Source organism: Balaenoptera acutorostrata, chromosome 16, assembly GCF_949987535.1.
Source record: "Balaenoptera acutorostrata chromosome 16, mBalAcu1.1, whole genome shotgun sequence".
Lineage (NCBI taxonomy): Eukaryota > Metazoa > Chordata > Mammalia > Artiodactyla > Balaenopteridae > Balaenoptera > Balaenoptera acutorostrata.
The window spans coordinates 29,365,847-29,609,658 of NC_080079.1; the positions used below are offsets into that span (position 1 = coordinate 29,365,847).

General features: G+C 42.3%; 5 protein-coding genes and 4 pseudogenes across 19 annotated transcripts; 4 read left to right on the plus strand and 5 right to left on the minus strand.

Moving 5' to 3' along the window:
• Positions 1 to 342: 342 nt before the first annotated feature.
• CUTC (cutC copper transporter) lies at positions 343 to 24,241 on the minus strand. 4 transcript variants are annotated; one of them, XM_007187384.2, is made up of 9 exons: positions 24,041 to 24,240; positions 20,163 to 20,234; positions 16,773 to 16,832; positions 13,555 to 13,764; positions 12,854 to 12,889; positions 10,480 to 10,613; positions 5,115 to 5,142; positions 1,830 to 1,935; positions 343 to 878 (listed from the first exon to the last, which is right to left on the minus strand). In XM_007187384.2, exons 1-9 carry the CDS (start codon positions 24,099 to 24,101, stop codon positions 764 to 766), a joined length of 822 nt encoding a protein of 273 aa, XP_007187446.2. In that variant the 5' UTR covers positions 24,102 to 24,240; the 3' UTR covers positions 343 to 763. The 4 variants fall into 4 exon arrangements, with proteins under 4 accessions (XP_007187446.2, XP_007187447.1, XP_057387366.1 ...); XM_007187385.2 differs by having other exon boundaries at positions 24,094 to 24,207; XM_057531383.1 differs by lacking the exon at positions 20,163 to 20,234 and having other exon boundaries at positions 24,041 to 24,241.
• Positions 24,232 to 40,422, plus strand: LOC103021086 (cytochrome c oxidase assembly protein COX15 homolog). The gene is made up of 9 exons (XM_007187383.2): positions 24,232 to 24,493; positions 25,710 to 25,900; positions 27,938 to 28,060; positions 28,351 to 28,537; positions 31,020 to 31,187; positions 33,229 to 33,310; positions 35,237 to 35,391; positions 36,923 to 37,036; positions 37,964 to 40,422. Exons 1-9 carry the CDS (start codon positions 24,404 to 24,406, stop codon positions 38,093 to 38,095), a joined length of 1,242 nt encoding a protein of 413 aa, XP_007187445.1. The 5' UTR covers positions 24,232 to 24,403; the 3' UTR covers positions 38,096 to 40,422.
• Positions 35,389 to 115,190, minus strand: ENTPD7 (ectonucleoside triphosphate diphosphohydrolase 7). Of its 10 annotated transcripts, none has more exons than XR_451445.2 (14): positions 94,944 to 95,209; positions 94,545 to 94,647; positions 93,227 to 93,412; positions 79,904 to 80,109; positions 79,509 to 79,659; positions 75,399 to 75,502; positions 73,680 to 73,736; positions 63,392 to 63,525; positions 59,855 to 60,021; positions 57,427 to 57,751; positions 54,670 to 54,755; positions 52,830 to 52,991; positions 50,455 to 51,320; positions 35,389 to 36,325 (listed from the first exon to the last, which is right to left on the minus strand). XR_451445.2 is itself a non-coding variant. In XM_057531382.1 (14 exons), the coding sequence occupies exons 4-14, from the start codon at positions 93,286 to 93,288 to the stop codon at positions 51,089 to 51,091; spliced, it is 1,686 nt and encodes a 561-aa protein (XP_057387365.1). In that variant the 5' UTR covers positions 93,289 to 93,412; positions 94,332 to 94,464; positions 94,545 to 94,647; positions 115,079 to 115,190; the 3' UTR covers positions 48,198 to 51,088. The 10 variants fall into 10 exon arrangements, 9 of the variants coding, with proteins under 9 accessions (XP_057387365.1, XP_057387364.1, XP_007187443.1 ...); XM_057531382.1 differs by lacking the exons at positions 35,389 to 36,325; positions 94,944 to 95,209 and adding exons at positions 94,332 to 94,464; positions 115,079 to 115,190 and having other exon boundaries at positions 48,198 to 51,320; XM_057531381.1 differs by lacking the exons at positions 35,389 to 36,325; positions 94,944 to 95,209 and adding exons at positions 94,332 to 94,464; positions 114,706 to 115,070 and having other exon boundaries at positions 48,198 to 51,320.
• On the plus strand, positions 58,251 to 58,814 carry LOC103006422 (receptor-binding cancer antigen expressed on SiSo cells-like; annotated as a pseudogene).
• Positions 71,772 to 73,659, minus strand: LOC103006712 (FUN14 domain-containing protein 1-like; annotated as a pseudogene).
• Positions 115,191 to 115,923: 733 nt separating the features above from the next.
• On the plus strand, positions 115,924 to 126,218 carry SLC25A28 (solute carrier family 25 member 28). 3 transcript variants are annotated; one of them, XM_028167799.2, is made up of 4 exons: positions 115,924 to 116,229; positions 122,784 to 123,012; positions 124,138 to 124,194; positions 125,368 to 126,218. In XM_028167799.2, exons 1-4 carry the CDS (start codon positions 115,939 to 115,941, stop codon positions 125,883 to 125,885), a joined length of 1,095 nt encoding a protein of 364 aa, XP_028023600.2. In that variant the 5' UTR covers positions 115,924 to 115,938; the 3' UTR covers positions 125,886 to 126,218. The 3 variants fall into 3 exon arrangements, with proteins under 3 accessions (XP_028023600.2, XP_028023601.1, XP_028023603.1); XM_028167800.2 differs by lacking the exon at positions 115,924 to 116,229 and having other exon boundaries at positions 122,824 to 122,953; XM_028167802.2 differs by lacking the exons at positions 115,924 to 116,229; positions 122,784 to 123,012 and adding an exon at positions 123,019 to 123,496.
• Positions 126,219 to 145,499: 19,281 nt separating this feature from the next.
• LOC130705059 (60S ribosomal protein L21-like) lies at positions 145,500 to 145,988 on the plus strand (annotated as a pseudogene).
• Positions 145,989 to 173,567: 27,579 nt separating this feature from the next.
• LOC130705013 (40S ribosomal protein S15a-like) lies at positions 173,568 to 173,951 on the minus strand (annotated as a pseudogene).
• Positions 173,952 to 203,582: 29,631 nt separating this feature from the next.
• Positions 203,583 to 207,139, minus strand: NKX2-3 (NK2 homeobox 3). Its single transcript, XM_007187522.2, has 2 exons — positions 206,620 to 207,139; positions 203,583 to 205,117 (listed from the first exon to the last, which is right to left on the minus strand). Exons 1-2 carry the CDS (start codon positions 206,978 to 206,980, stop codon positions 204,381 to 204,383), a joined length of 1,098 nt encoding a protein of 365 aa, XP_007187584.2. The 5' UTR covers positions 206,981 to 207,139; the 3' UTR covers positions 203,583 to 204,380.
• Between the last annotated feature and the right edge of the window lie 36,673 nt (positions 207,140 to 243,812).

Genomic DNA, 243,812 nt, shown 5'->3' on the forward strand with positions numbered 1-243,812 from the left:
CTCAGCTGAAAGAAACAGCTATTCTGATAACCTTCCTAACCTCCCCCAATTCTCTACAGATCTTTGTACATTGTCAGATGAACCTCATAGTTAAGCCATTTCTCTATCTGGGAGCAGAGGTAGAAGTAACCTGATGAACAACAGAGATCACTTCTGCCTTTCTAAGTCTGGGAACTTTTACTCCTACTTCCCAAGTCTAGGAATTTTTATGCTATACCATTTACTCTATATCCTTAGCATCCTTCCCAGGATCCAAAAAGTACATAATAAAAAGAGAAAATAAAATTTAAAAAAAAATCCTCCCTTTAATACTTGGCTACAGATGAGTAAGAGACTCTACCATAATAGAATGGCAATTTTTATTTTACAAATGAAAAGGCAAAATACTGCTATTGAGTTGACCATGAAGTCACATCTGAGTTGAATTTTCATACTTTGCAGTTGAATTTTCCCACCTTGCAGTTGAATTTTCCCAGTTCATCAGTTAATTCCACTGAAAACAGACTAAGCCTCCATTTGTGGAAGAAGTGTAGGCCAGATTTAACCATGATGATGGAGATGGTCGACAAGATTAAGCAAAGGAAATGACTGTAATCTGTTTCAAGTTCTTTTTCTTCTTGGAAACATTCTCCATGGTAATGTAAGACTTAAAACAAAGACTGTGACTGTCCTGGTCAGAGAAGGTTAAAGCTGTGTCATAGAGAATTGTAGACTATTCTTCTACCTTTGTCCAGTGATATCCATATCTCTCAGAGAGGTCTGGCTAAACCAGAATATTCTTTGCAATAGCATTCAAAGTCCTTACTTGGGTCACATCTGTTACCTTTAGAGAATATTCTGATCTAGAAAGAGAGGCTCCCATAGCAACAGAGGAATTTCTGCAATAGAAGTAATAAAGGGACAGATAATTACATAAGTTGTTAAATGAGTCCTCCTACTGGCACTTCATTTTATAGGCAATTTCATGGCTCAAGAACAAAGTTAGGTCAAGGACCCTGAACTACTATATTTCATAATTTTTATTAATTACTTGAAACATCTAGTATCTAAATCAGATAGTGTACTTGATTTTATATCTGGAGTTGTAAATTCTAAGGCTCTTGCTTCTTTTACATTTCATTTTTTCCAACTTAGAAATAATCAACAATTAACTATTAAATTATAGGAGTCCTCTCAAGTATAATAAAAAAAACACATAATAGTTTAAATTCCTTAATGGTGATATAATTTCCAAATAACTGAAAATAAGGAATTCCCTGGCAGTCCAGTGGTTAGGACTCCATACTTTCACTGCCAAGGGTGCAGGTTCAATCCCTGGTTGGGGGAACTAAGACCCCACAAACTGTGCGGCATGGCCAAAAACAATAAAATTTAAAGAAATTAAAAAATAAAAATAAAATAACTGAAAATAGAGAGCAAAGGTGAGGAAAGACTTAAGTATTAACAGTAGGAAAGATAAAAATGACTACGGCTCTTCCATCCTGATACCATAGTTATTAACTTTGCTAAAGGAAATCACAGGTGAATGGCCACACATACATATCTGATTCATTTGAAGCTTAGCTGGTGAATTAGAATTTATTATTAACTGGTCTAAGTTCAGCAATGCCTTAAGGCTTTGAAGGTTAGCCTGTGTTCAGAAGAGCCTGCTTATTTAAGGCAGGAAAAGAACCACTCTGCAGTTAAAACACTTCAAAAATGACTGTAATACTTACATACTAATCACAACATTCCATTCATTAATCATGCCATCAACTAAGATTTTCCTGTTTGGGGAAGTAAAGATTAATCGCATTCATTTTTGCAGGAGTCAAAGAATATATTTTTACCGAAACTTCATTCCTGAATCTCTAGCCAACCGAGCGGAACAGTGGAATTCTGTAGCACCTGAACCCTCAAGGATCCTTTGTAGATTTCTGTCTGTTATGCCACCCCCTGTTGGAAAGAATAAGTAATATATTAAATAGAATAGATTTTCATATAAGATTTAATGAATAATATGACTGCCAACTCTACCTGGAACCTCCATACTGAAATTTCTCATTGATTTGAGAATTATTCTCTCTTTACTCAGCTAGAATGAATTTAGAAAAAAATGATGAAAAGGCAAGACTACAGACTCTGAAGAACAAAAGATAAGGTCAAAGAAACTTTATGACAGAATTTTACATGCCCACTGGTTTATATAACAATGCTATACGTTACTGATTTTAAATCTATAAAGATTACTCTAGGGCAAGGAAAATCACTGAGTGCTCTAGCCCTGCTTCCCCTCAGTTAAAGCAAAATCAAATTGAAATGAAAGGTAAGATAGACTTGAGGAAGAAGTCACAAAAGCGAAGCCTCAGAAATGTATGTCAAAGAGAAAACCTCCAAGGTTCTTTCTCTGGCCCAGGATTTGATGAACACACAGATTTCACTGGAAATGGGAATAATGCAAGGTGTTATACAGCTTATTTGTTATAATATCAACTTTTTGTTTCATTTTACAGAAGAATTTGATTCTACTTTATTAAAACTGCATAATCAAGTATTTTATGACTCATTTGTTTTAACGAACAATCTCTTAAATGTCTGTATATAAAGAATAATATTCTGAACTGATACCAGATTATAAATATAAAATCAGCTTATTCATCTTTATATCATTCTCTCCTAATATATACGATGTATTCAATACATATTTTTAAATGACTGTTAAAATATGTACTTTTTATCTCAAGCTATTCAAGCTACTAAAATAACTTGACTTACACACTCTTTCAGACTCATTAACTTTTTTCTTGGTGGTACAGTAATATCACTGAGCCCTAAGAAGCAGAAAGAACACAGACGGAGAAGTCAGATTTAGACTGGAATCCTGGCTTTACCACTGTGGCCCTTCACAGCTATGTGATCTTAGATAAATTACTTAAATCCACTGAGCCTCAATTTTTTTCACCAAAGAGGGATAGTATTGCCTACTTCACAAACTTGTAAGGATTAAAAGACAAATACATTATTTCCTTCTAATAAATAACAAAATATCTGGCCACTGAAACACATGTTGCTCAGTTATCAGAACATAAGTAATACATTTTCCAAACATAGACTAACAGGTGGGACTTGAAAGAACAGCTAGTTCAATATCCTCTCTTTATAAAGATAAGGAAACTGGAGCCTAAATTATATTGTAAGCTTCATTATGAAAGTCCCTAGAGGGGAGCTACTATGTTCTAGTTATCTTTATATTTCCCAATGATGGACACTCATTAGGCATTCAGGTTGACTTACCCAGGAATTTTTACTTGCTGGTAATTACTTACATGAAATTGTTATAATTTGTTTACACATCTATTTGGTGAGCTCCTCAAGTAGAAGGATTACTTCATATACATTTCTGTGTTTTTACACCTACCACAGAACCTGGCATATAATTAGCATTTTCTTGGTAAGGTTTGTTAAATAATCACAAATATTTTTGGATATAACATCTTTTCACCTAAGACTGTAAGCCTCTTGAGGAAGTAGTTTCTTGTGTAACTCTGTATCCCAAGTAGTGCCTTGCACATAGCACATAACTTAATAATTACATATAAAGCAAAGGCAATCTTACGTTAACAACTGTCTTTAAGTCTGGGTATTAGTTGTCAAGTATAAATATATTTAGTCTTAAATGGAAATGCATCAGACTCAATTAAGTTTCTTTAACATTCCCTGATTAATCTTCTAAGGGTCTCAACTTAACAAATAATATATGCTTTCTGTCTGCTCATGTTTCAGGAACTTGCTACAAGTCAAAGCTTTCCTAAATTTCTGACACTATCTGTCTGTTTGGCCTCTTTTTAAAAACTGGCCTATATCTCACTATCACCATTTTGACCTCTGGTCAGTCTTGGCATCATTGGTATTAAGACAACCAGACACTGTATGCCTTCTGATGTGATGAAATATGAAGTATTCAGAATTATCCATGAAGTATTCCTACCAAAAATATTTAACCAGAATCTAAACAAGCAGTTTATAGGAAAATACAGAGGCTAGTCTAGGAAATACATGCTAAACAATATCAAAAGGAAACAATCTGATAAATCCAGAAATTAGGACATTTTACAGGGTAAGTAGTTCAAACTTTTTAAATGTCATTTTTTTTTAAAGCAGAAGAAGAAAAGGAAAACTTCTATATTAAAAGATATTAAGAAAGATAAAAACCAAGTGCAATACTTGTTCCTTGATTGGATCCTGGTTTGAACATATCAGCTATAAAAAACATTCTGGGTACAATTAGAGAAAGGAGAGTATTGGCTGAGTATTAAATGGTATTAGGGATTTAGTGTTTATTTTGATAGATGTGATAATGGTATTGCGGTTAGAGTAAAATGCCCTTATTTTTTTAGAGACGTATAAAGAGAAAATGTCATAATGCCTTTAATTTAATTTTAAAATACCTCAGGATAAAAAAAAGATGAAACAAATGTGACAAAATGTTAAATCTAGAAATTGAGTACATGAGTATTCATAATACTGTTTTCTTTCTTATACGTTTGAGAAATTTAATAAGAAAAAATTAAGATTGTCTTTATATTCATCTCATTCTGGATCTAGGTCATCTTATCTAATTCTTTAAAAACTGTTGACTTCTAATGAGCCATTATGTACTTCATTGATCTTAGAGTTATCATTACGAGTATGTGATCCAACTGTTCTGACTACAAGGAAGAATTTCGTGATCAAAGATTTTCAGAAACTGAGTATTACATTATCCAGGGATATTACGTATGTTTGCTTATACCTTGTCAACAACTAGGATATTTGGCCCTAATGCAGCGCAGCAGCATCAAGCTTGGTGTGCCTCACCAGAAATGAACATCTACATTCACAAAATTGTATACTATGGGAAAGCAAACATGGAGAAACCCCAATCCTTATTTGCTCTTCTCTGAGCGAAACCCTACTAGAGTGTTCCTCATATAAAGTTTTAAATTGCAGCACAGATCCCCCAGTCTTAAACATTTTAATCAAATTATATATTCTTTCTGAACACCATGTACTAATACTACCCTCCATACTGTCCTGCCTCTTTTGCTCTTCCTCACTATAGTGTTACACTAGTAAACGGATAGATAAATAAATACCTGGCATTACCACAATTCTGCCTTTTGCCTGAAAAAAGAAAAAAATAAACAATTTTAATATCCTTCTCTTACATGGGATAATAAGGCAGCAAAACAGAAACATAACTATATTAAATTTATTAAGTTACTACTAGTATTTAATTTTCAATAGATCTTTCTATTTCTTTGGGATCGTGGGTAAGTAAAATGTTCAGCATAGTAACTCCTTCTACCCAGAAAGGTTATTTTATTGTATTGCTTTAAAGACTTGTACTGTTACAAACACAAAGAATAGGAGAATAAAATATAAACACTAAATAATCGCACCACCTTAAGAAAACCCATTACTGGGGACTTCCCTGGTGGCGCAGTGGTTAAGAATCTGCCAGCCAATGAAGGGGACACGGGTTTGAGCCCTGGTCTGGGAGGATCCCACATGCCGTGGAGCAACTAAGGCCATGCACCACAACTACTGAGCCTGTGCTCTAGAGCCCACGAGCCACAACTACCGAGCCCATGTGCCACAACTACTGAAGCCTGCGTGCCTAGAGCCCGTGCTCCACAACAAGAGAAGCCACCACAATGAGAAGCCCCCGCACCACAACGGAGTAGCTCCCGCTCACTGCAACTAGAGAAAGCGTGCGTGCAGCAACGAAGACCCAACACAGCCAAAAATAATAAATAAAATAAATTTTTTAAAAAAGAAAAAAAAAGAAAAGCCACTACTGAAAAATAACACTAATTCTGAGTTATTGGCATGCGATGGAATGGAAGTAGTTGAATTTAAGTAAGATTTCAGCAGAAAAGAACGAGTATAGCATAATCGTAAATTACTAGAAAAAAAATCTGTTCAAATCATGTATCTTCAACTAAATTCCCTAGCTTATACCAATTAAACAAAACCATAGGTCCATTTTATTGGATATTAAGTAATAAAACTGAACTAGATGAATTGATTTAATTTCTGATAATAGGTATTGAAATTTCCTTATTTTTATTCTAATTTTCATCCCATTTCCTAAATAAATTTTGGTGATATACCCAGTATCACTGAAAGTCAAAAGGAAATCACCTTTTTACAAATGCATACTCAGTGGAAACTCTAGTGGCAGGTAGGTAATAATGACAGAATAAAAATAACATATAATGTTATAACAAGCTCACTAACTTGCAGAATAATACCCTGATCAAATTGCTCTATCATGAAAGTGTTTATCAAATGTCACTTTACTCACTCCTCCATCCATCCAACAAATATTTATTAAGCGCCTACCGTGTACCAGACACTGTTGTAGGTATGGAGAATACTGTGACTGACGGGGTCCAAAATATGCCACTGTGGCATAAAAATTATTTTGAGCTAAAGGCTGAAATTCCTTATCTGCCTAATTCCTTATTCCTTATCAGCCTCCCAAAAGAACTGAAAAAGAACTCAACTGTCATAAATCCCCTCACTGGAAGCAGCTCATCAGCACCACACCCAGACAGACTATATCATAAAACTATCCTATCTCCCATCTATTCTTCTAAAGATACAATAATCTTTCCAAAAAGTCATTTGTTTTCCCATAAGGGCCCTTTCTCCTTCCACTTCTAAGTCCCTAAGTGCTCTCTTCCCCCTCCTTCACCTATTAGAAGATGGTATATAAGCCCCAAATTCTAAGCACCTCTTTCAGTCACATTTCTTTGTGAACTCCCATACATACATACACATGTGATTACAATCTTGTTTTCTTGCAAATCTATCTTTTGTCAGTTTAATTTGCAGGACCTCCAATACTGAACCTAGGAGGGTTCACTTTTTTTTTTAAAAAGAGGGTAAAGAAAAAGTTTTTCCTCCCTGACATCATGAGCAAGAGAAAGTTCCTATTCTCATGGGGCTTTCATGTTCAACGAAAACAGACAACAGATAGGTTTATTTATAAAATATAAATATTTAAACATACAATGAAAAAAAAATAAAGCAAGGAAATGAAATAGAGAGTAAAAGGGAGAGGGGGCTATTTCATAAAATTTAATAATTGTTAGAGAAATAAGTGAAACAAGGCTGTTTAGTATCCTCAAACAGACTACAGCAAAATACCCACAAAACTAAATATTTACTATCTAGAACGCTGAAATGAGTTCAGGAGCAAAAAAAGTCATATTTACTATAACTGTTTCTTCCAACTGAAAGCTTTCTAAAACATGGACAAATGTTTAAAGAGATGAATTCTATCACTTTTTTTTTGGCCTTCCATAAAAGATTATTTAGAACTACATGCTTACCTGAGGCTATCAAAGTGATTTACCAATACAGAGCAGTTACTAAGTGTCAGACCTTGTGCTGAAGTAATCCACAACTATTCTAGGAGGTAGGCACTATTATTATTCTAACTTGTAGGTAAGGAAACTGAAGTTTAGGATGGTTAGGTAAACTGCCCAAGGTCACTGTTAGTAAGTGGCAAAACCAGGATTTAAACATAGACCTTTCTAATACCAAATCCTATGCTTTAACCAGTATATTATACTACTAAGTAACTGCTTCAAGAAGTAAAGTTAGCATGATCTCACTTCTATGTGGGATCAGAAAAAGTAAAATACAGAGAAGCAGAGAATAGAATGGTGGTTACCAGGGGTGAGGAGGTGAAGGAAATGGGGAGATGTTGGTAAAAGGATACAAAGTTGCTATGTAGGATGAGTACATCTATAGATCAAATGTACAGCATGATGACTACAGTCAATAAAACTGTACTGAATACTAAAAATTTGCTAAGAGAGTAGATTTCAGGTACTTTCACCACACACACATGCCACACAAGTTAACTATATGAACAGATGAATATGATCTTGACTGTAACCATTTCATTCTGTATATGTATATCAAAACATCATGTTGGGGCTTCCCTGGTGGCGCAGTGGTTGAGAATTTGCCTGCCAATGCAGGGGACACGGGTTCGAGCCCTGGTCTGGGAGAATCCCACATGCCGCGGAGCAACTAGGCCCGTGAGCCACAACTACTGAGCCTGCGCATCTGGACCTTGTGCTCCGCAACAAGAGAGGCCGCGACAGTGAGAGGCCCGCGCACCGCGATGAAGAGTGGACCCCGCTTGCTGCAACTGGAGAAAGCCTTTGCACAGAAACGAAGACCCAACACAGCCAAAAATAAATAAATAAATAATAAAAATAAAGGAATTCCTTTAAAAAAAAATCATGTTGTACACCTGTTATATATACATATAATTTTTACTTAAAAAAAGTAAAGTTAGTGTATAAGCATATTTAACCCAGCTCTTCCTGCCAACCTGCCAGTGATTAAACTACAAATCTCTCTCTCTCTCTCTCTCTCTCTCTCTCACACACACACACACACACACACACACACACAAATATTTTGAAATGCAATATATGACTACAACAATTATTCTCTACTCCATACTGAGTAACCATTTTAAAATGGAAACCTGACTCATCAATCCTTCTATTTTAAAATGCTTCAGGCTTCCCCAGTGCACCAAGGATAAAATACAAACTCTTAAATAGTTTTCAAGGCTCTGGACAGTATTCTTCTCTTCACATTCAATATTATAGTCATTCTTCAGTATCTTAATAAATTACGCTCACGTTTGTTTCTAGGCCTTTGCATATACTGTTTTGTCTACATGGAGCATCCCCCCGACTCTCCCTCTCCCTATTCCCTTTTACATTGTGGCTCCTAATCATCCTTCAAATGAGTAAGACATTGCAGTGTGGATTTCTTTTCTTCTGGGAAGCTAACTACTGTTAATCCCAATCCCTCAAATCTGGGGTTAATTCCTCTCCAACGTGCTCCCACAGCACTTTTTTTTTATATAGTACTCTATTAAAAGTGCTTGTTGTGCACTAGTTTGTAAGGGCAGTGACTACAGACACGTGTGCGCGCGCAGGCACCCCTTGGTTACCACCATAGTGCAAATGCCCTGCACCTTAATATATACTTAATAAATATTTATAAAACCAGTAAGTTCCAGTCTAGAAAAGTTTATCTGATCCTCAGGTGAAATTTCTGAAAATTATCTTCATGGTTATAGAAAAGAAAACATAAGCAGATATCTACACAAAAACACTAAATAATATTATTAATAATAGCAGTAGGGCTTCCCTGGTAGGGCAGTGGTTGAGAATCTGCCTGCCAATGCAGGGGACACGGGTTCGAGCCCTGGTCTGGGAAGATCCCACATGCCACGGAGCAACTGGGCCCGTGAGCCACAATTGCTGAGCCTGTGTGTCTGGAGCCTGTGCTCCGCAACGAGAGGCCGCGATAGTGAGGGACCCGCACACGGCGATGAAGAGTGGTCCCCGCTTGCCACAACTAGAGAAAGCCCTCGCACAGAAATGAAGACCCAACACAGCCATAAATAAATAAAATAAAATAAATAATAATAATAATAAAAAATTTTAAAAAAAAAGATATCCTTTAAAAAAAAAAATAATAGCAGTAATAATAATTACAGACACTAACATGTATTAAAATCTAATACATATCAAGCACTCTGCTAAGGCTCTTACCAAGAGCCTTTCTTATCTCTTATATTATCTCTTATCTCTACCAATCCTACCTGATCTCTACCAATCCTCAGAGCAACCCTATATAGGAGATATTAAACTTATCTCAATTTCACACAAGGAAACAGAGGCTTAAACGCTAGTAATCTATTCAACATTATACAGCAAGTGTCAAACCTGTCTCAAATCCAGAACATCCTCATCTCAAAGTCCATACTCACTAACTTAGAATGCCTCTGGACTGGTGTCAGAAAAACACAGACTGTTCTACAAATGATGCGAACTCACAAGAGGAAATCATATAAGAGAAAAATGTATTTCCTCCTATCTTGGTAGCTGGGGAGAAATGAGAGAAGGATACAGTTTTAGGTTTTTTTTGGCCGTGCCATCTGGCATGCAGGATCTTAGTTCCCCCACCAGGGATCGAACCCGTGCCCCCTGCAGTGGAAGCGCAGAGTCTTAATCACTGGACCACAAGGGAAGTCCCAGTTTTAGTTTTAGAATTCACCTTGAAAGGATAATTTTCTCAAATTTTATGTGGGAACCCCTGAGTATACATAGGTTGACAGTAAGAAGATATGGCTTAAACTATGCAACGCTGATGGCAGAAGAAAGGTAAAATTTGCTGTGGTTATCCAATTAGATCAGTTATTTAGGCATTGTCTATAATTTGATCTTAAGAGCCTTGGCTACTAAAAATGCTCATGTGAAAGAAATAAAAATTATAAAATATGTTATTTCCTGCTTGCTATGGAGTAACCACAAAGTCAGTAATATGTAGTTTCACAACCTTGTTGAACAGCAGAATATCAGAAGTAACCACAACAGAGTCTTAGGAAGAAAGGAAGGAAATTGTGTGTACCTGATCTATGAGTCGCTTTATTAGGGGTAGTCCTTCTAGTGCGGAACTGTCACATCCACTGGTTAATACTCTTTCAAATCCCAAAGTTAAGAGGGTCTCTAGAGCTGCCATTGGATCATGAACCATGTCAAAGGCTGAAATAAATAAAACTGACTTGAATTTTGAACAGATATCTCTAATACAGTGCTTTCCAAAATGTAGTATACACACAGTGGTATGCTGGACCTAGCTTGTCCTGGCTTGCAAGAGTGTCAGTTGTTAAATATTCAGGAATTTTGCAAGCATGATTGTCAATCCATTGGCAGCTGAAATTAGTCAAGGTGAAAGTACATAAACCACAGAAATCAACAAATGCTACAAGTCAGGGCTCTTTTTTCCTGAGAACCAGTTTACCAGCATACCACAGTCAGCATGCCACCAATGGTATGCAGGATCATTTTAGATGGTATGCATTTGAACAGATGCATTTACTTACATGCAGATTAGAAGTGAAAAGTTTCCATTTTTCATTAGTTATAAAGTTTCTCTTTAAAATAAATTTACTTAAGATTTTAAGAAAATTATTAAATACATTTACACAAGTAGCCCTTGGATATGGTAAAATTGTAAACGTAACAGGCAAGTGACTCAAATTTGGGAAAGTCTGCTCTAAGGGTTCAAACAAACTGGACAAACAGAATGAAAACATTACACTCACCAGTTCTAGAAAAAGCCTTGTTTCACATTCTCATTATTGACTAATATTTTATTCTAATCCATTTATCCCATGTACTCAAGACTCATAGTATAAGGATAGTTGTTTACAACAGACTATATGAGGTTTCAGTTCCATCCTACTTTCTAAGAGACTTCTCTCCTCCTCATTGAGGAAACTGGCACTAGGAACCCCAAAGAAAACTACTTCTGCTTTGGTTCTCAGCACTGCTACATGATACGCAAGTGCTAATCTATGGTGCATTAGGTGGTAGACCCCTTCCTTTCACCCTTTAGTGTATGTAGGCAGCTAAATGTAACACAGAGGGTTTTCCTTTTTTGGTGGCAGTACCTTCTCAGTGATTACACTGTCATAATATTAAATACATGAGTGAAAAAAAAGTGGAATCCAGGACAATATAATAATATAAAAACGGAAATATTTTTGCTAAATTTATTGAAGGAAAAGACAAAAACTTTGAAATGATTTTCTTAGTTTAAGAACAGAAAAATATATTCTATATGGTGGGTTTATTTTGAATTATTTAGCATATCAAATTTTAAACTATATATTTTTCAGATAAATGTTTACTAATTTAAATTACCTCATATTTTAAAACTTTTCTTTTTTTTGGCTAGCTTCGAAGTTCCTGACTTTTAAGTGATCTAACATCTTTTAGTTATTGCTAGTTTATGAGAAGCACTGCTAAACAGCAAGTCAAGAAAGTTTTCTGGTGTTACTCATTTCATAAAGAAACAAGGATTACAAATGCTTTATACCTAATTTCTATAAATGGATGCAAATCCTAGTGTCCACTCTCATCCTTATCTTTGGATGCTTACTCAAAAGGACAAAAAAAATTCAATAATTTCTCATGCATATCATCAAATAAAAAAAAATTGAAGACTTCTTTCTTTTCATGTGCAATGGCAGTGCCTCTGAAGGCAAAATTCACACTTGTTCCTCCATTTTACCAATGTTAGGCAGAAATGTATGGAAACTGTAACTGCCTGATTTAGAGATAAGAAGTATTTTCATATAAAATTATCAGATACTTTTTAGAAATCATTCTGATGCAGACAAGCTATCAATAATGTACAATAATTTTGTGCACTATAGTGAACATCTGTTCATTGATTATCCAGCACCTATTTCTTCTCTCCTCTTCCTAATAGTACCCAATTCTTCATCAGATACCCACCCCCTCTCTGCCCATGAATCTTATATTCATCTGGGAAAGCTGACCTCACTCCTAGCTTCAGGAAGATCTTATCTGGCTTAAGCCAAGCAGCACATTTCCTTTCATTGGCCATAGTGATTTATCCTTTTTGAGACTGCACATGACCTGAGGCAAACTAATAAAAATGAATCTCAGGATTCTTGCTTGGAAAGCTGTGACAAGCACATGCACTTGTAGGCAATGCTTACTCTCTCCCTCTATTATATGCCACCACCACCACCTTCTGCTTTTAACAACTTTTCATAACTAAGGCTTCATATTTTCTAGAAACTGTGCATCTCTAAATTTACAACTGTTAGTCCCATGATCAGTATAAAAAAACCAATTGGTAACACTGTAACAACACTATACAATTGTGTTCCAGAAAAAAGGTTGTGGCATTTGGTGAAATGAGAAAACTGACACGGTTCAAAAGAACTTCTAAAATGGAAATGACTCACCTCGGTGGAAAGTGACTGGCAGAGGACGGCAAATAGCTATATAAAGAAAATCACATTACAACATGAATGAAGAGATCATCACTGATTACTATTTACAGAATTCTCCATGTTAGAATGAACTTTTTAATACTTTCTTCTCTTAAGTGAAGACACTGAACTAAAATAATAAAAAAATGGCAACCTTCCAAATCCAAAAGTCCTATGTTTCCATTAATCTCTGATTTTCATTTAAAAAAAAAATAGTCATCCACTCCTTAGAGGCACCAAATAAAAACTATATGATCTGGCAACTATAAGGGTAGCATTACATCTATTACTTACCCTTCTGAAAATCTTCAAGAAATACTCTGGCCTAGTAATATAGGTAGTTTGCTTCTGTCCTCTCTACATCTCCCCATCCTCACCAAATGTAATAGCTTTTCAACTTTTTGGTGCTGTGATTAAAGGAATCAAGGTAAATTTCCCTTAAACCCTATAGGAACAGTAGCAGAACCCAATCTATAGTAACTGAGAGAGTCAGGAGGGCTATGTCACACATAGTCTCTACCCAAAACACCTGAATAGCTAGTGTTTAAAATAGGTTAGTATAAGTGGCTGCAGGTGTGAATGAAAAGTCAGTTTTGTGATTGCGTTTTTCTATATTGGGAGTATTCAATGCAATCATCGTTAGAGGCTTTTTAGTCTCAGATACAAATTCTTACCCACAAGGGACATGCACAGTTCTTTGTCAATGTGTCCATCTTCAGTCAGTGCCCCAAATACCAAACCATCAGCACCATAAAGCTTGGCAAGACGAATGTCAGCCTTCATCACCTCAACTTCACGGTCTGAATATAAAAAATCACCTCCACGTGGTCGAATCATCACAAAAACTGGTATCTGGACATATTGCTTCACTACTTGAAGGACACCTATAAGAAGAGAGCAGACTAATTAAAATTCAAATGTGAGCTAAAAGCTCAAGGAAGTCAATAAAATATTACTGTACTGGTCTTTTACATTTTCTCTGGTGTATCACTTCTACAAGAAATGGAAGAGTTGATGGAATAAACCATAAAAAGATGGATCTAAAGGAAAAAGGAGACACTGAGAAGAAAAATGTACATATAGTAGAAGTTACATAATAAGAAAATCAAGTGTAAATAAAAAAGCCATTTAGAAAATAGAAGGAAGTTACCGCATTTTAAAAGCACTTGTCAGTTGACTCAACTAAATTCTTTTACTGGAATGTGACATTTGAAAGTGTAATAACTACCAGGCTCTATGTTCTGCCAGTGTATTCCCTAAGATCCGGTTTCTCCTTCATAATGATTACACCTCTATTTAAAACCTACTATAGAGATGGTTACATAGTTCTAAAGTTTATGATTCCTTAATGGACAAAGATATTTAGCACAGCCTTTTTTTTTAATAAGAGATATGCAAAAGGGAGCGAAGTTGTACTTATTTGTGGTTTTATGAGGATATCTATGAATAAAAGTACCCAAATTTGACACAATTCGTGGCTAGTTCAGAAACACTCAATGGTATGAGATCTGTGGCAAGCACCATTAGTGTTTACCCAATGTGAATTTACGTCTTTTTCCTTGCTACAAGAACCCCAATTCTGCATGGGATAGCAATGTGCCCATCACCAAGTAATGAATCATACATGACTGCTGTTGCAAAAAACAGACTGCACTCAAATAACTGGTATGTTCTAGGTATTTCACAGAGTGGCCAGGGAACGCCCTCCTTTATTTTAGAGAGAAGAGTCCAAAAGGCCATTGCATATATAAACCTTTTATACTAAATAACGCTATCATCCATCTCAGAGTAAAATATAGGAGTCAAAATTTCATATAGGGACTTGGGCTTTAGAACGAGACAGAGTAACAGGAAATGGATTTACCCTTCCACCCCTAAAACCAAAAAACAGACAAAACATATGAAACAATGGTTTGCAACAAAGGATAATGTTGCCTGAGAGATGGGAAACACATGAGGTGAGCTCTCTGAATGACCCAGATTACTACCTTGAGAGTTTTCCAGGCCACAGCATAGGGAGGGGGAACCCAGGCGGAGGCCAGAGAATTCTCTGAGTTGAAGAGACAAAGCTGAGAGTCCAGGAAGACCAAGTGGCTAGAGTTCACAGCAGAGAATAGCAGGGAGGAGAGAAAGAGAACCCTGGAGATCTGCACAGAACCACACCCCGCCTTCCTGCTAATATTCAGCTGAGTACCAATCGGCGTATGCACGCAAGGAAACTACACAAAGCCAGAGAAAGACCCACTGAAAAGAATTAGAAGAAATACTGCCTGTCATTCACACCAGGCCAGGAATAATGCCTGTTCCCACAAGCCACACAGGAAAATTTCAAGATTCATGGGGCACTGGGTAGAGTACACAGAAGGTCTTGCCTCAGTAGTGGGGAATAACACTATTCCAGACCCACTTAACAAATTTTTAAAACCCAATCCAAAATGAACAAACTGTTTCCAATACCTAACTGCTCAAGGATATTTATAGGAATACAAAAATATCCAGTACCCAGCAAAGTAAAATTCATAATGTCTTGCATACAATGAAAAATTATCAGGCAGGAAAACAAGATGCATCATTAGGCGAAAATCAACCAAACAAAACCACCTAGAACTGATACAGATGTTAGAATTAGCAGCCAAGTCATTAAAATAGCTATTGTAACTTTATTCTATATGTTCAAAAAAGCTAAAAAGTGACATGAGAGATATAACAACAATCTCAAGTATCTAGGGATGAAAACTACAGTGTGTGAGATGAAAAATACACTAGGTGGGATTAACAGCAACTAGACATTGCAGAGAAAAGATCAGTAAACTTGAAAACAAAGGAATAGGATCTATAGAAAATGAAACAGAGAAAAAGGTTTTTTTAAGAGTAGTTCATCAGTGAGCTGTGGAACAACTTTAAGCAGCCTTAAGTAAGTTAGCTGAAGTCTTTGAAGGAGGGAGTGGAGGACATTAAATGCAGAAAAATTTCCAAATGTGATGAAAAGTATAAATGCACATGTCCAAGAAACATGAAAAAAACTACACTCAGGTACATCATAATCAAATTGTTCAAAACCAAGAATAAAGAACAAAATCTTAAAAGTAACCAAGAGAAAGACAAATTACACAGAAAAGAACAAAGGTTTGGATGACAGCAGATTTCCTGTCAGAAACAATACAAGCAAGAAGACAGTGGAGAAGCATCTTTAAAGTCCAGGCAGAATAAAACTGTCAACCTAGAATTCTACACCCAGCAAAAATATCTTTCAAAAAATGGGGAAAGGTGTTTTCAGATATACAAAAGCTGAAAGAATTCATCACCAGCACATTGTACTACAAAAAATGTTAGAAGAATTACTTCAGGCAGAAGGAAAATGAAACCAGATGGAAATATAGATCTACACAAAGGAAGAGCATCAGAAATGGTTAATTACACATGGGTAAATATGATGTCTTCTTATTATTTCAGTCTCTTTAAAAGATAACTGGCTCTTTAAACAAAAATAATAACAATGCAGTGTGGAGTTTTTAACATATGTAAAAGAAAAATGTATGACAACAGCACAAAGACTAAGAGGGGTGAAATGAAGACAAAAGTCAGTATACCAAGGATGCCAGAATGGAAAGATAAAAAAAAACCACGGTCCTTGACATTACTGCAGAGCATATAAACCAATATTAACAGTAACTTAATCTCAACTTTATGATATATAACGGAAAAAAAATCTATTTGATCACATCTGTGATAGACAAGTTTATTTGCAACCATAAACATTTCTAACTGATACAATATCCATGGCATAGTTAACATGTTAGTAACTTCAGTAAAAGATCCCAATGAAACAGATTATCAATTGTCTCCAGGCTCCATAAACTCCTATGAGAAAATCCGAAAAATGGACACTTACCCATGCTGGGTGTGGTTCCTCCTTCCACTAAGCCAGAACATAATTCAATGCGATCAGCACCTGTAATAAGAAAAGCATTGCTAAGCACAATAATTTTTTTAATTAAAAAATTAAGAAAAATTTTGAAAAGCATTGCTCAAAAGTTATTGTCCAAAATAAACTCTTATTAAACAGCAAGCTTAACATTTTTTTCTAAATATAGAACAGAGTCTTAGAAACTGAGAGAAATCAAATTATAAAACTAGAGTAAAACTCTATTTTTAAACCCAACTATATTCTGCAACCCACATTATGTTACTGCTAGTCAAATTTAAGAGTTAATTCAAGTTTAGCTAGGTCTCTTAAAATTTTGTATTATAGGGTTGCTTCTCTATGTACAAGGAAGTGATTTAGAATAAAGAAGTTTCTGGATTGACCACAGTGGAACACTGACTCTTCATTGATTAAAAAAATAGCAATCTCGGGACTTCCCTTGTGGCACAGTGGTTGGGAATCCTCCTGCCAGTGCAGGGGACTGAGCCCTGGTCCGGGAAGATCCCACATGCCACGGAGCAACTAAGCCTGTGCACCACAACTACTGAGCCTGTGCTCTAGAGCTCACGAGCCACAACTACCAAGCCCACGTGCCACAATACCGAAGGCCGCGTGCCTAGAGCCCGTGCTCCGCAACAAGAGAAGCCACCACAATGAGAAGCCTGCGCACCGCAACGAAGAGTAGCCCCTGCTCACTGCAACTAGGGAAAAACCCATGTGCAGCCATGAAGACCCAATGCAGCCAAAAATAAATAAATAAATAAATAAATTTTAAAAAATAAATAAAATAAATAAAATAAAAATAAAAGATGAAAATCACAGTTTCTTTAACAAACTATAAGGAAAGAAAAGAAAGAATTAAAGAAAGAAAAAAGGGAAACATAGATTGAAACAGACATATCAAAAAAATGATATGTTTATATCTTGATTCAAAGAACTGTAAAACAAAACTGTGTGAGCCAATTGGGGAAAGCTGAAAACTAACTGGGTATTTTTGATGATATTAATAAATATTATTTTTAAAAGATGTTACTGATATTTTGGTTATTATTATTTTTTTTAAAGGTTATTATTATTTTTTAAACCTTTTAGAGATACTGAAATATTTGCGGATGAAATGACATAATGTCTGGGATTTACTTCAAAACAATTTGGGGATGGGAGAGGGAAGGTAGGAATATAGATCAGAGGTCAGCAAATGATGGTCTGCAGGCCAAAGGCTCACAAGCTTCTTTTTGTTATGGCATTCAAGTTTAACACGTTTTCGTGTATTTTTTAAATTTTATTTATTTATTTATGGTCGTGTTGGGTCTTCATTGTTGCACACAGGCTTTCTCTAGTTGTGTCAAGCAGGGGTTACACTTCATTGCAGTGCATGGGCTTCTCATTGTGGTGGCTTCTCTTTTTGTGGAGCACGGGCTCTAGGCGCGTGGGCTGCATGAGGTAGTTGTGGCATGTGGCCTCAGTAGTCATGGCTTGTGGGCTCTAGAGCGCAGGCTCAGTAGTTGTGGCGCATGGGCTCAGTTGCTCGCTGGCATGTGGCATCTTCCTGGACCAGGGCTCGAACCCATGTCCCCTGCACTGGCAGGTGGATTCTTAACCACTGTGCCACCAGGGAAGTCCTGTTTTCGTGTATTTTTTAAAAACATACATTTCATACAACTGACCCATATCATACAATTCACCCTTTTACAGTGTACAATTCAATGGTTTTTAGTATGCTCACAGAATTTTGCAACCATTGTCACCAATTTTAGAACGTTTTCATCACCCCAAAAAGAAACCTCACACCCTTCAGCAGTCACTTTCCCCTCTCCCCATGCTCCTCAGTCCTCGGCAACCACCAATCTACTTTCAGCCTATAAAAGAATTGCCTATTCTGGATATTTCATATAAGTCGAATCATACAATATGTGGTATTTTTTTTACTGCTTTCTTCCACTTAGAATAATATTTCAAGATTCATCTACGTTGTAGCTTGATCAGTACTTCATCCTTTTTTTATTGCCAAATTGAGAATGGTTTTTACATTTTCAAAGGATTTTTTAAAAAAACAAAGAAGAATATATGACAGAGACCAAATGTGGCCAGCAAAGTCAGAAATATATTCTGTCTTGCTCTTAACAAAAACGTTTGCTCACCCCCAATATAAATGAAAGATTGGCCATGTACTGAAAATGATTAAAGCTGATGGGTACATGGTGATTCATTATACTATTCTCTCTACTTTCGTATATGTCTGAAATTTTCCATAATAAAGTTTAAAAAATTTTCTGATCCTGAGATGATGGGAATTCCTGTGCTTCCTGTTAAAGCAAGTTCAGGGTGCAAAAGAAACCATGAGGTAAAACATATGATGTTCAAAAAAAAAAAAAAGATAATGATAAAAGTCCTCACAATGAAAAAAGCATCAAATCTCTAAAATCAATGGCCTGAAAAAAATTAAATCTTTGCTAAGTTCAATTTTAAAAAAGTTGGTTAGGGCTTCCCTGGTGGCGCAGTGGTTAAAGATCTGCCTGCAAATGCAGGTTAGATCCCTGGTCTGGGAAGATCCCACATGCCACAGAGCAACTAAGTCCATGCGCCACAACTACTGAAGCCCACACACCTAGAGCCCGTGCTCCATAACGAGAAGCCACTGCAATGAGAAGCCCGCGGACCACAACGAAGAGTAGCCCCTGCTCTCTGCAACTAGAGAAAGCCCGCATGCAGCAACGAAGACCCAATGCAGCCAAAAATAAAAATTAAAAAAAAAAGTTGGGTTAGTAAGCACTATTATGGACACCTGACTCAAAATATAACCTACTGGGGAAGTAAGACTAGACGATCAGTAGGTTTTCTAGTTGGTTGGTTGTTTTCAAAAGGATTACTGGGGGCTTCCCTGGTGGCACAGTGGTTGGGAATCCACCTGCCAATGCAGGGGACACGGGTTCGAGCCCTTGTCCAGGAAGATCCCACATGCCGCGGAGCAACTAAGCCCGTGTGCCACAACTGCTGAGCCTGCACTCTAGAGCCCGCGAGCCACAACTACTGACCCTGTGTGCCACAACTACTGAAGCCTGCGTGCCTAGAGCCTGTGCTCCGCAACAAGAGAAGCCACCCCAATGAGAAGCCCGCGCACCACAATGAAGCGTAGCCCCCGCTTGCCGCAACTAGAGAAAGGCCGTGCACAGCAACAAAGACTCAGTGCAGCCAAAAAAATAAATAAATAAATAAATATTTAAAATCTCCAATTAAAAAAAAAAAGGATTACTGGGATCCTTAGAGATCACAAAGGTTCCTAAGGTCAGTTCACAGGATTCATTTTCAGACTTTTAAAAGGACTGTCAATTGCCATCATTTTCTAATTTCTCTTACCTCCTCTTTCTGCATTTACAGCTGACTCCACTGAATCAACACACACTTCCATAAGAAACCCATTTGCTGCTCCTAAAATATACAGAGAACAATGAAATTTCATGATGATACTATCCATCCAGACCAAGCAACCACAAATATTTTACATTTTGCTGCCAAAATCCAAATGTCTAATAATAGGTAAGTATGTAAGTACACTAGGGCTCGTGAATGCAATAAAATACCACATTGTTAAATTGATGTCTCTGGACTGCAAAATAAAAACACAGACATATGTATAAGAAATATTGAGAAATGCCCATCGACAGACTAATGGATAAAGATGTGGTACATATATACAAGGGAATATTATTCAGCCATAAAAAGGAACGAAATTGGGTCATTTGTAGAGATGTGGATGGACCTAGAGACTGTCATACAGAGTGAAGTAAGTCAGAAAGAGAAAAACAAATATCATATATTAATGCATATATGTGGAACCTAGAAAAATGGTACAGATGAACTGGTTTGCAAGGCAGAAATAGAGACACAGATGTAGAGAACGTATGGACACCAAGGGGGGAAGTGGCGGGGGGGTGGGGTGGTGCTGTGATGAATTGGGCGATTGGGATTGACACGTATACACTAATATGTATAAAACAGATAACTAATAAAAACCTGCTGTATAAAAAAATAAATTACATTTAAAAACAAAGAAATTATACTGAGAAAAATATACACTGAATGTCAAGTTAATCTTCCTAAAACACAGACCTCATCATCACATTCCAGGTCAAGATTCTTTCGATGCTTCTCAACACCTGCAGAATATGTTTAAACTTCTTCATAAGGTATGTATGTTTAAGAGCAGGGATGGATCTCAAATCCTGACCAGACAACTGATTTGTGTGATTCTAGACAAATTACTTAGTCTAAGTTTTCTATAAAACAGAGTAGGTTTGGGCCTTCCCTGGTGGCGCAGTGGTTGGGAGTCTGCCTGCTAATGCGGGGGACACGAGTTCGAGCCCTGGTCTGGGAGGATCCCACATGCCGCGGAGCGGCTGGGCCCGTGAGCCACAACTACTGAGCCTGAGCGTCTGGAGCCTGTGCTCCTCAACAAGAGAGGCCGCGATGGTGAAGAGGCCTGCGCACCGCGATGAAGAGTGGCCCCCGCTTGCCGCAACTGGAGGAAGCCCTCGCACGGAAACGAAGACCCAACACAGCCAAAAATAAATATAATAAATAAATAAGATTACTATTAAAAAAAAACAAAAAACAAAAAAACAAAAAAAGAGTAGGTTTTAGTACCTACCTCAGAGTAGTGAGGATAAAATGAGATAATTCATTTAAAGTGTATAGTACCCACTAAGTGTACAAAAAGTACTAGTTGTCATTAATTAACTATACATTATTTCCTCTATATGCCTCAAGTTCCCCCTGATCCCCATCCCTGCTCTTGGTTATGCCATCTCCTCAATCCACAGTGCTTCCAGCTCTATCTTTGAATGCTAAAATCTTCCAAGGTTCATGTCAAATCACATTTCCATGATATTTCCTCTCTCTCAAAGTAGGAAATTGTATCTCCCTTTTTTGAACTCATATAACTCTTCATAAACTATATGTTCCTCTTTAAAACACTAACTCTATCTCTTTAAAACATTATTTTCTCATATTATTTTTTTTGTAGATAGGTGTCTGATCACTCTTACTTGACCTAAACTTCCTAAGTAAAGTCTTTATGTGAGAAATCTTTATTATTACCCACAGTAAGAACACTGTCTACCACAGTACACAATAGACACACAAAGATTTACTAAAGGCTGAATATTTATAAATTCATAAAAATTCATGTATTTACACTAAAGAGTGTGATGAAAAGAGTTTTGAATTTTTTCTGTAAGTTAAGCACATACTTTTTAAAAAAATTAAAACTACTGAATGCACACTTAATGCCTAAAAGAATGTTCACCACATACTGATAATTGTTACTACTAGGTGGTGAGATTTAAAATTACTTTTACTTTCTTCTTTTTACTTTTCTATATTGCTTGATTTTTTTCTACCCGATGTTGCTTTTATAGTTTTTTTTAAATCAATTTTCAATTTGAAAAAAAAAATCTATCATCCACTAACATCAAACTGTAACTGCCTCATTTATTTAAGACTATCAGAAAGAGCTAAGTGACACTCTGTGCTCTTAACCAACAGCACTGCATTAACTCCATGGGTTTCCTAATCGCCACCCACACCAGCTGTCAGATCAATCTAACTGAACAGTGCTGCAGGGGTACCATTTGCCTCACACAAGAAAACACCTTGGTGGGAATTCCCTGGTGGTCCAGTGGTTAGGACTCGGCGTTTTCACTGCCAGGGCCCGGGTTCAATACCTGGTAGGGGAACAAAGATCCCGAAATCTCGTGGCTCAACCTTGGCCAGGAGAGGGGGGGATACACACTTACAGAACAAACTTACAGTTACCAGGGGAGAAGGGTGGGGGGGAGGGACTGGAAGTTTGGGATTGACATGTACACACTGCTATATTTAAAATCGATAACCAACAAGGACCTACTGTATAGCACAGGGAACTCTGCTCAATACTCTGTAATAACATAAATGGGAAAAGAATTTGAAAAAGAATAGGCACATGAAAATGTATAGCTGAATCACTTTGCTGTACACCTGAAACTAACACAACATTGTTAATCTACTCTACTCCAATATAAAATAAAAATTAAAAAACAAAAAAGAGTAAGGCAATTGTCCTAAAAAAGGAAGTTGTCTGTAGGGATCAAAGAAGAGGACATTTGTTTGGAGCAGCAGTTCTCAAAGTGGGGTAGTCCAGTTAACTCTGGACTAGGGCACTCTAACACACTTTCAGAGTCCGTACAGTGAAAATTATTTTCATAGTAATACTGAGACTTTGCCTTTTTCACTCTCATTCTCTCACAAGCGGAATGGAGTTTTGGGGAGGCTACTTGACCTGTCAGATTGAATGCAGAAGCAGGTATGAGAATTCCATTTAGCCAGATGTTAAAGAGATCTGCAAAAATACAAAACATTGGCACTATTCTCACTATTTTTTGTTTGCTCAGGAAAATGGTGATTTTTTTCATAAAAAATGTTGTGTTAACGTGTAATGGGTTTATTATGGTTTTTTCTAGTTAATAAATATTTTTAAAATTCCTGCTTTAATTTCTAACGTGGACAATATCGATAGATTTAACCTATATAAATAAAAGGTCTTTGAGGGTCTGAATAATTTTAAGAGGGCCAAGGGGTCTTGAGATTAAAAAGTTTGAGAACTGCTAGTTTGGAGGAACCAAGAGGTTACGGAGGACGGACCTGCCAAATTCCCTAACACCTGCCATGCCAGCGCACCCTGGCCCGTTAGGAAGAACTCCGGGCTTGGGGCAGCTAAGCTCTGCCACTTGGGAGGGGTGTGGCTTTAGGGACAGTCCTCGACCCCGCCGCAGAAGCTACAGGTTATTAAGCGGTCCCCACAGGTTTGGCACTGAGCTCAGCGCTCGACACTGAACCATCACAGCGGTGCCGTGAGGGGGATACTGGTATCCTCAGTGGAGAAGGGAAAAGCGAGGCGGAGAGAAGTTAACCAACTTGAATACGATCGCACGACGAGATGTGGTGGCGCCGGGATTCGAACCCACATATCTGGCTCCAGAGCCGGGCCACTCTCGCCACCAGCCCCCGGGTTTCCACACGTTTAAAGCCGGAATGACAGAGTATACCGCACGGGGGCGGGGGAGGGGGGTGCTGTGAGGAGCAGGGGAAAGTACTTCCAGGGAAATCGCGATTAATCCACTGGCCAGAACCCGCGCCGGGCCCGGCCCTCAACCGGGAGCGAAGTCGGCCGACCGCCCCCTCCCCGCCCCCTTCCGCACCCGCCTTCCCGGACGGTATCCGCGCTCGCTTCCGCCCGGACGAGGCTCCCTGCCTCTTCATGCTCCACGCGTTCCTCCCACGTGCGTCTTCGGTTTCCACTCAAGAGTCCGGGTTCCAGCGCGCGCAAGCAGACAGGAGCGTCCTCACGGCTGCGCGCACCCCAGCGCGTCCCCGATTTCCACGCCCCAGCAGCCCCCGCGAAAGCCCAGGAGCTAGCGCAGGCGCAGTCACTGCTCGCCCCGGCCTTCTGAAAAGGAGGGGCTCGTTCTGCGTGACCCGGTAGTGCTTCTCCAGTCTGTGGCGAAGAAAGGAGACCAGGGAGTGCAGGAGTGTGGAGGTGGCAGTTGTGCACTGTTCATAGTATGCAGCGATTACTCTTTCCGCCCTTGAAGGCAGTGGTGGGGAGCCCGTGTCTCCGGCTCTTGATTCCTGGGGCGGCGCCTAGAACACAGGTACCGCACGGCAGCGGACTGAGTCGCGGAAGCTGGCATGGGGTGAAAGGGCCAGAACAGAGATAATAGATTCTCACACGTCACGTTTCCGTAGCTCCGTGGAGTTCACGACGCATTTACTTATGTCTAGGGTCCCTGAGTTCGGATCCGGACTTACCACTTAGTAGCTGTGGGCTATTAACCAAGTTGGGTAACCTTTCTGTGCCTCAATTTATTCATCTGCAAAATGGGGATAATAGCACCTACTTCATAAGGGTTGTTGTATTAAATAATTTAATATACATAGAGGCTTAGCACATAGTAAAAGCTCAGTGATTTTTACCCATATATTTGATTTTTGCTCAAAGCTCCCGGGTAGTCAGGTTAGGGACTATAACCCCATTCTACAGAGAAAAGTAAATTGAGGGTTAACTTGTCTAAAGTTACTTAGTTAATTAGAAGCAGGATAGGGAAAACATGGTGTTTGGACTCTTAGGGATGGAGTCAGGAGAGGGCGTCTATTCGCTGAACTAATAATTATTGCGTGATTAATATGTGTTAGGAACTGGGAAGCAAAAGATAAAATACCAAAAGTTTCCTGCCTTAGAGGAAGTCACAGTTCATTCATTTGTAACTGATTTGTCAAATCTTTATTAAGGTCTTGTTATGTAAGGGAACTGTGTTTGAAACGAAGTTTGCAAGAGGGAAAGAGCCAGACTGACTAGACATTGCTGTCCCACAGCTCATAGCTTAGTGGGAGATGGAGACAAACCTCTGTGTACTGAATGGTACATTACAGTGTGTGATGGAGAGGTATAGTGTGCTGGGAGAGTGACCTGTTGCAGATGTGGGGGAGTCTGGGAATACTTCCTAGAGGAGGTGACATCTAAGCTGAGATCTGCAGTAGATATTATCAGTCAGGGGACCAGTAGTGCCCCGGTCAGAGAAAAATCATATTTAAAGACCCATAGGAGAAAGAAAATAATCTATATTTAGGTGTAGAGTTAAGTCTGGGGGAAATATGCAGAGACCAGAAGGTTCAGGTGGTGTGGGGATGGATTGGAGGCAGTTGGGGGTGGATGTAGTCCAGATAAGAGATGATGATTTACCAGGGCAGTGGCAGTGGAAATGGGGCCATTCAGGGTACTCCACACCAGACAGAGATTGAGTGTGAGTAGCAGTGGAGTGAAGCCTTTCCCTCTTTCTCCCGTTGTAATTTGTCTGTCTTGATCCTTAGTGTGGTTGCAGCTGTGGGATCAGGCGCCCCTTGAGGCCAGGGCAATACAGCACCATCTCTGAAGTAGCTTTGCAACCTGGAAGGGGTACAGTGTCCCATCCTTCAAAGGCTGCTGAGCGGGTGGTGGGCCGATGGCTCCTGGTCTGCAGCGGAACAGTGGCTGGAGCAGTTATTCTTGGTGGAGTAACTAGGTGAGTAGTTTGTTCATAGTGAGTCAGCTATTTGAGTCATCATTAAAGTGCAGGATGACGGAGGGGGAAGGGACCTTAGAAATCATTTAATCTAGCTCCCTCATTTTACATATGCAGAAACTGAGGCCTACAGAGGGAACAGGTCTGATGGCTTGCCCAGCCCTACAACAGTTTAGGGTTTTACTAGTAGAAGCCCTTCATAAAGACTGGTTCACGTCTTACGTGTTAGCTGTGCATTGTTTGTGTATATTTCCCCCTACAATCAGAGTTCAAATTTGTCACAAAAATTTTTGTACAGTTTGTTTGAATTAAGTGCAGATAAGTTCCATACCTCTCAGCTGGTTCCTATGCATGCGTCTTAGGTCTCTTTAAATCTATAAAGAGATTTTATAGATTTGGATTCTACTCCCTCCACCTCTCCCACCCGCTTTGCAGTTTTTTTGTTGTTGAAGAAACCCAAGTCATTTGTCCTTTTGGAGTTTCTCACAGTCTAGATTTTGCTGATTGCATACTTACATTGTTTAACATGTTCCATTGTCCCCTGTATTTCCTGTAAACCACTTGTTGCTTGATCAGATTCAGGTTGGGGGGCAAGGGGCAAAATACTTCATAGGTGATTAGAACATTCATAAATATCTGGTGTCTATTAGAGATGTCAACAGCCATTGATGATCATTGCCTAAATCCATTATTTCACTAGAGATGCAAAATTGTAATAGGTATTTTATTAGCTCAACTATAAAGAGAAACTTTCTCTCATCAGCAATTTGGTTATCCTAAGGTACAATGTGTTAGGAAAGGCAAGATAAACACTTGATTCCTTTCCTTTTATTTACCAATTTTCAAAATAAGAAATTGGTTCCCAAGCACTCTCCAAAGGTGACCAATAAAGTGAGTTTTTAAGTATTAGGAGCTCCTAGTTTTAAATATATTTGATATGTTTCAATCCATTGTACTGAGATTTGCCCAAATTGTCCCATCTTTAGTCAGTTGGAACCTCTTCAGACTGGCTCCAGAGTCTTTTTGACAGGACCCTAGTAACCTTTGATTCCTTGCTTTCTGGATAAGATGTTCCAGGCTTGTCTTGTACATTTCCTGCCTCAGACCAGAAATCAGTTTTTTTACTTTTGGAGCCCTGACCCCTTTTGGTGAAAATACTTTATAGTGTTAATAAAGTATGTGCTCCTCAAATTCTCTCTACATTCCCTGTGCCCTTATTTCAAAATACCTATGTGTTATATAGGCTGTTATGGGAAACTGCAACAAATTTGAGTTGTATTGTCTTTAAATTCACTCAATAACCTAAACCGATTTATATCTGTAGCAGTCTCTTCCTGTGTAAATGATATTGGTTGGGGCTTCCCTGGTGGTGCAGTGATTAAGAATTTGCCTGCCAATGCAGGGGGCATGGGTTTGAGCCCTGGTCCGGGAAGATCCCACATGCCGCGGAGCAACTAAGCCCGTGCGCCACAACTACTGAGGCTGCACTCTAGAGCCCGCAAGCCACGACTACTGAGCCCGCATGCCACAACTACTAAGCTCGCGCGCCTAGAGCCCGTGCTCCGCAACGAGAAGCCACCGCAATGAGAAGCCCGTGCACTGCAACCAAGAGTAGCCCCCGCTCGCTGCAACTAGAGGAAGTCCATGTGCAGCAACGAAGACCCAACGCAGCCAAAAAATTAATTAATTAATTAATTTAAAAAATAATATTGGTTATGCATTTAGGACACATTTCTTTCGTCTAAGGGTTGGTTTTATCTGTCAATGAATGCTAGTGAAAGAAGTAAGGAGAGTTTAATGAAATAGAACAAGGAGTAAAGAAATTTGTACCTGATAGCAGCTGCTTCTGACAAAATTCTAAGCAGTAAGAAGAGAGCAAGTTGTCAAAAGAGGAAACGATGAAACGATGTATTTACCTTTATAGGGGTCAAGTTCAGATCCACTTGCTGCTGTAAACCATTTATGAATAATCCAGTGTGGCGCACACACGTATACACACTCAAATTTAATACACTCAAATTTCTTTCCTATCTTAAGGTTGACAGAGTCTGGCCTCTCAATGGTAGATTGGCATTTAATAAAGGGGATGAAGCCACCTACAAGCCAAGAAGAATGGGAAGCAGAATTCCAAAAATATCAGCAGTTTCCAGAATTTAAAATGTAAGTATTATAGAAAATCAGGTAAACTTCCCAGTAGGCCCACGCAATCTTTTGCTTATTTAAACATTTCAGAATGTTTAGGTTCCATTATTTTTCGATATTTGGTTCAGTTATATTTAGGGAGCTCCCTACTCTAAACCTCCAATTCCAACGTGATTCTGAGGTGGCCGATGAGGAAGAGGGCAGACCAGTCAAGCTTTAAAACCGAGAATGTTCCTGCATTCTATCAGGAAATAAAAATTAGATGAACTTTTTTCTCTTTCTTATTTTTGATGTCCCTTTTCACCCAGCTTGAATCATGATATGACGTTGGCAGAATTCAAGTTCATCTGGTACATGGAGTACTCACACCGAATGTGGGGTCGCCTTGTAGGCCTCGCATACATCCTGCCTGCTGTCTACTTTTGGAGAAAGGGCTGGCTCACCCATGGCCTGAAAGGACGTGTTCTTGCCCTCTGTGGTTTAGTTTGCTTCCAGGTGAGATTTACTCAAGTTTGGGAAACCAGAGATTTTCTCAGGAGCCTCCAAGTTGGCATTGTTTTTAGTGAAGTAATCTTTGAAACAGTGTAACAAAGTGGGTAAGAGCATGGATTTTAATGTCACAGGCCTGGTTTCAAGGCCCAGCTCTGTCACTTAGTAGGGCATGTTGTCTGACCTCTGTAGGCTGTGCTTTTCTTACCTGTAAATGGGGATAAGAATAGAACCTACCGCTTAGGTTCTGTGAATATTCAGTGAGATCATGCATATAAAGTACTTAGAGTAGTGCCTGGAATCAGTAAGCACTCAGTAAATATGTTTTTATGTCACAAGAATAAGAGTTTCTTTTCCATCATGGCTCTCTTCCTGGGTTCTTGTATCCTCCCTTTTTCTAACTTGCCTGCTCTATGGGGAAGTGGGATCCCTATGCTAGAATGGCTATAGAAGCAAATAGGGAACTTCCAGAAGCGAGAAACATTCTGTGGGATGAAGAATCTTAGAATACAGATGTAGCTGAGAGCTGAAAGTATAAATGGTGATTAAAATTATATAAGTTGAACTTCTCTCTTTTCTTAAGGAAAAGAGCTTTGAATGACTCCCACAGTTAAGGGGTTAGGGAAGCCTGAGAGCCAAGGAAAGGAGTGTTAGAGAAGACACATGTGAGTATTTGGGTCAAGGTATACAGGCCCTAAGGGAGAGTCTCAGAGCATCAAAGAAATACCAAAATTTGATCAGGAGGAAGCTAATTGGTTGATTTAACTCAAAGTGGTAAGAATACGAGCCAATGAAAAGGGATTAAGGAGGGAGATGGAAGAGACAAAATAGAGGTGATAGAAAAAGATAATAAAGAGTTAGACATTAATAAAAATCTAATAGAAACAAGGGAGGATTGGTGAAACAAAGTGAAAGTTTGTTTCAGAATTAAAAAGAAAAATAAAACCCACTTAAGATAGACTTCCAGGGAGGCAAAAATTTGAAGATGGCAAGATAGGATTATGGGAGGAGGAAAGTGAGGGCTGGCAAATCACACTGTATACTCTCTCATCTTCCAGTGTCCTGTGCAGATGAAATCACGATAATTAGAACATCTAGGGTAGTCGTGAAGGGGGAAAGAAATACCCAAAAAGACTTCCTGAGGAGTATATATTTAGAAAAGGTGGGATTCTCCCACCTCTTTAACATGATTCTATTGGCTGGGGAGGGTCGGGGTGAAAGGGTACCTTATCTGATATGACTAGAACTGACAGTTGTTTGGTTACTTGAAAAAGTCAGTTAAAACAGGGAATCATAGAATAATAATACATACCTTAAACTTTTCAACTTAAACATGTACTTTCATTACCATTTTTTTAAAAGAGGGGTAGAAATTTAGACACTTGCAAACCAATTTGCCTGAAAAACCTTATAGATTTTTTTTAATAAATTTATTTATTTATTTATGGCTGTGTTGGGTCTTCGTTTCTGTGCGAGGGCTTTCTCCAGTTGCGGCGAGCGGGGGCCACTCTTCATCGCGGTGCGCGGGCCTCTCACTGTCGCAGCCTCTCATTGCGGAGCACAGGCTCCAGATGCGCAGGCTCAGTAGTTGTGGCTCACGGGCCCAGTTGCTCCGAGGCATGTGGGATCCTTCCAGACCAGGGCTTGAACCCATGTCCCCTGCATTAGCAGGTGGATTCTCAACCACTGCGCCACCAGGGAAGCCCAGCCTTATAGATTTTTATGACTTCCCCCCAAACCTTTATAATTGTCTTTTTCCACCTAACATGACAGTAATTGTTTTTTTTTTTTTTAAATAAATGTTTTTTTTTTTTTTAATATTTATTTATTTATTTATTTTTGGCTGTGTTGGGTCTTCGTTTCTGTGCAAGGGCTTTCTCTAGTTGCGGCGAGCGGGGGCCACTCTTCATCGCGGTGCGCAGGCCTCTCACTATCGCAGCCTCTCTTGTTGCAGAGCACAGGCTCCAGACGCGCAGGCTCAGTAATTGTGGCTCACGGGCCTAGTTGCTCCGCGGCATGTGGGATCCTCCCAGACCAGGGCTCGAACCCGCGTCCCCTGCATTGGCAGGCAGACTCCCAACCACTACGCCACCAGGGAAGCCCAACAGTAATTGTTTTTAAGCAGTTATCTTTGTGAGGTTTCTCCAAAGCATCTAGTTTTTGTAAAATCAGCTGTCTTTTTACTTTCATATTTCACTGGTTTACATAATGTTAAATTATGCCAAGTATTTGTAAGCTTTTGCCCAAATACACTTTTGTGTACTTCTCTATATTTGGCTTCTACTTCAATAAAATGTTATTCTAAACAGTGGTGAAGTATTTTTGGTGCTGTATGTGGAAATTGGGTAGGTCTCGATTCCTGGGATACTGGGGATATGGGAAGGTATAGAAAGGAGGAGTTAGGTAGGAGTACTCACTTTCTCAGAGAGTAAAGTTGAATAAACAGCTTCAACCTTGTTTTGTTTGCCTCTTCTCTTTTTGGTTGCAGGGCCTGTTGGGATGGTATATGGTGAAAAGTGGCTTAGAAGAGAAACCAGATTCCCATGACATCCCTCGGGTCAGTCAGTACCGCCTTGCCGCCCACCTGGGATCGGCCCTTGTGCTTTATTGTGCCAGCTTGTGGACCTCGCTCTCACTGCTGCTACCTCAGCACAAGGTGAAGTCAGTCTGTATTGTTTACCACATCTGTACAGATGCTGACAGGGTCAGAGAAATGGAAATTCTGGTACTAATGGGAAGTTATTTGTCAAAATGCATGCATTCCCTTAGTAACACCTATCAGTTTTACCAGAAGCTAGATATAACCAAAGTTTAGAGAAACATTGAACTTTGGGACTCTGGATAGCTTTGGGACGGCAAAGTAAAAACTGCAATTATTCTTTTGGGCTGGAGCAGCTTATTCAAAGGAGAATTAGTATAGGTGCCAAATATTTTGTCAGCATTGCCTATTAAGAAAGATGAAAAGATGAATTTTAGAAAAAGAAGGAAAGAGTACCAACAACAAGAGATACCCCAACCACTTTACTTCTGACTCCCAGAGGGATGATGGATGGAGAGGTGAGGAAGACCAGAACGAGAGCTATTTGTGGACCTTTAGTGGTGTACAAGAGCGACGTTGAGTTGTTTGTTCTTTATGTGGGGACCCTACCATTCAGCAAATCTAACAAAATAGTAAACCGTAGTGATCTTGCTTAAAAGTATTTTCTCTGTATGCTGATTAAAGGAAAACACTAGGTATTTTTTAAATGAGTATTATTTTAGGTATTAAAGTCATGGTTGGCCTGGATAACCTGTTCATGGAGTGAAGTTTAGGATGATAGTAGGACTTTTAAATAGAATCATCCAGTAGGTACTTGGAGCCAGTGGTCTGGATCCTAATAAGGACGGGAGATGTTGACTTGGCAGTCATCCCACAGGGAAGCCAGGTGGGGTTGAAACATTGGTATAGTAGATAATCCACACCTGAGTAGTTCCTGTTCTTACTTTCAAAGCCAGACTTCTAAAATGAATTGACTACATCTGTAGCTGTACATCCTGACAACCCATTCTTGTTTACCAATTCTTGTCATCTGGCTTCCCCACCCACCCCTATATATACCCAGCCACACATTCACCTCCACACTTACACACATGCCCACACTCTCCTAAATACTCTACCGAGTAGTACTCTTAAAGGTTACCAATGACTTTTTAATTATTGTTTTTCTCTTTTTGTTTATTTATATTCTGCACTAATTACAGAAAGGATTTGAGATGCTAGTCAACCACATAGAACTGTGCTGTCCAGCACAGTAGCTACTAGCCACATGTGGCTATTTAAATTCTAATTAAAATTAAATAAAATTAACTTTATATAAACCAACTTGTTATCGACTTAAACTTTAAATAAAATTAACTTTTTAAAAAATTTTCAGTTGCTCTAGCCTCATTTTAGATCCTCATTAGCCACATATTGGACAGCACAGATAATAGAACATTTCCATCATCACAGAAAATTCCAATGGACAGTGCTGATATACTGTCCTACAAAATCTTAGTAATGATGCCTAACTCTTCACGTACTAGATTGTAAATCATTTGAGGGCAGCACTCTGACTTTCCTTTGTATCTTTCTGGTTATCTGTGTATAAAGTTCCTACTAAATATTTGTTGATTCACTGATTATTGTCACAAGTTGGCTACAGTAAAAATAAAAACAAATTTTGGCTTTACCCAAAACACTAAATGCAAGAATCTCTACTCTAGGCATTTTATGCAGTTTTGATTCTGATTATATTTGCTAAACATGAATTATTACACACAGTATGAAAATCCAGTTCTGTACCTTAAGTCACATCACTTTAACCGTGGTGAAGTATTTTCCCGTGAACAATGCAAATCATTCAGTTACTGAACAGATATATATTGAATACCTATATGCCAACTACTGGGCTAGGATTACTATAATAAGCAAGTCAGATGGCAGTTCCTGCCTTCACAAAACTTACAAGATAGCAGGGAAGACAAATAGTAAATGTATAAATTTAATAAAGTTTAGATAGAATAAAATAGAATATCTGCTGGGAGTACTTAACCTAGTCTAGGGGTCAGAGAAGATCTGACCTCAGATTGTCTCTGGGGTTTGGCCTTGGAGATCTTTACTGCCTTTCATAGTTCCTGCAGTCAGTTTATCTGTGCAATTTTCTTTTCTTATTTAGTTGCCTGAAACGCGTCAACTCCTGAGGTTGAGACGATTTGCTCATGGAACTGCAGGCCTGGTGTTCCTTACGGCTCTCTCAGGTAGGACTCCTCTTATCAAAGATGGCCTAGCTTCATTCCACATTCAGGTGGGATTTCTTGCCTAATGCTTTCCTCCTGTATCTTTATATTTCCTTTTCATACCTGCCTCTGTCATATACCACCATCTTCATCCTCTTTTTTTTTATTCCTTTCTCCCTTCCCCAAATCCTGCTTTCCAGTTAGTTGAACAAAAATATTGAGTATCTACCTGGATCCAGACTGTCTAGGTTCAAATCCTGGCTTTACCACTTGTGAACTACGTGACCTTGGACAAGCTATGTAACCTCTCTGGGCCTCATGACCTCATCTATAAAATGGGGAAGATGATAATAGTTTGAGTAATATATGTGAAGTGCTTAGCACCTCACATGTAGCAAAGGCTATGTAAGTGTTAGCTGTTGTTATTATATAAACATTATTGTTATTATTATTATTATTTTTGGCTGCGTTGGATCTCTGTTGCTGTAGGTGGGCTTTCTCTAGTTGGGGCGAGCAGGGGCTACTCTTCGTTGTGATGCGTGGGCTTCTTATTGCAGTGGCTTCTCTTGCTGCAGAGCATAGGCTCTAGGTATGCGGGCTTCAGTAGTTGCAGCACGTGGGCCCTAGAGCACGCGGGCTTCAGTAGTTGCGGTGCGCAGGCTGTAGGGCGCGTGGGCTTCAGTAGTTGTGGCTCATGGGCTTAGTTGCTCAGCAGCGTGTGGGATCTTCCTGGAGCAGGGATTGAACCCATGTCCCCTGCATTGGCAGGCGGATTCTTAACCACTGCGCCACCAGGGAAATCCCGACATTATTGTTATTATTACACTACACCAAGATGGGTCAGACAAAAGCCTGTCCTCAAAGATGGCCTTAGGTGGGGAGTTTACTGGGGCAAAGAGACTAACACAGATCTTTATCATTCTTTAAATCACACCTCTACCTCTCTTACTCTGGAACTGCCCTGTACAATTATCAGTAGCCTCATGTGACTATTTAAACTTAAGTTACTTAAAAGTAAATAAAATTTAAAGTTTAGTTTCTCATTCACATTAGCCACATTTCAAGTGCTCAGTAGCCACATGTGGGTGGCTAGCAGCCATTGTATTGGATGGATGACAGATATAGAACATTTCCATCATCTTAGAAAGTTTGATTGGACAGCACAGCTCTAAATAAAACCATCAAACCAGTGATCCACCCAAACCTCCTCCCCTTTTTTTGGTGGAAGAACATGAATTTTGACTTTTAAATGCCATTTATAAAAATAAGGAAATGTGATTTAACATACCTGAATCTTTGATCATAAATAATGGATCAGTCATCCATTAAATTCATGGATACCTTCTTTGTGTGTTTACCCAGGATTTAGTTTATAAGATTTTTTTGAGCACTTGAGGAAGACAGATAATAAACAACAAAACATAACATGTCAGATAATGTTTGGTGCTTCGAAGAAAAATAAAGCAAGATAAGGGGATAGAGGTGGGGTGGGGGAGTGCTATCTTATGCGGTATAGGATAACTGGGGAGATCTCTTTGATAAGGTGACATTTGAGTGGAGACTTGAGGAAGTGAAGAGTAAATTAACTAGTTCCAGAATAGATGAGTAGTTCTCAGTTGGGTAGGTAAGCAGGACATCACAATCACTAAGGGAACTTTTCTAAACTAATATGCCTCCTCTAGAGCTTCTAGGCCACCCCTCTAGGGGAGGCGTGCCAGAATCTTGGGGTGGGAATAGGTAAGGATGCTGGGTTTTTTTGTTTTTTTTAAAGTTTCCATGGTGATTGTGATATATATTCCCTGTTTGAGAACCTGTGCTATTGATCTTTCTATTCTCTGACTATTCCTTTTGTCTAACTCTGGGATAATAAACCTATTCTATGTCAGAACTAGTATTTGATCTCTTCTTTCTTTCATTTTAATAAATACTTTTTACCTTGGAATACAGGGGCTTTTGTGGCAGGGCTGGATGCTGGGCTTGTTTACAACTCCTTCCCCAAGATGGGAGAATCTTGGATCCCAGAGGATCTCTTTACCTTCTCCCCTCTCCTGAGGAATGTTTTCGAGAATCCCACCACGGTGCAGTTTGATCACCGGATTCTGGTAAGTCTGGCTGGTGGTTACTGGCTACTAAGCACGGGGAGCCTCTTACAGGCTCTGCGGTGTCTGAAGCACTGATGGCAACACTGAGATGGTAGAGTGGGAATTAGATTTCCTTTTCTTTTTAGAAGAAATTTAGTACCAGTTTTCTGATGTGACGTTTTTGTCTTAATTACCCACACCCCTCTAGCCAAATTATGACTTTCAGGATACTGCCACCTTCTAAAAGTTCAAATATGCCTTTTATCATCTGGCAAATGATAACTCCCCTCAATCCTGCACATGCATAGGAGAGTCATTTTAGCAAAAATGAGGCTGAGTAGAGAAGAGTACAAAGACAGTGGTTGCTGAACACACAGCTGTCAGGGCTGAACCAAGACCCCAAGGAGCTAAGAGCATCATAAATACTCATTTTATTTAAGCTAATATTTATTAAGGGCCTGCTATAAGATCAGCTTGGTGGCCTGGGCACGATAAATTGGAGCAGGGAAAGATCAGCAGCAAGGAGACCCGGGAGAAGCAGTAGTGCTATTGTAGTAATGCCGTGAGAGTGATGGGGTTCAGGGCTTAATGGTGGGACTGGGACTTGAGAAGAATGGTGAATCTGAGAGGTTGTAGGGAATAGAAGACTGGCTGCAGGAACAAAGGTAAAGAAGGATCAAAGGAGATCCCAGAGTTTCTTCTGTGGCATGTTTAAAACACACCAGCAGAAATGGGACTATTGGAATGAGTGTTGGGCTAGAGACAGAGGATGTCATCAGACTGAGGTACGTTGAATGTGAGATGGTAGTAGTGCACCCAGAGAGAGGCCCAGGGGCCTCATATCCAGATGGAATGCTGGGGCTTGGGCAAGTTACCTTGTGTGGGCTCAGTCCCCACTGCCACACAGCATTTTGGGATAAGTCAAGTCTGGTTGAAATTGTCATCGTGGACAGCTCTGAAAAGGAAAAGAAATGAAATTGATATAGAAAATGATAGAAAAACATTCTGCTTGACATCATGGAGGGGGGATGGAAACCCTCCTGCCAGCTGCAGACTCTCTTTCTGAAGAGGTGGAAATGAAAAGGAGACTTCAGATCATTTTCAGCCCTAGCTGGCAGCACCACCACCTCCTCTAGTCACAGCCCAGGGAAACAATAACCCTCATGTGCTGGTGTTAGCCCTGTTTTAAAAATACAGGATTGGAGTAGAGATAAAATTAGGGATAAGGATGAAAAGAATAATTTAAAAACTGAGGGCCACACCTGGGGGACACCCACATTGGAAGGTGGATAAGACTGCTGAGAGTAAGTGTGTATAAAGTGGTACGTGCAGAAACTTTAGGTGGAGCCATGCCTGGTTGGCATTGAAGTGGCAAACAGAAGAGGAGCATGGAAGAAGCTGAGGAGGAGTAATCAGGTGGTTCTCTGCCTGGGAGGGGAAAGTGCTTAGTGGTTATTCAGTGGATCTGGAGGAGTTCCCTGTAAGGTGAGCAGAAACCAGGAGGGTGGGACATTTCTTCCTGGCACTCGATGAGACTCTTTCCTCCCTGCAGGGAATCACTTCAGTTGCTGCCATTACAGCACTCTACTTCCTCTCCCGGAGAATTCCCCTTCCTCGAAGGACCAAGATAGCAGCAGTGACTCTGCTAGCTTTGGCATACACACAGGTATAAACCATTTCTTTTTGTTCTGAAGGTGTCCCCAAAACAAAATTTAAAAAGAAAGGTGACAGGCTAGGAGAAAATATTTTCAATATTTATAGTAGACTAAAAGGTTAACAACCAGAAAATAAAATAAGTAAAGGATATTAATACACAATTCTCACAAGAGGAATGATGAATGGCCAATAAATCTGAAAAGCTGTTTAGCCTCACCTGTGATCAGAGAGGAACAAATTAAAGCAATGTGTGCCATTTTGTACCTGTCAGATTGGAAAAAAATGAAAAAAAAAAAAGGTAAGCAGATATTGGCATGGGTATAGGAAAATGGATACCTCTGTATATTCTTAACGAGAGCATGAGTTGGTACAGCTCTTTTTAGTGGGCGTTTGGCAATATCTTTTGAAGTGTTAAATGTTTAATCCTTTCATCAAGCATATTAACTTATTAATGCCTGCCCTGTCCAAGGAAATTCATTGTGGAATTACTATGATAGTGAAAAATTGGAAACAGCCTAAATAAACATCTATGGTATATCCATACTGTGGAATACTGTACTGTAGTTTAAAATAATATCTCAAGACATACATTAAGTGAAAAAAAGCAAGTGACAGAACAATATATTTTTTTAAAAGCACCAAGCTGTTTTTCTATAAACATGTATACAGTAGTATAGGTGTGTAGAAACTGGTAACAGTGGCTACCTTTGGGGAGGAGAACTGGGCTAGATGAAGGATAATTAAAGGGAAGTTTAGGTTTATCTAATTTGTTTGAATTTCCTTTGTTGTAAGTCTACTCGTGAAATTTAACAATATATTTTTTAATGTTCTGATGGGAGAATGTGGAGGATTTGTGTATCTGGTTATCCACGCCAGTCATTTCAGCTCTGAATATGTGGTTCCTACTTGGCTTACTGCTTTCTTTCCTTTGTAACAGGTGGGCTTGGGCATTAGCACTCTGCTGATGTACGTCCCAACTCCTTTGGCTGCCACTCACCAGTCGGGCTCCCTGGCTGTGCTCAGTGTTGCCCTTTGGCTCATGAATGAACTCCGAAGAGTCCCAAAATAATTCTCAAGGATCAGCTTCCTAGGACTGAAACTGTGCTTTTGAGAGATTATCAGAGAACACAAGAACTTGAGCTTTTCTGAGAGGATTACCTTGGCATACCAAGTGGTTTCCAAATTGGTCAAGTTATATAAATTGTTTGCCTGTTTTGGGGATGGTCACTGAATCAAGAAAGTCATTAAGTATGGTTATGCTAAAGGTTCCTTTTTAAGTCCATTACTTTTTGTGTTGAAAATCGGATTTAATGTAGAGAAAGAATTGTCTGTCATTTGCGTCTTAACAGGCTCTGTCTCAGGTTTCTTAAATGTTGACAAGCTGTTGGTTCTACATGCATAATTTCTGTCTCCTTGACCTCCTGAGTCCTGGATTCTGCCTATGTAGAAATTCTTTATGGTCTCAACTTCACTTCCATCACGTAAAGATTCAAAGGGATAGATTGGCGTACCCTAAAGTAGCCAGATAGCCTTCAGCAAGAAATAGCTGCTGTCTTCTAGTGTTCTGATTTTCAAAACTGGGGAAAGCACTAACCTAGTTCCTCCTGAGATAGGGCTGTTAACATTACTAGGTGAGATGAATGGAATACAGTATAAATCAGTTCCTGAAAGTGTTTCTCAACAGCCTCATGGATAAGAAAAATATGGCCTTGATGGTGTAGTACATGGGCATCTATTCAGGTATTTAAACATATTGTTGATTAATGAATGTGTGACTTTGGCCTCTATTGATATTTCACAGGGCTCTTATTCAACTTTATTTTTTAAATCAGCAATTTGAATGAAGGCATCCGAAAGATTTGAGAGTGGAGCAACCCAACATTGCTGATGTAATAGAAGACAATTACAACTCAAAACAGTTCCAGAGTGGCGCCATCAAGATGAAATTAAACAGCTCATAAATGTAGCCTCTTCATTTAAATTATAAATAGCTTATATAAATTTGGGGTAGAGAAAACTGGCTTATCATTTCATATAAAAAAAGACTTAGGGGAGGGGCTTCAGGTGGCCACAGGCTCGACATGAACCAGCCATGTGATGACACTGATAAAAATTAGTGGTGTTTCAGATTTTATCAATAGAAGTGTCACAGCCATGGTCAGAAGACCTCAATGCAAATGCTGCATTTCACTCTGGGTACCACACTTTTTAAGGAGGATATACATCCAGACAAAGGGACCAGGATAGTGAGGAGTCCAGAACGTGTTCCACACAGGGAATACTTGAAGGAACTAGGGGTATTCAGCTGGAGGAGAACGTTCAGAGAGAAAACAAGAACGCTGCCCTTGAGAAGTTGAAGCCCCTTCATGCAGAAGGAATGAGCTTCCTTTGTGCTGCAGAGCTGGGAGCAGTGGGTAAAAGTTGCAGAAAGTTAGTTTTTAGTTTTGTAGAAGGCAAGAGTCAGTTGGACCAAATCAAATGCCCACGAGGGTCAGGCTGGTGCCGATGGCAAACTGGAGAGCAGGTGCCTGAATAAGGGACTACACTACTGCTGAGTGCTGGCCTCTTGCTGCTCCGCAGGTCCAGAGTTGTCAGATCTGATTTTTCGAAGAAACTAAACATCCAGATTTTTATGTGAATGCTCCCAAGTCTTTTAGAACACTATGCAGGCTAAACCGATCTGGGAGCCATAAATGACCTAAGATTTGCCCCTGTACAATTGCTGGACTAATGATCTCAGTTCCCTTTCAACTCCAATATTCTCTGGGTTTCAGTGTGACCAACAACAATGTATCATTCTCAAATGGTTCTTAGCAAAATAGAATTAGTTTGTCTTTCTTAAAAAATACTGCTCCCTGGAGCTGGTTCCCAACTTCTCTCATGTTAGAATCTTTCAGAATCCTATCCCCAGCCTCAGCCAAGACCAATTAAATCACAATCTCTGAAAGCAATAATAAGCGAGTTCCCCAGGTGATTCTGATGTGCAAATTTTGTGAGCCACTGCCCAAGCCTTAGTAGCCTAGTTACCTTAGAAAGTTTTGACCAGTTTATTCCCATTCCCTCCAAATTTCCACCCCACCCTGTCTCATTTAATCTGCTTTGTTGATCCTGTTAGTGTGCTAATGGGGTATCACCTCTTCTAGATAGAATTCTCTAAAGAAGGGGAGCTGCAGTCACGGGGGCACGTTGCCATACCATCATCTCCTGATCCCCAAATTAAGGTTGTTCTTAGTTAATAACTGAGTCTGCAGAGGGCAGCCTGATAAACTCAAAGAACCACATGCTAATGCTGCTACTGTTCCCTCCAAAAAAGTAGCACTGAATGAAATAAGTTTAAGTTGCAGATGTTTTACTTCATTGTTTCTTTTATTAAAGATGAGTAAGTTTGGAAAAACAGATCTGGTTGCATTGAGTGATATAACTCTTATGCCCATCTATGAGCTCCTGGTGAATGGATATTATCTGAATTATTTTTGTTTGCATTATTCCCAGCACTAGACACATTTGCTGCCACTTCTACCTTAATTCTTAATTCCAACTGAAGTTTCATCACATACCACAGCAAAAAGGGAAATTAGATGCTAGTTCTGAATTCGTTTGAAAAGTTTAAAAACAGCAAGAAGAAACAGCACTCTGTTTCTGTAAGGGAGTCTAGGAACTGCCCAGTAATTACAACCAAGTTCCTTAATGAGGTAGCTCTAATAAACATTTATATCTTAAATAATTTAGATTGTAACCATAACATGAATTGCTTGGATGCTGTGGTTAAGAAAATTATACAAAGTTAAGCAAACTGTTTCAAAAAGAGATGTCTAAAATTTTAAATTATTGAAAGAAATAAAGAAGCTAGAATGGATGTAGTGAAAACCTGATACTATTTCTAACAAAGCATTTCTTTTATATTTTATTCCTAAATGTGAGCAATCACCAAGGAATATCAGAAGCAGTTATAAAGATTGTGCCTGGTTAGTTGCAGTCAGCTGTATTATATATATTGTGTTGAAACACACAGTCTTGCAAGAAGATTCCATCAATAATCATTTCATTGTATTACTACTGTTCTGGGTGTCAATTTCATCATCTGTAAAATCATGGGGGTTAACCAGAAATCTCTAAAGTCTCAGCTTTAAAAATCTCATTTTCTGGAGATTGGTTTAAGATGGCGGAGTAGAAAGACGTGCTCTCACTCCCTCTTGCGAAAGCACCAGAACCACAGCTAACTGCTGAACAACCATCGACAGGAAGACACTGGAACTCACCAAAAAAGATACCCCATACCCAAAGACAAAGGAGAAGCTACAGTGAGACGGTAGGAGGGACACAATCACAATAAAATCAAATTCCATAACTGCTGGCTGGGTGATTCACAAACTGGAGAACACTTATACCACAGAAGTCCACCCACTGGAGTGAAGGTTCTGAGCCCCACGTCAGGCTTCCCAACCTGGGGGTCTGGCAACAGGAGGAGGAATTCCTAGAGAATCAGACTTTGAAGGCTAGCAGGATTTGATTACAGGACCTCAACAGGACTGGGGGAAACAGAGACTCCACTCTTGGAGGGCACACACAAAGTAGTGTGTGCATTGGGACCCAGGGGAAGGAGCAGTGACCCCATAGGAGACAAAACCAGACCTACCTGCTAGTGTTGGAGGGTCTCCTGCAGAGGTGGGGGGTGGCTGTGTCTCACCATGAGGACAAGGACACTGGCAGCAGAAGTTCTGAGAAGTACTCCTCAGTGTGAGTCCTCCCAGAGTCCACCATTAACCCCACCAAAGAGCCCGGGTAGGCTCCAGTGTTGGGTCACCTTAGGCCAAACAACCAACAAGGAGGGAACCCAGCCGCACCCATCAGCAGACAAGCGGATTAAAGTTTTACTGAGCTCTGCCCACCAGAGCAACAGCCAGTTCTACCCACCACCAGTCCCTCCCATCAGGAAACTTGTACAAGCCTCTTAGATAGCCTCATCCACCAGAGGGCAGACAGCAGAAGCAAGAAGAACTACAATCCTGCAGCCTGTGGAACAAAAACCACATTCACAGAAAGACAGACAAGATGAAAAGGCAGAGGGCTATGTACCAGATGAAGGAAGAAGATAAAACCCCAGAAAAACAACTAAATGAAGTGCAGATAGGCAACCTTCCAGAAAAAGAATTCAGAATAATGATAGTGAAGATGATCCAGGACCTCGGAAAAGGAATGGAGGCAAAGATTGAGAAGATGCAAGAAATGTTTAACAAAGACCTAGAAGAATTAAGGAACAAACAAACAGAGATGAACAATACAGTAACTGAAATGAAAACTACACTAGAAGGAAACAATAGCAGAATAACTGAGGCAGAAGAACGGATAAGTGACCTGGAAGACAGAATGGTGGAATTCACTGCTGCAGAACAAAATAAAGAAAAAAGAATGAAAAGAAATGAAGACAGCCTAAGAGACCTCTGGGACAATATTAAATGCAACAACATTCGCATTATAGGGGTCCCAGAAGGAGAAGAGAGAGAGAAAGGACCCAAGAAAAGATTTGAAGAGATTACAGTCGAAAACTTCCCTAACATGGGAAAGGAAATAGCCACCCAAGTCCAGGAAGCACAGAGAGTCCCATACAGGATAAAACCAAGGAGAAACATGCTGAGACACATAGTAATCAAACTGTCAAAAATTAAGGACAAAGAAAAATTATTGAAAGCAGCAAGGGAAAAACGACAAATAACATACAAGGGAACTCCCATAAGGTAAACAGCTGATTTCTCAGCAGAAACTCTACAAGCCAGAAGGGAGTGGCATGACATATTTAAAGTGATGAAAGGGAAGAACCTAAACCAAGATTACTCTACCCAGCAAGGATCTCATTCAGATTCGATGGAGAAATCAAAAGCTTTACAGACAAGCAAAAGCTAAGAGAATTCAGCACCACCAAACCAGCTCTACAACAAATGCTAAAGGAACTTCTCTAAGTGGGAAACACAAGAGGAGAAAAGGACCTATAAAACAAACCCAAAACAATTAAGAAAATGGTAATAGGAACATACATATCGATAATTACCTTAAACGTGAATGGATTAAATGCTCCAACCAAAAGACACAGGCTTGCTGAATGGATACAAAAACAAGACCCATATATATGCTGTCTACAAGAGACCCACTTCAGACCTAGGGACACATACAGACTGAAAGTGAGGGGATGGAAAAAGACATTCCATGCAAATGGAAATCAAAAGAAAGCTGGAGTAGCAATACTCATATCAGATAAAATAGACTTTAAAATAAAGAATGTTACAAGAGACAAGGAAGGACACTACATAATGATCAAGGGATCAATCCAAGAAGAAGATATAACAATTATAAATATATATGCACCCAACATAGGAGCACCTCAGTACATAAGGCAACTGCTAACAGCTATAAAAGAGGAAATCGACAGTAACAAAATAATAGTGGGGGACTTTAACACCTCACACCAATGGACAGATCATTCAGACAGAAAATTAATAAGGAAACACAAGCTTTAAATGATACAATAGACCAGATAGACTGAATTGATATTTATAGGACATTCCATCCAAAAACAGCAGATTACACTTTCTTCTCAAGTGCGCACAGAACATTCTCCAGGATAGATCACATCTTGCATCACAAATCAAGCCTCAGTAAATTTAAGAAAATTGAAATCATATCAAGCATCTTTTCTGACCACAACACTATGAGATTAGAAATCAATTACAGGGAAAAAAGCGTAAAAACCAGAAACACATGGAGGCTAAACAATACGTTACTAAATAACCAAAAGATCACTGAAGAAATCAAAGAGGAAGTCAAAAAATACCTAGAAACAAATGACAATGAAAACACGATGATCCAAAACCTATGGATGCAGCAAAAGCAGTTCTAAGAGGGAAGTTTATAGCAATACAATCCTACCTCAAGAAACAACAAACATCTCAAATAAACGATCTAACCTTATACCTAAAAGAACTAGAGAAAGAAGAACAAAACCCCAAGTTAGTAGAAGGAAAGAAATCATCAAGATAAGAGCAGAAATAAATGAAATAGAAACAAAGGAAACAATAGCAAAGATCAATAAAACTAAAAGCTGATTCTCTAAGAAGAAAAACAAAATTCATAAAACTTTAGCCAGACTCATCAAGAAAAAGAGAGAACTCAAATCAATAAAATTAGAAATGAAAAAGGAGAAGTTACAACGGACACTGCAGAAATACAAAGCATCCTAAGAGACTACTACAAGCAACTCTATGCCAATAAAATGGACAACCTGGAAGAAAGGGACAAATTCTTAGCTATAACCTTCCAAGACTGAACTAGGAAGAAATAGAAAATATGAACAGACCAATCACAAGTAATGAAATTGAAACTGTGATTAAAAATCTTCCAATAAACAAAAGTCCAGGACCAGATGGTTTCACAGGTGAATTCTATCAAACATTTAGAGAAGAGCTAACACCCATCCTTCTCAAACTCTTCCAAAAAATTGTGGAGGAAGGAACACTCCCAAACTCATTCTATGAGGCCACCACCACCCTGATACCAAAACCAGACAAAGATACTACAAACAAAGAAAATTACAGACCAATATCACTGATGAATATAGATGCAAAAATCCTTAACAAAATACTAGCAAACAGAATCCAACAACACATTAAAAGGATCATACACCATGATCAAGTGGGATTTATCCCAGGGATGCAAGGATTCTTCAATATATGAAATCAATCAATGTGATACACCATATTAACAAATTGAAGAATAAAAACCATATGATCATCTCAATAGATGCAGAAAAAGTTTTGACAAAATTCAACACCCATTTATGATAAAAACTCTCCAGAAAGTAGGCATAGAGGGAAACTACCTCAACATAATAAAGGCCATATATGACAAACCCACGGCAAACATCATTCTCAATGGTAAAAAACTGAAAGCATTTCCTCTAAGATCAGGAACAAGACAAGGATGTCCACTCTCACCACTAGTATTCAACATAGTTTTGGAAGTCCTAGCCACGGCAATCAGGGAAGAAAAAGAAATAAAAGGAATACAAATTGGAAAAGAAGAAGTAAAACTGTCACTGTTTGCAGATGACATGATACTATACATAGAGAATCCTAAAGATGCCACCAGGAAACTACTAGAGCTAATCAATGAATCTGGTAAAGTTGCAGGATACAAAATTAATGCACAGAAATCTTTTGCATCCCTATACACTAGTGATGAAAAATCTAAAAGAGAAATTATGGAAACACTCCCATTTACCACTGCAACAAAAAGAATAAAATACCTAGGAATCAACCTACCTAGGGAGACAAAAGACCTGTATGCAGAAAACTATAAGACACTGATGAAAGAAATTAAAGATGATAAAAACAGATGGATACCATGTTCTTGGACTGGAAGAATCAATATTGGGAAAATGACTATATTACCCAAAGCAATCTACAGATTCAGAGCAATCCCGATTAAATTACCAATGGCCTTTTTTACAGAACTAGAACAAAAAATCTTAAAATTTGTATGGAGACACAAAAGACCCCAAATAGCCAAAGCAGTCTTGAGGGAAAAAAAACGGAGCTGGAGGAATCAGGCTCCCGGACTTCAGACTATACTACAAAGCTACAGTAATCAAGACAATATGGTACTGGCACAAAAACAGAAATATAGATCAATGGAACAGGATAGAAAGCCCAGAGGTAAACCCACGCACCTATGGTCAACTAATCTATGACAAAGGTGGCAAGGATATACAATGGAGAAAAGACAGTCTCTTCAATAAGTGGTGCTGGGAGAACTGGACAGCTACATGTAAAAGAATGAAATTAGAACATTCCCCAACACCAGACACAAAAATAAACTCAAAATGGATTAGAGACCTAAATGTAAGACTGGACACTATAAAACTCTCAGAGGAAAGCATAGGAAGAACACTCTTTGACATAAATCACAGCAAGATCATTTGTGACCCACCTCCTAGAGTAATGAAAATAAAAACAAAAATAAACAAATGGGACCAAATGAAACTTAAAAGTTTTTGCACAGCAAAGGAAACTACAAACAAGATGAAAAGACAACCCTCAGAATGGGAGAAAAAATTTTTTTGGGGAAAATACTTATTTTTGAGAAAATATTTTTGCAAACGAATCAACGGACAAAGGATTAATCTCTAAAATATATAAACAGCTCATGCAGCTCAATAGTAAAAAAACAAACAACCCAACCCAAAAATGGGCAGAAGACCTAAATAGACATTTCTCCAAAGAAGACATACAGATGGCCAAGAAGCACATGAAAAGCTGCTCAACATCACTAATTATTAGAGAAATGCAAATCAAAACTACAATGAGGTATCACCTCACACCACTTAGAATGGGCATCATTAGAAAATCTACAAACAACAAATGCTGGAGAGGGTGTGGAGAAAAGGGAACCCTCTTGCACTGTTGGTGGGAATGTCAATTGATACAGCCACTATGGAGAACAGTATGGAAGTTCCTTAAAAAATTAAAAATAGAATTACCATATGACCCAGCAATCCCACTACTGGGCATATACCCAGAGAAATCCATAATTCAAAAAGACACATGCACCCCAATGTTCATCACAGCACTATTTACAATAGCCAGGATATGGAAGCAACCTAAATGCCCATCGACAGATGAATGGATAAAGAAGATGTGGTACATATATACAATGGAATATTACTCAGCCATAAAAAGGAAGAAAATTGGGTCATTTGTAGAGACGTGGATGGATCTAGAGACTGTCATACAGAGTGAAGTAAGTCAGAAAGAGAATAACAAATATTGTATATTAACGCATATATGTGGAAACTAGAAAAATGGCACAGATGAACTGGTTTGCAGGGCAGAAATTGAGACACAGATGCAGAGAACAAACGTATGGACGCCAAGGGGGGAAAGTGGAGGGGGGGTGGTGGTGGTGGTGGGATGAACTGGGAGATTGGGATTGACATGTATACACTAATATGTATAAAATGGACAACTAATAAGAACCTGCTATATAAAAAAATAAATAAAATAAAATTCAAAAAAAAAAGTAATCTCTAACCAATAGTCCTAGCACTTTCATAGAATTTTTTATCATGTAAGCACATTATAAAAATCAGCAAATAAGTCAAACAAGTAAAAATGTAACTCTAGGAAGTTAAAGATGTTTATTTTGTAAAACTTCACCAGTTGGGATAAACTGGGAAAGAGAGACCAATCTGAATTGGTTGAAAGTATGAATCATGGAATATTTTAATGTGATTTGAACTGGGATTTCAAAGTGTTCACAGGTAGAGTTTCTTAAGCACTGATTTCAATAAATAAGAATTGTCAGTAGCGTAAAAAAAAAAAAAATCTCATTTTCTGAAATTGATGTATCATGATTGCTTTTGGAAAGTCCATTCCCACCAACCTTAATGTCAGGGACTATGGATAAAGTAGGAAATGACCACTGGTTCTTCTGGGCAGCCTGATCTTCTAAACCAAAGGCCACAATCCTCTTCCTGAAACTACTATATCACTTCTCTACCTTCTCTGCCTTTAGTTCCTTAGGCCAGTTTTTCTCCCTTTGGAACTGGCCTCAGATCATCTTGTCCAGCCATCTTGTCTTATAGATGAGAAATGAACCAGAGAGGGCAGGTGACTTGCCTGGGGTACCAGAGCTAATTAATGACAAAGCCAGGGCTAAAATCCAAATCTGCTGTTTGGAAGCCTGCTGTTCTTTGCCCTAAATCACACCACCCACTTGTCTTTCACCCCTGACAAAAAGCAGAACACAAAACTATGAGAATAGGGGTGAGGGGGGCATCTAGATAATACCAGTGAGAAGTTATTGTATCTCAAAAATATAAATATGGAGGTGATAATAAATGTTAATGCCTAAAATGACTAGCTTAGCAAGTGTATGGCAGACTCAACCACATTCTAATAATCACTGCCTAAGGCCTCTGAAGTTAAAGAAAGCTCTTAGGCTGAGGAGGGCAGAGGCAGAATACTTTGGATAACATTAGAAGAATAAATACAAGGTTGGGGGAAGTGCCTAAAATTTCCTAGACCAAGGAAAATCAATTCAAGGAGCTAAGGTACAGAGAGAAAGATGGTATAATTTGGCTTAGAATTAACTGCAACTTAAGTGAATGTAATGCCAAATAATTGGGTATTATACATATTTTTATTATGTTCTCATGATAAGAATGCAGAGAAAAGTGATGGGCTGTGCCAACATAAAGAATAATAAAGCCTCACTCCTATAAGCCACTGGCTCGACTTTGACATTTGTGACCTATCTCAGTAATTAAAGCACCGAAACAGTTCAGGTTCATTGCTGCTGTTATAAGGAAGACTGCTTGGTAAGATTCAAGGGAACCAGTGGAATGTGAATTTTATGAAATCATAATTATTTTCACATGAGAACCGCTCAAAATGCAGAAATGCAAATAGAAATCTCTAAAAACTGAGGGCAAAAACAGGGTTAAAGGGAAGATAGACTGTCTGATTCTGTAAGTAAGAATATTTCATTTTGAGAAAGTAATATATATAATTGGCCCTCAGCAAGGGATAAATGGCTTCTGTTTCTAGCTAATGAGATTTGATTTAAAATTTTTAATTGGGAGTAATGGAAGAAGCTCAGGAACCAGAACCAAGAGCAAATACTCAGTTTTTCTGAGGGGTATGACAAAAATTCGTCCTTCTTATTTTTATACCATGGAACTCTAAGATGCCTTACTCACTGCAGTAGACAAGCCTAGATCCTATAATATTAAAATAATAAAAGGATATAACACTAAAAAAATTCAAAGACTAATTAAAATAAATTAAGAAATACATTTATATGGAAAAAATGATAAACAGGTATCCTGAGTTTCTCAACTATAAAAAGAACACAATAATCTGAAAGGTTATCATGATGAGCAAATAATATACATAAAATTCTTAAAGATGTATGTGGTACACAATAAGTGCTTTGCAAATGGTAGCTATTATCATAGCCAGGATGAAGAATAACTTTTGAGCTAATTAGATTGGACTAATCACCACCTCCTCCATGCTTCAGTTTCATTCTGAGCATACAAATGTGATCACTGTTAGCCAACTAGGCAGCTTTTGAGATCTTTGACTAGATCACACAAGAAAACCAAAAATAGTATTTGGAAACCAAGGTGAGGGGAAAAGACTTAACCTGAGGAGGCAATGGCTAGCAAAACATATTATGACATTATTTATAAGCAGCATTCATAAGGCAAGGGGTCACTCACAGTACAAAGATAAGAAGTCAAAGAAAATCAAGGCAATTTAGAAATCTTAAAAATTAAAGGAAACTGCTGTGACATAAGCCCTAATGAAAAGTAAAAAGTACTTCCACAGGAACCTGTAAGACTCTTTGCTGGAACCATTTTTATCTAATTTGAAAGCAATTCAAGACTCATGTTCTTTTCACCTACCAACCAAGAGTCAGTATACTTATTTTCAACCCAGTTTATTTCTAGGAGGATTTGGATTTATTTTTCTTGATTTTATGAAGCACTTAATTCCTTTCTGCTCCCAGTATGGAATTTATTTTTTAAGAATTCCACTTTCTTTTCCCTTTAAAGTCAAGGACCTTTCCCCTACTCATGTAATCCTAGAACTCAAAGCTGACAAAAAAGAAAACTGTTTTAACTCTGGGAGCATATTCTTGGGCAGGACATTTAAGGCTACATAGAGGAATGGTTATTAACGTATAAAGAAGGTTCCACGGGGATGAAAAAGAAACCCTTGTGCAATTTGAAGGCTAAATGCAGAGAAAAAGCAAAGCTCCTGAAGGGTAGGAGATAAAAATGTAATTACTATGGCTTTTCCTCTCTCCCCATTAATGGAAATGCTGTTTATGACTGAGAACTCTCTTAAGAGATATTCTGAAAGTTGCCAGGTAGATTATTAACAGATTTATCTGTTTATTCCAAAGTTTGGGATTTGCTTCTTTTCAAATATTCCAAGAGTCAAATTGAGAGAACTTCTGTTTCTCAGAAAAACATTAATAAATAAGAGCTTGGATTTTATTGCCTTTGTCCACTCTCCTGATACTGTTCTTTCTTTCTTTAAAAACAATCCAAATGCATCCCTTCCCAAAATACATATTGATCTTAGCAGTGAAATAAAGGAATTCTTTTTTTTTAATCTTCCCACATAAGGACTCATAAAAATAGGCCTAGAGGACAGTGACCTGAAAGCAGACAAATCTAGGTCTCCAATTCCCATCACAGTTTCTCCAACCCTACAAGCACACTTAAGGTTCAAAAAGAAAAATTAATGCCCAAACAGCCTGTGAGGCACATAGACATGGAAAAATTTTCTATCCTGGTCTTACCAGGCATCAGATAACATATTGTTAAAATCGTCAATGGACCATTCATTTAGAAAGGGTTCTAACCTTTTAAAATCACAAATTAACATCAGCAACAGTATGTCAGGGATCTTGGACCACACTCACAATGGCTTCTTTGTCGAGTAAGCAAAGAAGCTGTGTTATTTTGGTTGCCTGGAAATTCTTATCTGTTCCGCTGAACTGCAAAGATCTTGGATCCCTATTAAAGGCTGTGGATCTCCACATAAGTGATATCTCTGTTACAGAGAAAGAAGGGGCTGCTGCACTTGCTAGAATGTCTTCGGCTTTGAATCAGATGCTCCAAGTTTGGTTTCAACCAGACTTCCAGTGTGCCCAATGCCAAACTTCAAGCTTTAAGCAAGGGGAGAAAAGTCTAGATCCCAGGAGCACACCAGATCACTCAGATAAAGGAGTAGAAGCATGCTTCAGTTGGACTAAAGTTGGTTCCCTTTGTTAGCACCAATCTCTCATTTAGTTCTTCACAGACTAAATTACAGCTTCTCTCAGAGAAGAGGACCTGGATATTGAGAATGAATTAAAGTAGGTATTAAAGTAGAAATTTCAAGGCCAAATATCCACAAAGTCAGGCAAAGCAGCATCTGAGGCCAGTACCAGAAAGTGGTGGAATTCAATGGGCAGCAATTCTGAATACTTGAGTTCCCCTAGAACCTGTCCAGCCTCATGGCCCAACCTGTACCCCAATCATGGGCACCACCTCCTCGATCCACAGTAAGTCCAATGGGGTTGAGGCTCGACTTTGTCGGTGGTGAATTCGGCGTAGCCGCAGAAGGTACAGGATGATGGCCAGTAGCACCACCAGGATACAGGCGAAGAAAAGATAGTGGTTGTACACAAAGGAGAGACGGAACCAGCTACCATGGGCCTGTCGGGCACCTTCCTGCCGTAGATCCCTAAGGAAGAAGGTGGAAAGAAATGTTAGTTTAGGAGAGAAATATTTATGCCGATTTAAAAGGCCCAGTGGTTTTACCCATTTACTCCATCCACGTAAACATGCTATAATACCAGCTCCACAGAGCAAGCAAAGCTGAAGCATGTCCCCAGGCCCAGAGCTGGTATGTGCGATTCCTTCTGTACCTTCCTTTCCCCGGCCTAGAGGGAGCCTCACAGGCCTACCCCCTCTAGAATCTGGGGGCAAAATTAGAAGCCAAAAAAATGAACAGTAAGACAAGACTGGTCATCTGTCAAATAAGTCTTAACAGTGACCCCATACCACCCTGGCCTACACAGTTTGTAAATACGGTGCTAATGAGAGTAAGGTGGCCCCTGAATCTAAACAAGAAATCAGAGTATATCTAAATCTTTAAAAAAAAAAAGTTGCTGTGCTTCCTGAGGATTTAGGATTTATCTAGAGAAAGCTGTCACTTAATCAATTGTATTGTAAACCAAAGAAAAAATAGACATGTAAACCTAAGTGCAGTGATCTGTCTAGAACAGAAGCCCTTCTCTCATGGTCCAGATACCAGATCCATTTTCATTCTGTTTGACCTGCAGTGTTTTTTTAAAAATGTGAATCTCCAAACAGAAAGACCACATATAAAATATGGATTTCTGGCTTCTCGACAAAGGAGAGCTGGCAGATGCTGGGACAGCACTTCTGCATGATGGTAATCAGCCTTTTGTTTGGGGCACATACTCTTCAGTTCCCCACTTCTCTCACCGGCCTGGCTTATGTATTGAGTTTAAAGAAACAGGCACCAAAGATTAAGAGTTCATCTTAGCTTATCTGAAATAGTCCAAAGGAGAGAGCACCTAAAAATTATCCCAAATATCTTATGGTACATAAGAGCAAGACATCCCCTAAAAGCATCTCATGTCCTTTGTTCTAATTCTGGCCCACCAAAAAGCCTTCCAAGTCAATGACATGATCTCTAGAATGACTCTACCCATTAGGAAAGATGGCTGTATAGGAACAACATATCCCAGTCCTCTAGTCAGATAGAGATAGTTCCAGAGTAACTTTAGTTCATCAGTCAGTATCTTAGAAGTTGTTAGTAAGAGCTCAAGTCTAAAGATTGATTTGTTGTAGATAAACAAAACTGAATTCCTGGGAACTCCCTGGCGGGCCAGTGGTTAGGACTTAGCGGTTTCACTGCCGAGGGCATGGGTTCAATCCCTGGTCGGGGAACTAAGATCCCACAAGCCACGGGGCACGGCCAAAAAAAAAAACCACTGAATTCCTGAAATTGCAAAGAAGAACATACTCCAGACCAATAATTCTCAGACTTCTTTCTGTTTCAACATGCCTGGTAAGTAACAGTAGTTTCACGTGGCAGTAATAAGGGGAGTTTGGGTGGGTTTTTTTGTTTTGTTTTTTTGACGGGGAGGTTACTTAAACCTATTCTGGGGCACCAACTAACATCCTCTGAGCTCAAGATGCCAGCTTGGTCAGTCCACTTTACCTGAGTGGTAAGAAGCGTGTTTTATACAAAATGGCTCCCAGTGTCCACTGAACCTCTCGGTCATAGACCAGCTGGGCTGTCTGCAGATTTGGGTAGTCATAGGGAAAGTGGAATCCTTCATGAAGAACTTGGTACATCCAAGCTGACTTAAAACACTGATACCTGTGTGACAAAAAATAATTAATTTTTTTTAAAGAAAAAAAGAGGGACTTCCCTGGTAGTGCAGTGGTTAAGAATCCGCCTGCCAATGCAGAGGACGTGGGTTCGAGCCCTGGTCCAGGAAGATCCCACATGCCGCGGAGCAGCTAAGCCTGTGCGCCACAACTAGTAAGCCTGTGCTCTAGAGCCTGCAAGCCACAACTACTGAGCCTGTGTGCCACAACTACTGAAGCCCGCATGCCTAGAGCCTGTGCTCCACAACAAGGGAAGCCACCGCAATGAGAAGCCTGCGCACCGCAACAAAGAGTAGCCCCTGCTCGCCGCAACTAGAGAAAGCCCACACGCAGCAACGAAGACCCAATGCAGCCAAAAATAAAAATAAATAAATTAAAAAAAAAAAGAATTTGAATGCTTTCTGCATATTCCCACTAGATGTCAAAAAGACCTCTCTTCCCCGTTTCACCTTCCTCACCTCTAGGTGGAGCCAAATCTGAGCCTCCTTTATGTTAACACTTACTGCAAAAGTGAAGAACACCTCTATGCAATGTAATAACACTATTGTGAGTACGTTTTACTTTTCTTTCTCTTTCTTTTTTTTTTCTAATAGCCCTTATCTTCAGGGAGAATGCTGAAATATCTACAAATATGATGTTTTGGATTTGCTTCAAAATGACTGAATTGTGGGGTGGGAAAACAGATGAAACAAGAGGGCTGGAAGTTGACAGCTATTAGGAGAGAAGCTGGGTGACAGATATTCAGGAGTTCATTATACTGTTCTATTTTTGTTTATGTTTAAATTTTTTTTAACTAAAACATTTACAAAATGGGAGGACTGATGAACCAAACTGGCAAAATACTGATATTTGTTGAAGCTGGGTGACAGTTACACGTGGGTTTCTGTTACTGTTCTTTCTACTTTTCTGCATGTTTGATATTTTAATAAAAATTTAAAAATAAAAAGACCACTTTTGATTTAAAACCACTTGGAGAGAACACTTTTTGGTAACCACCAGTTTCCCTTGGCTTCACTAAAATAACCTCACTATTTTGGCCTCTACCCTTCAGAAAATCAAAATCTGAAATAACCAAATTCTCCTTCAACATAAAATCCAATCTGTACTATCACTCGCTCTCTCTCATTCATTGTTCATACACTTTTTTTTTAAATTTAATTAAATTTAATTTTTTTGGCTGCGTTGCATCTTCATTGCTGCACACAGCCTTTCTCTAGTTGTGGCGAGCAGGGGCTACTCTTTGTCGTGGTGCTTGGGCTTCTCATTGCGGTGGCTTTTCTTGTTGTGGAGCATGGGCTCTAGGCACACAGGCTTCAGTAGCTGTAGCACGGGGCTCAACGGTTGCGACATGCAGGTCCTAGAGTGCATGGGCTTCAGTAGTTGCAGCGTATGGTCTCAGTAGCTGTGGCGCACAGGCTCTAGGGTGCGTGGGCTTCAGTAGTTGTGGTGCGCGGGCTCAGTAGTTGTGGCTCACAGGCTCTAGGGCACAGGCTCAGTAGTTGCGGCGCACGGGCTTAGTTGCTCCGTGGCATGTGGGATCTTCCCGGACCAGGGCTCGAACCCACGTCCCCTGCATTGGCAGGCAGATTCTTAACCACTGCACCACCAAGGAAGTCCTGTTCATACATTTTAAGGCCACATCTAAGGGAGAAAAGGAAGTTACTTACTTGAGTCGATGCTCATCTGCATGTGATGAAAAGAGGCCATTCTTGAATCTCTGAGTGAGTACTGACCAAGCCATGCCACAGTAATCCTGGAACAACCACAGAGAAATGGTGCAACATGAAATGGGAGGCAAACTGTAACTGCCACAGTCATAGCTGTTCCATTTCTAAAGTTACTTGTGGGCTATTAGTTGACAAAGGAAAACAGAAATGGCATATTCATTCACCAAACACAGTGCCAGGTCCTGGGCAAGGCAAGTCCCTGAACTCAGGCCACTGAGTGACTTGAGTGACCTGGGAATAGTCCTTTTTATTCCTATTGCCTCCACGTTCACTACAAAGCCTGCCTGACATGGCTCCTGAGCCTCTTAGGCTTCAGAGATGGGTAAGGTTAGGACCAGGAGTAGCAACATCAAAAGCCAAACAGAGCTTCATTCTATCCTACGTAGGACTGACATGAGTAGGTCAAACAGATGGAACAGAAAATGGTCAAAGATCTATCACTGGGACTTCCTTGGTGGCACAGTGGTTAAGACTCCGCCTGCCAATGCAGGGAACACGGGTTCAAGCCCTGGTCCGGGAAGATCCCACATGCCGCAGAGCAACTAAGCCCATGCACCACAACTACTGAGCCTGCACTCTAGAGCCCGTGAACCACAACTACTGAGCCCGTGTGCCACAACTACTGAAGCCTGTGCACCTAGAGCCCATGATCAGCAACAAAGAGAAGCCACCCAATGAGAAGCCCGCGCACCGCAACAAAGAGTAGCCCCCGCTCGCTGCAACTAGAGAAAGCCCGCCTGCAGCAACGAAGACCCAATGCAGCCAAAAATAAAATAAATAAAATAAATAAATTTATTAAAAAAAAAAAGATCTATCACTGGCCTGCCTCCATGTTGTAATTCTCACCAAAGGAATCATTCTTTTTGGTTTGTTCAGTAAACTAACATTTCCTGCATGTCTACTATGTGCCAGGTGCTATTCTAGGTGCCAGGGGGATCCAGCAGTGAATAAAACAGACAAAAATTTCGTTCCTTATGAAGCTTACTTTCTAGTGGTGGGGGACAGACAATAACCAAATATACATGCATGCATACATACATATACACATACATACACAGAGTGGGTTAGATGACGTTAAGTGCTCGTGGGAAAAATAAAGCAGGAAAGGGAAATAGGTAATATTGGGGAGGGCTGCAATTTTGTAAAGGATGCCCAAGGAAGGTGTCACTGGGACGATAACAGTTGAGTCAAAGTTAAAAAAAAAAAAAAAAGGGCGAACAAAATCATCTTTTACCTAGGAAAGAAAACATATTAAGCCACTAGCAGTTTGGGCAAGTAATAACTTGAGCCCTTTGATGTTCAAGGGAATAGGATTTGAGGAAGTTTTTTTTTTTTTTTTTTTTAAATATTGGCAAGACTATTTATTTATTTATTTATTTATTTATTTATTTATTTATTTATTTATTTATTTTTGGCTGTTCTGGGTCTTTGGTTCGTGCGAGGGCTTTCTCCAGTTGCGGCAAGTGGGGGCCACTCTTCATCGCGGTGCGCGGGCCTTTCACTATCGCGGCCCCTCCCGTCGCGGGGCACAGGCTCCAGAAGCGCAGGCTCAGCAGCCGTGGCTCACGGGCCCAGCCGCTCCGCGGCATGTGGGATCCTCCCAGACCAGGGCTCGAACCCGTGTCTCCTGCATTAGCAGGCAGATTCTCAACCACTGCGCCACCAGGGAAGCCCTGAGGAAGTTTTAAAATGAGAGAAAGATTCAGGCTATGGACACTTAGGGGACGCTGGAAAGGAAAGGGCATGTGAGGGTATTCCTAGAGGCAAGGGCAAATACAAACCAGGTTTTCCTCAATATTTCTTAGGGACTGCCTTTAGAGAACAGAATAGTACAAACACTGCAGATATTATTCCTTTTGGAAGCCTTATACCAAGCGAACCTTAGAGAATTCTAAGAAAGCAGAAGGGAAAGAATAAAAAATATAAGAGAGGACAGATCTCCCCATAAATTTTTCTGATAAAAAGACAGATATACAAAAATTAAAAAGAGATGAATCCAAATTAAAGCAGACACTGTAGAAAGCTAGCTAAACTTTCACCTGTCCAAATAACTAATGCTTTAAGCCTATAAGATGCTTAAGTCCTAAATGTGCTCTAAGTGAATGTTTACTTCTTCTGCAATTTAAATGCACTATCATTGCTTTTTGCAACATCTTTTTTTTTTTTAATATTTATTTATCTATTTATTTGGCTGCGCTGGGTCTTAGTGCAACATCTTTTTAATATTCTAAGTGACCCTATAACCATCCTGGCCTCTTAAAACTCAAGGTAAGAAAATGAAAGTGGACTTGCCCACCTGTGTGACATCATCTCCAAAAGCACACTACACCTAGGAACACCCAGTAAGGGAAAAATACCTGGAGATGACACTTTTGGCCACAAACATTAATTAAGACTATTGGAAAATTGGAGGAAAAACCATTAACCACCATGACAATATTAGACCTGGGTGATAATTTGGGTAATAGAACACCCATGGAAACCTAAGCTTAATTAATTAGAAGGCAGTATAGCACAGCAGGTTCCTTAACTTCTCTAAGTCCACCTCCTCATCTGTAAAATGAGGGCTCACAGGGCTCCTGCCAAGAATCCAGTGAGATCATGCATGCAAAGCCCTTCGCACGGCATCTGGTACAAAGTTAGGCGTCCAATAAATGGCTGCTGCCAGGATGAGTCACTTTATTATTAATAATTTACCTGAGCAGCCTTGGCAAATGTTGGCCCGTGGTAGCGGCCACCGATGCGTAACACATCCTCTGTACAGTAAAAGAACTCGGAGAAACCGTAGAACTCGCTGTTGTTGAAGTCAATGGGTGACTGGTAGATGCCATTCAGCGAGGCCTGGCTGGTGTTGGAGCGAGCCAACAGCGGGCTCAGCATGGCCCCGCAAGCCACCCAGTCCCCTCTTCCTCGGACATGAAGGACCTGGCTGCTCCTTTCCACCACATCCGTGAGTCCCACAGGCAGGCAGGGATCTAGAAATGGATTGTCGGGACTCAGACCTGTCTTCTGGCCCAGCAACCTGTCACGATGACAAAAACAAACAAAACACATCACTACTGTACTCAGCCTCCTCTAAGATGCTTCCCAGACATCTTGTTATTCTTCTACATGACACCCCTAAAAACAGGGATGGAGTGTTACCACGTAGTTGTGTCACATGAACATTTAAATTATGCAAATTCAATTTAGAAAAAGAAAGAAATATGGCAGTGATTAATTTTGTTCAACCTTTTAGTCAACATGTATATTTCCCAATGTATAGTGAAATTGGAGATGTGAATCTGCTGTCCTCCCTCTGGTCTTCATTCCCATTTGTCTCTTAAAAGTGAAAAGATCTCACCATGCTGAGCGCAGTTCTGATGTTTAAAAAAACAATTGGGAGGAGGTGAAGTGGGAAGGGCTGAGGAGTGTCCTGAGGCAGGGACCATGGCAGTGATGCAGTGGTGATGGGTGGCAAAAGTGACCGAGTACATGCCCAGCTCTGAGGGGGAGGGGAGGGGCAGGTTTTGATTCCCACCATGGCCATCACACAGCTCTGGTTAATTAAAGTCTGTACTTGTCTAGCAACAGTATTCTCATTCCTAAAGAGATTAATATGCAGATCTGGCCAAAGACGGAAATTAAGTAGAGACCAAATAACTTGGCCAACTACAGTTAATTACTCATCAGTTCCTAAGACAAATGTTGAAGAGTGGACTTCCTGGGATGAAGATGCACCCACAGGTGTAAAGACTGAAGGAGGGAATGGGAATGTGGCAACACAACAAAATGCTTTGGAACAAGTGGAACCTACTTTAAAGATGTGACACCACCTATAAGGAAAACTCAGAAAATTATTAAAAAGAGAGAAACATTAAGTTTTAACATCCCAGGAAGCACAGGTTTCTCTGCAGATTAGCAGATACACAAGATGAGTAATCAGTCTTCTGAACTAGGTAACTTAGATACATGGTAAAAAAAATACCAATGCATGAGAAGAAGATGATGCTGCCTCGGGAGAAACATGATACAGAGATAAAAGAGCAGCAAGACAACAAAGGAAGGAAATGGAAAAGGAAGCACAGTGGCTAAAGTTGGTGTGAAACTTTCATAGTAATTGTTCTTCAGATGCCATAGTGTCAGCAGGAGTGATCTGAACTCCATAACCCAAGCAACATTTGTATGGATTTAAGAGTATTTTCAGAATACAAACACACTGCTTGGTTTTAATGCATTCATCAATCATCCAGATAACAGGATTCTCCCAAAGCACCTTGAACTCTTAGGAGTTTAGACTCAGAAAAACAAAAAAGACTTATGAGACAATATTTTCTGTAACATGCTCCCAATATAAGACAATTGATTACTGTAGAGAAATTATTACAAATGGGATAAACCAGTAGCTCTTCAAGCCACTGTTTCCAGCTAAACAAATGGGGGTAAACAGTTTTATGGTGGAAAAGAACTCTGCTCTCTATTATGCTTTCCTTTAATGTGCATAATGATAAAAATAATTTTACATGCTAAAAAACCCACAACTATTTGTACATTATGGTCTAAATACTTCATCTGGTACACAAATGAAGAATCAGTGGTCTGTCCAATGCTGGAGGAAAAAATGTCTATTCTGGACTTAAAGAGAATATTTTAAAGGCTAATTTTGACTACTATTTTAAAGGCTAATTTTGATTAAGATGCTTTTAATCTTTTATGCACACTATGGAACCTTAAGTCCCACGTAAGATGCAGGTCTACTGTAATTCAGCAAACATGTCCTGCGCACTTCCATGTATTGATAGAATGAACTTCCAGGAACTACATTACACTGCACAATTTAAATTGGTGACTTAACTGATCTCACTTATCCTGTGATACCATGTCTGAAGATGGGCACAGCAAGAGGTCACCACAATAAGCCACTGTACATTTTTGAGTCCTAATAACAAATATTAGAAGGCACTCTCAAGCAGATCAAGTGGGACTACTAATAGAGGGTCTCTAAAAGATGCTACCCCGTTGGCAGGGGTGGTCAGAAAGGAGGAAGCAAGGACGTACCTATCTAGTAGGATGTAACCATTTTTTCCTAATATCTGCAGCCTAACAACATTCTACTTCAGAATCACAGATCCCATGTCAAACATACCTGTTCTTGTTAAGAGTTTCATTCATCACAAGGTCTTCATAGCGCTGCCGGGCAAAGTTGCCCCCGAATCCCAGAAAGGTTGTGACATAAACCCTATACACATGTTCAGTGTGTTGCACATCACAGCCCAGGTTGAACTCGGCCAGCAATATCTTTGCAGCTTCTTCCTGTAATATGATGTAACGGGAACTTTACTTTTGGTTGACTTCTAGAAAGGTATGACATTGCTAATACACTAGATTTCATCTGCTACGACTACTCTTTAAAACGTCTTATAGCATTCTTTCATCCTCACAGCATTATTTTAAACAAAGACGTAAAATGACAAGACTACACAAAAAGGAACAAATCAGAGACTAAATAACAAATTAGAGACAAATACTTTCTGTAGTTAGATAGGAGGTAGAATCATTACAGATGATGTCCTTACCTGGCGTGTACTTTTCTGATTTTCCAATTCTCCAAAATGGGAATGTACTATTTTCATAATCAAAAAAAAAAATCCGGAGACACAGTTTTTTGAGGCAGAAGCCTGCTGTGTCTCTCTTTGCTATCCTTTTCTACTTCACCCAAAAAGAGAAAAAAAAAATCCTTTGACAAAAATAAATTTAAGGAATTTGAGAGATCATCATGAGATCTATTCTATGGCATTTTCTAAAACTATTCAAGATGCCTTAATATTCCCTGTGACAGATTTGAGGATTAGAAGAGTTCAATTTTATTGTACCTCTGTTTTTTTTTTTTTTTTTTGACTTCAGGTACAGAGGTTGAATTAGTCATATTCCTCAGTTCACGGCACATTATCGTGGCAAAGCCCCACTTTTGTTTTATTTACTTCCTTTTATCCTCATACTCACTGCCATTCTGGCTCCTGCCACAGGCAACCATTCTAATGTGCTTAATATGTAGTATTTGTTTGTATGTATTGTTGCAAAATGGGATTGTTTTGAATGTATTTATTTTAAATTTCTGAAAATGCTACTGTGCCCAGCAATTCCACTCCTAGGTATATACTCAAGAAAACTGAAAACATGTCTACACAAAAATGTGTACATGAGTGTTCCTAGCAGCATTATCCATAATAGCCAAAAACTGGAAACAACCTAAATGTCCATCAGCTGATGAATGGATAAACAAAATGTGCCATGGTCACACAATGGAATGTTATTCAGCCAAAAAGGGAATAAAGTACTGATATCTGCTACAACATGGATAAGCCTTGAAAACTTTTGCTAGATGAAAGAAGCCTGACATAAAAGGCCACATATTTTATGGTTCCATAGGCAAATCCATAGGGACAGAAAGTAGATTAATGGTTGTCAGGGCTGGGGAGAGGGGAATGGTGAGTAACTGCTAATGAATATGGGGCTTCTTTTTGAGGTGATGGAATGTTCTGGAATTTGACAGTGGTGATTGCACAACTTTGTGAACTGTACAAAAAATTAGGCATTTAGGATTATTTAAAGTGTTTAAAGTGCTATTGTGTTATGTCTCTTTGTTTCTTTCCTTTCTTTACTAAGCACAAAGATCCATTATATTGTTATATACACATCTAATTTGTTGCTTGCAAATATACTTTCTATACCAGTGTTGCTTTCTAAGTCTGCACACACACAAAAAGCCATTTGTTTAAGACTTTAAGGCTCAATGCCACCTGTCACCTATTCCTTAGTATCAGAACCATGCCTTCATTTTACCTGTTGAATACATACTAACAAATATAGACTAAACAGTCTCATGACCTAGTTCCCCAAATCTGCAACCCCACCACAGACAATCTCTTCTGAATGCCAAACCCACATTTTCAACATACCCAAAATTGAACTGCTTGGTTATAGGACTTCAGAGCTAGAGACCAGAAAGACACTCTCACCTAAACCATTCCTGTGTGCTTAGCATCAACCTTGCCCCTTCCCCTGTGGTCTCTCTCTCTCAGTGACTAGGTTCTTCACCCTTACAGTTACCTAAGCTGGACCCTCAGCATCTGGCCATCCCTTCCTGCCCTACCCACATCACCACATTACACTGTTTTTCTTACTCCAAAATATCCCTTGAAATCTGTCCCCTCCCTTCCATTTCCACTTACACTGTCTAGTTTAGCTCTTTAGCACTTCTCACCCAAGGTTCCCTGACCTACAGTTTTTTCTCCTACTGACACCAAAATTACTTTCTTAAAAAAACAGATTGGAACTAAGTTACACAATTAACATAGTCACAAAATTCAGAGCTGGGGACCTTCAGAGTTTAATTATTTCACAGATGATGAAACTTAGGCCCATATGACTGCCCTACTCAAAAACCTTTGCTGGTTCCCCACTGTCTACAGATAAAAAAGCCAAATCCCCTAGCATGGCACCCAAGACTCCTTATGATCTAACTTCATCTTATCTTCCCAGCCTTCCCTATTACCACACTTGAAAATCCCATACTGCAACAGGCTATTCATCATTACCTGGACATTCTGGGCTCTTTGCTGTTTTCTGTGCCTTTGTGCATACTGTCACCTCCATGCAGATGGCCTTCCCTCAACCTCCACTACGCAAAAGCCTACTATCATCCAAGGCCCAGGCAAATACCTTACTTTCCATGAAGGCAGCATGGAAGGCTCCTATTCAAGCCTTTGCAAATGGGGTTGACCCTGCCAGTTCCCACATGGCTGTGGCTCTCTGTTTAGACCCAAGGTTCTCAACCAGAGGTGATTTTGCACCCCCAGGGGCATCTGGCAATGTCTGAAGACACTTTTAATTGTCAAAACTGGGAGCTTGGGGGAAGTACAGGTGTTGCTGCACCTGATAGAGGCCAGGGATGCTGCTAAACATCATACAATGCACGGAACAGCCCTCCACAACAAAGACTTATTCAGCCCAAAATGCCAATAGTGCCAATGATGAGAAACCCTGGTTTAGATCAAATTACAACACTGTCATGGTCTGCCTGTTATCACAGGCTGTCTCCACTGATAGATTATAAGCTTTTGGGGGCAGTGTAACATGTCTTATTTCTTGCACATACTAGGTGCTAAAAAGTGTTTTATTTCTTTTTCCTCTGTATGATGAAACTTCTCCCTCAAAATACATTCTTTACATTCTAGTCAGGTAAGGAATAACAGAAGCACAAGGATGGAATCATCAGTAAAGGAAAGGGAATAACGTTTAATTAACAAGTATGTAACAAATACTGTACTCCAGGTTTTATATTATCATGTTTAATCCTCAGGCAACTCTTCCAGATAAGTAGTATAGTTATAACTGCTAAAATGTATTAAACGCTATTACATGCTGGGCAGCTTGCTAAGTGCTTTATACACGTGGTATTATTTCATCCTCACAACTTTATGAAGTAGATACTATTATTATTCTCTTTTTACACACGAAGAAACTGAGGCTCAGAGAGGTAACCAACCCAAGATAACACAAGCTAGCAATGATCTGAACCAACATTTGGACCCAGGCCATTTGGTCTAAGTCCAAATACAGTGCCCTTCCTTCTCAAAGACTGGCATTCCTAGCCACTGAATTCCCCCAAAAGGTAAAATACCTGTTGTGGAGAAAGGACAGAAGTTGAGGTAGGAACTTCATAAGCAATTTGGAGAGAGGCTCCTCCCATATCCAGTATCCCTACTGTCCTTCTGCGTCCTGTTGCCAATTCCTGGGGAGCCTCGGCATCTGATTCTGAAATAAATAAGGGAACAGAAGGGGTCTAGTAATTAAAAGCCAAAATTAAGTTTAAAGGGAAAAAAAACCCAGAAATCCCTTAAAAAATTGAAAGCAAACTGAAATAAATTAATTTAACTGTACCAACTATATATTATACAGAGAAGATTTAAGTGACTTAAAACATGGTATTTTGACTATGTACCTCTTGTAGAATATATCTTAATGACAAAAGAAACAAATAACTTAAACTGCATTCCAGTAGTTTTATTGGTAATACATTATTGGTATTATTATTTTTAAACAATTAAACATATATTATGGAATAAAGTTAAATAAATGTTTATGTAAATAGCTTTAGGAACAAATATTCAGCATAAGAGAAAAAGGATTTGATTTTAATATAAAATCAAAGAAATTAAACAATAATCTTATAATCTTAAATATGAATCAGAACTATCACTATGAGATCATGATTTATTTTTCTTTTTTAAAAAATACACATTTCCTAGCTCTGTCCACTGAAAAGGCCTAGAAGCGATGATAATCCAGGAGCAATGAGCACCGCTGTTGTCTAGACCACAATCTCTAAACATCATTTTCCACTAAAAGAAACAAGGGCTTCTTCAAAAAATGGCATATGCTAGGGTCTACGGTAGAAAAAATACAAGATGAGCATAGAATACCATGGTGTGCCAATATGCCAGGGAAATAGAACTGGGATCATGTTAAAAGGGTACAAGAGCCAACTTAAAGGTGCTCCTAGCAGCCAATGATGGTAAAATTTGAGCACCAAAAGAATAATGATGTGATGGACTGCAATGCATCAAATAAATTAAAATCCGCAAGTTCATAAGGATACTGAAAAAAAAAATTCACTGGTTACCTTCGGAAGTTGCTAGGACACCAGCTCATTATTCAAAAACTTGATAAATAAAAGCAAAGAATCAAGGGTTCATTCTGTCTTTCCCGTAGGAACTATATTTCAGGATAACCAAATGGTTAATGAAGAAAATTTCATTATATAAAAATCCTAACTGTTAAATGCAGAAAGAATGACAGAATTAGAAAAATCACCATTCTGCAACCTCTAATGAGAAAACAAATCTAAGTAACGATCACAATTGGCTGCTATAACCATTAGGTGAAAAGTGGATGGAAAATTTTTATAACAGATCAGATCAGACTGACAATACCTGAAACCTGAACACCTGTTCAGTCTTAACATGACTAAAAGTAAGACAGCCAGATATTACAAAACTCCTGATGTGATACAGCAGTAAACAGCACCACCTATGATTTTTTCTTGCCAAAAGAACTGAATCTGAGTCTAATCAAGCTTCTATACCTAACCTCCAGTTTACAGAACAAAAGCGGGGGAGGGGATGAAAAACATGTTAAAGATCCCACAAAGATTCAGTCAACCAAATCCAGAATGTGGCAAATTCATTCCATCAAGTGACCCAGTTTTGGTTGTTTTTTGGTTGTTGGGTTTTTGCTGTTGTTGTTGTTGTTGTCATTGTTGAATGATTTGGAAAAAAGAGTTGGGGGGGAAGGTTAACTGTTATAGATTAAAAGAGACCTATCAGTCAAATGTAATTTGTGATCTATGTTCAGATTCTGATCTGAACAAGACAACTACAAATAAATATTCTTTTTTTTTTTAACATCTTTATTGGAGTATAATTGCTTTACAATGGTGTGTTAGTTTCTGCTTTATAACAAAGTGAATCAGTTATACATATACATATGTTCCCATATCTCTTCCCTCTTGCATCTCCCTCCCTCCCACCCTCCCTATCCCACCCCTCTAGGTGGTCACAAAGCACAGAGCTGATCTCCCTGTGCTATGTGGCTGCTTCCCACTAGCTATCTATTTTACGTTCGGTAGTGTAAATATGTCCATGCCACTCTCTCACTTTGTCACATCTTACCCTTCCCCCTCCCCTAGTCCTCAAGTCCATTCTCTAGTAGGTCTGTGTCTTCATTCCTGTCTTGCCACTAGGTTCTTCATGACCTTTTTTTTTTTTTCCTTAGATTCCATATATATGTGTTAGCATACTGTATTTGTTTTTCTCTTTCTGACTTACTTCACTCTGTATGATAGACCCTAGGTCCATCCACCTCACTACAAATAACTCAATTTCGTTTCTTTTTATGGCTGAGTAATATTCCCTTGTATATATGTGCCACATCTTCTTTATCCATTCATCCGATGATGGACACTTAGGTTGCTTCCATGTCCTGAATATTGTAAATAGAGCTGCAATGAACATTTTGGTACATGACTCTTTTTGAATTATGGTTTTCTCAGGGTATATGCCCAATAGTGGGATTGCTGGGCCGTATGGTACATCTATTTTTAGTTTTTTAAGGAACCTCCATACTGTTCTCCATAGTGGCTGTATCAATTTACATTCCCACCAACAGTGCAAGAGGGTTCCCTTTTCTCCACACCCTCTCCAGCATTTATTGTTTGTAGATTTTTTGATGATGGCCATTCTGACCGGTGTGAGATGATATCTCATTGTAGATTTGATTTGCATTTCTCTAATGATTAATGATGTTGAGCATTCTTTCATGTGTTTGTTGGCAATCTCTATATCTTCTTTGGAGAAATGTCTATTTAGGTCTTCTGCCCATTTTTGGATTGGGTTGTTTGTTTTTCTGTTATTGAGCTGCATGAGCTGCCTGTATATTTTGGAGATTAATCCTTTGTCAGTTGCTTCATTTGCAAAATATTTTCTCCCATTCTGAGGGCTCTCTTTTGGTCTTGTTTATGGTTTCCTTTGCTGTGCAAATGCTTTTAAGTTTCATTAGGTCCCATTTGTTTATTTTTGTTCTTATTTCCATTTCTCTAGGAGGTGGATCAAAAAGAATCTTGCTGTGATTTATGTCATAGAGTATTCTGCCTATGTTTTCCTCTAAGAGTTTGATAGTGTCTGGCCTTACATTTAGGTCTTTAATCCATTTTGAGTTTATTTTTGTGTATGGTGTTAGAGAGTGCTCTAATTTCATTCTTTTACATGTACCTGTCCAGTTTTCCCAGCACCACTTATTGAAGAGGTTTTCTTTTCTCCACTGTATATGCTTGCCTCCTTTATCAAAAATAAGGTGACCATATGAGCATGGGTTTATCTCTGGGCTTTCTATCCTGTTCCATTGATCTATATTTCTGTTTTTGTGCCAGTACCATACTGTCTTGATTACTGTAGCTTTGTAGTATAGTCTGAAGTCAGGGAGCCTGATTCCTCCAGCTCCATTTTTCGTTCTCAAGATTGCTTTGGCTATCGGGGTCTTTTGTGTTTCCATACAAATTGTGAAATTTTTTGTTCTAGTTCTGTGAAAAATGCCAGTGGTAGTTTGATAGGGATTGCATTGAATCTGTAGATTGCTTTGGGTAGTAGAGTCATTTTCACAATGTTGATTCTTCCAATCCAAGGACATGGTATATCTCTCCATCTATTTGTATCATCTTTAACTTATTTCAACAGTGTCCTATAATTTTCTGCATACAGGTCCTTTGTCTCCTTAGGTAGGTTTATTCCTAGATATTTTATTCTTTTTGTTGCAATCGTAAATGGGAGTGTTTTCTTAATTTCACTTTCAGATTTTTCATCATTAGTGTATAGGAATGCAAGAGATTTCTGTGCATTAATTTTGTATCCTGCTACTTTACCAAATTCATTGATTAGCTCTAGGAGTTTTCTGGTAGCATCTTTAGGATTCTCTATGTATAGTATCATATCATCTGCAAACAGTGACAGCTTTACTTCTTCTTTTCCGATTTGGATTCCTTTTATTTCTTTTTCTTCTCTGATTGCTGTGGCTAAAACTTCCAAAACTATGTTGAATAATAGTGGTGAGAATGGGCAACCTTGTCTTGTTCCTGATCTTAGTGGAAATGGTTTCAGTTTTTCACCATTGAGGATGATGCTGGCTGTAGGTTTGTAATATATGGCCTTTATTATGTTGAGGAAAGTTCCCTCTATGCCTACTTTCTGCAGGGCTTTTATCATAAATGGGTGTTGAATTTTGTCAAAAGCTTTTTCTGCATCTATTGAGATGATCATATGGTTTTTCTCCTTCAATTTGTTAATATGGTGTATCACATTGATTGATTTGCATATATTGAAGAATCCTTGCATTCCTGGAATAAATCCCACTTGATCATGGTGTATGATCCTTTTAATGTGCTGTTGGATTCTGTTTGCTAGTATTTTGTTGAGGATTTTTGCATCTATGTTCATCAGTGATATTGGCCTGTAGTTTTCTTTCTTTGTGACATCTTTGTCTGGTTTTGGTATCAGGGTGATGGTGGCCTCGTAGAATGAGTTGGGGAGTGTTCCTCCCTCTGTTATATTTTGGAAGAGTTTGGGAAGAATAGGTGTTAGCTCTTCTCTAAATATTTTATAGAATTCGCCTGTGAAACCATCTGGTCCTGGGCTTTTGTTTGTTGGAAGATTTTTAATCACAGTTTCAATTTCAGTGCTTGTGATTGGTCTGTTCATATTTTCTATTTCTTTCTGGTTCAGTCTCGGCAGGTTGTGCATTTCTAAGAATCTGTCCATTTCTTCCAGGCTGTCCATTTTCTTGGCATAGAGTTGATTGTAGTAATCTCTCATGATCGTTTGTATTTCTGCAGTGTCAGTTGTTACTTCTCCTTTTTCATTTCTAATTCTATTGATTTGAGTCTTCTCCCTTTTTTTCTTGATGAGTCTGGCTAATGGTTTATCAATTTTGCTTACCTTCTCAAAGAACCAGCTTTTAGTTTTATTGATCTTTGCTATTGTTTCCTTTATTTCTTTTTCATTTATTTCTGATCTGATCTTTATGATTTCTTTCCTTCTGCTAACTTTGGGGGTTTTTTGTTCTTCTTTCTCTAATTGCTTTAGGTGCAAGGTTAGGTTGTTTATTTGAGATGTTTCCTGTTTCTTGAGGTAGGCTTGTATTGCTATAAACTTCCCTCTTAGAACTGCTTTTGCTGCATCCCATAGGTTTTGGGTCGTCGTGTCTCCATTGTCATTTGTTTCTAGGTATTTTTTGATTTCTCCTTTGATTTCTTCAGTGATCACTTCGTTATTAAGTAGTGTATTGTTCAGCCTCCATGTGTTTGTATTTATTACAGATCTTTTCCTGTAATTGATATCTAGTCTCATAGCGTTGTGGTCGGAAAAGATACTTGTTACGATTTCAATTTTCTTAAATTTACCAAGGCTTGATTTGTGACCCAAGATATGATCTATCCTGGAGAATGTTCCATGAGCACTTGAGAAGAAAGTGTATTCTGTTGTTTTTGGATGGAAAGTCCTATAAATATCAATTAAAGACATCTTGTTTAATGTATCATTTAAAGCTTGTGTTTCCTTATTTATTTTCATTTTGGATGATCTTTCCATTGGTGAAAGTGGGGTGTTAAAGTCCCCTACTATGATTGTGTTACTGTCGATTTCCCCCTTTATGGCTGTTAGTATTTGCCTTATGTATTGAGGTGCTCCTATGTTGGGTGCATAAATATTTACAATTGTTATACCTTCTTCTTGGATCGATCCCTTGATCATTATGTACTGCCCTTCTTTGTCTCTTGTAATAGTCTTTATTTTAAAGTCTATCTTGTCTGATATGAGAATTGCTACTCCAGCTTTCTTTTGATTTCCATTTGCATGGAATATCTTTTTCCATCCCCTCACTTTCAGTCTGTATGTGTCCCTAGGTCTGAAGTGGATCTCTTGTAGACAGTATATGTACAGGTCTTGTTTTTGTATCCATTCAGCCAGTCTGTGTCTTTTGGTGGGAGCATTTAATCCATTTACATTTAAGGTAACTATCGATATGTATGTTCCTATTCCCATTTTCTTAAATGTTTTGGGTTTGTTATTGTAGGTGTTTTCCTTCTCTTGTGTTTCTTGCCTAGAGAAGTTCCTTTAGCATTTGTTGTAAAGCTGGTTTGGTGGCGCTGAACTCTCTCAGCTTTTGCTTGTCTGTAAAAGTTTTAATTTCTACATCAAATCTGAATGAGATCCTTGCTGGGTAGAGTAATCTTGGTTGTAGGTTTTTCTCCTTCATCACTTTAAATATGTCCTGCCACTCCCTTCTGGCTTGCAGAGTTTCTGCTGAAAGATCAGCTGTTACCCTTATGGGGATTCCCTTGTGTGTTATTTGTTGTTTTTTCCTTGCTGCTTTTAATATGTTTTCTTTATATTTAATTTTTGATAGTTTGATTAATATGCATCTTGGCGTGTTTCTCCTTGGATTTATCCTGTCTAGGACTCTCTGTGTTTCCAGGACTTGATTAACTATTTCCTTTCCCATAGTAGGGAAGTTTTCAACTATAGTCTCTTCAAATATTTTCTCAGTCCCTTTCTTTTTCTCTTCTTCTTCTGGGACCCCTATAATTCGAATGTTGGTGTGTTTAATTTTGTCCCAGAGGTCTCTGAGACTGTCCTCAGTTCTGTTCATTCTTTTTTCTTTATTTTGCTCTGCAGTAGTTATTTCCACTAGTTTATCTTCCAGGTCACTTATCTGTTCTTCTGCCGCAGTTATTCTGCTATTGATCCCATCTAGAGTATTTTTAATTTCATTTATTGTGTTGTTCATCATTGCTTGGTTCCTCTTTAGTTCTTCTAGGTCCTTGTTAAATGTTTCTTGCATTTTGTCTCTTCTATTTCCAAGATTTTCGATCATCTTTACTATCATTATTCTGAATTCTTTTTCAGGTAGACTGCCTATTTCCTCTTCATTTGTTAGGTCTGGTGTGTTTTTACCTTGCTCCTTCATCTGCTGTGTGTTTTTCTGTCTTCTCATTTTGCTTATCTTACTGTGTTTGGGGTCGCCTTTTCACAGGCTGCAGGTTCGTAGTTCCCTTTGTTTTTGGTGTCTGTCCCCAGTGGCTAAGGTTGGATCAGTGAGTTGTATAGGCTTCCTGGTGGAGGGGACTAGTGCCTGTGTTCTGGTGGATGAGGCTAGATCTTGTCTTTCTGGTGGGCAGGTCCACGTCTGGTGGTGTGTTTTGGGGTGTCTGTGGCCTTATTATGATTTTAGGCAGCCTCTCTGCTAATGGATGGGGCTGTGTTCCTGTCTTGCTAGTTGTTTGGCATAGGGTGTCCAGCACTGTAGCTTGCTGGTCGTTGAGTGAAGCTGGGTCTTGGTGTTGAGATGGAGATCTCTGGGAGATTTTCACCATTTGGTATTACGTGGAGCTGGGAGGTCTCTTGTGGACCAGTGTCCTGAAGTTGGCTCTCCCACCTCAGAGGCACGGCCCTGATGCCTGGCTGGAGCACCAAGAGCCTTTCATCCACACGGCTCAGAATAAAAGGGAGAAAAAATAGAAAGAAAGAAAGAAAGAAAGAAAGAAAGAAAGAGGATAAAATAAAATAAAGATAAAATAAAATAAAGTTATTAAAATAAAAAATAATTATTAAGAAAAAAAATTTTTTAAGTAAAAAAACACAAAAAAACGGACGGACAGAACCCTAGGACAAATGGTGAAAGCAAAGCTATACAGACAAAATCTCACACAGAAGCATACACATACACACTCACAAAAAGAGGAAAGCAGGAAAAAATAATATATCTTGCTCCCAAAGTCCACCTCCTCAATTTGGGATGATTCGTTGTCTATTCAGGTATTCCACAGATGCAGTGTACATTAAGTTGTTTGTGGAGCTTTAATCCGCTGCTTCTGAGGCTGCTGGGAGAAATTTCCCTTTCTCTTCTTTGTTCGCACAGCTCCCGGGGTTCAGCTTTGGATTTGGACCCACCTCTGCGTGTAGGTCACCTGAGGGTGTCTGTTCTTCGCTCACACAGGATGGGGTTAAAGGAGCAGCTGATTCGGGGGCTCTGGCTCACTCAGGCCAGGGGGAGGGAGGGGTGTGGATGCGGGGCGAGCCTGCAGTGGCAGAGACCGGCGTGACGTTGCCGCAGCCTGAGGCGCGCCGTGCGTTCTCCCAGGGAAGTTGTCCGTCACAAATAAATATTCTTTTTTTTGTTTTTTTTTAAATTTGTTTAATATCTTTAATAATTCTATTATTTGTAAATCCTTCCATAAAAGGGCATTGCAGTTCTTCAGTTTATTGCAAACATATCTTTAAAAAAAAAAGTCAGCCCTACTGTTGGACCTAAAATACAAAGTTTTAAATTATTGGCACTATACTAAAAAGTACAATGGAGAACATCTTATTTAAATAAAATGAGTATGATACTTCACTGGGGAATATAGCCAACAGATTTTTTTCTCTCTCCAAATCTACATCCAACGGTGGTGTTTTATAGGCAAATTTTAAACAAATGCAAGTTTTTAGAAAATAATGAAAGCCATATTTTGCTCCAGAATACTATTATACACAGACCATATAGATTGTTTTATAGCAGATAGTAGTCTGCCAAATTTCAGATGGCAAAATGCTAAGCAGTGAGTTTGGTACTGTCCAGCTAGTTGTTTCTTGTCATCCTGGAGAATCTGTCAATGGGTAATGCTGAGACCATCTTGTCACCACCATGTCTCTTCTCAGAGGTGACTCTACTGTGATAGAACCTTCATATCCTTAAGATGCAAGGCCTAGCAAAAAGCCTCCCACAAATCCACTGGATATCACAATGTTCTGTTTGACAAATTCTGTTGCTTCTTCTATTATATTGTTGATTTCAGGTGCTGCCTTATTTGCTCGTTTCTTAATCTGTCTTTTTGCTTTGTTTACATCTTTTTCAACTCTCTTCCAGTCGATCTGCACATAGCCACTGTGACTGGCAATCTGAAGGAGAAGAAAGCCACCACCTACTGCAGTTGCTGCAAGTTTTCCAACTTTCTGGAACAAAAATCCCGCACACCAGCCACTCACTCCACCCATTACAATCTGGGTGGCTACTGAGTATTTTTCTACCATAGGTCCGGAACTGTGGTCAAACACTCGATTCCACCAGTGGTGTCTTCTTGCATACTCAGTTAAATCCAACACTTCCTAAGAGTCATCATCACTTTCATATTCTTGGGGAGGGGCGTTCCGGGTCGCCGTGATACTGCCGGCGGCCAGTATTGAAGGTGGTCCCAACCCGCCCGCCTCTCCCCGCTACTTTTCCACAAATAAATATTCTTGATACAATCAGGGAACTCTCTACCTGGGTATTAGATGGTTGTTATCAATACATGATATTAGGAATTGTTAACTTTGTTAAGTTTAAAAATGGAACTGAGGGGGAATTCCCTGTCTGTCCAGTGGTTAAGACTCCACGCTTTCACTGCTGAGGGCCCAGGTTCAATCCCTGGTTGGGGAACTAAGATCCCACAAGCTGCATGGCATGGTGCAGCAAAAAAATTTAAAAAGAAAAAAGAAAAAAATAAAATAAAAATGGAACTGTGGGGGCTTCCCTGGTGGCGCAGTGGTTGAGAATCTGCCTGCCAACGCAGGGGACATGGGTTCGAGCCCTGGTCTGGGAGGATCCCACATGCCACGGAGCAACTGGGCCCATGAGCCATAGCTACTGAGCCTGCGCGTCTGGAGCCCGCACTCCGCAACAAGAGAGGCCATGACAGTGAGAGGCCCACGCACCGCAGTGAAGAGTGGCCCCCACTCGCCGCAACTAGAGGAAGCCCTGCACAGAGACGAAGACCCAACACAGCCAGAAATAAATAAATAAATTAATTAATTAAAAAAAAAATGGAACTGTGGATATTTTTGTTGGTTTGTTTTGAAACTCCTTATCTATTAGAGGTATTACTGAAGTATATGAAGATAAAGTGATTATGTGTGGTGTTTGCTTTTAAAAATCCAATAGGGTTACAGCAGAAAATAACACAACATTGTAAAGCAATTATACTCCAATAAAGATATTAAAAAAAAAAAATCCAGTAGGGAAAAAAACCTGTGTTGTATGGAAGGAGTGTGGGAACAAAACAACGGCAAATTGTTAATAACTGTTCAGACTAGGTAATGGGTTCATGGAGGTTCATTTTATTAATTACGCTACTTTTGTGAATGCTTGAAACTTTCCATATTAAAAAGTTAAAAAGAAATAAAAGAAAGCAAATTAGGACTGGGAAATGAAGCATCTTAAGTTTTGAAAAAAGAAAGAAAAAAAAAGAAAGAAAACTCAAAATTAGCACTTACATGTTACTGATAGGTTATGACATAAACCTTCAGCCCTTAGAACTGTCATAAGAAGACAATACTACTCACCATCCTCATGGTCGAATCTTCCCAAAACAAAGTTGATTCCAATCCATGCATAAACCCCTAAGTAAGAAATACAAAAGCCCTTGCTTAATTCTCTACTGCTATAGCATGCATATACCTCTCCCAGGGCTGCTCTTTTCCTCCTTTTCTTGGAAAAAAAGTGATAACAGTATTTTATTCCACACTCTCAGTGTATGAATTTAAAATCTTTTATCTTGTGATGTTTTTCCCTTTTAAAATTATTTGCATTTTCTAAATTTCCTACAATGAATAGGAATTAATGTATAAAAATAAATGTTAAAAGATAAAAATCTTGGAGTGCTAGTTCTGGGCAAGCACTCTCACCCTGTCTCCCCACTGACTACAGGTATAAACTCTGGATAGAATATATGGAGCAGCTTTCTGAGAACTCTGAAAGTAAATGATAGTGGGCACACTGGGACAGAGATCAGACTTTAAAGTACCACCAAAACCACAGTGAGTTTCCCATTTTTCCCCCTCAGATACTGCCTGGCCTGGACTCAAAATCAGCTTGAAATACAAAAGTACACACCAGATGTGGACAGAAAGAACTTCAAGACTTTGCTTTGTGGTCCAAGGATCAGAAAAGGGGACTCCAAAGGTTCAGAAAGAGTGGTGAGAAATTCCTTGCTTTTTTAAAAATTTTGTTCTCTCCTACCCCAGGCAATCCTGCAACAGCAGAGGTAGAGACTGGGTAGATGCCTAAACCTCTGAGGGATGTGAATCCTTCTTTCTGACCAGAGGAGCTAGAGCCTCAAGAGCTGGGACAAATCCCTATTGCTTTTTTTTTTTCTCCCTCTGTCCTCTACCACTTAGCCTTGGATACAGATGCACTCATGGGAAATGCATGGCAGAGTGGGCAAATTAAATCCCTGGCTTTCTGACCTAAGGACCGTGAAAGTGAACCTCAGGGAACCAGAAAGTATTGGGGAGATTGTGGAGAGTGGGGAATAAACTGGTGTAGGAACTCCTGGGCTCACATGCATGATCTGACTCTAAACAACATATCAAAGCTTTTGAGAACTGACATACTGGCTAGTCAACCCATTTGTATGGGCTGCGCCCAGGTTCAGACTGGCCACGGGCTGGCACACACATGGGACAAATCCAAATAGCCGTGCCAAAGCTTTGAAAAATGAATCAACAGAATCACAGCCCACAGAAGGCAGGTCAGAACTTAAGGCTTAAACCTAACCAGTCTGCTAAGACAAAAAAAAATTAACATTCTCTTTATGACTGAAACAAGACCCAGGGTCTAACGATATAATATTCAAAATATCCAGGATACAATATAAAATGACTTATACAAAGAACTAGGAAAATCTCAACCTTTCCAATCTCAAGGGAAAAGATGCCAACACTGAGATGACACAGGTGTTGGAATTATCAAATAAAGCAGCTATACAGCCAGGAATTAAGAGCAGTCTTCCAATGAATGGAAAGATAGAAAGTCTCAGCAAAGAAATGGAATAAAACCTAACAGGAATTTTAGGACTGAAAAAGGCAATACTGAGATTGAAAAAGGTGAATCTTTTCCTTTATGTGAATTGCAGCTAGAAGACAAAAGATTTTCTGTTTTTGAAGAAATGGAAACATAATTCATCATACAGGCCACATTTGGGCTACATGAGAACATGCATTCAACTCCACCCCAAAACTACAAACCCCAAGTGCAAGCTTTTACTCCTCAAGGCACAATACCTTCCTGCTTCCCAGAGATCACTTCTGCCTGAGACTGAGAAAAGAGGAAGTCAAACTCCAGAGGTAAATCTTTCACTAGATCAGCCAAGATAGCCAACTGCTTCCTGCAAGAAAGAACAAAAAACCTAAGAGTTAATGGTTAAACTCTCTTCTCACAAACAACCTCAACTTGACCTTCTACTTAGCCTTGTTAGACCTCACTGTTCACCTACCCAAGACACTTGATCCCTGCTTCTGTTTGGTACCCCCTTCAAGATTTCAAAGGTTTAAAACTACTCAAAAGTATAGCCTCCTCAGGGCAGGAATAAAGACGTAGACATAGAGAATGGACTTGTAGACACAGGGCGGCGGGGGTGGTGGGGGGGAAGCTGGGGCAAAGTGAGAGTAGCATCGACATATATACACTACCTAATGTAAAATAGTTAGCTAGTGGGAAGCAGCAGCATAGCACAGGGAGATCAGCTCGTGCTTTGCGATGACCTAGAGGGGTGGGATAGGGAGGGTGGGAGGGAGGCTCAACAGGGAGGGTATATGGGGATATATGTATGCATATGGCTGATTCACTTTGTTGTATAACAGAAACTAACACAGTATTGTGAAGCAATTATACTCCAATAAAGATCTATTAAAAAAAAAAAGTATAGCCTCCTTCTTAAAAGGCAATATGGTAACAGTAATACTTATCCTTTATACAATGTTACAATTCAAATAGTATTAAAAGATGAGACTATGGTTCTATGCCTCTCACAGGCTAAGTATGGATAAGCTGCAGGAAACTGAAACACAGTTTCATAATCTATAAAACAGATGTAATTACGTTATTCCTAACCACTATGAGAGGAGGCTGTTAAATTGAGGAACACAATCTCATCCTTAGCTCTTACACAATACAGAAAAAGTGTCTCACATCACCACATAAGAAGCACTGTTTGGCCCACAAATTTTTACATGATCCTTTACATTAACAATGAACTTTTAAATCTCCTTTTCCATATTTCAAGGGTTGATTTTTTTTTCTTTATAAAAATCTTATCATTTGGAAAACCCAGATCAGGATCAAAATCCAAAGGTCATAATTTGGGGATGACGCTTGAAGCTTAGTATCTACAGGGCTGTTTTGTCCTCTAAAGTTTTATGTTATTAGTATTATCAGATAAAGACAAGCAAAGAAACAAAGCTAGAGGTAATCATATAAATCTAGAGACAATGCTGGTTAAAAATAAGAGTAATTATCTTGGATTTTTAAGATTACTCATTACAAAAATATTCTGCTGGCTATACTGGTTGTCAGCATGACTTGGTGAAGAATGTTATTAGCACTTGAAAGTGAAAATTACATTTAAAGTAATAATCTTCCAATATATAATGTCATTGTTATACACAAGAAATTTTTATGATAAAAATTTCATATGGGGAACTAGAGGTGTTATTTTGCCCTCCTTATTGGATATGGTTCTAAACTACCCAAAGAAGAGGGCTTGCTGGTTTTGGTGATGACATGGAAGAATGGGTACCAACACACATTGCTGTTTGGAATATAAATTACTGGTACAACCTTTCTAAAGGGCAATCTGGGACTATGTATCAAAATTTTTAATGTGCTTAACCTTTGACCCAGCAACTACATTTTAAGACATTTATTGCAATGAAATCATCAGATAAGAATACAAAGAGAAAAAATACTACAGCATTATTTATAACAATGAAAAACTGGAAATAACCTAAATGCACATACATCAGTAGTGACTGGCTAAATAATTTATGGTATAGTCATGCAATGTAATAGTACACAGATGTTAAAAGAAATGAGGTCAATTTATATCTACATGTATTGACATGAAAAGATGTCCAATATATTTTGAGTTCCAACAGGTTACAAAACAGTACATATAATATGATCCCAATTTATGTTAATAAACAAAACACTCTTCATGTATTACACAGGATAGGACAGAACTTTCATTTTCTAAAATTCAATATTGTTTCTTTATTAAAAAAAAACATTTTATGGCAAAACATTGACAACTGTTGAAGCTGGGTGGCAAGTAAATGGGGATTCATTACATCATTCTCTCTACTTCTATATACATTTGAAATTTCCCATAATAAAGTTTTTTTTCTTAAATTATCACTTTGTAATTATTTAAAGGTATTTCCATTACAAACTAAAAAGGCAGTGGAACAAATTCTGTTAGTCTAGGCCTTCGGCAAAAAAATAAAACCTAGTGCTAATAAATCCAAAATACAGTCTAGGGGATTCAAACCCATTTTGAATATTGTTCACAAATGCTAATAAATTAACAAAGCATTAATTATACAAAACAGGTTCTTGCAGTGATTGTTACACTTACGTCAACAACTACAGCTACCTTAGAGGTAGCAATGATTTCATAAGCCCAGGGTAGATCCAGGCGTTATTAAAAGAGGTGATCAAAAAACAAGTTAAAGGCAAGTTCTTTAAAAATTCTTAAGATAAAATAAATATTAATATTCAGAGCTTCCATGAGGACAGGGGACATCTTAGACAAATGGGGGGGGGTGGAGCTACATAGTTGGTTTTGTTTCAATAGAAACTTCTTGGACAAACAGAGGAAAGGCTGGGCAGTGCCAGGAGATGAGGCAATCCTCTCCTTTGCTCCAGACGCACAAAATGGGGCCATTTCATCACCCTGCTGGTTGGCTCTGCCTTTTTGACCTCCGAGTCAGCTTTTTCTCTGACCCTCCGCCCTCCTTCCTTGTTTGTGAGCCCTCAGTCCACAGCCCTGTGATGTGACACCACCTGTGTCATCCACACTCTTCCCAGGGTTTCTAAAATTCCGAATGATGTATTACTTACGTCAAAAACAAAAATTCTAAATTGCACATGGAGTATGATTACAATTTTGTAGAAGTTACACGTAGATATAGAGAGAAAGCAATAGGACAAAATGAAACAGTTTTGATAGGATAGTAGAATTATAACTTCTTTGTTTTGATTTTAAGATTTCCTTTAATGATGTAAGGTTCTAGCAATAACATTTTAAACTTTAGTTTTAAAAATAAGTAAAAACAAACCAAAAAAAAAAAAATTTAAAGACCAAGATGTATGGGAAAACAAGGAGCTAGAAGGCCTTTCAGATTGACAAATGGCTACATAAAATAATCTGCTTCTCAACAGTAAACCAGTAACTCTGTGTCTGAGCAGAAGGAAAGTAGTCAACTGGAAGAAGTGTTGACACACATGTCTGGCACAAGCAGAATGGAGCCCTACACACATGGCAGAGGTTTTCATTGCTGTTGGCCAAGTATATGAAATGAAACTTTGTGGAAAAGGGAACTGCTATTTATCAAGGAAAAACATTTAAGCTAATACAAAATACCCGATGACTATGAGACTGTGAACATTCCAGAAGGATGGGTGCTCAAGTTAAGGGAGCTCATTCCTACCTCAAGACCATAATAAGTGTGGAGGGGTCAGGGAGGTGTCAAAGGGGAGAAATCACAAACAAGGAGGGGTCTGACCTAAGCATAGCTGCTGCCTCTTCGTCTTCCTCCTCTTTCAGTGAAGGAAGAAGGATCAGGTGGCAAGAAGCCAGGCTGAACTGCCAAGGTCAAGTGGAAAAGGCTTAACCAGCAGGGGCTGAAAAAAGTGGTCTAAAGCAATGGCGACTAAGCTTTGCAAGTAGCACCAACTATCACCAGGGAGCCAGGCAAAGTTATAGAGAAAACCCCATTCTTACCAGAGCCCTCCTACTAGCCCCCAGGTACCCAGTCCCTCAGGTGACCCTCCTACTACCCTTCTGAAATTATGCTCCCCCTCTAGGTGCCTCATGATCCAAATTTATTACATCACCATTGCTCCCAACCCTCAATCAAAACTAAGAATCATTACAGCCATCTCAAATAGATATTGATCCCAAAGAAGCAAATGACATGGAGGTGTGATCAACTGATTGTGAAATAACGGGGTGTAGGAGTGGCTCTGCTCTACTTTGAGCAAGAAGTCTTTTAGTGCCACCTGTCAACTCTGTGTGCTATACCCACATCCTGCCTTCAGACCAGGGAACCACAGAGAATAATGTATGAAACTGCACTTTCAACTCTTGTGCCACCCACTCTCCTGCATCTCACCTCTCAGAGAGAAGCCTCATGCCTGCTGTGCATAGGATGTAAAGGGGGGTCTCCTTGTGCTTCCTCACAGGCACATGAGCAGCAGCAAAGCTCAGCAGAGGACGAAGGTAATCGCTGGCATGTTCTGGAGTGTCTGCCATTGCAGAGATTCCTTAAGTAAGATAAGATACTTTCTTTAAAGAGCAGATCACATAGACTCAGAAGACTGATACCCCGTAAGGTTCTGTTTAAGGTCCTAAACATTTATTTCATAAGAGTAGGGCAGCAATGAATCCCTTCCATTATCCAGAACCTCCAGAAGAAAAGGGTAGCTTTCTTTCTCCCTCTTCTCTTCTGTCCTCTCATTTCTGTAGCAGATAAAAGAGACTGACAATGAAATATATTCCATTTAGTACCTGGCTTGATTTTTTTAACCACTGGTTGGCTGTTACGGTCTCTCATCTGTTTGATGTCCAGCAAGTCATGAGGATTCCCATTATGTCTTGGCCAGAAATAAACAAAAATCCGAGAGCCACTGCTGCCACAGTCCACAACAAGTCCATAATTTAGATTTGGGTCTTCAGTGTCAGTAGCTTCAAGATCTCCTACTCGAGCCAAATACCTAAGCCGGGCAAAAAGAGAAACTAGTGTTAGGCAAATAGCACCACCACTTAATTCATCTGTTCGTGAGTCTTCATTAAGTGCCTACATGTGCCAGGCACATGGGACTACACATCCTAACAAAGGAATGAAACAATATTGACCATTATTTACTGATGTATATGAGGCAACAGCTGGTTTATACTGAAATTAGGTAACCAAAAGACTCCTCTAAGTTTAGGGGCAGTTCTGAAACTGGCGAGGGTAGCAAATCTTTTACTAAGCATTAAAGGGCTTCTAGGCCTGAGTAAATACTGAGCCACTAAATTTGAGGGGGGTTTGCTACACACACTAGATAACTAAAGCAATTCTAATAATTTCTTTTCTATTTATCTATCCTTTCTGTATATAAACATGAAGAATATGGCGGAATGATATCTGGCTGACAGCAGGAAGACGGAACAAGTAAAGATGTTACCACCAAAACCCCAAGGTTTGAGTCTCAGCTCTAGCACTTTCTATGTTTCGTGAGCCTCAGGAAATTACTTCTCTCGAGCTGTTCCCTCATCTGTGAAATGAGGGTAGTTAGGAGTCTCTACCCTCAGAGAGACAATGCATGTTGAGCAGCTAGCACAGCGCTGTGCTGCTACCTCTGCTCTTATTGTCACATGATAACTATTGGGAGAACAAATAGCAGAAGACTCTCTGGAGAAAAGGGCTGAAATATCCAGAAAGAAAAGAAGGCTAAAAGCTGGTAAAACCCTTCTTCTGAGTGATGAGGCTTTAATAAATATTAAAGTTTCCTCAGAGTGTAAGGGTCTGAAGAGTACAAATGTCACTGATGACTCCTCTTCAAAGGCTTCACCTGAACAGCAGCCCAGTGAGAATGAGAATGGCTTTTAGCTTATTTCTCAAAAAAGGAGAGCTCTTTCTTGGTGCTAATATATAATGCATGGTAGGCAGACTAAAATTTTGCCTTCTAGATTCTTTTAAATTTGAATAAATACTACCAGAGGTTGAGCTAATAATTGAATGAATATTCTGAAAGTAATGTTGTGAATTTTTTCAAATAATACACCTAAACTCCCTTCTCCCCTATCATCCAACAGTGTCTTTAGAGCTAACCCCCAGATCCCCAAGACCCTTACACAGAACCCTTTAGAACTAGTTTTTGTGAAGCCTGAAACTAATATAATGGGGGAGGAAGGTTCTTTTAAACAGAATATTCAACATTACAAATACAAAAGGGGCCCATGCAAGTGAGGGGCCTTGAATTGCAGGTAACATTCCCTTCACAGTAAATCCAGAAAAGTAAGCCATGTGTCATACCTCTCAGAACAATCTAGCCTGTGTTTGCTGGTAATTTCACATTGCTACACAGACTACAAAGTTCCTCATTTTGGACAGAAAAGCAAACTTGATGAAAAGAAGACTGTGTAGAAACAGTTCTGAAATCAAAAAAGTAGAGCTGAGTACCTTTCCTATTCTGTAACACAAAATGCATTTTTTTAAAAAGAGGAGAACATATATTTGAGCTTCAATACAATGCTGTAAATTATTGCATAGGATAGGGTCAGGTAGAACCTTTTTCTGGATCTGATATGAGAGTGAGTTGCGGGAAGTGAAGCAGATGGTAAAAGTCTGTTACACACTAGAAAGTTTACAGTCCTAAAGATTCCATTCCACCACAGACTTTCCCATTCTAATCAAATGATTGGGCTGAAACGGGCTCACAATCCACCAATCAACTCATAACAGCTCACTTCTATCACAGGAAAGCTGGGCAGACATCTGTGCACCACAGATAGGAAAGAAATAGGCAAGATAATCCATCTCGAGCCCAAAGTGACTTTTCATTTCTCATCAGCAATCTTTCTACTTCACAGATCTTTATCTGCTTTCCTTCTCTGAAAACCACCCCTTCTACTTCTCTTTGACAAGATTCTGGATCCTGTCCCCTCCTGCTTAATGAATAACTTTTTCCAGTACATTGGTTCTCAAAATTTTGGGGCTCAGGACCCCTTTATAGTCTTAAAAAAATTACTGGACCCCAAAGAGCTTTTGTGGTACATCTATCTATATTTACCATGTTAGAAATAAAACAGAACATTTAAAAATATTTATTTAGACACAATAGCAAACTCATTACATATTAACATATTTTATGAAAAACAACTATTTTCTAAAACAAAAAAGTTAGAAGAGTGGTATTGTTTTAGAGTTCTGCAAATCTCTTTAGTGTCTCGATTAATAGAAGAAAACTAGATTCTCATATTTGCTTCTGTACTCAATCTGTTACGATAAGTTGTTCTGATTGAAGCATATGAAGAAAAATCAAGCTTCACCCAGATATGTTGTTGGAAAAGGGAAGAGTACTTTTTAGATCATTGGTACTACACTGAAACTCAACAAGTGGAGTTTCTTAAAGGTTGGTTGCAATGTGGAATCTAAACTCTAAGAACTTTTCATACTGTTACATTAAAATGCACTGGTCTATCTTTCACTTTAATTTGCTTTTACCCATGCGTAATGTTGTCACATCATATACTGGAAAATACTGGTTCGCTGAGCTATGCAAATCTTAACGTTGACACATTTCATTCTACCAAAAAAACCACACACATTCATTAATATCACTACCAATTTTATCAAAAAAGTCTTTTAAGTATTGGGAAGCTATCAAACTCACAGTGGCAGATACAAATTTCCCCAACTTCTAATTTTCACTTAAAAGCTCAAATTTTATCACTGGCAATAAATACTGACAGTTATTTTCCTTAAAGTGACAGGTTTTTACTTCATTCATTTTCAAGAAAATGTCTATGAAATACCCACATCTGAAATCTACAGTTTTTCTGACAGTTATTCTTTCAAGTGAAAAACAGTATTCCATGACTGTGTTCAGCTCACAACTCAAACAATTGCCTAAGTGCTTTTCCTTGAGACAACCTGAGTATGCAACAGAAGTGCTTAATTCCTATTTCCCATTTTGTCACACAGAATATTAAAAAGATATTCTTAAGTGGAATTAGACTTTTCTTCCCACTGCAATTGTGTGACAATGAAGACTACCATAACTACTAGTATAACTTGGTGCTCTATCTTGATTTGTGCTAAGGCACCAGCAGTTTTACCCACCATTGCTTTTGCGTCATCAGTGTAAATGTCAACTCAGTGAAAAAGGCAAATAATATCACCATAGCCAAAAGGTAGAAGCAACTCAGATGTCCATGACAGATGAATGGATAAACAAAATGTGGTATATACATACAATGGAATATGATTCAGCCTTTAAAAAAAGAAGGAAATCCTGCCATACGCTACAACATGGGTGAACCTTGAGGACATTATGCTAAGTGAAATAAGCCAGTCACAAAAGACAAACACTAGATAATTCCACTTATATGAAGTATGTAAAGTAAGCAAATTCATAGAAACAGAAAATGGGATAGTGGTTACCAGGGGCTGGGGATAGGGAAAAATTAGGGGGTGTTGTCTAATGGGTATAGAGTTTCAGATTTGCAAGATGAAAAAGTTCTGGAGATTGGCTGCATAGCCATGTGAATATACTTAACAGTACTGAACTATACACTTAAAAATGGTTAAGATGGGTAAATTGTGTTATGTGTTTTTACACACAATTTTTTAAAAGGGCAAACAACATCTTAGTATTATTATCAAAATAGTTTTGGCCTCACAGACTCCCTGAAAGGGTCTCAGAGACTCCCAAGCGTCAGTAAGCACTTTGAGAACCACTACTCTAATGCGACCTTTTTTCTTTCTAACATCCGTTTGCTTCTCTACCTATTCCTCCCCTTTTCCCTTCTTTGATATGGCTTCCCAGTTCTCTAGAAGCCTCCCCTCTCCACTTCTAATTCTAATTCTCTTGCCATTTCCACCACATCTGCAATGACTCCCTCCACTGAAGTCTTGAACGCCTCAAAGTCATCCATGAGGGCTGGAATCAACTTCTTCCAAACTTCTGGGTTTTTAAAAAAATTTTTTAATTGAGGAGTGGTTGATTTACAATGTTGTGTTAGTTTCTGATGTACAGCAAAGTGATTTGGTTATACATATACATATTTTCATATTCTTTTCCATTGTGATTTATAACAGGATATTGAATACAGAAAAAAAAAAAAAAGAAGCCTCCCCTCAACAAGCTGATTCTTGTAATGATCTAAAAAAGGCCTCCTCCTTCTGTTCTAACATGTGGAGTGTCATTATTCTCTTTAAGCAGTTTGCTTACATTTCAGTATGAGCCCTAAGACTTCTTTCATATTTGTTTGCTTCACCTCTCCATTTACTCTCTCAGCTTCTCAAGAGTAATTACCTTAACTGCATACCTCAATACAGTCACAATGTTCCTCACATTTCTCTGATACGTATCAATCAATACTGATTGGCTTGGGCCTAGAGCTCACCATATGAAGCTGCTTGTTTGTTAACTAACATAATAATTCATCTATGTCTTTGTACAGCTATATTCAAAATCAGTTGGTCTCCTTAGAAAATTTCAATGGCTTTCCAAAGCATCCTGTCATCCTCTTTGGTTCCTGTCAAGATAAGCAACTTTACAGCTCTAATTTGGGTACAACTCCACTTTGCTTTCTCTCCTCTTAGAAGTCGCCATGTGTGCATTGGCAGAAAAAAGTCAGCTGACACTAGAATACAAGGGAGAAAGATAGGACCAGATGACATTTATGTTACATTTCCCACTTGAATCCTTGATCAGTTGCTTCAGGCCACAGAAAGTTCTGGAATTCTGACCTCTTATGACCTAATCAGGCTTCTTACACTTTTCAAGCACCTGAAGGTCTTCCTCTGTCTAGGCTCCTAACACGGATGGATCACTGGTCCTTTCTTGGATATTTTCATTTCTGATTTGCAGTCCTAGCCTTCGCCATCATGGTTAATTACTTGCATTGCTGGATCCTTCTGCTTTGCTGATACTGCAGTAAGTCAACCCCTAAAGAAGACCTAAAGCCCAAGAGAAAAGTTCCAAAAGCTTTGGATCCCTCACATCCACCATCCCAGGAGAGATCTGATTCACCATCACATGCACTTACCCCCGCCTCACACACATATATCCTCTCTATTTGAGAAACATGATTTCCCTCTGGTCACTGCTGAGTCAATGAAAAGAAAGATACCCACATATACATCACCCAAGGTAGAATTGGAAGACATTGCTTTTCGTTGCCATTATCCTCAAGACATTAACAGCATTAGAGCAATAACTAACCAAACCATTACCTAGCTTACAAAATCAACGCTAATTATACCACTTCCAGAGTTCAAAAAGAACTCAGTAATATGCCAAAAGTCCATTAAAGTGATCCCCCATCAGCATGGAGCTACCACCTCTTTGATGAATGTCATCGTATCCCAACTCTGTTCAAGGCTCGAAACCAAATATAATGACATTATAGCCAAAGCAGCTGTGCATGACTGACGATAGCAATGCATACCCAGAAAAGCATCTTGTAAGGTTACTACTTATCTCCTAACAAGATTAATCAGAGCAGTCACGAACATTTATAATTTAAAGCTCTGCTTATAAACATTATAAACACCATTAAGGACAAGTAAATGAATAAATGAATAAATGCAAATAAATGCCTTCAATTTCACCAGCAAAATCTCTGAATTTTTCCACTGTACATAAGAACCCTTAACTTCATCTGTATATCTGTTTATCATTTTTATTCTAACCATAAGTAATGGCTCTTTTTCACTTGCTTTAAACAGAATTAAAACTCCTAAGGAAGGTCAGTATTGAGCCGACTGCTGACACAGTAGCTCTCATTCACAGTTATTCCCAGATGGCAAAGGAACATGAAGGCACCACCTTTCAATAGCTACATTCTTCAGGACAGTAAGTCAACCAGATAAAAATTTCCCCACTAATAAAGACAGTAGTGGGGCTACCAAAAAGTGAACAATATTAAACATTAAGGTGAAAAAGAAATGTACTGAATATACAGAACATTTAAGTAAGAACGCTTCACTGTTTGTCTTGCACAATATGTATGAATACATGCTAAAAGTACCCCTTATACTAAAAATTATTAATAAATTTTAACAATTTACCCAGTATCCAGGACTAGCACTTTCCGGCAGAACTTTCTGATATGATGGAAATATTCCCTTTCTGCACTGTCTGATAGGATAGCTACTAGCCACATGTGGCCAATGAACACTCGAAATGTGACTAGTACAAATAAGGAATTGAATTTTTATTTTATTTAATTTTAATTAATTTATATTTAAATAGCCTCTGTGGGTAGTGGCTACCCTATTGGATACCACAGTGTAGACAGTGTTTGTTGAGTAAGTGAATAGATGAATGAATAAATGGGTTTAAAATATGAACTAAGTAGGATGAAGTTGTTGGAGCACATCTTATATGCCACATGCTAGATAAGTAGCTGATTAAAACACATCTAACAAAAATTATTCTTAAAAATAGCTTTGCTGTGCGTGGTCGGGGGAAGGCAAGAAGTATATGGGAAACCTCTCTGTACTTCTGCTCAATTTAGCTGTGAATCTAAAACTGCTCTAAAACATAAAGTTTGTTTTAGAAACATAAATAAAAAAAAAAATTCTGGATTCTATCCTTACTGACACCCATCAATCTGTAAATTTACCTTTTCCTAAATTCTAGTTCTGACACAAACCTTCTGCTCTCTCCTTCCAGAAGCAATGTGGGTATATGTTTGTAAAACAACAGCTCTTCAGCTTTGAAACTACTGAGGGAAAACCCCCATGCAGGCTTCTAAAATCCTGGGCCATATCACCTCAAAGGTGATATGCTATATATACACTAATATGTATAAAATAGATAACTAATAAGAACCTGCTGTATAAAAAATAAATAAAATTTAAAAATTAAAAAGAAAAAAGAAGTGATATGCTAGGTTCCACCAATGGCTGAAAAAAATCAAATTAAAACATTTTTTTCAATAAAAATATTGATATAATTTCATCATGTGAATTAAGAACAATTTAAGTTGGAAAAAATATGACTATATTCAATGTATGTAATGTAAAAATCACAACCACAAGCACTTGTCCTAATTTTTTATAAGCTGTTGAACTTGAGTGTTGGGTGTTTTCATCAATTCCTAATTATTTGTTTAATCATTTTATCATCAGCTAGTGCTTACCAGTGCCTAAGTAGGTAACAGCTGCCACAAAAAAGAAATTCTGGAAGGAAAAAGTTTAAATGGAGATAATGCTTCCCCTTATCTTCATTGCATATTTGCAGGGCACAAAACAGAATTAGAGAACAGAAAAATCAAGATTATTCCAAATAATACTAATAAGACTAATATCTGTGATGTACCAGGCAGTCCTAGGTGTTTTTCTTTTTTACTCCAAATGACAAGACAAGGCAGGCATTTTACCTCCACTTTATACTTAAAGAAATGAGATCCCAGAATACAGCACCTGTCTGAGATAACCCAACTAGAGAATGACGGGCTGATTAGCTCTAAAATCAATCCTCTTTCCCCTATACCACAATACCTCGTTCCCAAATAAATATAACTAAACTGTAGAGCAATGGTTCCCAACTTAGGCTGCATATTAGAATCACCTTGAGAAAAAGTCCAGTTATTTGCATTTTTTAAAGGTCCCCAAGTGATTCGGATACATAAAGTTGAAAACCACTGACTTAAGGTCATCGTTAACACAAATAATTAGACTGTATAATAAAATAGTTTTAACAAAATGTGTAGAACTGTTTAGCACTATAGAAACGGTCTGTAGAAATTCTGAGTTATTGAGTCTACTTTTTTTTTTTTGGCTGTGTTGGGTCATCGTTGCTGAGCGTGGGCTTTCCCTAGTTGCAGCGAGCAGGGGCTACTCTTCATTGAGGTGCACAGGCTTCTCATTGCGGTGGCTTGTCTTGTTGTGGAGCACTGGCTCTAGATGCGTGGGCTTCAGTAGTTGTGGCACGCCGGCTCAGTAGTTGTGGCTTGCGGGTTCTAGAGCGCAGGCTCAGTAGTTGTGGCACATGGGCTTAGTTGCTCCGCGGCATGTGGGATCTTCCTGGACCAGGGCTCGAACCCAGGTCCCCTGCATTGACAGGCGGATTCTTAACCACTGCGCCACCAGGGAAGCCCCTGAGTCTACTTTTAATAAATTTCCTCTCTCCTGCCTCACTGTCAAGATGTCAGTAAGTTATTAATTACTGTCATCAATGTGCCCGCATCTAATGACCATCACACCCTTCCCACTACCACCATTCTAACTTGTTATTATTTGCTGTGTCCTGAGGCAAGAGAGAACTAAGCTAATTACAACAGTATGCACATGTACACAGTACTATATTTAAAATGGATAACCAACAAGGACCTACTATATAGCACAAGAAACTCTGCTCAATATTATGTAACAACCTAAATGGGGCAAGAATTTGAACAAGAATAGATATATGTATATGTATAACTGAATTGCTCTGCTGTACGCCTGAAACTAACACAACATTGTTAAAAAACTACACTCCAATATAAAATAAAAAGTTAAAAAAACAAAAACAAAAAAAAACAGTATGTAAAACAAAAGTAAACAGCCTCTATGTGAGAGCCTTTCTTATCAGTATAGTACATAAGCTCTTAGTACATGAACTCAGTGATATCAAATTTGGTTACTCATGAGCCTCTTCTGATTAATTCTGATTCTTAACTTTATTCCTCATTCTTGACTATGTACAGTTCCTGATTCTTTATTCCTGATTCTACATAGTTAAACTGTTATCTCATCAGGAAACAATTATTCCTTCACATCTGCCTCCCTAACTAGATTATTAACTCCATGAGTTCAGGGGCCACGTTTTATTCATCTTTGTACCCTAGTGCCTAGCACAGAGTCACACACACAGGAAGCTCTCAACAGATGTTTGCCTCCTAAATGACTCATGTAGGCAGCCATGAGTGAAGTTTAAGGACACATGGTAATTTGTGGCCATATGCACATAACGTTTCATTAAAGAACAAGGAGCTCTAGGCTATATGGCTGCTGGCTGCTCAGCCAGAGCATTACAGGGTGTGAGGATTTTGTTAAGATCATTACACAGGCACAGTCTGTGTGTTCCTTAGCTCTGTGGCTAACTTGTTTCAATTAATTCAGCATAAGTATTTATTGAATCTGGCCACCTGAGTTTAGTGGTAGATAAGAACTATCAGATCACTCTACCTCCCACGTATCCCTCAGATGCATTTACTTCTCTTCATCATCATTGCTACCACCCAAGTCTAGGCCACCATCATCTCTCTACTGGAGGATTCCAATTCATTCTCCACCATGCCATCAAAGTGACCTTTCTGTAAAAAGCATTTCTGATCATATCACTCTTCAAAGCCTTTCAAAGTCTTCCCTCTGCCCTTAAGATAAAGTCTAAACCCCCTAAAATGGCTTAACAGGCCCAGCCTGATCTACCTCTCCAGCTATATAGATCACCACTCACTGCCTAATAGTCTTTACTCCAGCCATATTATCCTACATAGAATTCCATAATTAGACCATGCTATGTTCCAGTGAGAAACTGTGCTCAGGTATGTCAAGAAAACCTCAATAAGCATTTAAAAAACTCAAATTATGGGCTCAGTTTTCCAAAGCTACAGGCTTCTTAAGACCAATTGTTGACAACACTAGTCATCTATCTAAATAAGTGTTTCCTCTTCAAAAAGGTAGAAAGAAAAATACAAAGGAATAGTGCTGCTAGAGGAGAAAAGTTTGAAAATATAAACTTCTTGAGAAAAAGTACCAAGTCTCCATGGCCTAGTTCCTATCAACCAGCACATAGTGGCTGCTCAATAAATGTTTGTTGAATGAATGAATGAATGACCAAAGTGAATAGGAAATGAGAAATTCTGGGGACAGAACAACCCAGAAATATTAAGGGGAGGAGGTATGTGTCCCAATTCTGACCAAAAATGATTCAAGGAAAGGGCTGCTGGAGGTTTCCAGGAAGGGTCTTCACTCTTATAAGAAAGCATGGAAGACCCGTTTCTCTCCTGCAGGACATGAGTGAGGATGCAGGTAGCCCTCCCTGGCTGCTATTATGCAACCATTTAGTAAGCTGACAAAATGGGCAACTGAGACAGAGACTCCCATCCTGACAGCCAATGTTGAACTTGTGGTCCCTCTACCCCTGGACTTCTTGTTATGTGAGCCAATAAACTTTGTTATTATTTAAGTTGGTCTGACTGTTACTTGCAGCCCAAAGCCTCCTAACTGATACTTTCTGGGAAGCAATAAAGAGAAAATCATGTTGAAGATGATGAACACATGTCATCATTTCATTCTGTAGCCTAATCATAAACTAACCTTTAAAAAATAGCAAAATAAATCACTGTTTTAAAGGAATATAGATCTTCTATGCAACTGGTAAGGCATTAAAACTATATCAAATAATTCAAATATATTTTCTGTGAAAAAAGGTATTCAGTTCTCACTGAACTAACAGTAGATTAGACTCTACAGAAGAAAATACTAATGAACCGGAAGGCATGGCAATATATTAATAAAATATCCAGAAAAAACAGAGAGAAAAAAGACTGAAAAAGAAAAAGAAATGACTAGAGCACCAGTGAGCTGTGAGAAAATGTCACACGGCTCAGTATGTCACTGGAGACACCAAATGAAAAGTGGGAAAGGATAGAAAAATATTTGAAGAAATAATGGTTAAAATTTTTCCAAATTTGATTTAAAATTATAATCCATAGATCCAAGAATCAACAAATCACAAACATAAGAATCATGAAGAGAGAATTCCCTGGTGGTCCAGTGGTTAAGACTTCGCCTTCCAATGCAGGGGATGTGGGTTCGATCCCTGGTCTGGGAGCTAAGATCTCACATGCCTCGGGGCCAAAAAACCAAAACATAAAACAGAAATGATACTGTAACAAATTCAATAAAGACTTTAAAAATGGTCCATATCAAAAAAATCTTTAGGGCTTCCCTGGTGGCGCGGTGGCTAAGATCTGCCTGCCAATGTAGGGGACACGGGTTTGAGCCCTGGTCCAGGAAGACCCTACGTGCCGTGGAGCAACTAAGGCTGTGCGCCACAACTACTGAGCCTGCACTCTAGAGCCCGCGAGCCACAACTACTGAGACCACATGCCACAACTACTGAAGCCCATGTGCCTAGAGCCCATGCTCCATAACAAGACAAGCCACCGCAATGAGAAGCCTGCGCACCCCAATGAAGAGTAGCCCCCGCTCGCCAAAACCAGAGAAAAGCCCGTGCACAGCAACGAAGACCCAACACAGCCAAAAATAAAATAAAATAAGTAAATTTAAAAAAATAAATAAAAATAAAAATTATTTTTAAAAAAATCTTAAAAAAAAGAAAAAAGAGGGTTTCCCTGGTGGCGCAGTGGTTGAGAATCTGCCTGCTAATGCAGTGGACACAGGTTCGAGCCCTAGTCTGGGAAGATCCCACATGCCACGGAGCAACTAGGCCCGTGAGCCACAACTACTGAGCCTGTGCATCTGGAGCCTGTGCTCCGCAACAAGAGAGGCCACGATAGTGAGAGGCCCATGCACCGCGATGAAGCGTGGCCCCCGCTTGCCACAACTAGAGAAAGCCCTCGCACAGAAACGAAGACCCAACACAGCCAAAAATAAATAAATAAATAAATAAATAAATAAATAAATAAATAAAAGTAACAAATGTTCAAGTACAATTGGTGTCTTTGAAAAAAAAAAAAGAAAAAAGAAAAAAGAATCATGAAGAAAACTACATCAAGGCACATCATAATCGAATTGTTTAAAACCAGTGATAAAGAGAAAACCTTAAAAGCAGCCAGAGGAAGACACATTATGTACAGAGAGAACAAAGATAAAAATGACAGCAGACTTCTCCTAAGACAAGCCACAGTGAAGCATCATCTGTAAAGTAATGAAAGAAAAAAACGATCAACCTAGAGTTCCATACTCAGTGAACATTTCTTTTAAAGGGAAAACAAAATAAAGACTCTTCCAGTCTTATAAAAGTTTAAAGAATTCACCAACCACAGACTCACACTACTAGAAATGTTAAAGGAAGACCTCTAGGCAAAAGGAAAATGAAACCAGATGGAAATATGAAATCTACACAAAGGAATGAAGAGCCTCAGAAATGGTAAATATACAAGCCTTTTTTTCTTATTTTTAAAAACCTCTTTAAAAAATAATTGAATGCTTAAAGCAAAAATAATAACACATGGTGGAGCTTATAACATATGTAGAAGTAAAAGGTATGACAACAATAGCACCAAGGCCAAGGGGAAAGAGAGGAATGAAAGTACACTGTTGTTAGGTTCCTACACTGTGTGTGAAGAAGTATAATATTACTTGCAGTAATAAGTTAAAGATGTATACTCTAAACCCTAAAGCAACCACTGAAAAAATAAAAACAGAGTTATAGCTAATAAGCCAAGAAAGGGGCTAAAATGGAATCATAAAAAATGTACTCAATTCAAAAGAAGGGAAAAAAAGAGGAAAGACAAACAAAGAACAGATGTGACAAGCAGAAAACAAATAGCAAGACAGATTAAAACCTAAACAATTGATAAATGTAAATAGCCTGAACGGCCCAAATAAAAGGCAGACATTGTCAGATTGGGTAGAAAGAAAGACTCGGCTAAACTCTGCCTATAAGAAGCTCACTTTAAACATAAAGACACAAATAGGCTAAAACTAAAAGAATGGAAAAACATCTATCATGCTAACACAAACACAAGAAAGCTGAAGTTGCTATTGATATATTAATACCAGACTAGTAGATTTCAGAGCAAAGAATATAATCAAAGATAAACAGAGTCATTTAATAATGATAAAAGGGTCAATTCATCAAGAGTACATAACAATCCTAAAGATTTATGCACCCAGTAAGTCTGCCCACCAAGACAAAAAAACAGAAAGATGTCTTTCATGGTTAAAATGCAGCAAGAGCATTCCTGAATCAAAACTGAACATTGCCAAAATGGGGCTTAAGATCTTCTTTATGTAATAAGTGGCATGCAGTTTTACTAATAAAAGTGTGGTATTCCCCAAAAGAGTCAAAGGTGGTAGCGTGTTAAACAGCTTATCAAAATATTTATGACTTCAACACCAAAGCCAATCGAAGCGATGTAAAGCTGACTCACCTTTCATATTGCCTGTCTCGTGGTAATGAAGCACCCCAATGTCGAAAGTCCATGATTAACATAAGTAAAAGGAGGAGACAGGATATGAAGAAGAGTCCTAGGAATGCCACCCGCTGCCGGGGAAATGGGCTCACTGTGGGCACAGTGAAGTACCAGGAGGCTGGGCAGAGGTAGGAAAAACTGATCCTGAAATGAGACAAACATTAGTAAGAAAAGTCTGTACAATCCAGTGCTAAAAAATGGTTTTTAAGCTGAATTAAAGCCCTTCCTGATAAAGGCAAAAAATTCATGCCCCCAGAAGTCTAAATGTTCATTTAGTCTCGAATTTTAGAAAAGGACATATATAGTTCATGGAGCTTCTACTATATAAATAAAAAAAGCCTCCTCTGCTCTTTTTCCTCTGCACTTTGGGATGCAGTTCAAACAACCAACTTCATGTTAATGAAAAGATCACCAGTCTCCCTGTGCAATCTCATAACGCTGAAGAATCAGAGCACTTGTAACATTCCCATCAAGAATGCTGTCAAAAAAACTGGATAGTCAGAAAATTTATTCAACTGATTTTTAAAAATATTTTAATAGGTAACATATGCACACAATAAAAAAAAAATCAAACAGTTTAAAGGATATATAGTGGAAAGTGAGTCTTGTGCCTTAACCCCATCATTTCCCTCTCAGAGGCAACCACTGTTACTCAGGGATAGTCTATGTATACACAAGCATAAATACATACCATATAGGTAATATATCTGTGTGTGTGTCTGTGTGTGTATCTCTGTTCCTTTGGTTTTACACCATACCTATTGTTCTGCATCTTTCTCCACTTACTCTATTTGACAACTGTCTCATTTGGTACATGTTGCTCCACAGAGCCACATTAATCTTTTCTGAAAGCTTCAGAGTGTTATAATGTATGGATAAGCATATTCAACTGTGAAGTTCACTTTCCATAGTAATTCAGAGGGACCTCGGTCTGTTTTCAAAGTTCATTAAAAAAATTGTTTTTTTGTTTTGTTTTTGTTTTTTGTTTTTTTTTAACCTCCTCAAGGGGCACCTAGCCTTACTCAAGTGGAAATTTGAAAGAACATTACAATCTAGCACTTACCAGAGCTGAGCGAGCACTCACTCTATCACCCCGGGGGGCTCTGGGCTGTAAGGTATTGTTGAATCTGCCTTCAAAAGAATGCAGCTTTGATCTTTGCATCCATCTGACCAGGCTGCGAAGTCCAGATGCAGCCCTAGAGCAAACCTCACTCGTAACAATCTCCCAGCCACCCCCCACTGAGCTCCCAGCTGAGGATAAAGTCTGCAACCTTACCTAGCCATGGGTTCCCTTCAGTGGTCTCAAGGCCTGTCACCTCCTTTTCCTTTTGCCTTGAGAAGGTGGTCTCCTCGTCCCAGTCATCTCCGAAGTCTGCAGCCTGGAAAGAGTTGGTTGGGGTTCCGGCTCACCTCCAGCAGTACCCACGAGACTAGACCCCATACCCCACCACGAGAAGCTCATGGCGTCCACCCACTCCCCGGGCTCCCACTCCAGATCCGTATGCTCTTGTTCCTGCGGCTCAGTGGACCCTACCCGGGCTCCCTGCGAGCGGGGTATTCTAGAGGGCCAGCGACGTCCTCGAGGAACCCGCGGTCCGCAGGTGGCGGGGATGGGGGTTCCCTCTTCCCCTCGCCGCCCCTCCCGGCCCCGCAGCCCTCCCGCGCTCACACTCACGGGTCGAGCGGCCCGCCGGCCCCCTCAGCTCCGCTCTGCTAGGTCCCGAGGTGCTCCCCGCGGCCTCTACCCGAGCCGGAAGGAGGCCTGGGCCGCCGGCGGCGCCACGTCCCCAAGGAAACCGCAGGGAGCCAATGACTGACAGGGGGCCCGCGGAGAGGGGCCCGCCTTCCACCCAGCAGGGGCCGCGGGCGAACCAGCTCCGTCGGCCACACGTCGGTCCGCCAGGGTGGCCAGTCCCCTAGAGCGCTAGGCCTTAATGCCCGCCCCGGGATTTCGAGCGCGTCCAATCCGGAAGGGCGTCGTGCGGGGCTCCGCCTGGAGGGGCCGGCTGTGGCTCACAGGTGAGCAGTACCGAGCGGCGCCCAGGTGCCTTGCGGCTGCTGCCCTCTCGGTGGCGCGAGTTCTCTGCTGGCTGTTTTCTCTGCGGCCGTTTTCAGGACAGAGCGGCTCGGGTGGGTGGGTCTCGGGGTGTTCGCGACACAAGTGCATCCCTTGCCTAAAGCCAGTCGGAGGTTTTGTGTCCACAAATCCTGCCCTGCAGAATGGCAGTTCTCCCACCACAAACCTTCCCTACAGCCTCCCAAACAGATGCCCCGGATCCACTGTGTTGTCCCATGAGAAAAAAAAAACACAAGTTGGGGGGGGGGGGGGTAATGATGACTACACCGCAGCGCTTATATCCATTCATTCAACATTCATTGAACGTCTACTGTGAGCCAAACATTAAGAGCGGCTGTGTCCCTGCCCTCCCGGACCTTAACAGTGATACACAAAAGGTAATGTTTCCTGAATGTTGTTTTTCTACCTTGCTTACACCAGCCCCTTCTCTCATGTCCAGGCGGGAGCCGCTTGGACAGGATGAAGTCCAAGTCCTTACAAACTTGGCACACACATGGCCGTCCACGACCTGCCCATGCAGCACCTGCTGCTGCTCCTCGCCTCCCTTATCATGCTCCAGCAACGCACCTCTGTGGTTTCTGCCCTCTTGGGCTTTGCTCACTCTGCCTCCTCCACCCCCTCCCCTCCACCTGCCTTGAGTATCCTTCCCTGCCTCTTTACCAGGTCAACTCGTCCTCATCCCTTACCACTCGATTTAAGGGTCACTTCCCCTAAAAGCCTTACTTGATCTACACCTCCTTTATAGATGCCTGTTGTTTCACTTACCACATTGAATTACAATTATATTTATGTATCTGTCTATCCCAGTAGACAGAATATCCTTGAGGGCAAGGACTATCTGCTTGCATAGCAATGTTGGGCACTGCCTGGCACATAAAATACAACTAATATATGATCAATAAGTGAATGAATGACTGTGGAAATAAATGAAGACCACCCAAATGAGAACAAAGAGGCTATTTATTCTATGCCTGCTATAACAAGGCAGTCAACCACTATCACTTGGCATCTGGCAGAGAATCAAAGGCTGTTAAGGGAGTGGGGAAGTTTAAGGTGGAAAAACAAAAAGGGAAGATTTCATGTATGCACCGAGTATTGGCATGGGGAACCTGGAGGCAGGCTAACTAGAAGCAAGGCATCTTATGTGATTGTTTTGGGGGAGCATATTTGACCTTCTCCAGCTGGTCCTGAGTTGGAAGGGCAGGGGCAAAAATTAGGGACGCTGACGGTCATTGACCAGCCATGAGAGTTCTGGGCTGATTGCTGCAGGGGCTGTGGGTCAGAGTTTTAATTGTCATATACGGTCTGGCCATTATCCAGTTTGCGTATTCAGTCTCTCATGACTGTTTCTTTTTTCCTCCATTACCCTCCCAAACTTGTTGGGTTTCCTAGGTTGCTTTTCTCCTTCAATTCTCAGTTTTCTTTTTTGTCCCTCAGTCCCTACTCTGCTTCAAGTGTTGTATTTTATCCAGGCCCCAGAAACCACATCGAGTATAATAGTTGCATAAAGTTAGGATTAACCACAAAAAAATACAAAATACCAGGTGTTTTTATTCTAGAGCCCAGTTCAGTGCCTGGAATAAGGTAGACATGGGAAAAGCTCAACAAATGTTTTGGCTTTGATTTTTTTTTTAATTCTTGAAGTTGCCTGCCAACTGTGCAGTTCTAAGTCTTATCTATGTATATTTCAAACTCCAGTGTTCCACTAAATGAGTGTTTTTGAGTGGAAATAAAATTCCTATTTATGTTTTAAATAGTACTTGATTCATATGGTTTATGAACTATATTAACTTAGAACTTGAAGGTGCATTGAAACATCTAATTTATATTTTGTAACTACTGTTACAAAATAGAAAAACAGAAAAGAAACCTACATTTTAATCCCAACACTTTCTCATTATACTTTCTTTGTCCATCTGGTTTGGACAATAATCCCTTCAATCAGTTCATATGCCCTCAGGCATGGTAAAGCCTGCAGTGCTTATCTGATTAACAGCCTACAGGGCTAAGTTCTGAGGTTTCCAGTTAGGAGGCCAAAAAAAATGGGTTGAGATCATTTCTCCATCTCATTTGCTGTAATTCAACATGTTGAAACAAATTACAGAAATCCATATTTCAAAACAGGTTTTTAACTGCTTTTTAAAGGCTTGTCTACAATTATATTTGCAATTTTCTCAAGACGTCCTTGACTCTACCCACCCTGAGCAAAATCAGTCAAACCAGTCCCACACTAGGTGTCAGTTGTCTGCATCGCTTTATTTCTCCTCATCAATTCTCCTTCATTCCACACTCCATCCTGCCCTAACCGCTAATGGAATTTAATGTGGTCTTTGCTCTCCCCTCCAAGTTTACTGATCTCTCTTCATGTGTCCTGTAGGTACCTCATTGTCAAAGACCAAATTCACTGTCTCTCCGTTCTCACCTTATCCACCCAAACCTCCTCCATGCATATTCCCAACTTTGACAAAATACCCTGTGATTCACCCAAGCAGGTATCTGCAAGTCATTCTTGTTTAAAAAAAATTTTTTTAATATATCTTTATTGGAGTATAATTGCTTCACAATACTGTGTTAGTTTCTGTTGTACAGCAAAGTAAATCAGCCATATGCATACATATATCCCCATATCCCCTCCTTCTTGAGCCTCCCTCCCACCCTCCCTATCCCACCCCTCTAGGTCGTTGCAAAGCACCAAGCTGATCTCCCTGTGCTATGCTGCTGCTTCCAACTAGCTAACTATTTTACATTTGGTAGTGTATATATGTCAATGCTACTCTCACTTTGCCCCAGCTCCCCCCTGCCCCCCACCGTGTCCTCAAGTCCATTCTCTATGTCTACATCTTTATTCCTGCCCTGCCACTAGGTTCATCAGTACCATTTTTCATTTTTTAGATTCCATAAATATGCGTTAGCATACGGTATTTGTTTTGCTTTCTGACTTCACTCTGTATGACAGACTCCAGGTCCATTCACCTCACTACCAATAACTCAATTTCGTTTCTTTTTATGGCTGAGTAATATTCCATTGTATATACATGCCACATCTTCTTTATCCATTCATCTGTTGATGGACATTTAGGTTGGTTCCATGTCCTGGCTATTGTAAACAGTGCTGCAATGAACATTGTGGTACATGTATCTTTTTGAATTATGGTTTTCTCAGGGTATATGCCCAGTAGTGGGATTGCTGGGTCATACGGTAGTTCTATTTTTAGTTTTTTAAGGAACCTCCATACTGTTCTCCATAGTGGTTGTATCAGTTTACATTCCCACCAACAGTGCAGGAGGGTTCCCTTTTCACCACACCCTTTCCAACATTGTTTCTAGATTTTTTGATTATGGCCATTCTGACCAGTGTGAGGTGATACCTCACTGTAGTTTTGATTCTAATAATTAGTGATGTTGAGCATCTTTTCATGTGCCTCTTGGCCATCTGTATGTCTTATTTGGTGAAATGTCTATTTAGGTCTTCCACCCATTTTTTAACTGGATTGTTTGTTTTTTTGATATTGAGCTCCATGAGCTGTTTGTATATTTTGGAGATTAATCCTTTGTCCGTTGTTTCATTTGCAAATATTTTCTCCCATTCTGAGGGTTGTCTTTTCATCTTGTTTATGGTTTCCTTTGCTGTGCAAAACCTTTTAAGTTTAATTAGGTCCCATTTGTTTACTTTCATTTTTATTTTCATTACTCTAGGAGGTGGGTCAAAAAAGATCTTGCTGTGGTTTATGTCAAAGAGTGTTTTTCCAATGTTTTCCTCTAAGAGTTTTATAGTGTCTGGTCTTACATTTAGGTCCTTAATCCATTTGGAGTTTTTTTTTGTGTATGGTGTTAGGTAGTGTTCTAATTTCATTCTTTGACATGTAGCTGTCTAGTTTACATGCAAGTCATTCTTGAATCTATTCCTTCTACTTCCTTTTCCCATTCCAATTAGTCACTAGGTGTTCTTAATTCAAATGCCTAAAATCCTCTTTAATATCTTCTGATGAAATCTTCTAACTGGTGGCCCTACCTCCAGACCCATGCCCCTCCTGAGTACCCCTCTATTCTGACATAGTGAAATATAATCATGCTATTTCCTGTTTTAAAATCCTTCTGTGGTTTCCCATCTCAATGGGATATAGTTCAAATTCCTTGGCATGGTGTGGGAGATTCTGCTGACTGCCTACCCAAAACACCAACGATCTCTCTTCCACCTTGTTAACAGAATCCCAATTTTATTCTAGTAACCACACTGCTATGCTTGGCCATGTGCTTCAAGACTGCTAGCTCCCACCTCAGCCCTAGGGAGTAAACTGTGACTGGTCTTTACCAATCATGGTGGCCTATTCCCTTACCAAACACTGAGCCTGGGCATATGATGCAATTCTAGCCAATGATACTAAAGGGAAGTCAGCTGTTGGGAGGAATGGGAGGAGGAGGGAAGACATTTCTGGGAAAGGCTTTCTCCATCTTAAAAGGAGTATGTCAATCAAAAGTTTACATAATGAGAGAGAAGAAAAGGCCCCTTTTCTACCTCCAGAAGTCATCTTAAGGGTACCTGGAGCTGCTTTAGTCATCTTACAACCACGGGGGTAGGGGGCAAGCCTGGGAATAACAGAATAGAAATATGGAAAAAACCTGGGTCCTTGATTACATCATTAAGCTGTGAAGGTGACCAACATGGGAGCAGCCCTACTTACGGACTTATTATTTGAGATACTAAATTCATTATTGTTCTTATTTTTAAGTCAGTTGAATCAGGGGATTCTGTTAGCTTTGGTCTCCTAACTGATATATGTGGCTTACAATGCCTGATATGATCTAGCCCCCAACATCAACCAAGCTCCTCAACAGGTATTCTCACGCACAACCCTGACATATTTACACGTCTCAGAATTATGCCTTTTCTTACCTCTGAGCCCTTGTACTTGTTATTACTTCTGCATAAGTGAGTTTCTTTCACTTCTCTACCAAATGAACTCCTACTTATCCTTCAAAACTCAGCTCAAATGTCACCTTCTCTCTATGAGCTCCCCCAGTCAGCTTAGGTGCTTCCTCTCTGCTCTTGTAGCACTTTGCTCATGCATACTTCTATTAGGGCAAGAATACTTGTTTTAAAAGCTGTCAGCTGTTTGAGTGGACCTGGTACCAGCTGGCCAGGTAGGAAGACAGAATATCTAGGTTTTGGACCATAATGGGTATGTTTGGTCAGGGAGAGTGGGATCCCCTGGGCTTAGTCTAGATGGGAGAGGTTTAGACCAAGAAGACTTCAATTACTCTCCAAATAAAATACAGGAATTTTGAGCATTCCCTCTAGAGACTAGGTTCAGGGAGCTCTGGTAAAGGAAAAAACAAATGAGATAAAAGAAAGATGAGGAACCTCTGCAAGATGGTGGCAGTTGGGACTGGAGAGAACAGCCCATGAGAGAGTCCCTGTATTCTTTGTCTATAGTTGCATAACAAATAATTATCTCTCCCAGTTTTCATGGGTCAGGAATTTAGGAGCAGCTTGGCTCAGGGTCTCTCATGAGGTTGCAATCAAGATGTCAGCTGGGGGACTTCCCTGGTGGCACAGTGGTTGAGAATCCGCCTACCAATGCAGGGGACATGGGTTTGATCCCTGGTCCAGGAAGATCCCACATGCCGCAGGGCAGCTAAGCCTGTGCGCCACACGACTGAGCCTGTGCTCTACAGCCTGTGCTCCACAACAAGCCACTGCAATGAGAAGCCCGCGCACCACAACGAAGAGTAGCCCCTGCTCGCCGCAACTAGAGAAAGCCCACGCGCAGCAACGAAGACCCAACGCAGCCAAAAAAATAAATTTTTTTAAACAAAAATAAATATTAAAAAAAAAATATGTCAGCTAGGGGGACTTCCCTGGTGGCACAGTGGATAAGACTCCATGCTCCCAATGCAGGAGGCCTGGGTTCGATCCCTGGTCAGGGAACTAGATCCCACATGCACACCGCAACTAAGAGTTCACATGCCTCAACTAAGACCTGGTGCAACCAAATAAATAAATAAATAAATATTTAAAAAGAAAGAAAGAAAGAAAGAAAGATGTCAGCTGGAGTTCTAATCATCTAACATCTTAACTGGCACTAAAGTATACGCTGCTAAGTGATCGCTGGCAAGTTGATGCTGTCTATTGGTGGGAGGCCTCTGTGCCTTCTCACATGGGACTTTTCCAGGGATCCTTGAGTGTCTTCATGACGTGGAAGCTGGCTTCTCCCAGAGTGATCTGAGAGAGAGGGAGAGTGTGAGTGCCAGGTAGAAGCTTTATTCTTTTGATGACCTAGCCTCAGAAGCCATGTCTTCACTTATGCCACGTATTATTTGTTAAAAGCGAGTCACTAACTCTCAGTCCACATTCAAGGGTAGGGCAATTAGGCTCCACTTTTTGAAGAGAGAAGTATCAAACAATTTGCAGACATATTTTAAAATCACTAATCCCCAAGACATGGTGGTCAGGGAAATTTCAGGTAATAGCATTGACATCTAGGGTTCAATTTTGAATTCTGAGCTATGTTATAATCCTCCCCATGACCCTAAACCTTCAGTAAAGGTCTGATAACACTACTGCCACGTGTTGGAGTATCTTGAGAAATGATGGCATAGCAGTGCAAAAAAGATGACAGCAACTGTAGGAAGTGAATTAACAAGTAGGATGATTGAAAATTTGACAAACGCAGGAAATCAATGCCATAGGTCATTCAGAGAAATGAAAGGCCACTCTTCAGAGATTCCAGCTGGGGAGGTGGGGTGCAGTATGGCAAAGTTTAAAATTCCCAAAGTACTTGGGACGAAGGCATGGGGAGAAGGATATTTATCCCCTTCTCTTGGCATCCATTCCGATTTTGAGTGTGGGCACCTTCCCCAGGCATAGGCCGTGTGTATTTGAGGATTCTGACTTCACCCTGGCTCTAGGAGTGGGACATGCAAGCCAGGTCTAATAAGGTATTGGGCAAAATCCCATCCCTTGGCCACAGCTGTGTTTTCAGGAGTGGGCATATAGTCCAATTCCAGATAAAGAGACATATTTGCTGGGGCAAATAAAAAGTTTATTTGCTTTTCTTATGGAGTATAGTGAGGGAGCCTCTCTCTCTCTCTCTCTCTCCCCTACTTCCTAAATTCTTGATGACATGCTTAAGTTACTAAGTCAAATGAAACCTGAATTCCATTGTATCTCTGGATAGCCAATTATTTGAGCTAATAAATATCCTTTATTGTTTAAGTCAGTATGAAGTGGGTACTATTCTTTCAATTTTTTGTACGTTTGACAATTTTCACAATTAAAATATAGGGAAAAAACTACATTAGATACCATTTTTTCAGCTACCAATCTGGCAAAGATTAAAATGTTTGATGACACACTATGGTAGAAAAGGAGTAAGAAACACTCCATTCTTCCAGATGCTCAGGCCCAAAATCTTGGAGTTACCCTAACCCTTCTCTTGCTCCCATACCCACTCACCACCCTCCATCCAGACCATGAGCAAAGCCCATTAGTGCTACCTTAAGAATGTATCCAGAAGCCAACCATTTCTCACTAACCTCATTGCTACTACACTGGTCTAAACTACTACCATTTTTTTTTTTTTAACATCCTTATTGGAGCATAATTGCTTTACATTGTTATGTTAGTTTCTGCTGTATAACAACATGAATCAGCTTTATGTATACATATATCCCCATATCCCCTCCCTCTTGCGTCTCCCCCCCACCCTCCCTATCCCACCTCTCTAGGTGGTCACAAAGCATCAAGCTGATCTCCCTGTGCTATGCATCTGCTTCCCACTAGCTAGCTATTTTACATTTGGTAGTGTATATATGTCCATGCCACTCTCTCACTTCATCCCAGCTTACCCTTCCACCTCTCCATGTCAAGTCCATTCTCTATGCCTGCGTCTTTATTCCTGTCCTGCACCTAGCTTCATCAGTACCATTTTTTTTTTTTAGATTCCATAAATATGCATTAGCATACGGTATTTGTTTTGCTTTCTGACTTACTTCACTCTGTATGACAGACTCTAGGTCCACCCACTTCACTACAAATAAATCAATTTCATCTCTTTTTATGGCTGAGTAATATTCCATTGTATATATGTGCCACATCTTCTTTATTCATTCATCTGTCGATAGACAGTTAGGTTGCTTCCATGTCCTGGTTATTGTAAATAGTGCTGCAATGAACATTGTGGTACATGTCTCTTTTTTAATTATGGTTTTCTCAGGGTATATGCCCAGTAATGGGATTGCTGGGTCATATGGTAGTTCTATTTTTAGTTTTTTAAGGAACCTCCATACTGTTCTCCATAGTGGCTGTATCAATTTACATTCGCACCAACAGTGCAAGAGGGTTCCCTTTTCTCCACACCTTCTCCAGCATTTATTGTTTGTAGATTTTTTAATGATGGCCATTCTGACCGGTGTGAGGTGATACCTCATTGTAGTTTTGATTTGCATTTCTCTAATGATTAGTGATGTTGAGCATCCTTTCATGTGTTTGTTGGCAATCTGTATATCTTCTTTGGAGAAATGTCTATACCATTTCTTACTGAATTATTGCAGTAGCCTTCTTCCTGGTCTTTCTGTCTCTACCCTTGCCCCTTATAGTCTATTCTGAACACTGCAATCAGTGGGATCCTTTCAAGTATAAGTCAGATCTTGTCACTCCTCCAAACTCTCTAGTAGCTTCTCATCTCAGAGGAAAAGCCCTAGTCCTCACAATAGCCTACAACTCACATACCTCTTACCTCTCTAACTTCACTTCTCACTGTTATTCCCTTCACTCACTTTACTCCAGCCACAGGGGCCTCCTTACAGTTTCTACCTTATGACAGGCCCTGTCTTGATTTAAGTTTTTTGTAATTAGTGTTCCCTTTGCCAGAGTTTTTATGCATCTGTTCTCCATACCCAGTGCTTTACCCAGACCCTTACCTCCTTCACTCTTTATTAAAATACCAACTTCTCAGTGAGACTCACTTAACCATCCTAATTATAACTGTCCTTCCCACCCACACTTCCTATATCACCATTTTATATACAATATGTTTTATTGTCTATCTTCCTGCAACTAGAATAGAAGCTCCATCACAGCAGGAATTTGGCTCAAAAAATGAATAAAGAAGCTCTTTATGTACAGATATGAGATCTCTAAGAAATGTTGTGAAATAAAAAACTGACAGCTAACAAAAAACCTCATATCACATATGAAAATTAACTTGAAATAGATCATAGTCCTAAATGTAAGTGGTAAAACTATAAAACTTGTAAAAGAAAAAAATAGATGAAAATCTTAGTGACCTTGAGCTTAGCAAAGATTTCTTAGATTCAGCAGCAAAAGCATGATCTACAAAAGAAAAACTTAATAAATTGGTACTCATTAAAACTAAGAACTGTTCTTCAAGAGACACTGAAAAAAATGAAAAGATAGGCTACACACTGGCAGAGAAAATATTTGCAAATAACCTATCTGTTAAAGGACTTGTATCCAGAATATAAAAACAATCCTCAAGGGCTTCCCTGGTGGCGCAGTGGTTGCGAATCTGCCTGCCAATGCAGGGGACATGGGTTCAAGCCCTGGTCTGGGAAGATCCCACATACTGCAGAGCAGCTGGGCCTGTGAGCCACAATTACTGAGCCTGCGCGTCTGGAGCCTGTGCTCCGCAACAAGAGAGGCCGCGATAGTGAGGGGCCCGCGCACCGCGATGAAGAGTGGTCCCCACTTGCTGCAACTAGAGAAAGCCCTCACACAGAAACGAAGACCCAACACAGCCATTAATAAATAAATTAATTAATTTAAAACAAACAAACAAAACCCAAGTCTTTACCAAAAAAAAAAAAACAATCCTCAATACTAAATAATAAGAAAACAACAAAAAAAAACCCATTTATAAATGGACAAAAGATTTACACACCTCATCAAAAAAGATATACAGAGGGCTTCCCTGGTGGCGCAGTGGTTGAGAATCTGCCTGCTAATGCAGGGGACACGGGTTCGAGCCCTGGTCTGGGAAGATCCCACATGCCACGGAGCAGCTGGGCCCGTGAGCCACAATTGCTGAGCCTGCGCGTCTGGAGCCTGTGCCCCGTGACGGGAGGGGCCGCGATAGAGAAAGGCCCGCGCACCGCGATGAAGAGCGGTCCCCGCACCGCGATGAAGAGTGGCCCCCGCTTGCCGCAACTGGAGAAAGCCCTCGCACGAACCGAAGACCCAACACAGCCAAAAATAAATAAATAAATAAATAAATAAAATAAGAAAATCCTTTAAAAAAAAAAAAAAAAAAAAAAAGATATACAGATGGCAAATAAGCAAATGAGGTATTCAACATCATTAGTCACTAGGGAAATGCAAATTAAAACTACAATGAGATGCTACTATATACCCACTAGTATGGCTATAAGCAAAAAGGCAGAAAATAATTTGCCAAGAATGTGGTACCATGTGCTACTATGTCATAAGGACCCTTAAGCAGCTCTCTGGAGAAACCCACAAAGAGAACATCTGAGGCCTCCTGCCAACAGCCAGCAACAACTTGACAGCTGTGTAAGCGAGCCATTGTGGAAGTGGATCCTCCAACCCCAGTCAAGCCTTCAAATAGCTGCAGCCCCAGCCAACATCCTGACTGCAACTTCATGAGATAACCTACACCATAACCACTCATCTAAGCCACTATCAAATTCCTCACCTGCAGAAACTGATAGTGAATGTTTATTGCTGCTTTCAGCCACTGTGTTTTATAGTAATTTGTTCACTGAGCAGTAGATAACTAATATACAACCAAAGAGGATTAAAAGAAATAATATATACCTTGCCTGGCACACAGTAAGCCCTTCATAAAAGTTAGCTGTTATAACTGTTGTTGTGTAAATGCATGCATGTCCTTTTCACCAACAGTTGCAAGTTTGTTGAAAAGGACTGCAGCTCATTCCCTTTTTTGCACTCTCTGCCTCTCCTCAGCCCTCTCAGCCCTTTAGCATAGCGCTGGGCACACATACAACAGAAGCCCAGTAAGTAACTCTCAAAGAGGGAATTAAATCCGAAGGTGAAACAATTTCCCTTTGTCACCGTGAGGATAACTTTCCACTTCCTAAAATATTTGACTACCTTTTGGTGCAGTTAATGTAAATGCTTGGACTTTTATATGCTAGTTTGTAATGACTGAGCTGTAAAAGCCAAGGGGTGGAGAGGGAAGACTTGGTTGACTAAAAGGAGGCAATGCAGAAATGCACATTGGATAAGGCAGAGGACCAAGTTAGAGGGTCAGGGATGTACCTGTAATAAAAAGAGTAAAAAATGGGAATTGGACCTGGAGAACAGCCAGGAAAATTACACATATAATTCAGGGCTTCAAGGTTCATGGTTTTGAGGCCCACATCTGCTGTTTTTTGCTAATGATGATGTTTTTATTGTTGATAATGTTTGCTGCCTCCATAACTCTGGCTAGTTGCTTTGAGAAGATATCCCATATTTATAAAGGATTCAATACCACAGAGCATTAAAAATGCATGACATCTACTTAGATAAATAACCCAAGTGTCATTCCCTGCTAATAGCTTATTTATCTTCTTTGTACGTAAAGGACAACAGCCCATTACAGTCTTTGATAATATTCAAGGAAAGTTTTGCAATTTTAGCCATTTTACTTAAGAAATTAAAAATATTTAAATCTACTCTTTATGATACAAAGCTCATACAATAATTGAAGTCATACATGACATGGACCTGAAGTCAGGATATTACTATCAGGCTTATTTGTGAGATATCCCAAATTTCGTGCACTAGTCTAGAAACAAGTTGATTGTTTGAAAAGAAGTCATGTTAAGGGTATCAATTTATATATCTTAAGAACAATTTATTTATTTATTTGAATAAATAAATAAATAATGAGTGAGACAAATTGTAAAGAAGCAAAGGACAGTAACTAGTCATGGGCATCTTGGTTTCTTGACTGGCAGTTAGGTAACAAGATGCCATCAATTTCTGCAGTGGGTGGGTGGACAGTCATAAAGAAAAATAGGTAATAATAATTATAATAATAGTAATAATAATCAACATTTGTTGGCTTCTAACTAACCTATAGTATACTAAGAATTTAACCTTCTTTTTCTGATTGAATCCTGAAACAATCCAATGAAGTACATATTATTACTATTACCATTTTACAGATTAGGTAACTAAAGTTTGGATTAAGTCATGGAACTTCAGCTACACTATGCTTCCCTCCTTGATCTCTTGACAGTCACGACCAAGGCAATATCAGAATGAGTCAGAGGTAAGTCTCTTTGTTTCTTCCTTTCTTAAATCATTGTAACTAACCCTATTTTGGGGTTTATTCCCTTGATCTGGAGAGACAGCACTGTGTGGTTAAGTTTATACTCTGATGTCAGGCAGATAAGTGTTCAAAAGCTGGTTTCACCACTTACTAGCTGCGTGACCTTGAGGAAGTTATTTTCGTTAAAGCTCATTTTCTTATCAATAAAATAACAATAATGACAACACTTCTAGGGTTGCTGCCCTCAATCTTTCTCCACAGCAGCCAGAGAGAAGTTTTCAAAATGCAAAATTGACCATGTCATCTAATTTCAACTCAAAATGAGATCCCATTGTTCTTAAGATATATAAATTGATCCCCTTAACATGACTTTCAAAACCTCTCATGGTCTGGCCCCTAATTCACCTCCCAGGCTGCATCTCAATCTATGCTTCCTCTAGCCCCCAAACACTGGCTTAAGCCTCTCACTACAGGACTTTTGCAATATGACGGTCTCTTTGTCCAGAAAGTTCTGCTTCCCTTACTTAGCTTAATTAACTCTTATCTTTCAGATCGTATTTCAAATGCCACTTTCCCCGTGTAACATAACTCCCTAGACTAAGTCAAGTCCCTCTAACATATGCTTTTAGTGCGTCATGTGTTTTCCCCTGATAGCATACATCCCAGTTGTAATGCTACATTTGTGAGTCTCTGGTTAATGCCTGTGCTCTTCGCTAGACCCTAAGCGCCACCAGAAAAGAGCCCATGTCTAGTTTTACTCATCTTTGTCTCCCTAGCACCTAGTTCAGGGCCTGGCACATATCATCTGAAAGAACACGAATTGGCTAGCACTATTAAGCTTCACTGCCCCTGCTGTAATTTTAGCCTATGAAACAAGCACCACCTGGGTGTTTAGAATTAGTATGGTGATTACAAAGCAGTATTTCTCAAAGAGTGAATAACCTGCTTGGAAAATGCAGATTCCCATGCCTCATTCTCAGAGCTATGAGTTGATAGGTCTAGGATAGGATCTAGAAACTTGCATGTCTAACAAGTCCTCAGGGTGACTTGAGAACCACTGGTAAGAAAGGAAGGAAAGAAAGGAAAGGAGAGGAAGAAGCTAATTCATAGTCTCACTACCTTTTAGTAAACTCTGATAAAGTAATGGCAGGACTCTGCTTCCAGTCCTGGTTTCTGAATTCACTGCTGGGCTTGTTGCTTCCAAGGCAGCTTCCCAGAATTAAGGCCATGATTAGGAAAGGGATGAGCTTTGCTAGCATCCTGTTGGGTGGTGTCTCTGGTGACAACTGCAGGACACTGGGGAGGGTTGAGGGGTGAAGGAACTGCAACTTACTGGATGAGTCACTGCTACTACCTAAGGGGAGAAATAGCGGCTCAGGCCCAAGATCCATGAGTGTCTCACTCATTATTTATTTATTTATTCAAATAAATTCCACAAAATTCTTACAGTGTTTCAGGTACTAAGCTATTCTGAAAATATAATGATACAGGGGAAAAAAAGTTAAAAAGATACTCCTTTCCGATGGGGCTTACCATCTACTGGTGATATAGACAGTAATGAAATAATTTTATAAACATATGCAAAATTACAGCTATCTAAGCTCTGTAAGATACAGGACCTGAGACATGATGGGGGAACTGATCAAGTCAGGGAGATCAGGGAAATAATTATTGAATTGGGATATGAAAACAATATAACTATAAATTAGATTCTGATGAATCACTACCTACATAAAAAGTAAAAGTTTATTGGACTGTACCTCTTAATAGATGGATGGAGCTTTAAAAACATTTTAAATTATATCATTTAATGTAATTAGATGACTAGATCACTAGACGACTCATTTTTTGGTAAAGTGAAATAGAGATCATCACCAATTCTACTCCTATTTTTTGTTATTATAGGTAGGTACCAAAGAACATTTTACACAAATAAATGAATGGCATTTTGCCAAATCTTTGTCACAATTTTTCCATATCCTTAAGGTTTGTTAAAGGATTAGAAACCATCTCATTTGCAAAAGGATGTGTTATTCATTTGAGTAATCACTTAATCTCTGGAAATAAACCCAAAAAGGCTTATCAAGTGACTACTAATTGTTCTTATTTCTCTTTCACTTAGAGGCATTTTGGTTTTGGAGCTGAAAACCCCTTAAAAATGTGTTTCATGATTTTTCTTGTTGATTGTGAATAAAGATCTACTTCAATTATTTAGGTCATGTCAAAGTGCCGTAAGAAGACATTACAGATGGGCAGAAATTGGTATAATAAAAATATTATATACAGGTTTTTAAATCTCATTTCAAGATTTAAACAAGTTTAAAATTATACATTTGACAGAATTAAAAGAACATGTCACCATCTGAGATGAAGATATTAATTCTAATTAAATGAAATGGTTTCCAAAAGCTCAGGGCATTATATCTTAGGTTATATTTTGGGAACATTTTTATTTTACCAGGTACATAAGTAGATGCTTTTAAGAGTGCAGTTTTGGACTTCCCTGGTGGCGCAGTGGTTAAGAATCTGCCTGCCAATTCAGGGGACATGGGTTAGATCCCTGGTCTGGGAAGATCCCACATGCCACAACTACCGAGCCCGCATGCCTAGAGCCTGTGCTCCACAGCAAGAGAAGCCACAGCAATGAGAAGCCTGCGCACCACAACAAAGAGTAGCCCCCGCTTGCCACAACTAGAGAAAGCCTGCACGCAGCAACAAAGACCCAATGCAGCCAAGAAAAAAAGAGTGGTTTTATCTAGTTTGTGGAAATAAACAGCAAAAAGAAGAGAAGGTTTTATATGACTAGTAGGTAGAGTTTACAAAATGGTGTAAAAATAATTGTTTAGGGGGATTATTTACATAATTTACAACATGTTTCTGTCAAGGTAATAAGGATATAATAGAAATGCATAAATGAAGGGGAAAAAATGCGTGGCAGTGAGAAGATTTGTGCCCAAATAATAATATGGATTTACCATATCAAATATTATTTTTCTCCTGTGTCTGTTTCAACTTGAGTACGAAATGAACTGAAACTTCCTACTAGACAAGAACCAGTGAAGCTAAAGTAATTTGGGGGGATTTTTGCCTTTGAGCCAAAGATGACATGTTTGTTTCTTAGCCTGATCAAAATTAGTGATTTTCCTTGTTTTGCCTTTTTTTTAGAAATAACATCCTTTAGGAGAAATAAACAAAAAATTTAAAAAGATGGTGTGATTGCAGTAACTACTACCACCCGAAAAAAAAATGTGCAAAGGGAAACAGTTTATTGCTTAAAGGATGATGCAACTAACTAAAGTTCCAAAAGAAGACGCTCTTTCGGTCGTCTGGCTACCTGGAGGTTTTTACGCACCAGGGTAATGAATTATAACAAGATATAGGATGGGCAAAGGCACACTTGTCTTTCATAAGGTGGGAGGACAGAGTGAGAAACAGGAGGAAGGAAAGGAGAACTGCCTCATCAGCTTTCTCAGGAAGATGAATTTTATGAAAGATACGGAAAATGAGGAACAGCAAATTGATTCCCTTAAACTGTTCCCCACATACCAGTTGGAAAGTCTTCCTGTACACATTCTCCAGTTTGAAACTGCTAAAATACATAATTCTATCTTCTTATCCCTTCAGCCCTGATTGCCCCCTCTCTGAATTCCTACAGCTCTTATTGTCTATTCTTGATAATTTAGGAATCAATTTCTCTTTAAGTGACTGTAAAGAAATCAGTTTTATTTTCAAGTGTGGCTGCCAGAATCAACCCCATTCTATATTATACTCATACCTCATGTCTGGTCATGTACAATGGCAGTTCAGGGAAAGAGGGTAATGTAAGCCGGAATAAGTAGTGGGACCTGTTTTAGACCTTCAAGATGAGATTTTTATAAGAGAGAAATGCATTCTCGGGAAGAACATGTGTTGGTTAGGATATAAATCAGCTGCTGTAATGAAGATTCAGACTACCAGCAACTACCTAAACAAGTTCTCTCACGTACCAGAGCATGCATAGTCCAGAGGTACTACTGTAATCCATAATGTAGCAGGTTTCCTTTACCTTTTGCTCTGCTACCTGCTAAGGTAGAGGCCTTGTCCTCACGGCCAAAAATGGTTGACATTTTGGGTCTGTATGCTAGATGACAAGAAGAGAGAAAATGAGGAAAATACTCAAAGAGGACATAATCTTTCCTTTAAAGGCAGAACCCAGATGTTTCATATCTATTACACTCCCATCCCACTCGCCGGAACTTAGTCACGCAGACAATGCTAGCTGCAAGAGAAGCTGGGGAAAGTATAGACTTCTGCTGGGAAGCCATGGGCCCAAGCTAAAACTTGGAATTTCTATTACTAAAGAAAATAACTGAGACAACATTGAGACAACTAGTGGTCTCACAGATTAATGCAGAAAAGGAAATGACAGGAGATAGAAGGGAGAATGGGGAAAACAACTGTCCTAAGAATATAAGAAATTAAGATTCTACAGTGCCCGACTGAGGAGTTGCAGGCATGGGAAGCTATTCAGGGTTTATAAAGAATATCACCAAGAGGGACTCCCTGGTGGTCCACTGGTTAAGACTCCATGCTCCCAATGCAGGGGGCCCGGGTTCGATCCCTGGTCAGGGAACTAGATCCCACACGCGGCAACGAAGATCCTGCGTGCCACACTAAGACCCGGCACAGCCAAATAAATAAATATTAAAAAAAAAAAAAAAAAAAGAATAACACCAAGAAAGTTGTTTCTTTGCTTGCTAATTTGTTTGTTTTCTAGGAGGGTTTAAGTGCTGGTGAGATGTAGGAGAGCGTGTGTGTAGATGTGTTAAGAGGGTATATCAGATAGGATGGGTAAGGTCCTTATTATTTGAAGTGTGGTCCAGGGTCTCACAGCATCAGCATCACCTGGGAGCTTGTCAGAAATGCAGAATCTTAGACCCCCACCCAGACCTACAGAATTATAATGTGGCATTTTTACAAATTCTTTAGGTGATTAATATCACATTAAAGTCTGAGAAGCGCTGTGCTAGATTATGTTATGGTATGGAATAATCCTAAAATCTGTATCTTAAAACCACAGAGATTTATTTCTTACTCATGCTGAAAGTCCATCTGGAAGGAAGAGGGTGGCAAATACGTGACTGCTTCATCATCCTCACCTGGGCCCCAGCCTGACGGTGCCTCCACCATCTGAACATCACCAGTCAGGTGGCAAGAGAAGGTAATGTGTGGCTCTCATGCTTCGCTCACACTTCCTTGGTCAGACAAATGTCATGGCCATGCCTATCTTCAAGGAGGTGGGAAGAACAATTCTACCATGTCCCTGGAAGGAGAGGACTCAAAATACTGGTGAAGCCAGGAGATCCCAGAGGTAGGGAGGCCTTTCAAAGGTTATCACAATATAGATGTAAAATGATCAGACACTGGGAAAGTATACTATCTATAGGAAGGAAAAGAAGAGCATGAACAACAACAACAAAAACATTTCAGGGTAATTATTCTGAAGAGGTAGTCAAGGAAGACTCCCAGCTTTAGAGTCTGATTGATTGGGTAGAAATGAGAAATTGTGGAGGAATTGGTTGCAGAGGGGAGTGGAAAGGCTGAGTTTGGAACGGACATGCTAAGTCAGAAATTAAGGTGGATATTCACCCTCCACCTATCTTTCCAACCCCCCACCGTGCTCCGGCCACACTGACCTTTCTGTTCCTTCATACACCAACCTTGTTCTCACCTTAGGGTTGTTGTACCTACAGTTTCTTCTGGAATGCTCTTCTCTGGGCCTATCATGAGCTCCTGCCTGTCATTCAGAACTTAACCATAGTGTCACCTCCTCAGAAAGGCCTTTCCTGGTCATACAAATGTAGCCACCCAGTCACACATTATCACACCTCCCTACTACAGTTATCAGCATAGTACCTAGAGCTAACCGATATTTTTATTGGTCTATCCCTCTCCCCCCATTAAAAAGTAAGCTCCATGAGGTCATAGACTCTGTCTATCCTGTATCACCAGCTTCAAGTACAGTGCCAAGCAAAGTTGGTACTCAATAAATACTTACTGAATATTCACATGGAAATCTCAGTTAAAAGGTATGCAATAAGGGACATACAGATAGGGCTCCAATGAGGAAAACAGATTTGGAGTAGTGAAGTTCTCTAAAGTATTAAAGATGAACAAGAAGCATTAAACCTTTAGGAATGTTCCCCCTCAGTGGGTAGAGAAGCGTAGGAGACTCAGAAGTCTAAAGGGTAGAATACAGTGTCTCCTGAAGCGAGGAAAACGTTTCAGTGAGGGATGGGTCAATGGGGGGCAAGTGTTATCTCTTAGTCAAGAAAAATGGGAATAAGAAAAAGACCATTGGATTTGGAAAGGTCATTTGTGACCAATGAATAAAGGAGTAAAAATGTAGGGCTTAAGGAGAGAAAGAACTTGGCAGGTATAGCTCATTACTGGAGTAGGTTTGGCAGTAAAGGGAATTACTACTCCAGCAGGATTGAGTGGGTTTCTTTTTGCGAAACCTATGGTTCTTAACTTGAAGTTAATGGATCCCTAGGGGGTCCACGAGTCACTTTCAGGGACTCTGCAAATTCAGAAATTATAGGCAAAATTTTGTGTGTGCATGGGGGTACGAGGTGGGGGGAAGAGGATTTTAGTTTCATTATTTTCCAAAAGGTCGAGACCCAAAGGTTGAATAGCCAGTGCTGAATAGGAAGAGAATAAGTTTAAAAAAAAAACAAAAAACGGAGACCCATAAAAGGGCTAAGCTTTAGAGAGAAAAAGAAAAACCTCTTTCTTATCTAAGGAAAAGCTAGAAACAGATTTCTAAAAGTTCACAATTACATCATCATCTCAGTAAAATAGGGAGTAAAGACAGATCTGGAAACACTGGGGAGACTTGTGCAAACACGCTCCAGTTAAGGGAGACTGAAGAAGCCGGGAAGACGGAGTGGGGAAAGCCTGTGTTCCTCAAACGAGCCCGCGGCCCTAGCAAAGCACCACCTGTGCAACGTCACCGCCCAGGAGGTGGAGCTCAAGGCTGGGAACTGCTGGTATTGTTCTTTAATCAGTAAGCGCCCCTCTGAGACCCCAGCCGAAGCGTCTGGGATCAAGAGCAGTCTTACCACAAAACGCATCATCACCGGGCAGGGGAGCTCATCAGTGAGTCAGCTCAGGGACAAGCTGTGCGTCCGACAAGCTTCCCCAAATTTGCCGTACTTTCCTGCTGTGTTTGGGCAGCTGCCTCCTGCCCAGCCGCCCCACCTGTCGTCGTCTCTGAATCGTCCCGCCCCATTTCGACATCTCCCTTCCCCGCCTCCAGCTCTCGGCCTGGCGCTGGGACGAGCGACAGCAGGGCCCCGGAGAAATCATTCACTCAACAACTGCGGGGTTTACTTGGCGACTCCGGGGCAAGCCCAGCCGGGCGCTGGGGCCTGAGGAGCATCAGGCCCTAAGGAGTGCGCCCGCGCGCAGCACTGAGGGGTCAACTCTCCCGACCTGACCGGAGTTTAACAGGCCTCCTCCTGCATGTGGCAACAGCTTTCCCGACATGCCGGCGGGCCTCGCCAGGGGATGCCCGGCCCCGGTTCGCTCCACCCAACGCCAGTCCGAGATCCCGCGGGAACAGAATTCTCGGGCCAAGGCCACCCGCCCGCGCACGACCCGCGAGTCCCGGGATTCGGGGCGGGCGCTCTAGCAGAGGCTTAACCGCATCCGTCAGCGGTTTGACCTTGAAGGCCAGGCACCGCCCTTCCCTCCTCCCCCGACACGATCCAGCCTGCAGCGCCCACAACTCTACGGGCGCCAGTCAGGGCCCCAAATTCCCCCTCGATAGCCCCTGGGCGCTTCGCCCTCTTCCTGTAGCCAATCGGATCCCGAAATAAAACTGGCCAATGGCCGCTCTCAAAGTATCAAGAGTCGTTGAGCCTATCAAAGTTCAGCCTTAAGTTTCTCCCGCCCTCCAGGAAAGTCGGAGGGCGGGTTGATCTTACATGTTGGCCAATCAAGTGGCCAATAAACAAGAAGCTTCCAAGATCAAAGGGGAAGGGGTGGGATCTAAGCTGTCGCAACGCCGCGGAGCGGAGGAATGACAGGCAACTTCACTAATACCACAGACCTATTTTTTCTACGTAAGCCAGGGGCGGGGCTAGCTTGACGACTGTACCAATGGCTGATTGAGGGGCGTGTCCTCGGGGCCAAGCGGGAGCCCGAGGCCCCGGGCTCTCTGGGCCGCGCCTGAGGCAGACGCAACGGGGCTGGGGGGCGGCGACGGCAGCGGCGGCAGCGACGGCAGCGGCAGCGGCGGCGGCGGCGGCGGCGGCGGCGGCGGGGGTGGGCGCCGCAGCTGGCCCGGGTGGATGGAGTTGGAGGGGCGGGGTGCTGGCGGTGTGGCGGGGGGGCCGGCGGCTGGGCCGGGGCGGAGCCCCGGGGAGTCGGCGCTGCTGGACGGGTGGCTGCAGCGGGGCGTGGGCCGGGGGGCCAGCGGCGGGGAGGCCGGGGCCTGCAGGCCCCCGGTACGGCAGGATCCGGACTCCGGCCCGGACTACGAGGCGCTGCCGGCTGGAGCCACTGTCACCACGCACATGGTGGCGGGCGCCGTGGCAGGGATCCTGGAGCACTGCGTGATGTACCCCATCGACTGCGTCAAGGTGAGACCTGGCCCTGCTCCGAACTTCACCTGGGGCTGACCCGACCCCTGGGTCATGCCCGGAGCCAGGATCCCAGCCGAGAGCCGGAGCCGACCAGGGTCCCTTTCTGGCTCCTGCCACCACACTATTCGAAGCACACACCTATGCAAGAAAGGTCCCGGCCGGGAACTGATCCCAGTCAGAAGCCAGGACCAATTTCTCACCGTCAGTGAGATCTAAATTGGGACTCTGGAAAGAAAATCTGTCAGCCAAAACCCTGGATCCCAACTGGGACTAAACAGGAATAGGGTGGGATGGGAAGGGAACAGGTAAGTGTTACTAACTTGATTAAGGTAAAGCTTACTGAACACTCTCAATAGGATCTTAATGGCTAGAGATGTTCTCTGGCCAGTGCTTTTACAAGCTCCTTGCTGTGTTTTCCCTTAAAAGTGATGGGGCAGGAACCAGAATCTGGGATCTCTCAGCTAGATGAAGGATTTACTTATTAAATCTTAACCCATGAGTGATTGGAAATCATTGTGCAGTCAGAATTCAGAGTTCCTGACTGGAAATAATATGGGAAAGACCATGTTCAGGAAAAAGTTTCGGTTTCTCTGTGCAGCAAGCATGATACTCCACCTATTTCCTGAACATGAAAATTGAGCTGGGATTGGGATTGTGTATATGCAGGGAGCACATCAGCCCTCCAAGGAGAGATGGACCTCATAGTGTATTTCTTTAGCCACTTGAAGTTGACAAAAAGGGAAAAGTTGTCTAGAAGGGAAGCATGACAATACTGGAAAGTAGATGTTAGTGTGAAGAAAATAAAATGGGATCAACAAGAGGGCATGATTCGTGTGAAAGTAAAACTAATTTCAGCCACACCAAGCAGGCTGATGAGTGGGTACAAGAAGTCAGATGCTTCTGAAGAAAGCTGGGTGACGAGGGGAACACATTGTTCTTTACAGTTCTTATTCTTGTGCATTAGCAAAGGAACAACCACTGAATAAACTGAATGAGAAGTAAACCCAAGGGGACTGTTGAAATAAATATAATGACAGAGACTGGTTCCTCCTTTACATGTTAAGGGTAATATAGTTAAACAATATCCTCACAGCTCTTGGATGTATGTTTTCTTCTCAAATTAGGAAAAAGTTACATATTCAGGAGGAGAGTATCAACTTGGAAGATACAAAGTCTTTCTCTTCTGCTTCTCCCTGGTTCCAGTACCGTTTCATGTTTTCATTAGTAAGGTGGATGAGGAAATGGAGAAAGTGCTCCTTAAGCTTTGTGAATGACACCGAGTTGGTAGGAGTATTCTAGCACATTGCAAGGTAACTCCTACCAAGGGCCACACCCTTGAAACTGTGGTAAATGCACTTGGCTAAAATGGATATTAGAATTTTATTTTATTTTTTTAAATTTTTTTTTTTGATGTAGACTGTTTTTAAAGTCTTTATTGAATTTGTTACAATATCGCACCTGTTTTATGTTTTGGTTTTTTGGCCCCAAGGCATGTGGGATCTTAGCTCACCGACCAGGGATCGAACCTGCACCCCCTGCATGGGAAGGCCAAGTCTTAACCACTGGACCGCCAGGGAAGTCCCTAGAATTTTAAATACGCATGTCAATTGTGAGGAATAGAAATAAATAGTAAAATCCATGAGAGAGAAGAGGATGGTTAATGCTCTAACAATATTGAAATGTCATACGTATAAGTACAAATAAAAAAGATCCAGACATGTATGTAATAGAGTCTAGGTTGAATGACTGTGAGTTGTTAATGCTGTATATCCAAAAGTTATCATGATCTAACTGCAAAGTAACCTCACTATACTTGGACTGTGAGTAAAGTCCAAGATAGTCTAGGGTGCTGTCTTTCAGGATGGGTATCAAATGAAAACTAGATCAAGGAGAGTAATGAAAATTATTGAATGGCTTGAAAAATACAATGTAATAATGTGACTGACTTAGAAATATTACCTCAGCTTATCAATTTAAGTGTTGTCCCACTACCTTAGGAGACTATCTCCTTACTCCATATATTTACATAATGCTAATGTTGTTGTAAACATTTTATAACTTCCTCTGTTAGAAATGCCTCTAGAATACTTGGCTACATATCCTTAAATGGGGCAAGTCTTTGTCCTGTGACAAGACAGAGCTGATGTTTTAGTAATTGAGACCATTCAGAATCAAATATGGCAGTTCAGGTGGGAGATCAAAATGGGTAATGCTGATTGGGGTCAAAGATAAGGTAGGACTGGAAAGCAAGGAGACTGATTTACTCCTGAGGTTGATAAACCCACTGAGGGAACATTTTGGAAAGAGGAGTTCCAGAAATGTTTTGCATAACTGCAGCAGCATTGCTGGAATAAGTCGCTTGAAGCCTTCCAAGATAACTGTTTTGAAGAACAGTTCTTATTCACTTGCATAAGCTTTGGAATTTTTGTTTTTAAAAAATTAGTAATACAACATTACAGTCATGCCTCAAAGCACTACATTGAAGAAATAATTATTTCATCTGGAGGAAAAAACGCTCAGCAGTCTTCAAAAACACAAAAGCGTGTTTTAGAAGAATCATTTTCATTTGCCATTAATGCTGGGATTTAAATGATTAGAGGGAAAAACTAGGTGAGCCTTCCCATCAGGATTTAGTGTCAGTAAACACTGTTTACAGCAGACACTGTTGTGCAGGCATGAAAGTAAAATTCAAATCTCTTCCTTCAGAAAGGGCTTTGCAGTTCACTTGTCCCTGGGTAGCTATTCTTCCTCTTCTACCATAAATAGGCGGTGGAAAGGAAGAGCAGCCCAACATACCCTAAGACTAGAGGCAGGTATCTGTGTTGGAGCCTAAAGGGCAACCACAGTGTTTGCAAGTGAAAGCTGATAGTGACTCTTGGCATGCAAGCCTGTGCACCCCCAAACCGCTTATCAGGGTCAAGTCGACTTAAAATATCCTTGGGAGGGACCATGGGAAGTCAGCATAGCCTTGCTAGGCTATAGTTAGTCAACCAGCGATTTTCATGGTCATAATAGGGAGGTTTGGGAGCCCAAGTGAATCCCAGTTTTCCTTTTCTGGGCTTCAGAGACAAGCACCAGACTTCATCTAAAGGGATAGGTTCTACAGTGTAAAGCAGTCAAAACTCTCAAAATCATCTGGCTAAGCACCTGTCACCAAGGTGCTGCTTTTTGGCTTTGTAGTGGTGAAGCAAATAATTACTTATATAATAAGTTAAGGAGGGAAAGAACAAAGGGAAATAAATCTTTTCTAAACTCCAGATGTAAATGGTTATCTGTATACGTTCACCAGTGGACAGTTAGGAAATGGAAACATTGGCTTATATGATTTTCTTATATCTAATAATGAGTATTCAGTATATGGCAATTGCTCATGTTTGTCAAGCACTATCTGATGTGCCTTAATATTTACTGATTTAATCATTGGAACAACTTCATGAAGTAGATACCATTTTCATTACTTTATAGATGAAGAAAACAGGCAAGTTAAGTAACTTGCCCAGGGTCACATAGTGGCAGAGTCATGATTTAAACCCAGTCTGACTCCCAAGCCTTCCATACAGGCTCCCAAAAGCAGATTTCCAGAACCAAGCAAGGCACAGAATTTCACAATTGTGCTCCTTCCTAAACATGACCTTTAGATGAACAGCTGGACATATAAATCATAGCCACAGAGGAACTTCAAAATGAAAACAAAAAATACAAAATCAAGCCTGATTTATTAGTGGTTAAAGACCAGTTAGTTGCCCATGCATATTTGCAAAATGACTTATGCATGAGACAACACTGCCATGATCTGTAAATTCTGAGATATGAACTAATATTTCTGAGAAACATAGTTGAATACAATAAAAAGCCTTATATTTCTAACACCGCATAAATTAGCAATGGCTTTTACTTGCCTTAACTCTGAATCTCCACAACAGCACTCTGAGCCAGCCATTCTTAGTCTCATGTTACAGATGACATTGCTGAAGCTCAGAGGTTAAGTGACATACCCAAGACCACATAGCTAGCAAAGCTGGGTCTCCCACTCAGCCTTTCTGACACATGTGACTTGTCTTACCAAACTACTTACCTGTTTGGCTTTTCTTCAAAGTCAGGCAGTGGTTTTTTCTATGTTGAAGACTATTCACTAATTCTTACTTAGAGATTTCACCTTTAAGAGGTTTTCATCTTTCTCTGAAAGAGATTTATTGGCCCACAAATTTGGGGAGCCATATTTGTTTTTATATTTCGTGTGGCTTATGCCTGGGTCCTCTCCATGAGGGTGTATTTTCATTGAGTTAGAATTGTGAGTTAGATTTAGACGTGTGTGTAAAATTTTCATTGTAACTTACACACAGTCCAGGTTTCTCTTGTGGGTAAACGGTTCCAGGCCTCTGAGGCCAGACCTTTAAGACTAGTTACCCAAATATGCTATTGACTCCAGCAGAACAGTGCAGTTTCTAAACATTCCCCCAATACAAGATTAGTTTGGGTTTTTTTTAAATTTAATTAAATTAATTTATTTATTTTTGGTTGTGTTGGGTCTTCATTGCCGCACGCGGGCTTTCTCTAGTTGCGGGGAGCAGGGGCTACTCTTCATTGTGGTGCGCAGGCTTCTCATTGTGGTGGCTTCTTTTGTTGCAGAGCATGGGCTCTAGGTGCGTGGGCTCTAGAGTGCAGGCTCAGTAGTTGTGGTGCACGGGCTTAGTTGCTCCGTGGCATGTGGGATCTTCCCGTACCAAGGCTCGAACCCGCGTCTCCTGATTGGCAGGCGGATTCTTAACCACTGCACCACCAGGGAAGTCCTTTTTTTTTTTTTTAATTGAGAAGTAGAAAAGAATGTGTCACATTGTGATAAGTGATATTGTGTATTTCTGATTGAACTTCAGTAATCTTTTAGGCTACCAGTTCTTTGTTGGTAGCAGGAAGGAGAAAATAACTAGAGGAATGTGGATTGCTTGCAGCTCACCAGGATTTGTTAATCTGGTTAGTTTGTTTTCTCCCATGCTTTTGAGAAGAGGCATTACTCTTGGATTCCAGATGGCCAACAGGAAGGTTCAAGCTTTTAAATCCAGATTGAATCAGTGACAGGAATGAAGTAGGAATTTAAACTGTACTTGGGCGTTAGTTGCCCCTATTGGCTCACCAATGGCCTTTTTGAACTGGTGCAGACAAAGCTAAGATTCATTCATTTTTTCATTCATTCATTCATTCATTCAACAAACAAATCTTGAGTGCCTACTGTGTTCCAGGCACTGGACATTGATTTTTTTTTTAGTATTTAATTAATTAATTTTGTGGGCTGCGTCGGGTCTTAGTTGTGGCACATGGGATCTTTTTGTTGCAGCACGGGCTCTTTGTTGCCATGCGCAGGCTTCTCTCTAGTTGTGGCATGCAGGTTTTCTCTCTCTAGTTGTGGTGCACGGGCTCCAGGGCACATGGGCTCTATAGTTGTGGTGTGCAGGGTCCAGAGCACATGGGCTCTTTAGTTTGCGGCACGCGGGTGCTCTAGTTGAGGCGCATGGGCTCAGTTGCCTTGCGGCATGTGGGATCTTAGTTCCTTGACCAGGGATCAAACCTGCGTTCCCTGCATTGGAAGGCGGATTCTTTACCACTGGACCACCAGGGAAGTCCCTGGACATTGATTTTATACTATCTGGTAGTCTCCATGACACCCTAACCTTGAAATAGATCAATAGACAAGAGATCTGTGCATTGGAGACTCATCCTTCAGAGAAGGTCTGTGATTTGGGAAGTATTTCAAGTAAGATTAATTTCCCAAATTTCAATATCTACCATATACATTCATTCCAGTCATTGAATCCTCTAGAGATTCCAAGGGTTATGTTTCACTGAGACTAATTTTATTCACTGATGCCAGTTTTGGGATTCAGTCAGTTTAGATTAGAAATCTGGAATCTCCCTCAGTTTTAGAGAATAGATTGGTTTCCACCTTCATAGTTCGAGGGTAAACTTTCTTTTCCAGGAAATTAGAGCAGCATTATTAGGAATGCTACTTCTGCCAGAATTTTAACTTACAGGCCCAGCTGCCAATGCCAAATAGTCTGAAGAAGTCAGATTATCATCAAGGTTATATCGAAGGATGAGCTCTCTCATTAGTCAGTGTAGTATGTGGCCAGGAAGCAGGCCCAGGATCAGTCTGCAGAAATAATAAAGTATGTTGTAGACAGTAAATAGGTGACTTTAGAATCCACTTGTAAAGAACTCTTAGCCTGAGTTTATTAAGACACAAAAGCAACTTCTCCTGAAACACAGGCTTAATATTTGTTGCTGGGTTCAAGAACGCATACAAGGGGCGATTTTTTGAGGGAAAATAATGGTGTTCCACTCGTAGGGTCATAGGTGACCAGAAAAAGAAAGGTCCAGCCAAGGCTTGGAAAGACTGCACGTAAATTTGGAAGGCAGTAAAACTGGATGCCAGGTATCACTTCTACATATTGGCGTGATTTCACGTAGGAGGTCTGCCTAGTGCTCAAGCCCGAGTGTTGAGATCGGGTACGCAGTCAGCATCACTGACATTGCACTTCTCCTCTCTGTACTTTCAGACCCGGATGCAGAGCCTACAGCCTGATCCAGCTGCCCGCTATCGCAATGTGTTGGAGGCCCTCTGGAGGATTATAAGAACGGAGGGGCTGTGGAGGCCCATGCGAGGCCTGAACGTCACAGCAACTGGCGCAGGGCCTGCCCACGCCCTCTATTTTGCCTGCTATGAAAAGTTAAAAAAGACACTGAGTGATGTAATCCACCCTGGGGGCAATAGCCATATTGCCAATGGTATTGAGCCTTCCTGTGCTGGTTCCTCCACTTTCCCAACTCTTTGGGCTTTGCTGTTGTCAGTGCTTTCCAGTCTCAGCATGATTTGAAGCTGAAGCTTTGGGCTGGGGTAGGCCAGATTATAGGGGAGGGACTTCCAAACCTGATGTTCTCAGACAATGGGCTGCTTCACCCCCACCCCTTCTTTGGGGCATCTCAACAAAGGGTTACAATAGCCTCCCTTACGTACCAGCTTGACTCTTTCCTCATTTTCTCCCTGGTATCAGCTTCTGATGCCCTGGTAATGTGGAGACACACACCTAACTGCCCCCGTGGTGTGCTTCTTGGTAGTTGGGTGGTACCCCGCTCCTCGGGGCAGGATTGGAGGTAACCCAGCCACCCAAGGAAGACATCCATGGGGCCTCAGCTCTTCGCCTCGCCTTTGCAGGATCCCAGCTGCCCACAGGCAGTTTGTGTCATGGAGGACATGACAAGGCCTCAACAAGTGAATGGGGCTGGGGCCGGGGGGCTTCTGTACAAAGAAACCAGAGGGTTGGAGGTTGTGTGGAAGTAAGGGAAGGGATGGCAGCCTGGAGAAAACCGAAGTGAAAGTGGAGAGGAGAGGGTGAGGGATACGGTAGTTCAGGACCTGAGGGAAAGGTCTAGGCGGACAGATGTTAGGATTTGGAGACTGGGGTTGGGCAGCATGGGGCAGCAGGACAGAAGGTGAGATTCTGTGGTGGAGATCTCACCACCTCCCCCTCGTGCTCTCCCGCCATTGGAGGCGGTTGATGTGCTGGCATCCCTTGCCCACAGTGTATCTGCTTCCTGTCTGGAGCATGAACTGCATTTATTCTCAGAGCCATCTTTGTTGAAAAAATCTGGGCTGTTTCTCAGACTCTGCCTGGCCTTCCTATCGTAGCTGTGGAAGGTAGATTGATGGCCTTACTAAGTTAGAGGGAACAAATATCTTCATTTCTCTGAACAGGCATTTAGAAGCAGTGGGTTCCCATCTTTTAAACTGGCTCTTAACATTCCCTCTCCCTGCTGTGGTTTATCACAGCCACGCCCCTTCACTCTGGGTCCTCCGTTGAGTCAGTCACCCTCTCCTGGCCTTACATGTGGCAGTTGTTTTTTCCTTTGCAGGTGCGGCCGGGTGTGTGGCAACATTACTTCATGATGCAGCCATGAATCCAGCAGAAGGTAATGATTCCTCACCCTTTCCCTCTGTAGGCAGCTGCATCTACATCTCTGGGCTTTTCCTTTATTTTTGGTTTGCAGGAGAAAGCCAGGGAGCACCCCATCAGTTTTGGTGGGAAATCCTGGCGTGTTACATTGTCTTACCACTAGAGGGCACTCCCTCCATGTTGTCGGTGCTTAGGAGGATTCCCTTAGACAGGAAGCATAGTCAGTGAAATTTATTCACCTGGGGCTTCCCTGGAAAAAGGTATGGCTCTATGTGGCCTGTTCCTGGGCCTTCCTGGAAGTCCGCTTTATAGTGGATTTGATCTAAAAAATTTAGCAGATTATTTCACTTTTCTTCAAAAAGGTGAAGATGGATATTGACATTTGAAAATACTGCCTATCTTGTTGGAATGAAGAATGGTTGAGATAGGAATGAAAGGTACATTGGTAGAGCTTAGTCCCTGCACTGCTGCTTGGATCTTGGCTTTTCAGTTGGAGAGTGAGGTACCCAAACAAATATGAAAGGATAGCACAGTTGCCAGGTTCCTTAAAGTTCCAGTTCTTTACCTGTCTGGGAAAGGCCATGGCAAGGAAAGGGCCAAAGCTAAGCTGAAGATTATACCTGAGCTTATACCATGTATCTACGTGAGGGGATAGGAGATGTTTGGAAACGAAAGCCATACCCTTCTTGGCTAAGAATTTTGTGTTTGGTAGCCCTTCTCCTCCTCCTGCGGAAGGATGACATCCTCATGTTGTAAGAGTTCAGTGTTCTGTGTACCTGAGGATTGGGATTGTTAGGGCTATGTGTTCATTATTATGTTCACTGCCACTGAATCACTTCTTGTCTTAAGAGTTACGAAAGGGTAAGATGGTAACAATAATAGGTAGGTACTTATTTCAAGGAAACCCTCTGGAGGCTAAACTGTAGATATATCCTATATGTTAATTGGCTGGTTTTAAAGAAATCCTACTAGAATTGGGTCCATTATTTTTTAGCCCTTTATCACCCTCTCCTATCCCCTCCTCTCAAAAAAGGGAAACCTTCACTAATCAGGCTGACAATTCACTCATACTGTTTTCTCTCTCCAATCCATTGGCTGATCCACTGACTTGGGACTCCGAATCTGGACACTCCTGCTCACCGGCTGATTGCTGTCACCATTCCCTTCTTCTCATTGATGGCACCGCCAGTGGTGAAGCAGAGGATGCAAATGTACAACTCACCGTACCACCGGGTGACAGACTGTGTACGGGCAGTGTGGCAAAATGAAGGGGCCGGGGCCTTTTACCGCAGCTACACCACGCAGCTAACCATGAACGTTCCCTTCCAAGCCATTCATTTCATGACCTATGAATTCCTGCAGGAGCACTTTAACCCCCAGAGACGGTACAACCCCAGCTCCCACGTCCTCTCCGGAGCCTGTGCAGGAGCTGTAGCTGCCGCTGCCACAACCCCACTGGACGTTTGCAAAACACTGCTCAACACCCAGGAATCCCTGGCTTTGAACTCAAACATTACAGGACACATCACAGGCATGGCTAGTGCCTTCAGGACGGTGTATCAAGTCGGCGGGGTGACCGCCTACTTCCGAGGGGTGCAGGCTAGAGTAATTTACCAGATCCCCTCCACAGCCATCGCATGGTCTGTGTATGAGTTCTTCAAATACCTAATCACTAAACGGCAAGAAGAGTGGAGGGCAGGCAAGTGAAGCAGCACCGAGTGGAGCCAGGGTTCGGCCAACACTGCTGCTCTGCCCGCTCCAGCCACGTTCTCTGTCTCCCGGCGCGCTCCAGCCTCGGGTGGGGTGGGAAGGAAGGCAGAGGGCTCTCTCCCCCAGGCTCTTGGTGTTTTGGCTGACACCAGTTCCTGCTGCCCTCCGTCGTCGCCGCCTTTCCTTCCGGGCCCTGAGCAAGTGCAGCAAGTCACACCACAGCATCTCTGACACTCTCTCCTTCCTGGGCCTGATGACCTGCTCTAGACTGTTACAGAGGGATAAGCAGCTCATTCCCCCTGGTTCCTAATAAAAAGCCTTTAAATTAAACGGTTTCATTGGGTTTGTCTTGCCAAAGGGGAAGTGAAATGCTGTCAACTGTTCTTGACTTTAAGCGTAAATCAAGGGGCCCATGGGGAAGGTTTATTGCGTATGTCTGTAGTTTTTGTTTCTGCTGTTTTCATGGTGATTTAAGACTTTGGGGCCCTACTCCCCCTTTTTTAGTAATAGGCTCCAAGGAATCTCTCTGATGGCAGGAACAATGGGCCTTTGACAGAGCCTAGCTAAACAGGTGCTCTTGATCCCCACTATTGCCTTTTCCCTAGGGCAGTGGCGTGGCACAGAAGAGGCAGATCTCTCTGCTCTAATTATCAGCTTTGCCTGCAGCAGTAAAACTTTCCATATGGCACTTGGTTTTCTAATGCAGTTGCAAAGCTAAAATTAGTGAAGCTGCAAGTCCTGAAGATGACGTGGTAAATAATAACAGTACCTTTCATTTGATTTTAAGGCTTTTACAAAGTACTTTCACATATATGATCTCCTTTGGTTCTCACAAAATCTGAAGTAGGCAGTGCAGGTGTCATCTCTATTTTACAGGTAAGGAAAGCTCAGAGAGGCTGTGACTGGCTCAAGGTCTCAGTAAATACAGAACTGGGACCCCAACCCAGATCTTTTGTCCCCAGAAGTGAATCTAATTGTGCCTTCCTGCAGATAGGAAATGAGCGGAGGGCATGTACTCCACCTGCCATCTGAAGGAGCTCCCTGCCGACGGCCACTTGGGCTCTGGATACTTACAGGGACGGGGCTTTCACTGTGCTTTGTGGGTCAGTCTGTTCCTTTTTGTGTAACTGAACCAGTTATTAGCAAGTTCTTCAGTACATAGAATGGAAGTTACTCCCTTGAAACTTCTATCATCTTTGCATCTGTCATTCATTCAGTAACTACTGAGTGTCTGTGTCAGGCGCTGGTGTTGGGCACACGATGATAAATAAACCCCCCCCCAAAAAAGATTTTAAAAAACCCCAAAATCAAAAAACATTCCAGCCCTCAAGGAGCCTGTTTTCTGGAGTGGAAGATACATGTAAACAGGCAATTACAAGATAAAATGACAAGAAATGTGATAGGGTAAAACTAGACAGTCGTTTGGAGGACAGAAGAATACCCAGCCTGGCCGTGGGTGATGGGGTAGGCTTTTGGAGGAAAGTGACATCTGAGGTGACACCTGGAAGGCAAATGAGCTAACTGTGAAGGGGGGCGGGGAAATGTTCTAGGCAAAGACCTGGAGGTAAGAGAATGAGAAGCGTTTGGGGTTCAGTGTACAAGGGGTTCAGTGGGGCTGATGGCCTGGGCAAGGCATGCAGCTGGAAAGCCAAGTGGGGGCTGGGTGTTAAAAGCAATGCTAAGGAGTTTAGACTTTATCCTGAAGGCAATGCAGAGGCATTACGGGGTTTTAAGCAGAGGTGTGGTGTGATGAGATTTACAACTGAAACAGATCACTTAGGCTCTCTGAGAAAGGATTAGAGGAGCAAGACAGGACAGGCAGGCAGACCGGGAAGGAGGCTGTTGCAGTCTGCATCCAGGCAAGGCTGCATGGTGGTCTGTGCAGGGACGGTGGTGAGGGAGACAGAGAAAAGTGCCTGACTGGAGCGAGGTCAGGGTTGCAGATCAGCAGGATTCGGTTACAGAGTAAATCTTGTTCTCCTTCCACCTGACAGCCCTTCAAGTATCTATGGAGAATCGTGTCTGAATGCACTTGAAACAAACTGTCAAGAAAACAGCAAGGTCTCCTTTTCTAAGGCTTAAGTAAGCTCTCCCGGCCCTCTGATATAGCGCTGAAGAGAGATGTTAACAGCGCCAAACGGTGGTCACTGGAGTTTGAATCGCCTGTGGAGTAAAAAGAGCATGATGAAGTCATCGCAGAGGTCACTTCAGAGGGTTTGCTTGTAACGTTTAAGAGAATAGCTGCCTCCCAGCATGGAGTAAGCACGAGAACAAAGGGATGCCTCCCCAAACCTTAGCCCTGTAGCGAGCTTTCCAGAGCTACTGCCTGGCGTGGTACCCGGACCACAGCAGACACTGTGGCAATAAGGCCCACTTTTCAAGAAAAGGACACGGGGTATTTTCAGAAAGAATGGAAGTCACTAAAGACCCCCTCAGCTCTAATGCCGTTCACAAATAATGAGAAAAGAGCACAGAGTGACCTTCCAGTCTCCGACTGTGTTCTAGCTACTGGATGAGTTTGGAATTTGGACAGGGCATTAGATTCTGTAGGTCTCTGGGCCCAATCACTAGAGAAGACAGAGGCAGAACACTGTGATGGGGTCGAGAGTCTGGATGCCAGTGAATGGGGACCTGGGTCAGGAGCCAAGCCTCACTTTCATGGGCTCACCACACCCATGGGAACTGTGGGCTTTGGGGGTATCTCCAAGCCCAGAGTCTTCCTGGAAAGCCAGGTAGGTTATGTGGCACCGGGAGGACCCAGCTCCAAGCCACCATCAAGGGGTCAATTCCTGCACAGTGCTATCCAAAGCGGAAAGTGAGAAAATAAGTCACAATTTGGCCAGAGAAAACTTTCTTAATCTGACATACAAGACCAATGTGAATGAAACAATCTTGTATTAACACAAAGCAGTATATAGTCATGTATTGGGTTGGCCAAAAAGTTCATTTGGTTTTTTCCATAAGATGGTTCCAGTAGCGCTTAGCTGTCTTTAACTTCATTCGAAACAATTTTGTTAGACTGTATTGTGACAGCTGTCATATCAGCGTGCATTTAAAAAAAACTTATCAAAATTGGTGAATTTTTGTGTAGCCATTTTAATATTGAAGAGGGAAGAAAAAAAGCAACGTTTTCGGCGTACTATGCTTTATTATTTCAAGAGAGGTAAAAATGCAACTGAAATGCAAAAAAAGATTTGTGCAGTGTATTGAGAAGGTGCTGTGACTGATCAAACATGTCAAAAATGGTTTGCAAGGTTTCGTGCTGGAGATTTCTCGCTGGACAATGCTCCAGAGTTGGGTAGACCAGTTTAAGTCGATAGCAATTAAATCAAGACATAATTGAGAATAATCAACGTTACACCACACGGGAAATAGCCGACATACTCAAAATATCCAAATCAAGCATTGAAAATCATTTGCACCAGCTTGGTTATGCTAATCGCTTTGGTGTTTGGGTTCCACATAAGTTAAGTGAAAAAAACCTTCTTGACCGTATTTCCACATGCAATTCTCTACTTAAATGGAAGGAAAACGTTCTGTTTTTAAAACAAATTGTGACGGGCAATGAAAAGTGGATACTGTACAATAATGTGGAAAGGAAGAGATCGTGGGGCAAGTGAAATGAACCACCACCTACCACACCAAAGGCCAGTCTTCATCCAAAGAAGGTTATGTTGTGTATATGGTGGAATTGGAAGGGAGTTTTTTTTTTTTAAGAATCGATTTTATTTATTTATTTATTTATTTTTGGTTGCATTGGGTCTTCGTTGCTGCGCGCGGGCTTTCTCTAGTTGCATCAAGTGGGGGCTACTCTTCACTGCGGCGAGTGGGCTTCTCATCATGATGGCTTCTCTTCTTGTGGAGCACAGGCTCTAGGTGCGTGGGCTTCAGTAGTTGTGGTTCGTGGGCTCTAGAGCACAGGCTCAGTAGTTGTGGTGCATGGGCTCAGTTGCTCCACGGCATGTGGGATCTTCCAGGACCAGGGGTCAAACCCATGTCCCCTGCATTGGCAGGCGGATTCTTAACCACTGCGCCACCAGGGAAGTCCCGGGAGTCTTCTATTATGAGCTTTTTCCGGAAAACCAAACGATTAATTCCAACAAGTACTGCTCCCATTTAGACCAACTGAAAGCAGCACTTGACGAGAAGCACCTGGAATTAGTCAACAGAAAACACATAATCTTCCATCAGGATAACGCAAGACTGCATGCTTCTTCGATGACCAGGCAAAAACTGTTACAGCTTGGCTGGGAAGTTCTGATTCATCCGCCATATTCACCAGACATTGCACTTTTGGATTTCCATTTACTTCTGTCTTTACAAAATTCTCTTAATGGAAAAAAATTCAATTCCCTGGAAGACTGTAAAAGGTACCTGGAACAGTTCTTTGCTCAAAAAGATAAAAAGTTTTGGGAAGATGGGATTATGAAGCTGCCTGAAAAATGGCGGAAGGTAGGGGAACAAAACGGTGAATATGTTGTTCAATAATGTTCTTGGTGAAAATGAAAAATGTGCCTTTTATTTTTACTTTAAAAACCGAAGGAACCTTTCGGCCAACCCAATACTAGACTACATGGAACCAACAATGAGATTGAGAGACAGAAAAGATGAGATTAGTGTAGGTCAGAGTTAATGAGGAAGAGGTGGCTTTGATGAATAGTAAAATGGAAAAAAACAAACAAACAAACTTTTGTAAAAGCTAAAAGGTCATGCTAATTTTATAAAATTTAGAAAACATAGAGTAAAAGAAAATACCTCCGATCCTATTACCCAGAGAATATGACATTTTGATGTGCACATCATCTAGTACTTTTTCTATGCATTTTTTGTTAATTTTCAAAAATCAGACCACACTGTAAACAGCTTCTTTCACATAACAGTATATGATGCCCATCTTTCCACATTATTAGATTTTCTTCCATCACCTCAATGTAAATGGCCACACAACATTCCATTGTACAAATGTACAGCAGCTTATTCTGTCAGTCCCTTGGTGTGCCTAAGAGCATTGCCATGGGAGGTAAAATGTGAATGACAAAAAGGAGAGCAGGGTAGTTACAGAGAGAAGGTTCAGAGTGGGGAGACAGTTTGGTGCCACCTCCCAGCAGGAGCTGAAGAGATCCTGACTGGAGACCAGGGTGCAAGTTAAGGGATGGAAGGGGTAAGGCTGGCCAGCGAGAATGTCAGAGGTAGGAGGGTTCTTAGAAGTCGTCCCTCCTTGAGCCCCACTTCACTCTACGGCATCCCTGACAGACCCGCTCCTGAGTCTGGGAGCTCACTGCTGCCCAAGGCCATCCATGTCATCGCTGCCAAGTTCACTGGTTAGAAAGTTCATTCTTTAGTCTTCTGCTTCCATTCTAGAATCATGTCACTCCTCTGCTTCTGTGGCCAAATTCCTCACCACGGCCACATGGCTTTACATAATTTGGCCCCTGCCTGTCTCTTCAACCCAAACCTACAACATGAACATGAGGCATTCAAAACAAACACATATTTTCGTGAAAATCTAAAATATTCCTTCTGTTGCCTTCGGTCACTGATATAGGAGGCTTGATAAACAATATTCTGTCTAAACTATCAGAAAGCTCACACGATCGCTGTTCAGACTGGATGTGCTATACCTGTTACCTCCTGCTACCTTAGACTGGTGAGCAGACAGCAATTCTGTGAGCGCCGCACACAATACTCCCTGCATTATCAGGGTTCTGTAAACGCAACCTTTTTTCACCGCCACCACTCCCGCTGCCCACACTCACACACTGAAAAGAAAGAACAATTCTTTCTATTCAGGCACATAGGTCTCCCTGTAATTTCCACCTGTGATCTCTTTCTGCCTGCTGGAGCAGCAAAGAATCACACTAATCCTTCTTCTGACAGCCCTTCAAAAATATTAAGACGGCTATCATGTCACTCAGGGAGGGTCATATTCTGGAGCGCCTGAAAGCGAGGCAGAGGAGTTTAGACTTGGCAGCTAATGAGGAGCTCTCGGGTTCTTAAGCAGGGAGGGACATGACTAAAGCAATGTCTGAGGATGATTCAAGCAACAGCCTGGATTAGGACAACCTGGAGGGTAGGACACTGGAGACAGGGACTCTAGCTGAGGGGCTATTGTCCCCATTTAGAAAAAGAGGACCCTCGGGGCTTCCCTGGCGGTCCAGTGGTTAAGAGTCTGCGTTTCCACTGCAGGGGGCACAGGTTCCATCCCTGGTCAGGTAACTAAGATCCCGCATGCTGTGTGGCGTGGCCAAAAAATAGTAATAATAATAATAATTTTTTAAAAAGAAAAAGAGGACCCTGAGAAATATCATTACTGGAAGGTGAAAGGGACTTGATGATGGTTTAGACAGTCACGTGGGAACTTACCTATTGGTTGTTTGCACTCATCTGGATGTCTTTCATCTCCTTCGTTAGACTGGGGCCCAGAATTGTGCCTTTTTGGTATCACCCCCTGCACCCCAGTACTCATAACAGGTGCTTGATAACTACTTGCTGACAATGGAATGGTTGTGGTCACACACTGAGGTCTGTCTGGGAAAACGATGGTATCGGGGTTAGGAATGAGCCACTTCACTTCACAAACATGTATTGAGCAGGTGGGGGCACTGGGGTAGATGCTGGGCCAATGTAATGGTCAGCTTTTGGTGTCAACATGGTAAAGCTACAGTCCCCAGGTTTTCAATCGAACACTAATCTAGACGTTGCTGTGAAGGTATTTTGTGAATATGACGATATGATTAAAGTCTATAATCAGTTTACTTGAAGTAAGAAAGATTATCCTAGATAATCTGGGGGGGCGCTGCTTTAAGTAGTTGAAAGGCTTTAAGAGCAGAACTGAAGTTTCCCTGACGAAGAAATTCCACGTGTGGACTGTAGCTTCAGCTTGTGCTCAAGAGTGTGTACACACACACACAAACACACACACACACATCTCCTACTGGTTGTTTCTCTGGTAGAGCCCTGACTGATGCAGTGTGTAAGTGTGCACACACACACGAAGAAACCATCACTTACTGCTGGCCAGACCCCTCACTTCCTCTGGCTCACTCAGTCCTCACACAATCCTCCTAACAATAGTGAGAGGTGGGCACTATTGTTCCCATTTTTCAGATGGGAATACTGAGACTTGGAGGAGTTTGGTAATTTGCCCATCCCATGTTCTTCCCACATACTGTTTCCTCTATTTACAACATTTTTGCCTGGACCTTCGGATGGTGGGGTGCTTCTGAGCGTTTGAGTCTGGGCTCAGATGTCACCTCTGCAGTCTGGGCTCAGATGTCACCTCTGGCCACCCAATCTAAAGCAATGTCCTCAGTCACTCTCATGTCACCCTGTTTTATTTTTCATACACATTATCAAATAGTAATAACGTGTATGAAAAATAAAATAAAACAGGGTATTTGACTATATGACGGTCATTCTAACCATTCCTTGTTTCAGCACCAGCCTCCTTCCCAACCAGGATGTCAATTTCATGGGAGCAGGTGCTTCCTTTACTGGTCTTATTCCTTATGACTTCACTGGGGCCTGGAACAGTGCTGCACACTTAGTAGGCTAGCACTGAAAAACTGTTAAATAAATGATTTAATTACTTAACTGGACCCAACTCCTGCTGCCAAAGAACTCAAAGTCCACTGGATAATAGAGATAAATAAATAGCAACATGGAAACTGTGCAGTGGGAAAGTGAGACCTGATACAAGTCGTGATGCTCACGGAAGTCAGAACGCTCACTTTGAATCAGGCATGACGCCCTCGGGGCTGTGTAATACTGTGGTTAAGAGCACACTCTCTGGTGTTGCTCTTACTGGGTTCAGCTCCCAGCCCACCTTTTACTCAAGAGTGTGTAACCCTGGACAGGTCCTGGCCCCTCTCGCCTCCATTTCCTCATCTGTGAACCGGAAGTAACAACAGCAGCTATCTTATAAGGTTGTTTTTGAAGATTAACTGGGCTAAAATGTAGGTAGTGAGTGTTTAAAACCAGGCCTGGCACACAGCAGGCACTGTGTAAGCATGTGCTATTATTACTAGTGTCCCATATAACTAGATGTTAGACTCACTATTCACTCCATAGTATGTTAACGATTGTGTACCAATTAGGTTATAAACTTCTGTTTTTTTTAAATTTATTTATTTTAATTAATTTATTTTTGTCTTCGTTGGGTCTTTGTTGCTGCACGCGGCCTTTTCTCAAGTTGAGGCGAGCGGGGGCTACTCTTCGTTGCGGTACGCGGGCTTCTCATTGCGGTGGCTTCTCTTGTTGCAGAGCACGGGCTCTAGGCACGCGGGCTTCAGTAGTTGTGGCACGCGGGCTCTAGAGCACAGGCTGAGTAGTTGTAGCACACGGGCTTAGTTGCTCCGTGGCACGTGGGATCTTCCCGGACCAGGGATTGAACCTGTGTCCCCTGCACTGGCAGGCAGATTCTTAAACACTGTGCCACCAGGGAAGCCCCAGGTTATAAACTTCTTGAGGACAGAAGCCAAAGTCTTTTTGAGCTCGTTCCCCAATATTAAGGAATCTGGGTTTTATTTTGTCATCTGGCCTAATGGTAAGTCACCAAGAGATTTAATGCAGGGAGGACCATGGTCAGATTTGGGTTTTTAAAAGGTTATTCTGGCAGCCAGAGAATAGCTTTATGAAGGGGGAGTGTTGTGGGTTGAATGGTGTCCTCCCTAAAATTTGTGTCTACCTAAAACCTCAGAATGTGACCTTATTTGGAAATAGGGTCTTTGCAGATGTAATTAGTTAGGATTCAGATGAGATCATACTGGATTAGGGAGGGCCCTAAATTAAATTGCTCGTGTCCTTTTAAGAAAAGGAAACAGAGACACGGGGAGGAGAAGGCATGTGAAGACGGAGGCAGAGAGTGGAGTCGTGCAGCTACAAGCCAAGGAAGCCATGGACTGCTGCAATCCAGAAGTGGCTGGAAGATTCTTCCCTAGAGCTTTCAGAGGGAGCGTGGCCTTGCAGACACCTTGGTTTTCAGACTTCTAGCCTCCAGAACTGTGAAAGAGTAAATTTCTGAAGCCACCCTGTTTGTGGTACTTTGTTACAGCAGCCTTGGGGAGTTAATACAGAGATTGTAGGAATGGAGGCAAGGAGACCAATGAGGAAGCTGATGATGGGGCTCAAGTGGAAATTATGGGAGCCTAAGCCTAAGCAAAGGCACTGACGGTGAGGAGAGGAAGAGACAAACTGGAGGGACATGTAGGGGGTTGAATATACTGAACCTGGAGATCAGTGGCACTTAGGGTCACAGACAGGAGTCATCTTAAACAGCTCGTACATTTCTGGAAAGGAAAGCAAGTTTTCTGGGGAGGAATAATATAGTTATGAACATGTATTTGAGGCCTGAGTAGATTTGGGGGATCTGCAATATGGATTAATGAGTTAACTGCACAGAGGTTATAGCTAAAGCCATAGACTGGGTGGAGAAAGTGAGAGTTAGAGTAAGCAGTCTTTTTTTTTCTTTTCTAATCCCAAATTCCTAGTCCTTCCCTCCCCCCCAGTGCTCCCCCTTGGCAACCACAAGTCTGTTCTCTATGTCTGTAAGTCTGTTTTTGTTTCGTAGATATGTTCATTTGTGTCGTTTTTGTTTTTTTATTTTTTTGGCTGTGTCAGGTCTTAGTTGCAGCATGCAGGGTCTTCGTTGTGGTGCGGGCTTCTCTCTAGTTGTGGCGCGCAGGCTCCAGGACACGTGGGCTCTGTAGTTTGCAGCATGCGGGCTTTCTCACTGAGGCGTGCGAGCTCAGCAGTTGTGGCACGCAGGCTTAGTTGCCCAACGGCATGTGGGATCTTAATTCCCTGACCAGGGATCGAACCCACATCCCCTGCATTGGAAGGCGGATTCTTTACCACTGGACCACCAGGGAAGTCCCCGTGTCACATTTTAGATTCCACATGTAAGTGATATCATATGGTATTTGTCTTTTTCTGACTTTGCTTAGTTCTTTCTTTTTTTAAAACCCTTTCAAAATAGCATACGTAAAATGCTTAAATAATACACATAAAGTGCATATCTTGATGAATTTTTACATATGTATGCACCTGTGTAACCTCTACACTGAGAATGTTTCCAAAAATCCAGAAGGTTCCATCGTGTCCTCTCAGAGTACCATCTCTCAAAGGTAACCACTATTCTTACTTCTGTTACTATAGATTAGCTTTGCCTGTGCCTGAACTTCATGAAAATAGACTCATGGTATATACTCTTTTGTGTCTGGTTTCTTTGGCTTAACATGATGTCTTGAAGATTCATCCATGTTGTTGCAGTCAGCTGTTGGTTCTTCCATTGCTGTGGAGTTTGAATACACCACAATGTATTTATCCATTCTCTTGTTGATGGATGTTTAGGTTGCTTCTAATTTTTTTCCATTGCCCATTTTTACTACTATAAACATTCTGGTACCTGTCCTTTAGTGGACATAAGCACTCTTTTCTGTAAAACATAAAAGTGGACTTGCTGGGTCCTAGGAATGTATACGTTTAGTTTTCGTTCCAAAGTTGTATCAATTTATGCTCCTACCAGCAATGCATGAGAGTTCCAGTTTAGTGCAAATATTTTTCTACTTTTAATTTGTATATAATTTCACAATTTTAGAAATGTTAGCAAAAAACAGTATAAAGAACTCCCATATATTCTTTACCCAGATGCTCTAGTTGCTAACATTTTGTCCCATGGGGTTTATCATTTTATCTATTCATCTATCTATATATCATCTATCTAGCTATATCTATGTATCTATTTAATCTACTCACACACATACATTTTTTTCCTGAACTATTTATGTCCCCTTTATTCATAAATACTTCAGTGTATATTTCATAAGAACAAGAAATTTCTCTTATATAACCACAGCACATTTATCAAAATCAGGTAGTGTAACATTGACACAAAATTATTATCTGATCCACAGTTCATGTTCAATTTTACCGATTGCTCTGACAATGTCCTATTTTAGAGCTATTTCCTTTCCTGATCCAGCATCCAATCCAGGATCACACATTGCATTTATTGTCCATATCTTTTTAGTCTTCATTAATCCAGATTAGGTCCTTAGCCTTCCTTTATCTTTTATGAACCTGATTTTGTGTGTGTGGATATTACAGGCTAGTTATTTGGTAGAACACCCTTCAGTTTGGTTTTCTTGATGGTTCCTCACAATTAGATTCAGCTTGTGCAGTTTTGGCAGGTGTACCATAGAAATGACGCTGAGTCCTCAGAGCAATATAGCAGGAGGCATATGAGGTCAGTTTGTGTCTTTATTGGTATTGCTAACTTTAATTAAATGTTTATGGTTGTGTTCACCAGGCTAAACCACTGTACAATTACTAATTTTCCCTTTATAGTTAATAAGTAATTTGCAGGGAGGTGCTTTTAGTTTATGTAAGTATCCTATTCTTTATCAAACTTCCAAGTTTTAGGATCCATTGATAATTCTTGTTTGAATCAATTCTTACTACTAATGGTTGCACAATGATGATATTCTAACTTCACCATTGTCTCTATATTTATTAGTTGCTATTCTGCTATAAGGGAGAGCGATCCCTTCTTCCCTATTTAGTTATTTACATTTGTATGAGCTCATAGGTTTTTATTTTATTCTATGAATATTCTATGGTAATAGTACCATTCTTATTTTTAAAAAACGTTTTTTTCTTTTGGCCACACCATGCAGCTTGAGGGATCTTAGTTCCCAACCAGGGATCGAACCCATGCCCCCTGCTGTGGAAGCATGAAGTCCTAGTCACTGGCCCACCAGGGCATTCCCAGTACCATTCTTATTTATGTTGATGTTCAGATGGTCCCAGATTTGATCAATGGGAGCCCCTTCTGATTCCTCTGTTCTTTTTGACATATCACCATTATATTTTTAGCACTTCCTTGTCTTCTGGTATTCTAGGCTCATGATATTCTAGGCTCATCTTGCACCTTCCCTCTCTCAGACCTGAAACCAGCCATTTCTCCAAGGAGCCCTGGTTCCTTTTAGTGGAGAATGGTATTTAGAAACCAAGATCTGGGTGCCAGGTGTGCTCAGTGCTACTGGGTATTATTCTAAGCCCTTTAGTACACAGAACTAATAAATATAAATAATAAGTTTATATCTTAATTTATTTCTCTATCTGTACACACACACACATGCACACAATCATGAACTCATACAGATACCTCCATTCCAATTCAGTACCACAAGACTCATTTTAATCTTCCCTTTCTCCATGTTTGTAACTCTCTTCTCTAACAGCAAGAACTGGCTCTCATTATCCCCAGTATATTATTCATTTGCTCAGTTCTACAGCACACAAAAAGTATTTCAGGACTGCTAACCCATACCACTACAGGAAAAATTCCTTCTAGCTAGAATTCAATGTTTGTTAATTTCTGTTTGTTTATTTACTCTCTTTTCAGTGTGGCAATATTATTTATTTGAAATAGAGTTAGGTTCATCTGTTTCTACTTGTATTCAATTTTTAGGTTGTTTCTCCTCTCCTCATTCTTGTTGATTTTTTTTTAAAGAGCAGAAATATTCCTCACTAGGATTCCTCACTAGGAATACTAGCAGAAGTATTCCTCACCTAGGGCCTGTAGGGTTTATAGATGGCATCATGAGGTCTGTAAAGCCACTGGAGTTTTATGCAAATTATGTGTACATTTTTTTCTGGGGACAGAATCCATAGCTTTAAAAATATCCTGGGGACTTCCCTGGTGGTCCAGTGGTTAGGACTCCGAGCTTCCACTGCAGGGGGCACAGGTTTGATCCCTGGTCAGGGAACTAAGATCCTGCATGCTGCATGGCCAAAAAAGAAAATTCTCAAAATGGTCTTTAACCCCAAATATTTAGGGGAGCAAGAGAGAAGAACAGGAACCCAGGGGCCCTCTTAGAGGCCTCCGACCAGTGGGGTAGGAAGTTCCACTAGATCGTGAGACTTTCCAGGGGAGATAGGATCTTATTTATCTTATATCCCCAGTCGCAAAGCACACACACAAATGCTGAGTGAACAGACCCAAAGGAGAGAAGAGAAACTTGGGAGCAAATCTGCACATTGAAGCAAGCTCAGGACTGCTCTTTCTTCCTAAGGGCCTGCCCGCCAGTGACAACATAGCATCCTGTCAGGTGTCTTAGATTCTGGGACTCCCAGGGAGGCCTAGAAACAAAGCAGAACTGGAGATGTGTGTGCAGGGGACACACAACCTGCGCATTTGTCTACAGGTACACGCAGAAACATAAACTAGGGGAAAAATTTTAGTTTGCTGCAGAGACACTGACCCAAGACTCCAATGTACTCCTTGCGTGGGTTTCTTTTGGCTGCAAGGTCTCTGCCAAATTGGAGAACCAGAGCTATTATACCTGACTAGGGAAGCTGTGCGTCATGCAGGGTTTGTCCCGCCGGTCGGGCTCCACACCTGGGTGTGGCGGGAGGTACAGGAACCTACTCTGGCATCTGACACAGGATGTTTCACTGAAGGACAGCACCGCTCCCCAGGGAGCTTCTGCTGCTAAAGAGGAGCCTAAGGAGATAGATAACGAGGTGCGGGTCTCCTCTGTACCACATATCCCACTAAGCGCTGGCTAGGAATCCAAAAGAAACGGAAAACCTGGTCTCTGCCACGGGGTTCAAAGAATGTTTAGAAAGTTATGTTTAGGCAAAGGCAAAGTCATAGAACACAAACTGAGCCCCCCGTACAAGCTGAGTGATCTGTGAGGTGGGGAAGTTAGAGGAAGTTTCCTTAAAGGAAGGAGTTGATATGGATGTTGAAGAAGGGTTGAGTCTGAAGAAAAAAAGAGAGAAGAGACAAGGGTGCTCCACCCAGCAGAGATGGCTCAAGGAATAAGCAGAGGTATGGAGAAGAGGTGGCTGATCCTGAGCGCAGAGAAGGGAGGCTTCTTCAAAGACCACATTGGAAGGTGCTGAGGTCATATCCCATAAAAGACACTGTGCTTCAAGAGGGACAATGCGATGAAAATGATATTTGAGGAAGAGACTGTGTGTAGGTCTGAATTAGGGACCCACCAAATGCAAGGAGGATGGCAGGGGGATTTCTAAATTCACCTGGATGGGAGATATTTGCCTGGGCTGAGACAGATGGCAGTGTGCCCATCTGTTCACCCTACCTCCTAGCAGATCAATAAAATATGAAAATAATAATTTATACGGCTCTGTGGTCTAAGATCACATTTGCACATATAGAATTCCTCCAAACAACAATGAGAATTATTTATAATGATTTATCGAGTGTCTATTATGTGCTGCTCATTGCATTAACAGCTCAGGTGAACCTCACAACCTCTGTCTGAGGGAAATACACGAGAAGCCGTGTACTTTCTAACTTGATATCATGTGTTGTAGATCTGCCCAAATGTGAGTCTCGTAAGAACCCTGTGTGCTCGGTGTGGCAGGAATTATTATCCCCATTTTGTGGATAAGAAAACGGATGCTGAGAAAGGTTAAGGCACTTGCTCATAGCCACACAGCCAAGGAGTGTCAGCCAGCTCTTTAGATCCTGACACCTTACTTTCACTCTGATTTCACAGACACAGTGTTAAATTTAAAAGAGACCTCCAGTGTAAAACATCACTTTGGCCTGGATCTGCTGCCCACTTCAGCTAAACACACCAATTCCTGACATTGATTTATTAGTAATTCAGCTTGTTCAGGGTCACTCAGTTGAGTTTGGACTGCCTGCACACGGTGCCCAAGGAGCGGAAGTAGAGGGGAGGGCAAGGGAACCAGCCCTCCCGTCACCTCCCCATCTTTTAGAAGACATTAAACACTCTCCGCTTCCCCCACCCCCGACTCAGAGAGGGCCTGGGTTGCCAGAAGGTGGACAACACATTCGATCTGCATTGCATCAGCTTGCGCAACAAGATAAAGGCGGACAGAGTGAGCGCAGGGTCTCAAGGTCACCATTATTTCTTCATGCCAGGGTCGAGTCTTAGGAAAGCAAATAAAATGCTGATGCTTGCTTGGAATTAGAGAAGGCAAGGAGGAGATCCCTGGGAGGCACTTTCCTAGGCCTCGGCCACCAGATACTCCTGCCAGCCCCTCAAAATCCACTCCCACTCTCCAGCCACCTGCCCAGCCCACACAAGCAACAAGTTCTGCCATTTAAGGTGTTCTCCCCTTGTCCCCCTCAAATCCTCTCTCTTCCAGGACCATGAGCTGCTTGTTTCTAACCTATACAATTACATGGGTAATTGTGAACCAAGATGGTTCTCGCTGGTCTCACCTTTGCAACACGTGAACTTAAGGTACATTTTGCATCTGGCTAAATCCTCAGATCTCTGCTTTATCTTCTACCTGGCTCACCTGATTCTCAGACCACTTTCCACAAATCACAGCAACAACTACAACCAAGCACCAGCAGTGGAGGTGGGGGGAGCACAGGTCCCACACATGGCTCCAGAGAGGGATGGGGGAGACCCCACGTGCACGAGCTGGAAGACAGTCAATGCCTAGGAAGGGAAGCAAATGGGCCATTTTTTAGCTTTGGGCCAAGGTCAGGTGCTATATCTGTTCTTATCAAGTTAATGGCTTGACATGTTTGCCATCTGAGAACAAGACATTAATAGAGGCTCGGAAGCAAGGAGTTAGATTCAGGGTTTAGCTCGCTTGCCTGTCTCACAGGTGTTCCAAGATGATGGCTGTGTCCCTCCTGGGGGCAATGCACAATTCTTTTTTTTTTCTTTTTTTGCTGCACTGCACGGGCATGCAGAATCTTAGTTCCCTGAACAGGGATTGAACCTGTGCCTCCTGCAGTGGAAGCACAGAGTCTTAACCACTGGACCGCCAGGGAAGTCCCCAAGGCACAATTCTTAATAAGAAATACTTCACGCAGCATTTTCTTACTTTAGAGCTTTCGTTCCACAAAATGTATTGAGCACTTACTATGTGCCGGCATTGACAATGAGCAATCTATAATTTTGCGCTTATTATGTAGAACCTGTTCATTCTCACCACAGCCCTGTGGGTTAGCTATAAAAATGCCCCATTTCACAGATGATGAAACTGAGGCTCAGAAAGGTAAGAAGCATGCCTGAATTCACACAGCAAGTACATGACAGAATCAGGATTCCAATGGCCGTGTGGCTCACCACAGCCCCTTGGGGCACCTGAGAAGTGAGAGGCAGTCCTACCTACAGAAGCCACAGCCCAGCGGAGAGACGGCCTTGTAAACAGATCGTGAAACGTAAGGTTTTCCTGGCTCTAATAGAAGCAGGAAGAAAGTGTTCTCTTTTTCTCTCTGCCTCTTCCTGCAGTGGTGCTCAAGGATGGGACCCAGACCTTTGGAAATGTCAAGTTGAACACTGTCTTTCTGTGGCTGCCCACTTCTTTGCTAGTTGTCAGAGGGTCCAGAGGCCTGTGAGGAATGGCCACCTTGGAGGGTCCTTCTGTTCGCATTTGACAGCCAGGACTGTCACCCGCTGTCTTGTTCACTCTCTCACTTCTTCCTGGTCTCTGCTCTGGCCTCACCTCCCCAGAGACGTGTTCCCTGAATTCCTTACCTAAATAGCCTAACCTACTCCTTTGTGCCTTGCAACTGCTTTATTTCTCCTATCACATTCATCACCGTCTGAAGTTTCATTATACACTTATCTGCGTATTGTCCGTCCCCCCAAATGAAGACAGGCCTTTTCCTGTCTCGGTTGCTGCTCTACCCCCAGTACTTGGAACAGGATCTGGAACACAATCAATAATAAATAATTTATTGAGCAAGTAAATCAACTTAAACCTTACAACAATCCTGCAAGGAGGGTATCATTAACATCACGAACCTCATCACCATTTTAAAAATAAGGGAACAGGCACAGAGAAGTCATACGGCAAGTCAAGTCACGCAGGGCGTCCTGTCAGTCTGGATGTGTGCCCGGGCCCCTCTCATTCCCACACCGCCCTCTTAGCCCAACATTGTCCGCCTCTGACTCAGTCCACAGTTCTGTAGTCCAGGGGCTGTTGGCTGATTGTGGAAAGGAAAGAAACCCAGCAACACCCGGGAGAGCCATTTACAGTCCCCGGGCAGGGCAGAGTGGCATCCTCCGAGAAGCACAGCCCAGCCTCGGTGTCACCATCTCCCTTCCAGTCGCCACCGAGCATCCAGCCGCCGCGCAGTGGGCCGCACCCAGATCATCCTCCAGACAGCAAGAGCCGCTCAACCTCACTGGTGATGCAAGGAACACCTGCCTCTCTCCCTCCTGGCCTGTCACGGGGAGCCCTGCAGCCAGGCACCCGCTCACAACAGGCCCCATGTTGAGCGAAAGGGTCCATCTCACCAACCTGCGGACGTCTACCCTGCTGTGGGCAGCAGGCTGCTCCCAGCACCGTGAGGGCGGAAACCCGGGTGAAGACCCATCTTTGGGTTCCTGGCAGAGACGACCCGGGGTGGGGGGGGGAACGTGAGGGCAGGACTGCAAGTGTGTGTGTGAGGGGGCAGCAATGCCCCAGAGCTAAGTCACTCACACACAAAAAAGAACACACACAGGGTCTCAGAGTGGAAAGAAATGTTACAAGCAGCTGGGAGATCTGGGTGTGTGTCACCGTCCATCTCTTACAAGCTGTGTGGTGTGACATAGGGAAATTACTTCCTTTGTCAAATAGGGATAATAAAATAATACCTGCTCAGAGTACTTCCTACAGAGTAAGAATAAAATTCAATACCAAATATGTGAAAGCATCTTAGAAACTCTAAAGTATCCATAAACACAGAGATGTGTTGCATGCATTTTTTTCTGATTAAAAAAGGAAAATGACTCATTATGGAAAATATAATGAATATAATCAATATACATAAAGTATAAAGAAGAAAATAAAAATCACCTATAATTCTACTACTTACAATCACTGTTACCATTTTGTATATCTCTTTCAATCTTTTATCCAAAGCACACATATGCAAATACATTTTATATATGCATATGCCCACTCACCCACAAGACTGGATCACATGGACTTTACCGCCAGGGCTCTTAGAATTTTTATCATTAACTTCATTAGAGTAGGAATCTCAGTCTATACTGGAACTTTATCATTGCTCTGGCTAAGTAAGAAGTTTTAGAAACTTACTGTTAATAATCCCTCAGTCCTTTAGTTTACTAAATATGCAGTTACCTACAACATGGTACATTGGGAGAACCATTACACTGGGAATCAGGAGATCTGAGCTCTTTCCCTGTGTCTGCCAATAAAGAGCAGTGTATACTCTGGCGAGAAGCCTCTGTGACTCACTTTCCCCATCTGTGAAATGAAAGTGAAAGTCTATGCCTTGAAGGTCAGATGAGATCATGTATGGGAAAGTGTTTAGAAAAAGCACAAAGCACCCCCAGATGGGAGGTACTGATCCATTTCCACACGGTAGGCAAAGTCAGGGAGACAGTACCCCTGCATTAATTCTGGTCCCATTTAACAAGTCCTAACAACCAAGGCAGAGGCCACCTTGAGAGAGTCTGCTGGTTTCTAAGATGCTAATGTACCATTCCCTTTGCCTCCACCACTTACTCGTGATTCATTCCCATCTAAACCAGAGCTAAACCATGCCCCAAAGTGGTTGACTGTTTCTGCAAGGGACGAGGAATACTGGTACACCTCCCAGTTCCACTGTCCACCTTGAGGGGTCAGAGCCACATCCTCTCTGAGGCCATCGGGTCTTGTTTTCTCCAAGTGAGCTCTTGAAACAACTGCAGCTGGGCTTGTTAAACATGCACGTTCCCAGGGCCCCAGTCAAAGTCTTTGGGGGTGGGGCTCAGGAATCTGCATGTTTAACAGCGTCCACTGCCCCTCTCCCCATGCCCCAAGTGATTCTGATGTCCTCACAAAGTCTGAGAACTCATCCAGTCCAACATCTCATTTTATAGATGGGAAAACTGAGGCTTATGGTTACAAAGCCACGAGTGGCTCAGTCAGGGCCATAGGACCAGAACGCAAATTTCTTTCTCAATCTCTCTCTGCTTCTTTCTCCTTCTTTTTTCCCTCCCTTCCTTCTTTTCTCTCTTTATTTCAAGAACATAGACTTTTTCTCTCTCACCATATACAGGTCAGCAGAGAGGTTCCAGTTCACTGGGCAGCTCTGTTCCACACGGTTATAGAATTCAGATTTCTTGCGTGCTTAAATAATGTTCTAGGGTTTTTTTCTTTTAAAGTCCTAATTCTTTTAAAAATCAGTAATAACGAAAGATGGTTTGACACATAGCAATGAGTAGCCATAATTTTTCATCTGCCAAGGAGGCTAAGACTTAGGCAGAGGGGGAGTGAATGAAAAGTAGTCTTATCCATTTGTTCACACACGCATGCCTTCCTTTATTCATCAAACAGTCACTGACCGTCCAGTAGGTGACTGGTGCTGGGACTACAACAGCACCTAAGACAGGGCCCCTGCCTTTGTTCTAAGTCAGTTCACGTCACAGTGTCACTCAGACTAGAAAATGAAACCGGATGACTTATGAGCAAGCGTTAGGGCAAAAGGGGCCAGCGGTAGCCCCAAGGGAAAAAGAACACGGTCCCAGCCCAGCTTTGTTCTCTCCTGTGACCATCCCCCTTAGCTTCCCTCTTCTCGGAGGGGCAGAATCTGTGGTGCAAGAGTCACATACACTTTCAGCTGGAACCACCATCTTCCAGTAATTCGCCAAAATGACCAACACAAAGGGAAAGAGGAGGGGCACCCGCTACACGTTCTCTAGGCCTTTCAGAAAACATGGAGTTGTTCCTTTGGTCACATACATGCGAATCTACAAGAAAGGTGATACTGTAGATATCAAGGGAATGGGCACTGTTCAAAAAGGAATGCCCCACAAGTGTCCCCATGGCAAAACTGGGAGAGTCTACAATGTTAGCCAGCATGCTGTTGGCATCATTGTAAACTAAGAAGTTAAGGGCAAGATTCTTGCCAAGAGAATTAATGTGCGTATCGAGCATATTAAGCACCCTAAGAGCCGAGATAGCTTCCTGAAACGGGTGAAGGAAAATGATCAGAGAAAGAAGGAAGCCAAAGAGAAAGGTACTTGGGTTCAGCTGAAGCGCCAGCCCGCTCCCCCCAGAGAAGCACACTTCGTGAGAACCAGTGGGAAGGAGCCTGAACTGTTGGAGCCCATTCCCTATGAATTCATGGCATGACGGGTGTAAAGAAAATAAAAGAACCAGACTGTATAAATGTTTCTCTTAATTGAGTAGAAGCAAATACTTCTCCCCCAAACAAATATTTAAAACACATTTTGTGTCCGAATTCAGTGGGTGACGTCTTTACTTTTCAAATTTAGTGGTTTTTCTTCCTGAAAGATGTGAGGTAGTTTGTTGTGCAATATACTCCATTGGTTAATAAACTGCCAGATATTATTTATAAAATATGTGTACTAGTTTGAAAATAGTCTCTAAATTCCTATGAAAAAAGGATTTAAAATAAATAAATGAAAGGTTATCTGTTGCATTATAGTTAAGCGCAGGAAAAGTTGATTACTCATAATTGCATCATAAATTAAGTAGCTGTGTTTTGAGGATCAGGAACTTAACTTTGAAGCCTACTACTTAAAATACATTATTAAACTAGTTACATGCTAGTTCTGAGTTGTTTAGACCTTTCATGCAGCAGGGCTCAGAAAAGTGTTAAAAACTAGAATACCTTTTTTATTTAAACCGATGATAAGTATTTCTATAGCATCCAATATGTTATGTGGCATTCTAAGCACTTTACATAATGTACTCATAAAAAACTTGGAATAAGTTTTATTTTGCCTGTTTTACATGAAAGGAAGCTGAGGCACAAGTAACTTGCCCGAGGATACATGTGCTTAGTGTTGGGCAAAGATTCAAACTCAGGCAACCCATAATCAGATCTTAGTCATCAGTGCTTTATTGCTTCATATTAATAGGAATATTTTAAAGCTACTTTGTCTAGTTGGAGCACATTTTAGGTTTTGTTACTTCCTGGATATTTTTAATTGGATGTGGTAAACATCCAGTAGGGAACTGATCACATCCCATCCCCCTGCCTTCAGCATTCTGTGATAATACTTGTAGCAAGCTTATTTAAAATGAAAACCTTGACTACCTACTTAGTATTCTCTCCTTGCTATTAGACTTGAGGACAAGAACCTATTTATAATTTTAGTAAATGCTGTGAATAGGTAAAAACCCAATGTTAGTGGCCTTGAGTTTCATCTAGTGAAGTGTGATGGTAATAGGGCTGCTTTGGAATCCAGCAAACCCTGGCTTTGAATCTTGGATTCCTAACCTAACTCAATAAATGGTGGTTATTAACTGCCAAAAAAAAAAAAAAAAAAAAAGAGTCACATCCAGTGTTGCTAGTCCCAGACTGGCCACATCCTGAGTTCAAGAACAGAATCCAGGGTGGGGAAGGAAGGAGGCTCTTTCTCCTCCCACAGCCTCAGTGCCCAGTGTGCTGGGGACACCAAAGTCAGAGCAAGCCCTCCCCTGACAGACCAGGAGGCTTAGCAGTCCATGCAGAGCCAATAAACATCATCTCCTTGGACTTTAATAAGGTTTTGAATGGGTTCCCACTTAAGTAGTCCTTGAGAAACTTGGAAAATATGGCTCGGTGTGAAAGTTTTATTAAGCAGGATGTTGGGAAAATTAGTGGTGTCATTTAGCATCCCCCAAAATCATTTTTGGCATCAATCTGCTTTGCCCTAGGTGGTCTCCAAGCCATCCTTGTCTTCCTCCCCCTCGGTCTCTCTCCTAATCCCAGCGACCATTCAAAGGGACTTGTGCAGCTTTGAACAGGGTTGTAAACTGGGACTTGCATAAAACCAGGGGTCAAGGGAGCTATAACAGAATGATTTAAGCAAACAAAGGCCACTTTATGTTCCAACCTAAATGTTGAAAACATAAAACCATTCTTAAATACATGCTGGCTGAGTATGTGGAGAAAAAACTTCCTTTTGAAAATACACTTTGTCTTCTATAATCGGTTCATTACACACCATCATAAAAGTGTGGTCCAGGCAGAGGGAAAAGCAGTGCAAAGGCAGAGAAAGGAGAAGAGATTGCCCAGTGGGCTCAGAGTAGGGAAGAGCCAGGGTGGCTGCAGCACAAGGGCAGGAGGTGGCTGGGGGAACTGCTCAGGGTTCCTGTCTCCCTCCTCAGAGGTCACCCCTTAAACTCTCAGCTGCCTGCCTGCGAGAGGCAGAAAACCACAGAAGGGAGAAAATAACAGCTTCTGAGATTTACAGCCACCGTTGCTCTGTGTCTCCTAAATGCAGAGCATTGTGTTCAGAGATTTCTGTACATTTGCTCACTGATTTCTCCAATAATTTTGCAAGGAAGGCATTATTCCCTACTTCACACATAACCTAGCCATGCTCATCCAGCTAAAGGAGGATTTAAACTCAGGGCCCCCCCCCACACTCTAAAGCCTATAATGTTTTTAAAAACCACATCATAGAGAAGATGAATACAAGTATCTGCCTGTGATGACATGAGCACTTCTTATGGTTTCCCCACATTTACTAATATATATTTTTTGAAAAACCACTTATTAAAAAATACAAGTCATACATATTTAACACATTCTTATAAAAGCCAAACAATTCAGAATGAATAGAAAAGCAAGACTTCTCCTGACATTCCCTATAATTAAAGGTATAGCTGTAACAAAAGCACACTGGGGGAAAATTTTTTTTGAAGAGAAAAGAAACAAAATCTACAGTCCCTCCACTTTAATGAAACAAATGGGAGTGATTAGAATATTACTTTTCAGTCTGATTTTTTTCTATACTGGGGCTATCCGTTGTGTGATATACACTCATATTTTGTATCCTGCTTTCCTCAAATTAATGTCATGGGCATTTTCTGTGTCATCTGCCTGGTCCTCTTATCCTTTGGAGTTCATGCCTGGGTAACATTTAACTGAGAGCCATAGTTTGCTTAACCATCCCCCTATTGCTGAACATTTAGATTGTTTCTAATGATTTGCTATTATCAAGTGTTCTGTGTTTAAGATCTCCAGGCATTTTTTCCCCCTTTCTCTAGTTTGGATTATTTCCCTAGCATTCCCAGAAGTAGAATTACTGGGTCAAAGCATGTGAACATTCTTAAGGCTCTTGATCCATAGCGCCTAATTGTTTTCCAGAAGGATTGAACCCGTTTTTGCTATTTGGAAGCTGGCTACTTTCTCTGTGTGGGAAGTTCTGGGGAAAGACTTTGTTTAAGACTTCTTATTCTGCTTAACTGAAATCATTACACTTTAATTTTGCTGTTTCATACGACCCCTTTCAAAGTCTGTTGACAATGTTTGACCAACTGATTATTGGGTGGAAGATTTATACTGGTCCCCCTGCCTCCAGGCTCTTCCTGCCTTCAATTTGTTTTGCACACTGCAGGCAGATTAATTCCTTTGGAAACATCACTTGCGTTGTGTCACTGCCCTGCTCAGTAACTTGTAGTAACTCTCTGTTTCCTCCAGGATCAAGTCCAAACTCCTCTACTGGGCCTTGAAGACCCTCCATAGGCCCCACCGGCCTTCCCGATTCAATCTGATCTCCTACCACCCTCAGCAGAAACCTTCAGCCACTCCCCTTCTAATCCCTAAATTATGCTCCATCTGCTTTCCCCTTTTATGTTTTCTCCCACCTGGAATGCTTCCCCGTCCTTTCTACCTAGTCCAAATCCTTCTCCTCTTTCAGGGTGATTCAGTCTCAGTGAGTCAGTTGAGAATTCTGCAAGAAGAGCCATGGAAAGTGGGGAAAACCTAGAATCAGGAATGCAGAAAGAGAGGGAATCAAAGGAGGGAAAACAGTGGTGATGCCATGCATGCCATCAGGGGCCGGGAGGACCCAGGCACCCCTTCATTAAAGACATGATTGTGTTGGCAACAGAGATCAGAACCAAGGCAAAATTCTTTGTACTATTAATAACATTTAGGCTATTTCTAATGGCCTAAAGAGGGGATCTGTGAGAGAGACTGATTGCGGGCTAGGGCTAATAAAATAATGATGACAATAATAATTATAGTATAGTTAGGATTAGCTTCACTTTGAAAAATAATGCTTTAAATATGAGAAAAATTAATTTATATTTTATGAAAAGAAATCCTTAGGAAGTCCAGTGCTGGAATGGCAGCTCCCTGCTCATCAAGGACTCTTTAGCTCTCTGCAATGCCATCCCCAGGGTGTGGCCCTCCTCCTCATGCTCCAATATGGCAACTGGGGCACCAGCCATCACATCTAGAGTTCAGACCAATAACAGGCATAAGGATGACAAAGAGTGTCTCTGTTTAGGGAGAGTTCCTAGAAATCACAGGCAATGCTTCTGCTCAGAACCCACTGGCCTAGTCACATGGCTGTACCTAGCTGTAAGGGAGTCTATATGCCCAGATAAAAATCAGGGTTATATTACTAAAACAAAGAGAAGAACAGATGTGGGGGCACACAGCTAGCAGCCTGTGCTACCAGCTATTGAGGCACTGTGGTAATCAATTTATATCATTATCTCTTTTAATTTTTATACCAATTCTATGAGCAATTACATAATGGAAAGGAGGGTAAGACCTGGACTGTCTCTGAGTCCAGAGCCTGGACTCTTTTTTAAAAAAAGTTTTTAGGCTTTGTGGAAACATGTTTCATGACATAAAAATCACAACTGATAAAATTTTTTTTCTTGACGAAACACACACACACACACACACACACACACACACACTTCATCTTTCAGAGACTGAGTCTTACAGTCTCTGAAGCTGCATCTCACCAATACAGAACTGACTGGAGCCCCTCCTTCTGTATGTGTTTAGTTACATATTTTTGTATACTGTAGGTCTTATTTGTGAAGAATATATAAGACTTTCTCTATAGGTTGTAAAACACACGTGGTTCTCAATAAATAATATTGAAATAATGTTCTAAAGGGAAAAAATAGAAATTTTTGAGAACATTCAAGGTAAACAGTTTTCACAAGTGAGAGGTCTACTGAGATAGTTGTGAATGTGAAAGAGGGTAAGAAAGGTGAAATTCTTCCTCCTTCAATTTGTATTGTGTTTTGAATTATCACTCCAGTTTTCCTATAAAACAAATGAGTGGGAAAATTGCCACATAGGGAGGGCGGCCGGGTTTGCTAATGCTAATTCTGTGACTGCTCGGTATCTGAGATGCTAGGAAGCATGGACTCTTGGTGGAGTTGGATAGGTATCACAGCCCCAGACCAAGAGGCAGGGTGAGGGTGAGGTAGGATGGTAGGGGGCAGAGGGCATATCTGATTATAGAAGGAAAGCTGTTTGGAAAAAGTTTTTCAGACTGATAGGGACTGCAGACAGAGAAGGAAGAGAGAGTATAGGGCAGAGACTAGTTTAAAAAATACTGTGAACATGGAATGGGGTTGGGGAGGCCAACTGGAGTTTAAATACTCACAGATAGGCAGTTTTAGCTTTACACCACCGGCCACCCTTGGTTCCTCCCAAGCTCCCAAGGCCGAATTTTACTCTAGGACTGCAGTTAAAGAACGGTCAGGCCCAGTAACTGCCAGCTTTTGTCAATGTCCCTGCCTTCTGTGACCCGTAAGCCTGAGTTGCCTGCAGGCCACAGTAAAGGAGGGGTTGCATTCCAAAGGAATGACCAAGGCTGGGTGTTGCCAAGGGAGGGGAGCCAGAGAAAATCATAGGGAAAGACTAGTTCCCAGAATGTAAGCAGCTGGAAGGCAAGGACCAGGTCAGTTTTGTTCCATGCTATATCACTACACCAAGTACACTATCTAGTCCATGGTTCCCTCCACCCTTACCCAATGAAGTCTTGTTAAATGAACGAATGAAAGACTGTGGCCCTGAGGTCACAAGCTAAGAAGGATCTATAAGCACCTTCCTGCTGGCCCTTTAAGGTGACCAGCTGGGAATGTCAGGAAACATTCTATGGGAGGCAGCCCTGGCCTATTTCAGCACATGGGCAACTTCGGGTTGAAGCCAGGGGCTGGTTTCAACCTCACAGTGGGTCTCTGGTGTGGGATCTAGGACCTTAAACGGCAATGACTGAGAAATCTCTGAGACTGGATAAGGGGAGGACTTTGTCCTTTCTGTCTCTTTTTGCCCTCTTCCTACCAAGTCTCAGGTATCATCCTAAATGCTGTACATGCGTTATCTCATTTAATCTCCTGATATTCCAGGGAGGTCAACATTAACAATCCCCATTTTCCAGATGAAGAAACTGGAACTTGAAGAGGTTAAGTAACCTGTTCAAGAAATGAGAGCTCTTAAGTGGGAAAGCAAGATTCCAACCCAACTCTCCCTGACCCCAAAGCCCTCATCTTAACTACTCCACTCCCTGCCTCTGTTGGCTCCATGTTCTACCTCACTTAACCTGGTTGCAAAACATTTTGTTTACCTATCTAACTAACATTTTGAGATATTTTCAGATGAACAGAAATTTTGCAAAAACAGAAATAATCCCCATATATCCTCCATCCACACGTCCCAGATGCTGGTCTTTTATTGCCAGGAGTAAATATAGCTTACATTTCCTGACTGTACTTTTATGTCCCGTTGGACTTAAATTTTCATCAGTTTTTCAGCGATTGCAGACGCCGGCTGAAGGCGAGGAGAAGAAGCAACGTGGCAGCTGGCTGGTGGGCAGCGGGCTGCACTGACCACATGGGAACCCAGACGCCCTGGAACAGATGTGCTGACTCCCAACATTCCCCCAGGGGACAAGCGGGTCATCCAGCGACTCGTCTAATGGGGAGGCTTCAGAGGAATGTCCCAGACGCCAGGCTTGAGAGATTCATTAGCAACAAAAGATGTCTAAACAAGGGAAACATTAGCAATGACGGTCCCTCAGAATAATCCCACCCCTTTCTCCCTTGTGCTGTCAGTTCAGGGCAGAAAGACTTACTGTGAACCTACTATGAGTCAGGCACTGAATTAAGTGCTGGGGGAAATGATAACCTTGTCAGTGATGCTGCCTCAGAAAAAATGAGATGGTTAACTAGAAAAGATAGGGGAGACTTGGTAGGAATTTCCCCACTAGTGTTCAATCAGGGACCCTCAGTTAGGGAAAAACCTCAAATTATTTTGGAAACAAAATTAGGAGGCTGGGGGTGGGGGAGGGAGGCAAGAGAAGATGGGACAAGTTCCCACATGAAAACAAGGCAATCCAGCTCTGTTTCCTGCCTAATGCTGGTGGTCCTGGGGGAGGGGGGCAGCTCAGAGGGAAGCAGGCCCTGTGAGAGGTGTCCAGAGAAGCGAGGGGGCCAGAATACTGCAGTTTTAAGGGCAGAGCAATACAGGTAGAGCCCCAGTTTAGCCCCCAAGCAAACCTACAGACCATAAAAAGATGAGGGGACTTGGCTAATGCTTCTGGGACAATATCTGCCTACAGAGCAGAGGGGAGAGCCATGCGGAGCACCCTCAGGGTCCTTCATTGTACCCGTAAGCCTTCTTGGTCCTTTATCCTTGCATGTTCTCCGTGCCTCCCTCATGTCCAGTTTCATCCTGCAGACTTCTACTGACCCAGAAAACCCCAGGGGGGACCTGCTGAGGGTCTCAAGTCGGACAGGTCTGGATTCAAGTCCCAACTCTGTCACTAACCAGCTGGATGGCCACTTAACTAACCTCTCTGAACCTCAGTTTATCATTTGTAAAGTGCAGGTGATGATACCTTTTCATGAATTGGATGTGATGATGGAAGGAGCTTACGCATGGAAAGTGCCCAACCTGGCTCCAGGAAAGCAGTCTTCTTCCTGACTTCTCAGGCCACTTTGCCCTCCCAACTGCCAGCCCTTCACCTCTGATAACACTGGTGGCCAGCGTGTTGCTCACTCCTTGTCTATTTTTTCCAGGTTATGGTGGAAACAGACCAAGGAGCCTGAATATCTGGGTCTGAATCCTGGTTCTGCCATATAACAGCTGTGTGACCTTGAACAAGTCACTTAATCTCTCTGAGCTCCAGGTTCCTCACTTGCAAAATGGAAATTATACCTACCTCAAATGAAATAATATAGGGAAGTGCTTTGTAAGTGTTATGGAACTTTATGAGACTCAGCTGATGTTTTGCTGCCCTTCTCATCTCCCCCCACAATTCTCCCACGCCCACCCTCCATCCTCTGACATCAAGCCCAACTTGGGTAGAAGGAGCACCAAGGGAGTTAGGAGCTGTGAGTTCTGGTCCAAGTTCCATCATCAATTTGGGGTCCTTTGGCAAATCATGATCTTCCCAGGGCCTAGGTTTCTCTCTGAATAGAATATCTCGCATGGCCTCTTCTACCAGGAGGTTCCACCCATTTGTGGCTAAAGGGGTCAGGAGTTTATTTTCAGACAGGAATACAGTCAGGCTTGGAGGACGTCACTGCTTCTGTGCACAGCTCTGTTCTCATCACATTCTTCTATTAATACGGCCGAGCTCATGCACTGCTGGGTCATGTGTGAGCCTGAGGGTGTCTCCAATACTCAGTTCAGGGTAATTAGTCTTTTTGACCCTTAGCAGGGGAAATGTCTCCAGTTGGGGGGAAATGAAGTTGTCAAACATAGTCCTTAAGGAGAGGGAGATTTATAGGAGATCACATACAAAAGCACAGGAATTAAACAAACAAACAGGGAAAGAGCACTTAAAAGCTCAGACCAAACAATATATACTGCACGCTATGCTCAGGCAGGTCAACCATGGTCCGAGGTCTCCCCAGGCACCACCCAAGTGTAACAGCCCAGACAATTGTTCATCTTCCAAGAAGCCCTTCCCAGAAACCACAGGGTTGCAGGAAGGTAAAAACAATGACGTCATCGAGGGGAAGAAACGACAGTGGTCAGTACAGTCCTTTACTGACCATTTTGTTTTTTAAAACTTGCCTTTGTGTAGCCCAGGATTTGGGCCCTGCTCTCTGTCCTACCCCTCCTCATTGCACCCTGCTCCCTGACTACCCCAGTGACACTGCACCTCCTCGTGTCCCTCCTACTCTGCTGCCCTCTTGGTTTTCTTTCGGGTAGAGTCTCCATAAAATACAGGATGCAAGTTAAATTCCAATTTCAGCAAAACCACACATTTGTTTTTTTTAGTATAAGCATGTCCCATGGACTATTTGGGATATACTCATACTAAAAATTATTCACGGTTTAACTGAAATTTAAATTTAAGTGGGCATTGTGTATTTTTATATGCTAAATCTGGCAACCTACTATCAAGGCATTTTTGGCTTTTATCTCTGTCCAGAACATACTACCGCCACATCCTCCCTTGGCCAGCTCCATGTCATTCAAGTTCCACTCAAGTGTCCCCTCCTTAGAGTGACACCCTCTGACCCCCCCCTTCAATATAAAGTAGCCACCCTCCCCCCATAGTGCCTTTCTAGCATATTCCCCTGTTACCTCTCTCTGAAATTAGTTTGCTTATTTGTTTTCTTGCTTAATGTCTGTTTCCTCTGGCTAGAATGAGAGACACTGTTATGTTTTTCCCTAATCACTCTCCAACACCTGAATGTACCTGGCACATGCCAGGCATTTAATAAATATTGGTTGAATAAATGAATGAGTAGAATGTATGCTTCAGAGCAGTGCTTCACAAACTTTAATGAAAACCCTAGAGATTCTGCTCAGTTTTGTTAAAATCCAGATTCTGATCCTATAGGTTGGGTGTGGGCCTGAGACTGTGTATTTCTAACAAGCTCCCAGTAATGCTAAAGCTGCTGGTCCACAGACCATGCTTTAAGAGGCAACAGAATTCTCTGTGATGATGGAAATGTTCTATATCTGCACTGTCCAATACGGCAGCTACTAGCCACATGTGGTTATTGAATATTTGAAATGTGGCTAGTGTCACTGAGGAATTTCACTTAATTGAAAATTTTACTTAATTCTAATTAATTTAAGTTTAAATGGTACAGCTATTTGGACAGCACAACCCGAGGGAAGTGGTTCTCAGTCTTGGCTGCACATTAGAACTACCAGAAGCTCATCGGAAAATACAGATGGCAGAATCTCTTGGTTTGGGTCTTAGAGAATTGGTTTTTACTCTTGTGTTTTAAAGCTCCCCCAGGTTATTCCAAAGTGCAACCAGAGTTGAGGACCTTGCCTTAGAGTTTTCAGAGCAGCAATACTTTACTTTCCATTCAATTCCTGCCACCGCCTAAAGAGCAGAAAAGACAAGTGTAACTAAATATCATCAACCCCATTCTACTGGGAATAACTGAGGTGCAGGAAGATACAGGGATTTGCCCAAGGTTATATAGCTGGTAATTGATGGAGTCAGGACCCACAGAGCCCTTGTGTTTCCACATCCATCCTCTCCCTCAAATTCTTTGTGAAAAGAGGCAAATGTCTTCAGTCAGTCAGTCCTCCCTAGCTGCCATCCTCTTTCCATAGCTGCCACCAACTTCCATCTGCCTTTGATGCCCCCTTTCCCAGGGCCTTGTCTGGCTTCATCATCCCCCAGAGAGGAGAGCTGATTAGAATCCTCACACTGTTTTCATCATTGATCACAAAAGGAATGGGTCTCTCTCTACCAGACAGGAAGGAAATCCAAGTTTGAGTGGACGAGGGCACCTCGCCATGGAACTCACCACTCCCAGGGTGGGGCCTCCAAGTGGAACAGACCCATTCCTTCCTGCCACACCTGCCCATGAGGGCACAGATTGAGGGGTCTTAGGGAGGGAAGTCAACAGTGACAACACAGGTGACCTGGGAGGGTCTCCTGAAGAGTTCAAAGACCTTGCCGGGATTTCCTGGGGCAGAGTTGGGAGGGTTGGTTTTAGGTGATCCACAGGAAAATTTTTAAATGTTTAATACTTATGTATTTATTTTAATGTATATTAAGAAAAATGCAGCTCATTAAATCTGCAATTTCACAGATATTTCTTTTTTTAAATTTTTTTTACTTTTCATTTTATATTGGAGTACAGTTGATTAACAATGTTGTGTTAGTTTCAGGTGTACAACAAAGTGATTCAGTTATTTATACACATGTATCTATTCTTTTCCCAATTAGGTTGTTACAGAATATTGAGCAGAGTTCCCTGTGCTATATACAGTAGGTCCTTGTTGGTTATCCATTTTAAATATAGCAGTGTGTACATGTCAATCCCAAACTCCTTAACTATCCCTCCCCCACCCTTCCCCTCTGGTAACCATAAGTTTGTTCTCTAAGTCTCACAGATATTTCTGATATAAAGTTCCTGGAAAAATTAATTTACTTAAGAAAAAAGGGAGCACATTTAAAGCAAAATGTTAAGGAAATAACAGTACGAGTGGGACTTGGATATGGCCAAAATGGTGACGGGGGCCTGGGTATACCCTGAGGATGTTAGTGAGAGGGGGCGGACTGCGTCCTTTGTTGGGAGGTCAGGGGTGGAAGGGAAGGCTTTCATGGAAACATTCTTGTCAGCAGCATGTCTTTCAATAATAAAGAATTTCTGTTGCTGACAAGAAATCCATTGTCTTGGAATAATGGTCAGGAATGAAAACAGCACAGCATCAAGCCCTCCAGGGCCTACAGTGAGGTCCAGCTGAGGGAAAGGACAATTCCCCGGCCCATTCAAGCTCCAACAAGCCTGCAGGAGACCACACTCAGCTGAACATCTCAGTCCTGCTGCAGACACGCCGGGAGAGCTGTGCTTGTCTGAGTCCGGTATCCAAGGACAGGCACTTGTGGAGGCCAAAGAGCCTGGTTCTAGCTATCCAGGCACAGCGTTTCCTCAGTTTCACCAGTCCCAGCCCCTGCCTGGAGCCCGGAAGGACTAAGCTCTGAGTGGTTACTGCCAAAAATTACACACCCATATTGATGGGTCCAACCCCATGTATGCTCAATTCACACCTTTATTTTTCAGGGGGACTCAGAGCCCCCCTGGGGAATGGATGAACCAGGACCCTGAGACGGTGAAAGGATGTGTGCTCAATTTAATGGGCTGACAGTCACACTCTGAGAATGAAAAAGGATTGGATCCAGTTTTTAAGAATAGAGTTGCCATCTTTAAGATGTTCCAAGAAGGGGGGAGGTATGAAGAGGCAGAGCACAGAGGATTTTTAGGGCAGTGAAAATACTCTGTATCATACTATAATGATGGATAATGCCATCATACATTTGTCCAAGTCCATAGAATGTATACCACCAAGTGTGAACCATAATGTAAACTATGGACTCTGGGTGATTATGATATATCAATGTATATATCACTAGTAACAAAAGTACCCCTCCAGTGGAGGTTATTGATAATGGGGTAGGCTGTGCAAGTGTGGGGGCAGGGAATACACAGGGATTCTCTGTACTTTCCTCTTAGTTTTGCTCTGAACCTAAAACTGCTCTTAAAAAATAAATTTAAAAAAAGTTCCAAGAGAATTTGTGAACACCCAAAATCAAAATAACCTGAGGGTGGGGGAGTGACTTCAGAGAGAACCAACTTAATTGTGGGTATAACTGAGGACGCTTAAACTGTTTATACCTTACGGGGCGTGGGCTAAAGAAAGAATGTGCTCAGAACTGGCATAATCTATATAAGGCACCCAGGAAGGTTTGCTCAGAGAGTCAGTTTATATCTTCAGTATGATACGGGGAACAAGGTGTCCAGATCCACAACTGGGAGATCAGTTCTGGAGGCAGGTAACAACCACAACCACAGTCAAATCAATGGCTAACGTTAAGTGGATACTTACTAAGTGCCAGTCACCATTTAAAAGCATTTACTCCTACAACAACCTTAGGAGGTAGGCACTAATAGTATCCCCATTCTACAGATGAGGAAACTGAGGCACAGAGCTGTTAAGTGACCCACCCAAAGCCACATCTGGCTAGTAGGCATGGAGACATCTGGCACTCACAGCTGCATGATACTGCCATTAAGACCATCCAGGTAACACGCATGCTCCAAGCTCATGCTCACCAAGCTATCCTCAAAGGTAACACTGGCTAAGACAGCAGAGTGAGATTCAAATCTTGGCTTTATCACAGTTTAGTTTCTTAACCACTTTATGCCCCAATCCCTCATCTGTAAAATGGGAATAATAATACCTGTCTTGCAGGGTGTATGAAGATGAAATGAGAGGATGTACTCAAAGCCCTTAGCAGTGTTCTTGGCACGGGGGAAGCCCTCTTGGTTACTGACCAGCTTAACCTCCCCTATAGGTAAATCTTCTTGGGAAGCTTCATAATAACAATGGCTCTCTTTTACTAAGGGCTTCCCACGTGCCCTCCGCTAAGAGCTTTGAGTACATCCTCTAGTTTCATTTTCATGCACCCTGCAAGGCAGGTGTTATCATCCTAATTCAGAATATTTGAATTCTGGTTTATCCATTTACCTCTTGTGAATTTAATCATTTCCCCAGAGACAAATATCTTCTGGGCGTAGAAACCCAAATAGCACCTTCGGGCCTGCAAAGCTGAAGCCCAGGCCCCGAGGGCTCCATGGGGGTGCCTAGACGGCCCCTCCCAGGCACCAGCCATCTGATGCTTGGGGCCACCTCTATAGGCTGCCACAGGATATGCCCAGGACACCCTGAAGCTGCTAATCCTAGCATCAACACTATGTTTTTCCTCGAAGGATTTCCTTTCCTTTAACAAAATCGGTATTGACTAATATTAACATATAAACTGTTAACACCAACGCTTGTTTGATGTATGGCCTCCTAGGTATCGTCATATGTATCTACACATCCTTAAAAAAAGAAAAAAAAAAGAAAGAAATTCTCTTTTATGTACAGTTCTTGCTTTTTCACTTAACATATGATAGAAATCTTTCCATGTCAGAATATAAAGCTCTACGTTATATTTAAAAATCTACATAAAATGCAGCATGCTTTTTTTTAACTGGTTAAGGAAGAGTGAACATTTATCCTTTTTAACTCCTCAATATTTTTAAACTTTTCAACAATGAAGGTATATTGCTTAAGTGAAAAAGAGATTAGAAGTGCTTTTTTAAAATTAATATTGAAAAGATAATGTTGCAACACTTTAAAAATAAACAGTTTCATTTTTGTTAATTATTTTCCAGTTCTTGTCCACATACAGGAACTAGAACAAATATTTTTACCTAGTTATGACCATGCTGAAATACTCCTTTATCACATTATCTGAAACATTTGCCCACGTTTCTACGGAGCCCCCTTAAAGGCTTGTATAAAGGTGTGGAGAGCATGGGGGCGGTGGAGGGTGGTGGGCTATTCCACAGGGTAGTGTCCAGAGCAAAGCTCCAGGGACAGAGCGCTTAGCAGTCTGGTAAGACCCCTGGACCCCTTCCCAGAATAATACTTTCAAATGTATAAAATAAGGGATTTCCCTGATGGTCCAGTGGTTAAGACTCCACGCTCCCAACGCAGGGGGCCCGGCTTCGATCCCTGGTCAGGGAACTAGATCCCGCATGCGGCAACTAAGAGCCCGCACGCGGCAACTAAGAGCCCGCACGCGGCAACTAAGAGCCCCGCACGCAGCAACGAAGGTCCGGCGTGCCTCAACTAAGACCCAGCACAGCCAAATAAATAAATTTAAAAAACTATTTTTAAAAACCAAATGTATAAAATAAGATATATAAGATTACAAAAGAAAACAATTACATCAAAGTACAATTATCAAAATAAAAATATGTAAAATTGTAGTAATATATGTACCTCTTTGTGCATTAAGGAACAAAGTCTAGCAGTGAGTCTAATTTCTATCATTAATTCCAAAGTTGTGATGAACACAAATATTTCATGATATCTACAACACAATAATGTGATATGAAAACATCTGTGATTTCTACTGGTGACAAGTCTCAGGTTCACTAATATGGCTGTGGTTGTTGAGTACATTTGTAATTGAAGGAAATGCTACATTTCATTTTATGTTAGCAAAAATAAAGATGTCATTTTTCCCCAACCCAAATTCATAGACCCCCTGAATTCTATAAGAGAAGTGGGTTCTAGGTCTACTGATGCCTGCTCTGCAGAATTGCTATACTTACTAGCCTAGGAAAGATGAAGGGAGAAAATTATTTCCATATCTCTTCCCTATTCATTTTTTTCTACATATTTTATCCAAACCACCAGGCTCTCCAGCTCCCATGATTAGGAGATCATTCAGAATTAATTTTCTAGAGATGGGAGAAACCCATCTCTAACCAACTGCCCAGCCCCCAACCACTTCCACTCCCTGGTCATCCTCTGCACATACACAGAAAGAAGCTCGTCTCACCATCTTCCAACTCAGCGTGCTTCATATTTGCACTAGATTTAACATGCACATCCCTCCTTCTTCCTTCCTAATAGTTACGAAGTCGCCAAACAAGTCCAGTCAGTTCTGAATGAAGGAAGCTGGATAATCCGCCTACTTATTGGAGGCTGCCTAATCCAAATAGATGTTTTTCATCACTGAAGGTATTTTCCAGGACTCTGCAAATCCAGAGGATCAGTCTCCTTCTTTCACGCAAGCATCAGCATTGGATTCATTTCTGAAATCACCGGCACCAACCAGGCTCTGGTTCTTGGCCCAAGTTTCAGAAATTATCTGCAATGATTGTACTCTCCTTTTCTTCCACCAATAATTATAACATATTGCTTTGTGTGGCACCTTATGCTTCTCAGAAGTAATGTTCACATACGAAATGCTGTTATCCCAGAGGCAGGATGCAGACACGGAACTCTGGATTCCTAATGCAATGTTCATTCCATGATGCCAAGATTCAATTATTACTATTTCCGTTATAACAGAGAATTCCTAAAACATAGTGAAGTTGTGTCCCCTTTAACTAAACATGAAAATCTCATGATCTCTTTTATTTGAAAACTTTAAATGCTTAAAATATTGTGGCTAAAAACAAATTAAAGAAATGGGAATTTTTGAAATACTCTATTTTTTAAACTACTACTCTGATTTTTAAAAACAATAGAATTCAACTTCAATCACACAATATCCTAGATGTGTGATCAAATTGTCCCAGTTTGTCTGGGACTTCCTGTTTTAAAACTAAAAATGCTACAGTTTGCAAACCCCTCAGTCTTGGACAAACCCTCCATCCTGGGAAAACTAGGACAGTTGGTCATACCAGGTGTCACTGTAAGCTTTGACGTTGATTATTGGCCACAATTTTTTTAATCCTTCATAAGGTCAAAGATAGACCACAACAGGTATCATTTTCATTGCCATACCTTTGCTGCTCCACAGAGATGTGGATCCTCTCCCATCAATTTATTTCTCTAAGTGATTTTAAAAGTTCAAAGTATATGTAAATACCAAAAAGTTAGGTTTCATTGGTTGTAAGTAACAGAAACCAATTCACTCTAACTTAAGCAAAGAAGGAATTTCTCAAAAACAAAAACAAAAACAAAAACAGAATCCAAGGAAAACCTGAAGAACCCGGCTTTGGAATGGACAGGAACTAGAATAGCTCCTGGGATCTAAGTAGCAAGAATTACTGGGCAATCCCTTTTGTGAAGAGATTAGCAAACTTTTTCTTTAAGGGTCCAGATAGTAAATATTTTAGGCTTTGTGGGGCAGTCTCTATCGTAACTACTCAATTTTGTCATTGTAGCATGAAAGCAGCCATAGACAATACATAGACAAATGACTGTGTCTGTGTCCCAGTAAAACTTCATTTACAAAAATAGCCAGAGACCCTGATTTGGTTGGTGGCCACAGTTTGCCAACCTTTGCTTTAGGGTATATCGTTTGGCATGGATCTACTCTGTTTTCAGTCTTCTTGAATCTTTCTTGAATCTTTGGCTCAAGATTCAAATTCAAAGAAGGAAGCATCTGATTGGCAGAATTCTTTGGCCAGGGGAGAGTGGGGTGCCATGATTGGCCAGATTTTATCCATTTTGGAGAGGTAACTCTCCAAAGCAAAATTAGGGACAGTTACCAAAGAAGGAGGAATGAATTCAGGTGAAGCTGAAACAATAGCTATTTACTTCATCAGGGTTAGTTTCTCATTACCACTTTACTCTCTAGGGGAGTCCAAGAAACCCAGGACATACTAGTATTATAATAGAGTGTTTTTTCAGCTGAACCAAACTTGGGTCCACTTGCCCACTGAGCAGAAAAACCCATCTACTGACACCAGGTTGTGGCGAAGGGAAGTGCGGCATTTACTGCAGGGCCAAGCCAGGAGAATGGGCAGCTCATGCTCAAAAGACCTGAACTCCCTGATGGTTTTCAGAGAAGGGTTTTTAAAGGCAACATTTTGGCGGGTGAGGGTTGCAGTTTGTGGACTTTCTTCTGAGTGGTTGGTGGTGATGTAACAGGGTGATGTGTCAGGAATCTTAATCATCAGCCTTCTGGTTCCAGCCAGTCTGAGGTCTACATGCTTGTGGTTAGCATGTAGTCCATCCTCTACCTGGTCTTAGTTTCTTCAGAACAACTCAAAGATATGCATCAGATTGTTACATACATCCCTTAAGGAGGAACTAAGACTCTGTTTTATCGCTGAACTATTGTTTTAGCTATCATTACTTTCCTTGCTTGACTGCTTTTCCTTTGTTTCTGCATTCTCTCACTTCCCTAATTTGTAACTGCTTGAGTCTGCTCTTTGGAACTCAGGGAAGGCCTAGTAGACTAAAGCCTTTTTTCGTACAAACAAGAAACAGGGGACACACAGGGGCTTTTGCACCTGGGAAGGCACTTCAGGGTCCTGATCACTTTCAGTATCACCAGCCCCAAAGGGGGCATATCCATGTGTTTCGGTGAATGACACATGCCCCCTGAAGTTGTGCAGGGTGGCCCTGGGAGAAATGGATGGCTTGGGGTTAGAGTTAGTTTATGAAAGAGATGGAATGAGCACTTTGTTTTCTGACTTTCAGGCCTCTCTTCCTTGCACCATTAAATTAAGACTGATTAAGCTCAAGATTTGATTTTTCCAACACAAATAATCCTCTCTCCTGTCTCCTTCAACCAGCCAGGACCCGGCACTTTTGTCCTTGTGGATTCAGAGCCTCCGACACACCTCCCCAGAGTAGGTGCAGCTTTGGTGGTAGGATTGAAGAAATACATGCTGCACTACCGCCCCAGTGATATATATCCCACTAGTCTGTTACAGGGCTAAAGTTAGAATGATTAGTGAGTGAGGAAGACAACTGCTCTTTTACATTCTAGCAAATCAGTCCCTGAGAGACTGCTCTGTGTTTCTTTATTCTAGAAGTGAAGTATTCCCAGTCTTCGATGTCCTGGAGTCATTCTGCCTTGTGTTTTCGTCTACCCCTATTTTGACCTCCACCCCCACTGCTCTCCCAACACCTGCCCCTTCTTGGTGGCAGGAGTCCGGGGTCTCTTTGATCTTGGTTCAGGTGGAAACCAGAGGAAATCCTAGATTAGGCTCTGATGGCCAAAGAATGTCTATCAGCTCCAGGGAGGGGCACTCAATTGGAATGAGGTAAGAGTATGGATTTTATGTTTATGAAAAAAATTGCATTTTGTGATATTTCTGTAAAAATTGAGCTAAGCATTGTAGGTGCTGAGTAGTATGGTTTTGATAGAAGGAGAAACCACACATTGTATATGACAATAGGGTTAAGGGTGACCAAATGTCCCAGTTTTCTCAGGACCAAGCAATTTCCCAGGACTTGGGACTTTCAGTGATAAAACCAGGTCACTCCAGGGGTAAATAATAATAATAATAATAATAATTTACTATGTGTCAGGCAGTATGCTAAGCACTTTACATTCATTTACTTCTCAACCGGCTCAATGAGAGAGGTACTGTATTTATTTCTGTTTTACAAATAAAGAAATTAAGGATCAGATAAGGCAAGTAACTCACCCAATGTCACACAGCTAGGTAAGTGTGAAGCTAGGATTGAAACCCAGGTCTGTCTGACTCTCAAATTCATCCAATCCATTATGTTTCTTAACCATCATCATCTCTCTATGACCATTATTCAAACTAGAAAGAGGTTTTAAAAAAATAATTCTTATTATCCCTCTCCTCCTCCTCCTCCTTCTTCTTCTTTTTGACACATCATGCTTAACCATTCTTGTAAATGAAACAGAATGTTAAGGGACAGGCACAAATATATATAGGAACTTTATACTATTTGATAAAGATAGGACTTCAAATCAGTGGGGGGAAAGGAGACTTATTCAGTAAATGTTGCTGGGACAATTAGGTAGCCATCTGGAAAAAAAATACAGTTGGGTCCCTATTTCACACTTTATACTAAAATAAATTCCAAATGGAAAGAAGGTTTTAGTGAGGGAATGAAATCAAAGAAATATTAGAGGGAAGCATGGGAATGGAGAAGATCTTTCTGAGTATGATACAAAATTCAGAAGCCATAAGAGATAACTAATAAGGACCTACTGTATAGCACAGGGAACTCTACTTAATACTCTGTAATGACCTATATGGGAAAAGAATGTAAGAAAGAGTGACTATATGTATATGTATAACTGATTCACTTTACTCTACACCTGAAACTAACACAACACTGTAAATCAACTATACTCTGAAAAAAATTTATAAAAAGAAGCCATAAGAGAAAATTGATAAATTCCACTACATCTTAAAAATACTTTGCATGGCAAAACAAAGTTAAAGAGGTAAAACCAACTAGAGGAAATATTTTCAAAGTATCACAAACCAAGAACAATCTTCCTTAATGGATAAAGCATTTGTACAAATCATTAGAAAAAGACTGGTGAGCAATATAATAATATAACACAACACAATAAAGAAATAATGAGGATAGACAGGTCACAGAAGAGACTGACCCCTAACCATATGAAAAGATAGTGAGCTTCACTGATAAGAGAAATGAAAATTAAGACTATAAGGAAGCACTCACCTATTGCATTGGCAAAGATCCAAAAACCTGGTAACTCTGTATTGGTGAGGATGTAAATTGGTACAATCTCTTTAGCGGGCAACTGGAAAGGTCTATTACCTTTGATTTGACAATTCCACAGCAACACTCACACACGTAGGAAAATGATGTGCAAGGGTTTTTGTTGCAACACTTTTGGTCATTGGAAGCAACCTATATATTCAACTAAGCCCGTGTGCTACAACTACTCAGCCTGTGCTCTAGAGCCCGCGTGCCACAACTACTGAAGCCCGCGTGCCTAGAGCCCGTGCTCTGCAACGAGAAGCCACCGCAATGAGAAGCCCGCGCACCACAACGAAGAGTAGCCCCCTATAGCCGCAGTTAGAGAAAGCCCGTGAGCAGCAACAAAGCCCCAACACAGCCAAAAATAAGTAAATAAAATAAATAAATTAAATTAAAAAAAAAGAAATCTTAGCAGCAGAAAGAGAAGGGGCAGCGAGCCTTCTAAGTCTGAGAAGCAAAGCAGGGATTTGCCTACAAGTGTCATTGTCCACAGTAGATTAATGGGGCTAGTTTGATCACCCCCAAGTGAAAAAAAAAATTAAAGGAATGGTCTTAAACCACCTGCTCAGAAGTTGGTAGGTTGAAGAGAAACATGGAGACAGCTGCTGACCTTGGTAGCCACCTTGAGCTGAATCAAAGCAAAGAAAAAAGTCCTTCAAACCAAATATTGTCCCATAGCAGCCTTGAGCAGGACAAATAATGTTTAGCCTCACAGCCCACAAGGGGAAAATAGTTCCTTTCTGGCAACGTCTGGCTGAGTAAGCAAAACAAGGCCCTACCCGCCAAAGGGGAGGGGAACTGGTGCCAGTTACAACAGAGAGGAGGAAAGGAGGTGGGGGGAGGAGACCCATAAAAGGGTGGGGCCGTGAGCCTGTGACCTTGGGTTTCCCTCCACTGGAAAGCTTCCTTAATACTTAGGTTCGTATTCACAGAATTTTTGGATGGTACAGTGCACTGGTAAGAAATTAGGGCAATGGGACTCAGGCTCTCAAGTGATGAAATTGTGCCCCCTAGTGGTTGTTCTTTAGCACATTCAAGTCATTAAAGATCAAAGATTGGGAGGCGGAGTGAGGAATGGACTGGTGGTGGAGATCAGTGGCAGCCTCAATTTAATTGATTACAGTTGGCTAGAATGGAGAGAATTTTGAAAATATTCTCCTCAACCCTACTTCCTGTGGTAATCTGGATGCTAGCAGTACTTTCTGTAATAAAGAGTGACATCAATTTCATTTGAGTGCTTTCTTATCATACCACACACCTCTGCACAACACCAAAAGGTAGGTTTTATTGTTGTTGTTATTATTACTACTATTCTCATCTAATGGGTGAAGGAACAGAGGCTCAGAGGGTTCAGTGACTTTTCCAAGGCCACAGGCTCCACCTCTGAACCACAGCTCCTCACAACATGTAAGCACCTAAGAACATAATGGAAAAGAAACAGATCACTGGAATGAAAAGCCATGCCTCCTTACTTAAGTTCTCTGCCATGACTAGGGGAAGCAGACATATACACTAGAAAATAACTTTATGTATTTTTTGTACTGTTAAAAAGAAATAAAAGCCCCAAATGGAGTCATTTGTCCCCATGTCAGCAAACCAAGATTTTGCTGCAGTTTCAACCTCTCCCCAGAAAGCGACCTTCAAATAGACAATCTGATCAGCACTAGGGAGATAATCTGTAGAAGACCCCTGGCATTTGCTTCCCCCCAAAAAAGAAGACGACCTGGCCTGAAACAATTCTTTCTTTTCTTTTGCTAATAACTTCCTTGCCCCACCCTCCTTCTGACTATAAAAACCTTCCATTTTGTACAACTCCTTGGAGCGCCCTTCTATTTACTAGATGAGATGCTGCTCGATTTATGAATCATTGAATAAAGCCAATTAGCTCTTCAAATTTATTCAGTTGAATTTTTGTTTTGTAACAGTTAAAACATAAAAATAATAGAATTGAGCTCTACCCACCACCAGAGCCTCCCATCAAGCCTCTTAGATAGCCTCAACCACCAGAGGGCAGACAACAGAAGCAAGAAAAACTACAATCCTGCAGCCTGTGGACCAAAAACCACAGTTACAGAAAGACAGAGAAGATGAAAAGGCAGAGGGCTATGTACCAGATGAAGGAACAAGAAAAAACCCCAGAAAAACAACTAAATGAAGTGGAGATAGGCAACCTTCCAGAAAAAGAATTCAGAATAATGATGGTGAAGATGATCCAGGACCTCGGAATAAGAATGGAGGCAAAGATTGAGAAGATGCAAGAAATGATTAACAAAGACCTAGAAGAATTAAAGAACAAACAAACAGAGATGACCAATACAATAACTGAAATGAAAACTACACTAGAAGGAATCAATAGCAGAATAACTGAGGCAGAAGAACGGATAAGTGACCTGGAAGACAGAATGGTGGAATTCACTGCTGCGGAACAGACTAAAGAAAAAAGAATAAAAAGAAATGAAGACAGCCTAAGAGACCTCTGGGACAACATTAAACGCAACAACATTCGCATTATAGGGGTCCCAGAAGGAGAAGAGAGAGAGAAAGGACCAGAGAAAATATTTGAAGAGATTATAATCGAAAACTTCCCTAACATGGGAAAGGAAATAGCCACCCAAGTCCAGGAAGCGCAGAGAGTCCCATACAGAATAAACCCAAGGAGAAACACGCCGAGACACATAGTAATCAAAGTGGCAAAAATTAAAGACAAAGAAAAATTATTGAAAGCAGCAAGGGAAAAACGACAAATAACATACAAGGGAACCCCCATAAGGTTAACAGCTGATTTCTCAGCAGAAACTCTGCAAGCCAGAAGGGAGTGGCATGAAATACTTAAAGTGATGAAAGGGAAGAACCTACAACCAAGATTACTCTACCCAGCAAGGATCTCATTTAGATTTGATGGAGAAATCAAAAGCTTTACAGACAAGCAAAAGCTAAGAGAATTCAGCACCACCAAACCAGCTCTACAACAAATGCTAAAGGAACTTCTCTAAGTGGAAACACAAGAGAAGAAAAGGACCTACAAAAACAAACCCAAGACAATTAAGAAAATGGTCATAGGAACATACATATCGATAATTACCTTAAACGTGAATGGATTAAATGCCCCAACCAAAAGACATAGACTGGCTGAATGGATACAAAAACAAGACCCATATATATGCTGTCTACAAGAGACCCACTTCAGACCTAGGGACACATACAGACTGAAAGTGAGGGGATGGAAAAAGATATTCCATGCAAATGGAAATCAAAAGAAAGCTGGAGTAGCTATACTCATATCAGATAAAATAGACTTTAAAATAAAGAATGTTACAAGAGACAAGGAAGGACACTACATAATGATCCAGGGATCAATCCAAGAAGAAGATATAACAATTATAAATATATATGCACCCAACATAGGAGCACCTCAATACATAAGGCAACTGCTAACAGCTATAAAAGAGGAAATCGACAGTAACACAATAATAGTGGGGGACTTTAACACCTCACTTACACCAATGGACAGATCATCCAAAATGAAAATAAATAAGGAAACAGAAGCTTTAAATGACACAATAGACCAGATAGATTTAATTGATATATATAGGACATTCCATCCAAGAACGGCAGATTACACGTTCTTCTCAAGTGCACACGGAACATTCTCCAGGATAGATCACATCTTGGGTCACAAATCAAGCCTCAGTAAATTTAAGAAAATTGAAATCATATCAAGCATCTTTTCTGACCACAACGCTATGAGATTAGAAATGAATCACAGGGAAAAAAACGTAAAAAAGACAAACACATGGAGGCTAAACAATACGTTACTAAATAACCAAGAGATCACTGAAGGAATCAAACAGGAAATAAAAAAATACCTAGAGACAAATGACAATGAAAACACGACGACCCAAAACCTATGGGATGCAGCAAAAGCGGTTCTAAGAGGGAAGTTTATAGCTATACAAGCCTACCTAAAGAAACAAGAAAAATCTCAAGTAAACAATCTAACTTTACACCTAAAGAAACTAGAGAAAGAAGAACAAACAAAACCCAAAGTTAGCAGAAGGAAAGAAATCATAAAGATCAGAGCAGAAATAAATGAAATAGAAACAAAGAAAACAATAGCAAAGATCAATAAAACTAAAAGTTGGTTCTTTGAGAAGATAAACAAAATTGATAAGCCATTAGCCAGACTCATCAAGAAAAAGAGGGAGAGGACTCAAATCAATAAAATCAGAAATGAAAAAGGAGAAGTTACAACAGACACCGCAGAAATACAAAACATCCTAAGAGACTACTACAAGCAACTTTATGCCAATAAAATGGACAACCTGGAAGAAATGGACAAATTCTTAGAAAGGTATAATCTTCCAAGACTGAATCAGGAAGAAACAGAAAATATCAACAGACCAATCACAAGTAATGAAATTGAAACTGTGATTAAAAATCTTCCAACAAACAAAAGTCCAGGACCAGATGGCTTCACAGGTGAATTCTATCAAACATTTAGAGAAGAGCTAACACCCATCCTTCTCAAACTCTTCCAAAAAATTGCAGAGGAAGGAACTCTCCCAAACTCATTCTATGAGGCCACAATCACCCTGATACCAAAACCAGACAAAGACACTACAAAAAAAGAAAATTACAGACCAATATCACTGATGAATATAGATGCAAAAATCCTCAACAAAATACTAGCAAACAGAATCCAACAACACATTAAAAGGATCATACACCACGATCAAGTGGGATTTGTCCCAGGGATGCAAGGATTCTTCAATATACGCAAATCAATCAATGTGATACACCATATTAACAAATTGAAGAATAAAAACCATATGATCATCTCAATAGATGCAGAAAAAGCTTTTGACAAAATTCAACACCCATTTATGATAAAAACTCTCCAGAAAGTGGGCATAGAGGGAACCTACCTCAACATAATAAAGGCCATATATGACAAACCCACAGCAAACATCATTCTCAATGGTGAAAAACTGAAAGCATTTCCTCTAAGATCAGGAACGAGACAAGGATGTCCACTCTCACCACTATTATTCAACATAGTTCTGGAAGTCCTAGCCACGGCAATCAGAGAAGAAAAAGAAATAAAAGGAATACAAATTGGAAAAGAAGAAGTAAAACTGTCACTGTTTGCGGATGACATGATACTATACATAGAGAATCCTAAAACTGCCACCAGAAAACTGCTAGAGCTAATTAATGAATATGGTAAAGTTGCAGGTTACAAAATTAATGCACAGAAATCTCTTGCATTCCTATACACTAATGATGAAAAATCTGAAAGAGAAATTATGGAAACACTCCCATTTACCATTGCAACAAAAAGAATAAAATACCTAGGAATAAACCTACCTAGGGAGACAAAAGACCTGTATGCAGAAAACTATAAGACACTGATGAAAGAAATTAAAGATGATACCAACAGATGGAGAGATATACCATGTTCTTGGATTGGAAGAATCAACATTGTGAAAATGAGTATACTACCCAAAGCAATCTACAGATTCAATGCAATCCCTATCAAATTACCAATGGCATTTTTTACGGAGCTAGAACAAATCATCTTAAAATTTGTATGGAGACACAAAAGACCCCGAATAGCCAAAGCAGTCTTGAGGCAAAAAAATGGAGCTGGAGGAATCAGACTCCCTGACTTCAGACTATACTACAAAGCTACAGTAATCAAGACAATATGGTACTGGCACAAAAACAGAAACATAGATCAATGGAACAAGATAGAAAGCCCAGAGATTAACCCACGCACCTATGGTCAACTAATCTATGACAAAGGAGGCAAAGATATACAATGGAGAAAAGACAGTCTCTTCAATAAGTGGTGCTGGGAAAACTGGACAGCCACATGTAAAAGAATGAAATTAGAATACTCCCTAACACCATACACAAAAATAAACTCAAAATGGATTAGAGACCTAAATATAAGACTGGACACTATAAAACTCTTAGAGGAAAACATAGGAAGAACACTCTTTGACATAAATCACAGCAAGATCTTTTTCGATCCACCTCCTAGAGTAATGGAAATAAAAACAAAAATAAACAAGTGGGACCTAATGAAACTTCAAAGCTTTTGCACAGCAAAGGAAACCATAAACAAGACGAAAAGACAACCCTCAGAATGGGAGAAAATATTTGCAAATGAATCAACGGACAAAGGATTAATCTCCAAAATATATAAACAGCTCATTCAGCTCAATATCAAAGAAACAAACACCCCAATCCAAAAATGGGCAGAAGACCTAAATAGACATTTCTCCAAAGAAGACATACAGACGGCCACGAAGCACATGAAAAGATGCTCAACATCACTAATTATTAGAGAAATGCAAATCAAAACTACAATGAGGTATCACCTCACTCCTGTTAGAATGGGCATCATCAGAAAATCTACAAACAACAAATGCTGGAGAGGGTGTGGAGAAAAGGGAACCCTCTTGCACTGTTGGTGGGAATGTAAATTGATACAGCCACTATGGAGAACAATATGGAGGTTCCTTAAAAAACTAAAAATAGAATTACCATATGACCCAGCAATCCCACTACTGGGCATATACCCAGAGAAAACCGTAATTCAAAAAGACACGTGCACCCGAATGTTCATTGCAGCACTATTTACAATAGCTAGGTCATGGAAGCAACCTAAATGCCCATCAACAGACGAATGGATAAAGAAGTTGTGGTACATATATACGATGGAATATTATTCAGCCATAAAAAGGAACGAAATTGAGTCATTTGTTGAGAAGTGGATGGATCTAGAGACTGTCATACAGAGTGAAGTAAGTCAGAAAGAGAAAAACAAATATCGTATGTTAATGCATGTATGTGGAATGTAGAAAAATGGTACAGATGAGCCAGTTTGCAGGGCAGAAGTTGAGACACAGATGTAGAGAATGGACATATGGACACCAAGGGGGGAAAACTGCGATGAGGTGGGGATGGTGATGTGCTGAATTGGGCGATTGGGATTGACATGTATACACTGATGTGTATAAAACTGATGCCTAATAAGAACCTGCAGTATAAAAAAACAAACAAAACAACTAATACTAAACTTTCACTGGGTTATTTGTATGGAAATATGTTAATATAAATGTTTCAGACATTACATGAAATTTCTAAAAATCTTATATTTGTATTTGTATGGAAATATGTATGGAAATATGTTAATATAAATGTTTCAGACATTACATGAAATTTCTAAAAATCTTGTATTTGTATGGAAATATGTATGAAAATATGTTAATATAAATGTTTCAGACATTACATGAAATTTCTAAAAATCTTATATTTGTATTTGTATGGAAATATGTATGGAAATATGTTAATATAAATGTTTCAGACATTACATGAAATTTCTAAAAATCTTATATTTGTATTTGTATGGAAATATGTATGGAAATATGTTAATATAAATGTTTCAGACATAAAAAAAAAAAAAAAAAAATAATAGAATTATTTGTTGGGCTTCCCTGGTGGCACAGTGGTTAAGAATCTGCCTGCCAATGCAGGGGACACGGGTTCGAGCCCTGGTCTGGGAAGATCCCACATGCTGCGGAGCAGCTAAGCCTGTGTGCCACAACTACTGAGCCCGCACTCTAGAGCCCGTGAGCCACAACTACTGAGCCCACATGTCACACTGCTGAAGCCCGCGCCTAGAGCCTGTGATCCACAACAAGAGAAGCCACTGCAATGAGAAGCCCACGCACCGCAACGAAGGGTAGCCCCCGATCGCCGGAACTAGAGAAAGCCCACGCAGCAACAAAGACCCAATGCAGCCAAAAATAAATAAGTTTATTTTAAAAAATTATTCATAATCCCACCATACAGAATTATTCACTATTTGCATTTTGGTGAATATTATCTAAGACTTTTTACTATGTGCATATATAATCGTATATATCATTATTTTATTAAGAAAGAAATAATAGTATTTGTTATTGTTATTCACTGAGGCATTATATTTGTATGTATGTGTTACATCCCGAGGAAAAGAATCCCAGGATTTTCCCTCCTGTGTGTTTTCATCTTGCTTCCGCTTGGTCTGTGATGCCAGCCAAGATCACTAGTACGAAGGATGGGATGGGATCGGGTAGTCTGTCATTATTCTAGATCACCAAATTGCACACCAAATCTGGGGTTGATCACTTTACAACTGTTTAAGCTGCTTGTGAGGTTCACAACAATTAACCAACTCTGTGGTCATTAATGGATGCTTTATCATCAGTTAGAAACCAGATGATAGCTCTGGAGCACTGCCTGGTAAGAACCTGGTGTTTGCCTCTCTTCTCAGCAATGTTGATGATCTTGAGAACCTTGGCCAGGATGTTCATGTGCACCATTACGGTGGCACGGAAAGATGGTGGAAAGAGCATGACAGTCTTTTATGACCTATGTTTCCCCTTACTATATCACAACATTCTAAAGGCTGCCTTTAACTTTTTTAGTGGCTTTATTCATAATAGTCAAACACTAGAAGGAAGCCAAACGGCCAAGTATCCATCATACAATTTACCTTTGTAACCATTTTCAGTGTAAAATTCAGTGGCATTAAGTACATTCACACTGTTGTGCAATCATCACCACTATCCATCTCTAGGACTTTTTCATCATCCCAAACTATAACTCTGTACCCATTTAACAATAACTCCCTATTCTCCCCTCCCCCCAGTCCTTGGTAATCTCTGTTCTATTTTCTTTCTCTATGAATCTGACTACACTGGGTACCTCATATAAGTGAGATCATACAGAATTTTTTTGTGTGTGATTGGCTTATTTCACTTAGCACAATGTCACTAAGGTTCATGCATGTTACAACATGTGTCAGAATTTCCTTCCTTTTTAAGGCTGAATAGTACTCCATTGTATGTATATCCCACATTTTATTTATCCCTTCATCCACCAAGGGACATTTGGGTTGTGCCTTTAACTTCTCAAGTTTCCTTTCTTGCCAGTTGTATAATTACAAAGTCGTTAGAATATCAAAGGGGTGATATGTGTCTCCCTTGTGAGCTTGGCATACGGTGGTGGAAAGACAACATTAAGTGAATGCTTTGAAGAAGTTACCTCAAGTTCTTAAATCTTTACTGAAGGCTGAAAGAATTTGCCCTGTCTTAGAAAGTGTCTCCTGGGCACTGTTGGAAAAAGCTTTAGAAGTAAACCAGATTTGTTTACTCTGTTGATCTGTAGTAGTCAGTGGTGCATGCTGCATGTGGTACTGACCTTGAGATCTCAGCCAAAACATAAATGAGTCGAAACAGTCCTGAGAAGGAGACCACTGTAAAGACCCAAGTTTCAGGAAGACGTGAATATTGGGCAGGGAGTAGGAGACATGAGTACTAGAAAGGGAAGCCTAAGGAACTTCTTTTGAAATTAGACAGAGTGACTTAGACAAAGTACACAGTAGGTGATAAAAATGCAGTGGTAGTTACTTTAAGAGGTAGTTGAGGTTAAACTATAACCAGGTACTTATTAATATCTGTGGCATGAATAGATCAGTGAGCTTAAATGAATCCAGGCCCATAATAAGTCATCACCCACATGTGTCCTTCATTTTAAAGAGCGCTCACCTCCTTATTAACTCATTTTGCTTGGTCCTGATAATGACAGAGTGACTCAGACAGGGAAGGGATCCCTCTCCTGACTGCATAGATCAAGAAACCAAGGCCCAGGGAGGTGAAGTAATACGTGTCATTATGGAAAGAACAGGGTTGGGCTTGGAGTCCAGAGTTCTCTGGGCTCTGCCACTTGGAGCTCCTCAGCCTTTCCTGTGACATCATGGTGTGCAGAATTAAGGAGCAGATTCCTATTGCTTAGTGTCTGATGTAGCACAGAGTAACCTTTCTCTCCACGGGCTGGCTCTAGAAGTCACATCAGAGATGCTCAGTAGATGGACCACCGCCCCAGCCTTGCCTGCTACTTCTGTGTCTACAACCTTTCTTCCTGCAGCCTCAGCAGTAAGGGTTGGCCTATGCTGTTGTCCAAGCCATCCCTCCTTTTCCTCCTCTATAAAAGTACTGGGTTGGCCTCTGAGGGTAACCTTTAAATGTAAGACTGTAATCTCCCCAAATCTAAAAATGCAGTAATCTCTCTCCCCTCCCCAAGCAATTTAACTTTTTTTTTTCATTGCTGATTTTTTTTTATACAGCAGGCTCTTATTAGTCATCCATTTTATACACATTAGTGTATACATGTCAATCCCAATCGCCCAATTCATCCCACCACCACCCCCACCCCTCCACCGCTTTACCCCCTTAGTGTCCATGCGTTTGTTCTCTACATCTGTGTCTCAATTTCTGCTCTGCAAACCGGTTCATCTGTACCATTTTTCTAGGTTCCACATATATGCGTTAATATACGATATTTGTTTTTCTCTTTCTGGCTTACTTCACTCTGTATGACAGTCTCTAGATCCATCCACGTCTCAAAATGACCTAATTTCGTTCCTTTTTATGGCTGAGTAATATTCCATTGTATATATGTACTACATCTTTTTCTTCTTTTTTTTTGTTTTTTCACACACACACACTGTATTTTATTCTTACAAGAGATAAATAAACTGACACCAAGCATTGTAAATGGATGACCACAACAAAAGCAACAATGATTGCAATTACCAAACACGAAACACACTCATACTGTGTCATAATATTGACATTCAGTCCAGTAATCCTCCACTGTAACAGCTCCTTTACTTTGCAGTGAAAATTGGTTTGTATATTTTTTGCCTCTGAGTCCTTGTGGGATTTTTTCTTTTTTTATTCAAACAGAAAGTCACAAAAATTATAATCATCCCCATCAGTTCACTCAGTCCCATGTAATTATTTTTTTTTATCTTGATCTTTTGTTAGCACTTTTATGAATTCATCAGTTTTCCATTAGAGTTCTGAAAATGCTTATTCATTCAGTTCAGCAGTACAGTCAGTTTCCAGAAACCTGTACTTGTCACAGTCTTTTCCATGAATTCCTTGAAGATGAAACCCTTTTATAGGAACATTTTTGCAAAAGCATCAGAGTACACCCAGAACTGTCTGTAAAGGACAAAAGACTTAAAAATGACCACAGTTAAAGATTTGATGAAAGTTCATAATAATGCAATTGACAAGGAAATTTAGTTATTTCTGAGATATACATTTTAAAGTAATAAGTAGAATTATGACTTATAACATTATACCAGAACATATAAGATTTTTAGAAATTTCATGTAATGTCTGAAACATTTATATTAACATATTTCCATACAAATAACCCAAAGAAAGTTTAGTATTAGTTGTTTTTTTTGGTTTGTTTTTGTTTTTTTATACTGCAGGTTCTTATTAGTCATCAATTTTATACACATCAGTGTATACATGTCAATCCCAATCGCCCAATTCAACACACCACCATCCCCACCCCACTGTGGTTTTCCCCTCTTGGTGTCCATACGTTTGTTCTCTACATCTGTGTCTCAACTTCAGCCCTGCAACCGGTTCATCTGTATCATTTTTCTAGGTTCCACATACATGCATTAATATACAATATTTGTTTTTCTCTTTCTGACTTACTTCACTCTGTATGACAGTCTCTAGATCCATCCACGTCTCAACAAATGACTCAATTTCGTTCCTTTTTATGGCTGAGTAATATTCCATTGTATATATGTACCACAACTTCTTCATCCATTCGTCTGTCGATGGGCATTTAGGTTGCTTCCATGACCTGGCTATTGTAAATAGTGCTGCAATGAACATTGGGGTGCATGTATCTTTTTGAATTATGGTTTCCTCGGGGTATATGCCCAGCAGTGGGATTGCGGCACCATATGGTAATTCTATTTTTAGTTTTTTAAGGAACCTCCATACTGTTCTCCATAGTGGCTGTATCAATTTACGTTCCCACCAACAGTGCAAGAGGTTTCCCTTTTCTCCACACCCTCTCCAGCATTTGTTGTTTGTAGATTTTCTGATGATGCCCATTCTAACTGGTGTGAGGTGATACCTCATTGTAGTTTTGATTTGCATTTCTCTAATAATTAGTGATGTTGAGCAGCTTTCCATGTGCTTCTTGGCCATCTGTATGTCTTCTTTGGAGAAATGTCTATTTAGGTCTTCTGTCCATTTTTGGATTGGGGTGTTTGTTTCTTTAATATTGAGCTGCATGAGCTGTTTATATATTTTGGAGATTAATCCTTTGTCCGTTGATTCGTTTGCAAATATTTTCTCCCATTCTGAGGGCTGTCTTTTTGTCTTGTTTATGGTTTCCTTTGCTGTGCAAAAGCTTTGAAGTTTCATTAGGTCCCATTTGTTTATTTTTGTTTTTATTTCCATTACTCAAGGAGGTGAATCAAAAAAGATCTTGCTGTGATTTATGTCAGAGTGTTCTTCCTATGTTGTCCTCTAAGAGTTTTATAGTGTCTGGCCTTACATTTAGATCTTTAATCCGTTTTCAGTTTATTTTTGTGTATGGTGTTAGGGAGTGTTCTAATTTCATTCTTTTACATGTAGCTGTCCAGTTTTCCCAGCACCACTTATTGAAGAGGCTGTCTTTTCTCCATTGTTTATCTTTGCCTCCTTTGTCATAGATTAGTTGACCATAGGTGCGTGGGTTTATCTCTGGGCTTTCTATCTTGTTCCATTGATCTATGTTTCTGTTTTTGTGCCAGTACCACATTGTCTTGATTACTGTAGCTTTGTAGTATAGTCTGAAGTCAGGGAGTCTGATTCCTCCAGCTCCGTTTTTTTCCTTCAAGACTGCTTTGGCTATTCGCGGTCTTTTGTGTCTCCATACAAATTTTAAGATGATTTGTTCTGGTTCTGTAGAAAATGCCATTGGTAATTTGATAGGGATAGCATTGAATCTGTAGATTGCTTTGGGTAGTATAGTCATTTTCACAATATTGATTCTTCCAATCCAAGAACATGGTATATCTCTCCATCTGTTGGTATCATATTTAATTTCTTTCATCAGTGTCTTATAGTTTTCTGCATACAGGTCTTTTGTCTCCCTAGGTAGGTTGATTCCTAGGTATTTTATTCTTTTTGTTGCAATGGTAAATGGGAGTGTTTCCATAATTTCTCTTTCAGATTTTTCATCATTAGTGTATAGGAATGCAAGAGATTTCTATGCATTAATTTTGTATCCTGCAACTTTACCAAATTCATTGATTAGCTCTAGTAGTTTCCTGGTGGCATCTTTAGGATTCTCTATGTATAGTATCATGTCATCTGCAAACAGTGACAGTTTTACTTCTTCTTTTCCAATTTGTATTCCTTTTATTTCTTTTTCTTCTCTGATTGCTGTGGCTAGGACTTCCAAAACTATGTTGAATAATAGTGGTGAGAGTGGACTTCCTTGTCTCGTTCCTGATCTTAGAGGAAATGCTTTCAGTTTTTCACCATTGAGAATGATGTTTGCTGTGGTTTTGTCATATATGGCCTTTATTATGTTGAGGTAGGTTCCCTCTATGCCCACTTTCTGGAGAGTTTTTATCATAAATGGGTGTTGAATTTTGTCAAAAGCTTTTTCTGCATCTATTGAGATGATCATATGGTTTTTATTCTTCAGTTTGTTAATATGGTGTATCACATTGATTGATTTGTGTATATTGAAGAATCCTTGCATCCCTGGGATAAATTCCACTTGGTCATGGTGTATGATTCTTTTTTTTTTTTTTTTAAAGACACCAATTGTACTTGAACATTTGTTATTATTATTTTTTTAAATTTATTTATTTATTTCTGGCTGTGTTGGGTCTTCGTTTCTGTGCAAGGACTTTCTCTAGTTGCAGCAAGCGGGGGCCACTCTTCATCGCGGTGCGTGGGCCTGTCACTATCGCGGCCTCTCTTGTTGCGGAGCACAGGCTCCAGACGTGCAGGCTCAGTAGGTGTGGCTCACGGGCCTAGTTGCTCTGCGGCATGTGGGATCTTCCCAGACCAGGGCTCGAACCCGTGTCCCCTGCATTAGCAGGCAGATTCTCAACCACTGCGCCACCAGGGAAGCCCCTGTATGATTCTTTTAATGTGTTGTTGGATTCTGTTTGCTAGTATTTAGTTGAGGATTTTTGAATCTATATTCATCAGTGATATTGGTCTGTATTTTTCTTTTTTTATAATATCTTTGTCTGGTTTTGGTATCAGGGTGATGGTGGCCTCATAGAATGAGTTTGGGAGTGTTCCTTCCTCTGCAATTTTTTGGAAGAGTTTGAGAAGGCTGGGTGTTAGCTCTTCTCTAAATGTTTGATAGAATTCACCTGTGAAGCCATCTGGTCCTGGACTTTTGTTTGTTGGAAGATATTTAATCACAGTTTCAATTTCATTACTTGTGATCGGTCTGTTCATATTATCTATTTCTTCCTGGTTCAGTCTTGGGAGGTTATACCTTTCTAAGAATTTGTCCACTTCTTCCAGGTTGTCCATTTTATTGGCATAGAGTTGCTCGTAGTAATCTCTTAGGATGCTTTGTATTTCTGCAGTGTCTGTTATAACTTCTCCTTTTTCATTTCTAATTTTATTGATTTGAGTCCTCTCCCTCTTTTTCTTGATGAGTCTGGCTAACGGTTTATCAATTTTGTTTATCTTCTCCAAGAACCAGCTTTTAGTTTTATTGATCTTTGCTATTGTTTTCTGTGTTTCTATTTCATTTATTTCTGCTCTGATCTTTATGATTTCTTTCCTTCTGCTAACTTTCGGTTTTGTTTGTTCTTCTTTCTCTAGTTCCTTTAGGTGTAAGGTTAGATTGTTTACTTGAGATTTTTCTTGTTTCTTGAGGTAGGCTTGTATAGCTATAAACTTCCTTCTTAGAACTGCTTTTGCTGCATCCCATAGGTTTGGGATCGTCGTGTTTTCATTGTCATTTGTCTCTAGGTATTTTTTTATTTTCTCTTTGAGTTCTTCAGTGATCTCTTGGTTATTTAGTAACGTACTGTTTAGCTTCCACGTGTTTGTGTTTTTTACGTTTTTTTCCCTGTGATTCATTTCTAATCTCATAGCATTGTGGTCAGAAAAGATACTTGATATGATTTCAATTTTTTAAAATTTACTGAGGCTTGATTTGCGACCCAAGATGTGATCTATCCTGGAGAATGTTCCATGTGCACTTGAGAAGAAAGTGTAATCTGCTGTTTTTGGATGGAATGTCCTATAAATATCAATTCAATCTATCTGGTCTACTGTGTCATTTAAAGCTTCTGTTTCCTTATTTATTTTCATTTTGGATGATCTGTCCATTGGTGTAAGTGAGGTGTTAAAGTCCCCCACTATTATTGTGTTACTGTTGATTTCCTCTTTTATACCTGCTGGCAGTTGCCTTATGTATTGAGGTGCTCCTATGTTGGCTGCATATATATTTATAATTGTTATATCTTCTTCTTGGATTGATCCCCTGGTCATTCCTTGTCTCTTGTAACATTCTTTACTTTAAAGTCTATTTTATCTGATATGAGTATTGTTACTCCAGCTTTCTTTTTTTTTTTTTTTTTTTTAGTAAATTTTTTTTTTTTTAAGTTTAATTTTTATTTATTTATTTATTTATGGCTGTGTTGGGTCTTCGTTTCTGTGCGAGGGCTTTCTCCAGTTGTGGCAAGCGGGGGCCACTCTTCATCGCGGTGCGCAGGCCTCCCATTATCGCGGCCTCTCCTGTTGTGGAGCACAGGCTCCAGACGCGCAGGCTCAGTAATTGTGGCTCACGGGCCCAGTTGCTCCGCGGCATGTGGGATCTTCCCAGACCAGGGCTTGAACCCGTGTCTCCTGCATTGGCAGGCAGATTCTCAACCACTGCGCCACCAGGGAAGCCCGCTCCAGCTTTCTTTTGATTTCCATTTGCATGGAATATCTTTTTCCATGCCCTCACTTTCAGTCTGTATGTGTCCCTAGGTCTGAAGTGGGTCTCCTGTAGACAGCATATATATGAGTCGTGTTTTTGTATCCATTCAGCAAGTCTGTGTCTTTTGGTTGGAGCATTTAATCCATTTACATTTAAGGTAATTATCGATATGTATGTTCCTATGACCATTTTCTTAATTGTTTTGGGATTGTTTTTGTAGGTCCTTTTCTTTTCTTGTGTTTCCCACTTAAAGAAGTTCCTTTAGCATTTGTTGTAGAGCTGGTTTGGTGGTGCTGAATTCTCTTAGCTTTTGCTTGTCTGTAAAGCTTTTGATTTCTCTATCAAATCTGAATGAGATCCTTGCCGGGTAGAGTAATCTTGGTTGTAGGTTCTTCCCTTTCATCACTTTAAGTACGTCATGCCACTCCCTTCTGGCTTGCAGAGTTTCTGCTGAGAAATCAGCTGTTAACCTTATGGGAGTTCCCTTGTATGTTATGTGTCATTTTTCCCTTGCTGCTTTCAATAATTTTTCTTTGTCTTTAATTTTTGCCAATTTGATTACTATGTGTCTTGGTGTGTTTCTCCTTGGGTTTATCCTGTATGGGACTCTCTGCACTTCCTAGACTTGGGTGGCTATTTCCTTTCCCATGTTAGGGAAGTTTTTGACTACAATCTCTTCAAATATTTTCTCTGGTCCTTTCTGTCTTCTCCTTCTGGCACCCCTATAATGCGAATGTTGTTGTGTTTAATGTTGTCCCAGAGGTCTCTTAGGCTCTCTTAATTTCTTTTCATTCTTTTTTCTTTATCTTGTTCTGCAGCAGTGAATTCCACCATTCTGTCTTCCAGGTCACTTATCCGTTCTTCAGCCTCAGTTATTCTGCTATTGTTTCCTTCTAGTGTAGTTTTCATTTCAGTTACTGTATTGTTCATCTCTGTTTGTTTGTTCCTTAATTCTTCTAGGTCTTTGTTAAACATTCTTGCATCTTCTCGATCTTTGCCTCCATTCTTTTTCCGAGGTCCTGGATCATCTTCACTATCATTATTCTGAATTCTTTTTCTGGAAGGTTGCCTATCTGCACTTCATTTAGTTGTTTTTCTGGGGTTTTATCTTGTTCCTTCATCTGGTACATAGCCCTCTGCCTTTTCATCTTGTCTATCTTTCTGTGAATGTGGTTTTTGTTCCACAGGCTGCAGGATTGTAGTTCTTCTTGCTTCTGCTGTCTGTCCTCTGGTGGATGAGGCTATCTAAGAGGCTTATGCAAGTTTCCTGATGGGAGGGACTGGTGGTGGGTAGAGCTGACTGTTGCTCTTGTGGGGGGAGCTCAGTAAAACTTTAATCCGCTTGACTGCTGATGGGTGGGGCTGGGTTCCTTCTCTGTTGGTTGTTTGGCCTGAGGCAACTCAACACTGGAGCCTACCTGGGCTCTTTGGTGGAGCTAACGGCAGACTCTGGGAGGGCTCACACCAAGGAGTACCTCCCAGAACTCCTGCTGCCAGTGTCCTTGTCCCCATGGTGGGCCACAGCCACCCCCCACCTCCGCAGGAGACCCTCCAACACTAGTAGGTAGGTCTGGTTCAGTCTCCCCTGGGGTCACTGCTCCTTCCGCTGTGTCCCGATGTGCACACCACTTTGTGTGTGCCCTCCAAAAGTGGAGTCTCTGTTTTCCCCAGTTCTGTCGAAGTCCTGCAATCAAATCCCAGTAGCCTTCAAAGTCTGATTCTCTAGGAATTCCTCCTCCCGTTGCCGGACCCCCAGATTGGGAATCCTGACGTAGGGCTCAGAACCTTCACTCCAGTGGGTGAACTTCTGTGGTATAAGTGTTATCCAGTCTGTGAGTCACCCACCCAGCAGTTATGGGACTTGATTTTACTGTGATTGCACCCCTCCTACCGTCTCACTGTGGCTTCTCCTCTGTCCTTGGACATGGGGTATCCTCCTTGGTGAAGTCCAGTGTCCTCCTGTCGATGATTGTCCAGCAGCTAGCTGTGATTCTGGTGCTCTCGCAAGAGGGAGTGAGAGCACGTCCTTCTACTCCACCATCTTGGTTCCAATCTCGAGCCTTACTTTCTTCATAGAGAAGATGGAGATGGGGTTGTTGAAAGGATTAAACCTGACACTCCCAATTTAACTTTTTAAAATCAAGAGGTATCTTACAATCAATATCAAAAGAAACTTTCCTGCCACCATTTCCCCTACCCCAGCCCTCTGAATTGTTATCAAATAGACAGCATCTTTGAATTGAAGAAACCATTGAGCCTCTCAGGGCATGGGAGAGAGGAAAAAGAATTGCTAGTGGGACTCTGGCTGGGCTTTCCAGCTGACTTGGATTCCACCACGTGTTGTTAGTGAGATAGGTTTCTGTCTGCTCACTCAAGTCCCAAGCCCAGGCTGAAACCTTTATGTGTGTAAAGAGCTCCACATGAGATGCATTAAAACGGACATACACTTACGAGCTGCGCAACGTCAGTCCCACTCCTAGAGAATCGAAAACATGTTCACACAAAAGCTTGTTCAGAAATGTTCACAGCATCATTATTCATAGCAGCCCCAAAGTGGAAACAACCCAAATGTCCCTCAACTGATGAACCGGTAAACAAAATGTGATATATCCATACAGTGCAATATCATTTGGCCATAAAAAGGAAGGAAATTCTGGTACATGGTACAACACGGATGAACCTTGAAAACACTATGTGAAGTGAAAGAAGTCACAAAAGAGCACATATTGTATGATTCCATTTAGATGAAATGTCCACAGTAGGCAAATCCTAAAAGACGGAAAGTAGAGTGGTGGTTACTGAGGATGGGGGCAGGGGAATCAGAGGGACTGCTAATGGGTATGGGGTTTCTTTTGGAAGTGATGAAAATGTTCTGGAATTAGGTAGTAGTATTGGTTGCATAACTTTGGGAATACACTAAAAATCAGTGAATTGTACATTTTAAAATAGTGAATTTTATGGTAAATAACTTGTATCTCAATAAATTAAAAAAAAGATCTGTGTAAATAATTGTATAAGTTATAGCTTAATAAAAATAATAGTAAAAGGAGAGAGGGCTTTAGCAGCTTCCTCTTTGATTCTGGAAAGCTGGTCAGGAAGCACCTCTGCCCAGAGGACAGGAGAGATTCCTATGAAGCCAGAGTCGTTCAGGTTCCAAAGCTTCCAGCAGGGAGACCTGCAGGAACTGGAGAAATCCCACATTATATCTCAAGGCATGTGACATCCATTGGTCTTTTAAGGTAGCGCACTTAGTGACACATGAATCCATCCTAACGTACTTGAAGGGCTGTCATGTGACACAGGGATTGGGCTTCTGAGTGACTCCAGTGGGCAGAATTAGGACCAGTGGATGAAGTGACAAGAAGGCACAGTCTGGTCAATAAGAAGACAAGCTCCCGAGGGATTAGAGCCATTCGAATATGGCATCAGTGCCCAGGCTGGGCTGCATTTCAGCAAGGCTGGAGAACCACCTCTGGGATCTTGTATATTTATATATTCTGGCCAGGACTGGATGTTCCAACTCTGAGGCCCTAAGAGTCTATATGAAGAATGAGGGAGGAAAAGAGGAAATAAGAAACTGTGAAAAGGGAGGGTCAAGAGGTGGCCATTGGGCCATTGCCAGACAGAATCTGTGACAGAGGCACCAGAATCCGTGACACAGTCCGAGTAGGGCAGCTCCCGCTCAGTTTGAAGGTGGCCGTTTCTCAGCAGTGGGCTGAGATGCGGAAGGCATAGCTGCGAGCAAAGCCAGACTATAGCCTGACCCTGTTTGAGGGAAACAGTTTTCAATCTCAAACCCTCAAATGCTATCAGGAAGTAGTGTGCACTGATTAAGCACAAGTGCTCTGCATTCAAAACTTGATCCACTAATTAGTAGCTGTGTGATCTTGGGCAGTGCATTAAGATCTCTGGGCCTCCTTTTCCCTGGTTAAAAACATTGGAATAATAATAGGGCCTACCTCACAGATTTGTTCTGAGGATTAAACGAAATAAGGTAAATAAAGTGCTTGGCCCTAACATACATTAACAGCAGCTGCTGCAAACTGACCTAAACGAATTTAATTATGCACAAACTGTTAGGTTGTTTTCGGTAGCTGTAGTTAGCTCCCAAACATTACGGGTTGTTGAGGGCTAGCTGCTCCCCCAACCACTTCACACAAGTTTCAGGTCAAATTCTGCCACATTTTGGACACTTATTAGACACACTTTTATCAGCAAGTAGACACAAAAGGACCTGTTCTGAAAGCTGATCATGGCTCTGTCCTCTGAGGTGCTCTAACCAGGCTTTGCACGAAAGCTTTGCTCCAGGTGGGTCTCCAAAATCCAGAAGCAGGAGTGGGTTAACCTTAAGGCTTCAGGCAAATCGAATCCTTTGATGTTATGGCTGGACCCAGGACCATGTTAGAATCTAGCAGCAGGTACCCTCCAGAAAGGTGAATGGTGTGGGGCTCAGCAGACTCTTTTTTCTGATCATGCAAGGGTTGGGAGGGACTGTAAACTGTCTTAGCCAATATACATATCTTCCAGACCACTGATTTTAATGATGAGGACTCATTTCTAATGGGGTTTATTAACAAGCCACATTCCCCCACCCCCAGTGAATCTAATACCCTTATTATGCTATCTAATACCCTTATTGTGCTAATTATAATACTCTGATGGTAATGGGAGATAAAGATTGAAACCTTCATAGTAGCTGTGAACATTTAATTAAATGCCAACTGATCACTCCTGTGCTGTATATTCTTGATTAAGGCACCGGGACTTTCCTAGAGCACAGATTAAATGAACACATACTTACTATCACACTGTAAACCACAGGCATCTGAGCACTGACTGCATTCTCCAGTGCCCTGGTGCTTCTGAAATAGAGACTTGCTTTTGGTAGGATCTAACCACCTCAATTATGGAATGCCTCTATAATTCCTTAAATCCTTTAGCTCATTTAGGTTCTCACAACAGCTGTTTGAGGCGTGGGCTACAACTCCCACTTTACTGATGAGGAAACTAAAATTCAGAGAGGTTAAGTTACTTGCCCAAAGCCACAGAGCTGTAGGATATTTGGCAGAAATAAAGTGAAGAAAAAAAGCAATGAGAATCTCCTTGTATAAATGTAGTATCTTATCTTAGGTGAGGAGCAAGAAAGAGATAAAGTGTGGCCACCAAACCTGCCATCCCATCCCCTGCAGAGAGCCTTCCCTTAGCGAGAAGAATCACTCATCCTCTCATGTAATCCAGTGCATCTCATTTCCCTCCATTTGAGCGTTAATTTCATACTTTCAATTGACTGCAGAGAGATGCGCTCTCTTCCCACTTCCCGCTGGACCTCGAGGGTCTGTTCATGCTGCCCTGCCCACGCCCAGTCCCAGACCACCTCCATCTAGAATTACAACAAGCTGAGGGCTAGGGTTACTGCACTTAGTACTGAAAGGCCGCCTCATTCCAGCCTTTTAGAGCCAGGCAGCTAATCACTCATCACTTGCCAGTTGGATGGTGTATTTTGGGCTTGCTTTGTTTCTGCCAGGGCCGAAAACAAGCAAAGAGTGGGGGGTCATCAGGAATGGAACAGGCTGAGCAGGGCTGGAGGATGAGTGACATGGGAATTCAGAGAACCAACATCCCCAGGGTGTTCAGGCTGTGGACAGAAGTGAAGGTTTCTATAACTGACGGTGTGCATGTGACTAAGGGCCTACATGCACTTCCCCAACTGGGATTACTAAGGGCTTACTATGTGCTATGTATTTTTTAAATGGGAACTTCAACACAGTCCCTGTCTTTAAGGGGAGCCTTCTAGTGGGGAGATAAGTATTCTAATTTATCCCCCAAGACTCTCAGCCAACCTGTTCCTCCTCTTCTCTTCCAGTCTCCATGAAAGATACTCCCATTCACCTTCTCACCTGGTCCAAGAATCTCGGAGTCCCCCTTCTCCTTACATCCGATAAACGGTCACATCCTATAAATGCTACCTCATTTCCATGACCCTAGTTCAATATTTCATCATTTCTCACTTGGGCTATTACAGTAGTCTTCCCACTAGTTTCCCTGATTCCAGGATCAGACCCTTAACTCACCCCCTCCCCACTGTAGCCAGAATGATATCTCTCAAACGTGCATCTGACCACGTTACTCCCTTGCTAGAAATCCCTTGCAGCTTCCCATGCCTGGAGAATAAAGTGCAAGCTCCCAGTTCATTCTGTCACTCATTCAGTAAATATTTGCTGAGCACCTTCCCTGTACCAGGCATTATGCTAAGAGCAAGGACACCAGCAGGAACAAAACAGAAATAGTCTTTGTCCTCAGAAAGACAAACAAAACAAGTAAACAAAAAAACATGTGATATCAAATTGTGATAAAAGATACAAAGTAAAGGCACTGGAGGCTAGGATTGAGAATCACAGTGGGCGCCTACTTGAGACCAGGCCTTCAGGGAAGGCGTCTCTGAGAACTGAAGGATGAGTAGGAGGTGGCCAGGTGAAGAGTGGGCAGAGCATAGAAGAGTTTCATGTATTTTAAAAACGTAAGGAAGGAGCTTCCCTGGTGGCGCAGTGGTTGAGAATCTGTCTGCCGATGCAGAGGACACGGGTTCAAGCCCTGGTCTGGGAAGATCCCACATGCCGCGGAGCAACTAGGCCCGTGAGCCACAACTACTGAACCTGCGTGTCTGGAGCCTGTGCTCCGCAACAAGAGAGGCCGCGACAGTGAGAGGCCCGCGCACCGCGATGAAGAGTGCCTCCTGCTCGCCGCAACTAGAGAAAGCCCTCACACAGAAACGAAGACCCAACACAGCCAAAAATAAATAAATTAATTAATTAATTAAAAAAAAAAACGTAAGGAAGCCTGTGCAGCTGCATGGTGATGAGCCAGGGAAGAGGCAGGGAGAGTTTGGGGGGGGCAGTTTGTAGGGGTCAGACCATGCTTTGTAAGCCACGGGGAAGAGTTTGGATTTCATTTTAAATACACTGGGAAGCCACTGAAGGCTTTGAAGCAGGTAAGTAACTTGGTCTGACTTCCATTTTCAGAAGATCACCTTGGTGGGTGCATGAAAAATGGCTCAGAGGGCCACAGAGAGTAAGTGGTGTTATATACTGAATTCGTATGTGGAAGTCCTAGTCCCGGTACCTCAGATTGTGAATGTATTTCGAGATAAAGTCTTTAAAGAGGTAATTAAGTTCAAGCGAGGTCATTAGGACAGGCCCTAATCTGATTTGACTGGTGTCCTTAAAGAAGAGATTAGGACACAAATGCACACACACATTGGGAAGACCACATGAAGACACAGGGAGAAGACAGCTCAGGGAGAAGACAGCTACCCACAGGCCAAGGAGAGAGACTTCAGAAGAAAGCAACCCGCTGACACCACGATTTTGGACTTCCAGTCTCCAGAAATGTAAGAAAATAAATTTCTGTGACACTTTGTTGTGATAGCTTAAGCAGACTAATATAAGTGGGATATCCACTTAAGAGGTCACTGAAGAGGACAGCCTGGGAGAAGATGATGGTGGACTGCTCCAGAGGGAAAGAAAAGGAGATGGAACAGACTGGATGAATTCTAGAGACAGCTTAGAGTACAATCTATAGAACTAGAGATGGAGGGATCAAGGATGATCAAATCAGGCTGGCCTGAACAGGTGATGGCGGTACCCTTTACCGAGACCGGGAGGCACTAAGGGGAAAGAGGAATGGGCGGAGAAGCCAGACTCCTTATCATAACTTCCAAGGAGTTCCATGTTCTCAACGATGACAAAGATAACATTAGCTGACCTCCCCCCTCCAAAAATTAATTAAATTAAATAATCCAACATAAAATTTTAAATTAATAATTTATTTTTAGAACGTTTTTAGGTTTACAGAAAAATTGAGCAGATAGAAGAGAGTTCCCATATACCCCTCTCCTCTGCACAGTTTCACCCATTATTCCAACATAAGTTTTAAAGCCAAAGGAAATTGTTCCTAGAGTCAAAATAAAACTTATGCCTTTCTACCCGTTTCTCCCCCAGAGAGATAGTTGCAGTGTGCAAAAACTGTAGCGACACAAGTGAGCACAACCTGCCCCGAGCCCTCTCTCAACCCCCTCTCCCACCAACTTTCCACCTTTCTTTTGACAGAACTAGTTTTCTTCACTTGGCCTGGCCAACTTCTATTCATGCCTCAAAACTTGGCTCAGATGTCACCCGCCTCCCAGAAAAGTCTGCCCTGATTGGGCCAATAGCACCCTGTGCAACCCACAGGCTACCCCTTCCCATCTCAGAGGGAGGAAAATGTTTTTCATGAATGTGCCACCCCACCTCCCATGACACTGTAACCAGTGGAAGGGAAGGGAGCCTGGCTTATTGTATCTGTATTCCTAGTGCCCAGCACAGTGCTTGGCTAGAAAAGTACTCCATAAATATTTTCTTTTGGCTGAACATAAAGTGACTGGTGTCATGAAAGAAAGAAAGAAAGAAAAAAAGAAAGAAGGAAGGAAGGAAAGAAGGAAGGAGGGAAGGGAAAGAAAAGAAGGAAGGAAGGAAGGGAGGAAGAAAAAGAACAAAGTGTACTTGGGAATTCAGGACTTAATAAACTCAAAGCCAGTCATCAAGACTGCCTGCTAATTGCAGATCACAGCCTCCCTGGGAAGAGGAGTCACGTGGCAGGTTGCAGAAGGTACTTAGAGGATACAGAGGGGCGGACAGTAACGGGAGCAGCTGCTTGGAGCTGTTGTCTAACATGTCAGCGAGGGAGGCACTGGGTGTGGACTGAGTGCTGAAAGGAAACCAGATCATCTTCTGTGTGCATGGCCCGTATCCCTGACCCCTCCATTAGAGTGACCTATTGTGTGTGAATGTGAATTTGACATGTAATCCATAGACTCTAGGGCCGAATCCCATTTTGTCCACCTGGTAAATGAGTGTTGGTTAAATGACCTAGCTTCTCCCTGCAGGTCATAATTCCACTTAAGTGGTAACTGGGTCTTATCAAGCTGTTCCAATTCTTGTAGCTCCTATGATGTCCTCACGTGATATACCTGGTGTTATATATTTGTTGTGCTTGACAAATAGGTTCTCCTCAAGGTTTTCCCATGAACCGGCTGCGTGACTTTGGAAAAATCATGTAATTTCTCTGGACTTCCATTTCCTGTCTGGGGGCATTGATATGATCTATTTGCCTTCTCCAGAAAACTCCAGGGATGTGGGGTGGATGGATGAGGAGCCTGGAAACAAAGCAAGGAGCTTGGAGTAGAGGGTCCACCTTCAACATTCTGCAATCTTAACCCTTCCTTGCTGTCGGTGTCCTGAGGATTTCCCCTTAATGCTAATCAGACGAGTGCCTCCTTGCTGGCTTCCCTCCCCTGCCTTGCGCTGCATGAACTGTGTGTGTGTTGAGGGATGGGGGCTTTTCTCTATCAAAGATAACTGAGGCACAGGAAAAAGTACTATGGTTTATATACAAATAAAAAAGCAATTTAATATAATTGCTATTTTCATGAGAGAATTGCCTTATTTTTCAATACGAATAATAGAATTCATCAAGCTATCAAATATTCTTTAATTCCATAAGTCAGTTAGTAGAGAAAAGGAAAAGTGAGGGAGAAAGAAGGAAGGAAGAAGGAGACAGAGAGGAAGACACAATGCTAAGTAGAGGTTTAAAAAGGAAGAGGCAGAGAGGGAGAGAGGCAGAAGGGGATAGAGGGAGGAAAGACAGAGAGGGGACAGGAGAGGAGCGGAAAGAGAAGCGGATGGAGAGAGCAAAGAGCGTCCAGGGAAAAAGATGAAAACGGAATCTAAACGCCCTTCATGGGCCCTGCTCCTCCCCAGGGGTGTTGTTTTTCATCGCAGGGTTATTTGTCCTCACTTGCCCTGAAGTGTAAGTCTGTAATTCATCACTGTCCACAACCCAAGTCTTCATCTGCACTTTTAGTGACTTAAGGTTTAAATCCACTGTAGGAACTTGGGTCATTTAAGGGAGGAATTCTTTAGGCTGTAGGGCCAGTGACAAGAGCTATGTTTATCCCAGGGCCTAGGAAATCAAGCAAACCCAGACAGAAAGCTGGGCTTTTCCTCCCCCAGCTACAGGCTGAGTCACCTATTTATTGCTGAATTTTCCCCAAACAGTGATTGTTTTGGTGTTCTGTAAATGTGGCCCACATATTCATTCAGTGTCGTGTTATTCAGGGAGTAAGGAGAGGGATAAACAGACGCATATGGCACCAAAGCCTCCGTGTTTGGCTGTGTGGGTTGTTCACTCAACACGTGCCTTGTCCAAGAGACACCCATATCCATCCACTTGCCAAGCCAAGCAGCTGGCAAAGCCACGTCCACTTGGAGAAAGCAGTGCCTTCCTAGTTTACCCAAAGGCACCAGTGGGTCTATGTGACCCAGAGTTCAATCAGAGCAAGACTGCTTATTTATTTGAAGGAGGCTGCAAGACTGTGGGCAGCCCTGGAGGCTTGATCTGCACATAGGCTCCAGTGCCCCCAAGATGGCAGTGGAAGAGGAAGGTGGACTCTCTCAAACCTCACAACCATGTAACATTTGCTCTCTGGCTTGATCTCATCACATCCCCATAGGTAGGTGAGGCAGGTGTTCCCTATTTTCAGATGAGGACACTCTTGGTTAGAGAGACTGAGACCTATCAAGGGCATGTAAGATAAGCAAATTTGGGAACTTGGCACAATGCTAAGCATAGGTATGTCAGTGAACATAGGACGAAGCCAAGAACGAGTTATGTGAACTCTGAGTCAGATGCTCTTGCTAACTCGCTAAAGAGGAACTTGAAGCTGTTGTCAAGTCCCTCTCTTAACTGATTTTGGTCACTGTCAGGCATGGGGGGGTGTCTCCCTTAAAGGACTATCAGGAGTGGGGGACTCGGAGAATCCGGGTCCTTCCTCAAGGAACAGCCTACCCTCCACCCTGGGAGATTAAGTGCACCTCTGAAAGCCTAAGTCTATATGACTTTGCGTCCCTGGCCAACACCAGAGGGTGCTGACAGAGGTACTGAGACAGTGCCAGAAGGACTTGTACATCCCCCTGTGACCACTAGGGGGTGCAGGCAGGGCACTGCCTCTGAGCTCTCCAGAGATGCTAAACTGATGGGAACAGTGATAGAGCCAAAGTGTGGCAGAAGTTCCTACATGAGAGACCTCACCAAGAGCAGCCACTGAGGAGGAAGTGGACATCCAAGTGAAGCAGCTGATAATTGGTCAGTGTGTCTCAAAGACTTTTCTAGAGAAGGCAAATAGATCAGATCAATCTCCTGCTCTGATACTGTGTGACCTTGAGCAAGTTGTTTTACCTCTCTGCACCTCAGTTTACTCATCTGTAAATGGAGCTACTAGCCTTGGAGTTGCAGAGTTGCCATGCATCTTCTAGAATATCTAGTACATCATCGGCACTTTAAGCAATTGGACTGTGGTTTATTACTATTAAAATCCTAATATGTTTCTGGACTCAGAGAAATTCTGAAATTCTTCTGGAGAGAGGCCCTGAAGAGATTCTGAACTGTAACCTCCTGGTGAAGTTGTGTTCCTCCCAAACAGTCACACGTTTTAAAAGTGTGTATGCTCACAACCTCAGAGGAATTTTTTGTACACATTCATAGGAGCACTATGTACAATATTAAACACAAGTTGGGGGCATGCAGAGTACAGAGTTGGGTGAAGGGATGTGGGAAAGGGCACTTGCAAGAGAGGAAGAAGGGCTGGATATAGGTGCAGCAACAGAACACTGAAAAGAGGAAGACTGTGAATTATAGTGGGGGAAATACTGGATTGGACAGGATGTCAGAAGGCCACAAAGAGGAGGGGTGACCTGGGGACAGATGGTCTCCTCTCTGGGATTGTTTTTTCATCTTTAAAATGGGAGGTTGGGCTGATCCCTTGCAGCTCTGACATTCTCTCATTCCACGTGGGGAAGCAGGAAAAGAATCCCAAAGAAGCAGAAATGTAGGACAACACCAACATCTGGTCCAAGTCATACCTCCAGTTGTTCATTCTTTCATCAAACACATATCAAGCACCCAGCATATTCTGAATACTGTACTCAGGTGCTGGAAAAAAAACTGGACAGATGAGACAAGTATTCCTTGCCCTGAAAAAGTCCATCATCTAGTGGGCATTGTAGGTGCCTCTCCTTTCATATGTTCAGTCTGAGAGAGCAGGAAGGCGTTGTTAAGGATTAAATGGGAGGAGGGGGGAGGAACTCTGGGTCTGACTTATTTATTGAATTCCTCATGTTTCTGCTGTTTGTTGAACCTGGTCCCAATACATTTTGCCAATGTTTATAACACTAGTAATTTTAAGAATAATATACTTTGCTTATACTGCGCTTTATACTTTTCTAAGCATTTTCTCCTAAATTATTTCTTTTATATCTAACTCTGTAGATAATACAAAAGAAGCATAAGACATGATCCTTACCTCAAGGAGCTTATTTTTAAATTGAAGATGGAAATAACGAGACAGTAAATAAAACCACTGCTTGGATCAAGAGCTAAATTTTGCAGGTGAGGCCATTTCATGGACATTAAGAGAATGTGATATGTGACAGCTGTGAGCTGCAGTAGCTGGAAAAGACTTCATAACTGGGAGGCATCAGACTTACAAGTTAGGAGGGGTTTGACTGGGAAGAGCTGAAATAGTCCTCCAGGAAAGAGCATGGTAGACAGAGGGGTTAGGGGAGAGGAACAGTAAGGAGATTGTACAGATCACTAAACAATAATGAGAAATTTGGTTGATTAGGCATGGTAATGAGGGTTCACTAGTGGTCTTGAGAGTACATTTGATCCTACATACAGTAAGGAGCCAGAGTGCGGTTAAGAAAATGTAGGTACCTTTGATTAAGAGGCATCTGGGGAAAATGAATCTGGTGCTGGTATGAGGATGGGCTTTATCAGTGATACGCCCAAGCCAGGTGACGAGTTAGAAGGCCATTATAGGGACTTCCCTGGTGGCACAGTGGTTAAAAATCCGCCTGCCAATGCACGGGTTTGATCCCTGGTCCAGGAAGATCCCACATACCACGGAGCAATTGAGCCCGCGAGCCACAACTACTGAGCCCGCGTACCACATCTACTAAAGCCCACGTGCCTAGAGCCAGTGTTCCACAACAAGAGAAGCCACCGCAAAGAGAAGCCCGTGCACCACAAAGAAGAGTAGCCCCCGCTCACCACAACTAGAGAAAGCCTGCGCGCAGCAACAAAGACCCAATGCAGACAAAAATAAATAAATAAAATTAAACTAAAAAAAAAAAAAGAAGAAGGCCACTATAGTAAAGTCCTTAGGTTTTAGAATCAGCCAGACCTTGATCTGAGCTCCGGATTCTTTCACTTAAGAGCTGAGGGTCCTTGAGCAAGGTGTCTATATCCTCAAAATCTTTTTTTTTTTTGGCCGTGCCATGCGGCCCTGGGCATTTGAAAATATGACTTTAGAGGGAGACCAAGCAAAAGCTGTAGATTCAGGGACCCTTAATATAAAAGTGATAGTTGATGCTGTGTGTATGCAATGACAAGCTTTAGGACAGCAAGAGTGTAGAAAAGTCACTGAGGGCTTCCCTGGTGGCGCAGTGGTTGAGAGTCTGCCTGCTAAGGCGGGGGACACGGGTTCGAGCCCTGGTCTGGGAAGATCCCACATGCCGCGGAGCAACTAGGCCCGTGAGCCACAATTGCTGAGCCTGCGCGTCTGGAGCCTGTGCTCCGCAACAAGAGAGGCCGCGATAGTGAGAGGCCCGCGCACCGCGATGAAGAGTGGCCCCCACTTGCCGCAACTAGAGAAAGCCCTCGCACAGAAACGAAGACCCAACACAGCCATAAATAAATAAATAGGTAAAAATAAATTAAAAAAAAAAAAAAAAAAAAAAAGAAAAGTCACCGAGACTTGGAGGGTTCCAATAAGCGGGGCTGGAGAAGGAAGAGGAGTAACTACTCTTTGAGAAAGAAAATGATCAGGATAGTAGAGAGTGTCAAAAGCTTTCCAGACTTTCCAGAAAAAAGTCATTATGCCAAACACTGAAGAGAGGTAATAAAGCACAAGCTGGAGGAAAAGCCAGTTTGATCTCAAAGAATGAGTCTCAGATAATTAGGGGGAGGGGCAGGACTTTAACACCTCAGGAGGGAATCGGGCATCAGGGAAAGAGCTGAACCAACTGACCACAAAGGTAACTTCCAACTGGGCATCAATATCCAGCACTTGGGAGGTAAGCGGCATTCAGGCTGAGGGAAAGGAAAGTAGCTGTCAAGACAAAAATTCAGAAATCTGACCCTAAAGGGGAAAGGAAAGATATTTGAGGAAGGGACACCAGTGTTAAGAGAAGACAATATGGAGAGATTGCTACATGTTTGAGGGTGAAAGGAAGGAAGGTAGAGAATATTAAATTGTAGAGTGGGGGGACCTCAGAACTCAAAATAAGAAGCGTTGTTTCTAGAAGTAGGAAAGAAAGTATATCTAGACTTTAAGGGGAAGTGTTACTTGTAGACAGAATGGATACTTATTCTTCTGAAGACTAAGGAATAAAAACATAAATTGAGCACAGCAGGACCCATGAGGGAGAGCCTGCCAGTGGGCCTCAGCCTTCTCAGAAGAGGATGGGAAGATGGAAATGTTTAAAGGCTTAGGAAGGGGGGCCTCCTATGGGGAATACACCAGAACAGCCCAGGCACAGAAGAAATGGGTGAGCTAGAGAACACCCACTGCAGAATGACCAGGAGGTTCAGGACAGTCAAAGAAACTGAGGCTATTTCACCTGAGGAGAGAAGGTCTACATGGGTTTCGATGGCTGGCTTCAAATATTTGAAGAATTGACATACAGAAGCTGTAGACATCTGTGGGAACAAGAGGAGCAGCAGATGGAAGGTGCAGGAGGCAGATTCCACATGAACACAGGGCAGAACTTTCCACACTTCAGGAGTGGAGAGGTGAGTGGTTCTCCCATGGGTGGTGTCCAGGAGCTGTGGGACAGTTTCTTGCCCAGGATGCTCCAGGCAGGATTCAGCATCAGAAAAGAGCTGGACTTTGGTGATTTCTAAGGCCCTTCCCACCAGCACAGCTGAAATCTATGAATCTATAGGCATGTAACATTTAGTTTACAGAATCTCAAGACTTAAAGGTCTTTTAATCTAATAACCCATTTGACTCTTCAGCCCCATCCGTGAGAGGCTCACCAAGTGATCAGGGACTGTAAAACACACCCAAGTTAAGCCTGAATCAACCGGGAGCCACTGGGGGCACTGGGTTTCTAGTAACTTAACATCTGGATAGAGAAGTAATCTGTGGACCTCTCAGAGAGCTCACTGTCAAGATGGTCCAGGTGAAACTTTCATTAGAACCCTTCTCAATGAAAGAAGAAATACGTGTGAAATATTGATGAATCCTGTATACAATTTTGAGCTGCTCTTTACCCTTGTTTATTATTTGAAAACCCAACAATGCTAGGTTATTATTCATATTTCAAAAGAATCCTTCACTTTACAAAATACTTCACTTTGGGATATCTTTAAGCAACAAATTCCAGAGATGAACTTAAAATGTACTCAGTTTTTCTCCCTCGCCACAAGCAAAAAGCTCTTTTGCACACAACTTTCCAAGAACTCGTATGTCACACAAAGTGAGTTTCACTAGTATTACAACATAAAAAAACACTTCAAGTCATCAATGATTGGTTTGAGTCCGTCCAAAGGGACACTTAGCAGAGGACATCTAATTTGATCCAGAATTTCAAGATCTGCACCAGCCAGGGCTCTGTTTACCCAGGGAAGGGAGGTAGAAAACGTCAGAAATGTTCTCAGTGGCATTGGGTGGAAAGTCCTCCTGGGGTTGCTGCCACTGTTTACTAACTGTGTGGCCTTGAGGGGAATGACTTAACATCTCTGAGCCTCAGTTTTCACATGTGTAAACTCACAAGATTATTCTGTGGATTAGAGAGCATGTCTACAAAGCAACACGCACACACACACACACACACACACACACACACACACACACAGCCTGACACACTAAGGAGTCGCCCTACTGCTTTCCCAGGGCTGACGTTGCTTCTCAGCAAGCCAGTGAAGTAGCACACTCAGGACTGTTATTGCCTATTTATACAAGGCCGAGCCAAGCTGCAAACTCAAACTGCAGCCAGCACAAAACCTGGCTTCTCTGCCATGGCTGCAGCCTGCCAGGCAGTCTCACCATGACCTCTGGTGGGATATTCCAATTATAACAGTAAAGGAAGAGGGGCGCTGATTTTAAGAAGGCAAAAAGTAACAACAGATGTGGGAGATGGATCACTTCCAAACCTACAGCCTCTTCCCTAGTGTCCTGCTAATCCTGGTCCAGTTCCTAGGGCAGAAGGTTGATTGGGTGGGAGGCCCAACTGCAGAAGTGGGGTGGCATAAAGGGTAAGCTTTCAACCCCCATAACGTCTCTCAGTCCCCAAGAAATCCTCCAACCATCATCATTATCATCATCATCTTTACTATGGTGAAATGTCAATTTTCATAGTCTTAAAAGGGAACAAAAGCCTCTTTTCACTACATATTCACCAGAATGGCTGAAATGGATTAAAATACTAAGTATCGGGGAGCATGTGGTGCTGCTCCTGACAGAAGTGTAAATTGGTACAACCAACTTTAGAAAACTGCTTGGCAGAATCTACTAAAGCTGACTTTCATCCCCTAAGACATGGCAATTGCACTCCTAGGTATGTACAGAATACAAATGTGCATTACAGTCTCCAAAAGACATGCTAGGACTGTGCTGTCCAACACATATGACTCTTTACATTTAAATTAATTACAATTTTAGACAACTAAGAGTCCAATTCCTCAGTCACACCAGCCACGGTTCAAGTGCTCAGCAGCCACATGTGACTAGTGGCTACCATACTGGACACCACAGATGTAGAACACTTCCATTACTGCAGAAAGTTCTACTGGATACTGTTCTAGAATGTTTGTAACAACATTAGTCACAACAGCCCAAATCTAGAAACTAACCGAACGCCCATTAACAGCAGAATGGATGAATCAATTGTGGCACATTCACACAAGAGAATACTGTAAAATAATACAAATGAACAATCTACAACGACAGGCAGAATATAGATAAATCTCACAAATGAAAAAAGCCAGGCACACAGCCTACGCGCTACGTGATTCCACTTACATAATGTTCCAAACCAGGCAAAAACCAATCTATCCTGGCCAGGATAGTGGTTACCCTTGGCGGTGACGGTGGTGACAAAAGGGAGCATGAGGGGACTTGGGGTGGAGGACGGATACTGTTTTGGTTTTTCATCTGGGTGTGTTTGCAGGGAGCGTTCGGTTTATGAAGATTCGGCGAACTGTAGGTACACTTATGTCTTTCCTGTATGTATTTCATACTTAAATAAATTTTCTAAACTCCCCTTTAGAAAACTTTGCTGCTATTGACGTTACCTACAGTCTAGGCTTTTTGCGGGAGCGTCTTGTCAAAAAAGCAAGCGTCCTTTTGAGATCAGTGCCCTCTCCCGCCCCAGGCCTCCCTGGACTTGGCACGGAGGCCTTATGGATTCACCAAACCCTCCGCGGAGCGTCCTACCTCCGCGCCGCGCGCTGGCCTGGCTCCGCGTCCAGGTTGCGACTGCCAGGACGGTTGGCTCTTCCAGTTTGGGCTCTCACCCCGAGAGCTGGCCAGGCTCTCCCGGGGCTCGCCGGTGGCTCCCTGCCCAGCGGGCTCTGACTGCCCCAGGCCTGTGTGAGACGCGGCGCCCGGCGTCGAAGCACCTGCGCCGCCCCCCGCGGTTCCGAGGCGCCCTCCGTTCACGCGGAGCAGGCGGCGGCAGAGCACTGAACTCTAGTCACCGAGAATCCGCCGTTCTTCCCTGGCTCGGGCCCCTCGAGTTGGGAAGAAGGCGCCAGGGACTTTCCCCCTGAGCCCTGAACCGTAAAGCGGAGGAGGAGGAGGAGGCTGCGATGGAGGCCTTGAACCAACCCGCCTCCTGCACGAGAAGCTCTCCAGCCAAGAGCCCGCCCACCCGGCCCCACCCCGGCGGCGCCCGGGAACCGCCGGACGCTGGACGCCGAGGAGCCTTGCCCAGAAGAGCTAGGTTTCCCCTCCCGAGCCTTTCCTCCCTGCAGCATGGGTTAGAGGGGACTCGCGGCTCCTCCTGGAACCTCTTTTCACCTCCCCCTTCAGTCGAATTCCCCAAACCCTGCTAAGGTCCAAGCCTCTGATAAGTTTGCCAGCCTTGCAGGCCCCGCCGGGTGCCCCCTGCCCTTGGCTTACCAGCCATGGCTCCGACCCGCCTCTGTGGTGTCGTGAGCCTACAGTGTTGGGGTTCCGAATCCTCGGGCCCGCCCCGCTCTCCCCGCGCACCTGCACCTGGGAGTGCCCCAAGGGCAGTCCTGGGCTTCTGAGTTATACACAGTGCCTAGCACCGGCCTGCCCTATAACATGGATGCAATGCCTGATGCGTACCAGACACTGCACTAAGCTACTTTTACATGGATCATCTCGTTTAATTTTCAAAGCCAAGGTAATTGGTTCATGAGCATTTACACACATAAGCATTAATTGACTTGCACATTTAATATTTGTGTGTTCTACTGTAAGAAAAAAAAACCTACAAGAGAGGCGCTATTAAGCATACCCATTTTATAGAGAAGAAAACTGAGGTTCAGAGTGCTCCTTACTCAAGGTCTTTACTGCTGTTCGTGGTGGCGCTGAGATTGGAATAGAGGCAGCCTGATTCCAGAGTCCATCCTCTTAACCCCTCAAGATTAGGCTCTGCAGAAAGAAAAAAAAAGTGCTGGCCTTCTAGCACCTATTCCACCTGCCCCACAAGTAGTGCCTACCCACTTCTTGAGCCCAATGTGACACCAGTCACTGGGTGGGGAGGGATTATCCCCTTTCTCTGCATTAGAGCTCAGAAACCAGAACCCAGAGGGACGATTTACTTCACCCACTCAATGTCTCACGAGTCATTAGAAGACTTGTCTGGATTTTACAATTCCTCCTGGCTCACAGGACAATCAGTGAAGCAGTGGTTTGGGCCTGGGAGAGTGTCTTTTCCCTTAGAGAGAGAGCTCACGGAAGAGGTAGCTGTTAGTTAAGGGTTTTCACCCTCTGATAGCCAAGGCACTGGAACCCCAGCAACTGAGCAGTAGGGAAATCCTTCAGTGAAGAGATGCGAGCTATTTATACCCAGAGATTGCAGGTTCTGGAAAAGGGTAGGGAGCAGGGAGGGGGCTGGTCCAGACTGGCTTTAAGTATCTCAAGACACGCAAACTGCGCAGGAACCAATCCACAGAACCAGCTCTGTTTCCTCTATGAGAATCACACGCCTCTTTTCCAGAACAGGAGGGGACGGATGCAAAGTGAAAGAAGATTAATTCGGGCCAGGAGGAAGCCAGGCAAGGAAGGTGGGGATCCGGCGCTGGGGGAGCACTGCGAGGCCACAGCCCAGCAGGATACAGATCAGGAGGGAGAAAAAGGGGTGGCTTACTTAGGAAACCCCCAGCGGAGCTAGGGCGTCTGCTCCCGGAGCCTTGGGTTCCTAGCGCGCACGCGCTGAAATCCCCTCTTGGAAGTGAGCGCTCCGCGCAGGGCAGCATCCCCCAGTGAACGTAAGGGAAGTCGAATTGGGTCCCAGATGCAGGTCCCAGATTAACCGTATACCTCCCAGTTTTCCACCCCACCCCCGCCCCACCCTCCCCTATCCCTGCGTCTTCCCTAAACCTAAACTTTGTATCTTCCTGTCAAGGTTATCACCAAGTTCTCAGCCTCTTTTCCTAGGTTTTGAGCTGTAGGGGAAGGGGCAACAATCCCTTGGGGAAGCCGTTTCCCCGGCGGCATCACGGGGTACCCAAGGCCGGACCTTCCTCTGGGATGGAGATAGGCTGCACGTCTTCCGCAGACGATTTTAGGTGTTCTGGCTCCGCCCAGGTGGGCCAAGAGTCTAGCTGTTCATCTCCCTTGCAGCCAACACCCAACGCGAAGTTCCCCACCACAGGGGCCATCCGCATTGGGGAACGCGGTGCTTAAGGAGCCTGGCCCCATCATCTCCTGTCTGTCATCTGTCCTTGAGGGAAAAGATGCCAACCTGGCCCCCTACGACCTCACTAGGCCCTCACGTGGAGAAAGAGAGACAAATAAATCTTTGCATGACGCTACGTTGTGATTTTGGAAAGTACCTAAGACTCTGGTGGCACATATTAGGGAGTGATTACCCCCATTTGGGTGGTTCAGGAAAAAAACCCTGGCCTTGAAGGAGGAGTAGGAGTTCACCAGAAAATTGGGGGTATTAGAGCATCCCAGACAGAGGAGAGGACATGTGCAGAGACATGGAGCCTGCAACAGCAAAGCGCTGCTTGGACTGGCTTCCTTTTTGTCATTCAGGCATCGGCTTAAATCTAATCTCCTCAATGTGGCTTTCTCTGACCACCTACTGGAAAAGAACCCTCCCTCCAGTACTTGGTTCTCTTTATTTTTTAGAATTTATCAACTACTAATTTTTACGTTTGTTAGCTATCTCCCCGCCACATACACTCCTTCAAATAAACTTCCTAAGCCTACGGACACTGGTTTTTTCACCGTCCCCAGCGGCCAGAACAGTGAAGTGAACATATAGTAGTAGTATCAATATCAGTGAATACTTTTGAATAGATGGATGAATGAATGAATGAACGAGTCCGAGGCTGCAGAAACGTATTAGGAAGCAAGAATTCCTTCCATGCCCTTAGCCTAAGAAACTCAAGGAAAGATAATAGCTCCAGAAGGAGGGCTCGCTAGGAAGGGGGTTTGGGACGTCACGGTGGTGAAAGCGGTGGTGGGAGGCGGTGTCCCAACTCCAGTGCGGCTTGCGAGAGGAGGGAACTGGCGGCGAGGAGCTGAAGGACCCGCAGTCTGGTGCACTAACTCACGCCTGGCTCCCGGGTCTTTCTGCCTCTAGAGAGGCAAGGGGAGGGCGGGTCTCCGCCCCACAGGCGCCCCCTTTCCAGCCTCCCGCTAGACCCTTTTGCACGCGTCCAAGCCTCATCCTGGGCGGTCAGTGGGTTTTGGTGGATTCGCTTGCCTGCCTGCCTCCCTCTCTCCCCTCCTCTTTTTTCTTCCTCCTCCTCCGGGGCTCTGCAGCTCCCCAGCCCGGCTGCCCCGCAGCAACCTAGCAGCCCCCGCCCCCTCCTGTAAGGGCGAAATTGCTAAACTTGTAGCAATAATGACCCTGCATTCAGGCCGCCGGCTCCCGCTGAACGTCTCCGCGCCCCGGCCGGCCCGGCCTAATCAGCGCGCCTCTCCCTGCTGCCCGCCCAGCCCCCGTCCCCCCTTGCCGCCCCCTCCCTCAGCGCACAAAAAGTGGGGAACAAAATCCCCGCGCATTTCTCCGTCCCTCTGTTGAGCAGACTGCTGCACAAAGCCCCGCTCTGGGAAGCAATGGGGAGCTCGGGAGGGACGTCAATCCCGACGCGCTGGGGTTTTTGTTCGCGCAGGGGACTTCGCCTTCCTACCACACCTTTTGTTCGGGACTCCAATAAAAAGCCATTCTTTCCGCACCTTCCCGGCCCGGAGCCGCCTTTCAGCAAGGCCCGGCCCCACAATGGCGCGGCGCGCTGAGGCCTCCCCATTCACCCGCCTTGGCACGCTCACAATCGGCCGTGTGGCAGCACAGGCCTCGCACAGGCATTCTCCGCAAGTGACAAGGAGCCGCATAAAGCCGCGGCCGCCGGGGGAGAAGGGAGGGCGACCGAGGGGGAGAACTAGGCCGCGGCGGGGCGCAGCGCCCCCGGGCGCGCTGGAAGCCTGGGCGGCGGCCGAAGATGCAGCCGCCTTCGCGCGGCCTACGGCTGGGCCTGGGGGCGAGGTTTCCCTTTACCCTGGCGACCCTCGAGGCGGGGCAGAGTCTAGGCCTTGATCTAACGCAGGCCCAGATACTAGCCCAAGCATCTGGGTGAAACTTGGGGCGATTACAAAGCCCAGACCTCAAAAGGTCCTGAGTCTCCGACCTGTTCTCCCTACAACAGTAAAGAGAAATTAATGAAAAAGCCTTGGAGACCGGACTTGCAGCCTAGGGGCTGAGGCAGGGGAGACCAGGCCTGCAACCATCCAGGGGGAACTGTTTTTCCTGCGTATCTTTTCCTTCTCCGCCCCCCCGTTAAAGGATCCCTCCCCACTCTTGTGGGCTAAACAAAGTCTGTAGCCGGCCAACGGTTTGAAAATATTGCACCTTGTTTATTGACTCCTGTAGTGTATGGCAGCGGGTGTGTACATGGCGTGTGGATATAGTTTTATATATATCTATATATATATATATTATATGTGCTGAACACAATACGAAACAGAAAGGAAAGCCGGTAACACCTCCGGTGGGCCACCAGTTCCCGGATTTGTTCAGCCCCCCAACTTTTGGTCTCGCTCCGCTGGTTTTTCTCGCAGAGTTCTACACCCCCCTGACAATCTGGAGATCCAGGCCGAGGTATCTGGTGCGGAAGGCAGGTGGTTGGGAAAAGGAAAATGGACTGTGCTGTGGTACGCCGGCCCCGCAAAGGGGGCAGAGGGTCGGCAGGGCCTGGGGATTTCTCAAGCCACGACGCCCATTTTTCTCTCCTTCATGCTTTTTTTGTCCTTGAGTTGTCCGCCAGCGCTTCGCGGCGGCCGCGGGAAGGCTGAGGGAGAGAAGCCCGAGGGAGAGAAGCCCTTCTTGCTCTGGGAGAACCGAGCGGCAGCCCGAGTCCCAGCCTCTCGCACTCCTTTTGGGGCCAAGCTCGGGGCCATCGTCCTCCCAGCACCCAGCCGGCGTTTCTGCCTCAGAGACAGTCTTCGTGACCACTCCCGGGCATCCTCTTCGCCCCTGAGCCCCCTTCCCCAGGCCTCGCGTGAGCTGCGCTCCGGGGCCCTGGGGAGCGAGACGTATATATATATATATATTTTTCTTTTTTTTATTTAACGAGGGGACCTGGCCCTTCCTTGGATCCAGCCTTTCTCGCGCTTCAGTCCCACGGCGCCAGGCTGCGGTGGGGCGGCTGCCGCATGTCCCGCCCGGTCCCTACCAGGCCCGGATGCCCTGCAAGGTTCCCTGCGCGCACGCGGCCCCGGCCGCCGCACCCTGGTGTAATGGCTGCGCGCCGCCGCCGCCGCCGCCGAAGCCGCCCAGGTTGCTCACGTTCACAAAGGGGCCGCCTCCGGCCGCACTGCAGGCGGGCTGCATGGCCGAGGCCGCCGCGGAGGCCCCGCCGCCGCCGCCACCGCTTGCCGGGTAAGCACAGCCGTAGCTGCCGCTGTAGGCCGCAGCGGCGGCGGCTGCAGCAGCCGCAGCGGCGGCGGCAGCTGCCGAGTTCCCATAGCCATAAGCGGGGAAGCTGTTGTAGGAGTAGGCGCCCGCGCCCACGCTGTAGGGCGCGCCGTAAGCTGGCGCGCTGGGCGTGACGCACGGCTTGCCGTCCCGCACCAGCACCGGCACTGCCACGCGGCGCGGCGGCGGCGGGGGCCCGTGCGCGCCCAGCTCCAGAGACTTGTCCTGCCGCTGTCTCTTACACTTGTACCTGCGATTCTGGAACCAGATCTTCACCTGCGTGGACGTGAGCTTCAGGCTGCTGGCGAGGTGCTCGCGCTCGGGGGCCGACAGGTACCGCTGCTGCTTGAACCTGCGTTCCAGCTCGAAGACCTGGGCTTGCGAGAAGAGGACCCGCGGCTTCCGGCGGCTGCGTGGCTTCGGCCTCTCGCTCTCTTCCGCTGCCTTGCAGTCTCCGGCCGCCTCCAGAGGCTTCTTCAGCTGGCAGCTTTCTGCGGAAGAAGCAAAACAACAGCGTCCTTTAATTGTTCCCGGTCTCACCGCGGCTCCGGTCCCGGAGCACTGTGGCCCCTTTGGGTGGCAGCGCGGAGTGTGCGGTAATAACTGCTTGGACTTTTGGGAAAGTTTGTGGTTCCTGACGCCGTGGGACCCTGCGATAGCCCAAGGCCCTCACAACGCCCTTGGCGGGTGGAGGCACGTTCCGTGGGGAGGGGTAGTTAGTGCGCGTTTATTTAGAACTTGAGCATCTGCGAGAGATTACCCTGTATTAAACGTGCGGCTCGGCGTGCTGATGATTATTTTCAGGATGGAAGTTTGCAACTCCATAATAACTATAGTATTTGCAAACTCGTTTGCCTTCCACTCCGTCATGAATAGCTGAAGGTGTGAGACATGTTGGTATTTGGGAGCCAGTATGCGTGCGTTCTGCGAAAATCTTCCTGCTCGTAAATGTCTGAGTGTAACGCTCATGTATTGCCCAGGGACAGTTTTTTACTTTTAAAAGCCTACAGGCCCACAGCTAAATGTCTGCATGACGACATCTGTATTACCTTAGAGAGAAAAAGAAATTTGATTGATTTAGACAGTTCCATGTCGATTTTAGGCCCAGGGGAGCTGTCAGAGCACAGGCCTTGGCTTCCACCACATCAAACCTCCTCTTAGGGAAGGAGATTCTTTGGCTCTCTCTCCTCAGAAACAAACACTTCCTTGGAGGCTTTATTCAGTTGTCCTATTTCCCTACCCAATTCACCTCGCGTCCTACTTGAGCAGCCAGGATCTAAGTTCGGCGCGTTTTTCACTCAGCCCGAAGCCCCACAGCCTGGGACACAAAGCAAAACGTTAAGAATTTTCAAAAATGTCTGGTGCCTCAGGGGTGTGAGTGCGGAATGGACTGTGTTCCCACGCACTCTCCCACCATCCCCTCCCTCTCTGCCGGGTGCCGTGGGTGCAAGGACGCTGAGTTCCAGGCGGAGAAGTGAGGAAACCACCCAGCTGAACTCTACCGAAGTTCCTGCACCCTGCGGACACTAGGCACACAACCTGCTTCGACTGTCTTTTCCAAGAAGAGGGAGCGGCTGCCCTGGCCTCAGAAAACTCGTCTCACGCTAGAGAGAAAGTGGGAAAAGTTCAGGCTCGTGCCCCTCTAGCTCTTGGGAAGAGCAAAAATACTATGAGTTGTCAGCACCCAGCAGCTGAGCCCATGTTGCTTATCACCATCAGGGCAGCAGTAACTATTTTCCCTTCCCTCCGGGGCTGCATCGCCTCCCCCCTCTGGGGGGAGTAGTTGGCGGAGTCACCTTGTCTTTCTCCCTCCGCCCTGGCTCCCTTGCAGGCACCTGCGCTTTGCGGAGCTGTCGTTGACCAGGACCAGGGCATGACCCCAGCCAGGGGCTAAAGGGGCGGGCAGCCGTGCTGGCGAGGTTTGTGGGCTGTTTGCGGTTACCCCGCCATTGCTCCAGATGTGCGGGTGCGTTTCCTTTCCCCCTCTACTCACTTTGGCTCCGGTCCCTCAGGACCTCGGGCTCCTCTTCATGTTCCTTAGGCCCACTGCACGAGTCTCGCAGGACCGTGTGGACATAGCTCTGGGGGCAGAGCCCCGAATCCCCGTGGCCGTCGGCTGTAGCTAGTGAGTTCAGATAGGACAGTTTCTCTCCCTCTTCTTCCTCATCCTCCTCCCCTCCGTCAGAAAATTGCGTCCCCTCAGCGGCGGCCAGCATGCAGGGCGCCGAGTGGAAGTGGTGCTCCAAGTCCGCCTGCAAGTGCGCGCCGTGGAAATGCTGTTGCTGCTGCTGCTCCAGATTCAAAATGTCTTTGACTGAGAAAGGGGTGGAGGTGACCGGGCTTGGTAACATCATCAGGGCCACTTAATTGTCCAGTCCAAATACTCAATAAATCCCGGCGGGGGCGGGGAGGCAGCGCGGCGGCTCCAGCTCTCCTTCTGGACTCCGCCGCTGCTGCCGAGTCGGGCTTTTGACAGACGCGGTCCCGCTCCAGTCTAAATCGCCTCCATTGGCCGGGACGTGGGGGTCTGGGTTTTGTTACAGCCACTGAAGGGACTGGGGCCGGGGCTGCGAAGCCTGAGTCCGGGGGTCTTACGTCACGTCTGGGGCGGGGCTCTCGCTTCGACCTCCCTCTCTATTGGTTCCAGATCCTGTGGACCACGCCCCTCCGCAGCCAGTGAGTGTGGGTGCCATGGAGCTACCAGAAATGGACAAGGACTAGTATAAAGTCGCAAAGTCCTAGTCGCTGCGGGCGAGGCTGCACTGCCTGGGTTACGCGAACTACCGATTCCCACCCAGACTGGCCGCATCTTCCCGGGCAAAGCCAGTTCTGGGAGGTTTCCTGTCTGAGAACCAGCTACCAGGAAGGATAGCCCAGGAGTGTGGTTTTTCCAGATGCTGCGGGGGCAGGAAAACTTCCTGGCTTGTAAATACCCGGCACTGGATCCCCAAGGAGATGGAATGTTTTATATATCTATGGATGGGCGACGTGTGCGTTCTCGCCTTGTTGACTTTGCTCAAGCTGTTCCCTCCACTCGGAATGTCTTCTCCGCCCTTGTCTCCATGATAAGACTGGTCTCCGAGGCTCTGCTCAAATGCCACCTCCTCCAAGGAAGCGCTCCCTCGTCGCCTAGCCGGAAGTCATCTCTCTCGCATCTGAACTTGCAGCGCGTGTTAGTAAAGGACATTCGTGTCACTTATCACTTCCCGCCTAATACTATAGCTATACTGTCTGCCTGGTCTCCCTGGGTAAACTATGAGCCCGTGAGGGCAGGGCACCAGTAGCATCGGCTCTTGTAGCTTTTCCAGCGGCCGCACTAAGCAGGTATGTGAGAGACAGGACGATGGAGCCATTACTGAATTTTGTGGACTGACAGCTCTTGGTTTGAATCCTGGCCTAGTCAGTGTATGGCCTTGGGCGTTTCTAAGCCTCAGTTTCTTTGTCTACAAAAAGACAGTAATACCTTCTTCAGGGTTGTTGCCAGGGATAAATGAGGCAAAACATGCCAGGATTTTCATGCGGGGCGCATGTTAGTGCTCAATACACGTCATCGACTGCTATTCTGCATCAGAGGTCAAGCAGTATTTGTTGACTGCATTGGTGATGACATGGCTGGAGTGCCTCACACATTGGGTGGTCTCATAGGGTCTTGAGAGCAGAGTCTGTCTTCGCAAGGGAGGTGACCCAGCCATGGAGGCCATCTTTTCCGCCTACTGAAATCAGGCGCCTTGGTCTAGGCCTTGACCCTCGGAGGCATCTTTCTAATTTCTCCAACCCACACGCCTTCTGGCGCCCTCCTAAGGCCCTGGTTGTTTTGTGGGCGAATCTAAGGGGTCCCCTGTGATTCTGGAAACCGCGCTGGTGGAGATCATCTTCCCGCACAATAGGCATTCGCTCGCCACCACGTCTAGCCCAGTGAGGAGCAGCAGGCGCTGCTGTGAGACCTACAGAAAAACCTGTGCGCAGTGCTGGCCTTGAAATAATAGGGACCGATTCGGCCCAACCGTTGCGCCCCTCATCTGGCCCTAGCCACCCCAAGCATTTTTTGGTGGTCAAGATAGTGGAGCTGGGGGAGCACTAGCCTCAGCTAGAACGGGTAGATGGAAGGTGCAGGGACTGTGGACAACACCTCCCGGCGGCAGCAGACACGGGATGGGAGTGGGGGCGAGAGCGGAGAGCTGTCGTGGGAGGAACCCTGCAACAGAGGGAGCGGTGGGTGCCCAAAGCTGAGAAGAGAATGAACAGCCAGTCGGGAGGGGGGAGAGGCGGGGCTGTTTCGGAGGGAGCGGAAATGGTGCGGGGAGTCAGCCCCCGGGGCCGCCTGGGGAGCTGGGATTCAGCGTGGGCCACGTGCGCCCGGGAGTACTTAGGTGGCGGCGGCCCGCAGGCTGTTGGGGAGACCCTCTGTGAGACGGCCTTTGAGCCGGGAGGACCATCCCTCAGCCACAAGGGCGCCCGGTGCCTTGCCGCTTTGAATTCTGAGACTATTGAGGCCCCAGGCAGAGCCGGCATCCTCAGACCAGGCCATGCAGCTGCAGAGAGAAGAATGCGCCTGCTTTTGCTGCGGATCGCGAGCGCTTGAGCGCAAAGATCCAGAGAGAGAGATGGGGGTGAGTGCGGGGCACTGCCGGGTAGGAGTCCTTCAGTGTGTGCGTCGCGGTAGCAGGCGAGCATAAAAGAAGGAAGCTTCTTCCATCCCCATCCCGAGGGCTAGACTGTCGTTGGGAATATTTCTACTCCCTGCTGGTCTCCTAATTTTTTAAAATTATTATTATTATTTTTGCCTCTGTGGGCGATTTTCTTGAGTGATTTCAAGATTCAGGAAAAAAAAAAAAGAGACAGAGAAAGACAAGAGCTACGGAAAATCTCTCTCCCCAGTTTCCAGCCGAAACCTTCATTTCTCCTTGCTACATTCTCTTGCTTCTCCACGGCGCTTCGTTCCTAGGCCTTCCCTAAGCTCATCCCCAAGAATCCCTATCTTAGAACCCGTGGCCCGGGGTGCCGGGAACGCGGAGACACGCCCACACACCCGCTGCTGCCGCCCAGAGTCCACCGACTCTCCTTCTCCCTTAGCACGCAGAAGGCTGTGTCCTCCCCAGCCGCCGGCCCACGCAGTTCGCTCTCCTCCAAACCCGCTGCCACGACTACCCCGCCAGATCTCCTTGGCCCAGGCCTGACTAGTTCTCTCCAGAGGTCCCTAACCAGATTGCTCCTCGGCAGGCCGCCCCAGGACGCAGTTCAGGCCCGAGGGGCTGGAGGCTCGTGAGGAGCCGGAGTGTGGGGAGCACAGACGAAGGGGCCTAGCAGGCGGTTGGTATGCCCTGTCCTCCTTTTCTCTTCCCAATCCCAGCTCTGCGCAGGGCTGATCTAGCGGGTGGGAGACTTAGATCTTGGCCTTAAGCCCTGAGCAGGGGCTCGGGTCGTCTCCTGATTGTTCAGGCTCCCTTTGGTCGGTCTGGTTCCCCAGCAGCGGAGCTTCCCTGCAGGGATACCCGCCAGGCCAATCACATCTCGGCAGCCTGCCTTTCCTGCGCCCGCAGCCCCGAGGATCGCGAGCGTGTGCGCCGCCAGCTGCGCGCCACTGTCCGGAACGAAAACGCCGCCAGGGCGATAGTTACATTACAGCAGCGGTCGGTTCTCAGGAGTCACTTATCAGAATGTAGAATCTGGTTCCAGCGCCTATCCAGTTACAATCTCGTTCTGGGATATTTGCATTCTCTTGTGGGAAAAGAGGATCTTTGAAATCCCGTAGCTAATAATTGGTTTTTGTTCCAGACAGTTTAGCTAATTACTGACAGATAAAGTAAATATCGTTGCATCTATGGAAGCGTTTGATCTTATTTTAATCGAGTGTATCTGCCTACGTTCCGTTTTGTCACGTTATACATTTATACAAGTCTTTCTCCTCCCGTATGTGATTACAGATCATAGTAAAATGATGGCAAATTCTCTGAGGGGAGGTGCTATATAGACGCGTAAAAAGGCGATAAATAAAATTATACCTTTTTGGGAGAAAACCCACATGCTAATCACTACAACAAACATATTATCCAAGAAAAATGTGATGGTTCTTTGAAAGCTGTAAAGTGTTCCAAGAAGTTATTATTCTCTACCCAAAAATTGCTTAATATACTTATATAGGCAGATAATTGATCATTTTAGTTATATATGCCACAGCTTATTCTGATATCCTCCACCTGTTTGAATAGCCATTTAATTATGTAGCCATGGCTACACACACAAAAAAAACCAAAACCCAAAAAACCTGAAGGTTATCGTGGCTTTCTAATCTACATGTAGTACCACAGTCAGGAGTGATTTTCTATTAAGGCATGAAAAACCATCATGTGATGAACTCACCTAGCTAAAACTATGTGATAACATTTCAGGTGATTTTTTTTTTCGTTGAAATTTTCTTTCCTTCTTTCTTTCTTTTCTTCTTTTTTTTTTTTTTTTTACTGCTCTCCTAGAAATTTCATTGTCAATGACATCTTACAAAAAAAAAAGACTTGAAAGAAAAAAATTTCCTCTTTTGCAGAAGCACTAAATAGATTTTTGTTATTTTGTTGTAGTTGCTGGCGGTGGTGTGTATGTGTTTTGGTTTGGTTTTTCGTTGAGAGATATTAGAAAGCTATCCAAATTTTTGAGCAATCTAGAGGCTAGTGTTTTGTGAGAAGGTGAATACATTTTCTACTTTTCAAGAAATGTCAGCTAGGTACGTCAGTCCCAGAAAGCATTAAACTGATCTAATTCCTCAAGAGGATTTTTTTCCCCTCGTTTCAGTAATTTGGTAAGAGAGATTTTAAAATGGCATTTTTGAGCATTTTAGCTTGTTTTGCATGTGTTTGTATAAATGCCATATTTTCTCAGATTGTGTTTGGAATTGAGTTTTCTAAATAACCCACCACTTCCCTTCCCTGGGAGAAAATTGGTCCAAATTCAGCAATCCCTGTAGTTCTTTGTAAATTACAGGCTCTTGCGGAGGAAGTGAGTTTCGATTTCTCAGGGAGAGGACCTTTCACATCTATCTATGTGTATCTGCCCCACTCCAAAAATTCTAAGTTAACGGTGTAAATACAGCTTTCCTCACCAAAAACAGTTGTTTTGCCAATAAAACACAGAAGTCGGAAAAGCTAACTTTGTCGAGTGAAAGTCAATATTTTTTCAAACAAAAACACGTAAATAAAAGATGTCTATACACAGACATTTATTTTTACTATTTGCGTGTGTTATTTGGGAGTGCAGTGAGCAGTTTTAACTTGGGGGTTAAATTGGAATTCTGGATGCATTCCTTAACTTTTTTTTTTTTTAAGCGTGAGTTTAACTTCCTGTATCGAAATTTCAATGTCTTTAGACCTTTTAAAATATAATCTGACTTCAGAAGGGCGGCTGCAGTCTTTGACGAATTAATTCACTTAAACCAGCGCGCCTGTCTGCTCTGAGCACAAAGGGTTTCAGAGAGGGATGTGGTTATTATGTCCAAGAAGCAGAGATTTTTCGTGACTCTTCCTAGAGCGATCTTCTCAACTCTGTCTCCTCTCAACCGCAAACCGAGGGGACCTCGGCCTTCTCGGACGCAGAACTCTTTTCCCAAACCTCCCTGGGGCTCAAGTTGGAGTGAATAACTTCAAACCGTTTGAGAAAAACAACAACAAAAAACCTTTCTCACTTGGAAAGAAACGTTTGCCGAAGTCTTGTCGCCTTAAGTAACGCCTTATTCCGGCCCCTGCTGTGTCCAGCCTGGAGTTCACGGTTTTCGGTCGGCACCGGGAGAGCGATTCCCAAGGTGCAGCGGGACCTTCGCTCCGTCAGTGGGCAACCGTATCTGCGGGCCTAGCTGCCCACTTGCCCTTGGTTCCCTGAAGCTCCAGGGGCACCTAACAATTACCACTGCCCTGGGATAGTCCCATCTTGCCTGACCCTGCGGGGATATTGGGGGTGGGAAAGCGTGGGCTCCTGGCCTTACTCGGAACAGCCGGGGACCCGACCTGGAAAGGACCGAGGCCCCAGACGGCTGCGGCGCACCAGGGCGCACAGCCACAGGGACAGAAAGCGTGACACGCCAGGTCCCGTCCCGCAACTCGAGGCCTCCGGACTTGGCAGCCTTGCCCTGCAGAGACGCAGGTGAGTCAGGTCGGAGGTCAAGAATTCGGCGGCCTCGAGGCTGCGGGGACTGTCAGGTTGCCAGGCCTCGCTCTGCCCAGCAGCCGAGGGCGCCGCGTCTCCAAGCCCGTGCATTTTGGGCGCGCTGGTTGGGGCCGGGAGTCCGGAGCTTCTCCACGGCACGTCTCTCTCCCACTGCAGACCAAGAGCCCGGGGGGCCCTAGCGAAGAGCCCCGGGGAGATGCCTGCTGGGCCTCTGTCCTTGAACCTGCCAGTAGGTTCTGGAACTCTGCTCGACCTCTCTGCACTCCCTACAACCCGAGAGAAGGACCGCCTTACTTCTCGCGGCTCGCGGCACCCAGGGGCCTGGCAGAGCCACCGAGACCGGGACCCTAGAACTTCAGTGGCCTTCCTCCTCCCCCTCGCAGCCAGTCTGTTTCCCCTTTCGGCCCCTTTCTCTTCCACTGGGCTCATCTCTTACTCCCCCTGCTCCTTCCCTTCCTCACTTCCCTCTTTTCCTGACCACCCTTCCCCCACCTCCTTTCTCCCTTACCGCCTCCTCCTCTCCCTGGCCTCCTTTCCTACTCGGTCTCCACTCCTCCCCCACCTGTTTCACTCTCATTTCTTCACTCCCTCCTCCCTTCCCCCATCTTATTTCATTCCCTTTCCCCCTCCTTTCAACTCTTGTATTTTCCTTTTTGTCCCTAGACCCTGCAGGTGTTTGGTATGGAGGGAATCACACACACACACACACACCCCACCCCCCCGTGCACCAGAGGTCCCCACTCCTGAGCCCCAGACCCCTCTCCCCCATTCCACCCCTGTGCTTACTCTGTCTCAGCAGCTACTCATAAAAATGCCCAAGCACCCTTGGGTGTGTGACAGGGACACTCCTCTGTACCCTCCAGCCTGTAGGACCTTTCCCATCTCCCAGCCCCCCAACACCCAGCAGCCTCAGCTATGAGCCCTGACAGGGTCTGTAGGGCTCCAGGTGGCGAGCTTGGCCACCCTGCCCGTGGAAATCCCCACTGCAGGCAGATCCTGCAGAGCCTCCATTTCCTTCTATTGTGGCAGTCCGGAGAGGATCACAGCAGAGCTGAAGATCACCATAAGGCCTGGGCCCCAGGCATCCCTTGAGCACACAGATGGGGGCTCCTAGACCAGGGTTGACCCCCTCCGCCACTCCACACAGGCAAGAGCAGACTGAACTGACCTTCCCTTCTCTTTCTTTCCTGCCGGTCCTACTATAGATTAAGGGGCCATTTAGCCTTGAGATCACCCCAGCTGGGAAGTGTTTCAGGGACTGCCTTAAAATGCAGGGGGCATATCTGGGAGAGGACAGTGGGGTCCCTGGCTCTCACACCAGCCAGCAGGGGCAAGGACTGAGCACTTGGTACAAGTTCCTGGCCTACCTCACTGCTATGGAGCCAGTGGGGCAACTGAGTCATTGCCTTCTAGAGAGGAGACAGGGTGTGGGGCCTTCTCTCCTATGAGTCAGGCTCCCCAGCTGTAAGGTGGGCAGCCAGCCAATCTCTACCCTTTTACCTCCCATCTGCAACCACATTTCTGAGGTTGCATTACTCTAATAAATATGGGTTTCCAACAGATGGACGCAGACCTGCCATATTTGTTTCTATGGACTTACCTTTTACCTTGAATGAAGAGGCAGGTGACTTCCTGTGTGAATACAGCAGTGTGTGCACAGGCAGATAGGCAGGCAGAAGAAGGCACTCAGGACTCCCTATAAATGTAACTTCCACATTAGAGCTCTGCTCTTTCAGAGAGTGTGGTCAAAACAGAAGGACTGGGCTAACACTCATTCTGAATCCTCCTCCCTCCTTTTTTCCTCACAATGTGAACTACTGGTAGTGTCATGAGATTTGGAGAGAAATGTTTATATGATCCAAGATGAAAACTAGCTTCCATGACAATCAGATGCACTATTTCCATACAGGCAATTTATGGTATCATTACAATTAGTCTTGTGCAAAGTAGTCCCATAAGGACCTAAGTTGCAGTCAGAGAAGAGGGAATAGATTTTATTACCAGAGTTGTAATGACTGTGTGTGCTCTTGAAAGTAATAAAATCACATTGAAATTATTCTGCAATTTATACTTTAAAAAATACACACACACACACACACACCCATTAGTATAGTAGAGAGGGTGGTCTGTGTTTGTGTGTGTGTATAATTGTGGCCACACACAAAGTGAGTGAGCACGGGTGTGGGCACATATGAACATTTTACACCTCCCACAGCCAGTAAGCCTGTAAGTGTGTATGTGAATGGACGTACTCAAACCGCACAAGCATGCATGTGTAAGTGTTGGCACCTATGACACCCTCCTCCACAGGGAGAGCCCACAGAGTGAGGAGACTGCGTTTGGGGTGGGGTCTGGGGAAGACGTGGCTTTCTTTAAATCATAATCACACCTCATGCCCCTGTCTTGGGCCAAAGCATTGACCCTGGAGTCCACCAGAGGGGTTTGGAGCCCAGTCCTACCTCTCTTGTAGTCTTGTGACCTTGAGGCAGTCCTTCAACCTTGCTAAGCAGCAGTTTTCTTACCTATAAAAGGAGATAATAGTGGTGTGGACTTTACAGGCCTGCAGTAAGGATTAAAGAAATGATGGAAGGAAAGCGTTTATAGAGCCCTCTTGTGTAGTAAATGTTCTTGTGCTGGTGGCGGAGGGTGGGCGTGCGGGGTGGTTGTTAAGCATGAGGAGGGAGGCTCTGAATCTCTCCTCCCCTGAGCTGAGATCAGGGAGCCCGATTCTCAGGCACTCCTTTTCTCACTTGGGGAAAAAAAGCATTATTTAATTATCAATCAAATTTTGAGGTTTGTTTTTTGTTTTTTTTTGGTCCCCAAACAGGGGGACTAGTTCTGTTAATCATTGAAGTTTTAGGATATACTCTCAGAACCACCAGCAGCCTCCCTCTCTCCCACTCCCATCCTCTGGAGCTGCAGCAAACAAATCCCGCACCCAGTCAGTGTGAGATTCCCACTCCCACAAATGCATCATTTTTAGCTGCAGTAAACAAATCCCCAAAGTCTCATGTCATTGTTATTGTGTTTAGATAAAGATCTGGCCAATTAGTGTCCTTGCTGGAATGTAAATAAATCTGCTGCCCCGACCTACCCTAGCGGTGGGCGTCCTTCTCTCAATCAAGCAACACCAGCACTCTTCCTCTCCTTTTCCTTTTGGTGTGGGCAAGAAAGTCTGGCCTTCAAATTCACATGGTTTCTAATCTCTTCACTCGGTTCCAGATCTGCTGTGTGACTTCAGGCAAGTCACTTACCCTCTCTGAACCTATTTCCTTTTCCATAAAGAGGAGTTAATGAAGACTGCTTCTCAGAGTTGGGAGTGAACAGCAGTAATAATAGAAATAATACTGCTGATAATAATTACAACAATAATACTCCCACCAGCAATGGTCGTATCAATAACATTAGCTACTGTTCATGGATGGTTTTCCTACAAGCACATGGTATGGCTCAATAATTAAGAGACTCCCCACTCTCCAACTCCCATATAAACTGTCAGACTATGGGCAAGCCAACCTGGGTAGGGCTGGAAGACTCATGGGTATGGAGATCAGAGAACAGCACCAGGCATTTTGTGAAGCTCTTTAAGTGTCTACTCATTGTTATTGTTTCTGCTTCTTGCAACAGAGCCCTTGTCTATGGCCTTATTAATGCAACCATGTTACAGAGGAGGAAACTGAGGCTGAGAGGTGAGGTAACTTGCCCAAGGTTGTTAAGTTCCTTGCCTTCCACATTCAGCTCCCTCTCTCTGCCCCTCTCCCTTTCCTGGGCAGCCCCAGGGTTACCAGGCTGAGCGCCATGCGTGGACTGCCTGACCAGGCACTGTTCTCTCTGCTTTTGCGAATTCCTGCTCAGTGCTGGGTGCTCGACTGTCCTCCTCCTTCTCCCCTCCCCAAATGTTCCTGCAGGGCCTAAGTGGTAGTCCACAGCCCCCAAGAAGAATGTTCCCTGGGTGGTGGGGTTGACTGGAAACTGTCTTGAAGATAAACATGGCTGGGGATGGGGTGGAACCTCCTGGAGCCTCCTCCCTTCCTCTCCCTACCCGCACCCCCTCTGAGCTGCTTCCTTTCTTGCTATCTCCGTCTTTCTTTGCTTTCTCTTCAAAAAGAAGAGGGGCTGCCAGCCCACCTCTTTGCCTTCTGAGGCGCTTGCCATGGAGTTAATACTAATTGTGATAATAAGCTTCCCACCGGGTAAACAAAGTGTTCCACATGCATGATCGTTACAACATCCCTGTGAGACATATTTTTGTTCCTCCCCTTCAGTTTAGAGCCATGGAAATCGAGGTCCGCAGAAATGAAATGACTTGTCCAAGGTCACAAAGCAGGTAAGGAGTGGATGCAAGACTTCCAGACCCATAGACGCTGCCGCTCCACTGCCTGGGTCCGCAGCAGAGAATATCCTGCCCCAGCCCAACTCCAGGAACCAGGACTTCAGGGGCCACCTGCCCCCAGGGAGACCTTCCCCGAGTGAGCTTGTCTAGTCCCTGAGCTGACCCCTTAGCCCGCAGGCCTCTCTGTGGGAGCGGTACCTGCAACCCTAACGTCAGAGCAGGCCCACTGAGTCTGGGAGCGCCCGTGAGCCCACACTCCCGCTCCCTGGGAACAAGCTACAGGACTTTTCAAGGTGGCTCCCCCCTCTCCTCTCTGTCCGGACCTCTCAGGCCACCCTGCCCACGCCCTTTACAGAAAAAGGAACTTCCCACTGGAAAGCAAACCACCGCAGCCCGGCGGGGCCGGGGACACACTGGAGCCAGTCCCAGCGCCTGGAAACGCAGCCTGTCGGAACGTGAGCAAGTGCCTGTACCTCGGGTGTGCGCGCTGTGCTTCCTGGAGCAGAGTGGTGGGTTCAAATCCTGTCTCCACTCTGTCTCCGGGCGAATTCCTTACTTCTGAGCCCTGCTTTTCTGGTTTGTAAAACTGGGAATACTCAAAGTACCCACCTCAGTAGGGCGCTCTGAGGGTTAAAGGAGATTACCTCCGTGGACCACTTAGTGCGCCGCCTGGCACAATAAACGCTCAGTAAATGTTAGTTTATTGTGATTAACTCTGGGACCAGTGGAGGCTGCCTTTTCCGTTTCTGGGTGTGAGCTCTGCGTCCCTGTGCGCATCGAGGCTGCGGACGCGGCCGGAAGGCGCCTGGGGGCCGTGGCTGGACACTTGGGCGCGCGAATTTTTGGAGAAGAGCCGGGGTAACCCCGTGGCGCTGTGTTTGGGGCTGGGCTCGGGCGCTTACATGAACTCGCGCGGCGTTCTCGGCGCGTGCGTCTCTGTCTGTCCCGAACCTCGTGCGTGTCGAGGCCTGTGCGTGTCACGAGCCGGTCCCACTGACGCACCTGTGGGGACCTCACCTGCTTTCGGTTTACCTGACGGATGCGTGGTGTCCACGCTGTGTACACAAACCCCAGCGAGAGCCTGGAGTCCCGGCTGCTCGGCCTCCTGCTCATCGAACAATTTGCGCTATTAATGGTTATTTTATTTATATCGTTAGAATTGTCCCTCGGGTCTGTTTACACCAACGTCTGACCGTCCGGGCCGCAGTGTTTGGACAGAGGATTACACTAATGGATGGAGAGCTGGGAGGGGGGGAAGGAGGCGCGGTTGGGAACTGGGCTCCGGGCGCCGCGTGGGGTGGGCCTCCTGGGAAGAGGGAGCAGGCCTCTCCTGGGCTCGACCTCTGACCCTAGGAGGGAAGGAAATGTGTCTGCTCGCGATAGGAAGCCTAGGCCTCCGGTGGGGTGGAGGCTGAGAGGTGCCCGCTGGGTGGAGGGGGGGAGAAGGGGACGCCTACTTCTCTTCTCTCAAGGCCGACTCCAAATTCGAGGTTGTCCCGCTTGGGTGCGCACACACGTCAACAAGTAAACAAGACCTGGAGCTACTAGGATGGCGGCCGCTTTGATTCACTCTATCGGTGGCAGCCAGTTTAGTGCTTCGGCCTCCAAATCCGGATTATGGTTGAGCCCCGGGCGCCTGGCGGCCGGCGGGGTTAGAGCCGCCTTCAAAGGGTGGCCGCCCAGCGAGCTCGCAGCTCCCTACAGGACCCGCATGCCACCTGAGCACTCTGGAGCGAAACGCAACCTGGGCACCCACCCCCCGCGCAGTGGGAAGGCCCTCCATCTGGCAGCGGGCAGGTGTCTGGGATCTTGGCAGCTTTCAGCTCGGAAAGGCTAGGCTTGGAATTCCTGGCTTTCAAGCGTCTTTGCTTCAGGGCTAGGGTTGATGCGTAAAAATATCTGACATTTAGTTAGCATTTAGAATGTGTGAGACACCAAGCCAAGCATTTTTACACTCCACAACAATCCTAGGAACTGTTATCCCATTTTACAGAAGAGGAAACAGGAGGCTTCAGTAATTTGGGCAAAGTCTCATAGCTAGCATCACAGCCACGACTCGAACCATGCAGTCGGGCTACAGAACTAGCGCGGTAGTTCTTAACGTTCTGGGGTTCATGCACTCGTTTGGAACCGTGATGTAAGCTATGGACTCTCTCCCCTAGAAGAATGTGACAATTTGTCAATAATTCCAGGGGTTTCACGGAACCCCCTAGGCCCTTCCATGGACCTCTGATTAATACATTTGGCTTTACAGGTTATACAAGTTGCATTTGATTTAATTTGTTAATTTCGAACATCTGTTAGTAAGGTAACTTTTTCTATCGTTTTATAAAAAGATTCCTGAAGCTCAGAGAGAGAGGTAAAGTCACTCGTTCGGGATCACACAGCTGGTAAATGTGGAATTGGGCTCTCAGATCTTTGGTCTCTAGAATCTTCGTACACCCCACTTCTCGTCTCCCCAGACCCTGAAGTGCTCCTTTTCTATCCCTCTTGGAGCTCTCTTTCCTCCTGCGGGAAGACTTGGGACTAGACCTTTGGAGGATCTGGTTTTTTCCTCGGGGCCCCTGCGAGGTGCTTGGCTGGCGGGGGCGCAGCGCCAGGACCCTGTTGCCCTGCGCTTTAGGGGCCCCGCTGCCAGGACGCGCGCTCCGGTAAACGGTTTATCTAAAGACAACTTCTGTTTCTCGTTCGCTGTCGGGAGTTGCCCTGCAACCAGCAATGAAAAATGCGCCTTTTCCCGAGACTCTGGCGCTGGTGATTTATGTGGGAACCCACCACCCGCGAGGCCTGGGCTGCTCAGCCGGGCTTAGGGGGTGGAGGGCTGGGGCCGGCCTGGAAGAGAACCTGGTGCCCCGGACCTTCCAGCGCCCGCTTTTATGGCGCCCCCCTCCACCCCTACCTCCAGGACATTTTACAGTCGCTCCCCCAGGAAGCTGAGCGCTTTATCGCGGCAAAGTAAACACCATTATCCCAGGTCCATTAACAAGGAGATTTTGGCGTTGTAAATAGACCGCAAGAGGGAGAAGAGCAGCCCCCGCGAACTCCCTTGTAAAATGGTGAAGGTTCTCCAAGATTTATGGCCGCTGATCGGCCCCCCAACCTTCTATGAAATCCCAGTCTTGACCAAAGCCAGAAGGTGGGGCATTCCTCCCTGGTCTAGAAATCCCGCCCTGGGTGTTAGGACTTTGAGAGTAGGGAGTCCCCAGGAGGCGTCTAGCCTAGTCATTAATTTTCTTTAAGTTACAAGCCCAGGAATGCCGATTCCTTTCCGGCTGTGGATGTATACATAAACTCTGCAGCTCTCCAGGGGCTCTTAGCAGAGAGCAACCAATGGAGATGGTGCCAGGGGCCAGGATACTTGTGTTCCAGGCTCCTTCCTCATTTGTAAACTGGATAGTGCTTTCAGCAGCTACTTAGGAAACTATAAGGCACAGGAGACTTGTAATTGGTGGGCACTGCCCATACACCCTGTGTCCTGAGGTAGGTAGTCAGGACCAGCTCGTATGGCCTTACTTTTGCTTCTCTTTCCAAAAGGAAATGCCCACCTTATTTCCTCTTGGGCCAGACTATATATGAAATCAAGTAAGGATGCTGGAACTGGCACACAGTCAAGTAGACAGTCCTAGCTCCCCACCTCTCTGAGTTTCTATTTCTTTTTTTTTTTTTAATATAAAGTCTTTATTTATTTATTTATTTATTTATGACTGTGTTGGGTCTTCGTTTCTGTGCGAGGGCTCCCTCCAGTTGTGGCAAGTGGGGGCCATCTCTTCATCGCGGTGCGCGGGCCTCTCACCATCACGGCCCCTCCTGTTGCGGAGCACAGGCTCCAGATGCGCAGGCTCAGCAATTGTGGCTCACGGGCCCAGCTGCTCCGTGGCATGTGGGATCCTCCCAGACCAGGGCTCGAACCCGTGTCCCCTGCATTGGCAGGCAGATTCTCAACCACTGCGCCACCAGGGAAGCCCTGAGTTTCTATTTCTGATGACTATATAGTGACCTGTTCCAGGAAGTTTCTGCTCATCTAGAGTGTGGTTTTCTTATCCCCTCAAGTCAATATTTATATTGACAAAACAGTAGATTCTGAACTAGGAAATGTGTCTCAGTTTGATGGAGAAAACAAAGGCACAAGTTCTCCAGGCCAAGGGAAGCTTCAGGAGAACCCCACCCCTCCTAACCTTTGCCAAGGTCACTTTCAGAAGGCAGTCCCTGCAGGGAGGCTGCTCCTTCTTCAGACCTGAGAATTCAGTAATTCTTGTGAGAGCTTCCACCTGGTTGAAGGGTTGGCTTTGGGGGAGGGGCAGTAGAGAAAAAACGGGGCAAAATGATGCCAGAAATTGGTTTGGCCCTTTGACATAATTGGCTCTATCTTGAGTGGGGACTTTTAAATTTATTTTTCTTGGCCAAGGACCCCTTTCATAATTTTGACAATCCGGTGAAGCCTATAGACCCCTCTCTCAGAATAATATTTTTAAATGCATAAAATTAAATACATACAATAATATTGAAATACAGTTATCAAAATCTTTTTAAAAATAGCTGTATAGTAATATAGGTGCTTCTTTATTAATTAACTAAATAACAAAATCTAGTGGCAGGTCTAACAACAACTATAATTTCAAAGCTGTGACGAATATAAATGAAATTTCAAGGTATCTGCAGCAGCAGTAATGTGCTATGACAATATCAGTGATTTCTATTGGTGACAAATCACAGGCACTACTAATACTACTGGGTTTGTTGCCTACATTCAGAAGTGAAGGAAATGCTAAATTACAGTTATAACTAATAAAAATAAAGATGTATTTTCCCCTTTAAGTTCATGGACCCCCTGAAGTCTATCCTCAGGTCCCTTGGGAATCCATAAACTCCCAGGTTATGAACCATTGATCTAGGGTCAAAATCTAGACCACTTCATCTCAAAGAGTGGTCTTTGGATCACCTGCATCAGAATCTTCTAGGGGTGTTTGTTAGAAAATTCTAGGGCCCCTTCTAAGATCTACTCTGTGGGTGGACCCAGAAAACTGCACTTTAAACTGAATTCTCAGAGGACTGTTTTCACACAAAGTGTGAGAAACACTGCATCTGGACTTCACCGATTAGCATCAGCACTGTGGTTGGTTGCTTGGATGATGACAGGAAGATCCTTGGAGAGCTGAAGGGTGGGGTGGGAAAGCAGGGATACTAGGCAGAAGCTCTTCCATGGAGACTGCTTGGAGGTGGTACACATGGACTTGGTGGGCACAGCAAGCTGGGGCATGGGAGAATACCAGGGAAGAAAGCTGGAATGGGATATTTTGGTAAAGGATACCAATGTGCTGGCAGAGGCTCTGGAAGAACTTCAGAAATTAACTGGTTCAGTAGCAAGCCACGTCCCTGTGGCCCTATATATCTCCATCAGCTCTTGCACTGGTTTCCTTTCTTTAAGGTGCTCTGAATTCTGAGCTCCTTTACAGAGTCTTCCCATGTTGACATCATTGGAGCTTTCATTCATTCACTCATTCACTCATTCATTCATTCAATGAATGCCAAGAACCAGGTCTTGTCCTAGATGCTATGAAATATACAGAAATGAGTAAAGAGGTGATCACTACTCTTAAGGTATTTTCTCGGATACCCTCTCTTATCACTAGCAATCTTAAGCAAACTTAATAAGCATCAAACCTCTTTTGACCCAGCCATGATTTGATGTTTGTGCATTCACCAAGGCTACAGAAGTCTTACTGGAACAGAGGAAAAGCTTGTAGCATATTGATTAGTTGGGGACTTGTCTTTTCTATTGATGAGCACAATTAATAATGTTAAAGTGTTGAACAAAGTGGGGCTTGTTCCAAATGTAAGAAATGTGTGAGATACACCCAACATGACATTTGAGAATAGTTATGAAATTGCTGGCCCCAGATCAAGCAACTGATTATAATTGACAGCACAGAGTAAACACAGCTCTAACTAACACATTTTCACCTGGCATGAACTTCAGCTCTAGCAGTACTGTTTGCCTCACTTTGTATTCTCACACATGTCTTCATCAGGGTCTTAGATCCTATTCTCATAGAGAGCAGGTGGGTCTGTGTGCAGTATTCAGAGGCTAATAAAAACAAGGAAGAGTGGAAAGGGACTAGGGGCTAGATTATGAAGATTTGCGTTCCAGTTCTGTTTCTGTCACTTAAGAACTTTGTGACTTGGGCAAATAAGTAGAGTTTGAATTTTCTCTTTGGTAAAATGATTATAGCAATGCCTACTTCATAAACTTATTGGGAGGAGTAAGTAAGATAATGGGTGATAAAAGTGCTTTGTAAACTACAAGTCACTCTACAATGTGAGTAGTGATTATGTGCTTTTGGAGTCAGGTGGACCTGGATTCCAAGCCTGGCAGGAATCACTTACTTGGCATTTATATAAGTTATTTAATTTTCTGGGTTCAGTTTTCTTATCCATAAAATGAGGCTAATAATCTTTCTCTGAATCATTGTTCTATGATTTAAATGAGACCCTTGTATGTAAAAGAGTGTCCACCACATAGTAAGGAAGCCAACAAGCTATTCCTAGATTGTCGATGTTGGGATGGCAGTGACAGTGTCCTATTTATCTTTAGGTCCTTAGAACAGGGCAGAGAGTGCTGCACATGGCAGACTCTTAATTTTGGTTGAATGAATGATTGAGTAAGCTTCATATATGTGTCACCAGGCACAGCATAAGCTTTACTTAACGAAGTCCTCATTGGCCAAGCAGAGCTACTACTGGGTCAATTTCAACCCTAGTTTTATCCCCTGCATTCACCCCTCTCCCTTGAGGAAGACAGGACCATGATGAGAATCATAGAGTCAGTAGCAGCAAATGGCTCCAGCACTTGGCTTGGGAAAGATACACGTTTTTAAATTAATCAATAAAGCAACAAATCAACAAATATTTGCTGAGCTGCTACTATGTACCAAGCACTGTTCTAAGTGTTGAGGATTCAGCAATAAACAAGACAGACAAGATTTCTGTCATCAGTCCCTTTAGCCAGTGCAAATAATGACATCTGGAATTTCTGTTTCTTTTCTTGTTTTCTTTTTGAGATGAGTGGATTTAAGAATCTGGAGATCGGGGCTTCCCTGGTGGCACAGTGGTTAAGAATCCGCCTCCCAGTGTAGGGGACACGGGTTCGATCCCTAGTCCAGGAAGATCCCACATGCTGTGGAGCAACTAAGCCCGGGTCCCACAACTACTGAAGCCCGTGTGCCTAGAGCCTGTGCTCCGCAACAAGAGAAGCCACCACAATGAGAAGCCCGTGCACTGCAACGAAGAGTAGCCCCAGCTCACCACAACTAGAGAAAGCCCATGCGCAGCAACGAAGACCCAATGCAGCCAAAATAAGTAAATAAATAAATTAATTAAAAAAAATAGAATCTGGAGATTGAAGTCCAGGGAACTTGTTGTGGGGACGGAGCCTGGGAAGGTGGTCTCTGTTTGAGGTATTCAAGGACATACAAAGGACAGGAGAATCAAGCATAACATAGTCGCACACACTAGTCAATAAAGACACAATTACAGAGGGAGAAAGAAGAAGAAGAGTGAGAGGGCAGGGGAAAAATAGAATTAGTTTTCTATTGCTGCTGTAACAAATTACCACAAACTGAGCAATTTAAAACAACACAAATTTATTATCTTACTGTTCTACAGGTTAGAAATCTGACACGGGTCTCACTGGGTCAAAATCAAAGTGTTAGCCAGTTTGGAGGCTCTAGGGGAGAATCCATTTCCTTGCCTTTTCCAGCTTCTAGAGGCTGCCCACATTCCTTGGCTAACAGTCCCCTTCCTCCATCTTCAAAGCCAGCAATTACAGACTAAGTCCTTCTCAGCTGCCATCTCCCTGCTTCTCTCTCTGACCACACTTGGGAAAGGTTCTCTGCTATTAAGGATTCTTGTGATTAGGTTGGGTTCACCTGGATTATCCAGGAAAATCTCCCCATATCAAGGCCTATACCTTTTTTTTTTTTTATAATTTTTTTTTCCCCCTACTTTATTTATTTATTTATTTATTTTTGGCTGTGTTGGGTCTTCGGTTCGTGCGAGGGCTTTCTCCAGTTGCGGCAAGCGGGGGCCACTCTTCATTGCAGTGCGGGGACCGCTCTTCATCGCGGTGCGCGGGCCTTTCTCTATCGCGGCCCCTCCCGTTGCGGGGCACAGGCTCCAGACGCGCAGGCTCAGCAGCTGTGGCTCACGGGCCCAGCCGCTCCGCGGCATGTGGGATCTTCCCAGACCAGGGCTCGAACCCGTGTCCCCTGCATTAGCAGGCAGATTCTCAACCACTGTGCCACCAGGGAAGCCCAAGGCCTATACCTTTAATCGCAGTGCAAATTTTCCATGTAAGGTAACATATTCAGAGGTTCCAGGAATTAGGATATGGGCATCTTTAGAGACCATTATTCTGCCTACCAGAAAGAGAGAGAGGAGAGGGGAGAGAGAAGAGAAAGAAGGGGAGAAGGAAGGAGTGGAAGGGGGAGAGAGGAGGGGGGAAGGGCTGGGAGGCAGGGAGAAATACTCGCCTGGTATCTTTCCTGGTAAAATGGACTTCCAGTAGCTGAACAATTAAGAATTAGGAATGCAGCTAAAGTTCAACATTTTCTCATAAGTTATATTCTACTTTTTGCTGCACATTCAGCAGCTGAGGACACAACATAAGACACTCGAAGCAAATGCTGTTAACTTCTGCCCCCTCTCCTCATCCAGGAGTCCCCTGCTACTTGCAGGCTGTCTTTGAGTGTGCAGGAAATCAACTCCCTGTTAACTATGCTTTACCTTTGTCATATTTCCAGGTTTCCATCTGATGCAAGATGAGTCCCAGGCAAAGCTGCAAGAGAGCTGACATTTGTCTTTGATGCCACTCGTCTTTACCACTAACAGACCCCTCTGCTTAAAAGCACATACACAGGGCTTCCCTGGTGGTGCAGTGGTTAAGAATCCGCCTGCCAATGCAGGGGACACGGGTTCGAGCCCAGGTCCAGGAAGATCCCACATGCCGCGGAGCAACTAAGCCTGTATGCCACAACTACTGAGCCTGTGCTCTAGAGCCCGCGAGCCACAGCTACTGAGCCCGTGTGCCATAACTACTGAAGCCCGTGTGCCTAGAGCCCGTGCTCCGCAACAAGAGAAGCCACTGCCATAAGAAGCCGGCGCACTGCAACGAAGAGCAGCCCCCGCTCACCACAACTAGAGAAAGCCCACGTGCAGCAAGGAAGACCCAACACAGCCATAAATAAATACATAAAGAAATAAATTTATAAAAAAAAAGCACATACACAACTGCCTGAGGATTTTTTTTCTTTTTTAAGGTACACATTTGGGAGAAGCCTGGAAGAGAGTTTCCAAAATGATAGTATTTATTATGTGGTAAAATTATGGATTTCTTTTTTATTTCCCTCTTAAACATTATATATTATTTTGTATTTATCAATACAAATGTGCATTTCACAAGTGGTACCCATTTGATGGAGAACTAGTTCTGCAATATAGAACTGAGAGGTGGAGATCAAGATTTAGATTTTATGTTTTTATTTCTGGGGAGGCAGCCTTGCCCAGAAGTGAGGCACGTGAGACTCAGATAGATCTGGGTTGGAGTCCTAATTCCTCCACGTACAACCTGGTTGCCCCTGGGCAAGAGACAGTTTCTTCAGGTGTAAAATGAGGAAACTAAATAGCTTTTATCTCATGGTGTTTTTGGAGAATTACATCACAGGTGCACACAAACTACTTTGGCTGGTATCTGGCACATAATAGGTCCTCAGTAAACACAAGTTGTTGTTTTTAGAGCCCAAACATTCCTTAATCCAACCTTCAAAGCAAATATCAAATAATCTATTATCAGGGACAGCAGGGGTGGTCATCTTCCTGATTTCTGAATGTGGCAATTATGGACAAACAGAATGTGTTTCCATTTGCAGACGTCCAATTTGGGTGAAAGCCCATTAGTGACTTAATTATGTAGACAAACACTATTGGTAATGCAGGGTATTAAAGCAAAGAATAAGAAAAGCAGTCTTTCAAATTTATTTACTTATTACTTATGGAGCACCTAGTATTTTCCAGGCCCTCTAGAGACAGGTCTCTGTCCTTAAGAATTTATAATGTACTGGGGAGAAAAGAAATGAATCCAAATAGCCATAAAAAGAGGCAGAATAGATAACAAGTACCACGGAAGGTTAAAGAAAGAGGTTTCCCTGGAGAATGGTCAGGGAAGGATTCATGGAGGAGGTGGGATTTGAGCTAGGCCTTGAAGGAGGGTGGGGTTTTGACAGGGTGATGTGTGGGAGGTGGGAGGATTCTGGGTCACCCCGAAAGCATTTTCCAATTCAAGCTTCCACCAGCACGAAGATTCAGTCCTTGTTATTACCAAGAGCTATGTTCTTTGAAACATAAAAATTTCACTGCATTATTACAATGGTTCTTAAAATGATAGATATACAAAGAATGTAATAATATAAGATGCTTATTTCTTAAACAGTCTATCAAAATGTATGCACAGTATCATCTCAATTATGGAAAATGCACAGAAGAAAGATGACAGGAAACTTAAAAATGTTAACACGTTGCACATAGGTATTGCGATTATGGATTTCTTCCTTCTATACAGCAGTGTGTGTGTGTGTGTGTGTGTGTGTGTGTGTGTGTGTGTATACTAAATATCCAGAAGGCAATGTATAGAACACATACGTTCAGTTTTAATAGCAACAACAATAACATAAATACTTATGAACTCACCACCCGGGTAAAGAAATAAAACTGGCTGGTACTCAGAAGTCCCCTGTGTGCCCCTCCCCATTTGTATGCCTTCTTTTTCCCCAGATAGTATTGTTAATTATTTCCTTAGAGTTTTTCAACCTATGTTTATATCCCTAAACACCATATTGCTTAATTTTGGGGGAAAAAAAATGAGTGTCAAACTGAAATCTAGCTGTGTGAGAAAAGGACTATATATATATATATATCTTGGCTGCGTTGGGTCTTCGTTGCTGCACGTGGGCTTTCTCTAGTTGCGGCGAGCGGGGGCTACTCTTCATTGCGGTGCGCGGGCTTCTCATTGCGGTGGCTTCTCGTTGTGGAGCATGGGCTCTAGGCACGCGGGCTTCAGTAGTTGTGGCTTGTGGGCTCTAGAGCGCAGGCTCAGTAGTTGTGGTGCACGGGCTTAGTTACTCTGAGGCATGTGGGATCTTCCCAGACCAGGGCTTGAACCCGTGCCCCCTGCATTGGCAGGTGGATTCTTATCCATTGTGCCACCAGGGAAGTCCCAGAAAAGGACAATATTGCCACTATTAGATGAAGGCTGCCAGAAGGAGGGAAGGTGAGCAGAGCCTCTGGGTGTTAGTCCTACTGAAGCTTTTCTGAGAGTTTACCTGAACATCTGGGAGACATCGATGGGCACAGACATAAATAAGTCCTGAAGTCTGGGGCTCTGGAACCAGGGAATTTAACAGGGCTGTCATGTGGGACAGAGACAGGACGGGCAGTAGATATATGATCAGAGGGAGTGGGTTGCTCTGTATGTTTTACTTCTAAGCCCCTATAGGTTCCCTCTAAAGCTTATGAGTAGGTCAAAGAAGGCATCTCTGGGGTGAAATGAATGTCTTCTGCTGGCCCATTTAACTGGCATGGAAGGGAGATCTAGAATTTGATCCACACATGGTCAGAGCAAGCAAGTATGGATAGGAATCTGGACCAGGCTTACCTGGGCACTCTATCCTCAGGTTAAAAAAATGATGCGATGGTGGAGGAAATCCTGAGGATGACAGTGCTCAGAATGTCTAGTCCTTGAATCTTACCGCTCCTGTCTGAACCGCCTGTCCTCGTCAATGGGGGTAAACTGTTCTCTTCTGCTCTCAATCACTCATTTAGTGGTTCCCTTCACCCCCTCCTAGGCTGGCCCACTGGTTTCCTGTAGCCCACGTTCTCTTCAAGGTTACTGCTTTATTTTCTAGGAGCACTACTTCCAACAGCTTGTTGCAAAAGGAAGGGTGCATGGGAGGTCAACAATTTGAGATCCTGAATATCTTAAAATGACCTTTATTCTACCCTTATATTTGATCGATTATCTGGATCTAAAATTCTTGTTTGGATAATTTTTTTTTCCAGAATTTGGAAAAATTGTTCCATTGTCTTCTAGCTTCCCATGTTAATGTTGAGAAGTCCTAATCCTCTGTAGATCACCTATGTTTTCTCTATGGAATCTCGTAGAAACTTTTCTTTTCCCCCAATGTTGTGAAATTCCACAACAATGTGCCTTATGGTGGGTCTATCTTCATCCATTGTGCTAAGCACTTGGCGGATCCTTTCAGTCTATCAATTCATGTCCATCAGTTTGGGAAATTTTCTTGGATTATTTAATTGATTTTTATCCTCTCCATTTTCTTCTTTTTCTCAGCTTTCTGGGAGATTCCTCAGTGGTATCCTCCTACTCAATAGCTTTATTGTTGGTTTCATGATTTTAATTCTCAAGAGCTCCTTTTAATTTTGTCCTCTGAATGTTGCTTTGTTGAAACACACATCCTGTTCTTGTTTCATGATTGCAATATCTTCTCTTACTTCTTTGAAGGTAATATTGATACTTTTGTTTTGTTTTGTTTTCTTCTCTCTGCATAATTGCTATGTCTTCCAAGTTACTTTTCTTTTGTCCTTGCATTTTTTGATAATGAGTTTCCTCAGATGTCTGATGATACTTGAATTCTGCATGATTAAGAATAGGAACTTAAAGTGCTAATCAGAACTTCTGAGAACAGGAGAGAAGCTTTAGACTTTGAGCTTCATTGTATGGTGATTTGGGTGAGCTATTTGTTGCAGAACACCTAATGTCATAATCTCTAGGTGTTTCCTCTTGGGCTGATCAAATTCTCAGGGAATTCTCTTCCAGTCTCCTGGCTGGTGCAGCCCTTTCTGAGATTTTGAGAATCTATGGTATAAATTGGATTGATTCTCAGCTTTCCCCAGTGCTAGCTTGGGATTCAGTTTCCTTGATTCTGCTACAAGTCTCTACTCTTACAATTGGGTGGTGAAAAAACTAAAGAACAAACGAAGATAGGACTATGGTGTGAGTTTAAATTTTGGATCCTAACATCCAGTTTTTATTTAAGCAAGGAGTCACGCTTGCATAAGAGAATGCAAAAATCGAGTGAATTATGCATGTTCTAGACATTCAGCTAACTTTCTAATCACCTGGGGGTAATGAAGGGAATCCTGGATTCCCACAACAGAGAATGTCAGAACTGGAGGGCTCTTTGGAACTAATTCAAGCCTGACATGTGCAGAAGATGAGCCCCCAAGCCAGACATCCTGTATTTGCACCAGAAGGCATTTTCTGAGCTCTGTGTTTGCCTGGCCTGATACACAGCTAGCCAAGATCCTTGAGCACACATTTCCCAAGAGAACAGAGGGAGCCCAGAAGTCTGGATCTTGAGGGAAAGAAAACTTTCAGAGGCTGTCAATTCAGTGGATCATGTACTCACAGAGGCACCAAATCAAACTATACAAGTTGCCTCATCAGGTTTTGCCCCTTTTGATAAAATTCTGAACACTTGGCAAGGGCTTGGTCCTGGAGGAGCAGGTCATAGAGTGATTATAAGGAAGAATGATGAACACCTCACCTCTCGTTGCCCTACCTGGGGCAATCCAAAGCTAGAACCCCAATTTCCAAATTCCATGCCGTGGGGTAAGTCAATACAAAGTATTGTTATTCTCAGCAGCCTCACTTGGTAGGATCATAGTAAAAATTAGGAATCAGAGACTTTTAAAATGATCTTAGAAGTCAAGTCATTCTGACTGTTCTTTCTCTTATAAATTCCCTCACCTGGTAAAGTACAGACTTGTCTCCACATCCTTTCTTTTTTGGCTAATTATATTTTGTATTTAACTGTAATTTTATATCTGTGTTTGAATAGTATTAAATTCGTGTTTTTCAAATCTCAAAAGATACAAGTGTCCTGTTTTTCTGTGTGCCCCAGACCCTAGTTTCCTCCTCTAGAGGCAAGCAATGTTATGAATTTTTTCAATGTATCTTTCAGAAGCATTTTGTGCACATATAAGCAAAAAAGTACATACATATTCTTTTTTCTTCCTTTTTGCTTTTTGCAACAGATGGTAGCATTCTGTACACAATTTTCTGCACTTGTCTCCCCACCAAATAGGACTTTTTGTTGCTGTTGTTTAATATACCTCTGCATAGTGTTCCATTGCATGGATGAACCATAGTGTATTTAACCAATACACTAGTGATGAACCCTTATGTTATTTCATCTCTTTTCCTTCTTTTTTGTTTATTGATTTTTTATTGAAGTGTAGTTGATTTACCATCTTTTTTTCTTTTGAAGGCTTTATTTTCTAGTCTTCCCCCTCACTCTTCTTTAAAATTTTTACTTTTTTATTAAAAAAATAGGATATAAACATTTAGAATTTTAATAGGTATTGCCAAGTTACACACTCAAAAGGTTATAGCAATTTACACTTCCATCAAATATATGAAAGTACCTGTTTTGCATTATTCACAAGAGCCAAAATATGGAAGCAACCCAAATATTCGTGAGCAGATGAATAGATAAAGACAATGTGGTATATACGTACAACGGAATGTTATTCAACAGTCGAAAAGAAGAAAATCCTGCCATTTGTGACAACATGGATAAATCTGGAGGATATGTTAAGTGACATAAGCCAGTCATAGAAGGACAAATACTACATGATACCAGTCATATGAGGTATCTAAAATAGTTATATTCATGGAAGCAGAGAATAGAACAGTGGCTCCCAGAGACTGGGGAAGGGGAAAATGGGGAGTTGTCATTCAATTGGTAGAAAATTTAAGTTACACAAGATGAATAAGATCTAGAGATATGCTGTACAGCGTAGCACCTATAGTTAACAATACTGTATTGTGCACTTAAACTTTTAACTGGGTAGATCTCATATTAAGTGCTCTTCACATACACAGACACACAGAAAGGGACACAAGAAAACTTTTGGAGGTGATAGATATGTCTATTTCCTTGATTGTGATGATAATTTCATGGGTGTATGCATATATCCAAACTCATCAAATTGTACCATTAAATATATGCAGTATATTTATATGTATATATATATATCAATAATACCTCAATAAAGCTGTTTTTATAAAAGGAGAAAGTGTCCTTTTTTCACAGCTTCACCAATATAGGTTATTCTCAATCTCTGATATATTCATCCATCTAACAGGGTTTATTGGTTTAGTTTTAAATAATTTTCCATGATTTAATTGTGCAAAAGGTAAATGATTGCTAGATAAAATTTATGAAATACAGAAAAGCAAAATAAAACTATTTTTAAAACAACCATAATCCCAACCAGCAACAACCAAGTTACAATTTGGGGGGCATTTACTGGCAGTACTATAATTTATATTCCTTTTCTTCTCTTTTTCGATACAAACATGTTAACATACTAGTATATTGTTTCTTAACTTTCTAAAAAGTCAATAACATATGGTGAACATTTTCTATATTATTAATTATTTCTATGTGTTAAACACATTAAAATTTTTACTATAAAAATTTTGAAACAGGGACTTCCCTGGTGGTGCAGTGGTTAAGAATCCGCCTGCCAATGCAGGGGACACGGGTTCGAGCCCTGGTCCGGGAAGATCCCACATGCCGTAGAGCAACTAAGCCTGCGAGCCACAACTACTGAGCCCGTGTGCCACAACTACTGAAGCCCGTGCGCCTAGAGCCCATGCTCCGCAACAAAGAGAAGCCCTCACTCGCCGCAACTAGAGAAAGCCCACGCCCAGCAACGAAGATCCAACGCAGCCAAAAATAAATTAAAAAAAAAAATTGAAACATGTAAAAGTAGATGGAATATTAGAATATCATAATGAACATCTGTATATACACCACCTAGATTTAAAAATTATTAACATTTTCTCATTTCAGTTCATTTATTTCTTTTTCTTTGCTGAGTATTTTAACATACTTTCTGGCCATCGTGACATTTTACCCTACGTACATTTTTCTAGATTTTAGTAAAACCACTCTTCCTCAGTTCTCTCCTTAATCTGATATTATTACAAGTGATTTTATGTATTTATATATATGCATACATACACAGACATATATAATTATGTGATGTTATATGTATAGTTATGAGATGTTATATATATTTTATATGTATATGTTTCATATGTATATAAAACTACATGATAGAATTACAACACTTCCTTGAGGCAAAATGGTAGAACCACGCATCTCCTTGTCCTGAGGGACCCAGTACCCTTGTCCTTTTTCTAGGGACCCAACAAAACCACTCAAAGTTGTTGGGAACTTAAAAAAAAAACAAACATGTTGAAGAGCACAGAATCTTTAATAATTTGTCTTTAAAACAACATTAGCTGTGAGGTAGCTAGGGAAGACATTAATATCCTTATTCTACAGAGCAGAAAACCAAGATTCCATGAAGTTAAGGACTTGCTTTAGGCCACACACTGATGGACAGACATGGGATTCTAACTCATCTTCTTACTTCAAAATCAAAATATTCTTCCTCTCAGGAGTTTTGCATGTTAAAAGAGAACTGCAGGAGAGGATGATGCTTTACGCACAGTGATGAATAGGTGGTGTGCGATTCTGGGCTTTAGAGGAAGAGATTTTGGGAAAGAACTCCCTTTCCAAAGACCAGTCTCTGCTTGCTCTACCCAGAGTTGGAGGTGAGCACATGAGGGTCTGCCCTGGGGGAGGAAGCAGTTGGGAGAGATTTTGTAAAGGAAGAGCTAAAAGGATTTTGGAGTTTGCTGGACACTGGGAGAGAGACATTCCCGTTGGTGAGAATTCCAGGTGCACTGCTAGCGCCAATGGAACATTTATTTGGAAGTGGTTCATGTCCGCCCTTCAAATCCCACCCTTAGCCATTTCTGCCCTGCTTACAAGGAGCTTTTCACTGCATCTCCCCAGTGTCTCCTAGCCTATCCCTGGGCACTGTACACTCAGCTGAGGGAGTGGAGACCCCAAGCCTAGCTCTGGTGGTGACCTTATCAAGACTTTTCCATCATACTCGCTGGGTCATCGGAAAAGCTTGCTCACTGGGCAGGCCAGCCGGCTTCCAGGGAATTCATCAGCGGGCTGGAAATGGGGTGTGTGTGACCCTCCACTGCTCCCAGGGCTTTCCCCTTCCTTCTGCCTACCCTGAGTTCACCTCTGGAATCGGACCAGTTCTCCACAATCGCAGCCAGGGTGACAGCAAAGTGTGATGGATGGATAAGGAGCTGTGGAGTGGCAGCACACTTGGTCAGGAACCCAAGGCTGTGTTTATGAGAAGGAAGAGGCTGTTTCCTGGAGCAAGCATAATGCAGCTCTAAAAAAGGCAGGGGAAATACATCATGAGAAGGAGCGTAACCCTGGGAGGGCCACTGGGAATCCGAGTACCAGAGAAGCCCAAGGTACGTCTGACAAGGCCTTTCTTACAGGCCATTTGCGTGAGGCTTTGCTGCTGTTCCCCACAGAGGTGACAGCCACTCAAGGTCTCCGTGGGGAGCTCGGAAGCTAATCTTAGCTGTCGCTTTCCAGACCTTCTCCTCTGGCCCTGCTGATGCATTTAGAAAAGAAATAACAAACTCTATTGTTTTAAAAAACTGGAAAAAATGACAATTTTGGCTGTTGATTCTTGCATTGCTGCCAATAGATTGGGAGTATCAGCTCTTAGCCTCCTTCCAAACCCAGAGCAAAATAAAGTTTAACTGGATTCCCCCGATGGTCAAGAGAGGTCTGAAAATGTGTTTTCTTCAAAGAGTGTTACTATCTCTGTTTATCTCTAAGGATTCTTGTTCCTCTGACTTCCCTGAAGATCCTGCTGGGCTACGAGGGAGACTCGGGATAAAATGAGCTCTCTGTATTAGTTTCCCATGGCTGCTGTAACAAACTACAAACCTAATGGCTTTAAGCAACAGAAATTTATTCACCTACATTTCTGGAGAGCAGAAATCTGAACTGAGTCTTACAGGGCTAACATCAAGATTCTGGTAGGGCTTATTCCTTCTGGAGGCTCCAGAGGAGAATCTCTTCCTTGCCTCTTCCAGTTCTGATAATTGTCAGCATTTCTTGGCTTTCGGCCCCTTCCTTCACCTTCAAAGCCAGCAGCATAGCACCTTTTCTCTCTGCATCTGCTTCCCTCTTCTTCTGTAGTCAAATCTCCCTTTGTCTCCTTCTTTTATTTTTTCAATTTTTTAAATTGTGGTAAAATACACTAACATAGTTTACCATCTTAACCATTTTAAGTGTACAGTTCAGTGGTATTAAATACATTCATAATGTTGTGCAACCATCACCCCCATCCATCTCCATAGCTCTTTCATCTTGTAAAACTGAAATTCTATACTTATTAAACAATAGCTCCCCATTCTCTCCTCCTCCCAGCCCTGGAAACCATCATTATACTTTCTGTCTCTATGATTTTGTCCACTCCATGTATCTCATATAAGTGGAATCACACAATATTTATCTTTTTGTGACATGCTTATTTCACTTATATCGCTGGCATAACGTCCTCAAAGTTCACCCATGTTGTAGCATGTGTCAGAATTTCCCTACTTTTTTTTTTTTTTTAATTATTTATTTATTTATTTTTGGCTGTGCTGGGTCTTCGTTTCTGTGCGAGGGCTTTCTCTAGTTGCGGCAAGCGGGGACCACTCTTCATCGCGGTGCGCGGGCCTCTCACTATCGCGGCCTCTCTTGTTGCAGAGCACAGGCTCCAGACGCGCAGGCTCAGCAGCTGTGGCTCACGGGCCTAGTTGCTCCGCGGCATGTGGGATCTTCCCAGACCAGGGCTCGAACCCGTGTCCCCTGCATCGGCAGGCAGACTCTCAACCACTGCGCCACCAGGGAAGCCCCCTTCCCTACTTTTTATGGCTGAATAATATTCAATTGTATGGGGCTTCCCTGGTGGCGCAGTGGTTGAGAATCTGCCTGCCAATGCAGGGCACACGGGTTCGAGCCCTGGTCTGGGAAGATCCCACATGCCACGGAGCAGCTGGGCCCGTGAGCCACAATTACTGAGCCTGCGCGTCTGGAGCCTGTGCTCCGCAACAAGAGAGGCCGCGATAGTGAGAGGCCCGCGCACCGCGATGAAGAGTGGTCCCCACTTGCCACAACTAGAGAAAGCCCTCGCACAGAAACGAAGACCCAATACAGTCATAAATAAATAAATAAATAAATAAATAATAATGATATAAAATTGCAAAAAAAAAAAAAAAAAATATTCAATTGTATGTATGTACCGCATTTTGCTTATCCATTCATCTGTCAATAGACACTTGGGTTCCATATTTTAGCTACTGTGAATAATGCTGTGAATACATGTGTACAGATATTTCTTTGAGACCCTATTTTCAATTCTTTTGGGTATATATACCCAGAAGTGGAGTTGCTGGATCATATGATTAATTCTATTTTTAATTTTGTGAGGACTGCCACACTGTTTTCCACTGCAGCTCTACCATTTTACATTTCTTTTCCCAGTTTTTCCACATCCTTGTCAACACTTGTTACTTTCTGCTGTTTGGATCATAGTCATCCTAATAGATATGAGTGAGGTGGTGTCTTATAGTTTTAATTTGCATTTCCCTAATGATCAGTGCTTGAGCATCTTTTCATATGTTTATTGGCCTTTTGTATATCTTCTTCAGAGAAATATCTATTCAAGTCCTTTTGAATTGAGTTGTTTATTTTTGTTTTTGTTGAGTTTCTGTTTCCCTCTTATAGGACACTTGTGATTACATTTAGGACCCACTTGGATAATCCAGAGTAATCTCCCCTTTTCAAGATCCTGCAAAGTCTCTTTTCCCATACATGGTAACATTCATATGTTTCAGAGATTAGGACCTGGATATTTTTGAGGGCTGTAATCCTATAGTTATAAAAACCTATCGTGCCCTTTAATAATCACAGGAATTTATCAAGCATTTACTGTGTGCTAAGTACTGTGCTAGATGACTTGATGAAGGTACCTTTCTAATTCTTCCACCCTGTGAAGTAGGGACTGCCCCCTATTTGCAGATGATAGCAGCTAACACTCACTGAATTCATAGTATGTGCCAAGCTCTCTTCTTGGACTTTAGATGTATTAACTCTTTTCACTCTTACAGTAACCTATGAGGTAGGTACTATTATTATCTCTGTCTAGAGATGGAGAAACTGAGGCATAGACAGGTTAAACAATTCGCCTCAGATCTTCTAGTAAGAAGCAAAACTGGAATGTGAACCTAAGCAAATAGCTACTAAACTTTCTGCCAATTCAGCTTTGTTCTTCATAGCAGAAGGTTTACCTAGCTTTGTATTATCTTTATTCCACTGAAATAAAGTGGAATAAAGTACTGTGGTCTGAGGGTCACCTAGAAGGCCAATTGGCCAAATAGTTTTTTTCATCGCCTGGGTATATTCCTTTGCATTCAGTATTGTGTTTATATCCACTTTGAAACTAAACATTCTTAGAGGAGCAACATATTATCATTAATACTTTTGTGTAAATAGGTTTACTAGGTAGTTTTTATAATAGAAAGAAAAGCATGAACTTGGAGGGTTAAGAAAGAGAAAGCTGGGATTCTACGGTCGAAAATCATGAAGGGGATGGAGGAATAATGGGGAATAAAATGAAGCAGCTTCTGTCCTGAGAGGATGAGGTCATGGTGAGGAGAGAGGGAGAGAGACAGAGATGACAAGTGAACTGGAGCATTTTGAGCCCACTGAAGTCAAGGTCGCTCCAAGGTGACCAAAAGCCGAAAGTGTGGAAATGAGTGAGCAGCCAGGCACTGGTGTAGGCACTTTACTGGGACGCAAGGTAGAGAGAAGAGGTGATAAAAGGGATTCCCTCCATCAGATTTTTCAGCCCAATAAAATCCCAGTCCATCACTACAATCTACTGATTCACAAGTATTCATTAAGCTCCTACTGTGTGCTCAGGGCTTTTCTAAGAGCAGCCACTGGAGAGGCTCCAGCCATCATGAATACAAACATAAAGTAATGCCTGGATTGCAAACTGACAACCCCGGGGCCTAATTTTGGAAGTAGTATTTTTGCCAGCAAACCATTTAAAAAATTGAATTAGGATATAAAACTTTTTTTTTAAAGTTTAACCATTCGCTGTCCAGTTCACCACACTTCTCACATTCTGTATTGGCAAATTCTCAACCCTCTTCATTCATTGCTAAATCAGACCCTGAAGGCAACCTTTGGGAGAAGGCCTTTTGCCATGTGATAGAGGCTGCCAAACTTCCGGAATGAAAGCCGTTAAGCCAAGGAAAACCTTGCTTACAACCATCTAAGTAACTCTAGATGAGCAAACGCCTGACCCTTTAGCCTCATTTGTCCACAAGTGTTATAAATTTTACTGCCACAACAACTTATAGGGTCAGATCATTTCCCATTTTGTCCTCCACCCTTAGCTCTCCTGGAAGGCTGGAGGCTGTTTTGCCTTTTGAGTAAATGGAACTATTTGTCTCAATGGCTTTTAGTGGGTGGGTAAGATTAACCTTTAGCCTCCACATGGACATAGGTTTTGTGGCAAAGAAGGCAGTTTGGGCCAAGACTCACCGGGGGCTGGCAGGGGCTGAGGAACGAACATTATATTAGATGATTCTGCCAAAAAGTGATAGGATGTCAAGGCTAGAAGAAAGTTTAGATCATTCATTCATTCATTCAACAAATATTTATTGAGTGCTAGCATTTTGCTTGCTGCTGGGGTCACAGCAGTAAAAGACAAAGTCCCTGCCCTCAGGAAACTTATGTCCAGTGATGCAGCTACTTGGAAACCATGTCTATAGTCCATTGCCTTTATTATATAGACAATGAAACCAGGATCAGAGCAGGAAAATAAATTGCCGAAGGTCAGATGGCTTGTTAGTGACAAAGCCATGACTGAAAACAAGGTTTGACAGTCGTTCCCAGGCTTTTTCCACTTCCTATTTCCTTGTCCTTCTTAAAGGTTTTTATCTGCCTTCATCTTCCACAATGATCCATCCTAAACCATCCTTCTACTGAAGTCAACCTTACTGAGGTCGCTTGAGCTTGACTATCAATTGAGTGTCCTATCTTAAAGGATTGACCAATTTGTCTCATATTTATAGAGCAACTTCCCTCCTTTATTTCCACTTTACATTCCTTCTTCCCTATAAGTTACATTCAAAGGCAATCATTCTATTCTATAAATGGGTTAAACTCTTGTTTAAATGGGTCATTTTCACAGAAGAGTACATACTGTATGATTTCATTTATATGAAATTCTAAAAAAGAAATTCTATTTATATTAAATTCTAGAAGACTGCAGAAAAGAGAAGCATATCAATAGCTATCTAGTGTCAGTTGTGGGAATTTACTGCAAAGAGGCACAACAGAACTTTTGGGGGTGATGGAAATGTTCTATCTCTTTAATGTGGTCATGGTCACACGGGTGTATACATTTGTCAAACTTATCAAACTATAAGTTTAAGATAGATTGTTTTATTGTTTGTAGATTATACATCAATAAAGTCAATTTTTGGAAAAGGGGACTTTTTGAAGCAGGCTTGTCTCTCTGCTAGGAGGCAGATAGGATCTGCCAGAGTAGAGATTCAGGACTTAAAATGCAGTGACTTAACTAGTATGAGCGATTCTACCCACAGAAAAAGTGAGACTGGAAAGGTGACTCTGCTCTTTGCTCATTTGGTCTCATTTGCCATGTGCCTGTCATAGGGTAAGTGTTTTGCTGCAGTGGGTGTGATCCTGGTGTTTCAAGATACTTCAACTTGCTAGGCTGACTTACGGAGATGTAAAGACTTGAGGCATGTTAAGTATGGGCATATCTATTCTATTTTATGACTGATTTGAGGGCTTTCCAAAGCCAAATTTTTATTATACATACATGATTTTCACCATGTGAGCTGAGTTGAAAACTTAAATATCTGCTTTTTTTTTTTTGGCCAGAAGTGCCATCTTCTAGTAATTTGCCAAATTACCAACACAAAGGGAAAGGGAAGAAGCACCCATTATACATTCTCAGGGCCATGTAGAAAACACGGAGCTACTCCTTTGGCTACATACATGCGGATCTACAAGAGAGGTGGTGTGGTTGACATCAAGGGAACGGGCACTGCTCAAAAAGGAATGCCCCATAAGTGTCCCCATGGCAAATCTGCAATAGTTTACAGTGTTAGCCAGCATGCTGTTGGCATTGCTGTAAACAAACAAGTTAAGGACAAGATTCTTTCCAAGAGAATTAATGTACATATTGAACATATTAAGCACTTTAAGAGGCAAGGCAGCTTCCTGAAACGTGTGAAGGAAAATGATCAGAAAAAGAAGGGAGCCAAAGAGAGAGGTACCTGGGTTCAACTAAAGCTCCACCCAGAGAAGCACACTTGTGAGGGGCCTGAACTGCTGGAACCTATTCTCTATGAATTCATTGCTTAATAGGACTTAAAAAAAAACAGACAAAAAAACCCACAAACCTATTCCATGAAAAAAAGTCAACTCCACTATTTGTTCTCAGCTTGCTTGGGGGTAGAGGACAGAAACTGAATTCTAGGTTCATCACGGTTTAATCCCCCTCCCCTTGGGGTATTTGACAGGAGATTTTCCTGGGATCTTGAACTAGTTTATCAACCTGCAAATAAGCCTGGCCCTTTCCGTGTCTCCAAGTATGACGGGTGTGTGCACGTGCAAGCGTACGCTTACGGTTGGTGGCCTTGTCTCTCCTATGAACTTGGAATCACTTCCAAGCTCCTGGAAGTGAGAATTTATGTTCATTTTTACAATTACATGAATAAGTACAATGGTCTCTGTGGTTACCTGATAAATACTTGTGGACCATTTGATTTCCTCTGCTCAAATTGTAATTGCAATTTAATGTTTAAAGGGCTCAGTGAAAAACACTTGATGTGCAAATCTCCCCACAGAAGCACCACAGAGCCAGTGAAAGCATCCCAGGGGGTCTGTGCAATATTTAGTTCACTGAAATTACCCAGTCCTTCTCCAGCCTCACACCAGCCTCTGAGTGATAAACATACTATTTAGGGGACTGATACATATAGGGCTCAATCCTAACTAACAGTACCTTAGATTTGCTGACACTTGACACAACTCATGGTACTTTCACATGCATTATCCTCATAACCAGACTGGGAGGTGTATTGGACGGATATTATTATCCCCATTTCATTGATGAAAAGCCAAGGCTCAGAGAGGATATGAGATTTGCCGAACGTCATATGGCGAATCAGCAGAAGAGGTGGAACAAGGACCAAGAGCCATGGACAATCAACGAGATGAGGGACAGAATAGAAAACTTGTAGCATTGTCATAAGAAGATGCATCAGACAAATATACGAGGAAGGCAGCTACAATTTATTGAGTGCTTACTATGTGCCAAACAGTGTGATAGGTGCTTTATATATATCACCACATGCAAGGTCATAGAAAACGTGTGGGGTTGTGATTATGTGGGGGGATGACTCTTTATTGTCTCATTTTACAGAAAAGGAAATTAGGAGTCTAAAAAGATGAGGAATTTGCTTGAAGTACTGGAAGGAAATCCATTCTCCACCCGTTTACAAGAATATCCCAGAATGTATAGATGACCAAGCCCTAGTCATTCCTGAACCTCAGCTTCAGTCTCTACTTCTCCTCAGCCTCTGCCCTCACTACCAATCTTCATTTTCACTTCATCTTCAACTTTATTCTCAATTTCAACCTCATCCTTAACTTCATCTTCCCCTCTGCATGATCAGGGAGAATCAGTCTCAACAAATGGTCTTTGAGGATAAGGAATTCCATGTTGCCTGAGTAACCCCACCTAGTCTCCAACTTGCCAGCACAATTGCTGACACACCATCTTTCTCATGCCAGTCTGTAGATAATTGTTTTCAAATATTTCTGTGGAATTCGTTTGTGTATTGTTTCCTCCATTAATTTGTAAGCTCCCTCTGGATAGGAATTATGGCTATATTTTGCTCTCTAGACTAAGAAGCTGGTATAGTTATTTTTGGATTGTAGGAAGTTAATATATATTTGTTCTCAGTAATGACGATTTCTCTGACATTGCGTACACAGGTTTTCTTCACTGATCATTCTCATTTGCTTTTTGTGTGGGACCCAGAGGTTTATCATTTTTTCTTACTTTCATGATACATTATTCACTATTACCATTAGATCGCACTCACTGTATTCATTTATTCATTCAACAAACACTTATTGTGCTAAGTAACAGGAATGCAAAAAGAACAGGATACAATCACAGACTTCAAGTCTTGGGGCATCAACTAAGTTTTTCTCACTTTGAAATCATTTTATTTATTTTGGCTCTGTAGTTTTGCAAGTAGTAATTTGAATACAAAGACTAGCCATAATTTTGTAAAAAAAAATTGTTGGATGATTCTTGCAAGGACAGGAGAGACAGCAGCTTTTGAGGTCTTAACATGATTCTTTTGAAATGGTCTTTAGCCACAATATGTCTGAATTTCCTCTTACATTTGTCATACCTTGCATTTCTCTAGCATTCAACCAGATTCTTCAGGTTATTTCCTTTTTATGAGAAGGAAGCTTAGGTTAAATAAAAGGGGCCCCCCAAAAGTAGTAAGATGCCAAAGAAACATTAGGAACCACTTTACAAAAAAATGAGATCCTTTCATGATTCATGGTCTTTACCCTGTAAGGAGATTTATTTTCTGTCTTGGAATAACCCATGGAAAAATAGTTGCAAGATGTCCACGGTCAGAGAATATCACAGACTGGAGCTGTGGAGATTCTAGCCGGATGGAATCTTGGTGAAGGGCTGTGTAGGGACACATGCTGCCCTTTCTTCTTAGTGTGCTGATTTAGTCCCGGGGTAGATCAGTGTGTGAAAGAAAAGAAAGGTACAGGGTTCCCTTTCCTAGAAACTTCTGAGTAGGAAGACACTTTGTTACATTTTTTAGAAGACATCCAACTGGATAAACGTCATTTTGTTTCTGAGATCATAAAGAATAAATTTCAGAACCTCGTCCCTACACATTGCATCCATCAATCTAACTGTTTGATTATATCGTTACTGTCATAATTTCGATTCTCCAACGTGGTCACTATGGTGGTTTTGCAGTATAGACGAGAGCAATAAATATTTCAGAAGAATGGGATATATTCTGTGGTACAGTGCAGGTAAGAAGTTGGTGAGCACCCTTCATCCAGTACCTTTCCCCTTTCCTACATCTTTATTTTTCTAGGTACTTCACAATCTGAGGAACTTTTATCTCCCTAAACTTATTTTTCATATGGTTTCTCAATCAAAACCACTCTCACAGGTTAGGTCAAGTTTCCTTACTTTCATCCCTCCCCCACAGGATATAATCCCTTCCTCAGTTCCTCTTGGGAGGAATGCCTTTTCTGCCTTTCCCAATCCTTTCCTTCCTCCAAGGTCCACTTTAGACCCATGTCCTCCATCAAGTCCTCCCTGACAGCTCCTGCCCAGTTCCCTCTTCCTTCTCTGACCTCCAGCTACACAATGGTATGTGATAATAATAGCCTTCACTGGCCCACTGGTTGACAAAGCACTGCACTCATTTGAGATTTTCACAAGTCCCTGAGGTTTGTAAGGAGACCTTTTTTGTCCCCTCAGAGAGAATGAAAAACTATCCCAAGGCCGTATTGCAAATGGCAAAACTGAGATGTCAGCCCAGGTCCTTAAAGTCCAAAGCTTTTCCACTACAGTCTTTTGTC

Excerpts from the sequence above, each read along its gene's own strand:
- ENTPD7 (XM_057531379.1), bottom strand. Across the intron at positions 75,503-79,508 it reads ATGAGGCTTCTCTCTGAGAG|GAAGCAGTTGGCTATCTTGG; the intron begins GTGAGATGCAGG and ends TCTTTCTTGCAG. Across the intron at positions 51,321-52,829 it reads ACACGCTTCTTACCACTCAG|GGATCTACGGCAGGAAGGTG; the intron begins GTAAAGTGGACT and ends CTTCTTCCTTAG.
- SLC25A28 (XM_028167799.2), top strand. The coding sequence starts at position 115,939 with ATGGAGTTGGAGGGGCGGGGTGCTGGCGGTGTGGCGGGGGGGCCGGCG. Across the intron at positions 116,230-122,783 it reads ACCCCATCGACTGCGTCAAG|ACCCGGATGCAGAGCCTACA; the intron begins GTGAGACCTGGC and ends CTGTACTTTCAG. Across the intron at positions 123,013-124,137 it reads CAATAGCCATATTGCCAATG|GTGCGGCCGGGTGTGTGGCA; the intron begins GTATTGAGCCTT and ends TTTCCTTTGCAG.
- NKX2-3 (XM_007187522.2), bottom strand. The coding sequence starts at position 206,980 with ATGATGTTACCAAGCCCGGTCACCTCCACCCCTTTCTCAGTCAAAGAC. Across the intron at positions 205,118-206,619 it reads CCTGAGGGACCGGAGCCAAA|AAAGCTGCCAGCTGAAGAAG; the intron begins GTGAGTAGAGGG and ends CTTCTTCCGCAG.
- CUTC (XM_007187384.2), bottom strand. The coding sequence starts at position 24,101 with ATGAAGAGGCAGGGAGCCTCGTCCGGGCGGAAGCGAGCGCGGATACCG. Across the intron at positions 12,890-13,554 it reads ACTGTGCATGTCCCTTGTGG|CTATTTGCCGTCCTCTGCCA; the intron begins GTAAGAATTTGT and ends TTCTTTATATAG. Across the intron at positions 879-1,829 it reads GATTCAGGAATGAAGTTTCG|AAATTCCTCTGTTGCTATGG; the intron begins GTAAAAATATAT and ends CTTCTATTGCAG.
- LOC103021086 (XM_007187383.2), top strand. The coding sequence starts at position 24,404 with ATGCAGCGATTACTCTTTCCGCCCTTGAAGGCAGTGGTGGGGAGCCCG. Across the intron at positions 24,494-25,709 it reads GGGCGGCGCCTAGAACACAG|TGTGGTTGCAGCTGTGGGAT; the intron begins GTACCGCACGGC and ends CTTGATCCTTAG. Across the intron at positions 28,538-31,019 it reads GTGGTTTAGTTTGCTTCCAG|GGCCTGTTGGGATGGTATAT; the intron begins GTGAGATTTACT and ends TTTTGGTTGCAG.